General features: G+C 43.5%; 5 protein-coding genes and 2 pseudogenes across 10 annotated transcripts; 2 read left to right on the forward strand and 5 right to left on the reverse strand.

Moving 5' to 3' along the window:
* The first annotated feature begins 3,518 nt into the window (after positions 1 to 3,518).
* Positions 3,519 to 18,231, forward strand: SIGLEC15 (sialic acid binding Ig like lectin 15). The gene is made up of 6 exons (XM_045459074.1): positions 3,519 to 3,944; positions 11,384 to 11,443; positions 11,820 to 12,203; positions 13,312 to 13,698; positions 14,777 to 14,807; positions 16,552 to 18,231. Exons 1-6 carry the CDS (start codon positions 3,893 to 3,895, stop codon positions 16,631 to 16,633), a joined length of 996 nt encoding a protein of 331 aa, XP_045315030.1. The 5' UTR covers positions 3,519 to 3,892; the 3' UTR covers positions 16,634 to 18,231.
* A 4,301-nt stretch (positions 18,232 to 22,532) lies between these two features.
* Positions 22,533 to 132,029, reverse strand: EPG5 (ectopic P-granules autophagy protein 5 homolog). The gene is made up of 44 exons (XM_045459072.1): positions 131,897 to 132,029; positions 120,306 to 121,250; positions 118,828 to 119,065; positions 117,222 to 117,358; positions 116,226 to 116,333; positions 115,262 to 115,335; positions 113,241 to 113,346; positions 111,080 to 111,194; positions 110,554 to 110,704; positions 107,144 to 107,299; positions 103,279 to 103,436; positions 101,988 to 102,142; positions 99,733 to 99,873; positions 94,852 to 95,016; positions 93,354 to 93,473; positions 92,444 to 92,703; positions 89,184 to 89,324; positions 85,978 to 86,122; positions 85,555 to 85,752; positions 85,056 to 85,166; positions 83,457 to 83,579; positions 82,375 to 82,541; positions 81,061 to 81,282; positions 79,127 to 79,250; positions 75,249 to 75,393; positions 73,468 to 73,639; positions 71,524 to 71,686; positions 62,453 to 62,595; positions 60,585 to 60,741; positions 57,476 to 57,670; positions 56,262 to 56,475; positions 53,576 to 53,724; positions 52,809 to 53,010; positions 52,165 to 52,237; positions 50,019 to 50,122; positions 44,796 to 44,971; positions 41,766 to 41,951; positions 41,070 to 41,279; positions 39,984 to 40,128; positions 32,831 to 33,073; positions 31,349 to 31,565; positions 30,945 to 31,160; positions 29,257 to 29,371; positions 22,533 to 27,040 (listed from the first exon to the last, which is right to left on the reverse strand). The coding sequence occupies exons 1-44, from the start codon at positions 131,957 to 131,959 to the stop codon at positions 26,858 to 26,860; spliced, it is 7,731 nt and encodes a 2,576-aa protein (XP_045315028.1). The 5' UTR covers positions 131,960 to 132,029; the 3' UTR covers positions 22,533 to 26,857.
* Positions 132,030 to 141,708: 9,679 nt separating this feature from the next.
* Positions 141,709 to 221,039, reverse strand: PSTPIP2 (proline-serine-threonine phosphatase interacting protein 2). The gene is made up of 15 exons (XM_045456868.1): positions 220,452 to 221,039; positions 177,233 to 177,333; positions 173,569 to 173,646; positions 168,175 to 168,209; positions 164,796 to 164,902; positions 159,989 to 160,051; positions 154,130 to 154,228; positions 153,515 to 153,560; positions 152,504 to 152,583; positions 149,813 to 149,911; positions 148,827 to 148,923; positions 148,628 to 148,709; positions 147,145 to 147,179; positions 145,767 to 145,824; positions 141,709 to 143,369 (listed from the first exon to the last, which is right to left on the reverse strand). The coding sequence occupies exons 1-14, from the start codon at positions 220,482 to 220,484 to the stop codon at positions 145,775 to 145,777; spliced, it is 1,005 nt and encodes a 334-aa protein (XP_045312824.1). The 5' UTR covers positions 220,485 to 221,039; the 3' UTR covers positions 141,709 to 143,369; positions 145,767 to 145,774.
* LOC123587277 lies at positions 205,348 to 206,991 on the reverse strand (annotated as a pseudogene).
* Positions 221,040 to 236,466: 15,427 nt separating the features above from the next.
* Positions 236,467 to 245,706, reverse strand: ATP5F1A (ATP synthase F1 subunit alpha). The gene is made up of 12 exons (XM_045459203.1): positions 245,535 to 245,706; positions 243,815 to 243,893; positions 242,318 to 242,487; positions 240,465 to 240,638; positions 240,212 to 240,378; positions 239,877 to 240,025; positions 239,270 to 239,421; positions 238,941 to 239,165; positions 238,084 to 238,191; positions 237,816 to 237,960; positions 236,827 to 236,977; positions 236,467 to 236,690 (listed from the first exon to the last, which is right to left on the reverse strand). Exons 1-12 carry the CDS (start codon positions 245,592 to 245,594, stop codon positions 236,609 to 236,611), a joined length of 1,662 nt encoding a protein of 553 aa, XP_045315159.1. The 5' UTR covers positions 245,595 to 245,706; the 3' UTR covers positions 236,467 to 236,608.
* Positions 245,707 to 245,791: 85 nt separating this feature from the next.
* Positions 245,792 to 265,969, forward strand: HAUS1 (HAUS augmin like complex subunit 1). 6 transcript variants are annotated; one of them, XM_045459205.1, is made up of 10 exons: positions 245,792 to 246,003; positions 250,363 to 250,537; positions 255,429 to 255,564; positions 257,394 to 257,528; positions 258,992 to 259,115; positions 259,516 to 259,581; positions 261,011 to 261,082; positions 261,322 to 261,369; positions 262,612 to 262,696; positions 265,852 to 265,969. In XM_045459205.1, exons 1-9 carry the CDS (start codon positions 245,905 to 245,907, stop codon positions 262,660 to 262,662), a joined length of 906 nt encoding a protein of 301 aa, XP_045315161.1. In that variant the 5' UTR covers positions 245,792 to 245,904; the 3' UTR covers positions 262,663 to 262,696; positions 265,852 to 265,969. The 6 variants fall into 6 exon arrangements, with proteins under 6 accessions (XP_045315161.1, XP_045315160.1, XP_045315162.1 ...); XM_045459204.1 differs by lacking the exon at positions 265,852 to 265,969 and adding an exon at positions 264,445 to 264,796; XM_045459206.1 differs by lacking the exon at positions 265,852 to 265,969 and adding an exon at positions 264,567 to 264,796.
* Positions 265,970 to 272,427: 6,458 nt separating this feature from the next.
* LOC123588358 lies at positions 272,428 to 273,205 on the reverse strand (annotated as a pseudogene).
* Positions 273,206 to 288,358: the final 15,153 nt, after the last annotated feature.

Here is a 288,358-nt window from a genome sequence, read left to right on the forward strand (position 1 = left end):
TGTTTTCCCCTGGAAATTTTATAGTTTTACATTTTACATTTTGGTCTATGATGCATTTTTAGTTAATTTTTGTATAAGTTGTGAGTTATGGGTCAAGGTCCTGTATACGTGTATATATATATGACATCCAACTGTTCCAAAACCATTTGTTGCAAAGACTATCCTCTCTCCATTGAATTGCCTTTGGACTTTTGTCAAAAATCAGTTGGCTACACGGGTATTCCTGGACTCTCAATTCTGTTTCATTGATCTCTGTGGCTATCATTCCACCAATATCACATTTTCTTGCTTTGCATCTTTATAGTGGTTCTTGAAATCAGTAATGACAGTCCCCCCCAGTGCATTCTTCTTTTTCGAATAAACAATTCTGGCTCTTCCATTTCCTTTGTCCTTCCAAATACATTTTAGAATCTGCTTTTAGGGAAAAAAAAAAAAAGCCTATTGATATTTTGATTGAGACTGTGTTGAATTTAGAGATGAACTTGGGGAGAGTTGACCTCTTAAACCGAGATATGCTGAGTTCCTGTATCGAACACAGTAAAAGCCACTGGTTACACAGATAACTAACTGAAGGATAAGAGAGAAACTCGGGGATTCGGAGATAGCCCAAGTATTAGTAATTACAGGAAGAAGCTACCACCCCTGGGGCTGGCAGGGAGGGAGGGGTGGAGGGAGGGTTATGGAGGCCTAGGAGTTTAGAGGAAGCACAGCTGGTGGTCAGCTCTGCGAAGGGGGACACTGTGTGGCTAATGCTCAGAGGATAGGGTGGGAGGGGGACAGACATGCCGGGCTGGGGCCGCGCCTCTGAGGGGAGGCGGCAGGCTTGGATTGTCAACAGAGCCGGAGGCTGGACCTAGATGGCTCGTAAGGTGCCGGAGCACCGCTAACAGGAACTGGAATCCCTGCTTCCACCTCCCAGCCTCCCTCTAGTGCCTTCCACTGGCCAAGTGTGGTCTGAGAAATGTGGTTTGCAGAGTGCCAGCCTCAGCACTGACAGCAGAGTATAGAGACGTAGGTTTGGGGCTGAGAACTGAGTTGTCAAGGTGTAGCACACTCGATTAGACTGTAAACCTCTACTGGAAGCTGATCTTCCATATATCTGGGCGGTGTCCAGCATAGATGTGGGGCATGATACAGGTTCAAAAGTATTTGCATCTGAGATTTTAAAGTACCGTTGAGGCGCCTGCGTGGCTCAGTTGGTTGAGTATCTTACTCTTGGTTTCGGCTCAAGTCATGATCCCAGGGTCGAGGGATCGAGCCCCACGTCAGGCTCCATGCTGAGCATGGAGCCTGCTTAAGATTCTATCTCCCCCTCCGCACCCCTCCCCTGCTCACTGCTCTCTCTCTCTCTCTCAAATAAAAATAATAATAATAAAAATAAAGTACTGTTAATTCAAGAATGAAAGAGGTGGTATTACTACAGACCTCACAGACATTAAAAAGACAATAAGAGAATATTATGGACAATTCTGTGTCCCTAAATTTAACAACTTGGATGAAATGGACCAATTCCTTGAAATACATGATCTACCAAAACTTACGTCTGGAAGAAATAATCTGAATAGCATTCTATCAAACAGATTAAACTGGTTTTTTTTCCTCTTTTTTAAATGTTTATTTTTGAGAGAGAGCGAGAGAGAGAGACAGAGCACAAGCAGGGGAGGGGCAGAGAGAGGGGTAAGAGGATCTGAAGCAGCCTCTGTGCTGACAGCAGACAGCCCGATGTGGGACTCAAATTCATGAACCACAAGATTATGACTTGAGCCAAAGTCAGATACTCAACTGACTGAGCCACCCAGGTGCCCTTAAACTCATAGGTTTCAACTTTCTGACAATAACAACAAAAAACCTCTAGGCACAGATGATTGGGGAATCCACCAAATGTTTAATGAAGATATAATGTCAATTCATAATCTCTTTCAGAAAACAGAAGAGGAGGATACATTTCCTGAATCATTTTATGAGGTCAGCATTACTCTAAAACCAAAACCAGACAAAGACACTACAAGAAACAGAAACTACAGATCGATATCCCTCATGGACACAATTAAACAATCCTCAATAAAATGTTAGCAAACTGAACCCAGAAATATGTAGAAGGGATAATACATCATGATCAAGTGTGGTTTATCTCAGGAACACAAGGCTGGTTCAACTTGGAAAAATCAATGTAATTCACTAAAGAGACAAAATCTTAGAATTATCTCAGAAAAACTTTTTGAGAAAATTCAACACTAGATTCACGTTAACAACTCTCAGCAAACCAGGAACAGAACAAAAAACCTCCTTGATCTGAGAAAGAGTATCTGTAAAACCCTGGTCTAGACACAGACATACATCTCTTCTCTGTGGCTCCTGCTAGCATAGGGAGGACAGGCTGACCCCTCTGAAAAGTCCTTTCTTCCTTTTCTGTTTTTTTTTTTTTTTTTTAATTTTTTTTTTTCAATGTTTATTTATTTTTGGGACAGAGAGAGACAGAGCATGAACGGGGGAGGGGCAGAGAGAGAGGGAGACACAGAATCGGAAACAGGCTCCAGGCTCTGAGCCATCAGCCCAGAGCCCGACGCGGGGCTCGAACTCACGGACCGCGAGATCGTGACCTGGCTGAAGTCGGACGCTTAACCGACTGAGCCACCCAGGCGCCCCTTCCTTTTCTGTTTTTGTAATGCTTATTTATTTACTGTTGAGAGAGAAAGATGTGAGTGGTGAGTGTGCTGGGGGAGGGAGGGGGCATCGAGGGAGGGACAGAGATAAAGGGAGACAGAATCCCAGTCGGGCTCTCTGCTGTCCACACAGAGCACCATGCAGGGCTTGAACCCATGAATGGTGAGATCGTGACCTGAGCCAAAATCAAGGGTCGGATGCTTAACCAACTGAGCCACCCAGGTGCCCCTTTTCAGGGGCTTTTTGGTAACATATTCTCTCTCTCTCTCAACAGATTAGCATTTATCCTAACTAAAACATTTCCCTCTCCCCAAGCATTGGCTCACCTTGGTCAGCCTCCTACCTAACCGTTTTTTCTGTTCAGCTTTCTGATGACCTCCTTGGCACAGATACCGAGATTCTGCCCCTGTGGTAGGATATTTCTATCTGACATTTTGATGTTCTGAGCATTTTGACATGTTTGTCTGGATTGATTTGCTTAGTAAGTTTACTATTTCCCTTTTATGCTGCTTGGTAATGTAACCATTGTCAATGATGACTACATTTTGGAGAGGACTTTTCTTCTGTGAATAATCGCCACTTCAGAATCAGCATGGCCACAGGAAGATAGCTTCATCAAAATGAAAACCCATGCTGGCACACTAAAAATGTAGAGAAAAAAAGGAGGGAAAGAGAGGAGTAGGGAGGGAAGAGGGTGGTAGGAGGGAGGGAGGAGGGGTGGGGGAGGGAGAAAGGAAGGTAGAATGAGAGAGGGAGGGAGGAGGGGGGAGGGAAGGAAGGGAGGTAAGATGGAAGGGAGGGGAGGGTAGAAAGAGGGAGGAAGAGGGAAGGAAGGGAGAAGGGGAAGGGGGAAGGGAGGCGGGTAGAGGGAGAGAGAGGACGAAGGGAAGAAGGGAGGAAGAGAGGGCAGGCAGCAAAAGAGCAGCACTTTTTTCAAAGGGACCAGTGGCCCCAGGAAAGGGTCCTTCCTCTTCCTCAAGTGCTTCTCTGTTTCCTGTCCTGGAAAATCATCTGAGTGATTCCCCTTTTGGTTTTCCACATGACTAAACCCCACGGGCTTCATCTGATCATATCCAGGCTGCCCAACTGCCTCTCCCCAGTTCCCCTGGAGCCTGGAGCCCAGTAGGGGCACAGGCCTGGGCACGCTGCCTTCTCCTCATCAGGGAGGCTTCTCGCTGGTGGCCCAGGCGAGTGTGGGGCTGGTCTGGGGTCTCCAGACACTCACAGCATGGAATGGTCCCTCCGGCTCCTGGCCTGCCTGGTGGGCATCCTCCCTATAGGTAAGTTTCCCACTTTTCTCTGTGGCCCCTGCTCAGAACAGAATAGATGCTCACAGAATCTTAGGTACAGTCTTCTCTCCTTGAACTTGGGACAACCGGGTTGCACTTAGGGAAGCTGCGTTGACAGAAGCCACAAGTTCAAGCCCGGGTGTCATCTTGGGTTCCGGTGACTTTAGGCAATCCTCTGACTTCTCTGAGCCCCACCTGTAGAAAGGCCACCGGCTCAGCCACCGCTGTGAGGATCCAAGGAGATAGTGGGCAAGCTTTGGGGCGGACAGTCCAGGCTCTGAGGGACTTCGGGTGTTGCGGTCATCCAAGTGCTTTGTGTCACGATGGGCACAGCCCAGAGGGAAAACGGGTTTGGGGGAAGAGTGGGGGTGATTTCACATGCGGAACAGGGCAACCGATAGAGGGCATCCTGACCGTCCAGGGGGAACCCCAAGGCGTGAATGGGAACCCTTTGCCGCAGGCTTAGGTAACGACGTCATTGGCACTGAGCTCAGTGAGTTCGTGTCCCTGGGAACGGTGTTTCTGTTACCGACTGACCATCGGTAGCGGCATTTCAGTGGGAAGAGAGTATTTGTTTAAATGCAGATCCTTGGGCTCCACCCCAGTCCTGCAGAATGAGAATATCAGGCAACAGGGCCCAGAAGTCTGCGTCTGCAACCATCTTCTCAGGTCATTCTGATGCTCGACATAGTTGAGGGTAATTGGGATAAATGATAAAAGCCATCCTCCGAGCCCCTTGGCCCAGACCCCAGTCCTTTCCCGGACCCCCGCCTGAGACATCCCTCCTGGACTCAGCGTCGGTGCCTCCATGTGCATGGCCACTGGCCGTCATGTGCCACATTAGTGATCTCTGATATCATGGTGTTCTAAGCTGTTAGGCAACATTCCTTGTTTGGGGTCCTGTCTCCATGACTGGATTATACACTCCCACACCTTAGGCTCCTTTTCCTTCCTCTTGAGCATTCAACAGAGGCAGAGTCCAGTTCAGGTCGGGTTTGGATAAGAGCAGCTGCCTACAGAGCTCTTAGAAGTGCTGGCCACTGGGGCGCCTGGGTGGCGCAGTCGGTTAAGCGTCCGACTTCAGCCAGGTCACGATCTCGCGGTCCGTGAGTTCGAGCCCCGCATCGGGCTCTGGGCTGATGGCTCAGAGCCTGGAGCCTGTTTCCGATTCTGTGTCTCCCTCTCTCTCTGCCCCTCCCCTGTTCATGCTCTGTCTCTCTCTGTCCCAAAAATAAATAAACGTTGAAAAAAAAATTAAAAAAAAAAAAAGTGCTGGCCACTTTAATTGGTAAGTGTGGTGTAGGGTGGGGCTGGGATGTGTGGCTCTAGACTGGACCCACCCCAGTCCCCACCCTGCACTGCCCGTTGTCCCCTGACAGAGCCCTCCAGTGGGGGCTGATAGGGGAGAGGCTTTCTTTTCCCAGAGTGCCCTAACTCGGCTGACTCCCTGGGATGATTTAGGGTGCCACTTAGAGGGTGGGGGCTGGAGAAGGTGACCCTGCCCGGATCTTGGGCTGATAAGAGAGCGGTTCAGGCATAAGTGTTGACGTCATACACAGCTTTAAATCCTGGCTCTGCTATTTACTACCTGTGTGGCCCTGGGAAGGTTGCCTAACTTCTCTGAGCATCAGCAAAGTGGGGTCCCTGGTGCCTCGTGGGGTGCTGTGAAGGATAATCAGATCATGTATATAAAAGCCCCCAGCACAGTCCTGGTGCTCAGTGATTGTGCAAGGAAATGGCAAGGCAATCTTGTTGATGTCACATACCCTTGAGAGAGGCTAGCTTTGGCGGGATGGGGGTGGGGAGTGCTTGTTTTGGTTTATTTCTTTTCTCCTGTTGAGGGTCAGGGGCTATGAATCAGTCAAAGACAAAAAGACGTAGAGGAAGTACGAGCAGTCACATGTCCAAGAACAAAACTTAAACCACGCAAGTGTTCCTGCCATGTACTGAGATTTACCCAGGGAGGCTGAGGCGTCTTGGGGAGGGGATCCCTTTTTCTCATATTGGCAGCTGCTTCACGGAACTAGGGTGAGCAGGGTCGCACTTTCTGAGACCCCTCTGGCACCGTTCACCTATGAGCCTCTCTGTGTGGCACCAGGCCTGGGCAAGAGGCCGGATGACCGGGCTGGGTTAGGCTGCAATGTGGGAGCCTACAGGGCTGCATGAGCAGGGTCCCCGCGCGTCACATTCTGCCCCCCAGCTGCATCTCTGAGCATAGGGCTAGGGCAGGCCGTCAGCAAAACCAAAGTGGGAGGAATTTGTCCAGGAAACCCTCCCTCCCTTTTCTGTGCCCTTCTTCTTACCGATGCCACCCACCCTCAGCACCCAGTGCCCTGGGGCAGCCCCTAATCTCCCAGGGGCTCACACACACACTCTCCCTTGTCTTCTTGTTTTTCCCGTCTGGCTCCCCACGGATCTGCTTTCAGAAAGCTGGAGATGCCAGGGAACATGCAGGTGGAAAGAACAATGGTCTGGGAGCTCTGACCATTTGGGTGACTTTGGACAACTCTGCAGTTGGTCCACAAGCCTCTGATAAGTAGGTAGAGCGATCATAGTCACTGTCACCCTCAAGGGCTCCTGTGTCAGGCCCTGACAAGCAGCTCATCTACTCTTCACCCCAGCTCTGCAGTGCAAGGACCCCTGTGCCTGTTTAGGGAGGCCAATGGAAGTCGGGTAACTTTTCTGGGCTGTCACAGCCTGGGCTGAACCAGAGGGTTCTGAGTGCAAGCCCCAACCTTTACACCATCCACACGCAGCGGTGCGGAGCCCAGAGCAAAGCTTGTGCTCAAAGGAATTTATTAGCTCTGAACCACTGCCGCAAAACAAACCAAAAGGCAAGACAAATCTCAGTAGTGAGCAAGGACATGGGGTGCGGGGAGAGGCCAAGGAGGAGATGGGCTGCTGTCATGGGTCCAGGGGGGAAACGGGAGAGTTCCCCGAGCCAGGATGATGCTTCTGCTCCTGGCGGCTACTGTGGCCAGTAGCTTGGGCTGAGAAGTCCTACCTGGGGTGGAGAAGGACTGACAGGGAGCACAGCCCCCTGAGAAGGCCAGGGGAGCATGGGCAGAGACAGGCTGAGTGGGAACTCGGGAGAGCAGCGCCCTGGGGCAGACACTGGCCGCGGGGCACGGTCAGCTGAGGCTCTCCATCTGTAGCTCAGGCAAGCGGGGCCACGTCCACAGCCGTGTGGCCGAGAGGCAAGGCTATGGGAGAAGCCTGGATAACCCAGAGGTCAGGAGAACAGCCAGGCCTTTCCCTCATGCATCCCTGTTCCTCATCCCTTCCCTAGAAACTTCTGGGTCCAGCTCACACTGAAAGATGGGTTTCCTGTTTTCTCTGTCACCCCACCCCCCTCCCCGGTCTGCAGCCCTTTCTCCCCTTTTCTCCACTGACAACCTATCTGCACAACACACAGGCCCCAAAAAGAATTGCTGGGAGCAAACGCAGGCAGGAGAGAAGTGGACGGAAGGCAGTGTGCCCCAGCTCAACCCACACACCTCCCTGGCGAGGTTTGCTGGCCAAGAGGAACATCTCCCCTTGCCCTCAAATGCCCTCTCCTGACACTCCAGGTGCCACCATGCCCAAGAGGCTACCGCCGGAGTCACTCCCCGAGAACACCCCTGCTAGCATGCCAAATGTCCCCAAGGAGGGTGGCCCCCTTGCAGATCGCTGGCCTCATGAGAGTGGCTGCCGTCTGCTGGTGATGTCAGCCATCATGGGGCCGAGGGGGCGGCAGCACCGGGGAGGTCTGAGGGACTCCAGCTCTGAGCACCACGTGGCCATCCCCTGGGAGGCACGGTCCGCCCTGACTGCCCACACGGTCCCTAAGATGCTAAATTGAGCTGCCAAAGGTGCCATGTCAGCGTCCCCTATCTTCACCCCTGCTGCATGGGCTTGAGGTGTGTGCCCAGAGCACTTCCCGCCACTGCTCAGCACCCCCACCCTGCTCCCTCGTATGCACCCTCCCTTGGCAGGGCTGGTGAGAGAAGGGGGCTGATGTGCATTGAGCATTTGCTGGGCGAGCTACACCTGTGACTTCATTCAACCTTCAAGCCCATGAGGAAGGTATTAGGCGCCCCATTTTGCAGCAGAGGAGTCTGAAACCTGGGACAGTAAGTAACCTGCCCAAAGATCACCCATAAGTGAGCGAGCCTAGAACAGTGCCAGGCTCAGACTGGGTGCTCGTAAGAGCCCAGGAAAGAACGACCACAAGTGAGACTGTCACCCAGGTCCAGCTGTGCCAAAGCAGGAAAGCTTGCCAGCATGCCCTGTGGCCCACCACTGAGTGGTGAAGGTGGACAGTGAGAAGAATGTGGGTCTCTTGCTGTCCCCAGAGGCTAATAGTCCTGAGGCAAGGAGATTAGAAACTCCACAATAAGGGGGCATGGTTTTAGTTCAGGAGTCATCCCTCCCTTGTCCTAAAGACGGGCATGAGCTGCCAGAGGGAATGACAAATGTCACAGGATGCTGGGGAGCTTGGATTCCTGCCAAAGCAAACGCATGTGCTCCCTGGGCAGTTCCTGCCGGGACCTCCCACCCTCCCCTTGAGTCCCTGAGTGGATGCGTCCGAAGTCTCCATGTAACGGGGAGTCCAGATGCTTTCCTCTTGAAACACCATCCAGCAGGTAAACAGGAAACACAAATCTCCCCCTAACTGGAGCCAAGATCCTCACACTGGCTGAAAGGGCCTCTGTGTGCCCCTCTCTGCTCCTAGAGCAAAGCCCCCAGGGAGGGAGAGGCCATGGCAGACCATCTGTGTCCCACTTCAGGATGTTCCAAACTAGACTGTCATCCCCAAGCGACACAGCACACAGGACAGAGTAGAAACGTGAGCCACCAAGGGGGAAGCCTTGGCTCTGCTTCTGGTGAGTCAAGTGACCTTGGACAGTCACGTGGCCTCTCTGAGCCTCAGTTCTCTCTTCCCCAAAAGAGGCAATCGCCAGTCTCTCATTGGGTCGTTGTACGTATGAAATGAAATGAGGAATATCTCCCAGTGAGCACCCAAAGCACTGTGTCCTCTGGCTCCCTTATCTCGTCATGCCTACAACCTCTATGCTCATGTCCTTACCTCCCTTTGCCGAGAGCACCTTCCGTCTACACCAAATCTTAGAAGAAAATCCCACTTCTTTCTCGAGGATCTGCTGGTCCTCCAAGCATTCGCTGCCTAATATTTGCACACCTCTTCCTCTTCCCCCAGCCACACCACCCTCCCCTGCCAGCCGGATTACCCTCCCTTCCACCCTTTTACAGCAATCCAATTCAACATCAGTTGGTTTGTGGCAAGTGCCGTGCTAGGCAGTGATGGCACAAATACGACCACACATACGTGGTCCCTGTCCTCCCAGAGCTTCTGGATGCCTGGAGGATGTACCTCTGCCAGGCCGGGGGCCGAAGGCAAGGGTGCCAGACCCAGGCTTGGGGTTCAAGGAAGCCCTCCCTCTGTAGGAAGACTCAGCATAGACCTGGGGATGACTGGGAGGAAGTTGGTGAATGATATGGGCCAGGAAACTTGTTCAGACAGAGGGAACATTGTTCGTGTCCCTCATTAGAGCACCTGGCAGGCTGTAGTGTAATTATGTGTTCACAGATCTGTCTCCCTTTCTGAGTGGTGAGCTCCAGCAGGCTGATAAGGTAACCTATTGATCTTTGTAACCCTGGCTTGTATCCAAGTGCCTGGCTTAGAGTGGGACATGTCTGATAAACGCCTCCTAATTGATGAATGCACAATAGCAAAAAAATACCTCTGGGGAATCAGTACCTGGCTCCAGGATGCCTGCAAGATGCAGAAGCTCAAAAGAGGCTGAGGTTACAGAGGGTGAGAAGTGTAGGGAAACTGAGGCAGGGACTGAGCCTCAAGAGTGGGGAAACCGTTTCTGTAGCTGGAGGTACTGAGTAAACCAGCAAAACCTTCAGGAAGGGTTTCTCAGATTTGAAACTAGGCCCTTTGATTATTAACAACTGAGCAAACAAGCTCTTAGTAGAGGTAAATGTCAAGTCCTCCACTTGGGTTCAAAAGCATAATTCCACTTGTTTAGAGGAAACGAAATTTGGCTTATAAGCAGAAAAAAGAACTTGTGGTTTTACTGGATTGCAAGCTCGGCACAAGCCCAAAGTGTCATTTTATACGAGGCAAAGCTCACACAACCCAATTCGTACCCCACTCTGCTGGTCCAGCACCCCCACAGCGCACATCTGCGGCACACCCCTGCAGGAACACGTGCAACATACACCCCTGCAGCACATACCTGGAGTCCCCGGCTCAGGACACTACGTTGCACGGAGAGCACCAAGCGGGCAGTGAGGAAGGGGAGGAGCAGGGGAGGCCCCGGGACTTCCACCAGAGAAGGGAAGACTTAATGGGACCAGGATAGCCATACTGGGGTCCCAGAAGGGCCATCACCGTGAGAGGATGTGCACGCACCAAAGAGGGTCATGTGGGTAGTGGCAGATGTTGGTTCTATGCAGAAGAAATGTCCTGACCTGTAGATAATTCATAGATGGGATGGGCTTCTTGGAGGACGGATGGTAACTGGCTGTGGGCCGGGGGGATTCCAAACCAGGACATGAGCTACCCCCAAAGAGTAAAGAGTACTGGACATGGAGTCAGCAAAGCTGGGTTTCTCCCAGCATCTGTCTGTGGGACTCTGGGACTCCATTTTCGCATCTATAACAATAGTTCCCCGAGTCATTCTCCCCTAGGGTGTTTTGGGGGTCATGTGACATGATGTATACAAAAGAACTGTGTAAATTACAAAGCTCTTGGGAAATACCAGAGTGGGTATATTATTCCCTCTAAGGATCCCTTTTGTGAACTGCATTCAGCGTTGTAGCTGGGCAGAACTAGCAGCCTGTCCTCCCTCCTCAGGGAGACACCACCCCTATCCTGATCCTCCAAGGCCCAGGTCCAACACCCACCCACCCACCTGCTCACCCCTTCCCCAAAGCAGCACACATATGCAACAACAGGGGCAGAGGCTCTCCCGTCATCTTCAAGCTGAAGGCGGAGCACAGCTTCCAGACCCTAGCTCAACCATACTTCAGAGGCTCACAACACAGGAGGTGAGGAAACAGCCCAAAGGCGCTTGCGCAGAGCAAGAAGGCAGTGCGATGGTCTACCGCTCTTGGTCTCTCAGCTTATCTGGCCTTTTGGGAAGCCCATTTTGGTTGACCCGGATTCTCAAAGAATCTCATCCCATTCAACACGTTAAGTTCAAAACATACCATCCCTTGCCAAGGCCCGTTTCCCCTCTGTAAATGGGAGTGTTGGTCTCCTTGGATGAGCCCCAAGGTTCCATGCGTTTGTGGAATCAGGCAGTCCTGAGTCTGAATTCCGGCTTTGCTTCCTAGCTGTGTGACCTTATGTAATCACTCAACTTCTCTGTGCCTCAGTTTATTACATACAACCCAGGAATTACTGTGCTTACATCTAGGATCATTTGTGAGAACTAAAAGAGATACTACCGGGAACTTGCTCAACACAGAGGTGCACAGTAAGTGCTTTTATTATCACTACCGCGGGGGTCTTGGGACTGTAATGTAACCATGGAATCCAGGGCTTTTCTGCAGCAGGGCAGGGGTTAGGGAAGAGTATGGGGTCAAGGGGCCTGTCGGTGAAGTGGGACCGCCCGAATGAGGCAAATTGTCCCAGGCACCTCAAGAGTCCCGGGAGACAAGATCCCGGGAGATGCCTCTCGGGTCACGGTCATGGGGTGGGCTTCTGGGCCCCCAGGTGGGAGACGCTCCCAGAGTCCTATGGTTTCCAAACCTCCCGGTGGGGACTCCCCTCCCCCCGCCCCCCAGAGTCCGAGGGATGGCGGCCGGCGCGGCCCCAGGGCGGGGCTGACGCTCCCGGCCGCCTGCCCGCAGGTGCGCCGGCGCAGCGCTGGTCCATGCATGTGCCGGCCGAGGTGAGCGCGGCGGCGGGCGAGGCGGCGGTGCTGCCCTGCACCTTCACGCACCCGCACCGCCACTACGACGGGCCGCTCACGGCCATCTGGCGCGCGGGCGAGGCGTACGCGGGCCCGCAGGTGTTCCGGTGCGCGGCGGCGCGGGGCAGCGAGCTCTGCCAGACGGCGCTGAGCCTGCACGGCCGCTTCCGGCTGCTGGGCAACCCGCGCCGCAACGACCTGTCGCTGCGCGTCGAGCGCCTCGCCCTGGCCGACAACGGCCGCTACTTCTGCCGCGTCGAGTTCGCCGGCGACGTCCACGACCGCTACGAGAGCCGCCGCGGCATCCGGCTCCGCGTGACCGGTGAGCGCCGTGCCCTTGTCCCGGCCCCCTTCCCCGCCCCGTCCAGAGGGCTTTCCGGGTGCCGGCACTGCGCCCGCCGGGGCATAGAATGGGGAGCAATACACAGCCCATCTCTCTAGGGCGTGGGGGTGGGGGGGGGTCTCACTGGCTATGGCTACGAGCCACGTGGGAACTAGTTAAAAATGCAGACCGCTTGCTCCGAGAAGGGCTGAATGGGGCCCGGGAATGGGCACTGTAATGAAGCGCGCAGAGAGTGAATGTTCCCAGGAGTCTAGGGGGGCGAGAAGCACGAGTCGAACAGTAATCCTGAATACGGCAACGGCTGCAATGGGATGTGTGCTCTGTGCACTGAAGGGCACCCGCAGCCCCCTGGGCGGGGGGGGGGGGGGGGGGGGGAATGCCCAGGGAGCCCACAGTGCCCAGTATTTTGCTAGATCCTGGCATAAAGAAGAGGGCATCAGGATCCCCGGTCCCTAGAACAGTGGTTCTCAACCCTGGCTGTGCACTGGAATTAGCTGGGGAGCTTTTAAATATCCTAGTCCCACCCCGCTGCCGTGGGGATCCGGTTCTGGGCTCCAGTCTGGCTCTGCCACGAACTTCCCATGTGCCCTTGGGCTGGCCGGGCTGCCTCTCCGAGTGCATTTCAGTTTCTCCCCAGGGCCCTTGCCACCCTGCCACAGACAGGTTGTCTGGGAGTGGGAAGTGCCCTTGAACCCCTACCAGCAGACAGTCCCCAGCCCTGAGCTACCGCAACAATAACGACCGTTGAGTGCGTATTTGCTAATGGGCCACGCCCTAATCCAAGCACCCCACATGTAGTAACTTGCCAAATCCCAACGACCCCATAAAGAAAACGATCCCCATTTTACGCATGAAGAAACTGAGGCACGGAGCTTCGGAATAACTTGCCCAAGGCCACATCTCTATTGGGACCCAGGCACCGTGGCGCTAGAGCGCCTACTCCCTCTTCTCTGAGCCAACCACCCCCAAATCTCTTGGTGACTAAACGGGACTGGGAGGGGTCCCCCTTGCCCTTGCCTTTCCCTTTGCCCCCTCTGCTCTGACCAGGATTCGCTTTCTCCCTCGACCCCTTGGCCGCTGCCCGCAGCCGCCCCGCGGATCGTCAACCTCTCGGTGCTGCCAGGCCCGACGCACTCCTTCCGCGCGCTCTGCACGGCCGAGGGGGAGCCGCCGCCCGTCCTAGATTGGTCCGGCCCGGCCCTGGGCAACGGCTCGGCCGCCGTGCCGGGCCCGGGTCAGGGACAGGGTCACGGCCACCAGGTGACCGCCGAGCTGCCCGCGCTGGTCCACGACGGCCGCTACACGTGCACAGCGTCCAACAGCCTGGGCCGCGCGGAGGCCAGCGTCTACTTGTTCCGATTCCACGGCGCCTCCGGGGCCTCGGCGCTTGCCCTCCCGCTTGGGGCGCTCGGCCTCAAGGCGCTGCTGCTGCTTGGCGTTTTGGCCGCCCGCGCCGTCGCCCGCCGCCACCCAGGTGGGTGCACCCCCGGGCCAGGGTGGGTGCGAGGGGCGGGGGCTCTCCTTCTAGGTAAGGCCGCCCGGCTGACCACCTGGCGTAACCCAGCCCAAACAGACTTTCTGCACCCGTGCTCCAACTCACTCTCCCCTCCCTGCGTAAAGCTCAGGAGGTGGGAACTAGCAGGACCTTGTTTTACACCAAGGAAGCGGAGCCCAGAGAGGTTACGGAACTTGCCTCTAGCCAGAGGCACAGAGATAGAGACCCAGAAAGTATAGCGCCGCCCTTTTGGCGGCACCCCATAAATGACACCACCACACGTGAGGCTTTCCCAGATAGCACCATTCCGTTATGTTACAGTAAGCATCTTGAGGACCTACTGTGTGCTGTGTAGGTGCTAGGAATACAGAGCTGAGTAAGAGGTGCCCAGTCTGCAGGGGGAAGGGCTGTCCTGGAGCCCAGGTACCACCCAAGCACAGACTGGCAGGCCTCACTCTGGTGGGACATCTGGATAGGGGCCAGGAGGGAAGGTGAGAGCTAACTCAGAAAAGCAAACAAGGAGCTGGTGGTGTTCCCAGCAGAGGGAACAGCAAACACAGAGGTGAGGAAGTGTGAGCTAACAGGGTGTCCTCAGGAGCTGCTGCTCACCCCACGCTTCTCTTGCTGAGCTGGCTGGGAAATTTGCTCGTGCCCCAGAGAGGGGCTTCCCAGAGCCTCTCAGGCCCAGGTCAGCAGCACCAGCCTCAGCCTCTCCTGGGATGAAATCCAAAATTTGTCACAGTTGCCCTGGCTGCTGCCTCCTTTCCTGTGGCTGTGCCATCCATCTTGCTGGCTCTTCAAACCCGCCAAACATTCTGTGCTGCACGGTCCTCAGAAAGGCGGGTCTTTCTGCCAGGCCGCTCCTCAGTCCACGCTCCTCCTCGTTAACTCCTGGTCATCTGCCAGGCCACTTCACCCCCTGCCAGCTAGTGTTTGTTACACGTCCCTTGAGACCACTTTCCACAGTGGGGTAGGGTGGGCAGCCAGGGCCTGTAGCCTGCGACGACCATGGAGATTCATGCCTCTCCTCTCTCTCTGTCTCTCTGTCCCTACACAGAGCACCCAGTTGCCCAGGACACCCCACCATGGTGAGTACCCTGCCCTCACCCACCCGGCTCTAGTCCCCACTGGCCAAGCAAGGCATGCAGGCTTCTCAAGGCTCGTGCCGTAAGGCAAAGGCAAAGGGCAGGACTGGGGGCTGGACCTTGACCAGGCTTTAGACCCTCCCTGTGGCCTTCCAAAGCCTTCCTCTTCGGTCTCCCAAGTCCTTCTTGGCCTGACCAGGCCACGGTGACCTGCTCTCCCCACCCCACCCCCAGCATTTACAGTCTGAGCCTCGCCCTGGCATCTCTCCCAGACCCGCCTGGTTTCCTGGTGCTGCAGGGCCATTTTTCTGTTTTATGTCCACACCTAGATGTGATTCCTCAAGGCTGTGTCTCCTCTTGTTCTCCTAAGCACTGCAGAACAGGCAGACTCACACAAAAGCCACCTGGGGGCACTGATTCTCCCCCAAAGCTGAAGGTTTCACAAACAAAATGCCATTAGAGGTTCAGAGGGTTTAAGCTAGGAAGTGCTGACCCTCGTGTCCAGGCTCCCCTTCTCTCCCAGTGTCTGCTCATGTGGAAGTCTGTGTTGAAGAAGAAAGAATCCAATTCACTGACCCTGGGCAGTGTGCCTGGGATGCTGGGGAGTGGGGAGGCGGAACACAGTCTTTCAGGGCCCATTGGACAAGCCCTGGCATTCCTATAACTCCATCCCTGCCTGTGCCCTGAGGGCTGGAAAAACCATAATGCCAGCCCAGTCCCCTCTCTCCAGCTGCCTGGCCAGCTATCCCCCACATTCTTGGAAACCTGTGCAATGTCCCTTTTCTTTGCTAAAGGCACCTAAATCAGAAAGCTGAGTGTTCAAATATTTATTGAGTACCTGCCATGTACCAGACGCTGTTTTGGATGCTAACGCTACAGCAAAACTCCCTGACCTCAGAAAACTCACATGATGTGGAGAATTTAATAAACACCTAAACAAGATCATCTTAGATTCTAAAATAAGAGCTGTGAAGGAAATGGACAGGGCCATGCAGCAGAGCCCCAGGGGAGGGAGGCAGTCACTGGGGAAGTCAAAGGCTCAGGGGTGACCTGGAAAGGGGCCGATGAGAAATCACTGAAGCAGACAGGTGGCCCCATCCGAACAAGAGTGGGGGCCAGGAGACCTTTGGGGTGGCTGCTGACCAAAGCTGAGGCCGGCTTGACACTAGGAAGGAGGTCGAGTGGTGGAGGTGGGGAGGTGGGACTGGTGGAAGGCGGGGCTGACCATAGGGCCAGGTGGGCAGCACAAGCGAGGGAGGCAGCCAGGGTGCCCCGTTTGGAGCTGTCACCCTGGGTGCCACTGACTAAGATGAAGATGAGAGAGAGAGAAGGGGGTGGTGGTGAGGATCATGGGAGCACTCACATGTAGGTGCAAGATGCCTGTTAAGATGTCCCTGGGGAGAAGTCAAAGTCAGAAGAGCAGCTGGAGCTCAGGAGGCCAAGCCCGGGAGATCAGTCTGGAGGGCATGTGACACAAGACAGCTGAAGCCACCAATGAGATCGCTTCGAGAAGATAGCACCTCTGTGGTCTGGGCTGCCTTCCCCTGTGTTAGCCTCCTCCCCGCTCCACAGCTGCTGCCCCTACCCTTCCTCCACCCTTTAGTTGGTCCGCAAGCCCTGCTGGATATAGGCCGGCCCCAGTCGCCTTTCGTCTCTCCTTCCTGCCCGTCGCTGGGGCATGGTTTGGGCAATTAGTGATGACCCCACTTCTGTATCGGGTGGTCAACCGACTCTCTCCTGTCCACAGGCCCCAGGCTCAGGAGTCCAACTATGAGAATTTGAGCCAGATGAGCCCTCGGCACCCACCAGCAGCCACATGTTTACCGTGAGGAGCCCCTTGGCCACTGGCATCCTCTTGTACAGCATGAGGAGCGAAGGCCAATGCCAGGCTTGGCTGGGACAGCCCTTCCTGGCTGCCAGCCACCTTGGCAGCCCCTTGCCAGGCAACCCCCCACAAAGGGAGTCCAGACCCCATTCACAGAGGCTCAGTGGTTTCTTACGTGGATGTCTGTCCCAGAGCCCCCATCGCTGGGACCAGCATTTTGAAAGAATCTGTATGTGTGTGTACGTGTCTGTGCGTGTGTGTGTGAGCTCAGCGTGAAGCTCACAGACAAGTTCTGGCCCTTTCTTACATAGCACGCCATCATAAAACGGGCAAGACACTGGTCAGAGGGGCTCCCAGGCTCTGACTTGCTGTGTCGACTAGGGCATGTTTTTACCTCTCTGAGTCTCAGTTTGTCCATTCTGGAACATGGACAATAATCTTTCCTCCTGGCTGCTAGGACTATCAAGATCTGAAGAAATAATGGATGTGAAGGGACTTCGCGAAGTACAGAACCATGTACAGATGTGGCAGCGGGCGGGGTGGGAGGGAGGCCACGGACTCCTCCTTGAAGGCACCCTTGGGACGTGCAGAGACTTCTTGGACAAGTGGGGGCCCCACACCAGCCTGGCCAAGAACAAGGATTCCAGAGAGCAAACCTTTGAGTCTGGGGCTGTGCAAATCTGTGGTCCCAGGAACATCAACTCAGCGGTGAGAAGCCCGGTACCCCTGCCCCCTGGGGTCTCATCTGTGACTGCCTCACACACTGTGCCTACCTCTTACCCCATTGGCTGCTCTGCCCTGCCTTGAGCTGGGTCCCCTGGGAAAAGAAACACCCATCATCTGACAGCATCTGGGATTCACTGTCCTTAAGGACCGAAAGCTGAGAGGTCAGAGGGGAAGTCTGGGCTGCAGGTTCGTGTGGATAAAGCAGCTGTGGCTGTGACCTCCACCTATGACCTGCATCCACCCTGCGCGTGCGAGGTCCAAAAGCACCAGCGATTCCACGGCATTTGTCCGAGGCCTCGCAGACTGACTGCAGGGTGCTACCTTCCGTGTTCACACCTCTGTGTGAGCCTGTGCATTTTAGCTCCTGCAGTTCTTGGGCTCAGGGGACAGGGAGGAGGTGTGCCTGAGCCCAGGGCAAGCTGGCAAGAGCAAAGGGCCACCGGGCCAGGCACTGAAGAAGCAATGGGGACAGCCTTTCCCTCAGAACTTTTCCAAAAGCTAGGGTGGCAACCTAGAATAAGGAAGGGTCCTCGCTGATGCTTTGCTCGGGAGGTGGCCTGAGGTGTGAGGGATCTTCACAAGTTAATAAGCAGGGCAGTGGGTGACAAGTTTCCCTTGCTCAGCAGAGCCTTTGCCAGGGAAAGTGGGTGACAGCAGCTCATGGTTAACTTGGGATCCATCCAGGAGCCTGTCTGAACTGTCAGAAGGTCAGAGGAGTTGGAATTTGTACCTCCTCGTATGAGGATACTTTGGGCACCTCCATGGAGAGTCCCATATCACCAGGGAAGAAGCGAGGGACACGGGGGTGGTGTGGTTTGAAACGTCTGCCTGGTCTTTGAGGCCCGTTTCACAGCCAAGAAAAAGCCATGATAGCAATTATTTTCTGTGTATCTGTTTTGTGCTAGGAGTTGGGCCAGGTGTTTGGGCATTCAGAAATGAATGAGGTATGCGTCTCGGTCAGTCTGGGTTAGGTTGTGCTGTGTTAACAAAGCCAAAATCACAGTGGCTGAAAACAACTAGGGTTTATTCGCACCAGAGTTACATGCCCACCACAGATTGGCATTAGAGCTTTGCTTGCTGTGCTTAGGAACACAGGCTCCCAAGGACCCGCCATCTCTTGTTGTGGGTCATTGGGTTGGAGATAAAAAGAGAGCTCTCGAGGGTCTCCTACTTGAGATCATAACTCATAGGCCAGAACTACCAACATGCCACACTCACCCTCAGGGGGCCGGGCGGTGCGCCCGACACGATGCCTGGAAGGAGGGAAGCCAGAAGCATGGGCAACAGCCCCGAGGGCTCCACAGTAAAAATTTCTCAGGTTAGGGAGCGACAGACCAGTTAGCGGGAAATCCTGTAAGGGCAACAGAATGCTGAAGGTGCTATGGGAGCACCCAGGAAGGAAGAGTGACCCAGTCTTGGGAAGGCTTCCTAGAGGAGGGGACATGGAGAAGCACGTGCCGGCCACGTCAATGGGGGAGAATGGAAGTCGGAAGATGAGAACAAAGGTGATTCTAAGCGGAAAGGGCAGTCTGGGAAAAGGCCAGGTGGTCAGACACAGCATGATATTGAAGCCACCCAAAGTTGCTGGAGCATGAGGGCTGGAGCTGGGGCTGCAGCTAGAGGGGGCTCCCACGTGGTAGCAAGTGCTGCCCCAACAGGGCTGAGAAGCAGGGCGGGGGGGGGGGGGGTAGGGAAGGGGTGGAACCAAGGGGCCAAGCAGGACGCTGACTCCCTCTGCTGCTCAGCATGCTGCTTTCACCTGTCCAACTGCTGCACCTGCTCCGGAGCCACCATGCTCTGGGGCTGGGGTTTCCACCTCGAGACCCCAGGCTCTCAGAGCCATGTTTCTGCAGTGGTTTCTGAAGGTCAAGTGGTTTGCATCAGAAGGACCTGGGGAGCTTGCTCAAATCCCCATCCTGAGTGCTACCTGGGCCTCCTAAAAGTGAGCTCTGAGGCTGGGTGCTGGAATTTTAAACAGATGCTCATGTGATTTTTGCCCCTAACTTTGTATTATGATCATTTTCAATCATGCACACACACACACACACACACACACACACACACACAGCTGAAAAAGGAAGATGACCACCCAGGTACCCACCACCTACATCCAACAGTTACTACCATTTGCCATATTTGCTAATGTGCACACGTGTGTGTGTGTGTGTGTGTGTGTGTGTGTGTGTGTGTGTTTGAACCATTCAGGGCCAACTGCAGACACCACAGTGCTTCGCCTCTAAATACCTCAGCTGCGTCTCCAGAGAACAAGAGCATTCTCCTCCATAACTCCAATGCCATTTTCACGTTTGAGAAAATGTTAACAATAATTGAATAATATCATCGTATAGCCCACATTCGTATTTCCCCAGTTCTCAAAATGTCTTTCTTAGCTTGTCGTCTCTAGCCAGGGCCCAGGTGACTCCAGGCGATTCTTAAACAAGCTAAAGTTTGAGGCTGCCTCCAGGTGGGCTGACTTCCAAGAGTGCGAGCTCACCACCCAGTGCTCCTTCTTATGGTATGTGCAGTTTGAAGGAGGGCATCCCAGAAACCGCCGAAGTGGCATTCCTAAAAGGAACACGCAGCTGGTGGAGTGCTTTCACACTCCATGCTGGGCCATGGGGAGCACACACAGAGAAGGGACGGCAGAGGGTCCCTCCAGCACTCCCTCTACCGATTTGCTTACTGCGCACAGGCAGCCTTCTGCTTAGTCTCCAGATAAAGCGGCTGCTCCAGGGGCAAAAGGGGAGAGTGGTGAAGCAGCTGTATTTGGCCATCACCAGACCCCAGGAGCTTGGAGCTCTCACTGGGAGGTCTGCGTGGAGCAGAGCTGCCGTCCTCCCAACCCGACCGTCTTGGAGCACTCCGGCTTTGTCAGGGGCAAGGACCAGAGCCACAGGCGACGGGCTCAGTCGGCACATTGTCAGGGAGAGAAGGGACCCAGGAGACTTGGCGTTTTCAAGACAGGACTCCGCAGTGTGGCCCAGGACGCGCAGCTAGAGCTGTCCCTTCAGTGCTCTGGGAATGTGAGCCCGTTTGTCCCCAGAAGGGCTGCTGACAGCCCAGAGACTGCCCTCCACTGCCAGCCCTCCACCTGTTGCCCCTGGAGATGGGCAGTGGGAGGAAGAGGTGCACCCAGATGTGCCAAGAGCCCAACGCACTTCCCCTGCCTTGAGGAGCTAGTGACCTTTTACATCGAGATGCATCTACAGGAGAAGACAGTGTCCATGAGATCATCTACACTGAAGGTAGGCCCTGCCTGGGGACGAAATGACCCACGGTGGGCTGAGTGTTCACATACAGCCCCTTAGCCAGCCTGGACGGGAGCGCCAGGCCCACTGGTCACAGGGCCTTCAGGCCAGTGGGACCTTAGAGACCAAGAGCCGGGGGTCCTGGGCTTTGTCCGGCCTCCAGCCCTGGCTGCTTAAGTCAATGCTACCAGCCCTCTCTCCCCCAATAACATCCCAACATTTCCTCAGTGCCTCCACCTCTGTGGCCTCAGGGGCTTCTTGCTGTAAACCCAGGGAAAGGAAAAGCTGCAATTATCCCCATTTAAAATAGGGAAAGTCTCAGGAGGAAAGCGGCCTGGCCAGCTTCCCACATGTTTTGTGACAAAACAGCTGTGGTCCCAGCTCCTTCCACACCAACATGCTGCCTCCTCTTTCCCAGGCTTTCTCTCCCATGTCTCTCCTCCTCTCCTGTGCCCCTTCCTCTGTGTCACGTTTTATGCACTAAAGGGAGAAAAACATGATCTGCCAACATAAGGATACAGAAATACTTGGAACTCTAGGTTTCCCGGGGTTTGGGCCTCCAGACCTTTGTCTTCCACAGTCATCCCCAAGTCCTGTGTGCAAGTGACCTCAAAGGGTCCCCAGAGCTGAAGATAGCCCAGGCACTCACATCCATACTGCCACCAGAAGAGGGGGAGGAGGATGGGATGAAGGAGGAGAAGAGTGGGACTGGAAAGGGAAGGTGGACAGAGGGCCTTAAGGAAGGTTGACTAAGGACAAGGCAGGGGGCGCTTGGGTGGCTCAGCCGGTTAAGTGTCCCTTTTGGCTCAGGTCATGATCTCATGGACCGTGAGATCAAGCCCCCTTCGGGCTCTGTACTGACAGCATGGAACCTGCTTGGGACTCTCTCTCCCTCTCTCTGTGCCCCTCCAATGCTCACACCCTTTCTCTCTACCTCAAAATATTAAAAAAAAAAAAAAAAAAAAAAAAAAAGGCAGGGAGCAGGGCAGCCCAGGAAAACTGAAGGTCCACAGTAAATCTGGTGTCAGCCACAAATTTAGGCTATATTACAATACAGTGTCCAGGAGAGGGGCCGTGTTGGTCACTCTGACAGACCAGGAAAGTGTGGCTGTTTCCTAAAAGGGTTTGGCTGGAAAGGAAGACCAAGAAGGAAGAGGGCTGTCTTCAGAAGAGCAGTTTCCAGAGGAAGATCCTGGCTCCTTCACCCTTAGATGAAGACCATCTCTATTTCTCAGCTGCCCCAGGGTGACAGGAACCATTTCCTGCTGCATTTCTGTGGGTGTGTCCCAGCAAGAAAGCCCACTGGTCCAGAGACAGGAAACCAATTCCTACACTAGGAGGTGGCACAGCTTGCCTCTAATCCACTTCCCAATCCCTAAATCCTGTGGCTCCGTCTGGAAAAAGGAAGCCAAGCCCAGACAAGGGAGGAAGGGGCCCTGTCCCACAGAAATTCCAAACTGACGTCAATCCCAAATCAAATGTGCAGGCCCTCCCACCATACTTTGGCCTGTTCAAGATGTGTCTCACAAATGCTAAGGAAAGCGAGAGAAAGAGCTCCCTGAGCTTCAATGCTCAGGTTATACTGCCCTCCCCTGGCAGCTCGACCTCCAAGGTGCCCCAGCCCTGCCCAGGAAGTCTGGTGGTGGAGCCTTCATGCAGCTTCGTGTCCCTCCTCCTCCTAAGGTCACAGCCACACTGTAGACCCTCAGGGCTCTCCTGAATTCTCTGGGGTCACCAGGTGGCCTCCTGTTCTTAAACCCCCAAGATTTAAATTGTCTTTGAATTTAACTTTGTGTCATGTGGTGGCATGTCACAAAATACAGATTCTACCCCTTACAAGCTCTCTGATTCCAAATTTTTCTTAGTGTGACTTCTGAATGAAAAGACCTGCCAACCAATCTGCCAAAAACGAGACGTGTCCACCACATGTAAATTCAATTTTCATTCTGGTTTATTTGCAGGATTTTACTTAAACCGATTCGCATTTCTCTGTTTCTCATCATTATATAAAAACTCAATCTTTGTACAAGCGTGTAAAATGCTCAACAATGAACAAGAAGTGAATATTGCACATTTAATGACCAGATAAGATGTGGTTGTTAAAGGCCACACTATACATGTGGGAAGGAAAGAGTTAAACACACTCAGGAAGTAATTGTTGCCACGTAAGTGATTTTAAGCCACTGAAGGAAAACTAAATTCTAACCTTCAGCGCTCAGTGAGAGATATTACATCTGTACATTAAAAAATAAAAGTTTTAATAAACAACATTCATTCCTTAGTGATTTCATTATCCCCAAACAGGGTCAGTAGTTCAATTTTATTTTTTTCAAGTTATTGTCACCAAAAATCAGGAACCTATCCAGAATGGAAGAAGTGTCAGCTGTAGCTTCTGCAGGACACTTGATGGCTCTATAATGTGTGGGGATCACCAAGGACCAGGACAAGGTCTGTAAGAGCGCCTGGCTGTAAGCCAAGAACTTTATCCAGCTCAACCCAGATTCAAACGAAGATCAGTATGAGGATACTCTTGAAAAAAAAAAAAAAGCAACATGTTTGTTTCCAACATTAGACTCGTTTTGTTTAAGAAGACAAAGTTAACTGAGCAGAAAAAAAATTCAGCTAGTACTTCAAAATAAGCCGTGAAGTTGGTCCAGACTGAAGAGCAGACAGTGTTACAGGATACGTGCAAAGCGCCTTATTTGTTAGCTTATCATGCAGGCAGGCGATGAGACTGATCTTGGGCAGCAACTAATGTTAAACCAAGTTGTGGAGTTTGAATTCGCCACTAACTGAATGTGCGAACCACAGGGCACAGCCGCCGAGAGCCGATGCCATCCACATGTCCCAGGGGGTCAACGTCACTGCTTGGCCCACACTGGTGTGACAAAGCCCGGGACAGAGATCAGGCCAAGGGCACAAAACAGAAGGAAGCATACTCTCTTGGTGCCTGCGGGTGACTGCCACCTCAAGTTTGTGCCCCTGAGCCCCGGCCCTGGTATTCATGGACACGGCCCTTTTGGAGTAACATGGGCTAACTTGGGCACTTTCCCCAAAAAGCAGCCCTGTCAGACATCGTGGGGGAAGAGGACCAACTAAAGGCACTGAGCATTTAGCATGAAGACTAAGAGGTGGACCGGTGGGGTCAGGTGGGTGACGAGGTCTGAAAATGTTAGAAGATCGGTTAGAGTAGCAGAGGAGCCCCGGCCTGGCCAGCTGCAGCCGAACCATGACCAATGTCACCAAGCCAGTTCTGGCACAACATAAAGCCAATGCCCACCTGGGCTTGTCCACGAGGGGCAGGACTACTGGCCACAGGACAGGGCGGAGGAGAGGCAGGGGGTTGGCTGGAAGAGCAGGGCTGGGGGTCCCTGCTGAGTGAGAAGTGGGACCAGATGAACTTTAAAAGTCATGATCCTACAGCATTTGCTTCCTGCTCCAGAGGAAATCATTAACCTTAGTATTAAAAACCCAATAGAAAACTGTATCACCTTCATTCAAAAGAAAGGGCATGAACTGAACACCCTACCTTGTGCCCCCTGGATGCGCTGATTTTAGTAACTGAGCGGGAGGAATGGGGCTGGTTAGGGTGAAGTGAGCCCACTCGGGGGATTTTCATTTTCTGGAGAGGCTCGCCCGGCCTCAGAATGAGGGACTCAGGCCACCCCAGGGGGCAGATGTGACTGAGCCCCAAACTGATCATGATGTTCTCTGCGCGCCCAGGAGCTCTGGGATCACGCCGGGTGGGTCCTGGCTCCTCCATCAGGCTGAGCGGACAAATCAGCACAACCTCCCCACCGGCCTGTGCCTTCCAGCTTTCTGCCCTGTCCCCTTGTTCCAGTCGGGCGCAGGAGCCAGGACACGGGGGAGGTCAAGCGTGCCTCTCGGACCCGAGCTCTGTGAGCTGTGGGGAGATGAGTGCAGATGCAGGAGAGGCACCTGTCACGACGTCCCTGTCGGAGCCCGGTGCCACCAACGGGCACAGGCAGGGAAGGTCGGTGCTAGCTCGCCTCCAACACCGCTCGGCGCGGGGCGGCCTTGGTCTGGCTTGATCCAGGCATCACATGTGGCACCGCAGGCAAGGGTGTCTGAACTTGGCCCTGCGCTCTCCGGAGGCTGACTGTTTTTGGCAGCAAAGGCTCATCATTCCTGAAAGCCAAGGGCTGGCTGTTCTATTCTGCCCCCAGAAGGCTACAGCAGTATTGCCCCCTTCTGAACTATCTCAGCATCTTTAAAGCACTTCCTCAGCCTTGAGATGCTCCAAGGAGGCTACGTGGTGAGTGAGGCCTCCACTGTTAAGCACGAAGTAGTCAGAGAGGAAGTATTTCACCAACCATCTCTGATAATCAAGTTCCAGTATCAAAACAGAGGACACTGGGCATAACATTCTGCATTAACTTTAACTGAAATACCCCTAAAATTCATATTCTTGCCAGCTACAACCAAAGACTGATTTTATTTTTTATAATTTTTACAGACCAAATACATTATAAATATTACAAACCTTTGAAAATTAATAGATGAATCATAATTTTCTTTAAAATGTAGACTGTCACTCAAAATTTTCACATTCTAGGATATCAATAATTACAGCCTCCTCACAGAAAACAGCACGCAAAACACTTCTGTCATGAAATCTTTGTTGCCAAATCGGCCACTGAACTGCCCACAGCTTATGACATTTTCTTAACACAGCACAGGGGGGCTGACTGATTTTGAAAATGGAGAAAAGCAAAACCAAGGAGAGCCCTGTGACGTGCCCTCTGAGAGGGATGCTCTGTGGCCTACAACCTTGGAGGCTCACAGGGATAATCTTGATCTGTGGAGCAGATGTGTTCTGTGCAACTAAACAAGTTCAAACTGGGAGAACAGGCTCCCGCACACTTCCAAATGTTGGGGGGAGCACTCCAAGAGGAGATCTGAAGAGAGGTTATCACTCCGTTAACCTTTATCCCGCTTCCCCCTGCTGAGGGCTGTCAGTTCAGACACCGTTAGATAAATATCCTTAGGTTATAATTAATCCATGAACAGAAGACATATTCTGCCAGCTGAATGAACAAAATCAATTTCGAGCCAAGAGAATTAGGAAGGCAGAAGTCAAACTGCTCATGCCGGGGGTGGAAATGACAAGAGCAAGAAGCTGGCCACAGAGCAAGGCAGCAGACAGGCTCCGGTAGCGAGTGAATGGCGAACAACGACAGAAGGCACATGGCTACTGGAAAAGTCAAGTTTCCACGGACAAGTGTCTAACTTCATTTGAGCTTAAATGTGGAATGAAGAAACAAGCAGAATACAGAGCATCAAGTTCTCAGACTCTCTCTCTAGACAGCAAGGCCTTCAGATTTCAAACCTGCTGTCTATCAAGAGGTGCAAACTTTGATGTCCACGGGGGCTGAGGAAGCGGTGTGAATGCAGGAATGGGCTGGGGTAGGCCTGACACTATGTCCACATATGTCCACAGTGACCACACTCTCCACCGCGGGGATCAAACGAAACACGTCTGTACACAGTCTGCTCATCACATGCTACCTGTGTGCCCCCTCGGTTTACATGGACATCTCCTTCTTCATGAGGACCACAGCTGGATGGAAATGGACTTGTCACCATCTCTGCCATCCGCTACAATCAAGGATCAAGTGGCCACATTTCAGACAATGCCTCACTTTAATTCAGCATTCTTATCTCCATTCTGAGGGAAATAATACTTTGAAGCTGGTGTATTTCCCCACATTTGAGAAATGCAGAAGTTTTCAAAGCTTGTTTTACTTTGAAAGAACACAAATGAGGTTCAAAACTGAGGGTTCTACATGATTCCCAAAGCAGTTAGATCTGACACAGCAGTCTTGAGATTTAAATAAAACAGGAAAGACAGAAATGGAGACATACAACAGAGCCCGGTGGGGGGTCCTGTGAGGTGACTGGGGATCCAGCAGCTGAATGGCTCTGTGCCCAAGTGGGACTCAGTTTCTCCAGTGGGGTGAACATAAAAACTACAAAGGCCCTGGGAAGTTTCAAGAACTAAGAAAACACACACACACACACACACACACACACACACACACACACACACACACAGACATACACACATGCGCATGCACAACAGAATTATCTAGTGCCTCCCGACTTGCCTCTCAGTCAACGAACTCACTGGCCCAACTGAGCTCTGCAGTGAGACTGAGCAAAGTTACTTGTGCAACAGCAAAGTTAAATGTAAACATAAACAGCAACAGGTTTTTTTGAGAGACTCGGTGTTACTATCGTATGTTGTCCAAATAATGCACTTCTGGATAGAGACAGTTAACAAGAAGAGCCAGGAAGCTTTTCCCATCTTGGAGGCAATGGCCAGGATGCTTTATAAATTGTGCAGCTTGTGATACCTGATCCTGGTATTCAACATACTGCTTACTTGATGTCAAGGATTCAAGAGCGCTCAGAGCCTAAAAGACACGGAAGACAGGAGGGTTAACCACACAGATGTATAGTTCGTGATCCCCACAGGTGCAGCACACCTGTCATCATCTGGTGCAACTTCGAGCCTCAGGGAAGCCTAGGGAACCGGAAGTAGAAGTCCCAAAGGCAGGCACTGATGAACCACAGCAGAAGGAAGCCAGCACCCAAGCTTCTCTGGCTTCAGCAGCCTCCACACCCAGCCTTCCCTCCTCCTGGCTGTGCTGTTTCTCCAACCTTCCCCACAGAAAGCCACCGTGGCAGCCAGGCCAGGCCGGCCCACTGCCTCATCCTGCTTCCCGCGAGTGCCAGCACAGAGCCCTCCCCACCGATCTCCTGCTGCCTCTCCTCCTAGAACCCAAACCGAAGTCCCAGGCACCAGCTACTGTGAGATTTTGATTTGCTATTGGGTTTGTTCTTAGATTACCAAATCACGTCATATTAAACTGTCTAATTATATGCAATTCAAAAGAAACCAGTGCCTAAGTGCTGCTGAGGGTGAGATCATTCTATCGGTCAACAAGCATAAAGTACAGATCAAGCTCCTCGGCTTTGCCCGCCAGAAACGATGAAGGTGTTCCCATGCCTCTCTTCGGGAATAAAGAAAAACATTCTTCAATTCCACAATTTTAACATTTCTTTCCTTCATAGTAGGAAAGGAGAAGAAGACTGTATGTGGAGAAAACAAAATCAGAACAGTGGTTCTTGGTGTGGGAGAGCTTTGTTTTCCAGCTACACCAGTCATCCACCCCCAGGATTCTGAACGTGACCACAGACTACCCCACACCTTCCCCTCTCAGATATGGGGGCCACCGCACGAGAGAATGCAGATCAAATGCAGATCAATGCTCAGGTCAGTAAACAAGGATGGAGAAGCCGTTGAGGATGGTAAATAATTTGGCAGCTTAGAAATAAACTGCCAGGGGATTGAAGACAGAAGTCTCAGAGCCAAAAATGAACAACTGAAGGGATGTAGCTCCCAACCTGACTGCTGGGTGGAGGGAGTTCAATCTGAGAACAGGCATCAATGGGCGGCAGGCAGGAGTCATCACATAAGGGAATGAAGGTGGAGAGGCAAGGCCCGGGAGACCTGGTAGCCACAGGAGAGCATCAGACTTCTCGAATATACGTGGGTGTCGCGCCCACTTCACAATCGGCCCTCGGGAGAATTTCCTGCCCACGTGTGGCAGTTCCTACACGGCTCATATATGACATTAGGGACTCAAACGGCAGCTGTCAGGTCAATTGGCGACAAGTATTGGGTACCGTATAAACCAAGAAGCCTGTGAAGAACCTGCTGCCTGGATCGCTGGATGCTTGCTCTTAATAACCCAGAGATCGCCCTGCACGTGGCCGGCTTGGACATCACAAGGCCACAAAGGACGAAGAGCGAGGGGTGTGAGCGCCCACCAGACACAGAAATGCAGAGCGCAGACGGGGTGAGGCCCCAGCAGGCACTTACAAGTCACTGAGCCCCGCCCCTCTCGGCCCCACTTCCTCAGCACACAACCAGGATAACAGCAGCTCCTACAGCACAGGGTTCTTATGAGGATTAAATGAGCTAAAACGTTAACTCATTAGTATCAAGTGAGTTAAAACTCACAGCAGTGCCTCCGGTGAGCACTCGGGAATGCTGGCCACTGTTTTACAGGAGACCCCTCTGTACACGGCCAGCCTGTTTACAGGTGAAAACACCTATGAGGACAGGACGACTGCCACGTGGCCTCCCACGTTTTTAGAACAAACTATAATTTCTCACAGCTGCCACTGTGTCCATGTTTTTTGGTTATTCCCACATCAGCCAACAGGGGTCAACCCCCAGACTCACAAAATCAGAACGACTTCCTTGGTTCCAAGTTAAAGCTCAACTAACCTAGTCAGTCCCCTGTGGCCCCATCTTCAGTGCCAGTCCCCGGCCCCCAGCACGTGGTCACAATCCTATTCATCAGAACCAATTCGACCCTGGACCAGCTGGCTTGCCCATGGCCTTGCTTTTTCTACAACGGCACTTCCAGTGCTCTAGGCATGCACCTACAAAAACTGGTTTAAAATCTGAGGCAGACACGTGCAGTATGCAGAGCACAGCACAGAGCTACGACAGCGAACCACGCCGCCGTGTGTGAGGACAACGGCTGCCGCCCCTCGCCTCCCGGGAAGGCCCGCCAAAAAGACTCCGACCCTTAACTGTAAAGCTGTTTTTACTGACCTGCTGAGCTTTTGGGGTCAGATGTAATTCAGAGCCAGGCTTCAAACGGATCTGATCCTCGGAAGGAACCTGAACCGAAAGGAAGGCGGCCATGCCTCGAGCAACCACTCGGAACCTTGGGCGTCAGGGAGAGGTCAGAAGTAAATGACGATTCAAGCAAATATTTTAAAACAAATACCACATTTTCTCTTTAAAAACAAGATAAACACATTTCAGACCTAACGTTGTTGCTAGCCTCTGCAGGAAAACCTTAAGTATGACCAAGAAGGAGCCTTAACCTTCCTTTCCATCATCACTGCCCAAAAAACGTAACTAACATTCAGACTGTTGCAAACATGTACAGTAACTGGAACCTCAGGCACTGCTGCTGTGAATGTAAAAACTGGTGCAGGAAAATGGATTTGAACAGTTACTCAGTAACTTAAGCACAGAGAAACCATATGACCCAGCAATTCTTCTCCTGGGCACATACTCAAAAGAACTGAAAACATGTGCAACAAAAGTTTGTTAACAAACTTCATAGCAGCCAAAAAGTGTAAAAACCCAAATGTCTATCCACTGATGAATGGATAAACAAAATGTGGTACATCCATACCACAACCACATGGCTGAACATTACTCAGCCATAAAAAGGAGTGAGGTACTGATTCATGATTAAACATGGGTGAGTCTGGCAACTTCGGGTGAACTCACAGAAGCCAGACACAAGAGGCCACACAGTATATGATTCCATTTCTATGAGATGTCCAGAAAGGATATAATAAAGTCAGAAGGTCACTTAGTGGCTGCCAGAGACTCAGGGGAGAGGGACATAGGGAGTTAACTGTTTAACGAGTATGGGATTTCCTGTTGGGAAGACAGAAACATGTCTGAACTAGACAGTGGCAATGAGTACAACAACACTGTCAATGTATTAAACGCTGCTGAATTGTATAGTTTAAAAGAGTTACCGTAATAAATTTTACGTTATGTGTAGTCTTCCACAATTTAGGTAAATCAAAGTCACATACTCCTGCTAAATTCTACCACAAACAAAGACACATGATGTGACCTGGCCTGGACTGATTCCCGAAGTCGCAATGGGCTATTCTACAAGAATGCTGACATCACAATGGCAGAACTCTTCTCTTTTCAACCCTGATAAAGGCTAGGGAAGAAAACCACTATGCAAATAAGGGAGATAAAAATTGGAGGTCAGTGGCAAATTCTTCCATGCCTTGCAATTTTTAGCAACAAAAACTTAGACTTGTTTCTCATTACTTATCCCTCTCATCAGTGGACCTGAACTCATCGCGATTCACAGTTCTAGGAGACTGAGTCCCTCATGGGCCCGTGCTGCCCTGACAAAGTACAGGCAGTGAAGCAACCAACTGGGGTATTATAACCTAACTTTACACACCATCACTGGCTCAAAGCCAGAAAGAAATCAGTAGTGTGGTCAGGTTACACAGTCAAAATACAACGAGAGATATTACTAAGAAAACATTCTTTAAATGTGAAAACAAAGTTGTTTACAAAAAATAAACATGTTTTGTAATATATGAAGATGTAATCAAGCTGATTTTTCCCCCCTTAATCTATGAGGGGACCTAGCCCTGAAGTCAAAAAGCCTACTCAAGTATCCCAGTCCCCAAGCAGGGGCAGACGCTGAGGCCCAGTGGGAAGAGCAGTGGCAGGCGCCTGCTTACCTGTTGGACAGGGGCGACTTCCGGCCCAGCCCGATTGCCCCCAGAATCCCGGAACTGAGCCTCTCCTCGGCCAGCTGGCTCTGTCTGCTCTGAAGCATGAGCAGAATTCGAACGACGGACTCTATCAGGACCGAGTCACTCTGTTCCGTCTGAATCAGGGACAGCTGCAGGACTTGGTGCCACCACAAAAACAGCTTGGCCTCTTCCTGCACGGAGCTGGGGCGGGGGGGGGGGGGGCCCAGGAGGAAAACACAATTAGAGGTGGCTTCTTTCCGCTCCTGTTTAATTGAAATTCCACATTTGAATTTTAAGTATGGGGGACACTTGGTACTTTCAAAGCTTTGGCTGACAGCCCAGCGTGTTAACACAGTGACAGGGACAGAGCAGCCACAGGGCCAACATACCCGGGGTACACCTGCTCCAACCACCTGCTCAGGGTGAGAAGCACTTTCATTTCGTTCCTTAAAGTCTGTTCACTGTTTAAACACTGTAGCAAGTAGACATAGAGAGTCAGGTAGCTGCCGAGGGACAGGCACTCCTGCAGAAATTCTTCTATGGTGAGCTCCGGAACTTGGAGGGACACCAGAATGGGGCCCCATCCTAAATTCTGACTGAGGGAGCCTGAAAAAAAAAAAAAACAAAAAAAAAAAACAAGGAAAGATAGCAAGATGAAAACAAGAATGAAATTATTTACCTGCTGGAATGGGCCTCTTCACTTTAGGCTTCATGTCAAGCCCGCGTGGGCCCTAGGGGCCACACAAGTGAAACGTGCCTCATGGCATAGACTAGGAAGTCCTCACGCTAAGTGCCCATCCACGGCTAGAGGGCAAGAGGTCAGAATCACCCTTCTCTCCCTTTTAATACCTTAAAATCACAGGTAGGTACTGCCTGTCCAAGTCACCTAAGGGGTTTAACTTCATCTAATACCTTTTAAGTAGGTTGTGAATATGCTTTTTTCAAGGAAATTATTATTACTCTATTTGACAGAAGTATTTCTACTTTTCAGGGCTTGGTTTGACTCATACCTCAACAGAAATCCTTAAAACTGTTTCACAAACTGAAAAAAAATTTTTTGATTTTAGCAACCCGAATGAATTTGAAGCAGGAGTGTTATCCTAGTGGTTCTCAATTCTTTGGGGGAATGACAGTGGGGAGATGGTGACATGTGCAGCACCTTCCATGGGGGGACACAGGGACATGCATTGTTCATGGCTTGTCAAGGAAGGGCAGCAGCAGGTGACGGGCACTTGCCGGCCTTCCTGCTCTAATACCCTTCCTTCTCTCCTACTGTGTGCACAATGATGTGTATCTGGGTATCACAGCTGAGAATGTTCATCCGAGCAATTCTTCTTAACCAGACCACAATGTTTCCAGAATCGAGTTTAGAGGGAGGTTAGGGAATAAGAATGATTTTTAAAAGGTGGGGGTGGGGGGGGGGGTGGGCTTTGATCTCTTTGTAATAGTGTAAAAGATGTGACAAGAAGCAATAAAAGACACACATGAAAACTCATTTTAAAAAGTGACAAAAATAAAAAATATTAACATAGTGGGTCTTATAAAGATTCTGGTTTATAGCATTTCTTTAGAAGATCATGGCTAGGCCTGTGACTTTACATGACCTGCCTCCCATAAAAGAGCCGGTCTGACCTCCAAAACCACTGTAAAATGAATTGGAGGTTCCCTCCACTGAAACAGGACTGTACTAACAGACACGGGCCATAGGTTCTCACACTAACTGCAGATCTTTGTGGACAATACAAAATACATTGTGAAACATCAGCTACATTAACAAACAGATCGCTCACTGGAAGGGTCCAGAAAGGTACATCTTTCTGAGAAAGCTTTACTCTCCCCTGGAAAAGACCATCCTAAAGAGAGCCTCGTACCTTCGTTGAAGTAGGCAGTGATACAGGCTTCTGTCGTCTCAGCCATGTGGCGGACAGAAGCCAGGCTCTGACAGGCTGCTGTTAAGAGAGGCAGGACCACCAGCCCGTGCACCTTCTGCCCAATCCAGGCGCGGACACTGCCCCGGAGGAACTCTGCCGTTGGAATAGTTGCGTTGTTCATCATCATCAGGACTTCCATAAAGAGGCTGCTGAGCGCCATGTGGCGGGTCTGGCTGTCCATGTCTGCAGGGGAGCACAACAGACACATCGTGAGTGGCTGCAGGAATGGCGATGTCAATGTGCCCGATCTTGGCCACACTCCGGGGCATACTTCACAGTTCTGGTCACTGATCTTGAAGGACCAGAAGGAACACTCTGCTTTTAAGGACAGGATGCCGCACATCAGTACTTCGTAAGGGCAAAGGAGGAACCACTGAGAGATCCCTGGTTACGGGAGGCGGCTGAGCTATATTTCAATAAATAGACATCAAGCTGGTAAAAGACTAAATTATTTATCAGAACATGCTTACTTAGACTTTATCGTCCAGACTTTGCTCACAGATCTCAAAAGCCACCTGGTAAACTGTCTAGAAACAGTACCTCCACTCACCAGTGCCAAAGCTGTAGATATTCTGGAGTAATTTACAAGGAATAGAGGTTATTCCTTAAAACTAAATATAAAAGTAAGGAAAAGAAAAACTTTTTTAAGCCTTTTCAAAAGAACTCCTCACTTAAGCAGTTTTTATTTCTTTCTTTGTTTTTTCAGTAAGAAAAGTGGACAGACAGGCAATATAATGGGTCTTTCCAAAAAATTGAGATGAAAAGAGAACAGAGGACAAGAAAAAGCAAATTCATTCTACAAGAGTACTGCAAAATGTTATTGAGGTGGATTCCTTCTTCACATCCCCAAATAGAAAACATTTCACCGGGAGTTCATGGAAAAGACAATCCAACAGGCCATGGTTGTTGCCAGCTCCTTCTAGCTCTCCTCGAGTTAGGTAAAAATTCTTACTGAACTAGAACTGGGGCTTTTTTTATCACAAGGCTTCGGTACTCACATCAATGAAAGTAGGGGAGTCTTGGTCTTACTCATCACACCTATCAAACCAAACTCACCCACTCACAAGTGTTGAATAAACCCTAACTTAATGTTACTATAAGACCTACTTCTTATCGGGGCACCTGGGTGGCAAGTCAGGTTGGGCGTCTGACTTTTGATTTCGGCTCAGGTCACAATCTCATAGTTCATGAGTTCAAGCCCTGCATCGGGCTCTGTGCTGATAGCGTGGAGCCTGCTTGGATTCTTTCTCCCTCTCTCTCTCCTCCTCCCTGCTCACTCCTTCTCTCTCAAAAATAAATAAACATTAAAAAAAAAAAACAACACTCCTACTTATTATCAAGCAAGGACTTCAAAAACAAAGGTTTTAGAAACACACTATATATGAATACCTATTTTTTCACGTATTTCTATGGGTAGAGATATTCTTTTTTTAAAAGTTATTTATTTTGAGAGTGAGTGAGCAAGCATGAGCGGGGGAGGGGCAGAGAGAGAAGGAAACAGAGAATGCCTAGCTGTCAGAATCTGACAGCGTGGAGCCTGACACAGGGCTCTCGTGAACCATGAGATCGTGACCTGAGCTAAAATCAAGAGTTGGACGCTTAACTGAGCCACCCAGGCACCCCACAGATATTCTTTATTAAGGCATTATCTATGAATTTCAGTCCAATAGCAATTTTAATTTGAATCTGCCTTTTAATTATGACTCACAGGAACAAAAAACTACTACAATAAACTTCCTAATAGATCCCACCCTTGCCTCTCCCTATGCATCATCAACATAGCCAACAAATGTTTTCTGAAAAACCAGATCTGATCCCATCACTCTTCTGATTAAGATCTTTCTAGAAAGCCCTCCTCTCCTGTGCTTGGCCAGCTATTAGCTAATCTTCAGGGCCTAAACCCATTTGATCAATTCTAAAACAGCCTCTCCAGTACTGTCTGGTAATTTTCTTTTCTTTCCTTTTTTATTTTTTTTTATTTTATTTATTTTTTTTTTTCTAAATTTTTTTTCAACGTTTTTTTATTTATTTTTGGGACAGAGAGAGACAGAGCATGAATGGGGGAGGGGCAGAGAGAGAGGGAGACACAGAATGGGAAACAGGCTCCAGGCTCTGAGCCATCAGCCCAGAGCCTGACGCGGGGCACGAACTCACGGACCGCGAGATCGTGACCTGGCTGAAGTCGGACGCTTAACCGACTGCGCCACCCAGGCGCCCCTTTTCTTTCCTTTTTTAACATTCACTGAGTTACTGACTTGCCAGACCGATGCTACAGCTCCAGGCATACACTCATTCCGTGCTTACGCTATCCACATGAGACAGGTACGATTATTATGCCCAGTCTGCAGATGAAGTTACACAACTTCTACAAGATCACATAGTTAGCAAGTGGATAAAGCAGGCAGTTTGGTTCCAGAATCTCTATTTTTGACTACCATATTACATGCCCTGTATGGTAAATCTATATTGCAGATATGTTCGAGAAATTTCAACTGATTTCTTGTTCACCAATTCCAATCTACACAGTGATACCAGCTTTACATGACTATGCTTCCCAGCACAGTATACTACAATCACCTATTCTCAAACAGTATTTAAGTAAATATTTAAAAGTTTGTGAGATTCACCCATGGTGAGGCAGATTTTCACTGTTGTATTCTATTATACAAATATACAACAATTTGTCCTTTCTACTGAACAAATGGGCTCTTTTCAGTTTTGGACCCCCTTAGATGCATAGCTACAGACACTGTTCATATTTCCCAGGACACAGGTACATTTCTTTTAGAATATTCTAGGAGCAGAATTCTGAGTTGTAAGATATGCAAACCAGTAGATCATAGCAAACTTCTAAAAAAGGTTGTACCAATATACTCTGTGATCAGCAGTACACGAGAGTTACTCTGATCTACATAGTTGCCAACAGTTAGTATTGAAACCTTTTTAATTTTAGCCATTCTAATGGATATGTCATCATATGTCTCTAAGGTTTTAATTTGTATTTCCCTGATTATTTTTTTAAAGTTTACTTATTTATTTTGAGAGAAAAAGAGAGAGAGAGTATGCTCATGCATGTGTGAATAAATGGGAGAGGGGCAGAGAGAGTGGGAGAGTGAGAGAATCCCAAGCAGGCTCCGTGCTGTGAGATCATGACCTGAGCTGAAACCAAGAGTCGGATGCTTACCCGACTGAGCCACCCAGGCACCCCGATATTTTCCCTGATTATTAATAAGGTTTAGCACCTTTTTGTAGATACACTGGTCATTTAGATATTCTTTTTTGTGGAGGGTCAATTCAAGGGTCTTTGTTCATTTTTTTCTAGTGGGTCATCTTTTTCTTCCTTTATTCAGTGTGACAATTTTAGTCATTCATATTTAATGTAATTACTGATGTAACGGGGTCTAAGTCTATTATCTTTTGATATATCTTCTCTTTATTCCTCCTATTCCACATTCCTTTTTCTCTCTTTTACTTCATTATATCTTATTGTACTTTTTCTCTTTTCGTCTGGAAGTTAAACACTCAACATTCTTATGGTGGTTATCTTACAAATGACACATGCATTCTTGAGTTTTCAAAGTCTGATGTTAACTGACTCTCAGACCGTGCAAGGGCTTTAACCTACTGGTGCCATAACCCAGGGAGGCATTACTGTTATTCTTGTTTTAGACACTCACATTTCATTTAGATTTACCAACACCTGTATTGGCCACTTTCATTGTTCTTCATCCTCAGTCTCTTCCTACTTATCTTCTCTGGATTATTACTTCTTCCCTTCCACAGTCTTTAGTTGTATTTTGCTGTTCTTTTTATAACCTCTTAAGCTGGATCCTTACCTTACTAACCTTCATCTTTTTAAAATTTTAATATAAGCATTTAAGGCCAAGTAATTAAGTGCCACTGCAGCTGCATTCTACAAGTTTTGATGCATTCTGGTTTTGTATCCAGTTCTAAATATTTTTAATTTCTATTATGATTGCTTCTTTGATCAGTTATTTAAAGTTTGCTTCTTAATTCCAGCACGCGATTATATTTTGCTACTGATTCCTAAGTTCACTGCACTGTGGTTAAAATGTGCGTGGTCTGTTCCACACCAGTCCTTTGGGATTGGTGGAAACTGACTTTCTACTGAACAAGTGGTGAGGTCCTTACCCGTGCCGGGCAAGATTGACACCACGTGAGTTCTGCGTTTACAGGGCACATCTCCTCCGCATGGGCACTACAGCCAGCTGGGCCATCAGACTTCCTAGAGCCTTACTGATTTTCCTTCCTTAATTAATTACTGTCAGAAGTGTGGCCACATCTCTTACTGTGAATGACTTTCACATTTCTCTTCCTAATTCTGTCAATTTTCACTTCAGGTATTTGTAGTCGCTACTGTGTTATTAGGTACAAATACATTTATCATTATTGTATCTTCCTGGTATATGAAAACTTTTATCAATTTCCAATGACTCTATTAACGCTTTTTATTTATTTATTTTTGTCATGCAACTTCAAGGCAGGAAAACACCCTAGAGATCATCTGGCTCTGTAATGCTTTCTGCCATATAGTCCTATCTACCTGTCTAATATGAAAGCTATGCCAGCTTTCTATTTTAGTAACTGCCCGCTATGACTGTCTTTTAGAAAGCTTTGTATAGCCTATGCTTTGTATGTACTTTTTATAAACAGCTTAGAGCTGGTGTTGTCTATTATTAATCCAATCTGACAAACTCTGTCTTTTAAACAGTCCATTAACATTTACGGACGTAAACTCTACCACCTCGTTTTGGTTATTTTTCTCACCTTCTCCAAGCTTCTTTTCTTGCCTTCTTTGGACTAAATGCATTTTGGCCACTCCTTTTTATCTCTTTCCACTAACTTGGCAATTATACATTTTATTTCTATTCTTATAGCGAACATCTAAGAAATGTCAACATTCACATGTCATCAAGGTATAAATTTAATCAATTCGTTGACCCTTTCGAACAATACTAAAACTTTAGAATGCTTTTAACTCAACCTCCTCCCTCACTTCTATATACTCGTGGTCATATAGTTTAATTTCAGCTTTTGCTTTTTAAGCCCCTAAATGCATGCTGACTGTAGCTTTACACAGGTAGTTTATGTTCATATTAACCACATTTTACCACTTTCTCTGCTTACTTTTCCTTCTTGCAATCCAATCCTTTTTATTCGTGATCACTCTTCTACCTAAAGAACATGCTTCAAGACTGCCTTTAGTGATGTCTTTGGGACACTCTCCATTGTCAGTGAAAATATCTTTATTTTATCCTTACCCTTGAAGACCGTATCTCTAAGGTGACAGTTCCAGGTCACGGTCATTTTCTCAGAGCACACTCGAGTTGCTCCACTGTCTTAGCTTCCTTTGTTGCTACTGAGAAATCGGCGGTCAGTGCAAATGTTGTTCCTTTGAACGTGTCCGCCCATCTGTCCTTCCTTCCTTCATGTGAAAGTTGTTTCCTTTGTCCCTGGTACCTCTGCAGTGTCACCACAGTGTGTACAGATGTCAATTTCTCTCCAATCTTCTTGAGATTTGCTGGGTTTACTGAATCCGAGGGGTGTTCCGTTCATCAGCCCTGGAAAATTCTCAGCCCTGCTATCACTCCAGCTCCTTACTGCCTCCCTCCAGTTCTGTCCTCTTCTCTTGGAATTCTGACTGGGTGACTGGATATGTGGTAAATCTTCTTGGCCTATCCTCCATGCCCTCTAACCTCACTTCCACATTCTTTCTCTGTCTGTTCTGCATTCTGGACATTGTCTTCATATTCGTTTTCCGGCTTACTAATTTTCTCTTCAGATGAGTTGAGCCTACCAAGTTTTTATTACAATTTTTATATTTTCATTTCTAGAATATCTGATTCTCTCTCAAAGCTGTATATTTCTATAATTTCTTGCTCCTTACTGACATTTTCAAATCTTTTATTTCATCAAATAGATTAAAAATACTAGTTTACTGTGCTAATTAATTATTCCAGTGTCTTAAGTCTTTATATGTGTGAGTCTACTGTCATTTTCTGCTGACTTGCTTGTGGGGCCTTGTTTCCTTATGTGTTTTATGACTTTTTTTCCACTAGGATTTCATATTCCTTGGAACTCTGAGGCCAGAGTTGAAGACAGGTTTCTGCAAAGTGGCTCTGTGGTTGCTTTGTACTGGGCATCTAACGGCACTGCCAACCCAGAACAACTTTAACTCAATTTCCACATACAGGAATTTTTCTCTTGACAGTCTAGGTAGCGGGAATTTGTGCTTCAAATTCAAAGATGTGCTTCAATTTATACTTACTAATTTTCAAAAAGACGTAGCTCTTTGCCCACCACACAGACATGTGCCCCAACACCCAGGTCAAACATACCACTGTCTTTGCCCTCCTCTCCCAGGGGCAGGTTAAGCTCCAGCTACCCTTGTCCTGAAGATGCCATCCTGTGGGTGATGCACAGGAGCTCCTTTTAGGATCCCATTACTAGCAGGCCCCAGCCTTTAGTGCCTCCACCGAGTCTAAGAAGGTTCCACAAAAGCCTTCATGGGAGAAGCCAGCCTTGGCACTCCAATTACCTTTGCAGGTTCCTCCTCCACTTAGGTCCTGACTTCTAAGATTTTCCATGATAAGTTTCATTTTTGGTTTCATAAAAACATTTTCTCCAGCATTCTTAATTGTTTTCAGCAGAAGCAGCCAGGATACCCAGTCCACCAAACTGCTGGGAGCACAAGTTCTCTGCACACGGTTTCTTCACGTGTCTATAGGTGATTCTGGAGTGCCCACCAGGGAAGAGCCAAAGCATCTTGGAATGCTGCTCACGGGCCGTCTCTGGCTCCCCCCACTCATTAAATCCAGTCGTCTAGCTTAGCCCTCAGTCCAGTTAACCTCACACCAGCATCCGACAGTGTGAACCCCTCCTCAAGTTCTTAGCACTCGTGCCTCCCCAGTGCTGAAATGACAGTGTCCCTAGGAGCCAGTCCTCTCTCTGTGCATCACTTCTCCGGGAACACGACTGAAAGCGTCCTGCCCGCCTCCCGGACCTCACGAGGCCTCACACACCACAGGGATTCACCGACTGAATAAATACATGACTGCCCGTGGCCACTTACCAGGTGGGTTAAAGGCGATGATATCATCTAAGAGCTTAGACATCTCCTTTTCTAGGGCTGCTAAGGTGATTTTTCCATTTTGTTCCAGGGAGCTGAGGAATTGAACCATCTGATGAGTGAAGGCTCGGCATTTTGGAACTGCATCCTGACAGAAAAAGGAGCGTTCATATGAATCCATGCAAGCAGTGTTAAGTGCTGGGGAGCATGCCGCGGCTCTGACTGCTTTGGTAGCGGGTAGAGAGAACAGAGCAGGAGACCACACAAAGACAGGTGTGTGTCGAAGGACCGACCCTGTGTCTAGGGATATGCGCACATCTGTCACTAGAACACACATTCTCCCGAATTCCAGAACACTCTTCCTTTTTCACTCCGTTAATAAAAACATTAACGCTATACTAATTACTTGTCAGAAACTTTTCCAAACACTTTTATGTTCATTACCTAATTTAATTCTCACAACAACACTTTACGGGCAAGTATTACTATTTCCAATTCAGATGAGAACACCAACGTCACAATGGCAGGGGGCGGGGGACCGGAGTTGGTCAGACCTCAAACTCGTGCTCATAACTTCCCTGCCATTCTGCTGCCAAGGACATCCAGATCCCTAAACCAACAGCTGCCACCCTCAACCTTTTTCACCTCTCGTTAGCCCATGATACTGCTGTAAGCGAAGGTTGACCAAGAGAGATAATTAAAACTAAAAACTCTAGGAGTACAAAATAAGTGCACCATGACATACATCCTCTACCTTTTTAAATTTTTTTTTTTTAACGTTTATTTATTTTTGAGACAGAGAGAGAGAGAGCATGAACGGGGGAGGGTCAGAGAGAGGGAGACACAGAATCTGAAACAGGCTCCAGGCTCTGCGTGGGCAGCACAGAGCCCGACGCGGGGCTCGAACTCACGGACCGCAAGATCATGACCTGAGCCGAAGTTGGCCGCTTAACCGACTGAGCCACCCAGGCGCCCCTCCTCTACCTTTTTTAACTGAGCCATCATGAGGCTTGAGCCTGTCCTCAGTAGCACTTACACTACTACAACCCTGAAGAACACTCTGCCTTTTAAAGCACCCACTCGACTTACAAGGTGTTTCTGGCCGTCAGTAGGAACAGAAAGGCCTGCAGACACTCTCAGCAGCTTCATGATTAATTCAGCAGAAGGTTCCTTTGCCAGGATGACGGATGGCTGGTAATGGCTGCTGAAATAACCTAGCACACTCTGGTATGACACAACGTCTACAAGATGCCATGAAAGTGAGCTTGTTTGTCCAAGGAGATTCAGCAGAGGTGAATCCTGAAAATAAAACACACACTCCTTTAGTTTTGGAGTTCCCCATTTCCCAGAAATATGTCTCCAGTCTATGGAGTGACCACTAAGAGGGCCCATGACCAGCATGGAACAGGTAAGAAGTATCTACTCAAGTAGAAGTGCTAGTGAAAGTAATAACCAAAGTCTTGGCAAAAACACTTTAAGATTTGTAAGTATTCAGAACCCAATTTTTCAAAGGAACTCTTGGATCTAGTCATAGAACTAGCAATTAATGAGATGTAAGATAAAATTGATTTTTATATTCTAACTCCATGTGCCTCCCTTCATGATCCAGAATTCGATTAGGAACGATCCCAGAAAATCGGGCACTAGTTGAAGGCACATCCCAAATGCCAAGCAGATATCACACCGACAGAGGTGTTAGGGAAACCAGTGAAAAACTACAACTTCGTCGAAAGGGAGGATCTCGGAAGCCTTGCCAAGTCTTCATCTCAGGCTCTCCAAACTTACTGCTTGGTCTACCAGCTGATCTTCCTTTGCCAATAAAATCATCATGAAAAGGAGGCAGACAATCATGCTCCGCGTCTCTGGGTGAGGACTGGGGCTCCAGGCGTCAGAGAGCACACTGACCCAGTTGACTTCGCACAGGACAGACCCCAAAAATAAGAAGCAGCTCTTAGGGCTTCCTCGTTCCACCTAAAGGGAAATGAATTCAAATCAATGTTTTGCTTTAAGCTATCCTGAAGATGTGTATAAATCAGTGTTTACTAAATTGTATTTTAGAAAGTAACTTTTTTCCCAGATTATAAAAATCATCTATAAATCCTTCCCCCAGAGATTCAGACTTAACATTTGTCATATTTTTTCTTCCATGCTCAGTGAATGTGTACATTTTTCACCTTATTTACAGTTCATTATTTATTCCACGAATTCTTTTTTTCTTTGTTATTTTTTTTAGAGAGAGGGAGGGAGGGAGAGGGAGAGAGTGCATGAGCAGGGGACAAAAGGAGAGAGAGAGAGAGAGAGAGAGAGAGAATCTTAAGCAGGTTACACACTCAGCACAGAGCCTGACACAGGGCTCAATCCCACGACCCTGGGATCATGACCTGAGCCAAAATCAAGAGTCAGATGCTCAACCTGCTGAGCCACCCAGGTGCCTCTATTCCACTAATTCTTAATAGGAGAGGAGTGACCTTCCCTAGCTCTAACCAGACTGCCACGGTCAGTCACCAAAGTTCAGGGGAGTCTATTACAGCCCTCAGATGTGCTAGGACAGGTCAAAGACTGAGATCTACTAGCCAGTGGTTCCTAAAGCTGATCATACATCAGAACCCCCTCCCCCCCTACTAAAGACCCACTAAAACACAGACTGTGGGACCCTGCTGCCAAATTTTATATTTCCTAAATCCAGGGTGGGAGCAGGAATTTGGATTTTTAGTAAGTTTCCCGGTGGTACAGACACTACTGGTCCTAGGACTCTACTTTTAGACCTACTATAACAATGCACATAATTTTTATACTGCCTTTTTAGTGTAATGCTATGTTATAAAAATATCTCCACAACATTAGTCTTTGTGATTTTTGATGACTTCATAATGTTAAATCCTATTTAAAATACATTAGGGATTGGTAGGAGGGGTGGTAGATATATTTTAAAGTATATAATCAATGTCAGAGTTGTATCTTATTAGCCCATTTCAACAGTCTGTTTACATTTTTTTTAATGTTTATTTATTTTTGAGAGAGAGAGAGACAGAGCACGAGCAGGGGAGAGGCAGAGAGAGAGGGAGACACAGAATCTGAAGTAGGCTTCACGCTCTGAGCTATTAGCACAGAGCCCGACGCGGGGCTGGAACTCATGAACCGCGAGGTCATGACCTGAGTCAAAGTCAGACGCTCAATCGACTGAGCAACCAGGCGCCCCTCAACAGTCTGTTTAAAATAAAATGTGGCTGGCTATAAATTTTTCTGTTTAAAATGAAGGTTAAAAAGCTCTACTCCATTTATAAAATCACAATCAATGGAACTTGGTAATGATTCATGCCCTCCCATGACTACCATCATCGTATCATACTAACTACTTATCCTTTCCCCTTTTAGAAAATGATTCTTCATCCTCCTGATAACCTCTAACCTCACTCTAAACCCTTCAAAAAACATCCCTTCTAAGGCCAGCAAGACACATAGAACTGAAAAGCTTCCAGCTTCTGGGCAGGTCGGGGTCATCTATCATTAGACTAAAATTCCTAGAGGCACAGAGTCTAGAGCATCCCTTCAGAGACTGTTCTAGTTTAATCTGTCACACAGCTGAGGCTGCCCTCTTACTTAAAGCTGTATTACAGCTCTTTAAACAAACATTTTCTTCCATGTTCGTAACAGTGACAAATACATACTTAGGACCTGTCTCATATACTAAACCTAGCTACAAAATCATTCCTAACCTTTTATCTCTGAGACAACTGTCCTCAGCTTTCCCTGGAGCTCAGCCACAGACAAGTGGCTGACAAGAACATCCCGGGTGAGTCTCCGTGTGCAGCACAGAAGGACTGCAGTACATTTCACTACTGCCGCGAACCACTGTGGACCTGCAGTAATTAAAGCACTTAGGGTGTCCCAGTAATCAACTGACATTAAGTTAAGAGTGAACACAAATGAGCTAGTGACTATGAATAAATAAATGGAAATGACTGTAAAAAGCTAAGAAGACCAGATTATTACAGGTTTTTAAAAATAGCAACATAAGAGGGGTGCCTGGGTGGCTCAGTCAGTTAAGCGTCCGACTCTCAATTTCGGCTCAGGTCGTGATCTCATGGTCATGAATGAGACTGAGCCCCACATCAGGCTCCTCGCTGGGCGTGGAGTCCACTGAAGATTCTCTCTCCCTCTCCCCTTTCCTGCGCGCTCTCTCTCTCTCTCAAACAAAAAAAAGAGAACTATAAACTTAAGAACAACAACACTGCCTGGCTGGTAAGTAACACCACTGTGGCTGTTTTTCACAACTATTGCTTCTACTGCTAAAACTCACACACACAGATTAGCATTTTTTCCAGGTCATTTCAGGTCTTTATACGATTATGATGCATCATTGGCCGTTACAACGCACTTCTATCTCCTACAACATTATTCCCTTATGTAACTGCTTAAAGAAACTAATGGCTTGAGTACCAATTACATTTTGCTTTAATAGAACATTTAACAGTATGAAAGTCTGGGGATGCTATCCTAGAAAAATATGCAAACCCAGAAACACCAAGATTGAGCATGACGAAGTCATTAAACTATGTACTCATCGAACAATATTACTAAAATCTAGGGGGTGACAGCCATGTGACAGACAAAATCTTTCTCTGGGTTTAAAAATGGTCCTAGAAGTGTTTTCCAATCACCCGCTCACACAGTGAAATGATTTCCATGGGAAGTCACATGCTCCACACAAGCACCACACAGGCACACAGAAAGCCCACACCGCAACTGTGGCTAAAAACCATTGAACAGGCTGCTGCCCAGAAGCCGGGCTGTGCCACGGGGAGTGAGGCTTACTTTGAAGAAGGCCTCCATGAGCATCTGGTCAGGGTGCAGGTCCCTCCACGGGAGCTTCTGGTAGGCACTATGGAAAGCGTACAGAATGAACTCCGGCATTCTGGGTGCTGTGCATGCTTCACAGTAATGCAGCAGGTGCAACCTGAGGGCTCCATCATCACCTGGTGACAGCTTATCTGAAATTGAAACGGAAAACACAGCTGAAGACATTCGGGGTTATCTTTAAAAATAAACAAATTGGGGCGCCTGGGTGGCGCAGTTGATTGAGCGTCCGACTTCAGCCAGGTCACGATCTCGCTGTCTGTGAGTTCGAGCCCCGCATCGGGCTCTGGGCTGATGGCTCTGAGCCTGGAGCCTGTTTCCGATTCTGTGTCTCCCTCTCTCTCTGCCCCTCCCCCGTTCATGCTCTGTCTCTCTCTGTCCCAAAATAAATAAACGTTGAAAAAAAAAAAAAAATTTTTTTAAATAAACAAATTAATACAAAACAGAAATTTGAACTGAAAGTCTAAGACCTACAGTTCTCTATATTTACTCACTTTCAAAGATTTTCACGTGCCAGGAAAAAAAAAAACTGATGGCAAATTACTAACAAAGATTGGTATGTAATTACTCACTTGGGTAACTGGAATAAGTAGCTGGGATGTGGGAGAAAGCAGGGGCGATCAGTGTTTCTTTCAAACTTCTAACTATTTGGCTTTTTAACACAAATACACTTGCATAACCCCAACCACTTCCAGGTACCCCTTTAGTCTGCTGCCCTCGGCATATACGCGGCCACTGGCCTTAGCACTTACTCATTTGGCACCCTGGAGGAATCTAATACCCCTCAAGAAGAAATGTGCCACAGGACTAAAACTTAACCCTTGGTGCGGTAAAACTAGATTATTGCTGTCACTCAGCCAAGTTAGTCTAAAATGACACTCCTGTGTTATCACTCAGTATTATCATCACTCAGTATTATCATCACCAGTATCAATTACTACAGTGCCCTCAAGAGTTCATGGCAATGTAACCGGCGTTTCGTCTAAAACAAAACTTTTCAGACTTTCTGGTTTTATGAAAAGGAATGAATGGAGTCAAAGAAGAGAGAGCCACGCACAACAAGAACAGAAACCTGACGATGTTTCTTAATAGCGGCTTTTGAAAAATGACAAATAAGCATCAGCCCACGGTACCAATCAATCATTTCTAACATGCCTGTGCCCTTGGTTCGCATCCTTACTTTATTCTGCATCATGAAACACTAACATGTTTTTAACCTCTTAAGACAAGGTAAAAGTAGCATTTGTTCAAATGTGAATAAAAATAGTTTTGTTTAAATAAGTACGGATATGTAGGTACAAGACGTCTAAAAGGTAATCTCTTAGGACAAGACTGAGTTTCTAGTTCCAGCCCAGATACACCTAAGTTCTGTGAGCTCAGGTAAATTCATTTTGCTTTTTGGGTCTTCATTTTCTCACAAATAAAAGGAGAGAGCTGGTTCAGAAGACCTCACTAAAAGGCTACAACAAAATACTTCTTCCTGCTTTGCACAGTGCTGTTTCCTCTCCTTGAACTCAGCTACCAATTCCTGATGTTAGTTAGCCATGTACCCTCCTGTACCCAAGCTACTTTCTTACTTTATATACACAGGCAAGAGCCTAAGAGAGTACTTGTCCCTTATACTAAGAAACCAAATATATACAGCCTCTGTGATTATAATTTAATGCTCAAATCTTTTTGATGATGGTAAGAAGAAGCCAGAAGTCTATCTTTCCAAAAAAAACAAAAACAAAAAAGTGAGTACTATTAGGATTTCATGCGTTACTCATTGAACCCATACTTATCAAATAGACACTGAACCTACGGCACTGCCCAAGTCTTGTGGGGATAAAAAGAATGTTTCTGTGCCTAGACCTTACATCTTACAGTTGAGTCAGAAAAAAAAAAATTTAAGAGATCAGGCATATATATAAAAGATCAATAAAAAATACTGGATGGATACATCTAGGCAACGGAATGTTGTTCAGCATTGAAAGGAAATGAGCTATCAGGCCATGAAAAGACTTGGAGAAATCTTAAATGCATAATAGTAAGTGAAAGAAGCCAATATGAAATGCTATATAATGTATGATTCCAATTATTTGGCATTATAGAAAAACTAAAACTACGGAGAAAGAAAAAAAAAATTCTCCCCAAGAATTAGTGGGGGGGGGGGGGCATAGGCAGAACTGTAATGGTGGGTATGTGTCATCATACATTTCTCAAAATCAACAACGTACAACATCAAGAGCGAACCCTAACATACACCATGACTTTGGGTGATAATGATGTGTCAGCGTAGGCTCATCAACTGTAACAAATGTACCACTCTGGTGGGGGGTGTTGATAGTGGGGGAGGCTATCGGGGGGGGGGGGGGGATACGGGAACTTGCTGTACTTTCTGCTCAATTTTGCTGTGAACCTAAATCTTTCTATACACGTGCACATTTTTTTTTTTAATTTTTTTTTTCAACGTTTTATTTTATTTTTTTGGGACAGAGAGAGACAGAGCACGAACGGGGGAGGGGCAGAGAGAGAGGGAGACACAGAATCGGAAACAGGCTCCAGGCTCCGAGCCATCAGCCCAGAGCCCGACGCGGGGCTCGAACTCACGGACCGCGAGATCGTGACCTGACTGAAGTCGGACGCTTAACCTACTGCGCCACCCAGGCGCCCCACACGTGCACATTTTTTTAAGGACTGGATGACATATTAAGTCTGCGACTAAGTGCCACACAGACACATGGCAGCCACAGAGGCCACGGCAGCCACAGAGGTACACTAGTCAGAAACGGCACGTGCCAATCGGGCCTTGGCACCTTCAGGACTCACTGCAGTGCCTGAGTGGAGCCAACAGCTGAGCACAGAGCTGGCCACTTCTGCCCACCGGGGGAACACTCCGTGAGGAATCCCGGCCCGGCGCGCGCTGCTGGGCTGGCCAGCCCTTTCTCGGAGCTGCACCTGGGCAGAGGCCTTGCTCTTCCTTCCCATCGCCTTTCACAGGTGTTACACCTGCACGGGCCCTGAAGGTGTTCTTCGCCCACTGCCGCTCCTCTCCCTCCTATCTTCCCAGGTACCACCCCAAAAAGGTCCCAAGTAGCCTTCTACCCCACCACGGTGTCTGCTCCTGAAGGACTCAAACTATGAAGATGCACTATGAAGATTCAGAGGCAGAAGAGAAACACGTGTGTACAAAAACATGTGCAGAAGAATATAAAGGACCCGAGGCTTCGTCCAGTAGTGGAGTCAGCATGAGCAAGTACAGTGAGGGGAGGGCCAGGGACATGGGCGGAACAGTGTGTCAAGCAGTATGGCTGGAGTGGAAGGTTTCCATAAGGAAGCTATTGCACAATGCTGAAGTGCACTGGGCCAGATACATCTGAATGTTGGGCTAAAACATGACACTTAAAAGTTTGGAAATATGAGTATGATAGGACATAAATACTGTTTTCAGGAAATAATTAATCTATTCCATAGGCAGGAACAGAAACTAGAATGAGAAAAACAGGAGGCAACTGCAAGAATCTGGGTGGAGTGGAACAAATGTCCTTATAAACCTCCCAATATAAAACATTTGGATACAGTAGGTAAAATAAAACATCTTTGAAAATGCATAGCTAGGTACACTCAGCGGAAGACAACAAGGCCAAATGCGGGTGGCCAGAAGCAAAGAGAGCCCAGGAAACGCAAGTCGTCAACAGACACCAAAACCTCAGCTGCATGCCGAGGGGTCTGCTTCTGCAGGGCTCTAATAGCATGAGGAGTCTCCCAAGGCCTGTGCCCTCACTGAGAGGGCAGATCAGGGGAAGAAAGGAACCTTTTCTCTGCCTTCACCTGGACTTGGAGCGGAGGAAGCTGCGGGGGGGGGTGGGGGGGGGAGCTGTTCGTGGTAACTGGGCACACCTACAAGCGAGTCTAGGGTCTGACTGCTTATACCTGTGTAGTGAGAGAAACCGCAGGCTGAGGAATCATAGTTCCAGATGGAACAAATGAGGATCTTTCCTGGAAGACACACCCTCATCCTGGTCTTCATGGAATTTCTACAGAGAAAATCTCTCTAAATATGGGTTCACAATACGAAATTTAAAAATATACACAGAGAGGTGCCTGGGTGGCTCAGTTGGTTAAGCATCTGACTCTTGATTTCGGCTCAGGTTGTGATCTCACAGTTTGTGAGTTCAAGCCCCGTGTCACCCTCCACACTGACAGCACAGAGCCTGCTTGGGATTCTCTCTCTCTCTCTGCCCTTCCTGTGCACTCTCTCAAAATAAACAAATAAACAAACAAAAAGATACAAAAGGAGGGGCCCTGGGTGGCTCAGTCGGTTAAGCATCCAACCCTTGATATCTACTGGCTCAGGTCATGATCTCACAGTTCTGAGATTGAGCCCCAAGTGAGGCTTGAGCTAAGCATGGAGCCTCTTGGGATTCTCTCTCGCCTCCTTTCTCTCTCTTTGCTTCTCTGCCCTTCCCCCACTTGTGTGTGCACACGCACACTTCCTCTCTCTCAAAATAAGTGAACATTTTTTTTAAATACACAAGGAAACAAGCCTCTAAGTATGAGAATCTAAAGGAACATCCAACTGTAGCATAAGCCAGGTGTCCCCAGCAGGGACTTCAGATAATTACTACAGCACACAGGTCATAAAGCAAAGTATGTTTAAACATTTCAAAGAAATAACAATTAGAATTTTAAACAAAAAAAGAAATCAGATGCTATCAAAAAGAAACAGGGTAGATTTGAAAAACAAATACAACTTCTAGATACTGAGATAAGAAACTCAAAGCTTTTTGTCGTTGTTGTTGTTGTTGTTAAGCAGGTTAGACAGGACTGGGGAGACTGAGTAAACTGGAAGAGAGACCTCAAGCCTTTGCCCAAAATGAAGCACAGAAAGAAAAGATGAAAAAGGAGTTAGAGGCACAGAAGATAGAACGAGGTTGAACATGAGGGCCAGAGAGTATCTGAAGAGAACGGCTGCCTATTTGCCATGGCTGGCGAAGCTCGGAGCTGCCTTACAAACAACGTATGATGTTACAAACTTCACGCTAACCAGTTGTATCAGTGACCATCTTTGGTCAAAGATGACTGCCCCCTGACTAAAATAAAATTAAATAAAGTAGGGAGAGCAGAGGCCAAAGACTAACCGAATGACTTAGGGAAAAAGTGACAGCCAACCAGAGACATAACGTAACCTCTTCCTACCTTTAAAACTCTCATGCAATGAATCAACACAGTCAGTGAACAGCTGCACGATGCTCGAGGCCACCACAGCATCACTCTCCAGCCAGGGGTAATGTCGTTGGCTGCTTCAAATAAAAGAAGCACACACTTAGAAATGAAAGCACCATGACTAAATTATTCTAGGCCCCAGAGTCTAGGGACCGCCTATGTCCTAGAGAACACTGTATTCCGTAGCCCAAATACACACTTAGACCATTCTAACAGCTGGAAATTCCGGGAGGCTCATAATATCAGCCATACAATTTAGTTTCCTTCTCAACGTTTATTCCAATGCAATTAAGTCAGAGATGTGTTACCTACATAAATTAACACCTTTTTATACCTAATTTACACCCTGTATGTATCTTGGTTACATTTCAAATGTCTTAGGTATATGCTGCTAAGTGGCTTCAACAGTTTTCTCTACCCAAAACATGAAAAAAAGAAAAAAAAAAAATCCACATAACAAAAAAGATGACCAAAAAGGGACAGGAAATAACCAAAGAAAAAAACTCTTTACATGATCATTTTAGTTTCTGAACTGGGTCCAGAAAGTTCAATATCAAAATAAATCCCATTAATTCTTCCTAGAAATAAACAGCAGCCTGCATTACTGCCAGCAGTCTTAGAATCTGTGCAAAATCCTGAAGCTTGTAGACTAAGGATAGTTCTCTAGCAAAAGAAAAAATCCAGAACCTTTTCTATTTTCCTCAATGAGCCCCTGGAACAGCACAGGTTAATACAAAGATCTGACATGGAAGTCAGAGCCTTGAGCTCTGTTCTCAGTTCTGCCCCCACTGGCTGTGGAACTGGAGTAAGCCATTCCTGTTCTCTGAGTCATGGGAACAGATCAATATTTGTGAAGGTACCTTAAATACGGAGATATCTAGCACTGGCGTAATGTTAACAAGCTCCCGACAAGTTCATGTAGCTTTGTCTGTATGCCTTTCGGGGAAAAGACTCATAAGGCAGCTACCTGCATGTGAGCAGTTCTACACCTCTCGTCTGAATGCTCACAACACCATGTTTTCACTTAATTGCAGAGCTCATGTTAATTCCCACCCAGTAATTCGAAAGCCAACTTACTTCCAGAAACTAACTGAGGTACTGGATAAAATCAAGTTACTCTCATATTTTATAGTATTGTATTATCAAATTCAAATTCAAGAGAACAATTTTTCCAAAATTAAGGACCAAAATTTATTCAATGTCTTTATTGTGGAAAAAAAGGAAATGAGTGTCCAGTTTTGCTTCGAAGTTAGTATTAAGATAATAGCTCTGATCAACCAGACTAGCAATTCCACTAACAGAAAATGTCTTAAGTTCCCTTCATAAGGAAGCATTTTCTATGGGGAGAACGCAAACTGGTGCAGCCACTCTGGAAAACAGTATGGAGGTTCCTCAAAAAATAAAAAATAGAACCACCTTACAACCCGGCAACTGCACTACTATGTATTTATCCAAGGGATACAGGTGTGCTGTTTCGAAGGGGCACATTCACCCCAATGTTTATAGCAGCACTATCAACAATAGCCAAAGTATGGAAAGAGCCCAAATGTCCATCGATGGGTGAATGGATAAAGAAGAGGTAGTATATAAATACAATGGAGTATTCCTCGGCAATCAAAAAGAATGAAGTCTTGCCATTTGCAACTACGTGGGTGGACCTGGAGGGTATTATGCTAAGTGAAATTAAAGACAAAAATCGTATGACTTCACTCATATGAGGACGTTAAGACACAGAACAGATGAACATAAGGAAAGGGAAGCAAAAATAATTTTAAAAAAAACAGGGAGGGAGACAAAGCATAAGAAACTCATAAATATGCAGAACAAACAGAGGGTTACTGGAGGGGGTGTGGGAGGGGGGATGGGCTAAATGGGTAAAGGGCACTAAGGAATCTACTCCTGAAATCACTGTTGCACTATATGCTAACTAACTTGGATGTAAATTAAAAAAAAATAAATTAAATAAAAATTAAAAAAACAATAAGGAAGCATTTTCTAAATTTAAATACGGCCCTACATAAAAATTCAAATCCATGAATGCATCCCTTATACCAAAATCCCCTCAGAACTTTAAGTCTATAAATTTCAAAGGAATTTGAATATCTGAAAAACAATTTACCTTTCATTGTCCTCTAAAACCAAGATCCATGGCTTAAAGAGCTGGATGATTACTGAATGTAGGGATCTCAGCACTAAAACAAAGCAAAAGTTTTAGAGACAAGAAACAAGCTCATCCTTTGTCAATTATCATTGGTAACACTAAAAAAAAATCTACTTCTTCTCATCTATATACTCACAAACCTATGTTGATATGCAAACAACATGTTTCTTAATAACTAAGTATGTCTGTTTGTGTTTTCATTTGCTGCAATGGAATTTCTTGAAGAATTTTTATTACAACACAGGGCCATGGATAATTTTTTACTGCGTATTTTTTAACGATAAAAGCTTAAATATTCAGAACCCTTTCCTGAGCAAGATAAAGAACAGGAAGAAAGAGTTAGAGATTTAAACCCATCTCCTTGCACTCTGCTCTATGAAGGAGGGGCAGAGACAAGCTGAAGCAGGCACCCCTGTGTGGGGGAACAGAGGTATGACACATAGATGGGTTCACACCTACACTGCATATTTCCTGTTTCTTCTTCTTGACACTCAGATATTTAATTTTATTGCTAAGATTTAAATCTCTTCATGTGTCTATTCAAGTCTCCTCTAATGGAAGGTCAGAACACCCCACTCCTTGTTGCACTAAAGGCATGTTACCTGCTTTGCTGCTGGCAGATGGGTCTTGAGCCAAGCAAGCCATTTCTGAGTCAAGCAGCCTTTTAACAAGATAGCCCAAGAGTGTCTTCATATCAGCCATGTAAGGACTCCATTTTGAGAATAAACCAAAGCTTTTAAAGTCCAATGTGGATAAGCGAAGCTTGTAAAAAAAATTTGAGAGCCACTGTATCGTCTCCATTACCTGGAAGAGAATGACTGGTCAAAGAATCCTCACCCAATGTCTACTTTCAGCAGCTACTACAGAGGACTGTGACAGAGGGCTCGGACTTTGTAACACAGTTGCAAAGGTGTCTGCATATGAAAAGTAAATCAGCAGATTTCAAACTCTTTTTCTAAAGCAGAGGAACCATTCTGTCCAGTACATTCTCACATGGACCCATAGCACATAAAATTGACGAAATGAGGAGCCCAGCCCCATAGGACACTGCATGAAAATCTGACCAAAGGTGCCAGGGGTGTAAGGTTAAGAATCGGATGGGTTAAGGTGGTGAGGGGAGGTTTAACGGGGTGGCCTGGGCTGCTCCTCAATGGATGGGCAAGAATCAGACTCTGAGGTGTGAGAGAAAGGCAAAGGGGGCATGGGAGGAAGCAAGAGACAAAGGAAAACACAGGGCTCTTAAAGATAATCCATAAGAGTGCAGCTTTTTAGATATAAATTTTGAATGTGTCCCAACTGTTTAAAAAATAGGGAAGGAAACAGAAAAGAAATGCAGAGACATAAACTTCAGACACCAAAAGCTACACACCTGCTTATCGGACAAGAGAACATCTGGAGAGCTTTGAAGCACTGAGCTCTCGGCAGAAGCTGCCCCCTGCTGGCAGTTTGGGGCACAGCAGCCCAGGGCTCTCAGAGTGGCTTTCCAACACTCCGGGCTCAGCAGCTGCTCCGCGGAGCCTTGTGGGGTGGGAAGAGGACAGCAAGTTAGCATCTTTCACAAACTAACTTTTTCAACTTGAATCAAAGAACACGTGTACTTTACAGAGGAACGAAATTTTGGGGCGCCTGGGGTGGCTCAGTTGGTTAAGCATCTCACGGCTGGTGAGTTCGAGCCCCGCGTCAGGCTCTATGCTGACAGCTCAGAGCCTGGAGCCTGCTTCGGGTTCTGTGTGTCCCTCTCTCTCTGTCTTCCCCTGCTCACATTCTGTCTGTCTCTCTCAAAAATAAAATAAGAACATTAATGGGGCGCCTGGGTGGCTCAGTCAGTTGAGCGTCCGACTTCAGCTAGGTCATGATCTTGCGGTTTGTGAGTTCAAGCCCCGTGTCGGGCTCTGCACTGACAGCTTGGAGCCTGGAGCCTGCTTCAGATTCTGTGTCTCCTCCTCTCTCTGCCCCTCCCATGCTCGTGCTCTATCTCTCTCTGTCTCTCAATAGTAAATAAACGCTAAGAAAAAAAAATTTTTTTAATAAATAATATAAAATAAAATAAAAACATTAAAAAAATTAAAATTAAAAACAAACCCAAAGGAATGAAAATTAAATAAGAATCCAAAACAAATTCATACAGATCTATGGTGAAGAGGCCGCAGTAATGAGAACCTATTAAAAGAACTGTCCACCCGGACACTTGACTTTCCCTCTTGACTTTCTTGGTTCCTAGTGACTCTGCTGGGAGTGAGCACAGCCGGAGTCATCGGGGCTGGAATCCAGTGTTGGGAGTGGGGAATCCTGCCTACCAGCCCCTACCTGGGGAATGGTAAAAGTGCCACTCTCCTGGATGAAGCTGTGAGAGAAACAGCAGTAACAGGACAAGGGAGACTGCGTTGCAGAATGGAACCTCAGAGTCTAGGCTCTCTCCTCGTACTTACTCCTGAAACTCCACTCCCTCAACAGGCAAAACCTAAAGCAACACAGACACAGCATGCAAAATAGACACTACGGACAGCACTGTGCTCCTGGTAAGTCTCACACCCAGAGGCCAGCACTCAGACCTCCTCAGGCCCTTCCCACCCAGAGATGGCATGAGGATCACGAGGGACAACCGAGGCTGGTATATCTGAGGGGAGAGATGATGAGGCAGCTGCAATATGGTGAGCGAGAGATGTCTAGGGAACAGTGAAGGGTCTGTGGTGAATGGCTACTGTGGTCCGGCTCCTGGGGCAGAGCCCCGGAATCAAGTTACAGGTGTGGGAGTCAGGCACACCTAGAAGAGGGTAGTGAAGCCAGGGAAAACAACGGGCATGCCCACGAAGAAGGAAAATCATAGAAAAGCAAAGGATAGAGCCCCGAGAACAGCAACACCCTCCCCAGGGAGGAAAGGGAAACCAGGAGGCTAGAAGTCATAGAATCTGACAGGGGTGGTACTGTCATTCCTAGGCTTTTAACTGAATTACTCTTCCTGGGAAGTATAAATTTCCTGTTAAATGCAAGTCAATGGTTGCCTGCACACACCGTTTACAATTCCTTAAAAAGGTTTCGGGGGAAAAAACCCATAATGTATGCTTGATCAAATTTTGAAAATTTAGAACAAAAATTAGTTATGCAAGTATGGATCAAAATCATACAAATACCTCTCCTGCAACCATTCTCCACCCACCCTGCAACTGGCCTCCACAGGAAACAATGAAAGCTTGAAAATGAGACCACACATTTCAGTATTTCTTCAGATAGTCCAATACATAAAATCATTAACCTATTCATTAAATGGTTTCTATGAAGTAACACAAAGATTTGGCATGGAGCAAATCTTAGTTTTCCATTACACCTATAAACTATCTGAAGTTTGCACCAAAAAAGTAAATACTATCTCATTTAATAAACTTCAGTAAAATCCCTGCCTAATGAAATTCCCAAAATAAAAACGCTAACAACTTTTACTCCTCTTGTAATCTCCAATACTCCAGTGAAAAATGCAGGGCGGTGGGGAGATGGGAGGGTGGGGCTGTGGAAAACTGAACACATCTCAGTCCCTTGGCGAATATAAACACAGTCTGCCATTATACATAGGTAAAATTTACTCGCAAACAAACATGAGTCAAAGAATTAGGGGGGAGGGGAACCAAAATGTATCCACTATTTGGACCTACAGAGAAACCGACTGGCACCTTAAACATATTGCAAAGAAGCAACTTCCTTCTCTCACCAAATCTGCAGTCAACAGAGGAAGCAGGCGCATGTCTACCCCGGCCCAGTTCCGGACGGTTGCAAAGTCAAGGGAAAGAGGTGGGTGCACGACTGTGGACCCCAACACCACATACTAAGTGCTGCCTTATTGAATCAGGACCCATCCAAACGTTTAGGACAATCACTAAGACCATCACTGCCCTCTTCTACAAACAGCTTTCGGTTTGTCAAGCACTTTAGGTAAAAATTAGCAATTCTAAACTCCTGCGTACTTGTCTTATTTTTACATTTTTAGATGACATCCATAGAATGGTAAATGTCACATCAAATATTCGCTGCAATCTAATCAGTCACAATTAAAAGCCACTTACTTTGCATCAGCAGCCTGAGAATGTCACTGTACTGGTCAGGGAACTGGTAGAGAAGAAGGTAAGTCCAGTGCTTACAGAAAAGATTAAAAGGCATCAAAATATCTTCATCTGGTTCAAGGCCCCAGGCAGTAAGTGCCAAGTGAATGGACTCCAGAAGCCTGGTACGATCAGACAGAGGAGGTTTAGTGGCGTTTAACCATTGCTTAAGATCGAACTAAAAAGAAAAAAGAGACAAGAAGCAGTTTTACTGACACGGGGAAATTAGCTGAAGTAGAGAAGATGATGTGCAAACTTAAAGTCAAAGACCACTGAGCATTTGGCTTTTTACAAAAACTGAAACTAGAATTTATAATCAAGTACTGAGCGGAGGTCAATAATTAACAGGCACCCGGAAGCCTCCATCTCTGCGCTCTGGGCCACAGGGACAAAGCTTTCTCGGTTCCGTGTGCTTTTTTGTATAGTAAACTTTTGGTTAAGTTTTCCCTCCTAGGCAAGAATCCACACTCTGCCAAAAAAAGGAGCAGCCACTTAGGCGACTGTCTCCATCTAAAAGAGCCATGTTTCCGTGTCTATGGCAGTTACCTATCTCAGTTAATAAAAATTCAGGGTGTTGTTATCTATCACCTTCCAGAATTCCCAACTATAAAGCCTGTTCTCCCCCATTACAGACTGAAAGCAGTCTCTAGGCCCTAAAGAAAAATGCCTAGGTTTTATGATTTATGGATGTCAGAGAAATACAATTGAAGGCAAAATCACTAAGGCTCTGTAATTCTCAAGTGGCAAAGTAAATTCATTGCCTAGGTCTCAGTTAATATTCTACTCAGAATGAGGACAAAGGCAATTTGTTTATATCTGGCTTATTCCAAATATGAGAGACTTTGATATATTACAACTCATTTATCAAACACATTTTCGGCATAAATTCAGGATATAGTCAAAAGAAGGATGCACTAAATTACTATTATGAATATTTCAAAGCTGTACTGTTTCTAAAGAGGGCTCGGGAGCAAAGTCCTTTCTCTACTATGAGGAATAAGACTGCCCTACACGACACAACCACTGCCCCCACACGGAAAGGCTGCTTGAAGACGATACAAAATGCGGAAAGGGTCTACCTGGAAACAGAACTCCAGGGGGCCTTTCATTTCTACAGAGCGGAAACGACACTAGATCCTACGTTTCAGTGATAGCATCAGCACAGAATCACATCTCACCTTGGTCAGCAGCATGAAAATCATATCACTGTTGTCCTCACTTAGAAACTTCACCACTTTCCCATAGAGCTGAATGAACTCCTCAGGTGCAGCATTGGGAGTGAAGAAAGGGGACAGGAGAGAGCACAGCCTTCTATTCTTCAGAATAGTCTCAAGTACTTTTCTGCATTCTGACTTAGTGCCACTGATAAACACCTTGAGAGAATCAGAAAGGGAAAATGTCACCAAATTCTCCCCTCCCCAACTTTTATTTATACAACCAAGTTTTAAGGGCTAGTGTGTAAGGCAAACAGAAGGTTTTCTAAATGAAAATGTGGAACAATAAAAAAAAATCTAAAATCATCACAGATAAACCTAACACTTCTAATGGAAGTGATATTAAAAATTCTGGATAATCCATTAATTTGATTTGGACAAGTCATAGAGAATTTTTAAAAGATTAAAATATTGGGATAATCTGAATCCAGAAATTTGCAAGGTGCCTACCATGATTACTGAGTATCAGCATTTTTTTTTTTTTAATGTTTATTTTTGACAGAGAGATACAAAGCACGAGCAGGGGAGGGCAGAGAAAGACGAAGACACAGAATCCGAAGCAGGCTCCAGGCTCTGAGCTGTCCGCACAAAGCCTGACATGGGGCTTGAACTCATGAACCATGAGATCATGACCTGAGCCAAAGTCAGATGATCAACCTACTGAGCCACCCAGGCGCCCCCACTAAGTATCAACATTTTGTCAAGAAAACAAAACCTCTAGGTTATAGATATTATTGAGATGTGCTTTCAATACTTTTAAAAAGCTAACTTTAACTACTGATATATAATCAAGATCACTAATGTTTCAAGTACTGGATGTAAGTGAGTATTTGAATAATCTCAGGGCCAGGAAAGCTCCGATAAGCTGGACCACAGGCAGAAAGAAATACTAAGAGGACTGAGAGATTTGAATGTACAAAAATTGTACCTTCTATAAGGCAAGAAGTATGATAAAATAAAAGGAAAATGACAAAATAGAAAAATCAATTTAGAACATATTCCAGATACCAGGTTAATAGTCTGAGGAGCTCTTTCAAAGCAATCAAAAAATAAGAAATTCTGCAACAGAAAATGTGCAAAGGTCAATAACTAGCAAATCACAAAAAATAATAAATGGCCAATAAACATATAAAAGTCATGCAAGTTAACAAATACTTAAAGAAATCCAACTTAAAATAATAACAAAGTACACTTCCCCTTTTAGATTAGCAAGACTTTAAAAGAATCATCATTCTCGGGGCGCCTGGGTGGCGCAGTCGGTTAAGCGTCCGACTTCAGCCAGGTCACGATCTCGCAGTCCGTGAGTTCGAGCCCCGCGTCGGGCTCTGGGCTGATGGCTCAGAGCCTGGAGCCTGTTTCCAATTCTGTGTCTCCCTCTCTCTCTGCCCCTCCCCTGTTCATGCTCTGTCTCTCTCTGTCCCAAAAATAAATAAACGTTGAAAAAAAAAAATTAAAAAATAAAATAAAAGAATCATCATTCTTAACACTGGTTATGGTATGGAGAGCAATAAATTCAAACCCTGCTATGGTAGTGGGAACAGGGCACTGTTGACAATATATATCAAATGTTAGTCCCTTTGACATAGCAACCCTACTTCTAGGAAATTATCCTGGAAAAAATAGTCCAAGTTCACAGAGATGTGGAAGAACATTTATCTCAGGCTTATTCTAGCAAAACAAACAAACTACCTAAATATCCATCCAGGGCCCTGGGTTCCATACATTACAATATATCTGTAACATGGAACAGTATGTATTAAAGACCATGATATCAGTCTATATTTATAAACACAGAATAATGTCTAGAAGTTGTGTTTGAATGAAAAACACGAGGTTACAAAATAGCACTTGCCCATTTCTGAGGAAGTTTATCTATTTAGCCGTATATAGGAATGATACATCATTTCTACATACAAACACACACACACACACACACACACACAACACACTAATAAACATACATACACAAGATAAACTATAATAAAATGTTTAGCTCTGTAACCAGTGTCTATCTCCAGGAGGTTAGAATTGAGAAATGTTTCTTCTTTACACTTTTTATATTGTCTGCATTGCTTATCATAAGCATACATCAATTTTAAAATCAAGGGAAAAAAACTACTTAAAAATCTATTTTATTTTCTGTTCTATATTGTCCCCTTATAAGTATCTAATAACTGAGGGCTCATTCCATTGAATTTGGGTAAGAGTATATGGTTAGTGTTTACATATTTTCCATCAAGTGGCTTTCCTTTCCTTTATGACATATTTCACAAATGTGCATGGATACATTGCCCTTGCCTTGTTAAATATCCGTATTTTTAATAGTAAGTCAAATCAAGAAATGGGGACTGAGAATAGCAACTGGGAGACAGCAGTGGAGAGGTGGAGCGAACATGGACTGAGACAGACGACGCGGGATACAGGCTCAGCTCCAGCACTGACCAGCCATATTCTTTAGGCAAGTTATTTCATTTTTTAGAGACCTGTTTTCTCATCTTTAAACTGTTTTTAATGTTTATTTTTGAGAGAGAGAGACAGCGTGAGTGGGAGAGGGGCAGAGAGAGAGAGTGGGAGACACAGAATCTGAAGCAGGCTCCAGGCTCTGAGCTGTCAACACAGAGCCCAACGCGGGGCTCGAACCCATGAACTGTGAGATCGTGATCTGGGCCGAAGTCGGACACCTAACCGACTGAGTCACCCGGCGCCCCTGTGTTTTCACCTTTAAAATGAAAAGGATATCAATCATTCAGAGTCACTGTGAGGATGAAGTGGAGAGCATTTTATAAATAATAAAGAGCTTGTTATTGTTAATAACACAAAAAGCATATGAAAAAGTTTGAGGTCTCCCAGACTTTCAAATATGAGTAACTTAATATCTCTTGTATGGGAAGCAAAATTCTATACCAACAATTTTAATCGCATCTTGAGAAGTCAACAATTCAAAGGGGCTTCTGACTTATGTGAGACTCTGAACGTGTAACAGAAGTCTGAATTCAACCCTCACTATAACTAATGAGGATGCTACAGAGATTCAATATATGTGAGTCAGGCTAAAAACACAGAATTACCTTACCTGTCCCAAGATCTCAATGCATGAAGTAAAGAATTGCCTTGTGGGAGGATGGCGCTGAGTCTCATCACTGACATAATCCACAACAGTAAAGAAGAGGCTAATGCCAACCTTCTGAACCCCAGGGGTAGGCTGCAACTTGTAGGCATTCACTAGGGCCCTGTGGGAAAATACAGGTGAGGCTACTGGTCTACAATAAGAGAATACAGACGCACAAGTACTTCCGTGGTACTCTACACTTCTCACACAGGCAATATTCTTAAGAGTCCTTCAGAGCCCCCAAATAAATGTCACTTTAAAAATATTTCATGGGGAAAAAAAGATTCATGGGGTAGATAAGTATCTTCTACCTTGACCCAACAACTTATTTTTAATACACGGAAATGATTTTACGTCCTCCGGGGGGGAGGGATGGAATCATATATATTATTAATATTCTTACCCTTATTAGGGGCCCCTGGGTGGCTCAGTCAGTTAAGCGGCTGACTTCGGCTCAGGTCATGATCTCCTAGTCCTTGAGTTCGAGCCCTGCATCAGGCTCTGTGCTGACAGCTCAGAGTCTGGAGCCTGCTTCAGATTCTGTGTCTCCCTCTCTCTGCCCCTCCCCAGCTCATGCTGTCTCTCTCTCTTTCTCTCTCTCTCTCTCAAAGAATAAACATTACAAAAATTTTTTTTAAATATTCTTAAATGTTTCATATTTCATATGTAATTCATAATTCTTTAACTTTGTGTATTCCTTATATAATATACATTTTTAATTAATTTAATTACTTATTTCTCTAAATTTTTTAATATTTCTTTTTACATGTTTTTATTTCTTGTTGAGAGAGAGCGAGATACAGAGCATGAGCCCGGGAGGGGCAGAGAGAGGGGGAGACACAGAATCTGAAGCAGGCTCCAGGCTCTGAGCTTTCAGCAAAGAGCCTGACGCGGGGTTCAAACCTGTGAACCGCGAGATCATGATCTGAGTAAAAGTTGGATGCTTAATTGAGTACTCAGGTGCCCCTCTCTAAATTTTAAAACCCGTGTCACAGAAAGAGATTTCTATATAGAATAAGATCCCAGAACAAAGATATCTCTTCTAAGTCTCAGGCTGTTTTGAGTTCCTTTGCTAGTAAAAGACACATCAACTTCTTATTCACCTCATCTCCTTCCTCCCTGGACCCCCAGTCCAATCCACAAAAGAACTCAATGCCCCACCCCACACACCACTACCCCGATCTGCTGGGGGATTAGTTGCTGGTACTAGAATGTGGAACCACCTTAAAGTAAAAGGCAGGGTCAAACACTCTCCCAAGTTATGCCCTGGTGGCTTTAGGAAGAAAGAAGACATTGAGGGTAAGCCAGGAGCTCCAAGGGAAAAGCCATGATGGCCAAATGCAAGCTGGCAACTATACTTGAGAACCTAATTCCCCTGAGCAATTCCCCTTCAAACTCTGCTCTATAATCTGAGCTGACAATGCTGACTTCCTGGGTAAATGCAACTTTGATATAAAACTTAAGCACTCAATCTCTCCATGATTGAACTTCAATGTGCTGTATCATCTCATAATTCAGGGGTCAGCAAACTTATTCTATAAAGGACCAACCAGTAAATATTTTATGTTTTTATGGGCCATAAATTGTCACAACTATTCAATTCTGCCATTGTGGTATAAAGCCATGCACATTAAGTAAATAAATGGACATGGCTATGTTCCAATAAAACTTTATTTATAAAAATAGGTGGCAGGCCAGACTTGGTCCAAAGGCCATTGTTTGCTGATCCTGTACTAATTTAATTAGTGGGTGTCTGGGGGTATAGTAGCATGTACGATTACTATCAATAATAACAACATTGCATTTTAAATTATAATGCCCTCAAAACTTACGTAATCAAGTTTTCCGCGTGAACAGCAGCTTCCACAACATTAAGTGATGGTGGTTTAGCAGCTTCTGCTTGCAACTGCTTCACTTCTTTTCGCAAAACATGAAGCTGTTGGCTTACTGCTTCATTTTTATGCATACCTTCAAACTAAGAAAGATTAAAGTGGTCAAGACCTTTTTTGTCCTTGCTATGTTCCTAAAGCAAATATTATAAATATACTGAGCATCTGATGAAGAACTATTACTATAATTAATATTATAACTCAAAATTCTCAGTTGAAGAGGAGAGGGGTAGGGAAAAAAATGTCAAAAAACTACTCAAGAATCTCAGGTTTTTCATGAAGGATCAAACTGGAGCGAGTTTATCACTGGTTCAGTCTTTTGTAGGATATGCTCTCTGTCACTTATGTTTTGATTCCCCGATTCTCATCAAAAACAGACTCGGGGCACCTGGCTGGCTCAGTCGGTTGAGCGTCTGACTACGGCTCAGGTCATGATCTCACAGTTTGTGAGTTCGAGCCCTGCGTCAGGCTCTGTGCTGACAGCGTGGAGCCTGGAGCCTGCTTCAGATTCTGTGTCTCCCTCTCTCTCTGCCCCTCCCCTGCTCATATTCTGTCTGTCTCTCTCTCTCTCTCAAAAATAAATAAAGATTTAAAAAAAAAAATTAAAAAAAAAAAACAAACAGACTCAATGTCTTCTACCACTGAGGTTTTCCTGGAAGCACACCAAGCGTCTCCTCCACTGACCCCCTCCCCTGAGCCCTGACCACTCTCCATTCTCCCCACCCAAAAAGCACATACACGTCAACCTAAACCACTAGGGTGCACATCTCATGTGTGCCAAGCATACAAAGAGCACGACACAGATGCTGTTAATAAAACACTTGCCCTTTTGAAAGGAAGAAAACATATCCAATTATAAAACAACAAAATATGAAAAAATACAATTAGTGCGCCAATCAGTTGCACACCTATGAAAGAGCAAGTGACTGATTCAGTGGTTCCCGAAAGCTTGTCACTGATGAAATATTTACTCGTTCTCAGTAAAGACGTGACAATGGAGAAAGTATTGAGTTTAAAAAAAAAAAAAACTAAATCTATTTCAATCTAAACAATTAGCCTTTCTTTAAGATTATGTCTTTCCTATTTGAGGGGATTATTAATATCCCTTTTCTCTAACTAGTTGATGGTGACCTATGTGATACTGCTTTGTTTGTACATTTCGATGTCCCCTTTTGGATGTGAATGATGCAAAACATATCCTAGGCCCAGGCTGCAACACAAAGACACAACCCATGTGGCAGTTGTGGGGGACAAGAGGACAGAGGGACAGCAAAGAGAAGCCCAGCCAGGCAGGAGGTCAGGGCTGGAGAGCACAGAGCAGTCAGACTACGGAGCGGGGTTCCTGTCCTGGGGAGTCCTTTGGAGCAGGCTAGGGAATGTGGACTTACCTTGCAGGCATAGCAGAGAATGCTGAAGAGATGAGAACATTCAGAAGGCGGGAATGTTAAATCCTACACTCTCCTCCAACGGTCTCCTCCAATCACTGAGTCAGCAAAGGGTCTACATTTTCCTTTATACACACATGCCCAAACCCAGTCTTTAGCCACCTCTGCAGTGATTACAGATATCCTTTGTTTGTAAATAATGTAAATATTTAATTCACAAACGTATTTAACTGAGGTGCTGATGTCCCTGCCAGAGTTATTATCGTAAATTCCAGATGAAAGGCTACTGGAGGGCAATGGTGCTATTTGTTTTGTTCTACCCAGCACCCCAGTATAGCACAACTCTGACAGTACACGGAGTGCCTGCTTTCATGATCATGATAACTTTCTCCCATCAAACTCACCAATGTCATATTAAAAAGCTTTACAAAGCTTCTTACTTAAAGATGAAAATAAGCTGTTAGTCTGAATCAAAAGCCATGAAGGTGAAGATCCAAGAACATATGATGTTAACAATTATTTTAATTTCTACTATTGGAGAAATGAAAGATAAGATGATTAAATGACTTCCATTAGACCACATAATGCATCAACATAAATATTAAATTTCCAACCTCTCAAATCAAAGACCAATGCTGAACAGCCTAAAACGTGGTCAGGAGTCTGCACAGTTTCGATGCCTAACGTGTCACCGAGTGCAATGAGGTGGGGTCTCTGAGGGCCACGGCCCTTGGCTGGCCTGGAGAGAAAGCAGGCAAACAGGGAGGAAATGAAAGAACGTGAGGGGAGGGAGGAAGACAGTGAGGATGGAGGGAAGCACAAGAGAGAAAGGACAGAGGTGCCCTGACCCGGGAAATGCCGTCAAGGGACTGGCGCTGCAGAACTGCCACCCCACGCCGGACAAACCACAGATGCCCAGGAATAAGGCAAAGCACCGAGGAAAGTTCAGACATCCTCACACACAAAAGCACCTCAAAGTTCTCATTATTTCCCAGTCTACTTATTTTTGCTCATTGTTCCCAGCTCTACAGAGAATTTTCTCTGCTCGCTAGGGCGGAAGAGGGGCTGAGTGCCTGGCAGCTCACAATCGCCAGAAGTTGGAGACAACGGCACAAAGCGGCGAGGGCGGGGGGCGGGGGGTGCGCTGGAGTCACTGTAAGCAGACAAAGCCATGTGCAAGCTGGACGAAGCGAGTCGGATCTTACAGTACTGTGAGGCCCTCAGTGGGTCTTTTCCATCTTTCACTTCTAGGATGGAGCAAAATTTTCACATGATAATAAATCAATCCTGGGTCTGGCACACATGCCCCACAATACCGAAGTCCAACAAAAGGAACCCTATTATAAATCACCCCATTTCCTCAGGGAATATCACTGAATTATTAGAGCCTTCTATTGGGAGAGACGACCACAGAAGAAGCACGTCTCACTTCCCATAAAACATATTTGGCTTTTGTATACCCCAAACAAGCTATACATAGTTCAAACATTTGCAGATGGCTGGAAATTTCCAGGGCTTTTCCCTCACGAAAAATTCTATTAAGCAATGAAATATGTTCATGATACAATTTGAAATCTTTACAAGTGAGCCATTTAAAATTATATTTAAAATATACTCTTGCATTTTAATCTCAAAATTTATATTTAAAATATAAAGTCATTCCCCATGAAGTTGATTTTAAAAAATTGATCCGATCCATGAATTCTCTAATCACTGAAAAAGAAGATGATCCTGTCACACCAACTCAGAGAGAGAAAATGGTACATGTGTTAATTTAGAGAGATTACTCAGCTTACTCAGCTTACTCAGAATTGTACAGCTAACCTAGTCTTCAGAAGCTGGAGCAGAAACAGCTAAAAGCAAATGGCTTCATTTCCCAATACTTCCTGGGAAAGCCTGGGTCTTGAGTTCAAATAGACGTGGGCTTGAATTTCAGCTGAGCCACTTACTAGCTGTGTGGTTTTGGCAAGTCTCTGAGACTCTCTGAACCTATTTTCTCATCCCCACTTTGTGAAGATTAACAGTCACCGGCATGTTGCCTGGGATATGAGAGTGCCCAAGCATGTGATAAGAAGTGCTCTGAACAGAGTTGGGAAATAATCTCATGTATGGAAGGAAGACAATCCTTATCGCTTCCAAGACTGACCGCCTAGGAGACATTTGTAGTAGAGCGAAAAGTGCAGCAGTGTGTGAGGCTGGAGATTCTGTATGGAAAGCATTAAGTTGGCCTACGGTAAACACACAGAATGACGGCTAATTTCCAGTAGGAAAAGGTTCCACCTTCCAGCCAAATAATATCTACAAAATCCCTAAAGCTAGTTAAAATCAGGGGGTTTACTTGTGAAGAATATAAATCTACGGTTCGTTCCTTCAAACACACTGGTTCTATGGCACGGACTGTGTGAGGCATTAACAACAGAAACAGGAATAAGACAAGGTCCTGACCCTCATGCAACTCAAAATCTAGTAACAGTGTGACAAGGTAATGATAATACAAAACAAGTTGTAACATAACCTCATGATAGACGCGCTGGTGGTTGATGCGCTGGTGGTTTTCACTGACTCATTCAGGGGCGAGAAAGGGCACCTATTATGTGCCAGGAGCCATGCTAGATGGTACAGAAATACAGATGACTAAGGGCAGGAACTCTATTCCTCAGCAGTTCACAGACCGGTGAGAAAAATAGCAGGTGAATACAACAGCATTTATGCAAAAGCTGCTATGAAAGGAGGGACTATCTCAGTCTGACTAGAGGGGCTGAGAAAGACCTCAAGAGATGCTGCCTGAACCGAGCATGGAAGGATGAGAGGAAGGAGCTCACGAATGGGTGTGGGAGAACAAGTAACAGCACATGCCCGAGAGAGAAGGTAGGAACATGCATGTCATGTTTGGAGAATGGAAAAAGCCTATGTGGCTAGAAAAAAAATGTTCAGGGATTAGGAAAGGGTAAATGATGCCACTAGAAACTCATCAAGAATAGATTATGGGGGGATCCGAAGGGTCCTATTCCTTTTAGATACCGGATAGTCAATGTTAGGTTTTCGCCTGGAAATGTGATTAGATTTGTGTTTAAAAAGATGAATGTGGCAGGGGCGCCTGGGTGGCTCAGTCGGTTAAGCTTCTGACCTCACCTCAGGTCATGATCTCACTGCTCGTGAGTTCGAGCCCCACGTCGAGCTCGGTGCTCACAGCTCAGAGCCTGGAGCCTGCTTCCAGTTCTGTGTCTCCCTCTCTCTGCCCCTCCCCTACTCACACTCTGTCTCTTTCTCTCAAAAATAAATAAAGTTAAAAAAAAATTTTAAAAAAAAAGATGAATGTGGCAGAATGGAAAACGGACTGGACAGGGAGAGAGTCTATAGAAAGGAAGCCTTATGTAGTGGTTCAGGGGAAAAGTAATGTGGGCCTACCAGGGGACAATGGCAATGGGAACAAAGAGAAAGAAACAAATGTAAAGTCATTTCAGAAGCAGAACCAGTATGACTTGGAAAGTAACTAGATGGGGAGTATGAGGGTGGGGAGATGACACTGATGCCCAGGTCCCCACTTCCTTTACAGGAAAAACAGGTTTGGAGGGTAAAAATTGGATTAGGCTGGGACCTGTGGAGTTTGAAGTATTTATGGGACATTCACAGAAAATCACATAGGCAGGTGGAAATCTAGATCTGGAACTCAGAGAATTCTGGACTAGAAAAGCAGAGTAGGAGTCAGCAACATATGGGTTAATCCTTTCAGTGGTCATAGACTACCAAGGATCTACTGAAGTTATGAACTATCCAGAACAAAAAAATTCCATATACTTTCAGGGACTTCACTGACTCACTAAAGACCATTCACACACCCACTCTAGATTATGAACTCCAACACAAACAGTAGGCAAAAGCAGCCAATGTCACAAATGACTATGGGGATCAGGGGTAGACGCAAGCACAACCAGCAATCTAAGGGTTGCATTGATGGAAAGGCATTCTGGAGGGAAACTACAAAGTGGCTAGTGATTTGGAGGGACTAGAAGAGACCTCATGACGTTCAACATCTCCAGATAATAAAATGACGTTAAACAGGATCAAAACTACTGTATTATAGCCATGAAGTGGTCCCTAGACACACGCATACAGAGAGGATATAATTCTATGTACAAAAGCAACACAACCTACCCTCTGCATGACATATGCTCTCCCAGAGACAATTTCCTGATGAGTAATAAACAATCAGAACTCACCTTCCCTCCCCGACATCCATAACCAAAGTCATCCATTTGTGTAACGAGACAGCTTTAAACTCAAGTACAATCTCTGGCCAAAACTCAGAGCAAACCTAACTGACTTGCATAGATTAGATAACGTCCTAATGTCATGGCAGCTAGAGTTTCAACTTTCCTCTACCTTGCTCTTAGCTATTGATGAGTAGCCAAAAAAAGTTTTTATCTTCAATTCCTAGAAGTATCAACCAGCAAGTACCGCCTGGACAACCTTAGTTAGCAACTACTATGTAACGTTCCAAAGAAATCCTATTTAAATCAGACTACAAGGCACCTGGGTGGCTCAGCTGGTTGAGCGTCTGACTCTTGACTTCAGCTCAGGTCAAGATCCGAGTTGTGGCATTAAACCCCTAGTCTGGCTCTGTGCTGAGCATGAAGCCTGCCTAAGATTCTCTCTCTTCTCCCCCTCTGCCCCTCTTGCCCACTTGCGCAATCTCTCTCTCTCTCTCTCTCTCTCTCTCTAAAATAAGAAAAATATGGGGTGCCTGGGTGGCTTAGTCAGTTAAGCATCCGACTCTTGATCTCAGTGCAGGTCATGATCTTGCAGTTAGTGGGTCTGAGCCCCACATCTGGCTCTGCACTGATTGCATGGAGCCTGCTTGGGATTCTGTTTCTCCTTCTCTCTGCCCCTTACCTGCTCTCTATCTCAAAATAAATACATAAACTTTTTTAAAAAGTAAATTAAATAAGAAAAATAAAATAATAAAAAATAAATCAGACTACAAAAGCTGCCATCTTCACATTTTCCATTCCTCTGTCACGTCTGCATCATCAGGCAAAATTAACGGCTGAAGTAAATACTGTTGTCAATATTGATAGGAGCCATCAGTGGGAGTCTCCCAGTTTCTAGATCTTCCCAAACAGAACTGAAAGTCAGGGTGCTGGGCAAACTAGTAAGGCCAGCAGAAAATTAGAATGTGCTTTTTAAGAAAACTTAGATATTTCTAAAGAGATTATGGCCATAAAACACAGCTATTTTTTCAAATTCTTTAGGTCTCTATAAAATCTCCTTTTCTTCTCTGTCCTTTCTTTTTTTTTTTCTTTTTTCTTCAAGCAATCTTTGCATTTACCAATTTTTCTTTTGAGAAAATAAAGCAGAAATATTTTTTGTGTTGTCTGTAAAAATAAAATCTAAGCCACATTCATTTGAGTCCTTATCCTAAATCATCTGCTTTCCAATCTCTGTCTTATCAGAATTACTTAGAAGGTATTTCAGGAAAAGTATACCTTTCTATTTCAGAATTAACAAAGCAAAAGCTTATAAAAGAAATTTCAATTCAAGAGTTCAGAAATCAAGATTATGATGACTTTTTCTGAAAAGGAAAAAGCCAGGTCACTGACAGGCTGGGAGCTGAAGCTCCCAAGTCAGCCCGGTGGTATTGCCCACCACAACAAGACCCTGAGAGTTAACAGGCGGTCAGGCAAAGAGAACTGGTTTTTGGCTGGGCAGTAAGTATTCATGACTCTTCACAGAGCAAGCTATTAGCCAGAACTGAAAAAACATTTTTGTACTTATCTTACCAAGTCACTTAATAAAATGCATCTTAGGAGAATTCCCTTCTCTGTACAGTAATAACAGCCTGGCAAAGATGTGTAATTCCAAAATACGGAAAAATACCGTATTTCTGAAGGCACAGATTGGTAGTAAGACACCCTTTTTTTTTTTTTTTTATTAAAAATTTTTTTTTTTTCAACGTTTTTATTTTTACTTTTGGGGCAGAGAGAGACAGAGCATGAACGGGGGAGGGGCAGAGAGAGAGGGAGACACAGAATCGGAAACAGGCTCCAGGCTCTGAGCCATCAGCCCAGAGCCTGACGCGGGGCTCGAACTCACGGACCGCGAGATCGTGATCTGGCTGAAGTCGGGACGCTTAACCGACTGCGCCACCCAGGCGCCCCAAGACACCCTTTTTAATTAGAACTTGATACATTTCTTTTTTTTTTTTTTTTTTTACACCAAATCAAATTCGGTCCTAAATCAGCAGACTTATCTCCAAGCTCCATTATTTTAGCAAGTGATCCTTCTTAAATGCTCCCACCTAGTGTTACTAAAACATTAGTAACTGGGGGAAAAGTACACTGAAAGAAAATTAACTTTATAAAACACCTGGCCAAAGATGTTCTCTCAGTGTTTGGGAGTCTCACATCCCATGTCAAATTTCTTAACTTTAGATGCATACAAATATGTTATTTTATCAAAAACAAATTATGAAGGTAACGAAAAAGACAAGTGTATAAGTTATTTCAGAGAGGACATTTTAGAGAAAATAGGCTCCCGAGGAGACTGATGAAGAATACATCAGAACTGCTCAAATGAGGAAGCACAAAAAGAAATTTATGAAAGACAACCAAGAGTCAGTAAACTAAGTTTTCCCTGATTTCTAAAAGCTAACAAAAAAAGAGGAGCTATGTTTGTGCAAATGCGGTAGCCAACCTCTGAGCATTTCCTCCCCAGCTCTGGGGACCCGAAGTCCCTCGCAGAAGGACTAGGGTGCAGCGAGTAAGGAGCTTGTGTTCTGCAGCCAGCCTGCCCGGGTCTCCCTGGTTCTGTCACTCGGTGGCTGTGTCACTCTGGGTATGAAACTTAACCTTTCTATGCCTTTACTTCCCCGTCCGGAAACAAGATAACCCGAATTCCCACCTCACAGAGATGCCGTGAGGATAGGTTCTGTAGAGTGTTTACACAGAGTCAGGCATAAAGCAAGTGCTACGATGTGCTGGCTAAAGTTAAGCTCCATTCTGAAGTCCTTTCAATATCACAGACCCAACTTAATTAAGCCTGTTTTTCCAGTGCAAGAAGATGACACTAAGAGGCAGCTGAATTCCTAATCTCGGAGTTGCACGTCTCTCCTTTGCCTGTTGGCAGGCTCCGTCCAACTGACCTGCTTTCCACACGTCCCCCCCCACGTTTGTCTTCAGTGGCTCCCCACCGACCACAGCACACAGTTGGAGCTCCCAAGTGATCATCCTTTCCAATGTGAATTCCCACCACCACACCCAAAAACAATCTGAAGTAGCCTGACCTAGCCACTGACCCCTAAATGATTGTCCAGAGGACTCCATTCCCACATTCCTTCTACCAGAATCCAAACCATCATCATCAAAGTCTTTTGAAGATCAATTTAAAACCCTCTAAGGATCTTCTCAGTGATTATGCTTTTCTTTGAATTTCTGTCCTTGTCGGACACACGAGCACTTACGGAAATACATGATCAGCTCTGTGTGGGTCTTCACCCCCCCCAAATGTATTAAGTGTTTCAGGATGTGAATCATGTGCTACAAACTTCTTTCAGTCTCTCTCAACAATATGCCACTATTACGGACTCAATTAAAAATTCTCTGAATTAAGAAGAAGCTTAAACAATCTTACCTGAACTGTTACAACTGCTGCTCCTTGGCATTTCTTACCACTACTGCCTCTACACTCCAAATGTAGTGTGGTCTGTTCTTCTCTATTAACATACTGCTTGGGCATTGTGTCCAACAGCTCACTATCCAGGGCAACCTGCTGAGATTCTCGAAGAGCTGCAGTTCTGAAAAACATCATCAGGAAGTAGAAGAAAGACTTCGGAAAGGTTTCACGGTAGGTGATAAAGGCTTCCAGTTCCCCCCAGCCTGCATCAGAGAGCATCAAGACCAAGTATCCTATAGTAACAAAAGACCAAAGGTGTGTGCCCAGCCTTACCCAAATCCTCTCTTTTTCTTAACAAAAAATTTTAGGGGCGCCTGGGTGGCTCAATCGGTTGGGCATCCCACTTCGGCCCAGGTTACAATCTCACGGTTCATGGGTTAGAGCCCTGAGTCGGGCTCTGTGCTGACAGCTCAGAGCCTGAAGCCTGCTTCGGATTCTGTGATTCCCTCTCTCTCTGCCCCTTCCCTACTCACCCTCTGTGTGTTTGTCTCTCTCTCAAAAATAAACATTGAAAAAAAAAAATTTTTTTTTAAAGAAATTTTAAAAAGGAAGGAAAAGTGGGACAACTTTTTAGCCAGGAACGAAGCTTCATTTAGAATCTGTATTACACTAACGATGTTTTTTACGTGGACCCTTAAATATACAAGAGCAAATGAGAATCCATCCTAATTAAAGCATTCTAAAGGGTACCTTGCTTGTAAGCACCAGTGATTTCTTCGGTATTAGCAACTCAAACTGAACTGTCAAAGATGGACAAAGCTGTTTACAAGGGTGTTGATACGGTTACGTTACTGTGTAGGCATGTGTGTGCGCACACTGGCGGGGGTGCACATTTGTATGCACGTGCACACAATCAATGCCTGGACCAAGAGCAGCCAAGGAAAACAAAAGCCAGTAAGAGATCGATTCCCAGTGTCTTCACAAAGATTAGACTCTTCTACTTCATGAAACAGATTCACTCCACACCCGCTCCTTCTCGCCAGACCGGAAGCTGGAACCAAAACCTTAAAGAGTTGATTGCTCCAGGGGCACCTAGATGGCTCAGTGGGGTGAGTGTCAGACTTCAACTCAGGCCATGATCTCACGGTTCATGAGTTTGAGCCCCGCATGGGGCGGTCAGCGCGGAGCCTGTTTGGGATCCTCTGTCCCCCTCTCCCTCAGCCCCTCCCGCGCTCTCTCTCCCTCTCAAAAATAAACACTTAAAAAAAACAAAGAGTTAATCGTTCTGTATCTACTTTAACTCAGAGCACTAAATGATTTTCCCACATTTTTTTTTTTTTCAACGTTTATTTATTTTTGGGACAGAGAGAGACAGAGCATGAACGGGGGAGGGGCAGAGAGAGAGGGAGACACAGAATCGGAAACAGGCTCCAGGCTCTGAGCCATCAGCCCAGAGCCCGACGCGGGGCTCGAACTCACGGACCGCGAGATCGTGACCTGGCTGAAGTCGGACGCTTAACCGACTGCGCCACCCAGGCGCCCCGATTTTCCCACGTTTTAATCAAGTGCCTGAGGCAATTTATTAAAGAATATGGAGAGTTAGGGAGCAAAGCAGTGACTAAAGAAAGTAAATCTCATTGCCTACCGTTTTAATACCATCTTTTCAGTGTCAGAAAGTCTCCTCAGGAGAAGCTTAAGAAACACTTGGCTGGCACTGCTGGCCCACAGAAATGCCACCACAGGAAATGTAAAATTCCTAGTCCGTGAAAGCACCACGCATTTTCAACATGAAACCAAAGGACTTGTCACAACTTGGCTAACTGAGGTACCTGACTGGGCCATCCTGGTCAAATCATCCTCATGGAGAGAATGCTGATGAGGAAACCCTTCAAGATACTAAAGCATCCAAGCTGTCCCAGCAGCAAGCACAGGGGCATGACCCTGGAGGTCACACGGTCTCACCTGGCCTGCTGCTGCAACAGATTCAGGTCTGTGCGCACCAGCTGGGTGGTGTCCTTCTGACTCAGGAGCACAGCCGAGGAAATGACTGGCACAGGAGGCCTCACTGGGTGCAGATCAAGGGGAGGCTGGGGAGCCTCGTGCTTCCGCAAGTTGCTTAAAACCCTTTCTTTAGCTGAAAGAAAATTAAGTCGCGTTTACTGAGTAAAGGCTACTACTAGGTAGTAACATACTAATTGAGTGCAACGCTTTGGCTGGTTACCTTCGAGAAGAATGTTGAAGATGTACAGAGTAGTTACATAAACCATCAGTGGCCTAAATGAATAAAATCATTATCTTTCATTACCTGCTAGTTTTGAGGGAGCCCCCACCGGGGTACTAATATTCTACCAGGAGTCAGGAGCTCATGAGCATGTGGTATGATTAAACACAACTCCTAGCCTCAAACAGCCTTCCTTACTGAGAGTTAAAGAGTCAAAGCTCACGATCTTAAATTATTACCCTAGACAGTCTCGCACGACATGCTCAAGTGTGTGGACTTGAAACTAGCGTAAAGGGGATCTAGCGAACTCTCAAAGCAAGTCTGACGAAGATGGCAGCCATCACCAGTCAATGGACGGGGGGACGGGGAGGGTGGTCCTGTGAAGAGTTTAATGCAATCATCCAGATAAACTTCAGAGAAGAGGAGAAAAAGAAACAGGCATTATGGAATATGGCTGAGTGGAAAAATCTTAAATTAGGCCAAGGTTTAACCAGGAGGGCTGAGACCAGTCGAGTTAAAATGAACAAAGGCATGGACACAAACTCCTACAGAACTTACATTATACAGTCATATTGTCGTTTCTTCACTCATCCACTTATTCATTCACTCAATAAATGGAATCCAAATAAGAAACCAGGTGCCATATGAGAAAAGTGATGGCAAATCTGTCCATCCAACTTTGCACTAGATTGCACATGGGTCATAGTGGTGAATCCAATCTAAATGTTTGTATTTCTACACCTAGTACAGAGCTGACCACACAGGTATCCAATAAATCAATAAATTCCTATCTTCCCACCCTCTCTCTTCACTGCACTATACACATACCATACAGCAGGTGGGGACTGAGCACAGGAAGAAAAATGCTGCCACATACCTGCCTCTTTTCAACAGTAAGGTAATGGGGAACAGGAGAGGTCAAGGAAATTTCAAGTCAATAAATCAAGTCAACAAATACTTAAGGAACTACTATGAATTTCCGACTTCATTCCAGATGCAGCATTCCATTTTCTGTTCTTAAGAAAAATAAAAGAAAATTTAATAGCCATGATTTTAGTTGGCATAAAAAGACCTGTATTGTTTGCACCCCAAACAGATGTAATTTAACATTCCAAACAGGTCAAGTACGGGATCGTCCCATATGGCTGGGGTTTTTCCACTAGAACAACTACTCTCTGCACAGAAAGTAACGAAGTCGGATGTTAATCACTGGAAAAGACTCCTGACTTTGTTCAAGTTTCTCTCAAGCAACATTTTAGGCCACGACTCTAAAGCTACTGCCTGAACTGCCTGCCTCCAGACTTCTTTTATGGGAGAAAAAGCACCTTATGTAAACCATTACTGTTTTGAAGTTTTCTCTCACTCATTGCTGAACCTAACCCTAAGGTGCAGACAAGGTAACAATGAACTTCTAAAAAAACAATTCTCACTGGAGGGATACACTGTGTAAACCTTAACCCTCAATTCATTCATTCATTCATTCATTCATTCACTCAAGGGGGATGATGGTGGTACAGCTCACCCAACAAAGGATCAGTGAAGTCCAGCTGCACTGACAAACTGCAGGGCGGTGAATGGGACTCAAGTGTGGCCTGTGTCCACAGACCAACAGTCTCCTGGAACTCATAACGTATGCGCTCCATGTTCAAATACTCCATCCACAGATCCTAGAATTGAAGCATAGGACTTTAACTTTCACAGATGAATCATATATTCACATAGGACTTTAACTTTCACAGATGAATCATATATTCACATATAAAATTATATATTTAACTAAAAGGTAGACCAGAAAGTTTCAGCACGAGGTGGTCCATACCAAGTTCTCCAGTGTTAAGAAGGATCATGTCCTAAAATGGATACTAGCAATCTTTGCAGGAGTTTGATGATGCACCAAGAACAGAAAAAATAATTTTAATGGCCCCACCAACTGTATATTTATACACTGTATACAAATACTACTGAGCTAGTAAGTTAAAACCCAGAAATTTTAAAGAGATAGGTAACAAATATATTGAAAATAACAATCTGGATTAGAAAGAATCTGGGCCCTTGGTCCCAATACCAATTTACAGGAATGCAGGGGACAGAGAAACATATTAAACCATACTACAACGATCTGCAAAATTCAGATTCTGGGGAAACTCTATGGACAAACTATCCAGTTTCTTCAACAAACTACAGGGGGAAAAAGGAGTAAGGGAGGAGTGACAGATCAAACAGACTTATGAGAGCTGTCAACCAACTGCAAAATGAGGATCCTGATTCAACTATAAAAATAAAAATAGGGGCGCCTGGGTGGCGCAGTCGGTTGAGCGTCCGACTTCAGCCAGGTCACGATCTCGCGGTCCGTGAGTTCGAGCCCCGCGTCGGGCTCTGGGCTGATGGCTCAGAGCCTGGAGCCTGTTTCCGATTCTGTGTCTCCCTCTCTCTCTGCCCCTCCCCCGTTCATGCTCTGTTTCTCTCTCTGTCCCAAAAATAAATAAAACGTTGAAAAAAAAAAAAAATTTAAAAAAAAAATAAATAAATAAATAAAAATAAAAATAAAAATTTTACGACATTTATGAGGTAACTGGAAATTTGAACACAACTTCAGTATTTGATACTAAGAAACTGCTCTTAATATTTTTCAGATATAAATGCTATTGGGCTATAATAGTTTTTTAATCCTCATCTTTTGAAATCTTCATGTATCAAATGCTTTCTAGAATTAGTTCCAAAATAATAATGGTGAAGGGAGTGAACGGGCTATAGATAAAATTAGACACCCGGTACACAGTGGGCAGGGGGAGAAGGGCATGTGTGCTACGCTATTCTATTTTTCTGTATGATTGAATTTATTATAAAAGGTAAAATAAATAAAATGAGAAAACATAGAAGTTTTAGTATTCTCTTCCTACACTCTAATAAACTATCTTGCGTATTTTGAACTACATACTTCACTTTGATGATCAATACATATTATTAGAATGGGAGACTGTCTTTAATGAAAAGAAATGTCAGCTCTCCATGATCACTAAAAACTGTACCAAGTAGTAGGAAGGTGATCAGCTATGGACTATGGTTTTGTGGATGATTATTTTTTTTCTTTCTGATCTTAAGTGTTTAAAAGATTCCTCTAAACCTACAAATCTCTGGCTTGTAATGGGCACACTGCCATGAAGTCCTAAATCATTACTTCCAAACCAACCATGGCACAAGGCATTCCAGACTCAGGAGAGGAACTCCAAAGTCATCTTGACCACAAGTCTGAAACCTAGAAGCACCAGACAACTGCTGGAGGTGCTGTACCAGTCCCTCCTACTGTGCACACCCATCTCCTTTCAGTGCGGTCACTATCACCTTGTCTGCCTCTGTGCTAAGTAACTGTTGACAGAGGCTAATGATTAAGAATACTGAGAATTAACGATAGGTAAGCAGAGATGTCTCAGAAAACCACAAAAAGACAGAACAACACTAAACATGAACTACAGATAAAAATTGGAGCTATAAAATCAAATGGCAAAGACTTAAAAAAAAAGAGAACGGTATTAATTCTGTAGATGATGGGAAGCCAAGATAATTATCAGAGAACCAAGACACTATGACTAATATTTTTAAAAACACTGACCAGTCATCCGCTACACGCAGATTCTTAGATAAGGCCGTGGCGTGTAGAGGACAAAGAGGGATGAACACAGAACTGCGCTCAAAGGATCTCAGTCCATGACTGCCTATTTATTTTTCCTGCTGCTCTGGCTCCGTATTCTCAGCCTTATTTCTCTATGCCTTGGGGCCCTAGCTCCATTCAGTCCTCCTCTCAATCTAGATGCTCTACTACCATTAAACTCGTACTTCCTTGGGAGAAGATATTTGCAAATGACATATCAGATAAAGGGTTAGTATCCAAAATCTATAAAGAACTTATCAAACTCAACACCCAGAAAGCAAACAATCAGTGAAGAAATGGGCAAAAGACACTTTTCCAAAGAAGACATCCAGATGGCAAACAGACACATGAAAAGATGCTCAACATTAGTCATCATCAGAGAAATACAAATCAAAACCACAATGAGGTACCACTTCACACCTATCAGAATGGCTAACATTAACAGCTCAGGTAACGACAGATGTTGGCAGGGATGCGAGAAAGAGGAACCCTTTTACACTGCTGGTGGGAATGCAGACTGGTGCAGCCATTCTGGAAAACAGTATAGAAGTTCCTCAAAAAATTAAAAATAGAACTACCCTACAACCCAGCAATTGCACTACTGGTTATTTATCCAAAGGATACAGGAGTGCTGATTCGAAGGGGTACACGTTTATATCAACAATATCAACAATAGCCAAAGTATGGAAAGAGCCCAAATGTTCATCGACTGATGAATGGATAAAGAAGATGTGGGGTGTGTGTGTGTATACATATACACACACATACACATACGTACAATGGACTATTACTCAGCGATCAAAAAGAATGAAATCTTGCCATTTACAACAACATGGATGGAACTGGAGTGTATTAGACTAAGTGAAATAAGTCAGTCAGAGAAAGACAAATATCGTATGATTTCACTCATGTAGAATTTAAGAAACAAAACAGAGTGGCATAGGTGAAAGGAAACAAAAATAAGAGAAAAACAGAGATGGACAAACCGTAAGAGACTCTTAAATACAAAGAACAAACTAAGGTTGCTGGAGGGAAGGTGAGTGGGGGATGGGCTAAACGGGGGATGGGCATTAAGGAGGGCCCTTGTTGGGATGAGCACTGGGTGTTATATGTAAGTGATGAACCACTAAATTCTACTCCTGAAATCAGTATTGCACCATATGCTACCTAACGTGGACTTAAGTAAAAAAAACAAACAAAAAAAACATATTTCCTACACTGCCCCACTCCAAAGTTCTAGACCTATGCGTTCCCTCCCTACCAAATGCCCAGTACACCGTTCTCCTTGAAGCCCCTGTGGCACCTCCTCTTCCAGTATCCTCTATCTTTGTAAACAGTGTCTCTAGTTGCCCACTCTAGAAGTCTGGCTGTCCTTTACATCGAAACAATCCTATGACAGTATCAATCCCACCTGTGTATCTAATCTAAAATTCCTCCTGATCCTACTGATTCTTCTTCAACATATTTTAAATTCACCCATTTATCTAATGACTCACACTATTTTAACGGCTCTCCAAACAAATACTTTGGAACAAATCCAAATTCTTTAGGAAGGCATACATGGCCTTTAACAATGTAACCCCTCTTCACCTATCTGGCATCCTCTGCCCTCCACAGTGGCTGTACCCCAACTGCACCTCCTGAACATGCCAGTGACCCATTTCCGTATCAGTAAGTGGATTTAACATTAGATTATGACTGTGACATGTTCGATCACAGATATGCTAAGAGAGACAGTACTGCAGTATCACCTGCTGGTTCTGCATCACTTTTGCTAGCCTGTGAACATCATAATGCTTTGGTAGAGAAGGGATATAGGTATCTCCTTTTTGAAAATTCTCATCTTCTAGCCATAATATATATACATTGAAGAGCCTAAAAGAAAAAAAAACGTAATTATATAAAATACAAAAGACATGCAGGCAAATGACATTTCTTACATGTCGAGGAACACTGTCACTACTACATAAAAGTAAAAAGCACAGAATACAGAAAATGCTTCCAACCACCACCACAGCCCCCAAGAAGCTCACGGGCCAGCAGGGGAGGAGGTCACAAATCCTTACAATCTCATGCAGTAATTGCTACAACAAGGCTGTAAAGAAAGGGCTCTGTGAACTCTATTATTAAATCAGGGGTAAATACAACGTACAGGAAAAAATAACCAGAGAAGGTGATTTTAACACAGACCTAGGATCTGAATTTGGAGTTTTTCTTTCCTGGGCAATCCAGTCGGTGAGCCTCAGTGTTTGGAAAAGGTTAACTAACATTCAAATAAACACATTTTCTATCTTTTAGAGAAGACATTAAAAGCCATCTTAAACTACTACAATGGAAAAACCTGCCAACTTCAGGCTCAATGACGATCTCCCGCTTCAAGGGAGCACAAAGAGGACTCAAAGCATGTGTACACCTTGCTCCTATTAAGAAGGAACAGAACAAAGCCCAGCTAAAAAAAGAAAGGAAAAAAAAAAAATCTCCATTTTCCAGTAGAAACTTTAAAAAAAATTTAATGATGTTTCCTTTGTTTTTACAAGGAACACAGTCCATTGAGCTAAGATCACCAGTATTTTAAGCAGTTGTTTACAGCAACAGGTACTAGAGGAATCTGTGGCACCCAAATTGCTGGGTGGGGTCTGGGAGGCGGCATGGCTTGGCTTTGCTCGGTAACATGGAAAACTACCTCCTTCACCTCTGAGGCAGTCTGCGTAGGAACAGAGGCAGGGACAGGACTTTGAGGCTCTCACACGCAAGAGGCCGGTACAGAGCTCTCTCCCAGCTTCTGATGCAGCTAGATGGCTACTTTACCAACATGCCAAAGGAAGGGGGATTTAAGAGAGGCGGAAGGGCACATCAAACTTTCTTGGCTGATTTAAACGTTCAAAGATTAAGCCTCCCCATGGCGTAAGCCTGGCTAAAAGTAAGTTTTCCTTCAAGAAGCAAGCAAGATGAGGGCAGAAATCATTCCAAAGGCTGAAAGACAGCCCAAAGGGCTTTTAGGTCAAGCAAGCCTGAAGCCTCAGTGCTGGATCAAAACCCTGGGCTTCCTCACCAAGACATTTTGCATTCAGGGCTAATTATTAGAAGCCATTTTTATTAAGTCTTATTTAGAAGACTAATACCTGGTTTACAGAAAGCTTATAAATGAAAGGTAAAGGAACAGCGTGAAAGGGACCAACCTTACTCCAGAGTTCTTAACGTCTGGGGGGGGACACACATACTGTACCCGATTTTAGAAGCAATTTTGGGTGATTACTAGATCCTACCTTACCCCAGGCAGATTCCTAGAGGTGTTTGGACTTCCGTTAAAGAACCCTGCCTTGCTCATGAATTTCCTTTAAAGAAGTGTCCTAGCAGGCTTTACTAGGTGTTTACCTGCTATGATCAATTGTTTTGGTTTGTTTCCAGTATTACATAGAGAAACAGAGAGGATATCAGCCCTCTGGTTTAAGGCCTTCCATTCGGACTCCGGGCACTTGATAGAGCTAGATCCACACTGCTGACTTTCTTCTCATGAAGAACTTAAAAAGGAAGCATGACGAGATGCAAACCTGGTCACTGCCACCCTCCACATCCTATCGGGGCCGAGAGAACAGCACCCGGCAGTCTGTAACACAGATAACTGTTCCGGCACAGTACCTGTGCTGCAAACCACAGCATAAATGGCTAAATAACCATGTCCCACCTCACGAGCTCCGTGTGCAGCTCTGGGGAAGTCAGGTAACCAGGGGTGCCAGCCTGGCCAGCAGGCGGCCCTTCACTGCCCTCTGCTGGAACGCGGAGGGCCTTGCTCGCAGCATGGTGGAAGTCAGCCACCTCAGTCAGGCGCCTCTTCATTTCTCTCAACAAACTGGTATGAGCAGGGCTTTGAAAAAACCTTTTTCCAATACAACCATCTATGGGTAACCTTAAAAAATATAAGCATAGATTACAAGATCAACACAACATGATCTATGTGGCACAAAATCACAATCAATTAACAAGTCAATGGTTATAAATATCCCACACTGAATTAATATCTATTATTCTACCTCAATGGTTAGTATGCAGCTCCAACAACACGGTATATATGAAAGCAGTTTTAAAAAGAATGAAATACTACACAAATTTAAGGTATTACCACCACTTAGCGGTTACTGAATAAAGACAGTCTCTGCTCTAGAAGAACTTAAAATCTGGTAGAAAACAGAAGTGCCCAATAACCAACATCCGTATGTTCCGATGGACGGAGTTAAGGGAGTGACGGTGAGCTAGGAATTGGGCTGGAGTCCGAGAATATGGTCGGGAACAGTGGACAGTTCCAGCCGACCAGAGTCCCTTCAGACCCAGTGGAAATGGCAGACACCTCCCAGCCCAAGGGCTGCCGGGCACAGCCAGGCCTTTGTTCACACCTGTCATGCCCATCAGCAGTCCGCCTGGACGGGCTCCCAAGAGTCACACAAGCAGTCTGTGTGGAGCAGTTTCCCTCCCTTTGCAGCTCTAGAGGCTCTACACTACACCTTGCCTGGTTCCAGGTATCTGGAACTGTCTTCACCCCATTGGGTACAGGGGATGGCAAAGAAAGAGCTGCCATAAGATACCCTAAACTCAAAAATGGTCTAGTCTAGGGGCGCCTGGGTGGCGCAGTCGGTTAAGCATCCGACTTCAGCCAGGTCACGATCTTGCGATCCGTGAGTTCGAGCCCCGCGTCGGGCTCTGTGCTGACAGCTCAGAGCCTGGAGCCTGTTTCTGATTCTGTGTCTCCCTCTCTCTCTGCCCCTCCCCCGTTCATGCTCTGTCTCTCTCTGTCCCAAAAATAAATAAACTTTGAAAAAAAAAAAAATTTAAAAAAAAAATGGTCTAGTCTAATAAGTGTGAAACAGGGGAGAGAGGGACACTGCTAGTCGTAGGTCAAAGAACGGTTCTAACTTACAGGCCACGGCGGAGGACACAGAGCATCAGAGCAGTGCCAAGTCAAGAACAGGTTCACAGACACTTAAAACAACACGGGGAACCATACCCATATTGCGGTCCTGGGCGGTGAAGATACAGGAGGAAGAACTTCTGCCAGATGAGAGGCAGAAGAGGGTGATCAGAAGGCGTGACAAGGGCCTGGTGGGCCCAGCGATAAATCAGCAGCCTCTGGAGGGACGGGACGATGGGGAGCTTCAGCTGGGCCTGGGCTTTCTACAAAAGAGGAGGGCCCTTGAGCAACCATGACATGATCACAGTTCCAAACAGTCTGCTCTTTCTAAGTGATCCAAATGAAAACACTGAACGTTTTGTTTTCAATTCAGTAAGTAAAACAAGTCATAGAACCTTGACCTTTCCGACCCACTAACTAATACTTTAACCTCCTTGGTAGCAAAACATATGGGGCAGGGGTTTTTTTTCCATCAAAACATTTCCCAGGCCCCCAGATTGAAATGTGTCTTACACATCACCTAGTCTTATCTCATTTCTGTGCCTCTCCAGGCCTTTGCACATAAAACGCCACAGTGGAAGGGAGCAGAATGATAGGAAAACCAAAAGCCAGTTTTACTGCCAAACGTTATCAATCTCTTAAAAACTTAGATCTGAAAAGGACTTTCCAGAATGATAAACTCCATGACAGGCTCTGAAACCCAAAAGCAAAATCTGTATTATAAGACCCTGAAATAGATCTTACATTCTAAAGCTTTATCCCAGTGTTCTTTCGCTTCAGTGAGCCTACAGATCAGCTAGGGAGTTTTTAAAACAAATTCCTGGTCCCACTCCACACTTAGAAACTCAGAATCTCGAAAGTTGGGATCCAGGAATCTGATTTTTAACAAGCTCTCCGGGGGACTAAGGCACATGAGACACACTGGAAATTGCTATAAAACAATGGCAACCCCCTCCACACACGCAAAAACACAGCCTTCAATCATTACGATGTGGCTCTTCATGCTAAATAAACCTTGGAAAGAAGGATGCACTTCAGTTATACGGTTTTAAGCACTGGTTTGGACACTGTGCTTTCTAAACATTTACAATGAAAGAAAACGGAGAAGTTTAAAAGCTATAGATAAATCTATCAGAGAACCACCTTCTCCCAATCAAATGCAGAACTGCTATTTGCACCTTCAGAGCTTGGTCAGGGGTAAAAGCAGTGTTTATAACCAATTCCCCTTCAACGACCCTTCGGAGCTGGGAGTCTTCTTCAAAGATGGATTCCATGTTCAGTACTGTCCAGGCAAACCAGACCTACAATGACAGCAGGTTAAGAGCGAGGGGAATGAGCAGCTCACTCAGACCAAATACATCCCAATAGTCTACAAATTAACATCTTTTCTACCAGATATCTCAATCAACAAGTATTTATAATTTCCAAAATTAACAGAGTTTTATACCTACCTCTGTTCTTGTCACAGATATACACTTAGATAAAAAAGGTCATTGAAAAATGTTGAATTCCTTTGGAAAAGCTACTTCAGTAAAAGAAAATGTTTGTTCATGCAACATGCAGGTTCTGTATGCACAAGGACAGGAAAGACGGCCAGACATGAGCTCTGCCCTTAAGAAGTTTTCCATCTCAGGGGCACCTGGGTGGCTCAGTCTCTTGAGTGTCTGACTTCAACTGAGGTCATGATCTCACAGTTCGTGGGTTCAAGCCCTGCATCGGGCTCTGTGTTCACAGCTCAGAGCCTGGAGCCTGCTTTGGATTCTATGTCTCCCCCTCTCTCTGCTCTTCCCACACTCGTGCTCTGTCTCTCTCTCTCTCTCAAAAATATAAAAATAAATGTTAAAAAAAAAATTTTTTTTTTAAATTTTCCATCTCGTATACAGGAGACAAAACTAATATATAAGTAATCACAATGTGAAGTGAGAGGTGGTGAGTACTGAATCAGGAGTCCAGTGCTCCGGGAAGCCAGCAGAGGGAGGGCGGGATCACAGAGGTGGACATATCAGAGACGGCTCTGTGTGGAGAATGGAGGCGAAGGATGCCTGGCAAGAGGACCAGTGAGGAAAAGGCAAAGAGGTGGAAACACATGGGACACAGTAGGTAACAGCAAGGAGTGTGTTTCGGCTGGATCACGAGAGTTAAGAGGAAGAGCGGGAGGGAAGACTATGATGGGAAGCTGAAGGATGTCGCTGCTGGTTTAAGTGATGGATCAGGGCCATAATTCGACACTCACAGCCGGAGAGGTGGTAGTCATGAAGAAAGCGCTGCTGCGGCCGCTATCGCTGACAAGAGCGGCCAACGCCTCGTGTGCATCGTGTGACGTACTAAGCCTGGCTCTAAGTACATCCCGTGCAGGTGCACTCAGTACTGCCAGCACCCAGCTGAGGAAGCTGAGGACAGTGACGTAAGCCCTGCCCAAGGCACAGGACTAACAAACATCAGAACCGAGTGTGCACCCCGGGCGGCCTGGCTCCAGCATCCACCCTCAACGGTGCTGCCGGGCAGGCTCTACAGCCGGGCAGACCAGGACTGACCACCAGCAGTCTGATTCTGAGCCAGCTGCTCGGCTCCATTCAACCTCAGTTAAGCCCTTGGTGAAACGGAACAGCAACAGCGCAACCTCAGGAGAGGGCCGCTGCGAGGATTAAACAAACGAGGGTTCTTACACGTGCCAAGGGCTAAATGAGCATTATTTAAAGCTGCTAGCAATACATTAGTAAGGATGAGAACATTAAAAGTTCGCAAAGATTACCAACGGTCCGCAAGGGCTTTCCTACCTGAGTAGGCGTGGCCAAGCCCTCCACGAAGGAAGGAGTGATGTTGCCAGCCACGATCCAGCTCACCAAAGAAGAGAGCAGACTCCGGTCACAGTGGTAACCCAAAGCATTCTATACAGGGGACAGGATGTGGAACAGAGACAGAAGGCTTTTAAAAAACCTTATCAATGACCTTTTCAAGCATATCAGCAATTATCTTACTGTGATGGTAGATTCTGGTAAGACACAGATTTCATAATTAGTCCACCAGCAGTGAGAGCCACAGGCAGCGTATTACAGCCAAATGTCATGAGCAAGGCTCCTCCTGGGGGGTCCTTTCCTTTAGCTTCCCTGGAATCTGCATTAGCAGACTGTGGTTACTGAGATCAGGTACCAAGAAGACCAAGCTTAAAAAGGCAGTGGCCCCAGAATAGTACTGAGAACTGTGCATTTGGGGGAGCATCCTGGGAAGGCTACTATCTAGACAATGACCGAAAGACAAATTCTCTAGGAGGTTTACCTTATGTTGCTGGTAGAGCAACTTCTGCACACAGTCTTCCTGCATCAGCTGAAAAGCTGTTTTACACAAGTGGTCCATGAGGAAGAGGATGGGTTGTTCTCGGTACCAAAGATGCTGGCTTATTAGAGCCTGAACCCAGAACTCCAACACGGCAACGGGGCCCACTTCGTTGGGCTGGGTGCTTACGGATACGTGGGCCTACGGAGAAAGCGCTCAAGTGATGTGGAAGTAAGAGTCAGGCTCCCACTTTTAAAACACCAGCAAAATGACTACCTCCACCACAAAGCCCAAATCTGCGATGTTCTTGGCCAAAAGCACTGTGCCAAATGCTTTGAAATGACCAACACTCAGATGTGCTAACCCTAGGGTGCTTGATTGGGAAGGTGGGCAAGGGTGTATTTAGGGGCCTCCTGGGGGCCTGACCTGGATCATGCTGTTGAGAAGCTTCACGTTGTCCCCATGGCTGGCTCCTGTCAGGTGCTGTGCCACCTTGTGGGTGACCTGCTGTGTGACACCCTGAGGGACGCCACTGTCCAAGTGTAGGAACAGAAGGAGGTGTGACAGAAATCTGCCAAGAACACAAGACAATGCATTTGACCTTCCAATCAGAAGTCAACAAAATTTCCAGTGGCTAATTACTTAGGAGGAAACAGAAAAACATGAAATTGGTCCCATTTTTAGGCCAAAGCTCTATTTAGGATTTTCAATAAATCTTTAAGAACTTCAGAAAAATGAAGTTTTCAAATTTAAGGTGGGTTAAAAGGAATTCTATCTACCTGCAGAAGTATAGAGAACAGAGATCCCAAGACACACAAACACGTACAAGTTCAAGAGCATTAGAGGAACACCACCCCAAGCGCCCCTTTACCCCCTCCCCACTCACTAACAAATGCCAAGATGTTTGTAAAATCATCCCACAATCTTGTACTGGAAGTCAACTTCCTACAAGGTGGTAGAAGGGGCACAAAGGGGCACAAGGGGGATCCCACCACAATCAGTCAGGAAGTGCCCTCAGTTCCTGGGTTCCCAGCTCCCTCCTCTCTCTGCTTCTGCTGGATTTTCTGCCTGAAACATTCCCCCACACCTAACCTGCCAAACTTCTACTCACTCCCCACACCTCATCTACAATGTTCTTTCCTCAGAGGATACTTTCCGAGCCTTCCTGCCATCTAAAACACAGCTAACCCGTTAACCTCTCTCGTGGCACCCTGTTCTTTTCCTCCATGGGCCTTAAAATTGGCAACTGCATCCTGAGGACGTGATCACTTCCTACGTGTCTGAGGGCAACGGCTGGCCTGCTTCCATCCCCGCTGTACAGGCAGCAGCAGCACACAGCGCAAATTGATAAGCAGTTGTTATTGGTGAATGAACACCCTTCCCATTTCACAGGAGACACAGTGCAGGCCCAATTGAGGCCCAAACCCTAGTCAAGAGGAAAAGTGAGGGCGGGAAAGGTACCAATGAAGTGCTGTACAAGTTCAGAGGACAGAGCCAGTGCAGGCATTAGAGGGGCCTGGGAGAGATACAGAGAGGAAGTATTTGAAACACAGCCTAGAAAGAGTCATCGTTACTCAAAATTTAATGATTAGAGAAAAAAATATAGAAGCCATTCAATCTGATTTTAAAATATCTTTTAAAAATCTAAAAACAATTTACTAAAATGTGCCAGCCATTGTACTTTATATCACTTAACCCTTACACCCAGCCTGTATGCGAGGTGTACAGCCCATTATGCAAATGAAGAAACAGAGGCCCTGCAAAGTCAAGGAATTCACCTGTGCTCACACTTCTCGAGGCCCCAGCCAGGTGCTCTCTACCCTGCTCCCCAACTGGCAGTTCTCTTTCCTTCTCTATGCCTTCACTATTTCCCAGCCTGGCCCCTCCAGACCCTCTTTTTACCCCCTACCCATAGTGAAAAAGCCCCACCCTGCCCACCCTGTCCTCCCCACTGGCCCAACACCTACATGCACTTCAAAACTCAACTAGAAACCCACCTCTTCCATAAAGTCATATGCTTCGGCCATCTGTTGCTTTTGTTCACTGAGCATCTTCTCTCTCTCTCCCTTCTGCTAACTGCACATCCTTTCATTAAGGGAGCTGTCCACCCTCCCCCCGACCAACTGCCAATTCTGGGAGGGAGGGGTCCTCAAAACAGAATCCCTATACCCTCCTCTTAGGACTAGTCAATACCACCCAGAACAGTGACAGGCTGAGAGAGAACACATGACTAGGTCAGACCAATCAGGGATCATTACAAGGAACAATGATACAGAAAACACTGGCCCTTCCCACAGGGTAGTACTTAGTTCTCTTTATAGCCACACACTTTTCATTCCCCTGCAGAAAAGCACACCTGCAGTGGAAAAACTGAAAAGAGAGGCGGGGCCAAGGGACCTGGGAAGGAGGATAAGAGAAAAACAGAGAAACACTAATCCAGGGTCTCTCAACTTTGGCACTACTGACATTTTAGGCTGGCTAATTCTTTACTGTGAGGGGCTCTCTTATGTACTGCAGGACGTTCAGCACTACCCCTGGCCTCTATCCACCGGATACCAGTAGCAGACTCCCCCAGTCGCCCCCTCAACCATCCCCTTGCCCAACCATCCACTGCCTCCCGCTCCCCACCAGGATGTGACCACCAAAATCATTTAGAGACATTACCAAATGTCCCAAGGGTCAAAATCACCCCTGACTGAGAACTACCACTTTAGAATGACCTGATGTTATCATGAGCCCTTTTCCCAATCACATGAGCCAAAACATTCCCTTCTTGATGAAACCAGCATGCACCGGGTTTTTATCATGTGCAATTAAGAGTCTTGATTAACACCCCATCCTTAATTCTTTTTTTTTTTAATTTTTTTTTTTTTAACGTTTATTTAGTTTTGAGACAGAGAGAGACAGAGCATGAACGGGGGAGGGTCAGAGAGAGAGGGAGACACAGAATCTGAAACAGGCTCCAGGCTCTGAGCCATCAGCCCAGAGCCCGACGCGGGGCTCGAACTCACGGACCGCGAGATCATGACCTGAGCTGAAGTCGGACGCTTAACCGACTGAGCCACCCAGGCGCCCCGCTATTCTTAATTCCCTCCCTCCCAAGCAGCTATTTCTTTTACCCTAAATTCCATATACTTTTACCACACAACGCGAATGCAACCTATACACCACAGCATGCGTGGCCTTGCCAATAATACTTTGCTTCATAAGTTTTGTAATTACCTCAAAAGTCTTGTTTTCTCAACAAGATTATGTATGTCTCATGTGATGAGCACCTTCCTATGCATCTTATGTGTTTGTAATACTACAGACAATTAACAGCAATGTGTTCTGCTACTGTTACAATGGCAAAGCCATTTGCTGCTCAGTGTCAGAAGCACTACTCCCAGGTTTCATGGAAACTTCCCTTTCAACTGCTAATAAGCTATAAGCAATCTAAAATTAAATGAGAAATGGAAATATCTTTCATGATAATAAAACAAGAATCATTATAAGAGTCACTGTTCATCAAACTGCATTCTATACTAGACAGGAAGTTTTCTGCCTCATAAAAAAATGCACCAGTGAATTATATCATTCCCTCTTTTACTTGCAAGCAGTCATCTGTACTCCCCAGGCTGTTTTCTACTTACTGCTCATTCTTCAGAAGGTAATACTGGCAAGGGTAGAACAAAGGCAGGATCTTATCCAGGACATGAACCACTGTTCGCAAATGCCTCGACTGGACCAGAATTCCCAACAGTGGGATGCCTTCTGCACAGAACTTCTCAATGCTATGGAAAGAGACAAAGGCAATGAGCATGCAAGGCAGCCGGCTCAGAAAATGACGTTCTTCCAGTGAGCCATCAGCCTACTTGCTACCCAGTTGATCTCAGGTCTCCAGCACGTTTCTGCACCACCAAACTTAGCCCAGGAATACTAGCATCAGAGCTCTGGAGCACAAAGGAACTTAAGTTTCATCCATATGCTCATTTTACACGTGAGAAAGGTGAAGTATCATGCCCAAATTCACATAATTTCCTATTGGAGGACCAAAATGAGAACCCAGGTTTGCAAATTTCCAGTCCACAGCACTTTGCCACTACCCTACTTTGCTTCCCAAATGGTGCTTCTTCTAAGAGCCGTGGGGCTCTCACTGTCTGCATATTCCCACAAGGTAGCAGAGCAAAGAGAAGATTCAAAAGTGAGTTCATTCTGTTAGTATAAAATGGCAAAGTTCTTCTGAAACCAATTTGCATAAAAATTTACTCTTTGACGCACTTCAGAAAATCTATCTTTAAGAAATAATCTCAAATGCGGAGGAACATACGACAGATGAGCCATGTAAAAGATGGACTTTTCAAAACTGTTTAAAATCACAAACTCAGAAGCACACATGATTTATGTAAATTTTGGAAAAATGCATTCAATGCGAATATTATCACATTATTAAAAAATAACGTATACCAGGGGTGCCTGGGTGGCTCAGTCAGTTGAGCATCTGACGTCAGCTTATTTAGCTCATAATCTCATGGTTCATGAGCTGAGCCCCACATCAGGCTCGCTGCTGTAGGCACAGAGACCGCTTTGGATACTCTGCCTTCCCCCCCCACCCACCCCCAACTTGTGCGCATGCACTCTTTCTCTCAAAAATAAATATCAAAAAACAAAACAAAACAATGTTTCATTAGGGTGAGAAAGATTCTGGGTGATTTCTTTGACTACTGTTCTCTGTATTCTGTGATGTTATATTCGTATACAACTTATACTGCTGCATACTCTGCACCCAACCCTAAGCACATTCAAAAGATTGTTAAGTTAATTCTAGTATGCATACATCCCAGACGACCGTGGTGGATGGAATTCAGCCCCAAAGAGAAACTCTTTATTCCCATCTTCACTCCATTCAGGATTTGGTAATCAGCACCGAACAAATACTTATGTTTGGAGAAGACACACAGTCTTATCAGTGAGTAAAGGAACTACAGTCCCAGAATGAATAGAAGAAACAAGAAGAAGCATGAAATGATTGAGTTCAGAACACTACACTCTGAATCCACACGCCAGACATATGCTAAACGTGTTCAGTGAATTAGAACTCACTTAAGGCTCATAAAGTAAGTCCAGTACTATTATTATTCCCATTTTATAGATGAGATGACTGAGGTACAGGACCCTGAGAATGATACGAGGGCTATTGGAAAAGATGTAGAGTGCCTCCCAAAGTGCTTAATTAAGATCTCTCCTCGTCCTAGTGGATCACTTCTACCCTCTTTTACCTGACTTTCAAATCTGTCCATCACTAGTCCTACTGACCTACTTGATCACCTCCGTTCACTACCATGAAGCATGGGCTTCAGTCAGGAGTGTTTCCTCATCACTCCTCACTCTTCCCTCTCCCCACTCAGACACCTGGTGCTCCTTCCCACGTTCATGCTTGAATCAAATATATACTAGTTCAAGTTCTGGAGATACACTGATGAAAGGAGGATGCCCCTGCCTTCAAGGAGCACACAGTGCATGAGAAGAGCGAGAGAGACGATTACACTACAATACAGTAAGGGCTCTGCTCAGAGCACACAGGTGCTATGGGTGGGGGAGTGGATGGTCCGAGGCTGAATCTTCAACACCGTCACCTGGCAAGGTTACCTGGCAAGGGTGAGCATCACCACTCTGCCCCCTAGCCTCGGACGCCTTCTCTACTTAAGACTCCTCTCCAAAGCTTAGCTCCTCCACGCAGGCATCCTGCCCTAATGATCTCTCCTTCCTTTAAATTCCTTCTGCTCATACTCTTGAGTGGTTCCCAATCCAGGCTGTACATCAGAATAATCTGGAGAACGGCCCCAGACTAATTAGATCAGGACTCTCACACTCTTCTCTGCACAGGGAGCTTTAGAATCACTCCAAACGTGACTCTGAAGAGCAGCAAGAACGGAGAAGCACTGCTCTACACCTCTCATCCAGCCCACGGTCATGTCTTTAGTGCTGCCAATTGATTCCATCCACCATCTCCACTAAACTGTCAACAGCCTGAAGGCCACTAACAATCCTGTCTCTCTCCCACTTCTTGGCACAAGGCTGAACATAAAAAGCTAATAGCACAACTGGCATCCTACTGAAAATATATGTAATGTGGAACAAGATGTTGAAATTGGGATACTAAAAAGGTATTACAGTGAGTCTAAAATGAAAGAACCAGAAAGCATGGAGGTGAAAGAAATTTTAGAAAAAAAGAGGCTAAAAAAAATTAATACACTGTAGGAAAATGATCTCTGGGGGGAAAAAAAGGATTTTTAACCAACTAAGAATTCATTCATTTACTTACTGCACCAGTTACTTATTGCACCAGCTATAGCCTTCAGCACTGGGATAAAATGGTAACACAAGACAACCACGGCTCCTGAGGTTAGGACCTCACACATGATCCCTGAGAAGACTGAACAGAAAACTACCACTCAGTGTAGAAGAGACAGAGATCGCTCTAGGCTCATACCAGAGAAGCACGTGACCTGAGCAGGCATTTCATTCCCCTGGGCAGGTTTAGCCCTCTAACTGAGAAGCCGAAGTTGGGCTGCCATCACTTTAAACAAAATTCAGTAGAGATGACGAATTATTTTTATATTGTCACTATTCCAAGGAAGACAAAACATCTAGCGCTAACATGAACATTCGCCTCTGGGTGACAGGTATACTCTCTCCGTAATGTATGAGATGATTTTCTGGTACAAATGTGTCTTATATGAATTTGGGCAGCATTTCCCCTACATAAGCCATTAATAAGGCTTATAATTTGGTCCTGATTGCCCTTAGATAGGTTTGATGGAGGCCTCAGACCTTGGGATGTGAAAAATGAAATCCAGAATCACTGACTACAAGGTTCAGCAACCCTAGGGGTTCAGCCCAAACACTGTACCTGTGGCCCACAGCCGTCATAGCTAAGGCCAGATAACAGCCGATGGGCATGCCCGCCTTAACAGCCTTCAAGAGAGGATGAAACGTGGGTGACTCTGTCATGTCAGGCACAGTGCTGGAGAAGGGAACAGTTGGACAATTCTGCTGTATTCCATAATCATTTTTGTGCAGTTTTAACCTCAAGATCAAGTTCCAGGCCCACTGGTTAAATGAGGTCTCAGGTGTCTCTCCATATCGAACAATACTGGCCAAATATGAAACCTAAAACAATTATTTATTTTAAACCACATTAGTCACATACAAATTAAATCAGTAAGCTCACCCGCCCATTTGCTTTTGTGATCAGCAACGTCCTCAAAAGAGAGGACACACTACTTACCAGTGCTCAGTTTGCAGCACTCAATTACAGCAATTTCTGACAACTGACCACTTCTGCTTACTCACTAGTCTCTTTGTGCGTCTGATCTGAGTCAGCACAAGCAAAGGAGTAATAATACAAAAGTTGGTGCACAACTCATGGGGTGATGATAAATAAGTTTTAACAACCAGTTGGAGTGTGGGAGATCCTTTACAGGGTTTGTCAATTTTGTCAGTGTGAAAACTCCCACCATGGTCAGTTTCAAACTACCAACAGGTCAACAATCTAGTTTGCAAAGTTCCCGAAAATTTAACATTCAGCTCTCCGGAGCCAGGACACGCCAGCTCCAGGTCAAGTCAAATGCCACAGTATTAAAATGGTCACATGTAGGCCACTTCTCAAAGAAAAAAATCTTCATCCAACCACAGAATTCAATTTCAGTATCTTAAGTTGCCAGAAATGTTCTTAGGCAACCTAAGGGTAAATACTGTAGCTATATCCACCCAAATCATTTATAATAAAGATATTCTCAATATATAAGAGAAGGAAATACCTGCTTCATACTTTCAGAAAGAAGCCCAGCATACGGCTTCTGTGCAAGGTATTTCTGGTACGCTTCAAGAATCATTAAAGCCACTTCAGCATGGACTGCTTGATCCAGATGAAGGGTACCCTTTTAAAGAGAAAAATCATCATAAACATGCCATCTTGATTTTTTTAACATACCTTTGAACAAAAGGACTAGGAAGAATAGTAAAAAAAGGATCTTGGATCCTCAACTTTCCAAAAATTACATCACCTAACAATGAAGTTATAAAATGACAACAGGAAAAAACATGGAAATCTTAAAGAACCATTACGTTGTACTTAAATAGTATGAGTCATCCCGGACCCTCATATAAAAGGTATCTTTGAATGTAACTCCCCCACTCCTACCCTAGAAGCTCCATGAAGACTTTAGGTCACAAGTTTAAGGGCACTGCCACAAACCGGGAAGATGTTTGTTTATTATTAAACAAAAAGATACTTAACAAATTAAGTCTATATCCCCTTTCCTCATTTTCTCATCAGTGAAAATATAGAAGATACTCAACAACACAAATAAAATATTCCTTTAGGAGCCTGAAGTTGCCTATAGAATTTCCCATCCAATCTTCCTTTGCAACCTGAAGAAACACATTCCTGGGGCACCTGAGTGGCTCAGCTGGTTAAGCATCCAACTCTTGATTTTGGCTCAGGTCATGACCTCACAGTTTGTGAGATGGAGCCCCGTGTCGGGATCCACAGGGACAGCAAGGAGCCTGCTTGGGATTCTCTCTCTCCCGCTCTCTGCCCCTCCCCAGTTTGTGCACTCTCTCTCAAAAATAAATAACAAATAAACAATAAAAAAAAAGAAATAAAGAAATATATCCCTAATCCTCTCACGAATCCTCTAACGAAGGATCATGAAGACTCTCATAGGGAAGTTCATGCAGCCTGCTAGGAGAGGGAGGACTAGGGGCTTCTATTCACAAGTCAGAGAACACGAGGATGGAAAAGAGGGGTCTACAGCTCTCACATGGAGTGGGGGAAGCCCCGGATGAACCCATGGGCAGACCCAGGTGGTCAGGGACACTCTGGAAGAAAAGCTCCCTGGCTCCAGTTTTCTCATCTGTACAACGGGGTCAAGTTCGTGCAAAACACACAAGATGGCTATGACAACCAAATGATTTGTTCAGAAAAAAAGCTGGCAGACTGTTAGAGAGGGCTGAGTTCTCTCCCATTTTCCCTTTAAAATGTTGAAACATTTTGACCTAGGAACTAACACATAAGGCCTAGAGTAAAGAGGAAGGAAAGTTTTAATGGTCAAAATCATGGACGTGGCATCTTTAGAGACATGATACATAGCAAACTCTTAATACTAAAAACTATTAATAATAACATTAATAAACTATGATTAATAAAAACTACCAACACTGAGTACTGAGAAATGTTTATGTTTTGAGGAAATGTTTCTCTAAAATTGATGTGTAGAACCTCCAGTATCTAGAGAGTGGTTTTGATACACATACCTGTTCACCAAATCCCCAATTCAGTCCTTCTAGAATAACACAGGCCAACTTATTCTTCACCATTGTCAGGTTATAATTCAATAACCAGTCCCGAATCACGGCTATCTCAGAGGCAGAAGGTCGCCAGAGATACAGAGGCAGTTCTTTAAACAAGTATAAAGAAACCTTATTTAAAAGAAAATGATGGTAATTAAGATCAAAGCTTAAGGAACAATCCTGAATTACTACAATATATTATTAAACTGCCTGCAAAATTTTTTTTCCAAAAGGAAGTGGAGTTTTGTTTGATTTTTAGACAAATGAAATGGACATCATGGACAACCAAAAGAAATAAATATTAAAACCAATGATACAGCAAAAGCACATTTTGCTACCCTGTGTAAAGGTCAATCTTTTATTACGTATAATTTGGTATACTTCCATTTAATAAAACCACCATACCAAGACCCAAATTTAAAGCCATAATAAACGAGGAACAGTCATTCATTTTACAAAAAGATTTAGCGCTTTAAATAATTATTTAAATAAACAAAAAACTGGTAGTTGTCAGAACAGAAGAGGGGAGGATAGTAGGGGGATGGGTGAAAAAGGTAAAGGAGATTAAAAGTGTAAAACTGGTACAAACTTCCAGTTATAAAATAAATAAATCACAGCGATGAGAAGTACAGTATAGTAATTACAGTCAGTGACACTGTAGTAACTTTGTACAGTGACAGATGGTACCTACACTTATTGTGGTAAGCATTTAGTAAAGTATATCATCGCCAAATCACTATGTTGTACACTTGAAATGAATATGATATTGCACGTCAACTACACTTCAGTAAAAAAATTATTATTTCTTTTCTGGCATCTAAGAAGATATTTCTGTTAGCTCCCAAGCAATCTGGGGAGGAGGGACAAGGAGTGAACAGAGGTAAAAATGAAATAAGATTAACCAAGAGTTGGTAACTGTTGAAAGTAGATGATGGGTACACAGGGATTCATTTCCTATTCTCCCTTTTATATATATTTGACAGATTCTATAATAAAAAGTTTTTAAAATCCTGTTTACAACAAGTCTATAGCATCACTTTTTGAATAACCTATCGATGTGTGCAAATTAAGATAAATCTGGGGTCACTCAATAGTTTGCTTTAAGGGAGACTGATCAGAAGAGCAATTCATTTTATATTGTCTAGAACAGTGCTATCCAATGGAAATACAATGTAAGCCACATACATAATTTTAATTTTTCTGCTAGCCACATATTTTAAAAGTAAAACAAGTGAAATTAATATATTTCATTTAATCTAACATGCCCAATACATTATCAACATGTGATCATTATACAAAACTATTGAGATACTCTACATACTTTATGTTCACACTAAATCTTTGAAACCCAGTGAGTACTTTACACTTACAATACATCTCAATTTGGACTAGCCACCTTTCAAGGACTCTACAGTTGCACGTACCTAGTGGCTACTATATTGGACAACACAAATCTAGAACATGCATACTAGTACTTTTCAGGTTCCTGCACTGCTCCCAATGAGAGGCAAAACAAAATGGGAAAGAACAGTAGAAAGAATGAATTTTAAAGAAGCCTTTCCTGGGGTGCCGGGGTGGCTCAGTCAGCTAAGTGTCCGACTTTGGCTCAGGTCATGATCTCGCAGTCTGTGAGTTCAAGCCCCGTATCAGGCTCTGTGCTGACAGCTCAGAGCCTTGGAGCCTGCTTCTGATTCTGTGTCTTCCTCTCTCTCTGCCCCTCCCCCACTCATGTTCTATCTCTCTCCTTTAAGAGTAAATAAACACCAAAAAAAATTTTTTTTTAATTAAAAAAAAAATTACCAAAATAAATCTATCGATACATACAAAGAATAACACACGATGATCAAGTGGCTTTTATTCCAGAAAGCAGTAACAGTTCAACGTTTGAAAACTAGGACAGTTTAGAGCCCACAGATCATTCCTAGGCTCTGGGGCTAGTTCTAATTCCTGATTATCCCAAGGTAACAGCAAAAATATTCAAAGCCATCATATTCATCTGAAGGCACAGAAGGTTTGAACAAGTTCCTCCAAAAACGTCAGCAAGTTCACAAAGCATTAAGGAACTACAGGTATAAACAGAGAATGGAGGCACCTTTTAGAAGATATGCTCTAAAAAACATTATGCTTCCAATTTTTATACTTAAAGTCAAGCATACCTCTGGGCCAGTTTACTAGAAGTATTATGAGCAAATTTAAAATGTAAGTGGGTGTATGTTAGCCAACTTGACAATAAATTATATTAAAAATAAATAAATGAAATGAAATAAAATTCATCCATATGGAAAATTAAATTAAATTAAATGTAAAATGCAAGTGTGGCCAAAACCAGACAGCCACTTAAGAGAAAATGGTGATGAGCTCAACCAAAGCGGAAGAATCTTGCGACCCACTGTGTATTTCTTTAGAACTCATTCCATTAGATAATCACCCAAAAAGGAGTAGCCAAAAACATGCTCCCGTATATTGAATATAAAAGCCCTTTCGTCTCAATAAAATCATATCATATCGTGGTGGGATACAATGCTTTTATTAAAAAGAAAAAGTACTACTGCCACTATGAAAACACTATGGTGCTGCCTCAAAAATGAAAAATGGAATTACCCTGTGTTCCAACAACTCTACTTCTGGGTATATACCCAAAAGAATGGAGAGCAGGGCCTCAAAAAGACAGCTGTACGCTCACATTCACAGCAGCATTATTCACAACAGCCAGAAGGGAGAAGCAATCTGAGTGTCCAGCAACAGATGAACAGATAAACAAAATGTGGTCTACACATGCACTAGAATATTATGCGGGCTTAAAAAAGAAGGAAATTCTGACACATGCTACGACATGCATGAACACCGACGACAATATGTCAAATGAAATAGGCTAATCACAAAAGGACAAATACTGTGTGGATTATTTACATGAGGTACGTAGAGTAGCCAAACTCTAGACAGAGAGAAGGTAGAATGTTGGTTACCAGGGACTGGAGGGTGGAGGGTGGAGGGTGGAGGGAATGCAGGCTTACTGATTAATAGGTATAGAGCTCCAGTTCTGCAAGATGGAAAGAGTTCTGTAGCTGGATGACAGCAATGGTAACAAGCAAAACAATGGGGATGTACTTATGTCACTGAACCGTACATTTAAAAAGGGTTAAGATGGTATATTTTATGTCGTGTATAATTTACCACAATTAAATTTTTTAATGTAAAAAAAAGTACAATGTACTTTTCCAAGGAGAGCGTATCATTTATTCTTCATTTAGGAAAAATGTGTCTCATAAACCAATCTTTCCCCGGAATCTGCCCACTTATGAATGTAATGAAGCAATGAAAGTTATCAGTGATACATCCTACAGGGACAATGCAGTGACTACAAGATGAAGGGCCTCTGCAAATACTATCACTTTAAATGCTCCTCTTCAAGTTACAATGTGGGACTATCTGCCATTAGCAAAACTTACACATTATAGCAGTATTACAGATGACGAAGAAAATCTTCAGTAAGTGTGTGTTTTTCTAAAATGGTACATCCAGGGGCGCCTGGGTGGCTCAGTCAGTTGAGCATCCGACTTCAGCTCAGGTCATGATCTCACAGTTTGTGAGCTGGAGCCCCATGTCGGGCTCTGTGCTGACAGCTTGGAGCCTGGAGCCTGCTTCAGATTCTGTGTCTCCCTCTCTCTCTGCCCCTCCCCCACTCATGCTCTGTCTCTCTCTCCTTCAAAAATAAGTAAATATTTTTTAAAAATTTTTTAAATGGTACATCCACACAATGGAATATTTGGCCACTAAAAGTCATGAAGTGCTGACTCATGCTACAATGTGGATGAACCCAAAAACTATGCTAAGTAAAAGAAGCCGCTCACAGACCACATATTGTATGATTCCATTAATACAAAACGTCCAGAACAGTCAAATTTATAGAGACAGAAAGTAGATTAGTGGTGGCTTATGGCTGGAGGGGATGGAGGGACAGAGTGTGATAGCTAAAGGGTATGTGGTTTCTTTTTGAGGTGATCAAACTGTTCTAAAATTGAGAGTGGTGATGGCTACACAACTCTGTGAAAAAACAAACACACCAACTTTCATGCTTTAAATAGGGGAACTGTATGGTATGTGAGTTATGTCACAATCCAGCTGTTTTTAACATCAACAGACTACAAAAGGGATTGTGACAAATGACAGAAATAAACTGTATGTGTCTTGTTTGACTTAAATTACCACTTTTATTTTCGCTTTTGGCCTATGTAAACAGAGCCTTCTTTCTTAATCATAGTTGTTTCTTCCAAGTATAAACTATAAAAATTACGAAAGCCAAACAAACTTTGAAATACAAACTGTTATTAACTATATAGACTGTACTTAAAAGCCTGTTATTGAGGGATATCTGGGTGGCTCGGTCGACCGGTTAAACATCCCAACTCTTGATTTCAGTTCAGGTCATGATCTCAGGGTCATGAGAGCGAGCCCTGCGTTGGGCTCCACACTGAGTGTGCAGCCTGCTTTAAGATTTTCACTCTCCCTCTCCCTCTGCCCCTCTCCCATGCATGCATGTGTGCATGTGAGCCCTCTCTCAAAACGAGAAAAAAGAAAAAAGAAAAGATAACAAAAACCTGTTATTGAGGGAGGTACAAAGTCACTTTGAGGAGATTAAAGAGAATCACAGCTTTTTGTAAGAAGCCGCTAACCCCAAGCAGGCATGGTGAATGGCAGGGCCCAGGACACACTACATTGTCTTCATCCTGCTGCGCCCGTCACTCAGTCATTCCCCAACAACCTGATTATTTTTCTCATTGCTCCATTACTCCAGGATAACAGAACAAAAAAAGCAAAACATACAAACAAATTAAGTGCTCTTACCATTCCAACCTGGTCAATGGTGTCTTGAACTCTATCCAAAAGGACAGAAATTATCTCAGGGTGAACAGCTGTGATGGCCCCTAAGAGCTCTCGACCAACCTTTGAAAAAGTCTCTCTGGTGGACAGGGTGACATAAGATACCTAAAAGTGGGAGGAGGTGGAGATGGCACTTTCAATACCCATCAATTATCAGTCAAACCACAGTTCCTTAATGCAGGATGTTTTCAAGTAAAAGAGAAAGAGCCTCACACTGAGCCTTGGGTCATGCCATGTTCAAAAAGATGTCAGAACTACAGAGAGCTACCTGTCTACCTGAGGCTGAGTCAGGAGGAGAGGGAAAGGCACCTATGTAATGACTTCAAGCACCGGGTTCAGGAAGTATATCCCAAAGCCTGTCTGTAGCTATATCCCTTTGGTGTAAAAACTTTCTAAATTTGAGGGGCGCCTGGGTGGCGCAGTCGGTTAAGCGTCCGACTTCAGCTAGGTCACGATCTCGCGGTCCGTGAGTTCGAGCCCCGCGTCGGGCTCTGGGCTGATGGCTCAGAGCCTGGAGCCTGTTTCCGATTCTGTGTCTCCCTCTCTCTCTGCCCCTCCCCCGTTCATGCTCTGTCTCTCTCTGTCCCAAAAATAAATAAACGTTGAAAAAAAAAAAAACTTTCTAAATTTGAGAAAATTGCCAAAATGATGAAAACCAGAATGCATTTCATAGAAATACCTATTGTCTGCTATAAAATAAAATCCCCAACTACAAGAGCTTCTAAAATATCAATGTTTATCAACTCCTCTTAACATATTCCAAAGTACAGGTTATAATCCACTGATGCCAATGGCAAGCACATTTCTTTTTTTAAAAAATACAGTGGAATAGAACAGAAAAATAACAGAATAGAATAGAAAATTGTGAGGGTGCATCTCAGTAGCATTAAGTATTGCTTCAGTTTCACACATACACACACACACACACACACACACACAGGCATACAAAAGCAGAATGTAATACACAGTGTAATTTTTACTGTGAGTACTGGCCAAACCCTTGAAACATTCAAGAGCATAAGTGCTAGGGTTAGCACAACAGACCCTAAGAATGCCACTTACTATATGTGAGAACAGACCTTCCCGCCACACCCACGATATTCTCATACCATGAAAATAGTCTGGAATTCCAGACCCATTTAGACCTTAACCTCACAAGTAAGTATAGGAATAGCCTAGTGCTGGACCCTGGAAAAGAACTTTGGATCAGCCAGTTCATTCATTCTTAAACCAGGATACTTCGGAGAAGGTGTTAAACTCAGAGAATCTTCTTCAAACATAATTTTACTTAAGTGTACTCGAATAGTTTGGAAGAGATATTTTTTAATGAAGATAAACAGATACATGACAACCTAAATTGAAAATATACATCTTTTAAAATTCACAAAACTCTAATAAAAATCTTGATAACCACTTTGGGTTCCGTCTCTAGATACTCAGGGGTCCAAAGTCTACTCTCTTCCTCCATTAGGGATGACTCAGTGAAGGATCTCATCCCAGCCTGTCATCTTATAGATGAAGCAGCTGAACACAGAGTGATGAGGTGTCTTTCCTGCTGTGAGATGAGCAATTATTAACAGAGTTCAAACAAACCCAGGTCTTCTGGCTGTAGCATCAGTATCCTTTCCACCATCTCATTTAAATTGGATTGGAAGCCAGGCTTATGCGTAATTGGCACTGACACAGGGTAGAGGGACAACAGACTGTTAAAACCACAAGTGTCAGGCTGTGCCAGAATGCCTATTCCTCACCGAAACTCATGTATCAGATGTCAAGAGACAGTAGGGGGAAATAGAATGAGTATGATTCATATTTTCAACATTCCTTAGAGCAAAACGATAATCCTTTAATTCTCTATCTCTTTCCATAAGTACAGACAATACAAGTTAGTCACTTTTTTTAAAGCAATCCCCAAAGAGGGGGTGCCTGGGTGGCTCAGTCGGTTAGGCATCCAACTTAGGCTCAGGTCATAATCTCCTGGTTGGTGAGTTTGAGCCCCACGTCAGGCTCTGTGCAGACAGCTTGGAGCCCGGAGCCTGCTTCAGATTCTGTGTCTCCCTCTCTCTCTGCCCCTCCCATGTTCATGCCGTGTCTCTGTCTCTCAATAATAAATAGATGTTAAAAAAAAATTTTTTTTAAAGCAATCCCCAAAGAATCAACACATGGACAATCCAAAAAAAAGCATTTTTTAGCTGATTTCTAAAACTTAATATTCTAACCTCATATATCTCCAGAACAATAATTTTTATGAAGTCTTCATCCACATTGGTTCTTCTGGCCTGAGCCATCTGAGCAAATGTCGTTAGAAGGCAAATCTCTTCTGAGCTATTCATGGAAGAAAGACACTTCTCAAAGTTCACAAAATGTTCTGGGTCTGCAAGTTCATGGCAAGAAAATTAAAATGGGTGAAGAATGAACATAGACCATGTTTAATTACTCTTCCAGAGAGAAAGAAGATATAAAATTAAAAGATATATAGAAATATTTAAAAGTCTCTGTTCCAGCATAGATATCTACAGGCATCGGGAAAAAGCCGGAGACCAGATGAAATTCCAACTCTATATATAATGTAGCCTCAGAGATGACATTAACATCTCCAATTCTCAGTTTCTTCATCTGCTTTAAACAGCTGTTAAAGATTAAATGACACTAGTGACCAGTCACTAGTGAAAGGGTCTGTCAACTGCAAAGCGCTACTACCGTCACTAGGTGTGACATTTTCAAAGGCACACGTGAAACTACTCAGTAACTGTCAGCCAATGAACCATGTGACTAATGAAAACGGCTAAGACTAGCAAAGCGCCCTGCACAAACACAGCACGCATCCCAAACGAAAGAGATTTCCTTATAAATGAAAATCTTGGGCAAGAAGTGAGTCATAACCATGACTGCAATACTGGTAAATGTGATAAACAGTATACGATCTGTTTTACCAACTCCTCAGAGGATGCAGTGGAAGCAATATTACATTTTGTCACTAGGGAGCACTACTGACAAACAGCTCTGAGATCCATGACAGAAGACTGAATGCCACAAAGAAAAGGTATAGAGGAAAGATTTTTAAAAGAGAGAGAGAGAGAGAGAGAGAGAGAGAGAGAGAGACTGTTTAAAAAATGTATTCCCCTGATGGAATTTTCATGGGAAGAAGGCAATAACCCTACAATTCTTTCCACGTGTTTACACCTTTGAGAAATCAAAAGCAGTCTATCAAATGCCCTGTATTTTCAAAATAACTCCCTGGGGGCATTCACAACCCAATTTTCATTTCCCCTCCCCAAACTGGGATCATATCAAGTTACCACCCAGAGCATTTCAAGAATAATGAAAATTGGAATTACCATTCTACTATGTCAAAACAATACAGCCGTCTTTCAAATTTCAAAATTTTTACTTATGAGTACACACAGTAAAATACTCTTAGTCCTTCTACAAGATAAAAAGAATAAAGCCACGACGAGAAAGGCACACAGGTAGGAAAGACCTCCGCTGCCTGCTGGGGCCCGGCCGTACCTTGGAGCTGCCTCTTGCACTCCGCAGGCGGGAGACTGATGCAGAGCTTCTCCAGATTCCCACTCTCCACCTGGTGCATGAGGTAGAAGAGCTTCCAGAGCATCTGGACGGACAGCGTCCCAAAGGGCATCTCTGACATAAACAGCCAAATGCCAAGTCTGCATTTTAAAGAGTAGGAATAATTTCGTCCATCAGTCATCCTCAACACACTGAGAAAGCAGGCAGACCTGCTCTGGTAGAAAAAACAAATTCTTAAATCACAGCACAGCAATTTCGCTAACATGCTTCGGTCACCCACACCTCAAGGATGGATAGCAATGACAGCAATGCTCACAAAGCACTTACTCTGTGCCAGGTACTGTTCTAATCACCCTACATCATCTCACTCCATCCTCACAAGACCCGGGCAAGAACTATCACTGACAATATCCCCAATTTACACATAAGGTCACCAAGGCACAGAAGGGGTAGTAAGAGGCAGAACTGTGTTTTAAACCAAAGATCTTAATAAGACCTAGATGACAGGTTGCTTAGATGTGGATATACGTGTGTGAGCTTAAGTACAGGTATGTGGGTACACACAGACACGTGTGCCATGGGTGGGAGGAGAACCAAAAGCCCTCCTGTGACTCCCCACTCATCACTGAATGAAATTCAAACCCTTCAAGCCCCACATTCAAAGGCCTGCGCTTACAGCTCAGACCCATGTTTCTAACCAGAGCCCTCGCTGTGTTCAGACCATTCGTGGACAAGCCTGGCAAGAACCTATTACCTGCAAGCAGCTACCAATCCATTTGTGAAGCCCTCCTCTGATTTCCTCCTCAGCACTATCACAGAATTTGGTCCACGCCTGACTTTGGCAACATCATACCCTTTATCAGTGGTTCTCACACTGGAGTGGGCAGAAAAAGCCACAAAGTGGAAAATGCAGATTGCAAGGCCTGCCTATAGGATCCTGATTTTGTAGATCACAGTTGGGGCCCAAGAATTTGCACATTCTAGAGTCACCGCAGGTGACTCAGACTCAAGTGCTCCTCAAACCACACAGCGAGAAATGCCTCAAGTTACTGTAATTTACGTACACATACAAACCATGACAATTTGAAAGCAGAAACCAGGTTTTGCTCATCTTTGAATAAACCACCATGTAACCTAGAGTCTTGTATTTTAATTATCCACTACCTAAGCCAGTATCTTGAAAACAATCAGCACTCAATAGCACCTTTAAATGCAATTAAAACTTTGTGGTGTGAATTTTATACCAAAGAAATCTTGGAAAAAACAGGGAGGCACTCAAAACGGTTGCTTTATTTTGGGCAAAACTACAAGTTGTCCAATTACAAACAAGGCTTATTAAGAGAACAAGAAAAAGGTACTAAATAGTGCATGCCTGACCCACATCTATACCCAAACCACTACTGACCTAGATTTGAAAAGCAACAGCTAGACTCTTGAGCAAAGGTTGAAGAAACCATAACTTCAGGTGAGCTAAGCTTCTGTCTTATTATATAATTATCCGAGGGACGCATGGGTGGCTCAGTCGGTTAAGCGGCCGACTTCAGCTCAGGTCATGATCTCTCAGTCTCTGAGTTCGAGCCCCGCATCAGGCTCTGTGCTGGCAGCTCAGAGCCTGGAGCCTGCTTCCGATTCTGTGTCTCCCTCTCCCTCTGCCCCTCCCCTGCTTGTTCTTTGTCTCTGTCTCTGTCTCTCTCTCTCTCTCTCTAAAAAATAAACATTAAAAAAAAAAATTAAATAATATCCTAACACCTCACACAGGACCTGACACTCTTGTATAACTTATCCCAAAACAATGAGAGAAAACTGCAGAGGCCTTAAAAGTCATCACAGGGGGCGCCTGGATGGCTCAGTTGGCAAAGCATCCGACTTCAGCTCAGGTCATGATCTCACGGTTCGTGGGTTCGAGCCCCGTGTCGGGCTCTGTGCTGACAGCTTGGGGCCCAGAGCCTGCTTCGGATTCTGTGTCTTCCTCTCTCTTTCTGCCCCTCTCCTACTCACGCTCTGTCTCCCTCTCTCTCTCAAAATTAAATAAACATTAAAAAAAAATTTTTTTTTAAAAAGTCATCATAGAACTCTGTATTTCAGGCTACAAAATTCCCCACATGGCAGATATGCAGTAAGTGGCTTAGGCTTTGGCTATCTTTTGGGTTTGTTTTGGGGGATAACCACATCAGAAATTTCTATTGGAGTGCCAAATAAATTTAAGTATCATGGCTTTAAATATCTGATTCTCGTATAATTTCTTTCCTAAAATAAATTATACTCAAGAGTAACAGTTCTCAATATTTTAAAGTTTAAAATGATCATCTTTGTGAATTACAGATATAATACTAGAGGACAGTTCACAGCTCAAAATCTAAGAGCTAGTAGCTATGGCGAGAACTTTCCATCTCAGCTAAGCAGGTGCAAGGATAAGTGATGAGAGCAGAGATGGGAGGCTATTCCTGATCCCCTGGCCGGGTTCTGCACAGGATCTGGTGTACCCCATGAGACAAGCGAATTTATGGATAACACAGAATGTATGACGAATAACCTAAAGATAAATTTCTAAGCCCAAATTCTATTTATCTTAGATCCATGCCTTCTGAGTGCCTACAAGTGCTTAAGACTTAGTCAAGGAATTCTGATATTTCTCTAAGCGAGCACTTATCCTATTCTTCATCTAAAACCACAAAAGAACCACCACCACTTACCACCTAAAAAGTCCTTCGGGGTTTACAAAGTATTTCCATACATTACTGCATTTCATCCTGGTAACATGTCCATGAGGTCAACACAACAGGTAGCATCATCCTCTCCATTTTACAAATGAAGAAAGTGAGGACACGAACACTAGGTGACTTGCCCAAGGTGACAGTAAATAGCCAAGACTCAAACCCCCTCCACAACATGCAATAAATACGGGGCTGAAGCTAAGAGACCCATGGCAAGAGGGAGCATAGCTCAGAAGAAGGCAAAGGTGGGGAAGAGCTGGCAGTTAACTGAGTGAAGCTGGAGGCCAGCAAACCTCTCCCAGCAGAGGGCACAGGGCTGTTAGCAGAACTTGCTCCTACCCTTGGCCATAAGCTCAGGGAAGACAGTGCAGGAGGTACCCTCAAGTGTAACCCGGGCTATAAGCAGCAATAGAAGACAATATGATCAGAAGCCGGCATTTACACAGACAGGACAGGGGACCAGGACCCATAAGAATCCTAGACCTTGAAACCCTCAGAGTAAGTAGGACAACTGAAACAATAAAACTGGCAAATCATTTGCACTGTGCACTACTCTGCCTCACTCAGGCACTGAGTGGGTGTGAAACAGAATTCATACCTTGAATTGAAACTTGAAACTTCTAGGCTACCCCAAAAGTTCAGGGGTGGCAAAACTGAGATATCACAATTGGGTTATTTTAAGATTGAAAGAAACATTAAAGAAAGGGCATTTCAGTCACCACTATAAATAAGGACACTAAAGCCCATGAATTTGCCCAAGATAAGAAGCAGATGAAATACACCTCGACATTACATAAGACATCTACTACAGGGGCGCCTGGGTGGCTCAGTTGGTTGAGCGCCCAACTTCAGCTCAGGTCATGATCTCACAGTTCATGGGTTCGAGCCCCACATCAGGCTCTGTGCTGACCGCTTGCTCAGAGCCTGGAGCCTGCTTCGGATTCTGCATCTCCTTCTCTCTCTGCCCCTCTCCTGCTCACGCTTTCTCTCACTCTGTTTCTCAAAAATAAATAAATGTAAAAAAAAAAAAAAACATTAAAAAATGAGACATCTACTACAGTCTATGACTTTCACGCCAATCTTTCTCACTAGTCAGAGAGCCATTTCTCCACAGTTACCATCATACTCCTTACCTTTTGGCTTTCAGCACATGGAGGACAGCTCTCAAAAACAGCTCATCAAATTCAAGCTGTAGTTTCTCCACAGAGTAGGGCTGCTGGGCCAAACCCAAGCCTTGGTTGTGACTCACAAACTGTGCCCAATGGTCACTCACATAACCAAGGGTCATCCTAAGTGTGAAGACAGGCAATATGGCACTTCTCGTTAATGCACTCAATCCTGACACCTTTATATTACATTTGAAACACAAATTTATTCATATATATTTACTGAACGCCTACTATCTTCTAAGTTCTGAAAAGAATTCAATGGGGGGACAAACACTACCATCATGAGGCTTACATTTAATGGGAGGACAAACAGACAACAAACAAAATAAAGTGAGAAATATAGTCTGTCACATAGTTATCAGTGACATTGAGAAAAATACGCAGGAGAGAGGAATAATGTTTCTCTGGAGTTGGCCAGATTAAGGGGGTTGGTTGGGAACAGGAAAGGCCTTACTGAAGAGGAATACGTGAGTAAACATTGGAAGAAGTCACAGGAATATCTAAGGGAAGAGCATCCCCAGGTAGAAGAAAAAACACCAGGGCCGCTTGGGTGGCTCATTCGGTTAAGCATCCAATTTTGGCTCAGGTCATGATCTCACAGCTCGTGAGTTCGAGCCCCGCGTCGGGCTCTGTGCTGACAGATCAGAGCCTGGAGCCTGCTTCGGATTCCGTGTCTCCCTCTGTCTCTGCCTGCCCCCTGATCCCCACCCCCGCCCCGCTCATTCTCAATCTCTCGCTCAAAAATAAACATTAAAAAAAATTTTTTTTTTAATAAAAAAGAAGAAGATACAGCAATGAAGGTTCCAAGATGTGGTCAGCATGTTGGAGGAACAGTAAGGCAGCCAGTGTGCAAAAGCAAGGTAAGTGAGAGGGAGACTGGCTGGAGAGGAAATGAGAAAAGTGACAGGAAACCAGACCATGAAGGCTGCTGGAGGTCACTGTGAGGACTCTGGCTTTTACTCTGAACAGGACTGGGAGCAAAGGAGTGACATGAACTGACTCACCATTTACCAGGAACACTGGTTGTTGTGAGAATAAGCTCAGGGGGGAGAGCAAGGCAAAGCAAGAAGGTAAGTCAGGAGGCTATTACAATTAAAATTAGGGAGAAATACCTAAGAATGAACTAGAGTCATAGCAGTGAAGGTGAGAATTCCGGCTGGATTCTGGAAATAGCATGTTTCATTGGTTCAAGAGGATGAACATTTCACACTTTCACACAATCCCTGCGATTGGAATGTATATTAAATTGCTAACATGCCATATTTTGGTAACATTTTTTCTTTCTCAGAGACACATAAATGCATCTTCAGAATTGGTGGCATCTTAGATTTGATGGCAGATGGTGTTTTGAAGGTAGACAGAACTGGCCATTAGACTGGATGTGGGGTGTGAAAGGTCAGGGATAACACCAAATGTTCTGGCCAGAGCGATCAGAAGAATGAAGCTGCCACTTACTGAAACTGGGAAGGCCACGGAGAAGCAGCGTGGGAGGCGGGAAGAGGGAGGCCCATTGGGTGTATTAAACTACAATGTTCATGAGTCACCCAAGTAGAGGTGCTGACTTGGCAGCTGGACTTACAAGCTTAAGAGTTAAGAGAGAGGCATGGGCTGGAAATAGAACTCTGACAATCCTAACAGTATTTAGGTGATATTTAAAGACATGAGAACAGATGAGGTCCCAGGAGTAAGTTTAGATGGGAGAGAAGAGGTCCAGAAATGAGCCCTGAGGCACGCCAACATCAAGAAGTTTGGGACGTGAGGATGAAAACGACCAGAGTCAGAAAATGAGCAGCCAGGTAAAATGGAGGAGAAACCAGGAGAATGTGGGATCCTGGAAACCAAGCAAAGAAAGTGTCTTAAGGAGAAAGTGAGCAACTCTGAGGAAGCCATGTAAACTATGGGAAAGATGTAAAGGAGGAGGAAGACTCAGAATCGGTCACCGGATCAGTACAACAAAGTTCAATAGCAACCGTCACTCCTAAGAGCTGTTTGGGTAGTACTGGGGGGAAGCCTGATTGTGGAGCATTCAGGCAAGCATGGAGGGAAAAACCTGGAACCAACAGATGACCTGAAGAAAGGGACCTTGTAGAAAGTATGCTACAGCTGGAAGATGTGAGAAGAATCTGTGATAGATACAAAGAAAAGTAAGCAGATGGAAAACAAAGAAAGAATAGTCATAATATGCTACAATAATCAGCTGTAAGTATTTACATAGAAACAATATAAAGAGGGAATACTGACTTTAAAGCAATAATAACAATGCCTCTCCTATAGAGTTATTGAGAAAATAAAATGAGGAAGTATATTCCCAGCACATAACGAGCACTCAATCCTACATCATGTATATGAGTCCAAGGACAGATTTTACCTTATTTACACCAAGCAGAATAAGCAAATAAATGTCTGGACTTCTGATAATAAGTAGATAGGCTTTTAGCTTTTAAGAAATTACTCTCTAAGTCACCAGCCATCCCTCTTCCCACCATCTCATGTCCATCATCTTTCTCAAGCCCTTAAAGGCACCCTCCAGCCTTTCAGGGCATCCTATAATCATTTACCTGGCTTTACAAGGCAGATGGATACACATCTAAAATAAATTAATTACAATCTATTTTGTTTTGGAAACAAAACCGAAGAGGGGGAGAAGTTTTAGAGGGTTTTTTTGGAGAAAAGGGTGGTTGGAAGAAATAACAGCATATTTATATGCTATCGGGAATGACCCAGTAAATACAGAAAAACTAACGATGCAGAAAAGAGGATACAAAATTAATTCAATGAAAAGCAGTACATATTGTCAAAATTTATTGGTACTTGATAATAAAAGCATAAACTCATTTTTCAATCAAATAAATAATGCTTTCCCTAGTTCAAATATAGTGGCCGCTGATGAAGTCTTTGCAACTTTCTTTAAATGGTATTTAACACAAAATCAGAATAAGAATAAATACAAGAGAAAACAGGGAAACAATGACACAAAAGAGCTGCTGCCAATCTTCCACCGCTAGGTGGCAATTCCCAGGCAAAGGCTGGGAGGTCGAAGGAAAAGAGGGAGCGAAGGAAAAGGAAAGAGGCTTCATCTTCCTTGACCAAGTTCAGTTTCTCTGGCCACGTTCAACCCAGCAACTGCTTTGAGGATCTTGACTCTAAGGACAATTACCTAGCAAACCAGTTAAATCTGAGTTAATTAACCAAATATCCTGACTGGAAGCATTTACAGAATTCCCACCTGCTAGGTGGTGAAAAAAAAAATTCTTACTTTTACGATCAGTCAGATGTGAAGCGTACACGAAAATGTCCATCATCCCAATTTCGCAGTATCTACATCTGACCAAGGCGAAAGCAAATAGAAACAGATGTACCAACGGCAGTATTACCTGATCATGTAACCAATTCGCTTCACAAACTGCCTGTAGCGCGCTCTATTGAACGTTTCTAACCCCACAGCCAGAAGCTCCACTAGTGAGTTAACAAACGCAAACATTTTCATCATCTCTTGAGGTCTTGTTGTTTCAGGTAAATAATCACCTAGAAGTTAATCAGAGAAAAGGAAAAAATTATAAATGCTATGAAAAACACTGAAGGATACGACTGTAAATACCTCAATGAGGAAACTAAGCCAAGGCAGAAAAAATAACAATCTCCGTTGCTCTGGCTCCTCTGTGAACAGGAGATGGGAAACCTGGGACAAAGTGCAAAATGAAAACAATTTATGAAAGCTGGGCAATGTGCAAGCTAGGTGACCTCTCTGCATTTCAGCACTAAGTGGGAAATCACCAGCACCAGAGAAAGGAAGGAAATCTCACTGAGGTCTGATGCAACCATCTCTGTTCAGTATGGCCAGGCACAGGGGAACCTGAATCAGGAACCACATTTTACACAGGACAAAAGAAATCAGTCTACCTTTTGCTTTAAACCCAAGAAGATGTTGAAAGAGCTCATGAAATGGAAACTGTGATAAAAGGATAACCAAGTCATCTTCATTAAGAAGCAGCCAACTGGTCTCAGGGTCTTCATCCTAAGGGAAAAGATGCACAATCACGTCAGCTGATTTGATGAGAACGCACCGTGCTCTAGAGTCAACAGGAGCTAAATTATCACAGGCATGAGTGGTACATCATGGACCATGTGTCTTCATGGACTTCCCCTCCCAGGATCAGTTCCACAGATGGGCTGTAAACCCCCCGAAATTGCAAGCACAATTTTATGTGCATCTGGGTCACGTCCGTCCTTCAGCGGCCGAAAATGCTCTCACAAAATCTCCGTCCCAAAGAAGATTTAAACAAAAAAAGTTCTTCTAGAGTAGAGAATCTTACTATAAAGCTCACTGCTTTGACAACATCAATTAAAGAGCCACATACTGAGTCCCAGTTATTTTAGCTACAGGTCTCCTGCCCCCAAATCAAGGCCTACTGTAGTACTTAACTGCCTTACAGCGAAGCAATTTCTGTATCTGCCATAGATAACTGAGGCTCCGTTGTCAGGCGGTGCTGCCAGAGCAGGAGAGAGTAACAGGTCATATGTAGCAATTCCACAGATGAAGCCTTTGAGGTTCTTGTTTGACACACGGCATGAAAGTCACTTAGAAATCAAGCTGATCTGTGTCCTAAGATATGCTACACTCAATAGGGAACGCTATGAAAAACACAGAGATCCTGAGGATTCTCACTCAACTTCAGCAAGGGACTAATGTAATTCATTCGCAATTTCCCAAGCCACTCATTTCCCCCTCCATTTTAGGTCCTAAATGGCTAACAAGCAAGCCTCAGCTCTACTAGCAGTAGCTCTCAGCTCTGGCTGTATTTTAGAATCACCAAGGAGGCCTTTAAGCACTTGGATGTCTGGCCAGGGGCCTGGGCAAGAGTTTTAAGTTGCCAAGGCAGCTGCAATAGGCAGCCAGCGTCAACCAACCACTGATGTGGCGGATTTGGCGTGCCTTCCTCCCCACAGCCTTTATAGAGCCAACAGCACTCTCAACCCTCTCATCTACTCCCCCAGTTCTGGAATTCACTCAACAATCAGTGAGTGCTAACCAGCAGCCAGGCACCACTGCAGGGTCCTCAATCATTATCTGTTTCTGGGAGTAAATGCAGGAAACCTACCACACAAAAGACTTCTTTCTCAGGGGAGAACACTCTTGGGGGAAAAAAAACGGTTCCACCACAATCTTTAAAAGACCGATTTGCGCCAGCTCCTGAGAGACTCTCTTCAAGGTGACTGTTCAGTCTCTAGCAAAGATGTCTAAAGAGTAAGAAGAGTGTGAAGGGGCTTCCCATTCCTGAATGAGCACTTGGGTAAATACAGACATGATCCCCACACCTGCCATGGCTGTCAATCTGAGAACTGTCTGTTGTGATCTGTCAACTCCTTTTAAAAAGAAGGAGTCTCAGTACATCTGGTCCCTGGCCATCCTGGACAGCACATCAAATCAGGATGTGGACCATAAAAAAGCGCCAGGGCTGATAACTAGCTGGAGGGAGAACCCCTTACAAATACACTAACCCTGTGTACAGCAGAAAGAAAAATCAACAAGTATTATCTTGAGAAACTAGATTTTGATCATTCAACCCTCATCACGAATAAAGAACTATCTTCTACTTTTCAAATGAGAAGATCTGGATGAGAAGTATTTGTAACAGTTAAAGGAAGAACCTCGGTAAGCCCCGGCTCCCAGTCCAGAAACTTGTCACTACATAAAAGAAAATCCTAATGCAAATTTTATAGAGTATGAAAATATTCCCAGGTTCCAAATTCTCTCAGCTGAAGAGGAAGATATTCTACACACAGGCGTCAACATAGCACACTGGTTCAGAACACAGGCTCTAGAGGCGCCACCATTTAATGACCTTATGATCTGGGAAAAATCCTTCACCCCCTGCGCCTCAGTTTTCTCATCTGTAAAGTGGGGATCCCAACAGTACCTGCCTCCTGTGGCTACTGGGAGAAGTCAATGCAATGCTATGTGAAAAGTGCTTGAAACAATGCATGGCACATAAGAGAAGCTTAAAAATGATTAACCAAAAAAAAAATGATTAACCAAAATAATGCAGACATGACAAATTACCTCTTCTCCTCCCTCATCTACTAGTGTCCAGGTCCCAGATGCAGGCCCCGAGGAGGATGGCTTTGGCTCACTGGGCTTCATGTGGCACAGGAACTCTGCTCGATTTCTAAAGGACAAGGGAAATCAACCCATCACATAAACGCAGAAAGCCCACATGCACACACTCTGGATCATCTACTCACTCTAGAGAAGACTCAGCCATCCATCCAGTCTTCAAATGGCTTAAAGTAGTAAACAAGAAATAAGAACTGGCTAAAACTCAGGGAAGCTAAAAGCTTACTAATTGGGGGTGGAGACCTCCACTACTCTGAATTAGTCATGACAAGTCACTGCAGGAGTGCGGTTATGCCGGCACAGCCCCCACACTCCCTGGGACCTTGACACGTACGGACCATGGCGGTACCTTAACTCGAGCCAGGCCTGCCAAGTGTTGCCAGGTACACGATTTTAGGAACCATGCTTTACTGAATAAAAAAAGGACAATCTGCAGGTAACTCAGAAGCTTGTATAGGGCAAAAGAGTACATCTAATGCAAAAACATTAAGTCAAAATCATATCTACCACATGTTGCAGAAGCCCCCCTGTGCCCAGGCAGAGAGAACTGGAGAGAATTCCTGCCAGCCAGACTTCACAAGGTGTTGGCTAGATCTGAGGAGCAGGTATAACTAGAGAAGTTTTTCCTCTTGGACCACAACACGGTTCTCAGCCCCCTGTTCCTTCCCCTCTGACTGACCCTGAAAAATTCATCCATTCCCTCCTGTTACAGAAACTTTCTCCCATGACTTCCAGCTCTATAGGTCCACTGCTGCCCTTGCCACCTGAGGAGCTCCAGTCCTGAAGCCCCAAATGTCCACTGGTATCTGTCACTTGTAGGCCCCCAATGACCTCAGACATTTCTCCTTATAAAACGGCTCTCCTTTGTCTTTTGGGTCTATCAGCACCAGTGCCCTCACAGTCAGTCAGGCTCAGACATCTACAGGGTTATGTCAGAACCACCCCTTTCCCACCATTTCCTTATTTAGCCAGCTACTTAATCCCTTTCTGGGAAGATGACCTTAGGTACCCCTCCTTCTTTTTCCCACCACTATGATCCCACCTCAGGCTCTGAGGCAGATGGGCTTTCTGGGACCGAGAGCAAGTGGTAGTAACATTGTTCAAGGTCACCTAGACAGACTGTGCCTTTTTCCCCAGTTAAGTGTCCTCTGGATGGTGAGTTAGGATCCAGAGCCAAGAGAGCCAAAAGTCTGCACCTGTAATTCAGTTAAGCAGAAGCACATCTTCTTCTGCCTTCAGTCAATCCTAACCTTCCTTGATACGACTTTGACCTTTGTTCAAAAGTCCTCAATTGCTGCCAGGCCCAGACCATATCAATTCTAGATTCCCTGTCTTAATGTCAAACCTTTCTATAATCCAAGTCACCGTGGTTATTCATCTGTCTGACCATCCCCCACATAGTCCTTCACTCCAGCCACACTGATCTCCTGCCTGTCCTCTGCACAGCCATCTGTACCTGTGCTTGGGGCCACTGCCTGTTCTCCCCACTGCCAGAGCACTGCCTGCTTCTTCACTCCTGCTGAGATCCGCCCCATTCTTGCAATCCAGCTCATGCACCTAGAACCTTCTTCCATGGCTCCACCCTCCTCTCTTCAGCCTCTTCAGTGCTAGTGTGCCAATCGCAGCTTGGCAATTTGTGCTTTTCCCTCTCTGACTCTAAATGTCTTCTTCAAAGGAAAAGATGATTTTTCCGATCTCCCCACGGCACCTTTCACAATGACATATATGATAGGAAAGGCAAACCCACTAAAAAGGGGCACCCAGAAAAGCTTAATTGTTTATACATAAGCAGTTAATAAGGTCACCTGGGGACAAAGGGTATCCAACCCAAAGAAAATCCACAATATTAAATTCTGGAATGCTGACTCTTCCCTTAGCGTTCTTTGGATCTGAGCAGTTTAGGAAGCCAATCCTTTGGTAGATAGAAGCATTTCAATTTCTACTTCATAAAGCTCTTCCACACTTACTTGACAGGCGACATTAGCAGGGCAAGGGACTGCATAAAATGAAAGACCCCTGACGGGTTATTCAACACTTTGATCTGAAATCAGAAAAGGAAAAAGCATACTGTAGAAAACCAACAACCCGAGTATCCACATTCTTAGTTCACCAGCATCCTGACAAAGGGAGCGGTTATGAAAACAAAGATGGACTCGCGCCGAATCCACAAGAGCAGAGCACAGCTGGCGGGCTACCTGGCAGTACTGATGTCAGCTGTCCTCCAAGAGCAGCGCTCGCTAAGCACTGTCCTTCGACCACTGTAACCAGACAGGATGCAGGACAATGCTGCTGTTTTAATCCAAAGAGAAAACAAAACAAAACATCTTCCTTCTACCCAAAACGATTCAAACTTCTCACCACCAGAAATACTGAAGAAAAGGTAATGTGGAGAAGTTGAACTTGGCATGCACTTGGCTTCTACCCATCTGAGTGGTTGCTGTGAGTAACAGAACAACCCAAAGGCAAGCAACAGAGAGGGGAACCCATGAACCACGTGATCAACACTGAAGGTGATTATTTGAGAGTTGATCATCACACAGATGCGGATCTCTGCTAGTATTAAAGAACTGAGATGCTCAAGGTGTCTGCCTCGTCTGTACCAACTGAGATGGATTAATTTACAAAGCTGTGTTGAGTATCACCAAAAAAGTCCTAGTGAGCCTTCCTGCACAGAAATTTTACAAAAGCCAGACTACAAGGGAACTCTTATAATTCTATCTTAATTTCATCAATTAGGGTGGCTCAAGAAGTTCCAGCATAAAAACTCCTATGAATATACGAATATATATATAGATGTATTTTAAACTTTTTATTTTAAATATTAATATTTTTAAATAGCTTTTTTAAGGGAAAAAAAGCAATTTCTTCAGGAAAAAATGTTTAACAAAATCCCTCTCATCCCACTCAAAATTAGACAACCATTCATCATACCTGGATGAAAGGAACAGCCCATTTACTAACACCTGCCGGGCATCGAAGAATATGGTTTAAAAGGAAGAAGTGATCTCCAGGACAGCCAACTCTTTGTAACACTGATACCTGAACAGGAGAGAACATAGAGTTTCACTATTTAAGAAGAAAAATGTACCTAAGGGTCTAGAAAGTCACTTAGTCAATGTTGAAATACGTGAATCTTTCAGAAGAATAACCAGAGATCTACTACACACATATATACCCATATAGCATACATGTAGTACATACCCAAAGATACGCTATGAACAGGTGACTTTCTACCACAGAGACACACAGAGGCCTATGAACCCATGAGTACTATGATCAAAATATCGTAAGTATTTTCCTGCAACCCAATTTTTATTATCTGGCAAAATACAAATTCCCGATGTTCCTAGCCACATGTGAATAGATACAAGCCAAGTAGTTTAATGTAGTCTCAGTTTGTAACAGATTCTCAAATCCAAGTAAGTATGCTTGGGATCTTACCACATATGTAAGAACTCTAGCACGAAAATTAAAAAAACACCCAAGGCGGCCCCACTGAAAACCACTAAACAAAGAAGCTTCCTTTGCTACTACACTTAACATCTTTCTTAAGTTTCCCAAATCCTGACACCTGTCTTTTTTCTCTTAATCTTTTAACACAACATCAAACATAAGATGATAAAACTAAATGACATGGAAGTTTTCAGAGCAGCGGCCTATATTAAATACGTATCTAATCTTTGCTTTACCATGCTTCCCACATTTCCATTTCTTCCCAAGGATGAAGTCCCAAGATTATTTAGCTTAAACTTTATTAGAAAGAAAAACACTTCGTGCTTAATAACACACTAGGTAAGTATAACTTATTTCCATGTGTCATGAACAAAGAAAATGTCACTAATTAACATATTAAATGAATTAGCTGAAGAAGCTGTTGAAAAAAAGAACTATAATAAGAGATAATTCTTCAATTATCTGTTTCCTTACCAATCTCTGCAGCCAGAGAAGAATATCGTCATGGAACTGAGTATCTTCATTAACCCTCCTGGTGAACATGAATAAGACACTAATGCACTCCTTTAGTTGACACAGATCAGAGGGAAAGCTTTCAGTCTGTTTACCAGCTATAAATTAAAAAGAGGATTACATGAGCCCCATATAAGTGGTGTTTTGGGGAGAATTTTTAGTGTCTCAATAAATAAATAAATAAATAAATAAATAACTTCTCAAAATATTTAGTTCAGATAAAAATCCAAAGGAGAAAAAACTGCATCAGAAATATCTCAATTTGGAGCACGTGGGTGGCTCAGGTAGTTAAGTGTCTGACTTCAGCTCAGGTCACGATTTCACGTTTGTGACTTCAAGCCCCACGTCGGGCCCTGCTGTCAGCACAGAACCCGTTTCAGATATCTGTCCCTCTCTTTCTCTGCCCCTCCCCTGCCTATGCTCTGTCTCTTTCAAAATAAATAATAAATAAACTTTAAAAAAATTAAAAAATATATATATACATATATGTATCTGAATTTTGGGGCACTTGGCTGGCTCAGTCAGAAGAATATGCGACTCATGATTTTGGGTTTGTGAGTTTGAGCCCCACGCTAGGTGCAAAGATCACTTAAATAAATGAAACTTCTTTAAAAATCTGAATTTCGGGGTGCCTGTGTGGCTCAGTTGGTTGAGTATCTAACTTCAGCTCAGGTCATAATCTCATGGTTCATGGGTTCGAGCCCCGCATCAGGCTCTGTGCTGACAGCTTGCTCAGAGCCTGGAGACTGCTTTGGATTCTGTGTCTCCTTTTCTCTCTGCCCCTCCCCTGCTCATGCTCTGTCTCTCTCTGTCTCTCAAAAATAAATAAATGTTAAAAAAAATTTTTTTAACTCTCTCTACTAAATATGTAATCCAAAACTGTATTTAATGTTGTGAAGTATTACAAAGGGAAAACCAACTTCATCAAAATCTACTTTTTATTTAAAAAGCAGCAGACCTCTGGTCTAACCCCAGCTCTTAGATTAGTTGTGAAATCAATGAGGGGGAGGATTTTTTTTACTTTAAATATTCCTAATAGTTCCCCTAGAAATAAAAATTGCATAATTCAATTAGCTAATTCATACTTAATACATGACACAATCAAAGCTAGTCTTGTAAAACCCAAATATGATGAAAAATGCAGAACATTATAGATCTTCCGAAGAAAGTTATATAAAACAGCCCAACAAACCAGACAAGCAAAAATAAAGTACAACAGACAGAGGATGAAAAAGTATGCTGAGTATCAGTTTTACAATCAAAAACTGCATTTGAATTTGACTTGGTTAAGAAGCACATAAATAGGACAGTAAGGGGCATTAATGATAAAAAGCAAGCTCTCTGGCTTCCCAGAGAAGCACAGACTGACAGCCCCAGGGAAGGGAGACCTGGCATAGCTCCCAAGAAATGTTACTAAGGCAGATCTCCATCCTGCTTTGGGAAAGACAAGGTAAAACAGCACAAATGTTCCCTTCTAATACCAATTAGGGCACAATTCAACCAACCCCTCAATTCTTTTTTTCCTTGCAGATCACAAGAAAGAGTGAGACTTTGATTATTCACCTACCTCGGCCTTGAACTGCTAAAGATCTCAGAACAGCTGAACTATTGAGTAAGGCATAAATGTAAGACTCCACTTGCAACTTTGAGAGCACAGAGGTATACGAATGCAGAGCGAGGGTCTGGTGGAGGTGCTCAGATTTGGCATCAAATAGCTTCTTTAGCTCCCCCAGTGCATTTTCATTCATCTCTACTCTTTGGTAGCGATGATAGCCAGAAACTTTCACTTGATCTGCACAGATACCCTAGCGGTGGACAAAAGGGGAAAATAGGAAACCAGTTAACTCTTTGCACTTGAAATAATCAGGCTGCAGGCATATGATGCATTGGCTCAGTACCACCTTCAAAGAGCTTATAAATCATGGTGAGGGGACAGTATTGCCACACAGAGAAGAATAAATCAAATATATAATCAGGTGCCGAGAAGTATAATGCCAATTGTAAAGCATCACAAGGTCAAAGAAGGAAAAACAAACCCTCAGAAAAAAATAATAAAACTTGCTCCTAAGACTCTCATGATTGATAATCTTACCTTCTACTTTGCAAACACTGAAGATAATGTGAGATCTCCACAACTTTAAGGGACTTCAAAATATCCCTGTATCTACCCTCTGCTCAAAAGAAATTCCTCTCCTTTCCAATACTAACACCTTCAGCTGTGTTCTTGATTCTATCCTCCTTTTTAGTATTTTCAAATGTTCCCCTCTCCACAGACTCCTTTCTATCTACAAAGAGAGATACACGAGTCTCCCAATAAATAAGGATTAAGGACGGGGGAAAAGCGCATTATTTCTCCTTGGTATCTCCGGCTTCCCTTCACTGCCAAACTTGCCAAGAGTGGCTTTCTCTTCCTTGCCGTCCTTCCCAGGCCACTATGGAATGGCTTTCCTAATGGTCACCTTGGCCTCCATACAGCCACATCTGATTGCCTTCCCTGTTTCCTCATCACGTCTCAAGCTTACTCAATGGATCATGCTCTCCTTGACACTCTCCACCTATTGGATGTTCCTGGCATTATGCCCAAGATTACAAAGTAAATGGTCCACAAGCTGGATCTGACCTGGAGACATGACTTGCTTGTCCTCTACTCTGTATTTTGTTGCCAACATTTACATTTCAGGATCCCTCCCATAAAAATCCGGATTTCCAGCTCTTCTTAGGAATTGAAAAGACGAGGCAATGTGGGACCACACAGCCTCAAAGCAACAATCAGCGAGGACTTAAGAGCAGCTGCCCCTGCTGGGCCAGGCATGAGCCCAGACCACTGGGCATGAGCCCAGTGACCACCATCCCGCTCAGCCCACTTCACTTCTCTAGGTCACCTGCTTGGCCCCTGCAGGCATCTGACTTTGTGACTCCTCCACTGTACTACTCTGGGCTAGGTCAGGGTCAAGCGTTAGTATAAGCATACTCCAGACCTGGATGGCCTCACGAGAAGAGCACCTCCACTGCAAATCCCCCAGGCTCCTGAAATAGTCAAAATACCTGCACAGACAACTGTTCTTCCTTAAAGTGCCATAGTCGACTTTTCGCATTTTGGCAATCAGACGTCAGAGCAAGGAGCTCAGCTTCAGCCAGCAGCAGCTGCTTCCTACATCGGGAGTAGTTCAATAGCAACTCATAAAATTCGTGCCTGTCCTGATGAGCCATGCTGTCAAACTCTTCTAAATACGACTCAACATTTTCCAGCCACGAACCAGGCTCAAAGATTTTTAGCTGTTCTTTAGTAAATGGTACCAGTTCTGGTTGAGATGGGAGCTCGGGGTATAGTCGCTCACTGCGGAACAAGGGTTTCACCGCCACCAAAGCTGGTACTTCTCCAGCAATTTCAGCTGGCAGCTGGGGATACAGTCTTTTCACTCTAGGTGGCTGAAAAATGTCTTTGGCTTCACAAGAACTCTGCAAGCCAACATTTTGTAGCACCTCTGGAGAAAGACCCAACGCTTGTTTGTCTTCTTTCTTTTTCGGAGTTTCTCTGACCTGTAAATTTTCCATTTCTTGCTGAGTATGAAAAAAATCAGGTTGCAAGAGGCTTTCAGAAGGTCCACATTGTATCAATTTATTTCCCTCTGCTTCTGTAAAGTTCTTGGGGGTTTCTACTTTGATTCCGGCACTGTCTCCAGGGTCAACCTTCGGCTTCATGTCATCGTCCCCAACACAGGCTCTGACCTCCTCCCCTTCCTTTGAGGTCTCTGTGTTCCATGTCAGGGACCCTTCGTTGCTTATAGTTAAGGAGGTGAGTGGTACATCAAACATTTCACTCTCGTTGTGTCCACTGGCAGCATTCTGGAGCTGAGAATCAGTTAATACCTTCAGACAGTCTCCTTTGAATTCACAAGCTGGAGCAGAAATTTCCAGCTCTCTGGAGGTTTTCGGAAGGGAGACTTCATCAGATTCTTCCCTCTGAAGGGGTTCAGATTTTTTCTTTTCCTAAAAACAAGATTTATAATGTGAATTAATTTGTAATATAGCAATAATTGATGATTTAAACATAAGAGATTCTTAAACTGTATATAAAATCTAAATTTTATAATTTAGAAAATGGAACATAAATAAACTTCATGAGCGATGTGTTTCATGTTTCCTATTAATCAATTTTAACTACAGTAAACTTGGGAGACTCACTAGTATAATCCCAAAAGAGAAAGACATCAAAATAAGCAGCAAATTATGGTTCGAGGACAGAGGAGGAAAGTTTTAATTAGGTTGTTCTCCATTCTGCTAGAGGTCAAGTGAAACAGAACAGTTTCCAAGTAGCTGAGGCCTCAATAGATTTACCTTCATCTTCACATAGTCACAGAAAACCCATACCTTGAGCACAGAAAAAGTCAAATACCTTGAGCAATAAAATAAGTAACTACAGGATTAGATTATAACCCACAGGATAAAATAAACGTAAATGGACAAAAAAATGACTTCCTTCTTAAAGAATTTCAATCAATAAATGTAGGTGAAATGAGAAAAACAGAAAATTCACATTACAACACTATGGTAATAACTGTCACAGGCAAGATCTACTAATGGATGCTAGAGTGAGTGAGTGAAAATGTAAGCAGAAACAAGACAGCTGCAGAGCATCACAGTATGTCCTAAATATTTAGTAATTACATAGGGGGAAATAGTAAGGTTCAGCAGAGAATTCTGGCAGGTTAATACCTTAACCCGTGATCAAGGATAACATCACCAGTAGCACATCCCCATGTGATGTTCTGAGAAGGCCTATCACTTCTTCAGTAGCCTTTCCAATAACGTGTAACCTCAATATGATCATAAAAAATACCAGATAAAAACTCAAATTAAGGAACAGTCTACAAAACAACAGAATTGTTACGGTCATCAAAGAAAAGACTGAGGAACTATCAAGAGATGGGAGGAAACAACAGAGACAGGACAACTAAATGCCATGTAGGATCCTGGATTGGATCCTGGAACAGAAAAAGAACATTAGTAGGAAAACTGTTGAAATCCAAATAAATTCTATATTTTAGTTAATAGTATTGTACCAAAATTAATTCCTTGGTTGTGATAAACATTCTGGACCACAGAATTTATGATTATGTGAGATGATAACATAAAGCTGCATGAAGGGTATATGGAACTCTCTGTGTTATATTTACGACTTTTTGTGACGTCCAAAATTAACTCCAAAAAACAAAACAAAACAAATAACAACAAAAAAAACCAGAAAATTAACCATTAAAAAATGCAATAAAATGGAGTATGGTTTTAAAAAATTTTCAAGCACTAACAAACTAGACACATTGGAAAACACGATGATAAAGAAGAAAAAATTACAGGAAAATTACTTAAATAAAATTGTTACACTCAAACAAACTGGAAAAATGACTGAATCAAATACTCCCCTTTCACCATGAAACTGTAAGGAAGACAAACCTGACAGTTACACAAGTTATCAGTGATTCTGGATTGTGCCGTCCAGCAAATGTTCAGCAAAAAAAAAAAAAAAGTTGGTGAGTAAATAACCAAAAATGTAAGATGTTTATATGTACCTAATATTAGGAAGAAAAGATAAATGTTTTTGAAATGGAATTTGAGGTCATCTTGCTGGTAATGAATATGGCTACCAAACATTTACAAGTGGTGATTAAAGAAGCAATGTGCCCCCTCCAAAACTACATTCACCTACACTATGAACCGTGGATATCAGATTCAGATATGAGCCACACAATGCATACAAACCAGTCTGTCCAACTGCCTAAAATCACGAATAACAAGCAAGCGCTGCACGAGTATTTATAAGAAAATGAAAAAGTGGGTCCAATTACACTGCAGTGATGTTCAGTATGCTTCTATAATAAATAGGTTTGTCAGACTGGGAGTTCAGAAAGAGAAAATCAAGAGAGGGAGGCCTTTGGTTACTACAGTGAGTGAAACGCTGGTATACTGGTCAGGGGAAAGGCCAAATTTTTGTGAGCTGAACAATCAAAACGTAAAATTAAGAAAATAATTTCATTTATAATGAACAAAGAATAAAATACAGGGAGATAAATTTAACCAAAGAATTGTAAAAGTTGTACTCTGAAAATTGCAAAACATTACTGAAAGAAATTAAAGACTTAATATGTGAAAATACATTCCATGTTCATGGAGGACAGCAATACTCCTCAAATTGATACACAAATTCAACATAATCTCGATAAAAATTTCAGCTGCCTTTTTTGCATAAAATGACAAACTGGATCTTAAGCTCATAAGGAAATGCAAGAGACCCAGAATAGACAAAACAATTCTGAAAAAGAAGAACAAAGGAGATCTCACAGTTTGCCACTTCAACACCTACTACAAAACTAGAGTAATAAAGACAGTGTGGTTCTAGCATAGATCAATGGAAGAGAACTGAGAATCCGGAAATAAAGCCTTATATTTATGCTCAAATGATTTTCAACAAGGGTGCCAAGACAATTTAACAGGGAATGAGTAGTCTTCAATGAATGGTGCTTAACAACAAGATATCCAAAGACTGAAATTGGGCCCTTAACTTCCATCATATACAAAAATTAATTCAAAAACTATCATAGACCTAATGTAAGAGCTAAAACTTTAAAACCCTTAAAAGAAAACACAGGAGTAAATCTCAATGACCTTGGGGTACATATGACACCAAAAGTACAAATAACAGAAAAATAGATAAATTGGACTTCATAAAAATCAAAAATATTTGTGCTGAAAATGACACTATGAAGAAAGTGAAAATATAACCCACAGAATGGGAGATAATAGTTGCAAATCAATTACCTTATAAGGGACTTATATCAGAATTAAAAAAAAAAAAAAACCCTTGTAACTTAATGGTAAGATGAATAATCCAATTTAAAAATGGGCAAAGGATGTGAACAGACACTTCTCCAAAGAAGATATACAAATGGCACACAGAAAGATGCTAACATCATGAGCCATCAGAGAAAAGCAAATCAAAATCCCTCGACACCATGTCACATCCCCTGGGCTAACTATTTAAAGTAAGATAATAAGTGACAGCAAGGATGTAGAGAAATTAGAACCCTCATACACTGCTGACGGGACTGTACCGTGATGCAGCCACTATGGAGAACAGTTCCTAACAGTGGTGATGGCTGCACAACCTTATAATCATACTGAAAACCACTGACGTACACTATAAATAGATGAACTGTATAGTATGTGAATTACATCTCAATAAAGCTATTAAAAACAAAGATGAGCGATTTTTAAAATTTAGTGAGCTGACAAATGAATGAGAAGTAAGGAAGTAGAGACTGGAATGTAAAACAGAGAAGATTTTTACTTCTCTTTCCTTAAGCCAGAAGACACCTCGAGGGGTGTTAAATGCCAACTGGAAGACAGGGAGTTGGAAGCAGCCACAAGATGAGCCATATGATCAAGGGCAAGGCAAGCAACCACACCTCCTCCAACACACAGGCCTCCAGAGCCTTCCTCCCCAGCCTGTCCCTCAGGCGATTTTGAACCTCCCCATGTCCCATCTCACTCCACTCCAACCTCACCTCACTGCTCTCTCTCCTCACTCCAGAATTGCCCTTGTAATTTCAAATTCTTCCCCTTCACTAACAAAATGAAGTCTCCAACTGCTACTCCCAAATTCGCCTGCCCACTCCCAGCAGCTCTAGCAACAAATAATATGGCTAGAGAATCAACTGAATTTTTTAAAAACTTCCTAGCCTCTCTGGGAAGAACACATAAGACTTTGTTTAGGCTTTTATTTCCCCTGGGGTGGAAGTCAGTGCTTCTCTGGCGTTCAAAAGTGGAATCAAAAAATTCCACCTGGGGCACCTGGGTGGCGCAGTCGGTTAAGCGTCCGACTTCAGCCAGGTCACGATCTCGCGGTCCGTGAGTTCAAGCCCCGCGTCGGGCTCTGGGCTGATGGCTCAGAGCCTGGAGCCTGTTTCCGATTCTGTGTCTCCCTCTCTCTCTGCCCCTCCCCCGTTCATGCTCTGTCTCTCTCTGTCCCAAGAATAAATAAACGTTGAAAAAAAAAAAATTAAAAAAAAAAAAAAATTCCACCTGTACAGGTTAGGGAAGTTAGGTCCAAAGAGGAATTAGCCTGGAGTTGGCCTAAGGAGAGAGCGGAGGCAGGACAGAGAAGCTGGTGCTTTGATTCAAATGGACCATCCAGACCAAGGAAGCTACCTGGAGGGAAGGACGGACAACTGTTTGGGCTGATGGCAAAGGCCTGATACCGTTCCCTCACAAATCCCAAGACCGGGGCAGGACCTCTAGGGTGTGAATGTGGAGGGAGAGGGAATTTGCTGAAATCATCACCAAAGCCAAGGCCTCAGGAGCAGTGGTGGCTCCCTGTGGCTTATGTCACTTTTCCAAAGCACGGAAAAGGGGAACAGGTCCTGAATGGTCTCCAAGCCTCCAGCCTTTGCCCCACCAGCAATTCATCCCAGATGCCATTACCACTGGCCTTCCTAAGACACCACTCTAAACACCACAGACACAGCCACAGCTCTCCACTTAATGAAAGACTGACTCTTAACTCTGGCACTCAGCGCTTCTGATGACTCAGTTATGATCGTGCCTCGAGACAAAAACTTACAATGACCCTTCCGCGCGTGCTTTACTCTGAACTCCTGCTATATATATACTTGTCATCCGGCCCTGGTTACAGGTTTAGACATACGGTTACTTATCTTTATTTATCTTTATGTTCTGTCTCCCTCCACATAAACCACAAGTATCTCAAGGCCAGGGACTATATCTTATGTTTTTGGATCTGATCTGCCCCTGATTTTCAGCAGTGTTCAATAAATGTTTGAGACACCAGTGATGGATTGGAGGACTGTAAGGGTTTACTGAGTACCAACTGTGCACTGAGCTCTGTCTTAGGTACTAGAATAAAGAACTTTAGATAAAGACATTATTCAATTATCTAGAAAATATTTACCATGTATTCTGACACACTCAGTTTATTTTTATATGCCTCTCAGAAAGCAGAGGGATTATCCAATGAATTCAGAGGAAACGCAACTTTTAGACCAGAATATGAATCTATTCTTACACTAAAAATACAAAATCTCACTTAAAAATAAAAAAGGCAGCTTCCAATTACTTTGCCTACTTGAGTTAACTAGAGATAAAGATAAAGGAGAACATACTGTACATATAATAATCATTACAGATCACAAAATAAAATCTAAATAGGGCTATGTGTATCAAGTTATGTGTGCAAAAATTCATACTATTTTATTTTAAACAAAAGACAAGTTTCTTACAACTAAAATTGGCCGGAAGATTAGGAATCCGTATTTCCTTATTTTTGATCTCCACATAAATTACATATGGATAGAGAACAAATTTTAAAATAATTCCACAGAAGGAAAAATAATCAAGCACTTATATAGAAATGGAAGAGTCGTTAATACGGAAAACCACACTTAACCATACATCACAGTAAATAAAATATGCTCTGGAATGTCGTGTACATGTGGGAAAAAACTAAAGAATGCACACAAACTGCCACTACCAGTTATCTCCAGGAGATGGAATTCAGGGTATTTCATTTCTGCTGCACATTTCTGTGTGTGTGTGCGTGTGTGTGTGTGTGTGTGTGTGTATGTGTGTACTCTCAGGCACACATACTTCTTTAAGCAATGAGCACTTTTGTAAAATCAGAAGAAAAATGAGAGTTCAAGTTCTGGGAAACAAATGGAAGTTTCCTCATTTGCAATTCTTTCTCTCTGAACTGGAGTAAGTGAAAATAATTACGACTCCTTTCCTCCCATAAAAATAACAACGAGCTGCTTCTTCATGAATAATGAAGGTTCGGTTTTACACACTTCACAGAATACTTCCATGAGATTATTCTAAAGGCAGGGTCTGTTTATCAATAATGTCTGTATCCACAGCACTTAGCACAATGTCTGGCACAGAACAGATAAAAAGGGCTTGGACACGTGGGTTTGTATCAGATCAAGAGCTCTTGGGGCAATTTTACCAGCTCTCCTTGGTGGGGCGGGGGGGGGGGGGGGCACGTATACAGGGATGCTGCACAAGTACAAAGACTTGGGGGGAATGATGGGGTCTCTCTATATTTTGCTTTGAGTACATCTCCTCTTGGCTGCCACCTCTTTCCTGTTGCTCTTAACAATCTTACTTCACGTGTCAGAATTTTGTAGGCTTGACCTCTTCCTCCTCCTTTATACACTTCCTTCACCCAGCTTCTGGGCCCTACATTCTCGGTTAAGAGCACTGGGGACACATAATACCTCACTGGTAGCTTCCCACACTCCTTTGTGTGTCCTCCTCTTCTCCCCAAACTCTTAAAGTTGGGGTGCCCTGGGTTCTTTTCTTATCACCTTTTCACACTACACTCATTCCCAAAGTGACCTAATTCAGTCTCTGGCTTTAAGTATCTCTAGGCTAAAGACTCCCAGATCTTAATCTCGAGCCTGGAGCTCTTTCCCAAGCTCTAGATTCCCATACCCAACCCTACTCTCCATCTCCATTTGGATGTCTAGCAGACACTCGCTTCTAAATTAGCATATTCAAAACTGAACCCTTGATCAGCCCCCAAACCTATTCCATCCACCACCTCCTCCATCTCAGAGTCATCCTTGACTGTTTTCTCCCACATACCACATCTAAACCATCACCAAATCCTCTTGGCTCTATTTGCAGAAGCTCCCAGACTTCAAACACTTCTTACCACCTTTGCTATAAAGTCTGGTCCAAGCCACTGTCACCTGTCGCCTAGATTACTGCAACAGTCGATTAGAGGGTCTCTCTGCTTCTACTGTTGCTCCTTTACAATCCATTATCAACACTGCAAGCACAGTGCTCCTTTAAAGCATAACTCAGATGGTATCACTCCTCTGCTCAAAACCCTCTGGCGCTTACATATTTCCCTCGGAGTAGAAGTTGCTACAATGGCTGACACAGCCCTGCACGACCTGGCCCTGTGTTACCTTTCTGACTTCATTCCACTACCCTCCCCTCCCTCACTCTATCCTATCCAGACTGCCTCCCTGCAGTTCTTGGGGCAAACCAGACAGGTCTCCTTTAGGGCATTAGCCTGGAACACTTCTCCCCCAAAATCCATGTGGCTAACTCCCTCGTCTCTTTCTGTCTCTACTTAAATGTCACCTTGGAAAATTGCAACCCATCTTTATCTCTCACCAGTACTCCTCAACTCTGTACCCTGTTCTTTTTCTGTTTTCCTAACACTTATCACCTCCTAACATACCACATATTTTAATTATTTTTTAGGGGGATTATTGGTTTGTTTGTCTTCTCCCTTGAGAATGTAAACTGCCTTAAGGCCAGGTTCTTTGATTCTCCTGTTATTTCCCAAGTACCCTGAACAGTTTCTAGGTGACCAGTGAGTGTTTGCTCAACAAATGAACAGATCTTAGGAGGCACAAAAGGAACTAAATAATATATACTGCATCCCCTACCTTCACTCCTGTAACTACTCATGGGAAGGAGGGACTAAGAGGTAGAAATCATCCAGGCAAGAGCAATAGGGGATGGCAGTTTAAAGGTCTTTCTGTTTCTGTGATCAGCTTTCTGGGCCACATCTCAGTCTATCTTTAGCAATCACCATACATCGTTACTGTTAATGAGTTGTTGGCATTCAGAATTTAACTAATGTTCATATACATTCCAGGACTATAATACACTGCATCTGTAGAATAAGTCCAAATCTAAAAACCTACTGTACTTAACCTCTAATCTACCAAGATCACCAAAGTCAGGGTCCTGTGAGATGGGGATATTCTAGTAGAAAATGGTACTAAAAGATGAAAAAGATGAAAAAGTTATAAAGATGCTCTCTTGGGAATGAGGTGATAACCACAACCTAACAACATGAGGTCATCTACCAGATGATTAACATTGAGGAATGCAGGTCAGCTGCCGAGTAAAAAATCCACAAGCCACCCAAACTGTCTAAAGGCAACAACACATGACACTACTCACTTCCTGAACTGAGCCTTGGAACTGCTTTATGGCTCTGTAAATAGTTATATTTACAAATTATATTACAGATAATAAAGATTTCATTAATGTAGAACTTTATAATTATGGCCCAAGTACAGCCAGCACTAAAAATGAATCTATTTACTCTAAGAGAATAATTTTTTTCAATGACAAACATGAGGGTCTTACTGGTGTTATGGACTTTTTCCATTTGTTTTTTTCACGCTACTCAGAGGAAATTTACTAAATTCTTCTAAGTGACAAAGCTTGGAAATATTCTTCAATACCAGCATCTATTCCTTTATTTAACAAACATGACCAAGTGCACAGAGAGCTGTGAAGGATACTAGAACAAGACAAGGCCTTCCCTCATTGAGAAGGGAAAAGAGTTGTTGACAAAATAACTACGAGTGAGGCGAGTGACAAAAGGGATGCAGTGTGCCACTGCAGGAGGAAGTAATGTGAGGGTGATGAGGGAAAGCTCTAAGGAAGCACTGTTTCACTAGAGATCTCATGACTGAGCAGTAGCTAGCTAGGGTAAGGGGGGCAGGAAGAGGTGTCAGGGCAGAGGAAACAGCATGTGCAAAGGTCCTGAAGCAGAAGAAGATAGACAGATAGATAGACAGAGTTGAGAACCAAAAGAGATAACAGTGGTAAACCTGAGGCTGCAGAGAAAGATAGAAGCCAGATCATTTAGGGCCCTGAGACCATGGAAGGACTCCAGACTCTAGCCTCTGGGCAATGGGGAACATTTGAAAGGTTTTAAGGAGGAGAGGTATCAGTTTTGGTTTTGTTTTTAAAACTATCAATTGGCTTTAGTTTAGAGAATGGGCAGCAAGAATGAACTTGGAAAGGCCCCTTTAGCAGAAATCCAAGAATTCTTCCTTGGAGGATAGTAGTGGTGGGATGGAGAGAAATGAGCAGAATTAAGAGAATATTTAGGAACAACAACTGGCAAGACTTAGTGACTGATGAGACTTGGAGAGTGAGAAAAGGTATGTGGCCCAGATTTCTGGTTTGACCAAATACCTCTAGAATGAAGGTCTCTTCAAATAAATTAACATGGGTTTGTATAGGAAAATTGCCTAATATATGTCAATAAAATAAGCAATTGGTTTTTCATGATGGATTAAAAGCTTAAGGTTTTTAGTTTATTTTAGAAACTCTCTTGCAAACAAAATAACTTCACAGAGCATCCTCTTAAGTTTTTAAGTACTTATAACATTCTATCTATAGACAGAGACATATAGATATATGAATTTATTAAGCTACTGGATTGCGATATTTGGCTTTAACTTGAGTTGTCAAACTGCATGACTTTGAACGTATCACTTGTCACTTCATCATTCATTTGAAAAAAAAAAAAAAACCCTACAGATTAAGATTTAAGATTCTGTTCTCTACATGACTGATGTTTACATGTTATGCACAACCACATTCTAGGTTCAGGGACCTTATGCATGGTTGACCAAGGGCTTTTTTCTTCCTCCTCTGTCTAGCTAGTTCTTTACCAGCCCAATACAATGCAAAATTATTTCTCTTAAATATGCTTCTTAAATTAGATAGCAAGATGGCTTTCGCCCCAAAGAGTAACTCCTCACAGGCCTGGGTATACTGATGTGCACAACTCCATTACAGCCTTTTTTTAATGTATCATAATGAAAGACAGTCACATAAAGCATTTATGGATTATTAGATACCGTACCGGTGAACACCTGTCTCTTGTCAAAATTTTGTTCCCATGAGAAAATCAGATTTTGATACCTTTTTTAAGTTATGCCTGCTCTGCATATCACCCCCTTGTAGAAAAGGAAATTCCCAGTAATTGTAATACCATCATCATTATTTCCTTAATGTAAATTCAGTTCTAGGTAAACCAGAATAATCTAGGTCCAGCCATCCAGGGCCAGCATTTAATCTGTTCACTGTAAAGTAAATGTCATTTCAGAAAATATACAGGAGTAAAATTAAAACCCAAGCTGCATCGAATACAAAACACACCAACAGAAGAAACCCAGAAAATTCAAATCTATCTCTACTGTGTGAGCCCTGCCCTGGTTTCATTTCTGGACATTCATTCCCCATCATAAATGACCAGGATAATGAGAAATAAACAGCAGCAGCACCATCACCTTGAATTTCAAAAGTGAAGAGGTCCATCACTATAATCTACTTTCTATCTGTCGCTATCCATAAAGTTCTACCAGAGAGTACATGCTACGCGTGGAGGAGCGGTCCCTTCCCTCTTTGTGCATGAGAGAACTGAAAATGTTCCTAGGTTTAAAGGAGAAAAGAGACAGAGTCAAAAGATGAGGCTGGAAACTGAAAAGCTACTACATGGCAGGAATCCAGACCTAGGTGAGAAAAAGTCAAGGAAGCAGGAAAGAGCCCACAGAGGTCAGAGGAGGAAAAGGAAAATACGGGCTCCTGACAAAATCCGGCAGGGGAACGTGGAAATGGAATAACTGAACAGGGCCAGTGTCAATGGGTAAGGGGATCAAATACTGGGAGGTGCGGGCAGTGACTGCGGGGGGCTCAGGGGATGGGTAGCCCTGGATAGAGAGGCCCAAGAGAGGAAAAAGGAGACAGGCAGGGAGCATCCGCCAGGGTGTTGGAAGGCTAGCGGGGGCGATCCTCACCTTGATTTTTGTCCGGCTGGCCTTGGCCTTGGCCCGGCGCTGGGGCTTTACCGCCTCGGCCATAGACCCTGCGGTGGCGCCGTCGCCGTTTGTTTTTATCAAAACCCTGCGCGTCCCACAACCTGCCCAGTTCCGGCCTCTGGACTTATCACGTGATCAGACATCCACCACTCCCGGAGAAGGGGCGGCACCTCAGGGACGCTACGGGCCGCAACGTAGGACAAACTACTCCAGGAGGCATTTTCAATGAAAGATGGTAGATCCGCCCCCTTCCGTCCAGGCTCCACCCCTGGCCCGGCGTGCGGGGCCTCCAAGTCCAACCCGCCCGCGGCTTCCAAAGGGTTGTGTAGCTCCTGGGCCCTGGCCGGTTGGCAAGTCGCGTCTGTCTCCCTGGCCCACACTCATTTTGGCCGCGCACACCTCAGGCCCAATGGCTTTAAGGAGTCCTGGGAGGGATGTTTGTCAATCTTGTTTTGACCTGTATTTAAGTCAGTTAGCTTCTGTCTTTGCTTGGCGCTCTTGATGTTCCTTAAATGCACCTGAGTTTCCTCTTTTGTAAAGGAGAATGATGATGTTTGATGAAGGTTAAATGGGCTAATCGTGAAAGGTTCCTGGTAGAGCGACAGACATGTTAGTAAATGGTATTACTAAACAAATTGCTAGGCAGGAAATGGACACCTGATCCAAAAAGGGCAAAGAAGAAATAAGACCCATAAAAGTATTCTTAGTATAGAATGTATGTACTTTGTGTGTACCTTGCTTCATTTTTAAATTCCAGATGTTAAAAGCTTGGCCGCATCTCCCTTCCCCAGCTGTTCCATTTCTTTTTCCAAAGCATTTAGTGTCTCTTAAACTACTATAAAATTTGCTTTCATGTTTATGCCTGTCAGCTCCTCTAGAATGTAAGATCCTAAAGGGCAGAGTTCTTTGTTTTGTTCCCTGTTGTATCCCAAGGGCCTCTACCACACTAGTCAGCATATAGTAGACGCTCAATAAATATCTGATGAATGGAACAAATGAATGTGAGTTGTTTTGTCTGGTGGTGGGGTAAGACAGTTGAGATGGCTTGTACGGGAGGAAAATAAGTCTATTCACCCACTGGTAGCATATCCTAGAATGAAAAATCCTGAAATACGATGTGAGAAATGAAAAGCACTCCAAAGATGGCCACTGCACAGTGACTTGTTTGTGAGCTATTTGATCATATAAAGTTCAGTTTCATATCTTTTGATCTCAAATCCTCAACAATAACAAAAAAAGTTATCAAGCTACTCGGAATGCCCATGCACTTTGTATGCCCTGGTGTGTGTGTGTGTGTATTTAACTTGGAAAATATGAGCAAAATCTTTATACCACCATTACTACCAATTACTTTTGCTGGTATTTCTCCAGGTCTGGAATACCCTTTCTGGTTTCCACCAATTCAAATCCTTTTTGGACTTCAAAGTTCTCTGTGTGTTAGTCACTACTTAGCAAAATGGAACTGACCCTACCTTCACTTCCAGTGATTTACAACTTATTTGGGAAGCACACATGATGTATAGATAAACTGCAATAAATGTATCACAGCCTATGGGGAAAAGGGGGCATATGTTACATTTATAAACTGAATTTGTTATACCTTAGTACCATAAGTAGTTGGTTTTGTTGGTCAGTTCAGGCAATAGAAGAAATTAATCTATATTAAATTTAATACTGTAGTTTACAATGTCTGAAGGAATTTAAATCACAAATGAGACTGATTCTTTGACAAAATTTGGTCTATTGAATTTGAGTTGACCAAATGGTAAAGTTCCCCCTTGAAAGTGATTCTTAAAATTTATTAGATTTATAAATAGAATGTTGAGATTCATAAAGGCTTAAGAAAACTAAATTAAAAAAAGAGAGAGAGAAAGAGGGGCAACTGGGTGGATCAGGTAAGTGTCCGACTTCGGCTTAGGTCACGATCTCCAAGTCTGTGAGTTGGAGCCCTGCATCGGGCTCTGTGCAGACAGCTCAGAGCCTGGAGTCTGCTTCGGATTCTGTGTCTCCCTCTCTCTCTGCCCTCCCCCCCACTCATGCTCTGTCACTCTCTCTCTCTCTCAAAAATAAATAAAAAAACTTTTTAAAAAATTAAATTTTAAAATGTATATGACAAATAAATTGAACATTAATTTTAAAATAATTAGTTTAAAAGATTCATTTCAAACAAGAAAATGATGGGGGCACCTGGGTGGCTCAATAGGTTAAGTGTCAACTCTTGATTTGGGCTCAGGTCATGATCTCTGGTTCACGAGATGGAACCTGGCGTCTGGCTCGCACAGAGCCTACCTGGGATTCTCTCTCTCTCCCTCTCTACTGTGCACTCATGTGCTCTCTCGCTCTCTCTCTCTCACTCTCTCCCTCTCTCCCTCAAAAACAAACAAACTTTAAAAACAAAAACAAAAAAACCTACAAAACAATGACAAACGTATTTTCTATATATAAATTCTATCTGCAGAAACTCTAAAATATTTACAGCAAGCACAATCACTGGCCTAACTGAGCAGTGAAGGGTTTGCTATTACCGATCCTTCAGCAGTAATAATCTCCATTTCCTGAGCACTTACTATAAGCCAGGAACTGTTCTGAGGACTCTTCATGTAACCCATTTGATTCTCGTGCAACCCTACAAAATGTTATTGTTCTCATTTTATAGACAGAGACTAAGGCCCAGTGATTTGTCTAGAGTCACACAGCTAGGATACGGGAGAGCTGGGATTTGAACCCATGCAATTGTGCAGCATAAACAGACTTTTAAGATAGGGAGCCAGGTTTACTCTCTCTGTATTTGCAATACTCTATACTTATACACTGGGGCCAAGATGAATATCAGAAATATTTTATTTAAAGATACTGAGTTATTCAGAATAGTCACAGCATTGACATGGGCATTGATTTTATATTTTTTTCTTCCTTCAAAGTTTCTATATAATAGTTTTAAATTATACTATTCTTAAAATTTTTCACAAACATAGAAGTACAACATAGAAGAACATGTAATAGAAAGTTAACCTGTCTCCCTAGAGTCAATAATTACTAACAGTTCACTATGCATTCTTTCAGACTTTCTACCTATGCACAAATACCCCATTCTTAAATACTCAGTATCTATGTGTATATTACCTGTGACCTTTTAATTCATAAATCTTGGAGATATGTGTTTATAAAGAAGATAGCTCTATTTCTCTTTTTTATTTTTTCGAGTGAGAGAGAGCACACGAGTGGGGGAGAGGGGCAGAGGGAGAGAGAGAGAGAGAAAGAGAGAGAGAGAGAGAGAGAGAGTATCTTAAGCAGGCTCCACGCTCAGCATGGAACCCAACATGGGGCTTGATCCCACAACCCTGGGATCATGACCTGCGCCAAAATCAAGAGTCACACGCTCAACTGACTGAGCCACCTAGACACCCCAATAGCTCTATTTCATTTTTCTCTTAATTAATTTAACATTCCCTTTATATTAAATAAATAACTTTATTTAAACAGACTTCTGGGAGCCATTTAATTGTTTCCAATTTTTTACTATCAAAAACAATGCTTAGGAGTGCCCATCTGGCTCAGTTGGACTCTTGATCCTGGGGGTTGTAAGTTCAAGTTCCCCACTGAGTGTAGTGATTACTTAAAAAGAAATAAAATCTTTATGGGGCGCCTGGGTGGCACAGTCAGTTAAGCGTCCGACTTCAGCCAGGTCACGATCTCGCGGTCCGTGAGTTCGAGCCCCGCGTCGGGCTCTGGGCTGATGGCTCAGAGCCTGGAGCCTGTTTCCGATTCTGTGTCTCCCTCTCTCTCTGCCCCTCCCCCGTTCATGCTCTGTCTCTCTCTGTCCCAAAAATAAATAAACGTTGGAAAAAAAAAAAAATTAAAAAAAAAAAATCTTTAAAAAAAATTACAAATGACCATACTTGTATATTTTTGTGCATGAATACTTCTATAAGATAGATGCCTAGTTGCAAAATTGCTGATGAAAAACACATTCTCATTTTTTTTAATTTTTTAAGTTTTATTTATTTTGAGAGAGAGAAAGAACACATGACTAGGGAAGGGGCAGATCAAGAGGGAGAGAGAGAGAGAGAGAAAGAGAGAGAGAATCCCAAGCAGGCTCCACACTGATAGCATAGAGCCTGATGTGGGGCTTGAACTCACAAACCGTGAGATCACAAGCTGAGCTGAAACCAATAGTCAGATGCTTAACTGACTGAGCCACCCAGGTGCCCTGAGACATTCTCATTTTTAATTTTAATAAGTATTTACCAAATTTCCTTCCAATGGGTTATATTAATTTTCATTGCAGCTTTAAGAATTTAAAATAGTCTTCTATCTCGTGAGAAAAATCCCAATTTGAAACAGTTACCAGGCATTCATAAAAGGAGTATAACTCACATAGTATTCCAAAACTTAATAGGAGCATGATTCCTAATTCAGCCAGCGTCTGGAACAGTATTTGCCGTAACAGGGGTTCAATGAATGCTGCTGAACTCAGGAATGAGCCCTGGGCAAGCCTTTCTTAAACTCCCCTACAAAATTAGATTCCAGAGTCTCTGTTGCCATCTGCCGGCAATACCCCACTGACAAAACCTCCCGTGACATGATTTCCGAGAAGGCCGTCTTCTACAGTTAATTACTTCCTCACTCTGTAGGAAGCATTAATGATTTCATCATTCGTGATTACTAAACATATTTTTAAAAAATCACACAGAACTCACATTACTTCTAAATTTTTTCAGCTTCTTGAGACAATTAGCTGGCAGTGCGAGTACCAAAAATAGCCAGCCTACATTTTTTTTTGTTTTTGAAGGCTTATATAGGTGGAGTCTCCTCTATTGACAGACTTTTTCTCCCACAGGAAGCAAAACATATAAAACTTATCTTTTTTCTACTATTTCCCCTCTCATAATCTTCCCCACTTAAAAAAATGTTAAATGAATCATGGAAATGATTAGTTATTTGCACCCACAAAGTACCAGATATTGCTGGTGTCCCCCTCATATCTCCCTGGCATTTCTCATTTCTGAGTACACAAAAACCCAAGCTCTAATTATCACATCTTTGTCTCAGAGCTCCCTTTGGCCACATGTATGACAGGCTGAAGGTGCCATGGAAATACTGCATCCCCCTAAACTGAAAGCAGCCCTCCACCAGTGACAGGTGGGAGTTGGCATATAAATATAATTATGGGGTGAATTGTATCCCTCAAAATTTATATTTTGGAGCCTTAAGCCCCCCTCCCCTCCACAACCCCCCCCCCCCCCCCCCCGTACTTGAATGTGACCTTATTTGGAACGTGCCCTTATTTGGAGATAGGATCTTTCAGTAATCAAGTTAAAATGAGGTCATGAGGGTGGGTCCTAATCCAGTAAGACAAGTGTCCTTATACAAAGGTGGAAAATGGACACACAAACATGCATAGAGGTAAGACGACCATCTACTGAGCAAGGAGAGGGCCTAGAACAGCTCCTTCCTACACAGCCTTTAGAAGGAGTCAACTCTGCCAACACCTTGATTTTGGACTTCTCACCTCCACAACTGTGAGACAACACAGTTCTGTTGTTTAAGCCAGCCAGTGTGCGGTGCCCTATTACAGCAGCTTTAGCAAATACGAATGCTCAGCTCCCTCACATCCAGGGTGGATTAATACTGCGATCTGATCTGTGTTCTGCGCCTCTGCCCAGAGTTCCCCATAAGATTCAGCTCCAGTTGCCCACAGTGATAAGCAACTTTCTTATCAACTTCCTTGATAACCTTGTATTTATTCATTTCTTTCTCTTCCCTCTTTCCGTTCCCATTTCACTACTAGTGTTCTCTGGAAACACCTCTTAAATGAACTGCTTGATCTCAAGTCCTGGTCTCCAAGCCCCCTTGAGGAACCTATACTAAGACAGTATCAGAAACGGTACTCAGATGTCAGGATGGGACTCTGGAATTAGACTGCTTCCCAGCCATATGGTAACAAGGATCTCACTGCTTACAGAAATAGAACAATCGGTAACCTCCAAGCTGAAGCATCACAATGATTGGAGGCCTCATCTGTGGTGACTTAGGGCAGGATTCAGTAGGACAGTCTTATAGAACATTCCTGACATTTGAGAGATATGGGCCAAATTTAGTTATAAGGACCATAGAGTGGGTTGGTCATCAACTGCTGTTGGTGTACCAAAGAAGATTACAAGCTCAGATCACTAGGGACTAAGAAAGCCAGAAAGCCTCCATGGTAACACTGACAGAGATGCATTTTGTCAAAGTTATAAAGGAAACATAAACACTAACTAATGTTATTACCATTTTATCCTGAATTAGATCCCCTGAGTCAGGTACAGGGGGCATTCTGGAACATGTGGGGTACATTGTGGAACATGTGGTACATTCTGGAATAGGTGGGGGCAAATCCAGAAGGTCACTACTCAAACAGGCAATGCAGACACCTCCCCCAACTTCCTCTGCTTCACCTATGCCTCTCCTTGCAGCTCATACCTGTGGCCTCAGAGGAGGCTTCCTTCAACCCAGTAGGTGAAGAAGAGCAAAAAAACTCATGCCTGGTTCAAGAATAAATCATCTCTCTATGTTAATTGTTGTTCATCTATATGTGGGCTGCTATGCTACAGCCCCACCTAGGACGAAGAGAAGTGCTCCCAGTGGGCAGTGCATCAAGTAACACAGCTGGTCATCAGCCTGATGTGAAGAAGAGAAGGCCAAAGTAACGGCTGGGCAATGGCACATGACTTGACCGATTGACCAAGGAATAGGATCAGAAGACCGAAAACAAAAGAATAGGCAACGAAGTGTGAAATCTTTGTGTCTTACACCAGTGCCCACAAGAAACAACTCATCAAAGGAGGTACAGAGCAACCAAGTGGCAAGGATGACTCATCCAGTGGCATCCAGCGGTCTCTGTCCTTGACCACCCCAGTGCTTCCTCAGTGGACTCTTCAACAGAGTAGCCATGGTAGCAGGGATGAAGACTCTAGAGCCACCCCCCCCCCACACTCACCAGGCCTGCCCTCGTGGCTATTGCTAAATGTCTGATCAATTAGCCCCTGAAGCTGAAGGTGAGCCCTTAATATGTTATCATCCCCCAAGGAGACCAACCAGCCACTTGGTGAGAAGTGATTCATTAAGCTTCTTCTACTATAGAAGAAGCAGAGATTCACCTCTATTGGGATTGATTCCAAGAATACATTATTCTTTTCTACTGGGAGTGCCTTGGCCAACACCACTATCCAAAGGCTGAAAGAGTGTCTCATGTATCATTATGAAATTCCACGTAACATTACCTTAGAATGGTGTTTTTCATTACCCTATGGAGCCTTTTAAGATACTTTTTCCTTAATTGCCATGCTCATGAAATTCTAAAACCATAGATATACTGCATCTCTGTATATGTGCCATATGTGTGTCTGTGCTTTAAACATAAGAAGAGTAAGAGTCGTTTTGCCCAACAAGAACCGAGTTTTGCCCCTTTATGAGAAATTCTGCCCCCACTGAGAATGCATATCTTATAACAAGAGCTTCACTTTACAGTATAGTTGGTACAACAATGGGCAAATGGCCATGGGCTCCACTTTGTCTCCTATATACCACATCACCTAGAAACTACTGTCCTGATAGAATGTTGGAATGGCCTTATAAAGTGTGGCAGCTTGAGAATACCTTGCAGGGTTGGGGTGCTGGTCTTAAAGATGAGGTCATATATGGTGCTTATACGGCTGCAATATGGTAATATATGTTGACTCCACTGGGTGGAAAACAGGCCTGGGAGTGAAGAGGTAAGAGGGGGTAGGTCACACTGACCCACTTGGGAAATTGTTGCTTCCCATGTGTTTAACTTTAGGCTCTGCTGGACTAGAGCACCTAGCTCTATGTGGTGCCAGGAGATGCATTAACCGGGGGACATAGAAAGGGTTCCACTAAATGGTGGCTGATGCCTAGTCATGCCAGTAAACCAGCAAGACAAGAAGGGAGTAACTGTCCCAGCAGGAATTGGTGATCATCATGAGGAAAGTAGGGTGCGGGGGAATGTATCTGGAACTCAGGAGTTTCACTGGGGTGCCTCTGGGTATTGCCCTGCCTGTGATAAACATAGCAATTTCAGCAAACAGGGTCTGATAAGAGCCTGACAACCAGGGGCTAAGGCCCTTAGGGATGACGATCTGGATTACCCAACCCAGTTGAGCAACCTAGACAAGCAGTAGACTTGCCAAGTGCGAAGGGGATCTAGAATGTGTGGTATTAATTTGCTAGGGCTGCCATATCAAAATACCACAGACTGGGTGGCTTAAACAATAGAAATTAATTTTCTGGCAGTTCTGGAAGCTGGCAGTCCAAGATGAAGGCGCTGGCAGGATTGGTTTCCTCTGAGGTCTCTCTCCTCAGCTTGCAGGTGGCTGTCCTCTTGTTTTTCACAAGGTCATCCTTCGGGCCCACTCACCCCTGGTGTCTCTTTCTCTTCTTAGAAAGGCACCAGACTGGATTAGTGCCCCACCCCAGGGATCTCATTTCAACTTAATCCCCTCGTTAAAGGCCTTATCTCCAAACACAGTCACATTCTGAGGTACTAAGGGTTGAGACTTCAACATATAAATTTGGAGGGGGCTGTGGGCAGAATACAATTCACTCCCTAACACGCTGCTAGAGGAAGGAGATGATGAATATCAGTTAGAGACTCAGGATCATCTGTAGCAAGGGACCGTAGCTTGTCCTACTAAACGGCCTAGGGTGTGTGTGTGTGTGTGTGTGTGTGTGTGTGTGTTGGAAACTGGAACTTGAAGAAGTGATGGCGAGCTGGAGTAAAATCCATGTGGGGCACAGATGGATCTGAGCCATGCAGGGGTCAGACCCCGTCAGGGCACCATCCACATCCCTTCAGTACTTACCATTGCCTTAAACGTCAGCCCACTTGCAACTGCCAGGAACTGCCTCTCCCAAGGACTCTCTCAGCATTCAGGATCCCACTCTGCTGGCATTTCCGCATTTCCAGCAGGCCAGAAATGCCAGGGGTTTAATGCTTCCTGGGGGTGGCCCTCAACCAGTGACTGAAGGGAGCCGGGGAATGAATATCACAGTAACATCCTAACTGGTGAGCCATCTGTGAGGTGCGTGTGCCACAGTTTCCTACAAGTCCCCGCCAGACTACAGCTCCGGTGCCCGCAGTGCTGTCTTGATAATACATGTTTTTTTTTGCCTTCCTCCCTTCCTCCCTTCCCTCCTTCCACCCCCTTTACCTCCCCACTCCCATACTGTGCTTTCTGGGATCCCCCCCCCCCCCAGAAAAAGTACCTGCACTCAAAGCCTTATCTCAGGGGCTGCTTCTGGTGGACTTCAAATGAAGAAGCCTCCAGTCTTAGGGGTAGATCATATTTACTAAATTTAACATGTATACTTATTTGACTGGCTTCGCTCCCTCTACACTCCCAACTGGTTGTTTCTTGAGGTATGCTGTCTTTCTAGCCACTCATTCTTTCATACTCACTACAACGTGTCAGGTGCTGGGGATATAGCAGTCATTGAGGTCACCGTCTAGGAGAGAAGACAGACTCTGAACAATTAATTTCAAGAGTGAACCACGTACTATCAAGGAAAAAAAGGGAGAGGAGAAGGACCCAGCAGTGGGATCCAAGCTAGTCTGGAGGCGGGAGTGATGCTTCCCCAGGCAAGTGACTTTGTCATGAAGGACCAGTAGGAAGTGATGTGGCAGTTCCCCTCCTAACAGTTTGCTCCACTGCCATCGGACAATAGCAAATGTGACGAGGGTCCAACAGCTTGGAAGAGAGGACGTGGTCGACACAAAAAGGCAAAATAAATCCTAAATGTCCAAGGAACCTTTATTTTACTTCATATCAAACTGAAAGAGCAATAAAATAAAAGTATTTTCAATTCATAAAACACGTTTACAGCGATTGCACTGACCAAAAGAGAGAAAAGTGAAATCCCTGAGGAATTGTGAACAATAAATAAAATACCTAAAAATTAGAATGTTCTGAGCTTGAAGGAAATGTCCTGAGCCTGCTCAGTTTGGGGAAGTCAATGGCCCTTTGCAAACTTCAGTTTCTCAAAAGGATATCCAATTGATGCAAGCTTCCTGTCATGAGGAGAAGCTGCCACTTGCAGTAACACCTTAAAGGGAGGGAAATAATCAATCTTGTTTCAGTCAATTTGTGCACAGTTCTGAGAAAGCTACTGCATAGAGCAGGAGAAGAAAATATGTGTTACAAGGCCAACAACATACTGAATAAGTACCAGTGCTAGTTTAATTTGTCATTAACTAAAATGTATCATTTTCTCATGGCGTGTGGATATTACACAAAAGGGACATTGTCTCCCTGCTGTTTGTGGGTAACAAGAAGAAAGACTCAAATACCTGCGAAAGGATAAGACTGACACTTTAAAAAGTTCTAGGAGCTAGCAAGGGAAAGATTCTCTGTGAAGACCCAGGACTGAGGACTGGCTTTGGAGCTCTCGAATTCTCTTTAGGAATTGAAGTCCAAATACCCTATTGCACTGACTCTAAGATGTACTTCCCCCCCCCCCCCCCCCCCGCCTCAGTTTAGCAAATCAAATTTAAATGGGCTTAACCCTTAACTGTCCCAATTTTCACCCCTTTATGAGTAATTCTGCCCCCACTGAGAATGTCAACTCCCTCACCTAACTTGCTCAGTGGTGTGTAAAATAACGGCCATGCTTTATAATCAGTGGCTTCTTAGATTAAATTAAATATGGTGCTCTAGAAGTTCAGGACACACAGGGACTCCCATAAAAATAAATCTGACATTTAAACCCTGGTTATTTTCCCAACTGGAAAGACGCCGGCAAAAAACATTCGGCGTCTGAAATTTCAACACAAGCACCAATGGCCTGAGGAAGGATCAGTCAGAATGGTAATGTGAGGTGAGCTTACAGTCCAGTTTGGATTCTGTCCCTAATCCGTAAGGAAATTGATTTCACACTTCTGGGCCCCATTTCCTCATCTGTAAAATGAGAAAGTATAATTAGATGGCCTCCAAGTCTTCCAGCCAAAAAGGAAGGTGATTGGAAATGGTGCACCGCCGAGGGCACGTGCTGCTGTGAACATTCTACAGCCAAGCTGCCCCCGGAGCCAAAGAAGCCCCTCCAGGTTCATGGCTCACACCCCTCTGCAGCCACCTCTGCCCCCCCACAACAAGAGTCAGGGCTCCAAATCCAGAGACCTAGGAGATAACACAATTCACTCACAACGTTAGTAACCGCCTAGGAAAGAATGATTCTTCAGTCTGGGGCAACTTGTAAACTTCTCCTAAGAATTTCAGAACTTAACTAGCCTAAGTTGATCTAAATGTCTACAATGAATTTAAAATACAAAAAAAGTTACAGCAAGGTTTCACTTGGAAGTTTCACGACCGACACAGTTTGGCTAAGGATTCTGCTGTTCTGAGTGCCTCCTCCCACGCTGTAGAAGCACCGGCCCGGCCCGAAAAAGGTTTGTTTTCTGAAAGAAAATAACAAAGAAATTTCATCTGAATGAACCATTCACATCAGCTCCTCACTCCTCCCCTTGCCATATTATTCAATGAGAATAAGTATGCTTAGAAAAAAAAAAAAAAGAACAAGTATGCTTGGCCAAAGAGAACACACAGTGAGGAATAAATGTTTTAAAGTGATGAAAAAATGGACTGTGATGACAACAGCATTGCTTTATGCAAATAATACACATATTTATATTTTAGATGCTCAGAAGTTATAATCTGTCCCTAAACATGTCAGAATTAAAAACAAGCATAGCAGCTACATCAACAATGCCAAACAAACCACAAATTCCTACACCTTCCTATTTAAATTCCTACACATTCCTATTTCATTTCCAAAGGCTCAAACTACTTTAAATGTCATGATACATTGCTTAGCTAAGTTATTAGCTAAGATAGACTTCCTTCTGTAAAATTCTCTTCAACTCCGTCAATGATACATGTGTATGTTGAGCCCTGTTCCCTGAGCTTCCACATACTAATGAACCCCGTGAAATGACAGAGCTCACGTGTGTTGGCATTAGAATCTTGCACTGAAGCAACAGGTTCTTGAACTCAGAGGAACTAGGGTTGCTGGGTCAAAGGTTACTATTAAGCAACTAGAATGTGTGTTTTATGCAAATAAGGGAGGGTGGGAAAGGAGGAGGTTAAAATAAAACTCAAACTCTCGGAGCTGCCAGCGGCCTACCTGCAGCCATCACCTCCATGGTGTTGTTCCAGAGGGCGGATTTCGCCTTGGAGTCCCAAGTCACTGATTCCCCATGTCCCTTTCTACCTCTAATATGGGCCGTGCCTCTTTTCATGAGAAAAAGGGAGCCTTATGAAATGAAGAAATGATGACCAGTTGTAGAGACTCCAATTTGTTTGCAGGTCAGAAAGTTATGTACAGTTAGTGGCTGAGGTATTTTAGGTCTTCCATTTCCATTATCTTTCACAGCAAAGTTGCTTAGATATTAAACACATTTATTAAGCAATTTAAGGACTTATGTTTAAATATAAACACACACTGGCTGATCATTTCTACCCAATCAAAACAACATGGCTTCCATCCCATGTAGCTAATGGGCTACAAGTCACAAAGTGGGTGTTTCTGGAGGACTGAAGAAAAGAAGTGTTTGATGTGCTCACTTGAAGAACTTTTCAGTGTTATAGAGCACTGAAGGAAAGCCACCATGGAGCACCATTAAAACCCGTTTGGGGGGCACCTAGATGGCTCAATCGGTCAAGCATCGACTTTGGCTCAGGTCGTGATCTCATGGTTGGTGAGTTTGAGCCTCACATTGGGCTCTGCGCTGTCAGCACAGAGCCTGCTTGGGATTCTCTCCCTCTCGCTCTCTGCCTCTCCCCCATCATTCTCTCTCTCAAAAATAAATAAACATTAAGAAATAAAACTTGTTTTGTTTCCTAAGTGGCAGTAACAGCAAACCAGGAAGGGTGGGAGAGAGGCTGGCACAGTTCCTGAATCCGCCCCCACTCCTGTCACCCCTGGGAACATCAGGAATGTGCAAAAGGATCAACTCTTCAAAACTGTCTTTTATTAAAGAAGTAACAAAGTTTCACTGTAGGCAAACTGGAAAACATAAGTAAACAAAAAGAAAAACTACTACTTGCTTGGGAATGTATCCCTTCGAGCTTTTTCTTTGCTCATCTATATGGATATTGTCATGCCCCAAGACACACCCGTTTGGGTTAAAACATTTATACTTTATAGAGTTCCGTTTAGTATTGCTGTTTTGGACTCGGAGGCATTCACTCACATTTGCGAAGGCAAAGATGGACCTGGGGCACGTTGCAAGCACCTGAGAGTCAGAGACAAGCACCATCTCATAGTTTTGCTCTAGGAATCCCTGGGGTTTGCTAGCTTGGAGTAGTAATGATCTGATACCAGATGACCCCTCCAACACCCTTTGTGTGATAGGGGAGTGTGACAGTGTTTGCCTCATTGTCACTGACTTCTTTTTACTTGACTTTTCCCCTTTGGGGGATAGGGGAGTACACGAAAGGCTAAACTAGACAGTGAGGATCATGGGCATTGTGTGAGTGTCATGTGTGCGCTGTGTTATTAGTGCGGGTGCGTTGTAGCCACAAAGAGCTTAACTAGAGCAGAAAATGAGTTGCAGAGTAATTAACGAAGGAAAAATCTCCTCATTCAAGTAGGTATGGCGTGGGCTCCAGTCCCCTTGCAATTGTGGGACCCAGAGAGGCCATCCCGCAGGATCACGTGCATCCATGGCACGGGTGAGCCTGAGTCAAGGCCTTGCTGCCTGCAGTGGTGTCATAAAGAAGCTTCAGAGACTTCAAAAACACAATCAATAGTCTAAATGCAACTTGAAAATTATGTGAAAATTAAAGGTTCTTACCATTGATGTTACTGATAGATCAGACTGTAGTTATCAACCAAAGAATAATCAGGGTTATCTGCAAAGGGCAGAACAGAGCAACATTAAGCTAATACTGCTTCGTGGTAAGATTCTTAGCCCTTTTCAAAGCAAGACATTCCACTTAAAGATTCTACTGACTGCCCTTCTGTAAAAAGAAAACATATCCGGCGATGAAACCTACCCATGAAAATCAAGACTACACACAGAAGATTCACGCATACATTCTGGAAATCACTACCACGATTTCATTGCCCTTTTTCATCCATGTGCAGATAGCGGCACCTAGAGTAAAGCCATCTTCAAGGCTTAGCTTAGATTTCAAGCTAAGACATAGACAAAAATCAGTCCCACATTATCAGGTGGTAATTGTTTTATAAAAATAAAATAACAGGAACACCTAGGTGGCTCAGTCAAGCACACAACTTTGCCTCAGGTCATGATCTCCCAGTTCATGAGTTTGAAACCTACATCGGGCTCTCTGCTCTAAGCGCAGAGCCTGCTTCAGATCCTCTGTCTCCCTCTCTCTCTCTGCATCTCCCCCACTCACACTCTCTCTCTCATTCTCAAAAATAAATAAACATTTAAAGTAAAATAACTTAAATCCTTATATTTTTCAAAAATATTATTATAATTTCAGGTCCTAAACTTCTTTTCAGTCACTGAAGTTTTAGTAAACCATGATACGCAGCATAAGTTCCCTCTTCCCTTGAACATAGGTAAGTATACCTTTCTTTTACTCAAAAAAATGGATATTTGTTGAGCACCTCCTATGTGCTCAGGCTGTGTTAAGTGCTATGAGTGATACAGGAGAAAACCAATTATCCACCTTCAAGGATCTTATAATTATCCAAGGAATAAAACTAACAACAACAACAACAAAAAAGCTAAAATGTGTGGTTGTCCTAGAGGTGTCCTAGGAGTTCTGATAGGATTTAAAAAGAGATCAAGTCATGAGTGACAGACCCAGTTATGGCCAGTATACTGATATATACTCTTAGGTAATGTGTTTCTAGACATAACTTCTATCAGTTACGTTTCTGTGTAATCCAAAGGAAACTATACTTTGCTTCTCTTATGGTCCAAGTTGAAATAATCTCTTAGGTAAGACTGCCTTATAATAAGTTTCTTTTGGTACTCCAGGAACTGAATTCTCTTTGACAGGCAATAAAGTAGACCCCTAATTACCAAAGTCTACTCTTTGACAAACAGTATTACATCAAGATCCTGATACAGGCTCATTCTCTTGAGAATTTATTTCTATTTATTCCCTTCTTTCCCTTTATTTCAACATTCTAGCTACTCAACCTTAAAGAGAACCTGACATGAGTATTTTGAAAGGTCTTTCTTGACATCGTACCTGGTAAACTTTTAGGAACTGGGAGAGGTCCTCTCCTGTAAGAGATGAAAACCAAAGTCTTTCAGATAAGTTCTCGTTAGTTTGTAATTTTTGTCTTCACGCCCCAATCATACTGCACACTAATCAGATCTGGTTTCTGTTCCAAAGAGTCAAGAAAAGTTCAGATGAAGCAAAAGCCGGCAACACTGACGTACCGGAATCTAGGCTGCCGGCATTCTATTATGCTGGTGAGCAGGACAGCAGGATGCACAGGACTCAGGAAGCCCAGAGCCCCGTCCCAGCACCCCAAACAGGCAGGAGGAAAGTCTCTACTGTGGAGCATGTGGTTTCCTGACCTCCTGGTCCCTCAACATCTCCACACGTAAGATGGAGAATCCAAGCAATTCCCACCTCACTGCGAGGATTAAATGAGCTCATTCACATGACCTGTTCTGAATGGCACCTGGTGTTCTTAAATACTGATGATGACCATGCAATTCTCCCTCAAATACTCCCTTTTCTTTAAAAACTGGAATGGAAATTCAACAGCTTAGATTTCAAGTTGACTGTGCAGGAAACAGAAGTTTCTTTTCTCTCAGGTAAAGCAGGGGTGGCAAACTCTTTCTGCAAAAGGACAGTAAATGACGTAGGCTCTGCTGGCCACTAAGGCAGCTCTGTCACAACTCTGCCAACTCTAATGCAAAAGTAGCCGCAGAAAAAATGTAAATGGATGAGCATGATCAGGTCCCAATAAAACTTTATATGAACACTGACACATGAACTTCATATCATTTCCATGTGTCACAAAATAGTATCCTTTTCTTCTTTTTTCAGCCAGTTATAAAAACCATTCTTTACTCTTGGGCCCTACCAAAACAGGTAGGTCAGTTGACTCACAGGGGGCCAGAGTTCTGCTTTCTACAAGCTCTACGAAAAGTATAGGATTCATGCGTGAATCATAATAATCACACTCAAGCATAATATGGTCCTCCTTAAACTATGACTGGTAAAATCCACTTAACATTTGTCCTAAAAATGCTACTTCTACTCCTGAAATGGTTGTTTCACTATACGCTAACTAATTTGGATGTAAATTTTAAAAAATAAAAAATAAAATTAAAAAAAAAATGCTACTTCTCCAAATCTAGCAACCTCACTTAAGCAAATGCAGGGGTAGATGTGTTCCAATATCTCTTAGAACACTAATGATAACAACATTTATTAAAAGTATTTTTCTTCGGGGGGCCTGGGTGGCTCAGTCAGTTAACTGACCAGCTTCGGCTCAGGTCATGATGTCACAGTTTGTGAGTTTGAGCCCCACATCGGGCTCTGTGCTGACAACTCAGAGCCTGGAGCTTGCTTTGAATTCTGTGGCTCCTTCTCTCTCTGCCCTTCCCCTGCTCACATTCTCTCTCTCTCTCTCTCTCTCTCTCTCAAAAATAAATTAACATTAAAAAAATTTTTTTAAGTATTTTTCTTTATGTGAAAGGTAGGTGGTTATTACCTTGGTAAGTTGGGCCCTGGAGCCTTTCCCTGTGGGGCTGTATTCTTCTGGGGGCAGTAGAAATTCTCATACACAATGGGTGCTAGGGCAATTAAGAAACAAAATATTAAGATGCTGGTGTCTCCCATTCTCAATGACATGTGCACAAAAGACTAGCAGAATTGCTTAAATAAATGCCCCGCCCCACCACTCCATTCACCTGGTGGAGTCTGTCCAGTTTTTTGTTGGTTCACAAAGTACTCAATGTCCTTCTCAATGCTGCATGCCTCTAAGCTCTTACGGACTTCTTCATACATCTGACAAAAAGAAGACAAATCAAGCGTAGAGGTATGTCTGTGAATAATTGTGACACAGCTTATTAAAACAGGTTTGATGAATGGCTGGCTCTTCCAAATTTTGTTTTGAAAAGAAAAAGAGACATTCCCAAGTCCCAGACTCATATAAAGGGATTTCTCTGGTGCATATCTGCTATTAAAATTGTTTTAAAGATGACAAGAAATGTTATCTCTGTGACTGCATAAAAACCTTCCCAGAAAGATTTGTCTTTAACACTGACGGGACAAAGAAAATAGATACCAAAACCAAAGCCACACACAAAATGCAAAGATGAATTAACTTGGAAAAAAGCTCTTGTAGTCAATTCTACAGGTTTTCTAGGTGTTTGATTTTTCTCCTAAAGTGAATGTCCCATCCAAGTGAGGGTGGCTATTTCTTAGCAAAGAAGGTTGTGATAATTTGATTCTAATCCCTCTTGAGGTCTGGAAACCCCATGAGTGTTGCTGTGCACAACTTAAACCCGGATGTTGGCTGTGGGAATGCCGCTGAAGTAAATCTTGAGCCCTGGCATGATCATTAGCCCGGGCATGGGTCAGTCTCCTAGTGCTTGGTGGTGTCCTGGAGTGACCCTTTGCTATGACATCTCTGTCTTCCATAAACTAAACTACATTTGGGTCTCCCTTTTCCGCTCTCCTGCCTTAACTGTGAATTCCTTAAAGAGAAAGTCATGGTGGCAAAGCAGATTAGGAGTCAGGCAGTTAGGTGTTTATTTGGGTCTTTCTATCAGCTCACTGTGTGGCCTCGGGCAAGTCACCGTACCTCTCTGGGCCTCAAATGAGGAGGGTGCACTAATAAATGCCTATGGTTCCTCCCACTCTCATGAATCCTCCATGGATGCTTCTGACTTACCTCATCACTTGTGACACATTGTTGTGACAGCTGATTCATGTGTAACCACAACGCATTCCGAAAGAAGTTTATTCGTTCACATTCTTGAGCTTCGAATATCTGCAGAAACATAACTACATGTCCGTACATATGCAGAGAAGGGAGACATTTGTCTAGACTGGCTATGACTTAAGAAACAGTGTCAACCCTCATTATCTGTAAGCTTATTGTCCCATTTAGGATATTCCCTGCTACCAAGGAAACTCATAAATTCTTACCGCAGGCAAAGAATGCAAATAGTATTCTAATATGGTATTGACACAAACAGGATTGGATATAGTTCTGAAGGTAAGAGGTAATGATGAGCCCAGATGCCAAGAGTCTAACCTGAATTCCAGCTAACATTTCCGACTGCCTGGTGGGCATCTCCACGTGGGCAGCTTGCCAGAGCCTCACATTCAAATTCCCCTATGACTGAATATTGGCAAAATGGTTATAATCACTGAAGTTCACGAGAACGTGGGGGAACCCGCACTTGTCCTCCAACTCTGTTTATGTTTGAAGGTTTCTTTAACTAAAAAAGTTTTTTAAGAAGTCACTTCCTGAACAATAGCTTCTTGGACATAAGCAAGTATCAACTTTAGGAAAATCAAGCTATTATTCTATAAAGGGGATGCTATTCAACAGTGGATGTTATATATTAATGTACTTTTTAAAGGTTGAATATAACACTATTACATTTTAAAACTTTTTATCATGTAGAACTTCAAACATAGATAAGAACAGAGAAAATAGTATAATGAATGCACATGTACCCTTCACCAGCTTGAACATGTATAATTCACAACCAATTCTGTTTTATTATATCCCTACCAACTCATCTACTCCCTAGGATATTTTGAAGCAAATACATTATTTTAATCGGAAACCTTTTAGTATTTAGTATGTAGCATACTTGGTATATATGTAGTGTTTATTATATTTTGTATTTATGTAGCATATAAACAGTAGATTTTATGTGATTTTTATTATAGAATACTTCGCATGGACAGAATCATAGAGAGCAATATAATGAATACATACCTATTGACCACCTCGCTTGGTCAACAAGTTTGGCCATATTTGCCTCAGATTCTGTTTAAGCCCCTTGTGTGCTTTCTCCAAACTCAATCCCCTTCTTCCTTCCCCACAGATAACCATTCTCCTAAACTTTATCATTCCTGTGCAGGCTTTTCTATTTGTGTGTCTATAAAATGCATATGATACTGCTCTGCACGTTTTTATACCTTAAAAAGGGGGACTTATTCTAGGTTTTTCCATGAGAGTGTGGAGTCACAGAAGTAAAGCAGAAAAGAGTGTTTTAGGAAGGGGATAGTGACCCACAATGTTAGACAGTAGACACAAGCCAAATAAGATCAGGAATTGCAAAGGCCTGCTGGACCTCACACCACAGAGATGTCTGGTTCCTCAGCGAGCAGCAGCAGGGGTAACAAACCCCAGATGCAGCAGGCTGGGACAGGCAGGGGCAATGAGCATGTGAAGACAGCTCCTTCAGGAAGCCTGGCTGTGAAGAGAGGAGAGGGCAGCAGACAGGAAGCAACAGCCAGTACCAGTAGGTTCTAACACCAAGAATGAGCTGAGTTGTCCAAACAATGGTATAAAAAGTTCACACTGAAGGGAGCTTTGCACAGGCATGAGGGAAAGACAGCTGGATGATGGGATCTTGAGCCCAGATGGCGGGATAGGATCTTGATAAGATAGGGGCAGCCCCTTTTCAACTAACAGGAGAAAAGGAGGGGAGGGGGGCGTAGATCAGTGATTCTCAGGCTTGAATTTGCCTAAGAAGCACCAGGGGACTTATAAACAGTACTGCACCTATTCCAACAGTTTCTGTTCAGTAGGTCCAGAGTTGGTCTGAGAATTTGCATCTCTATCAAATTCCCAGATGATACTGATGCTACAGGTCCTGGGATTTCACTTTGAGAACCACTGGTAAGAAAACTATAGACAGGCTGAAGAAACTTGAGGAAGTTATGTTATGTTTCCAAGTTATGTCTTTATTTTCTCCAGGAAATTGTAAGTGAGGTCACATGCTAAAAATGAAGCAGGAGGTAATGGTGAAATCAAAGGTGTAAGGAGAGTAAGAACTTCTTTTTTTTTTTATGTTTATTTATTTTTGAGGGTGTGCCAGCAGGGGAGGGGTAGGGAGAGGATTCAAAATGGGATCTGTACTGACAACAGAGAACCCAATGCCTGGCTCTCAAACCTCAAGCTCATGACCTGAGCTGAAATCAGACGTTCAACCGACTGAGCCACCCAGGTGCCTGAGTGAAAACTTCTAGCTCACCTTCTATCTGCATTCTCCTTATTGGATAGCAAGTTCAGGCAAGGCTCTTGAAAGATAATTATTTAATCACCCATTAACTGATTCAGCTATTTCATATTTGCACTAACCAAACGTTAGAGGAAGTCCTTGAACAGAGTCAGACACAACACTCAGGACTGTGACGGGGCAGAAAGATGAGGCTTGGAGGAAAACATTCCAGTTCCATCCATCCTATACTTAAATTTCTGATTTCTAACTTGGCCTCAAGCAATTCTATGAGAATTGGGGCCCTGTAATAAGGGGGGTGGTGCATTTCTGGCAAAGTAGACTCCCCAAATTCTCGGAGGAAGACCCATCCCCTCCTGAGCAGCCACCGGTTCTGGTACCTCGCAGGCCTTGATGTGCTCGCTCTGCCAGTCTTCGCGGACTTTGTCCAGAGTGTTGATGTGCATCATGTACGCCTTGTCTGCAGTGGAGGGGAAGGGCCTGGGTTCAGAAACCAGGCAGGAGCAGCATGCGCAGACCCACTGCCCAGCTCACCCTGGATGGCAAACGACACTCGCCAGAGTCACACTGAGCTCACAAGACCCCATGGAGCTCTGAACAGTGGGAGGCCATATCCATCTCTCTCTCTCACAATATATTTGTGAAATAAGCACTTTCTTTTGAGACATTAAACCAAGCCAAGTAAGAAATGTTTCAAGGGGAAGGAAAAAAAAAGGAAATGCTTCAAGGAAGGAGAACAAAGGCTGACAGGAACTTCAGCCAGAGTTCTCTTGAGCTAATTCAACCTCAATAGCTTCCACCCATTTCCATTTTCAGGAAGATTAGACAGTGAGAGGTGCAGAGAACTACCAAGTGACTTTGGTTTTGGGTTTAGAGACTTCTTAAATGACCACGGTCACAAGAGGCTTGGCTCCTGCAGAATACTCTGGGATCAGAAGGCTTTGCAAAACACCTGGCTTGGATCTCAGGTTTCAGCCATGACAAGGCCTTGCAACTTGGCTGTTTCCTTCATAGCAAATAAGAGTTATCAGGGCTGAAATGGGCTTTTAAGACAGATGTTCCTAATAAATCAGAATGAGTACCTGCTTACAAAGCAGCTGTCACATGACCTCCGCCCCCCCCCCTTCCCTCCCGCACCACCACCATTTAATTACAAGTACGGCTCAAGCAGGCAGTGGCCAGAAACAGCTGTCTCACTTTCCCAGGTTCTGATATACCTTGTCTCCCTCCCTGTCCTCCCTTTCTCCCTTCTTCCCTCCTGCTTTCCTGTTAATCCCACTGTCTGTCCATACATTCTTGTATGATATATAAAAATACCTTTCCCGACAGTTTCGGCATAATGTCAGCCCCCTCCCCACAAGCCTCCCCATCCCTGGGAGCAGCCCCCTTACCTGAGTCTTCGACTGCAGTCTTCGAAGTTGCCAGTTTCACGAAAAGCTGTGAGGACACACAAAGAACAAGAGATGGGGAATGCTGGGTAGAGCTCCCACAGGCAAAACAGGTTTGAAAGCAATGGCTGTGAAGAGACCCGTGTTCCACATCTTACCTGTGTTTCTCTCAGCAAACCGTTCAACTTGCCCTCTAATCTTAGCACCACAGGGAAACGGCCATCAAACATCTTGCCCCATGGTATCCTAAAGACATAGCCCCTGCCCTCTGGTTGCTGACAGTCTTCTACCAGATTACATAAAATTGATAATGCGCCCGAGCCTGAGGTGGCCTGGCTCCAAAGAATACTTCAGTCTTGAAGAAAGATGAAAAAACCAAAACCCTCTCCCCTACTTCTTATCACCCTGTTCCCTTCCCCATGGCCACGCTTCTCCAGCTCCTCCCGAACCCCAAAACTGTGACAAGGGACTTTCTGGGCCAGAGGATCCTGACAGCCCAAAAGCAAGATATTGCCAGGGACTTAGGATGCACGTCCATTTTTCATTAAGATTAGTAATTGGCTTTAGTTTCAAATACATAAAGCTCAGATTTTTCAGGCTGTCGGCTCTCCCAGGTACCTTTTCTTGCTGCTTCGGGTTCACCACGTTGGCACTCCGGTGGACAGCCTGCTCTGCTTCGTCTTTGTCCCGGCATTTCTGCACATAGGTCTTCTTTGCCTTTGTTGTTATGTGCCAAAAGAGGACCAAAACAGGTGAGCGGAACGTGAGCCTGCAAAGCAGCAGCCCGAGCCCGCCAAGCCCAGCAAAGGACAGGGCGCTCTGGTCAGTGCCGTGATCACCGCCAGATGGTGGGCACCCTGGCAGCAAAGGCTCCTTCTTATCTATTTGTGGAAGGGCTCTTTAGCCCTTTTCCAAACTACGCGTGTGGTGGCAGCCTGATCAAGGAAGTAATAACTCCAATTCGGCAAACACAAAGTATGTGGGCTTTAAAAACTGGAACAAAAGATGGGATTTGAAATAGGCAAAATCAAAATATGTGTATAACTGTAAGGTGTATAATCTAGGGGCATCTGGGTGGCTCTGTCGGTTAAGCGGCTGACTTCAGCTCAGGTCATCGTCTCATGGTCCATGAGTTCGAGCCCCGTGCTGACACTCCAGAGCCTCAAGCCTGCTTCAGATCCTGTGTCTCCCTCTCTTGCTGCCCCTCCCCCGCTCACGTTCTGGTTTTCTCTGTCTCTCAAAAATGAATAAACATTAAAAAACAATTTAAAAAAAAGATGTGTAATCTAACGTTTATGTAACATAACCCTCAGAACTTAGATGCCATCACTTGACCATAATAATTGTAATTATGCCTCAATATTCTAATGCATCCACCATAGCAGGTGACAAGGGCATGGATCCCATCAATTCTGTCACTCAAGCATAGCCATGTTCCTTTTTGATTTAAAAAAAAATCTGTTTGAGCTAGTTTATTTTTTTTTATTTTTATTTTTAAAGTTTATTTTGAGAGAGGGAACATGCACGGGAGTCGGAGAGGAGCAGAGAGAGAGAGAGAGGGAGAGAATCCGAAGCAGGCTCCACACCAGCAGCGCAGAGCCAATGTGGGGCTCAAACTCATGAACTGTGAGATCATGACCTGAGCCGAAACCAAAAGTCAGACACTTAACCGAGCCACCTCGGTGCCCCTGTTTTAACTAGTTTAAAAGTAGACCCTGGTCTATCCTGTGCTGTCATCACTACCATTAGTATGAAAACAGTTCTCAACTATATAGTTAGCAAATCAAATAATTTTCTGTTTCACCTACTGAAGCAAAGACTTAACTTACTCAAAGCAAAGCTGTGAGTCAGCTAATAAATAAGAATGTTGTTCCCCCCCAAAACTGCTTGACCAAGAATGAAGACTCCTTTGCAGAGATGGTTTGTGCGGCATCCTCTGCAATTCAGTTGAGGTTAACCTTTCAGTAAACAACCATACAATTCTCTATATATGCTACATACACATAGAAGTTTCATAATTTTTTTCACAATTGTAAGCACATAAGATATTCATGCAGCAAATTCCTTTTGTAACAGTATGTGATAGACATTTTTCTATGTCAAGCATGATCCCTGTAGCTGAACATTTTTTTTTTAATGTTTATTTTTGAGAGAGAGACAGAGAGTGAGCAGGGGAAGGACAGAGAAGAGAGGGAGACACAGAATCCGAAGCAGGCTCCAGGCTCTGAGCTGTCAGCATAGACCCCGACATGAGGCTCGAACCCACGAACTGTGAGATCGTGACCTGAGTCAAAGTTGGACACTTAACCGATTGAGCCACCTAGGCGCCCCTGTAGCTGAACATTTTAAAGGTTGTAAACACACACACACACACACACACACACACACACGCCATAATTTTAACTATCTCTCTATCAGTTTCCCATTTTTAATAACATAAAAATATTCTGATTTTGTTTTGGGTAGTATGAATTTATTTATACGGGTCAAATTCCTAGAGGTGTAATTGTTTGGTAAAAGAATATGTATATGTGCAACTTCCTTCCAAAATGACCACACCAACTGGTACTCCCACCAGCAGTATATGGAGTAAATTTCCTCACTTTCACCAACACCAAGCTTGGACAATATGCCTGACCTTTTCTATTATTAGAGGAGAAAATGTCAGCATAAAGTTGTGTTATTTGTATTTATTTCATGACCACTAAGGTGGTATGTCCTTTCTACTTCATGTCTTTTACCTGCTTTCCTATTGGAGCATTCCATATTTTCATTGAGTTTTTTTCCATTGTTTTTCTTTTAATGTTTATTTTATTTTTGAGAGAGAGACAGAGGGTGAGTGGGGGAGGGGTAGAGAGAGAGAGGGAGACACAGAATCTGAAGCAGACTCCAGGCTCTGAGCTGTCAACACAGAGCTGGATGCAGGGCTCGAACCCATGAGCCAGGAGATCATGACCTGCACTGAAGTTGGATGCTCAACTGACTGAGCCACCCAGGCACCCCTTTTTCCATTGGTTTTTAAGAGCTCAGTCTACATTAGGAACACTAACTGGCTATCAGTTATGTAAGTTACAAATATTTTCCCCCATTTGTTATCTCTCTTTAAGCCATGTATAAGATATATTTTCTTTTGCTCTAAAGTAGTCTTAAATTTTAATGCTGTCAGTTATCAATCTTTCTCTACCCTACTTTATTTTTTAATATGGCATATTAAATATTTTTTCTCTGTTGCTACATATTCATAAAGGTCATATAACTAATATTTCTCCATTTTTTAGTCACTAAATAATTTACAATTTTCATTATTTTAAGAGTGAATAAGTTCATGCCTTTGCTTTTCTTTTTTGGGATGATTTCCTAAAGATAGAGTCTTAGATTCTTAGTATAAGACTGAGGGGATATGATCACATTTATGGTTCTAAATAACTTTTTTAAAGGTTATACATACAAGCTTTTGAAAAGATGGAAAGATGTAATTTTCCCTATTCCTCCACATAAGTACAATTAAAAACTCTGGACACTCTGTATAAAACAAACATAAGAAAGGTGGAGAGAAGGCAGACTGGCTAGCAACCCTGGTCTGAGAAGGGTGACCCACAAGTAAGTTCTCTTGGTTTTTTCTTTGCCTCATATGTCACAGACTGAGTGCCAAAGAAGCAGGCAACCAAGAAGTGGCAATGAGCAAAAACAAGAAGTCCCAACAAAAACCTGCCCTCTCCAGCCAAAAGACCAGAAAAGGGACAGCCTACCAGGAGAGAAACCTTGAGAAAATAACCATTCTACTGCAGCCAAGCACCACCTAAAAAAACTGTGGCCTGCCCCCCATACATCCAGCAAAGGACAAGCAGGGAGTCTAGACTTCCACTCTCACCAAGCTATAACAGGATGCCCAACTTCCCTGCCAAGATGGTTTCAGAGAAGGACAAATAGGGAACTGGAACCTTCATTCTTACTGGGAGATAACAGCCCTATACATAGTGCCAGTAGAAACCATGTGGGCAACCTGGACTTCTATGACCCCTGCCTGGCAGTCACAAGGTGCCCCCTCTACCTGCTGGGGTGGTGTCAGAGAAGGTCTAGTGGAGGGTCAGAACTTTAACCACCTCTCTGTAGTAACACAGCCACACAAACCCTGTGGTTTCAGTGGAGGCCAATGGGAGAAAGCTGGATTTTTACCCCCATAAAGGAGTAATGAGGCAGGGGACCTCACTGTCCCCTGCTAGAGGTGTCAGAGTAATCCAGCTGAAACAGAATGTTTAAATAAGATCCAGAGTCTTGTAACATAATACCTAAAATGTCCAAAACCAAATGACTATCACTAATCATACCAAGAACCAGGAAGATCTGAAACTGAATCAGAAGGCTTTCAATAGATGCCAACATCAAGATGACAGAGATTGTTAGAATTATCTGACAAAGATTTTAAAGGAGCCATCATAAAAATTCAACAAGCAATTACAAAAACACTTAAATGAGAAAATAGATGGTTTGGGCAAAGAACTAGAAAAGTTCAGCAAACACATAAAAGCTATAAAGAAGAACCAAATGGAAATTTTGGAACTAAATAAACACACTAATGAAAATTAAAAACTCAATGGATGGACTTCAGAATGGAAGAGATAGAAGAAAGAATCAGTGAAGTGGAAAACAGAGCAATAGAAATTACCTAATCTGAAGAACAGAGAGAAAAACAGGCTGAAAAAAATGCATAGATGGGGCACCTGGATGGATCAGTGGGTTAAGTGTCCAACTCTTGATTTCAGCTCAGGTCATAGTCTCACAATTCCTGAGATTGAGCCCTGCATGGGCTCCATGCTGACAACATGGAGCCTGCTTGATATTCTCTCTTGTCCTCTCTCTCTGCCCCGCCCTTCTCATGCTCTCACTCCCTCTCTCAAGAAAAATAAATAAACCTCAAAATAAACATATAGAGCCTCATGAACCCTTGGGACCATAACAAAAGATCTAACACATTCATGTCCTTGCAATCCAAGGAAAGGAAGGTGAGCTAAAAAACTACTTGAAGAAATAACAGCTGAAAACTTCCCAAATTTGGCAAAAGATATAAAACTACAGATTCAGGAAGTTGATCATACCCCAAGCAAAATAAACCCAAAGAAATCCATGACACTACATATATAGGTGAACTTCTGAAAACTAAAAAAAAAAAAAGAAAAGAAAGAAAGAAGAGAAAAGAAAAGAAAAGAAAAGAAAAGAAAGAAAGAAAGAAAGAAAGAAAGAAAGAGAAAAAGAAAATATCTTAAAACAGAAATGACACTTTACCTACAAGGAAAAACCTATAACCAGTGAAAACAGCCTTTGACACTGAAGGGGAAATCAAGACATTCTCAGATGAAGAAAAACTAAAAGTATTCGTCACTAATAGACCATCCTGAAGATGGCTAAGCTCTCTAAGCAAAGGAAACTATAAAAGAAGAAACGTTGGAATATCAGGAGAAAAGGACACAGCAAGTGAAAAATGAATTAATACAATAGTCTTCCTTTTTCTTGAGTTTTCTAAATCATTTTTGATAGTCAAAGCAAAAATTATAACACTAGCATGGCTCTGCAGGCAGGTAGAAGAGATAGTTAAGAAACTTGTATTTCACTAGGGTTTTATCTTGAATTGTGAGAAACCTTGTCCCAGATTGCTCAAAACACAGAAAGTCTGGGAACAACCATGTATGGACCAATGCTATTTCTGCAGTTACACTGACATCATTCCCTATTTCTCAGTTGCTTTGGAGGTGCCATGCATCACAGAAAAAAAATGACGCGGAGCAGACTGCATATGTCATCGACATTGGTGACATTTTCTTTTTTAACTGGGTTACCACACACCATGTCACATAGAACATCATGATGATACTTCTGTACAAATATGGAATCATGGATGTTTCAGTAACAGAGTTCACTGTGTCCAGAGTGAACAGATTTAGGAAAGCTAGAGGGAGGGCCCTCGCAATTTGTCTTAGCTCTGTCTTGTTAAGTGTGTGTGTGTGTGTGTGTGTGTGTGTGTGTGTGTGTGTGTGTGTGTGTTTAAATAGATTACTTATGGAAGGCTCTTACAGTTTGTAGATCCTAAAACATGAAAGGCTCACTCAGTAAAATAGGCAAGAAACCAAGATTCAAAATAGTCACAAGGGAAAAGCTAACATCCAACAAGATAAATGGCATGTGATATAGACACTTTTGTGTCTTGGCCTGAAATATTTCAATTGACTTGTAAACTTTCCCAGGTTACCAGAAAGTCACCATCATTTTCTTTCCTCTATCTTGTTTCATCCTCTGTCTTTCTAAGGCCTTAAAAAGCAGGAAAGTCAAACTTCTAAAGGTTGTTTTCCCAAATCACTGCACTAGTCCATAATATTATTGAAGTACTATTTTCAGGAATATGCTCCTACACAGCACAGGATTTCAGAAAATGTCACCATGACAAAAAAAAAAAAAAAAAAAATGCAATAAACTGAGACTCACATCCATAGTTTTCTTGAACTGTAAGCTCCTTTGTTTATGGGCAGCATCCATTATAAGCTCTGTCTGTGAAGAGAGGACAAGCACTATTAATAAAAAACAAATTACTGTTAATGCCAGCTTATCTTGAGGAGTAAGTGTTCAACGTGGATTACCTCACTTAGTCCTCACACACCCAGAAGGTAGATGTGCTATTTATTACTCCCTTTTTACAAACAAGGAAGCTGTAGCAGAGAGGCTGAACAACCTGCCCAAGGTCTTACGGCTGCTCAATGGTAAGGCCCGCCCTTGAACTTGGGCAGCGACTGTTGAGAATCACTGATCATCCTTGGAGCTGTCTCTTCCGTAAACCTGGAATCAAGGAACTTAGGTTTCAAAAAAGATTTAAAAACCTTTGTTAAGGCACCGTTCATATTTTGAAAGCGGTCTTTATTCTGTAAGCCTGTGTCAGCACAATAAAATTAGGGACTCATAAATATTCACTCCTCTTGTATCCACCAATAACACACCCTAAACCAGCAAGGAGCCCGGGCAGTATGAAGAGAAGAAATGTTTGTAGGACAACTAAAAGAAGGTATTCTCCCAGCTAATCCCAGCTAATCCAGGAAAGGTAAACTACTCTGCTGAGTTCACTTGAGAGCAATTTCTTTGTTGTGGCTCTGATATTAACCCTTTCATTCCTCAAAATAATGGTGCTAATAGTTAAAATGTATGTCTCAGACATACTAGTAGTTGCCATTTATCAAGCATTATCATGTGCTAATCAGTTTTCATGCATCCCAACAACTGTAAGTACTCTTATCCCCATTTGGGGGGGATTAATTTACCCAAGCAAGTAGTAGAGTTGGGATTTGGGCACAGCCTGACTCCTGTGCCCTTGTTCCTAATCATTACCCTCACCTACCATTATCCTTATGATTGCTCTATAAAATCTAACGGGTATATAAAAAACAAAGAGGTGCAGTAATTCAAAATGAGCTATGGCATTGCTCTCGTGCAAAAGGACACAATGCAAAATAATAACTCTGAAAATGATGTTCAAATGTGGTTTCTCTTTCTTCTGGAGAATTACATTTTTGTCTGTTACCAACACAAACATGGCTGGATGGATTTTCAAGATATCTGGATGGAATGTTTGGGATGGTCTGACTTCAAATATAAGTTTTGTGGAATACATGAAATTCTGTTGGGGATCCCCAAGGGGCCTTCAGAGAACTGAACAGCCATCTTCCAGCCCAGGTGAAATCGAGGACTAAGAGGTGGGCCATGCATCTGCTAACAGTGAAGATCCTGTAGACACAGAGAACAGACATGAGCCCCACATGCAGAGTCTCATGGGAAGGCCCTTGTCATCACAGACAGGAAGCTGTGTGGTTCACTTGAGCGCCTAGGTACCTCTACCAGGAGGAGGAGCTGGGTTTATTTATTAATGGTTCCTGATTTCCCCAAACTCCATGGAGCAGATCACTCAGCACTGTTGGTCTGTCCTGTGGTCTTCGCCAGTCCAAAAATATATATTGCCTTTCTTCCAGTTTGGGAGCTGCCACTATTTCACAGTTTATGGCCTCAGCCCGGCCTCCTTATGTCCAACTCACACATAACACCTGCTTCCAGCACCTCTCAGGTGGCTACAAAGTTCTATTAGTCAGACCTTTTCCCTTCATCTTCCTCTCTACCTTGGAGGATCCCTGGCACCTGTATGAGAACAGGACCCTAGAGGAAAGACAGAGGTAGTCTGGCTCTAACCTGACAGTTGTGAGCCCTGGGGGCCCAAGAGGTGATAATTGCTCAAAGCCATTCAGTGACACCAAGTCCAGATCTGTCTGTTACCCCACTTTGATTTAAGTCTCCTCATGTCTGTATTCACTTATAGAATGGCCTATTCTTGGCAGGTCTTCAAAGGCCAAACCCAATGGAAATCTAATTGTCTTATTATGGATAACACAAAGTAGTACAAGAACTATCACCTCTGCTCTAGGGTGGGGAGAAGCAGAAGGGAGGGGCAAAGGAAGAAGAGATATGTAAATGATTCAAATGGCCCTGCAGTACATGACTGAAATAGCTGCTTTGGTGGTCTGTCTGTCTGCATTCATGCCATTAAAGCTGTAAGCGTCACTCCGTGTAACCAAGGACGTTCCTTTCTTTGGAGATTTCTCTCTACACAGGCAGAGCACCATTGTGCCATGCTCATCCCAATGTCAGCGGAGAGGGCAGAACAGAATGTAGGCACCAGAGGAGAGTGACTGACCGTGTGCTGTCCCTGTCAGCCTAGCACATTCTGGGCCGGGGAAGCAACCTCAGTACCCTAAAACGCCAAGACTCCTGAAAGTGGCTCCTAAGAGCCCCCCCAACCTGGCCAACCCTCAGGGATGACAGCCTGTCCCTCATCATCCTCACCTGTACTGTCACTCACTCTGGTGCTTGTAGCCTCAGGGTCTGCCCCCAAGACGCCTCCCCCACCTCACTGATAAGGTTAGGAGTCCCCACTGCAGGTGAGGTGGCACCTTCATCTCCCCTACTATTTAATGCTCATCACGCTTTATCATGATGACTATGTCACATCATTCTCTGGCCATGCTCTACACTCTATGAGGGAAGGATGACCATGTCTGTATTGTTCACCACCCTCAGAAATCTAGTTGAGTGAGTAGTACACCACTAACTTCTGAGCTATTCTACCTGCCGTCCCCCTTCCCCAGTTTGCTAAAAGGAACCAATGGTTTTCCTTGATAAGTGGAAATGGCTCAATTTCCAGAAAGTGGAAGCCCAAAACATACAGTGAAAATGAGAAGTTAGCATTGACACATTTTCTCCCAAAGTTTGATTTAAAAAAAAAAAAAAAGGTATCTAAAAACAGAAGTGGTACAACCCAGAGTTCACTGTGACACAAGTAACTAGAAATTTATTAATAAACTTCAGACTTCTTCAAGAAAGCTCAGAAGGCATTTTCCTCCTGTACAGAGCACACAGAATACAGAGAACTTGGATGACAGCAATGAGCTGAGCACAGGCTCCTTTATTACTTAACAGAATTCAGAACACATTCTTCCAGTTATGAGAATTTGATCTTTGTAACTTGTTAGGAGGGGAAGTTTCAGAAGCCTTGCAAAATTAACAAAACTCTCCCTGAAACGACTAAGGCTACCAAAGGCACTTGGAAACATGAGGAAATGACTTTCTGCTCCTCTTACTGGAAATCATATGCGTATAGACTCTGTTAATTTTGCCCCTGAAAAATTGTTATTTCTCTAGGTAGGTGGGCAAGGCTGGCAATGTCAGGTCAAAACAATTTGACTGTCTAATGGGTGGGTATATGTACATATTATTTCTGCTCTGAAAAATATTTGAGGCCAGATGCACCTCTCAAACCTGATATACGAAGTGTGAATGTGTGTGAAACCACTGATCTGGTATTCCTTAAATGTTAGTTTCCACCTTTTATTCCTAAGAAGAGGCATAGCTTTAAGAGCAGCTCATGACATGACCATAGATGTAAGGCAGTCGGGATCTTAAGTCTGCCATCCACTCCAAATGCCAGCTGGTCACCAAAGGCTGGAATTAGACTCTGGCTTAGAACCATAGGCAAAGTTTCTGAAAATGGCATATGGGTAGACTCAGCCTTAACAGCTGGACCTTTTTTGGATACACACACTATAGACAATGACCTTCAGATGGTCAAGGACCAGGATGAGAACAGATTTCCAAAAAGTTCATGCAAAGATGTCTGGGGAGACCGGGGTGGAAATCTTTGGGTGCCAAATAAAGAAGAGCTGGTCCCCCATGTGAAGCTGATGTCCCAACCTCATAGACCAGATGTAAAAAAGAAGAAATTCTAGAAGAGCTCTAGTTGGCTGTCAGGCCAACCTGAATGTATAAGTCATTTAGGAACAAGATAGAAGGGAGTCAGAATAGTCACTGGTCTCTTCTAAGGAACACTTTACTACTGTATATCTGAACTTCTTTTCTTGATCCTTGTAACTTTTCAAACATTTGCCAGTTTTGTTAACTCTTGTTACTCCCATCTCCTTCCATGTAATTGGACAGAGTAAATTCCATCAATGAAAAACAGCCTATGCACATCTGCTTTGAAGACAAAAAGGACTTGGATTTCCCAGGGCCTCAGTTTCCCAATTTGTAAAATAGGGTGGTTAGACTACATGGTCTCTGGGAGAATGTGAGTCTTCTCTACATCTTACCCTTCCCTTACTGCCTTCTCAAGGAGGAGGAGTGTGGTCTGGGAGTTCGCCAGGTTAAATGCCCTAGACTCTACCAAAGACAGGGTTTCCCCTTGCCAGTCATAGTCTGAATAGTGGCAGCAGATATGAAAAGAAGAAGACAGGCCAGACCCATAAATCCTGCGAGAATTCAAAGAGAACTGGCCTGGGTGCAAATGGGTACAGAGACAGAACCATCTAGTTGGGTCTCCACATGGTTTCCCAATAAATAATCTCATAGGTCGGGGCGCCTGGGTGGCGCAGTCGGTTAAGCGTCCGACTTCAGCCAGGTCATGATCTCGCGGTCCGTGAGTTCGAGCCCCACGTCAGGCTCTGGGCTGATGGCTCAGAGCCTGGAGCCTGTTTCCGATTCTGTGTCTCCCTCTCTCTCTGCCCCTCCCCCATTCATGCTCTGTCTCTCTCTGTCCCAAAAATAAATAAACGTTGAAAAAAAAAAATTTTTTTTTTAATCTCATAGGTTAAAAGAGGAGCATGGCTGCATGAAGGCGGGTGTGAGCCAAGGAGTTTGATGAAAAACAAGCCTGGAGTTTTCCGCCACGGGAAAAGCAACGTCTTAACATATACGCAAATCCAACCTTTTTCCGTTGTAGCTTTTGCTTTTCCCTGAATTCTTCCATCTTCCTGGCCTCTTCTCTTAGAGTCTGGGCAAGCTGAATGTGACATTGTGCCACACTGTCTACCTCTGCAAAAAAAAATTTAAAAAAAACATAATAAACAAGATCTACATATGTCTGAATTGAAATATACAAAACCACACAAAACTTATCTACAAAATAAAATACTGGAACAAGTGGTAAAATTAACCTACCTCACTTGGTCACCAACATATATCAACCCCCTCCATGTGCCCTGCCTTGCCCTGACCACCAAGACCAAGGCTAGCAAATCTTTAGCTTAACCTCCAACCACTAACTGTTACTAACCTAGTGTGTCCCCAGAACTGGGGAGAAAAACAGCTGAGGCCCCAGCTCATGGAGCTTACATGCTGAAAGATGTCACTGAACCCACTACAATTTCAAATTCGGTATTTATTTCTCATTAGATGACTCTAGCAGTCTTTCCATCTCTAACATTTTCTGAACCTGAGCATCTGTAAGAAAGGTCACACACAAAAATTATGGCTATCAATAATTATTTCTAGACAGAAAGGTTATTGGTGATTTTTTCTTCTTATTTTCTAAGATCTTTGCAATGAGTATGGTTTACCTTTGTAGCAGCAAAAAAAAAAAAAAAAAAAAAATTCTTACTTTACTTGTTCTAAGAAAACAATTCGAAGCATGACTTTAAGGCTAGAAAGACGGACAGGTCTGACCTAAGAAAAAAATTTAAACTTGTGTGTGTCAAAATAACCTTGAAAGGTTCCAAGAGACATGACAAATTAGAAAAATATTAGCAATTTATGTAACAGAATAAACTGCTATATTAAAAGAGTTTTCACAAGTCAAAAGAAAAATATATACATTCCAGTATAAAAAAATTGGTTAAAGAACATGGCATTTTTTAAAAGATTGGCTAAATGGCTAATAAACATTTGAAAATATATTCAACCGTAAAGCTATTGGAAAAAATGCAAAACCTCAACCCCCAGAGATGTATAATTTTTTACTTTTCAGTTAGGGAAAAATTTTTAAATGTGAAAATTCTTCATATTGGCAAGCATGGGTAAAAAATAGCACTTTTGGTGGGGGAGAAGTCAGTACAACCTTTCTGGAGGAGGTCTGGCATTTTATAAGACCAAAACTTTCAAATGTGAAAGAATGAGGCAGATCTATATGAACTGAAATGGAAAGATGCTTGGGAATGCAAGCTGGTGCAGCCACTCTGGAAAACAGTATGGAGGTTCCTCAAAAAAACAAAAATAGAACTACCCTACGACCCAGCAATTGCACCACTAGGCATTTATCCATGGGATACAGGTGTGCTGTTTCAAAGGGACACATGCACCCCCGTGTTTATAGCAGCACTATCAACAATAGCCAAAGTATGGAAAGAGCCCAAATGTCCATCGATGGATGAATGGATAAAGAAAATGTGGTGTGTGTGTGTGTGTGTGTGTGTGTGTGTGTGTGTGTGTGTGTGTATAATGTGATTGACTACTTGGCAATCAAAAAGAAGGAAATCTTGCCATTTGCAACTACGTGGATAGAACTGGAGGGTATTATGCTAAGTGAAATTAGTCAGAGAAAGACAAAAATCATAGGACTTCACTCATATGAGGACTTTAAGAGACAAAATAGATGAACATAAGGGAAAGGAAACAGAAATAATATAAAAACAGGGAGGAGGACAAAACAGAAGAGACTCATAAATATGGAGAACAAACTGAGGGTTACTGGAGGGGTGGCGGGAGAGGGGATGGGCTAAATGGGTAAGGGGCACTAAGGAATCTACTCCTGAAATCATTGGTGCACTATATGCTAACTAATTTGGGTGTAAATTAAAAAAAATAAAAAATAAAACAAGTTAAAAAAAGAAATAGAAAGATGCTTAGATAATATTGTTGGGAAAAACAAATTGTAGGATATAGGTATAGTATGATCTCATTTATACAAAAACTCACGTGTGTGTGTCTGTGTGCAATTTAAGAGAGAGAAAGAGAATTGTAAATGTGTAGGAAAAGATATATCCCAAACTGCTAGCATGATTAAACCATTGATATTTTCATTTTAAAAATGACTTAAAAACAAATGATCTGCCCTCACTCACCCCACAGATTCTGAACCACTGCCATGGTATCATCCTATTTTTCATATGAATTGATACATTTACATGTGTTTAATTGCATAAAAAATCTGGAGTCACATTCACCAATAACTGCTTATCACTAGGAACTGAAAGTCTAGGTACTTACTATCTTCTTGATAGTTGTCTCATTTGAATGTTTAAGATAAATATGTTTTTTAATAAGAAGGAAATAAAACTATTTGGGGAGGGTAGAAAGTAAGTCAAGTAACAGCAAGTACATAGGCTTAGGAGACCCAGCCTAGACTGAAGCTCCCTTGGGCCCCATGGTTAGCCTTGCAGGGCATATAAAAAACATGAAACATAAACATTTCTACCTTGAGAAATGTATTCATTGGTGAGTTAAAGAGGGAAGAGAACACCTTCCATGGAAAAGTTAAGATGAATATCTGTTTAGCTAACATTTACAAACTTCTAGAACCAGTCAACTAGCTACAGAAACACTTAAGCACATACATACGATGCCATGTTAAAATCCTTAGCTCGAAAGCAGCAAGTATTGTGAAGAACAGAAAGCCTTAAAGGCAGTTTCTGAGTAACAGGACTGGGGACTCTTAGAACTGAACAGGAGGGTGCCTGGCTGGCTCAGTCGGTAGAGCATAAGACCCTTGATCTCAGAGCAGTGAGTCTGAACTCCATGGTGGGTGTACGAATTACTTTAAAAAGGGGCGCCTGGGTGGCTCAATCAGTTAAGTGTCCGAGTCTTGATTTCGGCTCAGGTCATGACCTCACAGTTCATGAGTTCAAGCCCCACACTGGGCTCTGTGCTGACAGCGTGGAGCCTGCTTGGGATTCTCTCTCTCCCTCTCTCTCTGCCTCTTCCCTTCTCTCTCCCTCTCTCTCTCTCTCTCTCTTTCCCTCTCTCTGTCTCTCTCTCTCTGTCAAAAAATAAAATAAACTAATAAAAAAAATTTTTAATAAAAAATTTTTTTTCAAAAAGACCCGGACAGGACCCCTTGAAGACCAAATTGCGAGGGCCTTGCCCTGGATTTCAAGTGTGAGAACCCCTGCTCGAAGTAAGTCAAATGCACGTCATGACTTCCACATGGAAGGTGGGCTCTCCAGCTCATTTCAGCTCTGCAGAGCTACTTCTCACCTTGGGAGCTGCTCTAACTTTTTTTTTTTTTTTTTTACCCAATACGAGATGGCTGTTCAAAGTAAAACCCCCAGAACCGGCCAAGGGCAGCAAATATAGTTTAAAGAATCACTTACGCTTCTTGAAGACTTCAAGGGCCTGCTTCAGGGTGCTGAAAAACAAGCACATATATAACTTCAGTTCTGGAAATTGTTGTACAATCTTTTTTTCTTTTAAGTTTATTTATTTATTTTGAGAGAGACAGAGACAGTGTGAGTGGGGAGGTACAGAGAGAGAGGGAGACAGAGAATCCCAAACAGGCTCCATGCTGCCAGCAAGGAGCCCAATGCGGGGCTCAAACCCACAAAACTGTGGGATCATGACCTGAGCTGAAAACAAGAGTCAGACACTTGACCAACTGAGCCACTCACGTGCCCCTGTACAATCTTATTATAAAACCACTGCATGCTTCTCTCCACCCATGTGTCATGGCCTGCAGACTCATCTTTGCATGTAAGCTTGGGAAGACAGCTAAGGATCAAGATTTCTTCAGTTCAGTTTTCCTCTTTCTTGCTCTCTCAGTCCCAGGCAAAGCATTATAAATTCTTCACTGTCCACCTGGGTAGAGCAAGATGCCCAAATTCCTTATGTTTCATTTCTCCCAATGATTATATAGGAATTATGATCCCTTTCTCATAAGAATACCAGTCCACTTCTTTGAAGTGTGATAATTAGAAATAAGGATACAAGGCAGGGTCAAACTCTGGCTCCTGATCGCCCTCTTTTTCACTCATTTGTCAATCATGTGTTCATTGAACATAAACCATGAGCCAGGTGTTGTGTCAGATGTTAATGATTCCATGGTACAAGACAGACTGGTCCCAGACCTTGGACTCTAAAGGAAGGGACAGACATGAAACACATCGTTTCAATGTTCTACTGCTAAAAAACAAACTACCCCAAATTTAGCAGTTTAAAACAACACACATTTACTACCTCACAGTTTCAGTGGGGAAAGCCCATGACTCATTTTTCATACCTTCTTCAATCTCCCCCATCCTCTTACAGCCCATGGCTCCTCCTCCCTTGGAGACGCCCTGGCCCATGGTTTTAGTTGTCTGTCGTCCTACACTTCCTAAAGTAAACATCCTTGTGAGGTGACATGGCCCTGGGGATGTTCTTGCTCATGCTGCCTTCACTGGAAGCAGATCTCACTGGGCTCACTCCAGCCTCCTAAGTAGGAATGGAACTTTGTGAATTCATGGTCCCCGAACCACAACAGCATAACATCATGGATCACTTCTTATATGTATACATGTAGGTGGCAAGCTTTGCTACTTTGCAAAGAAAAACCCCTTGTCTTTTCCACCTGGCCGTTTCTTTCAGCTATTTCCTTTCCCCTGCTCTGTTCATCGCAAAGAAAGAATCCTTATTTCTGCATGCCTTTTCTCACACAAGCACTTCCAATTATTACAAAGACATCAAGCAGGAAAACATAACTGCACATTCTCCATTCTCTTTACCCATCTTATGATACAATTATCGTGATATGGTGCGGATAGACACCAGAAAGTGTCCATGTCTAACAAATGTGCCAGTGGTCCAGAAGGACAAATGAACGTCACTGAAGTGCAGGCACACTACTGGAATTACTGGGAAATGCAGAGATATGGCATCAGACACCACCAGAAGGCTTTCTCAATTGGGAGTCGTGGAGCTGAAACCCAGCCTTACACATAAATAATCTGTTCAGGGTCTAAAGTTTTTTTCCCCCACCCTAAGCAACTGGCTGCAGGGCCACAAGAAGGGCAGCCTCAATCTCTCTTTAGTTTGTCATTAGCTTTGTTGTCTCACATCATCACTTAATTGCTGTTTCCCTTGTTCAGGACATGACAACCGGAGAGAATCTGAACCTTGGGGGTGGTGGCCTAGCAACATCCGACTCCTCTTCTCCCTAGTGTTCCCCTTCACTGTGGGAAAAGAAAATATTCTACCACCCTTTAAGATTCTTTTTAATGTTTATTATTTATTTTTGAGAGAGACAGAGCGTTAGCGGGGGAGGGGCAGAGAGAGAGGGAGACACAGAATCCGAAGCAGGATCCGGGCTCTGAGCTGTCAGCGCAGAGCCCGATGTGGGGCTCGAACCCACAAACCATGAGATCATGACCTGAGCCGAAGTCAGACGCTGAACCAACTGAGCCACCCAGGTGCCCCTCTACCACCCTTTCGATAAACACTTTGGCCTTAAATCCTAGCAAGCCCATTAGGCGCCTGAGTCTCTCAATGTGGTCCACAACACGAAAAATCCTAACTAGTCCACAGAGAAGCAGAGTCTTGCACCCTTATCGAGGGCCCTTTCCTAAAGATCATTCTGGAGGTGACAGAAACAGAAGTCACCTAAATGGCCTTCAACTTTGGACACTCTGTCCCCAGGCCTCATTTTTTGTTGCATCTTCCTGTCTGAGGTATACTCTTAGAAGGAACACTGACTGGCCTTTATCACAGAACAGAGAGAATAGTGTTCTCTATGAATTTACTAAGTTATAAGTCAAATGTGTAAGAATATAATAAATACCATTTTGGATCAGACTCATTCTGCTAAATACCTTTTCTAAGAAGTGTTAATGTGAGAGAATATGGCTCTTTCTCATGACATCACCTCAAGTTTTTGGGTATCTTCCCAAACAGCTTACGCTTTCTCTGCAAATAAACAAGTTTTTTGGTCAAGTGACCCACTAATCTTCCTTGAAATTATCTAAACCCTGCTTGAATGACAAAGAAACATACCTAAATCTATGCAGTTTTGATCTGTCAACACGTAAATGTTTTACATGTTCAAAAAATAAAACTAAATCAAATAGGGAAAAGAAAACAACCCTTAAAATTTTTAAAATTGAAACAAAATTGGTTATATTTCACACATAAGATCATGACCTGAGCTGATATCAAGAGTCAGATGCTTAACCAACTGAGCCACTCAGGCACCCCAGAACACAGTATTCTTAGTGAAATACATTCTAAGATCAAAAGGAACTTCAAGGAAATGTTAAACTTCATTCAGAAGTATTATTATGAGTAGTAATATTGATATTATTTTGAAATATTTTAATATAAATGGTCATATAAAGCAAGTAATTGTGCTAATATTGTCAGGAATCAAGATTTTCAGTGCAAGGTGAAGTGAATATAAAATTAAGGAAATTAAGTAAAACCCTATAAAGTTATTTTAGAATTGGAAATATCAATATGAACTACTCATGCTTTTAAAATCTGTCCCCTGAGGGGTACCTGGGTGGCTGAGTCAGTTAAGCGTCCAACTTGGGCTCAGGTCATGATTTCACAGTTCATGAGTTTGAGCTCTGCATTTGGCTCTCTGCTTTCAGCACAGAGCCTGCTTGGGATCCTCTGTCCCACTGTCTCTCTGCCCCTCCCCCACTCACGCACGCAGGTGCCTGCTTTCTCTCTTTCTCAAAAATGAACATTTAAAAATAAATAGGATGCCTGAGTGGCTCAGTCAGTTAAGCCTCCGACTTCAGCTCAGATCATGATCTCATGGTTTGTGGGTTCGAGCCCCGCGTCAGGCTCTGTGCTGACAGCTCAGAGCCTGGAGCCTGCTTCAAATTTTGTCTTTGTCTCTTTCTGCCCCTCCCCTACTTGTGCTCTGTCTCTCTCTGTCTCTCAAAAATAAAATGAAATGTAAAAAAATTATTAAAAACAACTTAAAAATAATAAAATATAAATAATATAATATAATATAATATAATATAATATAATATAATACAATACAATATATAATATCTGTCCTGGGAAAGTGCCTAGAAACAGTGACATCTCTGTGACAATGACCAATGCTAGAACTCAGGGTTTCATCTCTAAATATAATAAATCACTAAAAGGAACCAAGTACATGTGGAGAAATATCTAATTCTAGGTTTAAATTTAAAATGTTCCAATTTAAACATTTTCACAAAAAACCTATATTAAGAAAGCATGGCAAACATGAGTAATTATTAAATCTAGGTGATTTGGGTATACAGCCAGTCTTTATGTTTGTCTTTTTACCTTTTAGTGTATTTTTTAATTTTTCATTTAAAACATCAAAAGTAAAATATAATATATATATATATATATATATACACTATATATATATATATACTATATATATATATATATATACACTATATATATAGTATATATACTATATATAGTATACTAATATATATATATAGTATGTATGGTATAATCCTTATACCAATGCCTGATATCAGGGGTTAACAAATTTTTTAGGCTTATATAACTATTAATATTTTAAGTAGTTTTCAATGTTTCTTTTCTATAATCCAGCACATTTCTGGGGTGGGGTGGGGTGGGGTGTGTGTGTGTGTGTGTGTGTGTGTGTGTGTGTGTGTTAGAAGCAAGAGAAGAGAAGAGGAAGGTCTATGTCTTATCTTCCCCCATTAGGGTCTCTGATAGGACACAGACCTCAGTGCATCTATGCGGCTCTCTATAGCACAGTATGTGATGTGATTAGGTCTGCAGAGGCCTGCAAAGTCTACTTGAAACTATTTCTCCCAAGCCTCCCTCAACATGCTTATTTTGAAGAAGGAATGTAGAAATTTCCATATGAGTAGGAGGGGCTATAGAATTTGTGAGGTCCACTGCAAAATGAAAATGTGGGACCCGTTGTTTATAAATTATTAAGAATTTATGGGGCACCTGGGTGGCTCAGTTGGTTAAGCAACTGACTTTGGCTCAGGTCATGATCTCACCGTCCATGAGTTCAAGCCCTGCATTGGGCTTTGTGCTGACAGCTCAGAGCCTGGAACATGCTTCAGATTCTGCATCTCCTTCTCTCTCTGCCCCTCCCCTGCTCACGCTCTCTTTCTCTCAAAAATAAACAAACATTAAAAAATAAATAAATAAATAAATAAATAAAAATTATCAAGAATTTCAAAATGGGGACAGCAAAGAGCATCAAACCCGTTATGAAGCCCTTCAAAGCGTAGGCTCCTGTATGACAGCCCATGAAGCCAGCCCTGTAGATGAGAGGGAGCGTGTTCCTAAAGCAGGCACCATGTCCTGGCCATTCCTGTAATCAGTGAGTAACAGAAGAATACGTATAGAAACCTCACATCAGTCGTGAGAACTATAAAATCATGCAGACAGTCTCTCAGAGTTATCACAAACTCTGGGGTGTGTGTGTGTGTGTGCGTGCGTGGAAGCCCCTCTATTAAACGTCTAGTACAAAATCATGTACAGTATAATCCTACCTATGAAAAAGTATACATAGAAAAAGACTTCAAAGAAAATCTAGAACATTTTACTAATGGATTGTGGCTTTGCAGTTCATTTTAGCCTCCTTTCTATTTTTTTTAGATTTTTCACGACTCAAAATAAGAAAAAAAAAAAAAAACCTAAAAACTGTTTTCCCCCGACACACTTCACCCCATTGGCCAGCTCTGTCTGCTGAAGTGATGGGGCTCCTGGCAGTGTCAGTCAACCTGGAAACAGGAAAGAAGCATGGTACCTACTTGATCTCCAACTGTCCACACGGCTTCTTCCTGGAGAGGTTTAGCAGGTCTTTGCCATATTTCTCTTCAATTGATGCCCTAAAGGGAACAGAAGAGAGAGCTCTGAGTCTTTCTCAGGCTGACTCTTAGTTAAAACACATGGCACCCCCCTTGAGGGCAAAACTGCACTTCTGAAGGGAGAAGCTCAGATATAACACCATTCTCTAAAATGCAAAACTCTCCTACAGGACAGGGGGAATTGTGAAAAGATTGGTGGCCTTCATGTCTCAGTTGCCAGGTAGACATCACATCTTGGCAAAACCAAACATGGCCCCCTGACTGGCACAGGCCAGCGCGTTACAGACTATTCAAAACTGTGACCCAAGGATTTATTTACCAAAAATTTATTTTTATTCATATATATTTTTTAAGTGGAGTAAGAGATAATTCCACTAAATGCTGCACTCCTGAGGCCCACCCCTCTTCCCATGTTCTCGAAGAGTATCCTTTTACCATCCTAAAGAGTTCCTCATTCATAGTCAATTCAGTGTTTTATGCTTTTTGTTCTTTGGGTTTTTTGAGGGAGGATCTGAAGGGGGGACAGAGGATCTGAAGCAGGCTCCGCGTTGACAGCAGTGAGCCCAATGCAGGTCTCGAACTCACAAACCATGAGATCATGACCTGAGCGGAAGTTGGACATTTAATCGACTGAACCAATTTAAATACACAGCTAAACTGTAGCAAAGAGAGGGGAATTTCAGAATACAAACTCTGCAGTTGGCAGGTCTCACAAAAACAACTGACTGTTACTTGGTGTAGCATGATCTAAAATGCCGAATATCCCCTTTCCCCACCACTTAAGATGTCCCAGGCACTGTACCAGGTATGATGAAGAGAGTTCCAGGGCCCAATTTTCCTAGGTTTGAAAGCAGATCTATCCTTTATTGGCTGTGTGACCTTAGGCAAGTTACATAACCTCTCTGAACCACAGGCACCCCACACCTACCAGAGCAAGAGGAAAGGCCAGGCAACTAAACCCTGAAGAGGGTTGCACATCTTCACATGAATTATCTCTGAACAGGACACAGGGAAGGAACGCACACTCCCTCACTGACAGCAGCCTCCTCCTGGCAAGCACAACACCAAAAAAGAAGCCCAGGGCCTAGGCAGGCCACATGACCAAGAGCCTCAAACCCCCGTACCCAGGGCATACATATCTGACACTCTGACCTGACACCGATTCTTTCCCAAAACCAGAGAGCATGGGACTGGTTCCTTTTGCTCTGAAACTCCTGCAGAAAAATGACCATACACTAGAAATACAGCACAGGGGCGCCTGGGTGGCTTAGTCGGTTAAACGTCTGACTCTCGGTTTCGGCTCAGGTCATGACCTCATGGTTTGTGAGTTCAATCCCCGGGTCAGACTCTGTGCTGACAGTGCAGAGCCTGCTTGGGATTCTCTCCCTCCCTGCCCCTTACCCACTCTCTCTTCCTCTCTCTGCCCCTCTCCCACTTGTGCTGTCTCTGTCTATAAATAAATAAATTAGAAACTTTTTAAAAAATACAATAAAAATATTTATTAATTTTTAATTTCCATATATTTCCTCCTCTTTTCCATATATTTTTATGAGACATTTAAAAAGTGAGAACTTGGGGCGCCTGGGTGGCGCAGTCGGTTAAGCATCCGACTTCAGCCAGGTCACGATCTCGCGTTTCTGATTCTGTGTCTCCCTCTCTCTCTGCCCCTCCCCCGTTCATGCTCTGTCTCTCTCTGTCCCAAAAAATAAATAAACGTTGAAAAAAAAATTAAATTAAAAAATAAAAAAAAATAAAAAGTGAGAACTTAGTTTCTGGGATTTGTTTGGACTTGTGTTTTTCAAACTGTGGGTCATAACTCACTTGCGCACAATAAATCCATTCAATGGGTCATGACCAGCCGTGTTTAAATACATAGAATTGAGTAAAATAATAGGGTAGTGACGTTTGTTAAACTCTTGTTTTATGCATGTGTGTACCGGACGGCAGTGTAAAATGTATTTCTTGCTGAGGGTCACATTTAAAAAAAAAATGTGGGCACCACTGAGCTACAACACCATCCACATCATGTCAGGGGACTCTTGGATGGTCCCGCCTCGGCAGCGGAAGCTTCGGTCATGCATGTTTGGCAATGCCTTCTCATGGATGCAGGGCAAGGCTGGTTCACTCCCAGGAGAAAATCGATAAAAGCACTAACTGGAGGAGGGGCACAATAAGCAAGGGAGGCTCTACAACGTGCACAGCCTGCAGTCATGAAATTCCTGTTTGTGTGCTCCCTCCAGAGCTCTGTTGAAGAACAGAGGAAGCCCACCTCCAGTATCCATCAAGAGAAAGAAAAGTGGTAACCTGGTGTCACCTCTGTCAACCAGCTTGGGTAGAGGAGGGAGGCTGGTGTCTGGAAGGAAGAGGTGCATGACCAGCTAGCTCCCTGGAGGCTGACAGTGGACCGACCTCACTTCGCCTACGGCTCCTGAGAACCACAGTGTGGCAGTTCTCCGGTTCCTGGGGGCCTTTCAGACAGTTCAGGGACAGAGGCCTCCTCATCAGAGCGCACGACCATGTAGGTGTGATGTTACCCAATGTTCTCTTGAGAAGAAAATACAAAGACTTGATGGAAAAAGACTTTAATGTCTGTATCTCCAAGCTATAAACCTCTCACTGTGTTACAAAGAGAAACTGTTCATTAGTTTGGGTCCTGGTAATGACCCAGCTCTTTGGCCAAAAATCCCCCTAGAGTACTCCTTCATCCAGAATCACTGGGCAATTGAGTATTCTGGAGGACTACGATTTTCCACAAAACTAACTTACCCCATTAAGTACGGAATTAAAAAAATAATAATAATAAAACCTTAGCCATTACGAAAAGAAAAGGAGGGGCGCCTGGTGGCTCGGTTAAGCGTCTGGCTCTTGGTTTCAGCTCAGGTCACAGTCTCATGGTTTGTGAGTTTGACCCCCGGCATTGGGTTCTGTGCTGACAGTAGGGAGCCTGCTTGGGATACTCTCTCTCCCAATCTCTCTGGCCTTACCCCAACCTCTCAAAATAAGTAAATAAACTTTAAAAATAAAATAAAATGTAAAAAGGAAAGGAAAGGAAAAATCCTCTACACCATGCCAGTCCCCTCCTTCCCCACCAAGCTCCCTGCCCTCTGGAGTGCTGGGACCCGTCCGCCCCCATCTTTCTCACTGCTCTGCCCCTCCCCACCCATGGTCTCTGAATCAGGCTCCTTAAGTCGTGCTCCTCTCCTCCACCTGCAAGCTTGCTGCTCTCCCACAGACACCTCCGCCTATCAAATCCACCCCGCCCCTCCCCCCCCAGGGCCGCTCACCGGTCCCATCGGCTATGAAGCTGCCCCTCTTTATTTACTAGTCTTTCACAATCTCCCTCTCCCGTGAGGTCTTCGGTGCTGTGCGTATCACCTCACTTAGCATTTTATTACATTTTGTTTGCTGTTTCATTCATGAATGTCATCTGTCAAAGCTGGTTTCTAAGAGCTTTGGGACAGAGATATCATTTACCTCCTGGGTATCATTCCATAGCCTACAGGAGAGGTCTTGGGAACGCTTAGAAACACACAGAAAGTAGGAAATTGTTCCTTTGTGTGGGGGTGTTTTGTCTTCCCCTCCATCCTCAAGGAAGAACAGCATGTACCTTTCTTTTAAAAAGTCTTCAAATTCTTTGCAGTTCTTGCGGCCGTTGTTCAGGTGCTGGATGATGCTGTCGTAGCCGGCGGTGCTGAGGATGTCTGAGCTCTGATGAGACAGGACATTTGTCAGGGCAGGGAGTGATGATAGCAGCCCCGAGCCTGGCGAGTAGACAGGGCAGAGCACAGGGGAAGCCGGCAGTGGGAAGTTTCTGAAGAACTTCACCTCCAAGACATATATGACCAAAGCAAACAAAATAGAAGAAGTAAGAGTGTATGTGGCTGTGGGAGAATTTTCAAAGTTATGAAACTGAAGGGCCACAAAACAGGAAGGACATGACAGGAAATGGAGAGTACATGGATGAGGGAGCTGTCTGGGCTCTGACCCTCTCTGCACCAACCCCCAACGCCAAGTCACATCAGGACAGGGCAAGAGCTCCTGTGGGGTAGAAACCCACTGCAACCGCAGGGCTGCATTAACCAGGGCTACACAATTTTCCCTTCGTTCTCAAACTTGTCACAGAGCTTGGCACTAACACCTCTTCCCACAGCCAATAAGCCTGGTCTGAGGGTCGAGGGTCAAGGGTCAAGGGTATCCCTGCAAAGGGCAAGCAGCTCTGAGCCAGGAGCCAGGCCCCTGGAGTAGAGAGGGGGACCCGGCTTCCCACTGGGAAACATGAAGGGGAGTCAGCATGATCCATCACATGGTCACTGGCTGGCCCCAATCGGGGAGGGGTGGTGGGGAGGAGGGATGTTTTCTCATTTTAAATTAGCAATTTATGCCCATTTTATTTTATTATGTGTTCTGAGGTTGGAGGAAGCTACTTAAGTCCCCAAAGGAATAGCCCCAGAGGCAGTACATTTTTAAAATCAAAGTCCCCCATGGGGCACCTGGGTGGCTCAGTCGGTTGAGCATCTAACTTCGGCTTAGGTCGTGATCTCACGGTTTGTGAGTTCGAGCCCCAAGTCAGGCTGTCTGCTGTCAGCATGGGGTCAGCTTTGGATCCTCTGTCCCCCTCTCTCTCTCTGCCCCTCCCCCTCCCTGTCATTTTCAAAAATACATAAAGATTTTTAAAAAAAAACCTTTAAAATCAAAGTCCCACAACACCTCAAACCAACAAGTCAGGGGCTAAAGAATACCCCCTATGAGGTCCCTAATCTGGCTGGTTCCCTGGCTTCTACCTCCAAAGGCATATACATTAGGTTGCCTGATTCAGACTCTAGTCCCTTAGGGAGATTGGTTAGGCTGTCCCAAGTGTGCCCTGGGGAGCTCTGAACTCACCCACCCCCAGCCCAGCCAGGCAGACCACCCCTTCCCAGCCCCCAGTGGGTTGAGGGAGGTACTACTCTGCCATTAGTGCTGAGTGGGGGACCCCTGAAGATACCTTTCTACCCAGCTCTGAGCACTGGAGAAGCAGAATCTCCCTCTTCCATTTGCTGCCACTGGCATGGCCTGGACTAGCAGACAGGGTCCCAGGGAGATCTAGCAGGACGAGGCTTGAGGCTGATTTCAACATGGCCTTCAGAAACCTAACCGGCCATAACTCACACTGCATTTTTAATGAGCAGAGTCAATTTTACATGTGGGCATATAAATAAATCTAAGTTAGAAATGCATTTAGTTCTAGGAGTTCTGGCTGTTGTTTCAGCATAAATTTAGGCCCTGAGAAGCCTAAAGAAACAGCCTCCACCAAAGCTTCGTTCCTCTACCCACCCCCTCCATACACATTCTTCTGTCTCGGCCAGGGGAGGCTTCTTCCTGTCACCAGCAATGCAGCACTCAGCGGCAACTCTAACACAATGTTTACATTATCCCCTCCTAGATAAATCTAGATCCAGTCCCACAACTGCCAGGTTTTCTGGAAGCCTTCTCTGAGGGACCCCAAGGCCCCCTCCTCTGGGCTTTCAGAGCGCCCAGCTTCTGAATTTGCTGTTTGGTATCCACCACGTGAGGAATCTTGCTGTCCCAACTCTACAGCAAGTTCCTGCAGCTTCTTCCAAGTCTTGGGGCGCTCCTGCACAGACACACACACACACACACACACACACACACACACACACACCAAAAAATCTAGCTTCGGGTTATGCACACCAAAGATCTACAGTAAAATTCTGGAGGATGAAAATGCCTCTTGTGTTCCAGCCAGACACATCAGAAGGAAGTGATGAAGGCAAAGACTCCTGAGTGAATGAGTGAATGGGCACAAAGGACCACAACCAATGCTGGCTTGTAGACAGAAGTGCTTTGCCCTTCTCAGAGAAAAACACTTGGGTTCTCTGTTTTATGCCATTCTTTTGAAAAAAGTGGTTTCTTTTTTCTTAATGAAGGGTGCAGATACATACTCTTTGAGCTGAGCAAGAAGGGTGGAGCTAGACCAGTGTTTCATGGAAACAAACCAAATCACTAGGCCTCATGGAAACAAACCAAATCACTAGGCCTCATGGAAACAAACCAAATCACTAGGCCTCATGGAAACAAACCAAATCACTAGGCCTCATGGTTGTCAGCTTAAGAAACCAGAATTCCTGCTTCAGAGCAGTGACTGGGCTACAGAGGCAACCAAGAAATGAAATCCCCAATAGAAAACAAACAGTGCCCATGACCAAGTTCAAAGTAGTGGAAGATTTGGTCTGGGAACTCTTCATATGCTGCTCGGAAAGCATGGCTGGTAAGCTCTGACTAGCATAAGTAAGAATAGGAGGGTCAAGTAGGATAGAAGACTGCATGAGTACCAAGATGGCATCTCAGATCTGCCATCAGAAGTGATAACCCCATAACCTCAATATCCTCAGCTTGTCAATTGGAGTTCTCTACACAATATCCCTGACTTCCCTTCCTCAGCTTTCCCCACACCGGTCTCTTCCCTTGTCTTCTACATGGACAGTTTACATTTATACCTCAGGACCTTTGTACATGCTTTTCCCACAGCAGGAATGGCATCTCCTCCTCTGGTTTGGGGCCAGTTCAAATCCCATTTCCTCTCTGGAGTCTTCCTCAAATAATTCCCTCTAACGACTTCACTTCCTCTTCTAAATGCCTGCAGCGTTTAATGCCCATTCCTCTATTTGACTCTTATTATACATTATTTTATATCATTAGTTAACATATTTTTAAAAATTAGTTAACTTCTTAAAGAGTATCTGGATTACACCCAACTTTTATCACCCACAGTAGCTTCCATGTTAGTGGAGCTTGAGAAATATCTGTTAATTATATGCCAACTACGGACAAGATACTAACAAGGTTACCAAGTCCTCATTAGCTGCAGTTCTTGCAGTCAAGGGGCCCATTGTTCATTTAGAGAGTCAATAAAAGACAAATACATAAAACAAATGTGTATGCACAAGGAAAATTAGAGACTAAGACGATACACAAGACTATAAAGAGAAAATATATAATGAAAGAGGTACATAAGAAAGAATAGGCTTGAGTCATCAGAAAAGAGAAGAGAGGAGCCTGGGTGGCTCGGTTAGTTAAGGGTCTGACTTCAGCTCAGGTCACGATCTCACAGTTTGTGAGTGCAAGCCCCACGCCGGGCTCTGTGCAGAGAGCTCAGAGCCTGGAGCCGGCTTCAGATTCTGTGTCTCCCTCTCTCTCTGCCCCTCCCCCACTCATGCGCACGTGCACGCGCATGCTCTCTCTCTCAAAAATAAACATTAAAAAATTTTAATGAAAGAAAAGAGAAGAAATAAGATTTAAGTTGAGTCTTTTAAAATGACTGGGATTCACACAAGAAATCAGAAGATTCTCCAAACCAAATGATGGTGAAGGAAACAACATCTGTGGGATACAGCAGGATAGTGCTTATAGGGAAACTTACGGGTCTAAATGCTTACATGAGGGAAAAAATGTTTTAAAATTAACAATCTAAGCCTTTACTTAATGGAGCTAGGAAAAAAGAACAAATTAAATCTGTAGTAAGTAGAAAGAAAGAAAAATAGTGGAATAAAATCGAATAGAAATGGGCAAACAGGGGCACCTGAGTGGCTCAGTCGGTTGAGTGTCCGACTTCAGCTCAGGTCATGATCTCACAGTTCATGGGTTTGAGCCCCGCATCTGGCTCTATGCTGACAGCTCAGAGCCTGTAAGCTGCTTCAGATTCTGTGTCTCCCTCTCCCTCTGTCCCTCCCCTGCTCTCACTCTGTCTCTCAAAAATAAATAAACATTAAAAAAAAAAAGATATTATGAAGAAAATTAAATGGCAGGCCACAGTCTGGGAGAAACTATTCACCTTACCTATGTCTGTCAGAGTCAGGGGCAGAGTATTTGAACATATGTGTCTGTCACAGGACTATGTCCAGAATATATAAACTCCAACAAATTCATAATAAAAACAAGCAACCCAATAAAAACCAGGCATAATACTTAAACTTCATAAATACTTCATAAAAAGACACTTCATAAAAGATATTCCGTTTGGCCAAAAAGTTTATGTAAAGTTGCTTACCATCACAGAAAAATTCAAGTTAAAGTCACAGTCATATCTACTTCATGCTCACTAGAAAAGCTAAAATTAAAAAGTCAGCGTTGAATGTAGGCAGGAATGTTGAACCACCAGAACTCTCATGCATTCTGATGGGAGTGTAAAAATGGTACATTTTGAAAAGTGGCAATTTCTCAAAAAGAAAAATATACACATACTCTATGGCCCAGAGCTGCACCCTAAACATTTGCCCAAGTGAAATGAAAACATCTGTCCACAAAAAGACTTGCACAAGAATGTTCATAGGAGTGTTGTTCATAATAGCCCCAAACTGGAAACAACCCAAATGCCTAACAGCTGATGAATGGCAAACAATTTGTGATATATTCATACAGTGGGATACTACTCAGCAATAAAATGACAGAACTACTGACACAGGAAACCACATGGATGAATCTCAAAAACATTATGCCAGTGAGGGGCACCTGAGTGGCCCAATCAGTTAAGCGTCTGACTCTTGGTTTCGGCTCAGGTTATGGTCTCACAGTTTGTGAGATCACGCCCTGAGTCAGGCCTGCTTGGGATTCTCTCTCTCTCTCTCTCTCTCTCTCTCAATAAACATTCAAAAACAACAACAACAACAACAACAACAACAACAACAACTAAACCTCATGCAAGTGAAAGATGCCAGACACAAAAAAAGCATTTAATGTGTGATCTCATTTACATGACATTCTAGGGCAGCCAGGCAGTTTTAGGACTTACCTCTACAGGAAAAGAAATAACAGTGTTTACCTGAGCCAGGGGAGAAACTGAGGGTGGAGTGGGAAGGGCCCCTTGGAGAACTTCCTGGAATGATGGAAATGCATACACCCATGTGACCCACATTCTTATCAAGATCTTTCTATAGAGGTGTGGGTTGTACAGGTGTGTGTAGTTTTTGAAACTCCTTGATCTGCACATTTAACTTACATAAATTACACTTCAATAAAATTAAAAGGCAAAAAAAAAAAAAAAAGGAACAGAATTCAGAGGGAGAACAGGCAGGAAACACAGTAGGAGGAACGGAGGAAGCTAACTAAGCCTTGGAAGTGGATCTGGCCTTGGAGTCCTGTGTAAGGCAGGGAGATGACAATGAAGGGAGAACAGATCTAAGCACCCAGCAAACCACCCAAGGACCCAGAACATAAGGTTTCATAATGCTCGAATTATAAAGAGTTAAAAAGCATTCAAGTTGGGGCGCCTGAGTGGCTCAGTCGGTTAAGCGTCCGACTTCAGCTCAGGTCACGATCTCGTGGTATGTGAGTTCAAGCCCCGCGTCGGGCTCTGTGCTGACCGCTCAGAGCCTGGAGCCTATTTCAGATTCTGTGTCTCCCTCTCTCTCTGACCCTCTCCCGTTCATGCTCTGTCTCTCTCTGTCTCAAAAATAAATAAATGTTTAAAAAAATTAAAAAAAAAAAAAAAGCATTCAAGTTTCAGCCAATGTGTTAGTTCTTTGACCACAAAGAAACTTCAATTTTTTTAAGACAAAAAATTTGCCAGATCCAGCAGTAAGCAACATGTGTGCCACATCAGCAGACATGTGAACCAAAGAATAGTAGTAAAAGTCTTGTGAGCACACAGGCTGGCAGTCCAGACCAGGTCAGGGTGTGGGTTCAGAGAAGGAGGAAGTCTCTGTGCACTGCCTGGTGGAGGGTAACTCCACTGCCCGCCAGCTCCCCACCCCAGATCTAACACTCAGGTCTGATTTCAGTCACTCCGTCCAGGCATATACACTCTCCTTCCTGCCCAGCGCTGAACCCCATGCTGCAGGAGCCTCTCAGAACTTGGTTCCATGATCCTTTTCCGCCACGTGGCCTCTGGGCAGAAGGTATAAGGGCAGAGGGGAAGCAAAGCATCCTGCAGCTTCCAAAGCTGCCATTGCAGTTACAGGCGCTGCCACCAGAGCGTCCCCACATCTGGGTCTGTGCTACATCTCACGCCCACCCTATCATGGTGTCTGCTACACGGTTTCCCTAGCTGTGGGCTCCAAGGACCACCTGTGCCAGAATCACCCTCGCAGACTCCCAGGTTCCACCCAGACCTGCTGGGTTCTGAGCTTGGGGCAGGGGAATCTCTACTTTTTACGCTCCTTCCAAGTGACTTAATGCCGTTTGAGAACTGCTGCTGCCCCAGAAATGATAAAAGACAAAAGAACAATCAAGGTTCCCATGCAGAGGAGCTGAGCACAGAGGAAAGCAGGATGCATGCAGGCAAAACTAGAGAACGTGAGAGATTGGGGTGGCAGGAGAGTGACTGTAAGAAGGGGCATGGAGAAGAGGGCAGAGAAAGACTCCATGGTTTGCACTTCATTTTGAAACCTCAGATTTTCGGGGCACCTGAGTGGCTCAGTCAGTTAAGCATCCAACTCTTGGTTTTGGCTCAGGTCATGATCTCATGGTTTGTGGGTTTGAGCCCCGCATCAGGCTCTACATGGACACTAGGGAATCTGCTTGGAATTCTCTCTCTCTCCCTCTCTCTCTGCCCATCCCCTGCTTTCCCATTCTCTCTCTCTCTCTCTCTCTCTCTCTCTCTCTCAAAATCAATAAATAAACTTTAAAAAAAACCCACACTCTGGTTTTGAGTAAAAAATGCAAATTAACATTGATGCCCTCTGGGGACCCGGGGCTGGGGTCTGCTGACTTGGTGTTATATACAAAGGCTGCATTTGTTCGCTGCCTGAGGATATGCTGTGCCACACTCTGCATTACAGGTCCACAGCGTTTTCCACAAACACAGCAAGATGGGAGCTATTTCCATGTTTTACAGCTGGAGAAAATAGGAAGTGAGGGTCTCCTTATCACTACCTCTAACCACAGTGAAAGATCTTAACCCTCAACCAACAATATTATTCAAATTTCTGTTATTCATGAAAAGTTATACAGCAACAGTAGACTGGGAGTAAAGACCAAGGCATTCCTTTTACCTCCCTATGCTCTCCACCGGACCTTTCTTTCCTGCTTGCTTTCCTATCTCTTTTACCCAGAGAGGTAAAACCAAATGGTTCAAACTCACCTTATCAGCAAATATGGATTAGTTATTGTTAATTAATATTAATAATTAGGTCTAACATCCATTGAATGCTCACTGTATTCCAAATAGCATGCCAACTATTGTGAGTGGAATATCCTGTTTAATTCTTATAACAATCCTGCAACACAGGGATCATTATTATCTTCATTTATAGGACAAGCAACTGAGGAACAAAGTCTGTACTCATAAACCACTCAACCACACAGCTTCTCTTCCTGGAGGACAAGGACCATAGCTAACTTTCTGTCGGTCTGCTTCCAGCAATTCTAAAGACTTTTTTTTTCAATGTTTATTTACTTTTGAGAGAGAGAGAGAGAATGCCCACATGAGCTGGGGAGGGGCAGAGAGAGAGAGGGAGGCAGAGGATCCAAAGCAGGGGCTAGAACTCAAAAACCATGAGATCATGGGGCACCTGGGTGGCTCAGTCAATTAAGCCTCCAACTTTGGCTCAGATCATGATCTCATGGTTCATGGGTTCTAGCCCCCTGTCTGGCTCTGTGCTGAAAGCTCAAAGCCTGGAGCCTACTTTAGGCTCCTACTGTGTCTCCCTTTCTCCTGCTTGCACTCTTTCTCTCTCTCTCAAAAATAAACATTAAAAAAAAAAAAATGCGTGGTCATGACCCGAACTGAAGTTGGACATTTAACTGAATGAGCCATCCAGATGCCCCTAAAGATTTTAAAGTAATCTCTACATCCAGTGTGGGGCTCGAACTCACAACCCCGAGACTGAGATTGGCATGCTCCACCTGCTGAGCCAGCCAGGCGCCCCCCTAACCCCAGCAATTCTACAAGGGACACGCCCAGGCTTTAACACTGTACATGGATTTGAGTCCAAATTCTACCCCGCGCCAGCTATGTGACCTTGGGCTAAGAGCTCAGACTCTCTTCATGTTAACTTACCAGACTATCAAACGGGGATTCTTGTAAGGATCAAATGAGGTATTGTGCTTTGAGTTTGTCAAGTGCTTCATAAACTAAAGGAATTATGAGAGACACATTCAAATTTCAAAAGACCAGGCCATGGGGCGCCTGGGTGGCGCAGTCGGTTAAGCGTCCGACTTCAGCCAGGTCACGATCTCCCGGTCCAGGAGTTCAAGCCCCGCGTCAGGCTCTGGGCTGATGGCTCAGAGCCTGGAGCCTGTTTCCGATTCTGTGTCTCCCTCTCTCTCTGCCCCTCCCCCGTTCATGCTCTGTCTCTCTCTGTCCCAAAAATAAATAAACGTTGAAAAAAAAAAAAAAAAGACCAGGCCACATAAGCAAAAAATCAAATGTATTTGGACCGTGTGAACTTTTTTACTAAAAACAGACAACAGTGAAAGAAATGTAGTCTGTTAGCTATTCAAAAATAAGTAAGTATGTCGGGACACCTGAGTGGCTCAGTTGAGCGTCTGACTTCAGGTCAGGTCATGATCTCACGTTTGTGAGCTCAAGTCCCACATCGGGCTCGCTGCTATCAGCACAGAGCCCGCTTTGGATCCTCTGTCCTTCTCTCTCTGACCCTCTCCCTCTTGTGCTATCTTAAAAATAAATAAAACATTAAAAAAAATTTTTTTAAATATGTCATCATCACAGGAAGCAGCCGGAAAGGTGTCAGAGAGACCTCAGAAAGGGATATGGAAACTGCTGTTTCGGCCATGTGTTCCTAAATCAAAAGTCAAAATTGGGGCGCCTGGGTGGCTCAGTCGGTTGAACGTCTGACTCTTGGTTTGGGCTCAGGTCATGACTTCACGGTTCATGAGTTTGAGCCTCTGGGCTGAAAGTGTAGAGCCTGCTTGGGATTCTCTCTTTCTCCTTCTTTCAGCACCTCCCCTGCTCTCTCACTCTCTCTCTCTCTCTGTCTCTCTCAAAATAAATAATTAAACATTAAAAAAAAAAAAGTCAAAACCATATCGTGGTTTTGTCCTTAAGCCTTCTCGTAAGCCATAGCAGGGGACTGTGAAAGCAAGAATGAAACGCACCCCAGTTCTGACTCCAGCTGTGCCCTGCAAGCCCACAGGGTGCCTCCCTCACCTCCTCCAGCCTTCAATCAGACATCCCCATCTCTGCCTGGGCTGGATCCACACTTGACATTTTCACATGTCTAAATGTCCCTCCTGTCAAGTCAGCAGGTGAGTTAAAAAGGCAACTCCACTCAGCTGAAAATACACTTGGAAGTAACTGTGTGACACCAAACCCCTGCATCAGGAAAACAAAACAAAACAAAACAAAACAAAACAAAACCATGGTTGGAAGGATGTGCACCAAAATGCTGAAAGCAATTCTCTTCTTACCACACATCTGTATTTTCTAAATTTACTATAAAATATTTATACTGCTTTTATAATCTGAAGTCTTCCTCCCCACCTCCATCCTTTAAAGATGCCAAATTGAGGTCTTTTGTTCTCTCTCCTGTGTTCCCGGGCCCCACTAAAATACCAAATAATCCATAACAATAATAGAAAATAAGGAAGGGCCCAAGGAGGAAGCTGGAGATTTGTAGGAATTTCCATCATACAAAAAGCCAATGGGGCTAGATGCACAGAAGACAGAAGCCAGTATTCCAGCCCACGCCAAACAAGAAATTCCACAGACTTTCTGGGCAAAGCCCTAGAAACCCTGAAGCTCAAGTCAGCAGGGGCTGAAACTGAAGCAACCACGGAAACCATGGGCAGTGTTTGTAGGCCCAGGGAGCCCAGCCAGTGCCCCGCCCCGCTGAGTGGAGGCAGAGCAGCCAATTGGGACTTCTGTGCCAAAGCCACAGCTGGTGAGGACTCCACCCTGCAGCAGGCTCCCAGCAAGGGCAGAAAGAGCAGAAGAGCAACAAGCTACCGTCCCTTGGCACCACCAAAGCTTCCACAGTACAAACTGAAAGGAAGAAAAGGTTACACACAGTTGTCAAGTCCTGTAAATGCCCTTCGCCTCCAGGGCACCCTTCCCACTTTCTCACTCCAGACAGGCAAAAACATATCAGAAATTGTCATGATTTCTAGAGGATACAAGTACCTACTTGGAAAACCAGACATTTCATCAAATGAAAAGCTAGGAGTTGAATTAAATACATTTTTTAAAAAAGCATTAAGCTTTCGTACACATCAACAATGACCACTTAAGAATGTAACAACCGCTCACACTCGTGTCTCTCTCAAAAATAAATAGACATTAAAAAATTTTTTTAAAAAGAACATAACTTAAAACACAAAATCCTATTCTCAATACCAACAAAACATAAAATACCTAGGATTGGGAATGCAAGCTGGGGCAGCCACTCTGGAAAACAGTATGGAGGTTCCTCAAAAAACTAAAAATAGAACTACCCTCCGACCCAGCAATTGCACACTAGGCATTTATCCAAGGGAGACAGGTGTGCTGTTTCGAAGGGACACATGCACCCCCATGTTTATAGCAGCACTATCAACAATAGCCAAAGTATGGAAAGAGCCCAAATGTCCATCGATGGATGAATGGATAAAGAAGATGTGGTATATGTGTGCAATGGAGTATTACTCAGCCATCAAAAAGAAGGAAATCTTGCCATTTGCAACTACGTGGATGGAACTGGAGGGTATTATGCTAAGTGAAATTAGTCAGAGAAAGACAAAAATCATATGACTTCACTCATATGAGGACTTTAAGAGACAAAACAGATGAGCGTAAGGGAAGGGAAACAAAAATAATATAAAAACAGGGAGGAGGACAAAACAGAAGAGACTCATAAATATGGAGAACAAACTGAAGGTTACTGGAGGGGTTGTGGGAGGGGGGATGGGCTAAATGGGTAAAGGGCACTAAGGAATCTACTCCTGAAATCATTGTCGCACTATATGCTAACTAGTTTGGAAGTAAATTTTTTAAAAAATTAAAAATAAAAGTAAATAAATAAATAAAATAAAATAAAATACCTAGGAATAAGCTTTTTTGAAGGAAAACATTACCAAAAAATACAGACAAAATCTGGTATAGACCTTACCAGGTATAAGACATTACCAAAAAATACAGACAAAATCACAATACATCTAGAAATATATCCTACTCCAAGATGGAAAAATCTAATACTAGAAAAATTCGGTTCTCCCCAGGTAAATCTATAAAGTTAAAATAATTCCAATAAAAATCAAAATGTTACTGGGGTTTCTTTTTAAATTTAACTTCATTCCAAAGCCCACCAGAAAGGGTAGGTGAATGAAAAAAGCTCACAAAATGTTGAAAAGTAATGAGTGAGGAACTTACCCGTATGAAAAACAGTATTAAGTAACAAAAAATTTTAAAAGCATAGTACTGACATTGTGAATTGACAATCAGGTAAATAAAATACAAACAACAGTCCAGAGGTAGTTTTACACACACGGAGGATTTCATATATGATAAAAGAAGCATGAAACCAGAAAGCAAAGGATGGCTTATTCAATGAATGTTACTGTGACAATGACTGTCCATTTTGCCAAAGACTAAATATAGAGCCCTTTGTAACATCATACTCTAAAATAAATACCTGATTAATTAAAGGTCTAAGCATGAAAATCATAAACATGTAAGAAGAAAATATAGAATATATTTTTTTAAATATTGAGGTAAGAGATTTTTTTCCTAGACTGCAACTTAGAAGACGTTTAAAAAAAAAGACGAAATTAGCCTATTCTGAAAATACAGTTTGACAAAATTGACCCCATTTGAGATAGAAAGTTTCAGCAGGCCAGCTCCCACAGAAGCAGCAGAAAGTAATCAAGGAGGAGAAAACAGCAACCGAACTGGATGTTTCACGGAAAATAGAATTCCACCAAACCGTCAGGGGAAAAAAGTATTCCTGAGGTTCCAAAATTGATTGGACATGAAAGAAAATGTCCTAATTCACTTTCCAAAGCAAGTATAACACAATACTTAAACTCAGTGGAGTACAAAAAAGGAAGTTGAAGACCAATATCACTTATAAATATTAATCAAAATGTTCTAAATAAAATATTAGCAAAAATAATTCAGTAACACATTCTGAAAAGAATGTAACATGACTAAGTGGGATTTATTCCAGGAATGCAAAGTTGGGTGAATATTAGGAAATTTATTAATCTAATAAAACACTTCAGTAAATCTAACAGAAAAATCATGATTTTCTCCATAGATATCCGTGGTAGACTGAATAATAGACCCCAAAGATACCCAGATCTTCATCCCAGGATTCCATGAACCTTATCTCATATGGAAACCAAGTCTTTGTTGATATGATTACATTAAGAGTATTGAAATAGAGAGATTATCCTGGATTATTTGGGTGGGCCCTAAACACAATCACAAGTGTTCTTATAAAACAGATGGCAGTGGGAGATTTGACACTTAGGAGGAAAAGCCATGTGACCACGGAGCCAAGATTGGAGTGATGCGTCACAAGCCAAGAAACACCAGCAGCCACCAGAAGCTGGGAAAGTCAAGGAATAGATTCTTCCCTACAACCTCCAGAGGGAGTATGTCTCTGCTGACACCTTGATTTCATCTTACTGATGCTGATTTTGGGCTTTTGGCCTCCAGAACTGTGAAAGAATACATTTCTGCTGTTTCAAGCCACAAGGTCATCATAATTTATTACAGCAATGCAATGCAAGGCCAAAAAAGCCTTCAACAGTATTCAACACCCATTGCTGATTTTAAAAGAAACTCAAGAAAAAAGAAACTGATGGTACTTTCTTAAGATGATTATATATATTTATATGTCCTATGCCTAAAGCCCATATCCTACTTAAAGGAGAAACACTGCAGGCATTTATTTGTATTAAGATGGGGAACAAGGCAAGAATGCCCCCTTTCTCCACTACTTCATACTAGAGGGATTAACCAATGCAATTTGAGGGGGTAAATTGATTAGAAGCATAGGAGCTATGAAAGAAATAAAACCATCTCTACCATTTCTACTTGCAGATGATATGATACAAATGGAAAGCTTTCTTTGTTCTTGGATAGGATGACTCAGTGTCATAAAAATGTCAATTCTTAGTTAACTTATAACTGTAATGCTATTCCAATGAAAATACCAACAAGTTTTTTCTTATGTGGTTAAACAAAGTTCATATGGAAATCATAAAAATGCAAAAATGGCCAGAAAAATACTGAGAATGAAAAGTTCTGAAGGGAAGCCAGCCCTACCAGACATTTAAACACTTTATAAAGCCTCCATCATTAACACCCTCTGGGGCTGGTGCATAATAAATAGTCAAACAGACCAGTGGAATAGAATATAAAGCCCAGAAATAGACACAAGTACACACAGAAAAGTAATATATGCTGAAGGTAGCATCTCACATCACTGGGGCAAAAATGAGCTTTTTCATAAGCGGTGCTGGGACAACTGTTAGCCATTTAGAAAATGGTAAAAGCAGATACAAACCCCACAATGTACCCAAGAATAATTCAAAATGGATCAGAGATCTCAATGTAAACACATGAAACCTGCAAGTGCTAGAGATAAACATGCCAAAGGGTTTTCTAACTATGACTGAAAATCCTAATGCAACAACAAAAAAAGTTCATGCACCTGACCACCTAAACATAAAAACATTTTCATAGCAAAAAATAATAATAAACATAAACAATAAACATAAAACTGACAAAGAGAAAACACTTGCAATTAAATCACCACTAAAGGGCTAATATCCCTGACATAGAAATAATTCTTTAAAATTGATGGAAAAGAAAAAAAATTAAAATTTTTTTAATTAAAAAAATAAAAAAAAATAAAATTGATGGAAAAAGAATCAGAAAATGGGCAAAAGATATGGAACACATGATTTACTCTGTGTGTATGCATTCCTTAAATATTTAGAGATACATACAACCTCACCTATTAAAAAAGAAATGCAAGGCGCCTGGTTGGCTCAGTCAATTGGGCGTCTGGCTTCAGCTCGGGTCGTTATCTTGTGGTTTTGTGTGTTCAAGCTCCGCATCGGGCTCTGTGCTGGCAGCTCAGAGCCCGGAGCCTGCTTCGGATTCTGTGTCTCCCTCTCTCTGCCCCTCCCCCGCTGTGCTCTGTCTCTCAAAAATAAATAAATGTAAAAAAAAATTTTTTTTTAAAGAGAAATGCAAATGGAAACTTAACCTCACCCATTGGAATGGCAAAATTAACAAGCAGGAAACATTCAGTTGACAAGACTGCAGGCAGCAGTCACTCTTGTGCATTGCTGGTGAGAATGAAGATTGGTTCAAACTTTGAGAGAGGGGAATTCAATAATAACCAAAGTACATGTGTGTTTACCTTTTTATCCAGCTCTTCCACTTGTAGGAATTTACCCTGAAGATACACCTCCAACAAAGCGCTGTCTACAATTACAAAGTTTTGCAAACAACCTAAATATTCACACACAGGGAGAGTGGTATATCCTCACAATGAAGTTCTATAAAAAAGAATGAGGGGCGCCTGGGTGGTTCAGTATATCGAGTGTCCGACTCTTGATCTGGGCTCAGGTCATGAACTCATGGTTCATGAGTTCGAGCCCCACATCAGGCTCTGTCCCTGAGAGAGAGAGAGAGAGAGTGCAAGCAGAGAGAGAGAGAGGCAGAGGGAGAGGGAGAAAGAATCTTAAGCAGGCTCTGCACTCAGCTCATCTCAAGACCGGAGATCACGACCTGAGCCAAAATCAAGAGTCAGACACTTAACCAACAGAGCCACCTAGGTTCTCTCAGTCTGTATTTTTTAAAGCTAAAAAAGCAAAGGGCAAGAGGGTAGCTTCAGCGTGGTCCCAAAGTCTGGAAGCATAGGCTAATATACGTAAGAAATGATTAATTGCTATTACATTACAAAGTTTTCAATGATATCATATGATATGTTGAACGTACTGTCCTTGATTAGCAATGCATAGTTTAATGCATTATGCAAAACTGTTATGAACATAGTTTATCAATACAGCATTTCTATCAACCCCTGCACATGCGCCTTTGCATTGTTTCAAGGGATTCATGTTTCTGATTTTCATGGAATATACCTATCATTAACATGCCCCAGAAGTAATCGAGGAGTTTCAGTCATAAAAAGTAAAAGAAAAACACACACGTTTCCGATTTCATGGCTATTCTATGTAGTATACTGCCTTTTGCATAAGAAAGAAAAGAAAATGAGAATATACATATAAGTATCTACTCATTTGTACAAAAGAAACACAGAGAAGATAAACCAGAAATTAACGAAATTAGTCACTTACACAGGGTAAGTGGGATCAGAAAGGACAAGACAGGAGTAGAATTGGGATAGAAGGAGTGGGCGAAAGTGATGCTTCTCTGGGTACACTTTTTTTATTTTTTAAAGTTTATTTACTTATTTTGAGAGAGATCACTCTCGGCCTTTTGGATAAGATCAAGTGTATTTATTTTGAGAGAGAGAGAGAGCATGCATGTGCGTGCAGAGGAGGGGCAGAGAGAGAGGGAGAGAGAGAGAGTCCCAAGCAGGGGCTCCAACCCACGAACTGTGAGATCATGACCTGACCCGAAATCAAGAGTCAGACACTTAACTAATTGAGCCACCCAGGCACCTCTGGGTACACCTTTCTAAGTTGTTCTAACTTTTGAAATTATGTTAATATTTTACACAGTGGAAAACACTAGAAACATACACAAGTAAAGGAGAAACCTAGCTAATGGAATACAAAGAGAAATAAACAAACCTAACCTCATTTGAATGAATAAAATCACCACACTAAAGGAGAGGGAGGTAGAACCAACCCAGGTAACTTTAGCCACCCTATTCTGACAGTGTGCTCTCATCCTAAGCCAAAGGAGTTAGACGCATTAAACACTAGCTTGTTTCTCCCGATGGTATTGGTTAGCAATCCTGAAACTACTTTCTATGTGTTTTAGGGCTCATTTAGGAAATGAGTAAATATATTGTGGATAATAGGAGCCCACTTCCCCTACAGTGGCATGCAAGACCTGGCTCGCACCAGTGAGGACCAATGCTGCACATCTCTTCCTAACTCCCTGTTCAGTGATGTCATGTTGGTGGTTTGAAAATGGCCATGGAGGGAGTTTTTACACCACGGAAATTGGCAAATGCTGCAAAGCATAGATAAAAGTTTACCTACTGGAGAAGTTGTTAACCATTTACCAGCATACCTCTGGAAAATACAGCAAGTGGGAGAAGGCTAGAATAACCTTGTGGTGTTGTAATGGAACTGGAGGTATTGTTATGCATACATATGTTTCCTCACTCTGTTGAAAGAGCCTAGAAACAATGAATTCCAGGTAGCAATGAGCACACCCACAGCACAAATACTGCTTTCTAAATCCTATTCTCTACTAAAAGGAAACGGGGCTCTTTGGAGAAATAGCAGATTCTAGGACTGTGGCAGAGAAATTAGCTATTAAGCCTATAACATCTTGTCACAGAAAGCGAGGAGTGCTCAAAGAATGATGGGAATATATCTAAAGGACACAAAATCTAGGGCACACAATCCAGTTTAGAGGGACCCCTTGCTATCCAAATCCAGAAAAATTTGAGCATCAAGAGAAATCATGATGGTAACATACTATATCCATCGAATGAAATAAGAATCCCTGTGTGCATACTAATAAAGACAGAGAGAGAGGAGAGAAAGCTCTTCCCTACAGTAGAATGCCAACTTCATTATAATAGATGGAATCAGAAAATCACCATACAAAGATGTACCTGAATGTTCATAGCAGTTTTTTTATTTTTTTAATGTTTATTTATTTTTGAGAAAGAGAGAGACAGAGTGTGGGGGGAGGGGCAAAGAGAGAGGGAGACACAGAATCCAAAGCAGGCTCCAGTCTCTGAGCTGTCAGCACAGAGCCCGACACAGGCTCAAACCCACGAACCATGAGATCACGACCTGAGCCAAAGTCAGACACTTAACCAACTGAGCCACCCAGGATCCCCAAATGTTCATAGCAGTTTTATTTGTAATAGCTAAAAACTGTAAACAACTCAAACGTCCATCAACGATCAGTGGATAAACAAACTGTCACATGTCCATGTCCATAAAATGGAATCTTATTTAGTAACTAAAAAGAACAAACTATTAATACAATAACATGGATGAAACTCAAAATATATGGTAAATGAAAGAAGCCAGGCCAAAAAAAGAGCACCTACTGTGCTTGGATTATACAAATTCTAGAAAACGCAGCTAATATACAGGGACAGAGAGCACAGTGGTGGTTGCCTGAGAGAGGCAGGTGAGGTTAGAGGAATTTCAAAGGGGTGTGAGGAAACCTTGGGGGTGATGAATAGGTTCACAAGCTTAACTGTGGGGATGGTTTCATGGGTGGTAGACATACATGAAAACCTGTTAAACTTTATATTTAAAACACAGGCAGTTTAGGGGAGCCTGGGTGGCTCCATCAGTCCAACTTCAGCTCAGGTCAAGATCTCAAGCCCCACGCCAGGCTCTGTGCTGACAGCCCAAAGTCTGGAGCCTGTTTCAGACTCTGTGTCTCCCTCTCTCTCTGCCCCTCCCCCACTCACTCACATGCACACAGGTGCATTCTCTCTCTCTCAAAAAATGAATAAACATTTAAAAAAAATTTTTTAGGGGCTCCTGGGTGGCTCAGTTGGTTAAGCAACTGACTTTGGCTCAGGTCATGATCTCACAGTTTGTGAGTTCGAGCCCCGCGTCAGGCTCTGTGCTGACAGCTCAGAGCCTGGAACCTGCTTCAGATTCTGTGTCTTCCCCTCTCTCTCCCCCTCCCCTGCTCAGGCTCTGTGTCTCTCTGTCTCTCAATAATAAATAAACGTTAAAAAAATTTTTTTTAATTCTTTAAAAAAAATAAAAATGAGGGGCGCCTGGGTGGCTCAGTCGGTTGAGCATCTGACTTCGGCTTGGGTCGTGATCTCACAGTTTGTGGGTTTGAGCCCCACATCAGGCTCTGTGCTGACAGCTCAGAGCCTGGAGCCTGCTTCAGATTCTGTGTCTCCTTCTCTCTCTCTGCCCCTACCCTGCTCATACTCTCTCTCTGTCTCTTAAAAATAAATAAATGTTAAAAAAAATTTTTTTAATTAATAAATAAATAAAAATGAAACACAGGCAGTTTATTACATGTCAATTATTCCTCAAAAAAACTGTCAAAAAATTTTAATGACCACCCCCTTAATAATTCATTCAAGCAAGAATCACCAATGGATGTTAAAAACTAATGGATAAAAGTTTGAGGCAAGCAGTACATTTACATAATTTCAAAGTATCCCCCCTTAAGCTACTTATTAATTACATTATTTTATATAATTACATTAGTTATTCATTACTTACAAAAGGGAAAGCAGTAATTTTACTGCGGAGACACCTAGAAAACACCAGTATGACAGACTGAACAATGACCCCAAATGATGTCCCTGTCTAAGCCCCAGAACCTATGAATATATTTCCTTACATGACAAAAAGGGCTTTGCTGGTGCAATTAGGTTAAAGATCTTGAGAGGGGGAGATGATCCTGGGTTATCCAGGTGGGCCCAACATAATCACAAGTTTCCTTCGATACTAGAATAAAATAGAATTATACATAGTAACAAAAAGATATCCACAATATATTATCATGAGACAAATGAAAGTTTCCTATATAAGCCCATAATAAATGAGTCCATATTTGTTAAGAAAAATGCATAACTACATTGTATATAACCACAGAGACAAAAGTCTGGAAGGAAACACACCACACATTTATTAGTGGCAACCTCTATTTCTGAAGTATTTGGACTCCTCATAACAAAACTGAACATAAAAAAAGGAACAACTTCAATTTTACTACAGAAAATTTATATTATGTATGTTGAGACCATGACTTTGTGAAAGACAAATATCCCTCTAAATTTAACATAGAAGGTATAAGATTTAGAAGATATCAATGTTCAGAAAGTTGGCTAATGCTCAGCATTACCCATCTAACCTTCAATATGATCTAAATCTCCCTCTCCCCCTCCCTCCCTCCCTCCCTCTCTCTCTCTCTCTCTCTCTCTCTCTCTCTCTCTCTGTTTCACACACACACACACACACACACACACACACACACACACACATCCCTCAGGGACATGAGAAATTTGACTTACAAATCCACAGGGAGAGAAAAATCTAAGAATCGAAGGTGGGTGTTTCAATTCATGAGGAACATTAGACCACAGCTAAGGGCACTGCTAATGTTAGTGCTAACGCTTTTCCAGTTAATAAATACAAGTTGAACTTCTATAGTTTACCCCTGAGAGGTGTGTGACTGTATATATCACAGGGTAAAGTCAGTGGTGCATTGTTCCAATTTTAGTACATGCGCTGCTGCACTGAGCACCAATCAGTGGTGCATCAATGTCCAGAAATACAGACTCAAGTCTTCCTCCTGGTCCACAGCATTCCCTAGAGAATCCTCCCGACATGCCCAAGACACTGCACAGGCCTGGAAAAGCCAGCAAGTGCCAGGAAGCGGTTATACCTAAAATTTGAAGTAGGTCCTCAGATAGGGGACCAAGGGAACAGGACAGTGTTTCTCTAAACCCCAGCAGTCCAGCCAGCAGAGCCAAGAAAGCCAGCCAGATCAAATACCCAACAAACTACCACCACCATCAAAGCAAATAAGAAAACTAAGTCAGGAAACCAAAGTAGGTCAAGCCCAGGGAAATATCCAGTCACTACTCTAGCTGACTGGTATTCCCTCTTGCTCCCCGTGGGAAGTTGGAGTCCAGTCCATAAAAATTCCCTCCAGCCTCTGACACCCTTCATGTCACATCCCCACTGAAATACAATTTTGAAGGCTTTTAGTCTCTATCTATTATCCTCTGGTTCACCTACTAGGCAAACCAAATACGCAAACGAGAATAAATCTCAAAGTCTTAAGACACTACATAACTGTGAAGCCTCTTAAGCAGCCACATCCCTGCAGCAGTAATGTCTGGGATGCGTTTCACAGCCGCTGACTGGACGCCATATCTCAGACCCCAGTAACCCAGAGAGTCAGCTGACTGGATTTCTTCCACGACAATTTATCTAAAGTCAAGAAACTGCAAACTAATAGAAACTATGTGATGTTGATGAGAACAAAGTGCATTCATTCCTATTCAGTATCTTTCATGTTCTCCATCTCCATTTCTGAAACCCCAGCACCTAAATCAGAAGAATCCTCAAAAAAAATCCCTTACGTGCTCTGGATGTGGATTCGCCAAGATGTGGATTTATAATTTCTAACAAATTTCAAACCAAAAACGAATCGGGGTTAATTATCAATTGATCGGAAAGTGGAATTAAGCAGAATATCCCATGTCCTAAACATTCTAGGTAGTCAAAGAGTCTATTTTCCCACAGTATTCTAGCCTTAGAATGCTACTGTATTTGAGAGCATCTTAGAGCTAAACCACATAATTCATTTCCATCCTTTTACAAATGAAGGAATGGAGGCTTAGGTTACAATTTGACTGATCATTATATTCTTAACATGAACAGAAGTACATAAATGCAAAAAAATGTTACCCAACCAAAAATATGCAAATAAATGCAATGATCTCCAAATGTGCCCATCAGGATGATTAACTTTGTTTGTAGGGATAATACCAAGTAATGATTCTTTGTAGTCCAGAAATTACTCATCCTCTATCTCTCAGTGATTCAGCCTTCCCTGACCCCGGAAATATGTGACTCTTGTTTCTACTTGTTCCTAGAGACTCTGTAAAATTGATGACAAGTTGTGTTGTCTTTGAGGGCTTTTTCCTCAAAGTTTTTATTTAGATTTGGTTAAGTTTTACTTTTAGTTTATCTTTGGCTTCGCCACTGCAATGTCACTAGGCCAGCTCAAGTTCAGTATGTTTTGGGTTTTCTGCACTTCGGGTCCATGACTTTTGGGAATGAGAATGTCTTACGTATTCAAATTTCAGATTTAACACATGTCTTAAATGGCAGAATTCCAGAAGCAAATATCAAGTATTTCTTCCAGTACACATTCTCCTAAGTCCACTGACTTTTCCCCTCTAACTCACTGATTTCTTACCCAGCCTAATCCAAGGAGCATTTTGCATGAATTTTGAGCACAGAGGACCTTAGACGTGAAATAACACATGTTAAAATGACATTCAGCTGAACTAGACCAATGAATCTGATTCATTGAAACCATATTTTAACTAAAGTGAGCTGAAAACTTGTGTCCATACAAACCTACATATGAATGTATATACCAACCTTATTCTTTAAATTTTTTTAATGTTTATTTATTTTTGAGAGACAGAGAGAGACAGTGCACGAGCAGGGGAGGGACAGAGAGAGGGGGAGACACAGAATCCAAAGCAGGCTCCGAGCTCTGAGTTCAGCACAGAACCCGACACAGGGCTGGAACCCTCAAGCTGTGAGATCATGACCTGAGCTGAAGTTGGACGCTCAACCAACTGAGCCACCCAGGTGCCCCTATACCAGCTTTATTCTTTTTTTTTTTTAATGTTTATTTATTTCTGAGACAGAGAGAGACAGAGCGTGAGTCGGGGAGGGGCAGAGAGAGAGGGAGACACAGAATTCGAAGCAGGCTCCAGGCTCCGAGCTCTCAGCACAGAGCCAGACGCGGGGCTCGAACTCACAAACCATGAGATCATGACCTGAGCCGAAGTCGGTCGCTCAACCGACTGAGCCACCCAGGCGCCCCTATACCAGCTTTATTCTTACTGTGCCAAATTGGAAGCAACCAAGATGTCCTTCAGTAGGCAGGTGGATAAACAAATTGTGGTACATCCACACCAGGGAATATTATTCAGCAGTAGGAGGAAGTGAGGCATCCAGCCACAAAAAGACATAAGAGAATCTTCAACACATACTGCTAAGTCAAAGAAGCCAATCTGAAAAGGCCACATACTGTATGATTCCAACTACGTGACATTCTGGAAAAAGCAAAACTGGAGACAACAAAGAGGTCAGTGGTTGTCAGGGGTTCAGAAGGAGGGATGGAAGGATGAACAGGGGGTTCTTCAAGTCAGTGGAACAATTCTGTATGATATGATGGAGGATAGATGACATAATGCATTTGTCAAAACCTATAAAACACAATGAACCTTAACATAAACTATGCACTTTAGCTAATAATAATGCATCCATATTGGTGCAGCAAGAGTAGCAAATGTACCATACTAATGCAAGATATTAATAGAGGGGGAAACTGGGGTGGGAGGGAGCAATATGGGAACTCTGTACTTTTGTTCAATTTTTCTGTAAACCTAAAACTGCACTAAATAATAAGACCTATTAATTTTAAAGATTCTTGAAATTACCCTCGATAACACAACATGCTTTAGCTTTCTAGGTAATTACTAGAAGCAGGACTTTAGTGACTTGATCATTTCAGCAAATTGGCTTTTGTCAAACTGATTCCCAGTAATCAGGCCTGCTTCCTGCTGAAGCCACACTGATCTTTCTGTTCCTCAAACATGCCAGGCCCTTTCCAGCCTCGCTGCTTTGTTTCCCCTTCCCTCAGTACTCCGGAAGACTGGCTGGACCTTACCCTTCACATCTCAGCTCAAATGTCATCTTTCCAGAGAAGCCCCCAGTGATCACTCTGTCCCCCAAACACATGGAGTGACTATCCAATCACCCAATGTTCTAGGCAGAACAACGGCCCGCCCCCAAAGATATCCAAGTCAGAATCCCTGGAGCTTGTAAACACATTGCCTTACATGGCAAAAGGGACTTCCCAGATGTCATTACATTAAGGACCCTGAAATGGAGAGATTATCCTGGATTCTCTCTCTTTCCCTCTCTCTCTCTGCCCTTCCCCCACTCATGCTTTCTTTCTCTCTCAAAATAAATAAATAAACTTAAAAAAAATGAGGAGGTCTTATTTTACGAATTGGTAGTAACTTTTTCTAAGTTAATGTATTACAAATACCTTTCTTGCTGCTTGCTGTAAATGACAATTTTTAGGGATTAGGGACTATATTTCACTTGTTCTAACAATTCCTTAAAAATTTTAAAGTTATTTCCACCCATTTTCATGAATTATCTCAATTTTTAAAATTAACTGCAAAAAAAAAAAAAAAAGCAAAGCGCTACAATATCAATATACAAATGCATTACCAACAGTTTCACGTCTTTAACACAACTATAATCTATCTTCTCATCTGAGACACAGAATGGTCCTAGTTTTAGGCTGCCCAGACAGTATTGTCCTCATTGCAAAACAGGAAGCTCAAGTTCAGAGCGGTTAGCTGAGTGGCTTTGGGCAAGGCACTCACTTAGTCTGAGGTAGTGTCGGATGTAGATCCCAAACGATAGGGAGCCGTGGCCGGGAGGACTGCAGCTGCCCTTAGCTGGTGGCCTCTCCCTCCCCACTTCCTGGGTTCCCATGGAATCGACCACAATTCCATCTGAATAGTTGCGGTCTTGTACCTTCAGCCTCTCTTGAGCCCCCTGGTCTTTCCAGCTTCCCTATCTGAAACCCCGTCCACAGGACTCGTTTCTTTGCCCTGGAGAGCAGACAGGCTTCTGGCTTGCTGACCCAAGCTCTTGGGTCCTGGGGCCCTTCAGTTCAGAGTCTGCAGAAGTGGCCACATGGCTCAATGGCAGGTGCCTTGATTTGCATCATATTTGCTGCCTTTGACTCAGAGCTAAGGATATCTAGGAGAACACCATGGTCTCTCATATACAGACTCTCCACCTACTCAGCCCAGGAAAGGGAAATAGAGCTGGTGTCAGCCAGGGAGAAGCCTGCCGGCCAAGATGATGGCCCTAAACAACAGCTGGTCAGAATCAAAGCCAACCACTCTTCTGGCAGGAATTACATGGGAATCCTGATTAAACAGGTAGGTGCTAGCATAGGACAGTTGGATGAAGGCTGAGCTGGGGACAACCCACAGGACTGGTCAACTGTTCAGATCTCCAGACCTGACCATCAGTAGAAGTGCTGACAAAGGCCTAGAGAAATACTTTTTATCCCAGAGAACTAAGGTCTTTTTAGACCCCTTGTTCAAGACCTGGCTGTCTTGGGAGGGAGAAAGTTTAGTGCCTGTGTTTGATAAAAAAGAGTATATCCCAGGGTGCCTGGGTGGCTCAGTCAGTTAAGCATCCGACTTCAGCTCAGGTCATGATCTCATGGTTTGTGGGTTTAAGCCCCACATCAGGCTCTGTGCTGACAGCTCAGAGCCTGGAGTCTGCTTCGGATTCTGTGTCTCCCTCTCTCTCTGCCCCTCCCCCAATCATGCTCTGTCTCTCTGTCTCTCTGTCTCTCTCTCAAAAAATAAATAAACATTAAAAAAATTTTTTTTAAAGAGTATATCCTCAGAGCAGTTTCCAAGAGGCAGGGCAACCAAAGCCTGGAGCAGTAAAGGGACTGTATTTCTAGGGTTTTCAGACATTTGTGGCCCTTTATGGACCTGTCACCTCAAGCAGCTATTCTTTAAATAGAAAAACTAGTGTTCAAATTGGAGGAGAATCGGATCAGCCCTGTAAGGCAAGAGTGGAGAGGAAAGACTACAGTGACCATACAGTGTTTCCTCTTGCATCCATCACCCAGCAAAACTAAGCCCGAAACCAGGCTCCAGCCTGTCAGAGGACATCAATCTGTCAACTGTTGTCATTGAAGCAGGGCCTGCAGGTAGGGGCAGAGGCTCGGTCCCCCTACCCTAAGCAACCTATTTAAGTATTCCTTCCAGCCCTGTGCCAAGCCTTACCCTCCCTTGAGGTGTTCTAGAAACACAGATTTTTTTCCCATGTTATCACATGCCCAGTGCTATCTTAGCGCTTTTCAGGGACTGGTGGCCCATGGCACCCACCCAGCTGGGCCTACTCCATAATCCTACTCTGCTAACCCACACCTCTTAGCGTGAGGAGAGTAGGTCAGCCTATTTCCCATCGGGATCATACATGTGTGTTTGCCCCCTGACAAGAGCGTAGGCCCACTGACGGCAGGAGTCAATCTTCTCCTGACTTTAGAGGTCACACAGATCTCTGGCTTCTGCAAATGTCAGAACACCTGGGACTCATCCAAAAAGACAATTAACTATTGAGTACAACTTTAACCATAGAAAAGTTCAAAGAAAAATAATTAAATGTTTATCAAGTATGGGGAGAAGTTTTTAAACTTTGGTATATAATAGATGAAATCACAAAAGATTAGCTCAACACACTTGACTGTATAAAGCATTTGCAAAATATGTATACATTTTAAGTATAATGATCATTTTACAGAGGAGAATACGAAGCTTAGGAAAGTTGAGTAATTTGAACAAGGCATATCCCTCAGCTTAAAAGGAGCAGAGCTGGGATTCCAACCCAAGAATGTCCGACACAGAGGCTTGAGTGCCTCAGGACCGCCCTCACTACTGCACACGGTATTTACTGGAGGCCAGAAGATGTGAATCACATGCACAACACACATATGTATACACATACATATGTAGATGTGAGAATGTGCTTTCAAATACTTGTAGTAAATAACAAACAATACCTTTATCATTTTTTATAGCTTACGTAGATTCATAAGCAAAGCACAAGGAAAGAAACAAAACAATTCATAAAAGAGGAAATAGAACATGGAAGTAAACAAAGGTTCACTCTCCCTGGTGGTAAAAACACAAATGCAAGTTTAATGAGGCACCTGTTTTTGCTTATTAAATGGGCAGGGAAGAAACCACACTGGCCATGACTGAGGTAGTGGAACTAGTACCTTGGGATATTATTGGAGACATTGAGAATACATCTGCTCTCTAAGAAATCACTTTATATATACACCAAAAGTTTTTAAGTGTCCTACTCTAAATGAACGCTATTTTCATTCAACAGATAGTACTGTGAATCTGAGACAGGGAAAGAGAGCAGCTCCATTTTTAGAAAGGCTCGGTCTCTGCTGTTTCTCCGCTAGGCCCCATTTACTCATGTTCTATATTTCACCTTGCATCTGAATGAACCAAGCTGCTATCTATGTTCCCGCTCCAAGAGAGAGGCAGGAAAGTTAATCATTCTTGGATTCTTGTCCTAGGCTCCCAAACACTTTATCATCTAAGAAGAACCAAAGCCCAAACATGTCCCAGGACATTAGCTTCAAACCAACCTCTGCCGATGCTGACATCAATCCTCCCTACCTTCAGTGATTTAAGAAATAGCACCTATTATTCACCTGATACTCGCCTTTGAGGGGACCCTACTCTGAATTCCTGAAGGAACACGTACCTTGAAACCGTTTCCAACGTAAGCCCTAACCCCGAGCAATGGAGAGACTCACTCTCCTTTCTTTTCCAAGTCTCCCAGACACTCAATCTGCTATGTGCTATCACTGACAGTATTCAACAAACTCTGCTTTCACTTCCTTCAGGTTCATGTTTGATTTTTTTTTCTTTTCTTTTCTTTTTTTTTTTTTTTTTATAGTAATCTCTGCACCCAACATGGGGCTCGAACTCATGACCTCAAGATCAACAGTTGCATGCTCTTGCAACTAAGCCAGCCAGGTGCTGATTTCTGTCCTGCACAAAACCAATGACCCTCTTGGCTGGTCCTGTGTGACCCCCTCTGGGTCCTGGGACTCACCCTGCCTACGTCAAATCCATTATGTACCAGGCATTGAACCAGGTACCGCTGGAGTAAGCAGGCAGGGGTATCGTTCCTGGCCATGCCTAGCTCTGGCTAGGGACTTTGTGTATGTGAGATAGAAATAAACACTGTCCTTGTCTAGGCCACTGTTGTTCTGGGTTTTCTGTTACTCATGGCCAAACCTCATCCTATTTATACAGAAGGTAAATGAGCTTTCACCAGCTGGTGTCTGGCTTCTCCATGGAGTAGGAAGCAAGATCATCAAAACAGAGTGAGCATATGGGAAGGAAGTAGAGGTCTGAGTAGCGTGGAAAAGGTATGAAATTAACACCATGGAAAGAGAGGGAGTGATCTCATCAGAGAAACATAGTAAAACAGTTGAGCAGTGACAAGTTCCTTCATGAATTTCCAGAAACAGATATTTAAAGATTCCATTTTTTAATTACTTCTTTAAAAAATTGTTAATGTTTATTTATTCATGAGAGAGAGAGAGAGAGAGAGAGAGAGAGAGAGAGAGAAAGAGAAAACGCAAGTGGGGGAGGTGCAGAGAGGGGGAGACACAGAATCCAAAGCAGGCTCCAGGCTCCGAGCTGTCGGCATAGAGCCAGACACGGGGCTTAAACTCACAAACTGAAATGACCTGAGCTGAAGTTGGAGGCTCAACTGACTGAGCCACCCAGATGCCCCAAAGATTCCAATTTTTAAATATCCTAAATAAATGAAGATGTGCAGCACATTATTTATTATAGACAACTTCAGAAATTATATAAATGTCAAACAGCAAAAAGACAGTTTCATCAATTATAATATTTTTTAAATGATTGTTGAGAAAAGTAGATAGCAATAGATAAACTTTTGATACTTTCTTATATTTATATTTTATTTATTATATGGAAAGAGTAGAATAAAAAATAGTACATACGGTATGATTATACCTATGCATGGAGGACAAAATGGGGAAAAGTACCAAATCACTAACAATACACTTTAAAAAAATTTTTTTAATGTTTATTTATTTTGAGAGATAGAGAGACAGAGCATGAGCAGGGAAGGGGCAGAGAGAAAGGGAGACACAGAATCTGAACCAGGCTTCAGGCTCTGAGCTGTCAGCACAGAGCCCGACGCAGGGCTCAAACCCACAAGCATGAGATCATGACCTGAGCCGAAGTAGGACGCTTAACCAACTGAGCCACCCAGGTGCCCCAACAATACATTTTCAATGTCCTTAATTTTATTATGTTAATATTAAAAAACTGTTGTCTTTAAATAGCACAGGAGACTGAACTCACTGAGTAGATAACAGTCTCTAGAAGGTGAGATGTCTCATGTCACTCTGTGACCCACAGCAGCTACCACAAGGCTGCTGCTCAGGACTTCACAGATAGTTGTTAAGCTGAATTGCCTGAGGTGGTGTGATGACTAGGGAAGAATGCGCTCTCTCTCTCTCTCTCTTTTTTTTACCTGAGAAGGAGCTCGCTTTATTGGGGGCAGAGCACTGCACATGGCCAACAGATGAAAGCAGCCCAATGGGCATCCTATATCCACATCACCCTCAAAAATGTACACAGGAGGTTTTGTTAAGAAAGATCAACTGGAACATGGGTTCCTCTGGGTACCTTCCCCTGCCTCATCCTTCCGAGGAGTCGGGACACTCCCGACCATTTCCTTGAAGGCAAATGTGGTCGCTACAGGTAGAGCCCTTGCAGGGGTGCCTTCTTGTTTTTTTATGAAGAACATTTTCTTTAGACTTTTTGAAGTCTTCATTTGTTACTTTCATTCTCTGTTCTCTCAAGGCCATCACACCAGCTTCTCAACTGATTGCCTTAATGTCGACCTCAGAGAGGTCATCTTTAGCCATGATCAAAGTCTGGCATCATCCTGCTTGTGTGGATCTGAAAGATGCACTTCCTAGTCTTTTCATCAGGCAGGGGAACTCAATTTTCCCATCAATGCAGCCTGGTCTGATAAGCGCTGGATCCAAAGTTTCTATTCAGTATGTGGCCATGATAACTTTACATCACCTCTTGATTCAAATCCATCCAACTGGTTCAACAGTTCCAACATTGTTCATTGAATTTCTCTCTCACTACCAGAACTTGAGTCATATCTTTTTGTTCCAATGGCAACGATTCCATCAATAAACACCATGGATGGTGCATGTTCTTCCACAGCTAGAAACAATTCCTGAACGAGTTTGGGCCCATCACCTAGGTACTTCTGATTAAGTTCAGAGTCAACCACTATTAAGAAGGTGGCCGAGGTTTGGTTGCTACTGCTTTGGCTAATAAGGTTTTACCTGTGCCAGGCGGACCATAGAGAATGACCCCCTTTTGGGGCTTTATATCCATCTCTTCATAATATTCAGGATGTGTGAGAGGAAGCTCCACAGACACCTTAATTTCCTGGATTTGGTTGTCCAGCCCCCAATAACAGCATAGGTTTCCTGGGGGGCCTTTTCCACCTTCATCACTGTGACCAAGGGATCCGTGTCATCCATGAGCCACCCCTATGACAGCATGTACCTTGTGGTTGAGCAGGAGTGCAGCCTGGTTCCAGCAGATCCTTGTCCACCAAGGAAAGAATACTGACATAGTGTTCTGAGCCCACAGATGTAGATACAGTGATCTCTTCCAACGTTCCTACCAACATTGGGGTCCCCCCAGTCATCCACCTTTGATCTTTCCTCCTCTTGCTTTTCTTCTAAAGTCTTCATTTGTTCCTGATTTCTAATGAATTCATCCTCCATGAGAAGAGAGTCTTTAATCCTAACTTCAGTAATTTTTTTTTAATTTTTTTTAACGTTTGTTTTTTAATTTTTGAGACAGGGAGAGACAGAGCATGAACAGGGGAGGGGCAGAGAGAGAGGGAGATACAGAATCAGAAGCAGGTTCCAGGCTCTGAGCCATCAGCCCAGAGCCCGATGCAAGGCTCGAACTCACGGACCGCGAGATCGTGACCTGAGCCGAAGTCGGACACTTAACCGACTGAGCCACCCAGGTGCCCCATAACTTCAGTAATTTTAACCGGCACTGAGTGTGACATGTCACCAGTGGCAGCTCGCTGGCAGCAACTGGTCCCTTTGTTTTCTTCTTCTTTTTCCCCACTCTAGTCGGTACGGGAGGTTTGTATTTCTTTTTCTTTTCCTTGTCATTTTTCTTGTCACCTCCAGGGCCATGATCACCACTCTGACTTTGACCCATCTTGCTTTGGTCGCTCGAACTGGAATGATCCTCTCTCTAACCAGTGTTGTGTTTTCTCTATTGGTCACAGGGTCTCTCACCATGTGGTCAGCACTTAGCGTGTGGACCTTGCTCTGTGCCCTTCCTTGGGCATAAGGCGTCCAGTACAGCTAGAGCCCATCCTTGACAACAGCATTCTCCCAAGCACAAGATGACCCCTCCAGTCATAGTAGGACAGGCTCCTTTAGAAGGCTAGAATAACACTTCTCACCAAAGGGAATGTGAAGACAGAGCATCGGCTTGGATGAGTGTCAGCTCATTTGCTGAGTGTCTGCTACAATCCAGGCACCATGTTAGATGTGGGGGAATATGGTTCTGAACAAGTCAGACACATCACATGGAGCTTATGGCCATGGGAATCAGACATTAAAGAGGTAGTTACACTATTATGGATTGTCTTATGGGCGCAGGTGGGGCAAGCAAATTGGCTAGTCAGAAACAATAATTCATCATTTGGTAACTGACCTAGAAGTGCCACAGTAGAGTAGGTGAGCAAGAGAAGGTAAGTGATACGCGCAGAGGGGCAGGCTAGTCTGGGGCTGGCAGACCTGTGTAGGCCATGGTCAGACTTTTAGACTCTGAGTACCACAAGAGGCCACTGGAAGAATTCAAGCAGGGGAAGGATATGAACTCATTTATGTTTTGAGAGCTCTCTAAGTGACATAGGATCTGAAAAACAGTGGCTCCAACTCAAGAGAGCACTGAAGGAAAGCCCAGGATGACAGTTGTGCAGCAGGCCTGACTGGGACGGAGGACAGAGGGCTCCAAAAAGGGGGTCTCCAGAGGAGGATGGGGGTATAGAGGGCTTTTAAAAAATACCTAGTATGCTGGAGAATTTTTTAAAAAGAGTCTCTGATTTTAATTTGCAGAAATAGAAATTCTAAGCCCATCTTAAAATCCATATGGAATCTCAAAGGACCCTGAATAGCTAAAACAATCTTGCAAAGGAAGAACAAAACTGAAGGACTCACCCTTCTTGAATTCAAAACTTACTACAAAGCCACAGTAGCCAAAACAGTGTGGTACTGGCATTAAGACAGGCCCACAGAATAGAACAGAAATAAAGCTGTTCATACATGGTCAAATGACATTTGACAAGGGGGCCAAGACCATTCAATGGGAAAAGGATGGTCTTTTCAACAAACGGTACTGGGAAAACTGGATACCCACATGCAAAAAAATGAAGTTGGACACCTACTTAATACCAAATACAAAAAAATTAACTCAATATGGATTAAGGACCTAAATGTAAGACCTAAAACAATAAAACTCTTAAAAGAAAACATAGGGCAAAAACTTCATGACACTGGATTTGGCAATGACTTCTTAGATAGGACACCAAAGGCACAGGTAACAAAAGAAAAAACAAATTGGACTTCATGAATATTTTAAAATTTTGTGCAGCAAAAGACACTAACAACAGAGTAAAAAGGCAACCCACAGAATGGGAGAAAATATTTGCAACTTACATATCTGATAAAAATAAAAAGGTTAATATCCAGAAAATATACAGATAACTCAACAACAACAAAAGATAACCAAACAACCTGATTCAAAAGTGGGCAAAGGACTTAAATAGACATTTCTCCAAAGAAGATATACGAATGGCCAACAAGCCCATGAAAAGATGCTCCACGTCACTAACCATTAGGAAATTGCCAAATGAAAGTACAGTATCACCTCATACCCTTAGGATGGCTACTATCAAAAAAAACAGAAACCAACAAAGTGTTGATGATGACGTGGGAAAACCGGAACCCTTCCACACTGCTGGTGGGAATGTAAAATAGTGCAGCTGCTGTTGCAAACATATGGCAGTTCTTCAAAAAATTAAAAATAGAGTTACCATATGATCTAGCAACTAAACCTCTGAGCACATACCCAAAAGAACTGAAAGCAGGGTCCTGAAGACATATTCGTACACCCGTGTTCATAGCAGCAGTATTCACAATAGCTGAAATGTGGAAGCGACCCAAGTGTCCATCTACAGGTGAACAGATAAGCAACATGTGCTATACACACACAATGGAATGTAAGTTAATATATGTTACTATGTTAGGAAATTTATAATATAATATAATATAATATAATATAATATAATATAATATAACATAATATAATATCGTTAGGAAATTCTGACACAGGTCACAACACGGAGAAACTTTGAGGACATTATGCTAAGCGAAATAAGCCAGTCATAAAAAGACGAATCCTGTATGATTCCATTTATATGAGGCACTTAGAACAGTCAAAATCATAGAGACAGAAATGTGATAGTTGCCAGGGGCTGGGGTAAGGGAGAATGGGGAGTTATTGTTTGATGGATATAGGCTTTCAGTTCCACGGAGTGAAAAGAGTTCTGGAGATGGATGGCGGTGATGATTGCACAACACGATGAACATATTTAACACCACTGAACTAAGATGTTCACTAAGATGATTAAGAGGGTAAATTTTAAGTGATAGGTATTTTGCCACAATAAAAAATATACATACTATCAGACTAAAAAAATGAAAAGGGAACTAGTTAAATACGGAATTCAGTTGCATGGCCCTGAATATTACATATATGTAAGTGCGTGTAGGGGCGAAGAGCAGTGGATGTCTCTTTTTTTTTTTTTAATCAAGTAGGTTAGATTTCCGTGTTCACTTCTTCACATGTTAAACATTTATTGAGCATATACTCTGTTCTCAGAACTGCGTCAAGCTCTAAGGACATAGAGGTAAATGAGACAAAAGGCGACAATAGCCTTGTAAAGAAGACAGGCAAAGAAAGTGGTGACTAAATACTGAGTGATAAGTACTGTTAGAAATATGCAATAGGCTGGAGCGCCTGGCTGGCTCAGTTGGAAGAGCACCTGACTCTTGATCTTTGGGTCATGAGTTCAAGCCCCACGTTGGGTTTAGAGATTACTTAAATAAATAAAATTAAAAGAAGGAAAAGAAATACAACGGGCTTTCAGAAACTCTCTTAACCAAGACCTAGAAGCAGGAGCAGAAGTCAATGCAAAAGCCTGGGGGCAGGGCCAAGGGAACACTGCCCCACCCACCTTGGGGTATAGCAAGTAGTTTTGTGTAGCTGAGGTTCAAAGTGTGAATTTTGTGGGTGTGAGGCAGGGGTCAGCTTTCCGCTGCCCTTACAACTTTTCTTGTTCTTTATTTTTTTTTCTCTTTCTCTGCTAAAATATAGTTGTGGGGGCGCCTGGGCGGCTCAGTCGGTTGAGCGTCTGACTTCAGCTCAGGTCACGATCTCACAGACCGTGAGTTCGAGCCCCGCATCGGGCTCTGGGCTGATGGCTCAGAGCCTGGAGCCTGCTTCCAGTTCTGTGTCTCCCTCTCTCTGCCCCTCCCCCATTCATGCTCTGTCTCTCTCTGTCCCAAAAATAAATAAACGTTGAAAAAAAAATTTTTTTTAATAAATAAATAAAATAAAATATAGTTGTGAAAACGGTTATGTCATTGAGGCAGGTGGGAATTTTAGTGTCGTTCTTGGAGGTTTATAAAAGTACTTGAAACTGTAATCCACGGCCATAAACAATAATATGTGTAAAAAATGAATAGTCATCTGTGAAAAAAATATTTAAGATCATCACAGCATTTTTTTTTTTAAGAATAGTGGGTATTTGGGGCGCCTGGGTGGCGCAGTCGGTTAAGCGTCCGACTTCAGCCAGGTCACGATCTCGCGGTCCGTGAGTTCGAGCCCCGCGTCGGGCTCTGGGCTGATGGCTCAGAGCCTGGAGCCTGTTTCCGATTCTGTGTCTCCCTCTCTCTCTGCCCCTCCCCCATTCACGCTCTGTCTCTCTCTGTCCCAAAAAATAAATAAACGTTGAAAAAAAAAAAAAAAAAAAGAATAGTGGGTATTTAATATCTAAGAATACTCTTCTGCTCAACTTTCAAAAATAGCTACCTGTGATCATTTCTGTTTAAAAAAGAAGTCTTCGGGGTGCCTGGGTGGCTCAGTCAGTTGAGTGGCTAACTCTTGATTTCAACTCAGGTCATGATCTCACAGTTCATGAGTTCAAGCCCTACACGGGGCTCCACACTAGGGGTGCGGAGCCTGCTTGGGATTTTCTCTCTCTCTTTCTCTCTCTCTCCCTCTCTCAAAACAAATAAATAAACTTAAAAGAAAAAAAAGAAGAAGCCAGTTTCTAATCCACAAATGCAATCCAGTGTGACCTGGTCAATGCTAATGAAACAGCCATTTTGAACAGTGAGTTTTAAGGTTATATAATAGTTTCCAAAGACAGAGAATAATGAATGTTATGGATTGTGCACTGGGGCTTAAGATTGCCCTCTGCTGCTCTGAGCCTCCCTGAACATACAAATAGTACAAAGAATTTAAGACAGGGGCATTAGGGTCCACTGGAGAAAAGCTTTTCTATTCTCATGAAGAACAAACATCTATTAGATATGTCAAAATCTCCCCTTGGCTAACCTTCAGCCCAAAATGCAAACAGCCGATTCCAGAAAGTAGGTTTAAACAAATAAGCCACCAGTCTACTATATCTTCGAGAAGTCTGATTTTCCTACTTAGCTCACACATGTGTTATTTGGGAAATAGGAACCCCACGACTCTGAGACAGGTGACGAAGCCCTTGTTTTGAGAGGCTGTAAGACTCACAGCAGCTATTGGACACTGGTATTGAAAATACCATGTATCCTATTGCCTGACTTTTCTAGAGTGAGCTGTATGGTTCTGCCATCTTCATGGATTTTCACAATATATGATTTTAGGGGTGCTTGGGTGGCACAGTCAGTTAAGCACCCGACTCTTAATATCTGCTCAGGTCATGATCTCATGGTCGTGAGATACAGCCCGGCATGGACTCCATGCTGAGTATGGAGCCTGCTTAGGATTCTCTCTCTCCCTCTTTCTGCCCCTCCACCCCTCCCAAAATAAATAAACATTTAAAATTAATTAAGTACTTAATTAACTTAAAGCATCCTTGTTTATTTAATTAGAAATTTTTAATGGTTTGATTGATTGATTGATTGATTGATAGATTGATCGATAAAGTAGGCTCCCTGACTAGCATGGAACCCAACATAAGGCTTGAACTCATGACCCTGAGATCAAGACCTGAGCTAAGGTCAAAAGTCAGACACTTAACCAATTGAGCCACCCAGGTGCCCCTTTAATAGTTTCAAATTTTAAAAAATTACAACTAAGCCTGGGTAGCTTAGTAGGTTAAGCGTCCAACTTTGGCTCAGGTCATGATCTCAGAGTTTGTGAGTTTGAGTCTCATGTCAGGCGCTGTGCTGTCAGCTCAGAGCCTGGAGCCTACTTCCGATTTTGTGTCTCCCTCTCTCTCTGCCTTCCCTTGCTCTCTCTCTCTCTCCAAAACAAATTAACATTAAAAAAAATGCAACTCTAAAGCTAACCAACAACTCCTCTTATTGAAATCTCCTTTTTGTTAAAATAGGAGATTTGTAGCGCAGGTAAAGAAAAAACAATGTCAGCCACTTCTACTCAGGATGAGGTTTTCATTAATACTGAAATGTAGATGATATTTATTCTGTAATAAAATATGTATAAAGCTTAACATTCTGGGGCCACCTGGGTGGCTCAGTCAGCTGAGCGTCCGACTCTTGATTTCAGCTCAGGTCATGATCCCATGATAGAGCCCTGCACTGGGCTCCACACTGAGCATGGAACCTGCTTAAGATTCTCTCTCTCTTCCTCTCCCCCACTCACACTCTCTCTCTCTCCCTAAAGTAAAAATAAAATAATAAAATATAAAATAAAAACTGGACATTCTGATTACATTTAGGAAGTAGTAAATGATAAATACAAAAATTAAGTACAAAATTATCAAGTAGTCATACAGATAGTGGTTATTCTAAATTTTAGATATAATCATTATTTTGCTTTGACTAGATGATGAAATCTATAGATATTTCACCAGAAAAATCCATAAATGAGCATGCATCATACACATTTATACCAAGTTTTGAATACACCAAATCTTTTTTCCTTTAGAATACATTTTTTAATGTTTATTTATTTATTCTTGGATGGGGAGGGGCAGAAAGAGAAGGAGACAAAGAATCCCAAGCAGGCTCTTCGCTGTCAGAATAGAGCACAATGTGGGACTCAAACCTACTTACCAACTGTGAGTTCATGACCTGATCCGAAATCAAGAGTTGGATGCCTAACCGACTGAGCCACCCAGGAGACCCACTTTAGAATACATTTTAACTATATGTTCTTATCTATACACATGTTATATTTTTAGGCCTTTGCATAATGGGTATCTGATAGACCAACCTCTGAACTCTGCATTCACTATGTAAGTCTGATCTGTGAAAAAACTTGCTTATTTGTGGAAAAAAAAATTTTTTAATAAAAAATAAAACAAACAAAACCCCTGATATGCTTGAGCATTAAAAAAAAAGTCTCTGGGGGCGCCTGAGTGGCTCAGTCGGTTAAGCGTCTGACTTCAGCTCAGGTCACGATCTCGCGGTCCGTGGGTTCGAGCCCCGCATCGGGCTCTGGGCTGACGGCTCAGAGCCTGGAGCCTGCTTCCAATTCTGTGTCTCCCTCTCTCTCTGCCCCTCCCCTGTTCATGCTCTGTCTCTCTCTGTCTCAAAAATAAAAATAAAAGGTTAAAAAAAATTAAAAAAAAAAGTCTCTGATAAAGTTGAATAATGCAAACAAAAACAAAAACAAACAAACAAACAAACAAACAAAAAAGTCCAGGAAAAGCATGAATGGAGATGTAATCATGGTATACAATTTATTTTTAAGTAAACAACCTTTTTATGCTGACAACCTAAATAGTGATTACTGATTTCAAAACAGTGATATTTATTTTCAGTGGTTCAGGAGAAAATATATCTATTAAGAGAAATAAAGAGAGACAAGCAGATGGGGTTTAAAACTGGAGAATCTGGAGTGCCTGGGTGGCTCAGTCAGTTGAGCATCTCACTTTTGATTTGGGCTCAGGTCACGATCCCAGGGTCGTGGGACTGAGTCCTGCTTTGGGCTCTGCACTGAGCATGAAGCCTGCTTGGGATTCTCTCCCCCCACCCCCACCTCTCTCTCTCTCTCTCTCTCTCTCTCTCTCTCTCTCTCTCTCTTCCTCTGCCCCTCTCTTGCTCACACATGCGTTCTCTCTGTCAAAAATAAATACATTTTTAAAAAACAAAAAAATTAAAAAGACTGGAGAATCTGAGTGAAGAGTATATGTGAATTCTTCATACTCTCGAGATTTCTGTAACTTTAAAATTGTTTCTAGGGGCGCCTGGGTGGGATTCTCTCTTTCCTTCTCTCTGTGCCCCTCTCCCCCTCTCAAAATAAATACACTTAAAAATTTGTTTCTAAATAAAAAGTTAAAATTAGTGATATAATTTTACAGGGAAATAGAGGTGATGACATAAGAAGGCTAAATCCTTGATTAGAGCGGTAAGTCAATAGATAATTTTAAAGCTGCTCTGTCAAGAAAAAGCTGTATAAATACATTATTTTGTAAAGTGGTGACAAGTTTCTGCACAATGATGTTGGGAAAAGCTGTAATTTTTTATTTTCCTTAAAGAGAGGTCCCGTGCCTCTCATTAAATTTTTAAGAAGATAGGGGCGCCTGGGTGGCTCAGTTGGTTGAGCGTCTGACTTCAGCTCAGGTCATGATCTCCCGGTCTGTGAGTTCGAGCCCCACATTGGGCTCTGTGCTGACAGCTCAGAGCCTGGAGACTGCTTCGGATTCTGTGCCTCCCCCTCTCTCTGCCCCTCCCCCGCTCATGCTTGCTCTCTCTCTCTCTCTCTCTGTCAAAAATAAATAAACATTAAAAATTTTTTTTTAATTTTTTTAAGAAGATAAAACAAGAAAAAAGGATTTTGATAATTATTTTAAAGATAGATCCCACTGGCTGCTCTAAGAAGAATGAATTCGAGAAGGGTAATTGTCAATAACTTTACCTTGCCTTTTGCCACTAGGCAAAACAATACAAAATAACCCTGTGGTATGTTTCTAGGGACAGGTTCCCAAGAGAGAGTATTAATGACGTAAAGCAGCACCCTGAACATTGTAGAAACTAGCACATGGAGTCCGCATGAAGGGTCTATGTGATAACCTGGTTTTTCTGCTTATTTAAGAAAAAAAGGGGGTGCCTGGGTGGCTCAGTCAGTTGGGCGTCCGACTTTGGCTCAGGTCATGATCTCATGGTCTGTGAGTTCAAGCCCCACATCAGCTCTGTGCTGACAGCTCAGAGCCTAGAGCCTGCTTCAGATTCTGTGTCTCCCTCTCTCTCTGCCCCTCCCCTGCTCATGCTCTGTCTCTCTCTATCTCTCAAAAATAAATAAACATTGGGGTGCCTGGGTGACTCAGTCGGTTAAGAGCCCAACTTTAGTTCAGGTCATGATCTAGCAGTCCGTGAGTTCAAACCCCGCATGAGGCTCTGTGCTGACAGCTCAGAGCTTAGAGCCTGCTTTGGATTCTGTGTCTCCCTCTCTCTCTACCCCTCCCCTGCTCATGCTCTGTCTCTCTGTGTCTCTCAAAATTAAATAAACCTTGAAAAAAAATTTTTTTAATAAAAAAAAAGAAAAAAAAGCAGCTTCCCATAGTGATGTAGGTCACTGTACAGAGAAAAGTCACTGAGCAAAGCCCAATATGGCACCTGCCCATGTTCCAGTAAGGCCCCAGAATGACGAGATTCCACACTGGCCAAAGATCTGGAGCAGAGGGACAGCCCTGGGTCCACAGTAAGACAATGAGCAAATTCAAACAGCCCCAAGACTTCCCCTGGTCACTCTGCAGGCAGAACAGAGAGCCCCCACCTACTGTGGGTGCAGAAGGTCACAGAGAAGGGCTGGGACAGAGACTAGGAAGCTGGTCTAGACCAAGAGCTTTGAGAAGCAGAAAGCCCTGGTCAAAATAAGGATCTAGACAATGTACAGAGGTAGGTTGGGCCTCACACCCAAGTGAGGAGCATGAGAATCTGCTAGGGTGGGAGGACTTCTACCTCTGCTGGAACAGGTTCTGTATCACATGTGCCTGTCCACATCTGGAAGACACTGATCGTGTCAAAGACTGGGATTTTTCCTCTACTGTGTCCTAGCTGCTTCCCTGGAGTTCTGGAATCCACATCCATGGTCACTCTTATTCTGACAAGGTAGTATTTACATTAACGTGATAAATTACACAGCACTGCTTAACCACGCAGTCACAGACCAGGTACGCACAGGGAAGAGTGGGAAAGAAACAACCCCCCTGGGTGCTTCACATCGGGCAAACTCAGTTGGGGACCATTATTTATTTATTTATTTATTTATTTATTTATTTATTTATTTTTTAGTGTTTTATTTATTTTTGAGAGAGAGAGCATATGCAAGTTAGGGAGAGGCAGCAGAGAGAGGGGGACAGAGGATCAGAAGCAGGCTCTGTGCTGACAGCAGCAAACCTGATGTGGGGCTCAAACTCACTAACCGTGAGATTATGACCTGAGCCTAAGTTGGCACTCAATGGACTGAGCCACCCAGGGCCCCTTGGGACCGTCCCATTTTTAAAGAGCACCGAGTAGGGGCGCCTGGGTGGCTCAGCCAGTTAAGCTCTGACTGCTGTCTCTCCCTCTCTCTGCTCCTTCCTGTTCACATTCCCTCTTTCTCCAAATAAATTAACTTAAAAAAATGTTTTGAAAAATTAGTAAAGAACACTGAGTACTCCCTTTCAAACAGATCCATGGAAAGTATTTCCATGGGTCATTTGAGTAAGATTGCATACAAAGTATGTACTGACTCATACCTTTTCTGGAACACCTACTTAATTTGACCACAGGCCTTTCCACTTCTATGGAACATTTCTCTCTTGGGCGTGTGACAGCCCTTTCCTGGTTGTGTCCCTACATCCCTGTCTTTATTTCTCTGTCCTTTCTCCTCTCCTGCCTAAACAAAGGTATTCTTCAAGAGTGCTTCCTTGGGGACTTCCTGTCTTTTCATTCTTTCTCCTCGAGTGACTGTCAACTGTCTTTAATTGTCACCTCTGTGCTGCCTTTAATTGTCACCTCTGTGCTGATAGTAGTAACAGCTGACAATCACAGGTACTCACCAGGCACTGTGCTAATCTCGGTACTAAACTCTGATGGGGTAGCCACTATTAATATCTCATTTTTATGGGACTGAGGAAGGAAAACTGAGGCTTGGTGGTGGGGCGGGAGGAGGGAGGTTGAAGTAACCTGCCACCTAAAGTCGCACATGGCTGGTAAGGGGCGCGACGGGGATTCGAACCCGGCCAGTCCACCTCAGAGCCTCCACTGGTAACCAATGCCTTTCTGTACTTCATGCTGTTCTCTGTATTCTCTCACCTGGACAGCTTGCAAGGGGCCAGGGCCATCTCCTCCAGACCAGCTCCTCGAACCCAGAATGCCAACCAACGGTCTACTACCACAGCACCCTGCAGGTGCCCATTGTCAGCACGTTGGCCACCAGACATCAGAGAACACTCACTGCCGTGTTTGCACTGGTTACTGAAACAAAATAGCTCCAAACCCTGCTGCCTCACACATCTGTCCCCTTCCCAGGACCCTCCCCCTCCCAACACGTCCCCATACCCACCAGTCCTGGCATGGTGCTGGGGGGGTGGGTGGGGGCAAGGGCTGGGTTGGCTGCTGGCCTTGGTCCTCACCATTGCTACCCCTGTGGTTAAATATTGTTAATATTGGCTCTGCCTCTTCCTCCTCCTCCTCCTCCCTCTCTCCCCACAAACCAGTTCCTCCTCCTGACTTCCTTATCTCTGGGCCGGCATCTCATTCTCCAGTTCATATTACATGGAGCCTCCTCTGAGCCCTCCTACCCTTTCCCCTACTGCTCACCTTCAATGGTTGCCTTGCCCTGTGGCTTTGACCTCTTCTTCCCCCTACTACTCCTCCCTCATCTCCTCCTTTCTCCTCCGTATGGTCTCCACCCTAGACCCCCTGGCCCAGTTTCCGTGGCCCCTGCTGGACTCTTCTTACCTCCACCCCTTCCTCCTCCACAAACTTGAAGCCAAAGCCTGCTCTCCGTACCATGATTCCTCATGGGAATATACCTTCCAACCAAGGTGGTGGCCTTACTCTGCAAATGCCACCTCAGTTAGAAATCCTCATACAGGAAAAGTATTTCATAAATATTTATTAAATTCAGTCACTGATACCCACTTGTGCTTCCAAAGTTTTCTACTGTATCTGATCACAACCTTCTCATCCTTGAAACATGAAAGTTATTCCCCTCTGTGCTAACCACAGCCTTGCCTCCTCTATGCCCTGAGTGGGTGGAGGCATCACACGAAGACTCCAGCAGGTTCCTTTCTACTCCTTTGCCCCCAGACCTAGCCAATGCCTGATTCCTGAGCATTCACATGTAAGGCAGTATTCAATGCTGAAGGCTCAGCTGATGGTGACACCCAGTACCTACCCTCCAGGAGCTCATGATTGGAGCAGGGGGAGAAAGATATTCACACAGAGGGTCAAATGATGACCCACCATCTACTTTTGGGAGTACCAAAGGATCCATGCAGACAGCAATGCTGGGACAACCTTGCTGGGCCCCAGCCTCACTGAGGCACTCACAGAGCATTTGGTCCGTGCAGAGGCCTACTCCACTATTTAACAGCTCTAGCAGCTTGGGATTGTTGGTTAACAATCTGACACTCGGTTTTCTCATCGGTAAAATGAGATAGCAAGCAAGCTACCTCACAGGGTAGTTGTGAGGCTGAAATGAGTAGTATGTGTAAAGCATTTAGAACAGGTGTTCGTAGGTGCACAGTAATGTCAGCTATTATTGTTTCTATTATTTGACACAAAGTATACACAAAATTAGAGGTGAAAGATACCTTTGCAAACTATCTCAGGATCTCAGATACCTTCCGAAAGTATAAGGCCAGAGGAGGGGGGAAGGTATAAACAGAGGGTTCTTTCCCCGCTGACCTTTACCCAACCCAGACCTCATTTCTGCCCCTGGCCCTAACCACTCCCACAAGTATTTTTCGGTGGGGTGGTGGCGTGGAGCCCTGTGAGGACAGAGGCTGCGGCTGTCACCCAGTCCCAGGCCCCTTGGGCGATACAGATGCACTTACTCAGTCATCAACTATTTGCTGAGCACCCACCCCGCATCAGCGGTGTAAGGGGCACCAGCCCTGAAAACTGCACAGTAGCTGTCCCAAGAGGCTCATGCGCTTGCAGTCTCCCCAGTTCAAAACCACAGGCTGACAAATGCTACGAAGGAACAGAATGGTGACATGTGAACTAGTGATAGGGCCTGTTGGGCACAATCAGGAAAGGCCTCCCTGAGGAGGTGACATTTGGGCCGAGATATGACAACTGGTGTCACACTGTGAGGTGGGGGAAGGCAGTCTCTCTGCCCTACTTTTTTTTCCCTACAGTGACAATACCTGCTATGGGACCTGCAGGGGGGGCAGTGCCCCAGGGGAACTTCAAAAACTTCAGGAAGGTGGAGGGGGGGGGGGTGGGGAGCAATGGAGGCACGCAGGGTCCGAAGTAAGGAGTCGGGAGGTGTGCTGGCCTAAAAGGATGAGGTTAGTTCCTCTGAAAGACAGCTTACAGGCCCTTGAGGGGCCCCTGAGCAGTGACAGGACTGACGGAAGAGGACCGGACGGAGGAAGGGGGACAGGCAGCCCTTGGACGCCGCCAGCAGCTCTGGGCAAAGACCTGGGGAGGGGGCTCTGGGGAGGGGGCTCCGGGGAGGGGGCTCCGGGAACAGGGCAAAGCCTCTGCGGGGAAGGGCGGGCGCGGACTGGGCCCGGACGGACCTGGAGACGACGATCCCCTGGGGGAGGTGGGGGGGGGGGGGGTTCCTGCAGCGGTCGGCTCGCGAAGCTCACCCAGGTCCGCCCCAGGCCCGCGCCTGGCACAGCCTCGGGGGCACCGGCCGCTCTCCCCGGCCGCGCTGCTCCTCGCCGGGGTCTCCGGATCCTTGGCTGTGAGACTGGGGGCCCTGCGCCTCTGGGGCCCGGGCGGCAGGGGTGCGGGGGACTCCACCCGGGGGACTCGAGGGCGCCGGCAGGCTGGGGGCCGGGCAGAGAGGGGACACAGCAGGGGGACAGGTCCCCAGGCGGCGCCGACTTACCCAGAAGTTCGCTTTGAACAGTGCGCCCGTCATGGCCAGCGCGCGTCGCAGGGGGCCGAGCGGAGCGGGGCGACGGGCAGGCGCGGGGAGGCCGGAGGGTGGCAGCCTGCAGTGGGGCGGCCCAGCTGGAGAGTCTCCGGGCCGCGGGGAGGCCGCCCCGGGTCCTAAACCACGCCCGACCGCACCCGCCCAGGACACACACTCCTCCTCCTCCTCCTCCGCCGCCGCCGCCGCCGCCGCCGCCGCCGCCGCCGCCGCCGCCGCCGCCACCACCTCCTCCGCCTCGCGGTCACTAGTGTTCGGTGCCCACGCGCGTGCCCGGGTAGAGCCCCGCCGCGTCCCGCAGCCGGCAATCTGGGAGCCGGGAATTGTCCCCTCATGCAGGAAGCCTTCAAGGATTGCAAGGAACTGGTCCGGCCGCCTTGCCAAATTCGGCTCCCTTCCCGCCGACGTGCTCCCTCCTCCCCCAATAGAATTCCTCCCGGAGAAATCTTGGCCCGGCAGGATGCTGGATAGAGGTCTCGGGGACCTGATCGGAGTGTGGTCTCGGGGACCGGTGTCAGCTCCGCAGAGCTCGAGGACTGACAATGCTAGCGGTCACGTGAGGTGCAAACGCTTCAGGGAGTCCTGAGTACATTCCAGATGCACCCGCTACAGATCAGCCCCTGGACAGGTTTTAGTTTAAAAGTCAAGAAAGGTCATTGATACTGTCAGCCCTTGATTCTTTGTCCCTTAGCGGGGCCCTTTCAACGCCTCCAAGAGCTTAGCTCCTCTCCGACCTCCTCCTCATTCTCAAGACCCAAGACCCTTTTCCAGCAAGCCCACTCCAGCAGCAGCCCAGAGCCTCCTTCCTCTCCATGCACTCTCCCTCCCTAAGGACGCTCCATAACCCCAGGACAAGTCAGACCTATCTCTCCTTGGTAGTAATATGGTGCTTTGGAACAAAGTGTGATGCTTTGCATGATGCTACAGGCCTTGAGCCAAAGTTGTGGCAGACAGAGAGGCTTGAAAGTCTTGCCCAAGATCCCAGGGTATTAAACAGGTGAAGAACTGGGTTGAGTTCTACACTTCTAAACAGGGCCAAGGTCAAAGAGAGATGTCACTCCTGGAGCAAATCCACCCTGGGCAAAGAGTAGGTGCTCAAGGAGGGGAAGATGAAGGTCAAGGGTACCAAGACCAAGTGCTGATGACCACCTATAACCACAGGCCTGGAAAGGCAAGCATTTGCCTCTCGAGCAGGTTCTACCTCTGTCCAGACACAGTGAAAGGGCAATTCTGGGAGGATTTGAAGGACGGCTAAAAGGTTCTGCCTGGTAATACCACCCGGGTTCCACTGTAATGAAATTCCACCAGCAGAGTTACCTACAATAGAAAGATGAAAAGATTGCTCCAGCTCTGGGTCACTCCAAGGCCATGCATCCATTCATCCGGCTGTTCATCTCTTTGGAAAGTAGTGAGGTTAGAAGGAAGGGGAGTCGGGCAACACCATCAGGAGACAGGAGAGGCCTCAGTGGACACCAGGAGGAAGGCTAAACTGCAGGAGAGGTAAGAAATAGCACCAACTGGGGAGATGAAAGAGGCTGAAGAAAGATAGCACCAAGATGCTTCCTGGAAGTTTTTAATATTTTGGAGCAGATACTTTATTATGTGTTTATTTATTTACTTTGAGAGAGAGAGAGAGCGTGCACAAGCAGGGGAGAGGGACAGAGGGAGAGAGAGAATCTAAAGTAGGCTCTACACTCAGCACCAAGCCCCATGCAGGGCTCTATCCCACCACTGTGAGATCATGACCTGACCTGAAATTAAGTTGGTTGCTCAACTGACCAAGCCACTCAGGCGTCCCAGGACAAATATTTTGGACATAATTCTACTTGTCTAAGTTTTAACTTTTAATGTATGTACTTTTTAAGTCTTAGAAAGTCTTCCAAACTGTCATGGTGCATAATGCTGGAGTTTCACCACCTAGATTCCAAAGATCACTGAATTTTAACTCTCTTCTACCACCTGGTGGCAGGATTGAAAATTGCAAATGCTTCACACTGACGGAAAATACAGTAAAACCGTGGGTTGCCAGTAACTTGTTCTGCTAGTGCTGCACAAGAGGAGCAAACATTTCTAATAAATTTTAACTTGATAAATGAGTGATGTCTTCAATACGAGTAGTATGTAATGCCAAACCACATGATTATAACTCTCTCTCTCTCTCTCTCTCTCTCTCTCTACGGGATTGCGGGTGATAGTCTCCCATGCTCAGATGCTCAGTCTCAGCCCGCGATGTGTGGCAGAAATCAGTGATTTTTCAGAATGTTGGAAAGTGCCCACAATTGACACTAGTGTATTTTTTAATCACTTCAAAGCACCTATGAATGGTCCTTTGGTTTTCCATACAAGAATAAGCTTAGGAATGCTTTGCTTCATTCTAGGTTTAGGCTGCCTGCAGATACAGACCCTTTCCTCTGCTGCCTTATTGCCAATTACATTAAATATAATATAAGACAAGAATTTATTAATACTGTGCTGTAGTCAACATCCGTGCAAGTGTATACAATGGCCCCCATGCAGAAGATTCCATGGAGCCAATAGGTAGTAGTAATTCTGTTAGTGATAGTGAAAGTTATCCTACACAGTAACCCTCCTCTCCCTCGTCTCCCTCACACCAGCCATGAAGATTTTCAAAGGTAAATGCAGGTTAATTTATTTCTTTATATTTTATATTTATTATTTTGTATTTATCACAAAATCATCTGCGTTTCCATTATTTCTTAATGGAAAATTTCTTACTGGGAAATTTACAAGTGCTTTGGAATACAAGCATGTTTCTGGAATGAATTATGCTTGCAAACCAAGGATTTACTGTATTACTCATTCATTCCTCAAACTTATTAAAGTCATCTCCTGGACAAGGTGTTGTGAGTAAAAAGACACCTAGAATGTGTACTATATCTAAGGGTCTACAACCAATTGGAGAGATTTTACTGACAAAGTTAAATAATATTGCTATAGCAATTTTGAAATGAAATGATCAACACTTAAAAATAAATGATCATTACTTTTAAGATAGCTGCTGTTAATATTTTGGCATAATCTCTTCCAATAATACACATTTGTTATACATAAAATTTTGAATCTTGCTTTTTAACTTAACATTTCAGAAGTACTTTCTAAAGTCATTAAATGCATTTTTCCTAACAAAAAGTTTGATAGTACACAGTAGTGGCCAAATAGACTCTTGCACGTAAAACTTGAAAATCCTTGTGAAGAGAATTTGATCATGTTACCAAAATTTAAAATACACTTATATCTTGGGGCACCTGGGTGGCTCTCTCTCAAAAATAAATAAGCTTTTAAAAGACAAAAAACAGAAGCGCCTGAGTGGCTCAGTTGGTTAGGCATCTGACTTCGGCTCAGGTCATGATCTCACGGTTTTTGCGTTTGAGCCCTGCATCGGGCTCTGTGCTGACAACTCAGAGCCTGGAGCCTGCTTTGGATTCTGTGTCTCCTTCTCTCTCTGTCCCTCCCCTGCTCCCACTCTATCTCTCTCTCAAAAATAAATAAACATTAAAAAAAATTAAAACACTGCTTTCTTCGCGTCTCTCCTCTCCTCACAAAGCTACCAAGTTTCCCTATTGCCCATCGGAATGAAGTCCCAAACACCTCTGCCTGACTTTCAAGAACTTCCTGGCTCTGCTCTGACCTTTCTGATCTCCTTGCCCAGATTCCTGCCCTCCCCCCAACCAACCCAAGGCCATCAGCTCTTCCCAGTCTTGCCATGCCATCTTTGCTCACACTTTACCAGCCACCTGCTACTGTTCCTCCTGCTAAAGTTCCACAACATCAAAAACAAATAAAAGAAAATAAATAAAAATAAAGTTCCACGACATCAAAAACAAATAAAAGAAAATAAATAAAAATAAAGTTCCACGACATCACACTTCCTCAACTTCTCCAGCCCTTGTCTTCTCACTTCTTGAATCTCTGGAACTTGTCCCCCATATCACACACATAAGCCCTTAATCATGTATTACTTATATCCTTATGTTCTCTAATTTCTGTTCCTTTTGGATATCTTACCTCCCCAAGAAGATTGCAAAGCACCTCAAGGTAAGACTGATATTCTCTTGGGCTCCTGGGTGACTCGGTCAGTTAAGCATCTGACTTCAGCTCAGGTCATGATCTCATGGTTCGTGAGTTCGAGTCTTACATTGGGTGAGCTCAAGCCCCACTTCAGGTGAGCTCCTGCCCTGCTTTGGGTGAGCCCTGTTTCTCTCCCTCTCTCCTTCCCTCTCTCTCTCCCTCTCACATTCTCCCTCTCTGCCCCTTGTGGGATTCTCTCTCTCTCACTGTTTCTTCCCCTCACTCACTTGCACCCTCTCTCTCTCTCTCTGTCATTGTCATTAGACAATGATGGACCCAGCCAGGGGATTCAATGAACTCTCTCTGATCATCAGCACTATCAATTTTTCTTTCAGTTCCCATAGTCTGTTCCCTCCATTCCAAGAAGCAGGGGGGAAACCTGGTGGGAGTACTGACCAAGTAGCTAAAGCCAGATGGGATCCCTGGACCAGAACCTGGCCAAGCAGCAGCCAGGGTCTGAAAGCACCAGAGGGCAGGATTAAGCTGTGTTATTAGGTCTGCCAAGTCAATGTCAAGATAAGTGGCTGGATTTCTGTCACTTAGGTTGGAAGCTGAGTAGATTGAGGAATGGAGGAGAGAGTCGAGACAGGACGGGAATCGAATACAAGGGACAAACATCCAGGAGGAGCCTGAAGTGACCAAGGGCTAGTTGCACGGTGGGTGAGGAGCTCTGTCTGGCCTGCATCAAAGCAAGGGCTGGCTGGATACCATCACGATTTGAATTTTCATAAGGTAATGGGAGTGAAGTAAGGGACTCAAAGGGTCTGTTCCTCATAAAGGAGTGTAAAGATGGGAAAATTTTGGTATCTATTGTCACAGAGGACAACCAACTGCACATAGGGGCTTGTGTTTCCATCAAAAGCCACCATTAAGAGAGTGAAAGCCAAGCCACGGAATAGAACAAATTGATAGCACATTTGTCCAAAAAGGATTTATATCCAGTATCTATATAAGGAACTTATAAAACTCAAAAGAAACAAACAAACAAAACCAGACAACATGATTTAAAAAAAAAAACAAACAGGCATAGGACTGGTTCTAGGGCTGGGGCAGGAAATATACAAGCCTAGAGTATCTTGTAGTGTCAGAAAGTGCATTAAGACAAGAAATACGCAAAATAGTTAGGGCCATATCAAAGGAATACAGGAGCCAACTGAAAGCTCCCAATGGCCAAAGCTGGGACAATTTGAACAACAAAAGAAATACTGGATTAGAACACCAAATATGAAACAACTAACCATGAGTCCATACTGATGTAAGTAGATTGACTGAATACCTAAATAAACAGCAAAATTCCAAATACTCTGTGTAGACAGACAGTCTTCAAAGGGGTGGAACATAATTCTTCACTCTTCTTTTTTTTTTTTTTAACGTTTTTTTTATTTTTATTTTTGAGACAGAGACAGAGCATGAACAGGGGAGGGGCAGAGAGAGAGGGAGACACAGAATCTGAAACAGGCTCCAGGCTCTGAGCGGTCAGCACAGAGCCCGACGCGGGGCTCGAACCCACGGACCGTGAGATCATGACCTGAGCCGAAGTTGGACGCTTAACCGACCAAGCCACCCAGGCGCCCCAATTCCTCACTCTTTAAATGGAAGCTGGGAATAGTGACTTCCTTCCAAAGAATACAGTGTGGAAAGGGTTGGAGAGAGAGTAACCCTACAGTGAAGAAGCCTGACAAACAGTACCTCAGGCAAGAGATCAAGGTTAACATCAACAGTGATAATTCACAAAGGAAAGGCAAAAGAAAAAAAAAAAGTCATAATTCGTGTTAATAGTACATACCTTTGATATCACATGATAAAAATGGCGCCCTATGTCCGTGGTCTTCCACCCAAAAGCCCATGACTTCAGCCTAAACATGAAGAAAATACCAAATTCAAACTGAAAGACATTTTATAAAATACCTGAGTAATACCCTTCAAAACTGCCAAGGTCACCACAAACCAAGAAAATCTAAGAAACTGTCACAGCCTAGAGGAGCCTAAGGAGACATGATGATTAACGTGGTGTCCTAGATGGGATCTAAGGAACAAAAAAAGGACCTTAGGTAAAAACTAAGAAAATCCAATGGGGCAGGAAAGATAGAAAGTGAAAATAAAGCAAAAGATATCTCAATAAACTAAGGATTTCAGTCAGCAGTGTATCAATCCGCTCTCGTGGCTTGTGGCATCGAGCCCCATGTCAGGCTCTGCACTGACTGCTCAGAGTCTGCTTGGGATTCTCTCTCTCCCTCTCTCTCTACCCTCCTCCTCCCCACCTTCGCGTGTGCCCTCTCTCTCTCTCTCTCTCTCTCTCTCAAATAAATAAATAAATAAATAAACATTAAAGATCTTAATATACTATCATGTACTGCCTCAGCCCAGGAAGGCATCAGGTCAGCTTTGGTTTACTGACAAGAGTTGTACCAGGCTTGAATTAGTACCTTTAACCAAATAAAAAAGGTTCATACAGAAACTTGAGGTACCCAGCATTCTAAAACAGACCTCCATGGCTAACAGGATTTGCTGGCTAAGTCCAGGACTCCTGGAGAACACGACTGAGGTCAGTACTGGAGGTTGGTATCACCCTGCTTCAGAGTCGAACCTGCACAGAAGAACTCACGTAGCAGGCCAGGAATGCTGTCCTAAGAGACGCCTGCTTGGCCAAGTTGGCCCATGGCTGGTGTCTGCAGACTTGCTGGGTAAACATTTCCCAACGTTGATATAAAACTTTCCCTAAGGGGCTCGGTCGGTTAAGTGTCTGACTTGGGCTCAGGCCATGATCTCATGGTTTGAGAGTTCAAGCCCCACATCAGGCTATCTGCTGTCAACATGGAGCCCACTTCAGATGCTCTGTTCCCCTCTTTCTCTGCCCCTCCCCTGCTTGTGCTCTCCCTCTCAAAAATAAACATTAAAAAAAAACTTTCCCTAAATAATAAGAGTGGCTCACTGTGCCTAAATTATTTGCACAATGTGGTTTATGCTAAACACCTGCTTCCTTCTGGAAGTCTGGGATTTTGGTATGTGTTAAGCAAAGTGCCTACATGAGTGGCCCCAGTAAAAACCCTGGGTACTGAGGCTCTAATGAGTTTCCCTGGTAGACACTTCACATATACTGTCACAATTCATTGCTGGAGGAATTAAGTGCATCCCGCGTGACTCCACTGGGAGGCAACTCTTGAAACTCTGGGCCTGGTTTCCCCCAGACATCACTCCACGAGCACCTTCCCATGCTGATTTCGCTTTGTATGCTTTTACTATAATAGATCACAGCCATGAGACCAACTGTATGGCGAGTCCTTTGAGTTCTAGAAAATTACTGGTCCTGGGTGTGGTCTTGGACCCCTGACACATAGACCCAAATGTGAAAACAATAAAACTTCTAGAGAAAAAAAAGAAAGAAAAAAAACTTAACCTTAAGGTAAACTAAGATTTTCCCCCCAGCTTTATTGAGGTATATCGGATAAATAAAAATTTTAAATAGTTAAGGCATACAACGTGATGTTTTGATACACATATAAATTGTGAAATGATTGCACAATCAAGCTAATATCTACGATCTCAGTTACAATTTTTCTGTGTGTAGTGAGGACACTCAGGATGAACTTCTTAGCAAATGCCAAGTATACAAAACAGTATTAGTAGCTGCAGCTGATGCTGTACATCAGCTCTCTAGATCCTGTATAACTGAACTTTGTGTCCTTTGACCAACAATTCCCCATTTTTCCAACCCCCCTCCCCAGCACCTGGCAAACATTATTTTACTCTTTGCTTCTGAGTTCAAATTTATAAAGATTCCTTAAACAGGATGCAAAAAGCACCACCATAAAAGGAATAGGAAAATAGACTTAATTGAAGTGAGAACTAGGAAATGTTCCATATTGGAACCTCTTCCAACACTTCCGGTACTGTTGGCAAAGCTTTCCTTTCTGGACTCAGTGGTTTGGGAAGATGCTCATGTTGGTGCTTCATTCTCATGTTACTTTTGATTATTCTCTTTCATATGTATTTATCTCACCTCCCTATTCCCTTAAGGGAATGAGTCATGATACACTCATTGCCTAACATGGTGGTGAACAAATACATATTTAAGTGTTTGATAAAGTTGACAAACTGAAGGATATACTGCTCTTCTTTTGGAACTTGCAACACTTTCCATACATGAATTGAGGAACCATCTCCAATGAAGGAACTGGAAATCTATTTACCCATTAAGGAATGAGTCTTGGACTGTGTCATTCTGTGTGCATCAAAAACTAAAGAATATTTATGGGGAATGACTTTAAAGGATTTAGGTCAAACATTAAGGGGCTATTTCTGGATAGTATTGACCCCCACGAATATGAATGATTTTACCAAATCACACCTTGACAAAATCTCTTTTCCCATACTGAAAAATGACATAGCTTTGGGAACCTGTCCCTGTTTCCTATTAAGATTTCTTTGAGAACACTGTTCAGTACTTCAGTATCCTCCTTTTGAGGACTCTCAGGAGACATTTCTGGCCTAAATTGAATCTATAGTGAGCATCTGAGATATTAACCTCAACAAATAGATAACAAACTTATACAAAATTAAATGACCTAACTTCTACTTCAAATCTGATTTTCCCTCACTACTCTGGTTGCCCAAACCAGAAGGCTCATGGTCAATCTTCTCTCCTTTCATGAATTCCCGGTACTCTATTTAATACTTTTATATAATGTCCCTCAAATCTACTTCCTCTTTCTCCCTTTCTGTACTCTTTACTGAGAATTTTGAATTGGCTTTCTGATTTTCTTGCTCCAAGCTATCAATAAATCATTGCTGTTTTCCTAAGTAGCTCTGATCAACAACTGATCATCACTGAGAATTCCAAATGCTTCAGTGGTCTTCAAAGCCCTCCATTAACAGGTTCAAATGTGTAAAACACAACCCAGCCATATATACCATATGCTGCAAGCACATTAAGTCACTATTCCCAAAATAAACTACTTCACCATTTTTATTCTTTCATGTATGCTAATTCTACCCTTAATGCCCATGACCTTCATCCTCTGCTTGTCAAAAATAGAACTTGTACTGTAATATATTTAATTAAAAAAAAAAAATCCATGGTCCGTACTGACCTGAGAGGGAAAGCTTTCCTTCAGAGGAGAATACCAGCAAGGGTAAAAAAAAAAAAAAAAAAAAAAAAAATATATATATATATATATATATATATATATGTGTGTGTGTGTGTGTGTATATATATATATATATATATATATATATATATATATATATCACCATTTTACAATTCCCAATGTTCTATTTCAGGTAAGAATCAATAGATCCCCAAAACATCCAGTGAAAAGTTATTGGAGAACAAGATATTCACATTAATTTTAAAAATACAACTATTATACAGGGGCGCCTGGGTGGCTCAGTTGGTTAAATGTCCAACTTCAACTCAGGTCATGATCTTGTGGTTTGTAGGTTCAAGCACCACAATGGGCTCTGTGCTGACAGCTTGGAGCCTGGAGTCTGCTTCAGATTCTATGTCTCCCTGTCTCTCTGCTTCTCCCCCCTTTGCTCTCTCAAAAATAAACATTAAAAAAAACTGTTTAATAAAAATTATAACTATTATACGGAGTGCACTTGTGATGAGCACCAGTGTTGTATCACTAAATTATACACCCGAAACTAATATTACACTGTATGTTAACTGGAATTTTATATAAACTTAAAAAAACAACTATTTTACGGGCACCCGGGCAGCTCAGTCAGTTAAGCGTCTGACTTGATTTCAGTTCAGGTCATGATCTCACGATTCATGAGATCAAGCCCTGTGTCGGACTCCACACTGACAGCACTGAGCCTACTTGGGATTCTCGCTCTCTGCTGCACCCCCCCCCCCAAAATAAACATATTTTTTTAATAATAGCTATTATAAAAGATGCTGGGGAGACAATTAGGAAAATTTTAATATGGACAGCATATTATTGAATCAGTTGTTTCTTAGGTATAGTGGTATTGTGGCTATATAGATGGTCTTTATTTTTTTAAGCTTATTTATTTTGAGAGACAGTGTGCACAGGAGACGGGCAGAGAGAAGGGAGATTCCAAAGCAGGCTGCATACTGCCAGCATGGAGCCTGATGCAGGCCTTGAACTCATGGTCAGATTATGACCTAAGCCAAAATCAAAAGTTGGACACTTAATGGACTGAGCCACCCAGGCACCCCTATTTCTTTAAAAAAGAGGAAAAAATCAAATTTAAACAGGCATATGTATGGGGAATCACACAGACATGGAATTCCGAAGAGGCAACATGAAGCTTATGTGACCTAAAGAAAGGAGGAGGGGCTGAGGACACAAAAGGGAGAAAACTCACTAGCAAGGTGAAAGATGTTTGGAAAAACAAGCCCGTTCTGTTATGCAGATGAGTTGCAGGTCTTTATTCTTAGGGCACAGATGCTGAAATTTTTTAGATGAAGTGTCAGAAATGTCAGGATGCTTACAACTTACTCTCAAATAGTTCCCCAGAAAAATAAAGCAAATGCATCAGAATATTAACATGTGGCGTATATTGATGGATAGTAAAAGAGTGTTGCTTGTATTATTCTTCCAACTTTTCCTTAGGACTGAGTATTTTCATAATTAAAAAGTCTACCTCTGGGGCACCTGGGTGGCTCAGCTGGTTGAGCGTCCGACTTCAACTCAGGTCATGATCTCAGTTCGTGAGTTCGAGCCCCACATCGGGCTCTGTGCTGACAGGTCAGAGCCTGAAGCCTGTTTCAGATTCTGTGTCTCCCTCTCTCTCTGCCTCTCCCCTGCTCGCACTCTCTCTCTGTCAGAAATGAATAAATATTTAAAATATTTAATATTTAATTTTATTAAAATATTTAATATAAATAATTAATATATTATATATTACATATTATAATTATATATAAATACATATTTATATACATTTACATATATAATATATAAATATATAATTGCATATAATTATATTATATATTATATAACATAATATAATAAATATAAAATATTTAATATTAACATTTAATAAATATTTTTAAAAATTTAAAAAAAAGTCTACCTCTTGCCAAAGGCCAATTCTCCCATGAACTCTTTTTCACTTCTGTCAATAGATCTGGATTTTTCAATTCAAATAGTACTTTGCTCTGGTCACTACAGTAATTGCACAGCATTATAAAGTCATTACAACAAATGTCTTTGGTCTTCCTCCCTATCCTAGGAAAGTTAGAGGGTACTTCTATGTCACTCATTTTGTATCCTTTAGTGCTCATCTCATAGTTGAGTAATAAATAAATAGCTAAACTAAGCACTATTTTATTTAAGATATGCCGATCTTAATATTCTTACATAGATTACAGAGCTGAGACATTAGAGGCCTTCTGCAGAGCTAGACTTAATAATCCTCAAATAGATTTTAAAATACCTATCTGAAAGCTATAAAACCTCACATTTCAAAGGTCAAGTGCCTTTCTCAGAAGATAAGCTGTATAAAAACTCATTTTATGGCAGCCTTTTGGCTGCCTCACAGCAGGGCCATTGGGTACTTAGGCTAGGCACATCTGGTGAGAACAGCGCCATGCCTGTGGTCTCCCAACCTGCTCACCTCTGAGTGACTAATAAAAAAATAACATTTGTTATCTCAGAATTGGTTTCTCCTGGTTCACTGTTGCAATAGACTGTGTTGGGCTCTAGGTCAGCAAAACTATCAGGGAGGCTTTACAGCTTTAGGGGAACTCTTGCCATCTTCCAGCACAATTTTTCCCCCCAAACCATTACCTCTTTAAAGTAAATCTAAAGTAAGTAAAGTAAAGTAAGTAAAGTAAAGTAATCTCTACACCCAATGTTGGGCTCAAACTCACGACCCTGAGATCAAGAGCCACATGCTCCAACGACTGGGCCAGCCAGGCACCCCTCTTCTACAATTCTTTTTTTTTTGTTTTGTTTTGTTTTTATTTTTGGGACAGAGAGAGACAGAGCATGAACGGGGGAGGGGCAGAGAGAGAGGGAGACACAGAATCGGAAACAGGCTCCAGGCTCTGAGCCATCAGCCCAGAGCCTGATGCGGGGCTCGAACTCCCGGACCGCGAGATCGTGACCTGGCTGAAGTCGGACGCTTAACCGACTGCGCCACCCAGGCGCCCCTGCAATTCTTAATCCAGATGAATAAATGACTTACCAAATCACTACAGCTAGTGGATAGTAGAAACTAAAATCCAGAGGACCGTTCACAAAAATTCTTCTCATAGGGTGTACTTGTTAGATATGGTTTGTCCTTTTATTAGACCAAGTAAACCAGACATGCTTTAAAATATTCTAAGACTTGGAGCACCTGGGTGTCTCAGTTAAGCGTCCGATTCCTGATTTTGGCTCAGGTCTTGGTCTCACAGCTCGGGAGATCAGTCCTGTCGGGACACAGAGCCTGCATGGGATTCTCTCTGCCCCTCCCCACTCGCTCTCAAAATAAACTTAAAAAAATAACTATTTCTTGGGAATGCAAGCTGGTGCAGCCACTCTGGAAAACAGTATGGAGGTTCCTCAAAAAACTAAAAATAGAACTACCCTACAACCCAGCAATTGCACTACTAGGCATTTATCCAAGGGATACAGGTGTGCTGTTTCGAAGGGACATATGCACCCCAATGTTTATAGCAGCACTATCAACAATAGCCAAAGTATGGAAAGAGCCCAAATGTCCATCGATGGATGAATGGATAAGATGTGGTAGATATATGCAATGGAGTATTACTCGGCAATCAAAAAGAATGAAATCTTGCTATTTGCAACTATGTGGATGGAACGGGAAAGTATTATGCTAAGTGAAATTAGTCAGAGAAAGACAAATATCATATGACTTCACTCATTTGAGGACTTTAAGAGACAAAACAGATGAACATAAGGGAAGGGAAACAAAAATAATATAAAAACAGGGAGGGGGACAAAACATAAGAGACTCTTACATATGAAGAACAAACAGAGGGTTACTGGAGGGGGTGTGTGTGGGGGGGAGGGGAGGATGGGCTAAATGGGTAAGGGGCATTAAGAAATCTACTCCTGAAATCATTGTTGCACTATATGCTAACTAATTTGGATGTAAATTTAAAAAAACAAAACTTAAAAAATAAATTGTTCACGTCACTGCAAAAACCAAAAACAAAAAACCATTTCAGGCTTAAGCAGATCATAAAGTCCTATGAGCAGCATTTCTCTTTAACCCAAATCATCATCTGTTCATATTATGATCATAGTTAAATAGATTTATGGTGGTGTAGTATAGCAGTTGTGTGCACATGCAAAATTCTTACCCGTTGGGTGAAATCAACAGATTACACACATAATGTACAAATCAGGAAGTGGCACCATTGCAATACGGAGCTGACAAAATAACTGAATAGGAATTAGTTGCCTTTGGAGGCACCTGAGTGGCTGTCAGTTAAGTGCCCGACTGTTTCGGCCCAGGTCATGATCTTCCGGTTCCTGAGTTTGAGCCCCACATCAGACTCTGCACTGACAGCATGGAGCCTGCTTGGGGTTCTCTCCGTCACTCCCTGACTCGTGCACTCTTTCTCAAAATAAACATTAAAAAAAAAAAAAAAAAAGGAATCAGTTGCCTTTGTAGAGGTTGGGGGTAGGCAAACAAGGGATTTCCTTTTCTCGTAAACAACTGTCTTGACTTTTTGATTCTTTAAATTATATACCTGTTAACAATTTAAAAATGAGGAGCCCAGAGAGACCCAGGCATGGGTGGAACTTAAACACAACACCGGTATCACAGCAGGTTACATGGAGGGCTCATTTAATAAATGGAGCTTAAAAATTGGGTATGAATATGCAAAAAAAAATTTTAACTTTGAGAGAGAATCCCAAGCAGGCTCGATGTTCAGCACAGAGCCTGATGCGGGGATCAATCCCACAACCTTGGCATCACAACCAAGCCGAAATCAAGAGTCGGAAGCTCAAATCAACCGAGCCAACTAGGTGCCCTCATTTTTTATTTTTTTAAATTTACATCCAAATTAGTTAGCATATAGTGCAACAATGATTTCAGTAGATTCCTTAATGCCCCTTACCCATTTAGCCTATCACCCTCCCACACCCCCTCCAGTGACCCTATTTGTTCTTCATATTTAGGAGTCTCTTCTGTTTTGTCCCCCTCAGTTTTTATATTATTTTTGTTTCCCTCCCCTTATGTTCATGTTTTGTCTCTTAAAGTCCTCATGAGTGAAGTCATAGGATTTTTGTCTTTCACTAATTTCACTTAGCCTATAATTCCCTCCAGTCCCATCCACGTAGTTGCAAATGGCAAGATTTCATTCTTTTTGATTGCCAAGTAATACTCCATTGTGTATGTGTATATGTATATATGTGTATACACGTGTGTATACACATATGTGTGTGTGTGTGTGTGTGTGTGTGTGTGTGTGTATACACATCTTTATCCACTCCTCCAACGGTGGACATTTGGGCTCTTTCCATACTTTGGCTCTTGTTGATAGTGCTGCTATAAACATGGGGGTGCATGTGCCCCTTCGAAACAGCACACCTGTCTCCCTTGGATAAATGCCTAGTAGTGCAATTGCTGGGTTGTAGGGTAGCTCTATTTTTAGTTTTTTGAGGAACCTCCACACTGTTTTCCAGAGTGGCTGCACCAGCTTGCATTCCTACCTTTTTAAAATGTTTATTATTTATTTAGAAAGAACACAGGGGAGGGGCAGAGAGCAAGGATAGAGAGAATCCCAAGCAGTCTCCTTACTGCCAGCACAGAGCCTGGTTGCAGGGCTCAAACTCACCATGAGATCAGATCTTGACCGGAGCCAAAATCAAGATTTGGACACTTAACCGACTGAGCCACCCAGGAACCCGTTTTAATTTATTTAAGTAAGCTCTATACCTAATGTGGAGACTGAACTCACAACCCTGAGATCTCATGCTTTACCAACTTGAGCCAGCCAGGTGCAACAATGACAATCTTCTGTGTCAACCTGGCTAAGCTATGGTATCTAGTTTATGGTCAAACCAGTCTAATTGCTGTGGAAGTATTTTTTAGACATGATTAACATCTGAAATACTCTGAATAAAGATTACTTTAAAAAAAAAAAAAAAAAAAAAAAAAGCTTACTTTCCATAACATGGATGGGTCTCATCCATTTGGAAGGCCTTTAGAGAACCTGAGGTCCACTAAGAAGGAATTCTGCTTCTAAACACAACTCTTCCCGGAGTCTCCAGCCCTATCCACCTGCCCTTTCAAACTTGCCAGCCCCTACAATCTTTCTATACACATCCTAATTGCTGTATTTCTCTGAAGAACTCTAGTAAGTGGACTAAGCTCTTAGATAACAAAAGTAAATCTTTAAAACTCTTAGTAAAATATATAATTATCTTTGTAGACTGTAAGGTAAAAATTTCTTAAGACCAAAAATACCATAAAAACTGACCAACTTGGTTATAATTATAAACCACTGCCTATAAAAGATATGTTAAAGAAAATTAACAATGAGTAGATATTAACAAATGTTCCTTATTCATTAATATGTTTTCTCAATCTTTGTCCCAATCTTTCAGACCTCACTTACCAGTTTTACTTCCTTGAGAATTTTAGTTGTCCTGTTCTTTCTTGCCTACAGTACATTTTTATATAGATCAGTCTTCTTGGCAGACAAGCCAGCGAGGCTCTTCAACATTACCACATGTGAACTCTGCTACATATCCAGTTACCTAGTTTATGAATTCTTCTTTAATCAATCACAAAGCACTCTATAATCTTGCAAAGAGATCAGTCTTGAATAATCTAGGCCTGCTAATTTGAATAACATTCAAGTAAATTAGCTAAAGCATGCTTACCAATTCCTCTAATTAATTTCAGTTCTTTTAAAAGAATCGTTCAAACTACAGAAAACCACCAAGCAATACGGAACCTTTATTTTTAACGTAATTTCTGTACATCTGGAGTATGACAGTAATCCTTTTACAAATGGAACTGATTACTAGAATAAACAACGACAAAACCAAACTGGTATTTGATGTGAATCCACAGGGAGTTTAAGCTTCAAATCCAGCCAAGAAATTTGTCACAATCTCTTTCAGCTTTGCATCTGACTGTTCTGAGATCTTTCCATCAGTCCTATTCGGAAATGAAAAACAGTTCATCAGTTCAGACCTAAACAAAAATCAATGACTAACTACAAAATTCAAAAAAATTTTATCAAGACTTTGTATCTTAAAAATTATAAAAAAGAGGCTACCGATTGTGTTCATACCTGATGTTGCCCAACAGAGCCTGGTGCTGGCTGATAACATGAGCCAAGAAAGCATGCTCAAACTTTGTGATCTTGCTAGGCTCCAATTTATCAAGATACCCTCTCACACCAGCATAAATAACAGCCACTTGTTCTTCAATAGCCATGGGAGCTGAAAACAAACGAAACAATGCCAAGTGAGTTGCTCAAATAAATAAATGCCATATTAACAAAGTCAGAGAAACTTACCTTTTCTTCCAATTATGAACATGTCTCCTCCATATCACCTGCTCTCACATTCTCTGTGAGAAACCCCACATTAATACTCTTTCCCACTTCTGTCCCCAGGAAAAGCTTTTTTCCTTATATTTGCAAGCCTTAAAGTGTTATCTTTGGGCATATTCCATAAGCACGGTTTATCATCTGGCAGTATTTATACTGTTTGAGACATAAATAAGTTGCTGACATTTTATAGCAAGGTAAACACATACTAACATTCTTTTAAATCTGCCCAATTCCATTCTCTCAAAGCCAACACGGAAAGGGGCAGAGGAAGGGATCCGATAGATTTTAACTCTCAAAAGTAGTAAGTATATTTTAGTAAGTTTTCCTTCAAATAATGACAATACCTGCAATACAAGTATAATAGGCATCGATCACATTCAAAACACTCCATCTTGGGGCACCTGGGTGGCTCAGTGTTAAGCATCTGACTTCAGCTCAGGTCATGATCTCACGGTCCATGAGTTTGGGCCCCGCGTCAGGCTCTGTGCTGACAGCTCAGAGCCTGGAGCCTGTTTCAGATTCTGTGTCTCCCTCTTTCTCTCTCCTCCCCCACTCATGCTGTCTCCCTCTTCTCAAAAATAAATAAACGTTAAAAAAAAAAAATTCAAAACACTCCATCTTTAATGAAAGGTAACAGTATGTATTGTAGCTTACGTAGGAAGCTGTATGATATTCCCAGGCCCTAACACACAGTAGGAACTTGATGACATGAAAGAACAACTTACAATACTGTCCTTGCTTCAGCAACTCAGTCAATCGCACGCCACGACTCAAGAGTTGTTGCGTGGCAGCGTCAAGGTCAGAACCGAACTGGGCAAAAGCAGCAACCTCACGATACTGAGCCAATTCCAGCTTCATGGTACCTGCCACCTGAAATACAGAAATGGTTAAGTCATGAAATACAAAAATACTTAATTTCATTGACAAAGAACAAATACATTGTGATTTTAAACTAAAGACACCCCATCTCCTTGACAAAGTGATGCAAATTACCTGCTTCATGGCCCTGGTTTGAGCAGCAGATCCGACACGCGACACAGACAAACCAACGTTAATGGCAGGGCGGATACCTTTGTAGAACAATTCTGTTTCCAAGAAGATCTACATCATACAGAGAATACACATGATAATGAGCTTAAAGAAATCCAGTATTTTCAAAGTTAAGTCAAAAAACTGAAACCCGGGGCACCCGGGTGGCTCAGTCAGTTGAGCGTCCGACTTCGGCTCAGGTCATGATCTCACAGTAAATGAGTTTGAGCCCCGCGTCGGGCTCTATGCTGACAGCTCAGAGCCTGGAGCTTGCTTCGGATTCTGTGCCTCCCTCTCTCTCTGCCCCTCCCCTGCTCATGCTCTGTCTCTGTCTCAAAAATAAATAAAAACATTAAAAAAAAAAATTTTTTTTTTTAAAAACTGAAACCCAACATCTCCAAAAAAGAATGTTGTCTTCTTCTCATAGTAAAGAGTCCCTCCAATCTTTCACAGCCCATATCAAACTACATATTCTGTTGGTAAGATTAAAAGATGTGAGATGAAAAAAAAAACAGATTATGAATTTATATTAAAATATATGCAGATAAAGTGATAGGACCTCTGAGATTTGCTTCAAAACTACCTAACACGGAAAATAGTAGTGGCTATAAATGAAGCAAAAATGAGGTCCACTATACCACGAATTGAAATGGGTGAGAGAGATGTGGGGTTCATTATACCCTTCTCCTTACTTTTCTATATATTTGAAATTGTCCACAATAAAAAGCAAAAGGCATTTAACAGATCGGTTCATAAACACCAGCCTCAACCAATGCCTTGAAGTCATCCAAAGCTTTTAAATTTATTTAAGCATAAAATACCTGTCCATCAGTGATGGAAATGACATTTGTTGGAATGTAAGCAGACACATCACCAGCTTGTGTTTCTATGACTGGTAAAGCAGTCAAGGAGCCACCGCCAAAAGAATCGTTCATTTTCGCTGCTCTTTCTAGCAGACGAGAGTGTAGGTAGAACACATCACCAGGATAGGCCTCACGACCAGGGGGTCGACGGAGCAGCAGAGACATCTGACGATAAGCAACAGCCTAGAGTATAGAAAAGGGTTACGAAGTTTAGTTATTAAAAGCTAAATCTGTCACCTTCCATTGTGGTGCAAACACGCAGATTCTAAAAATATATATACTCTGACCTGTTTGGATAAGTCGTCATAGATGATCAGAGCATGTTTGCCATTATCCCGAAAATACTCTCCCATAGAACAGCCAGAATAAGGAGCCAGGTACTGAAGCGGAGCAGCATCAGAAGCAGTAGCTGAAACCACGATGGTGTACTTCATGGCATCTGGGAAGAAGATAAATTTTCAGTTTTATAAGATTATTAACGTTTTGATTTTAGAGACTACTATAATAAGAATTAAGTGCTTCACTAAGTCATCTATCAAAGTCAGATTAGCCAGAACTTCTAAATGGCACCTACTTTAAAGAAACTGACAAAAACCTTAAGATGTATCATTGTTTTACACTACTTTCACTTGTTTTTACTTATTGAATTACGTGAGAAATTTCAATTCATTAGGGAGTAATTAAAACCAGTCTTCATTCAGTAAAAGCTATCCTAAGATTAGCAACAATAGGACCCCCACCAAACAATAAGATTGAACAACTTCTTTTCTTATAAGCAAACTCTACCTCCAACGTGGGGCTCAAACTCACAACCCTGAGATCAACAGTCACATGCTCTACCAACTAACTGAGCCAGCCAGTTGGACTGGCCCCAGGACTAAAGTTCTTTAATACCTGCATCTGTAAGTCTCTTCACCAACTGGGCAACAGTGGACCTCTTCTGACCAATAGCAACGTAGATACAGTATAGCTTCTTCTTTTCATCAGTTCCATCGTTGAAACGTTTCTGGTTAATGATTGTGTCAATAGCAATTGAGGTTTTGCTTTAAAAAGAGAAAGTAAACATGAATCTTAGTAAATACTTCAAAAGTTTTCTCAACTTAAAAGTACTACTGCTAATGCTCATCGCATTCCATTCTCCCTATTATATCCAAAGCATTTACCATTCCAAGCCTGAAAAGTAATCTTTCCAGAAGCATATTTTAGTTAGAACTTTTAACAAGCTTTACCCAGTCTGACGGTCACCAATAATCAGCTCACGCTGACCACGACCAATTGGCACCAAGCTATCCACAGCTTTAATGCCAGTCTGCATTGGCTCACGCACAGAAATTCGAGGAATGATCCCAGGGGCTTTCAGGCCAACTCGCCTACGGGTCTTGGAACCAATTGGACCCTGGTAAACAAAAAAAGTGTCCCCAGAACAATCAGTTTTGATGTCTGTTAGAGGCTACAATCACATCTAATAAATGTTAAACGTACCTTTCCATCAATGGCATTACCAAGGGCATCTACGACACGGCCCAACAGCTCCTCACCAACTGGAACGTCCACAATGGCTCCTGTTCTCTTCACAATATCTCCTTCTTTAATCAGTTTATCATTGCCAAACACGACAACACCAACATTGTCAGGTTCCAAGTTCAGAGACATACCCTACACAAAACACACAATCAAAACAGACAAAACTTTAGTACTTGTTCCCTATACATTAACACTATATATTATGAAAATACCTAGTTAAAAAAAAAAGAAAAGTCTTGTCCTTTAGATCTGGTTTACCCAAGTATTTTTCCAACACCCTTCTTTGGTCAAAACTGCATTACGATAAGCCTAACATGCTCCTTTATCACATCCTCAAAGAACTAAAAGAAGCAAAAAAAAAAACACAAAAAACAAAAACAAAAACAAAAAAAAAAAACCCTCAACAGGTTAAGCTTATTTCACTGCATTTCTTTTGTCTATGGCTTTTGAACTGGGTGATCAGTATGAAATAAAATCATCAACCCGAAATTTTAAGACACAATTAATTTCCATCTTTTTATCTGTGAGAAGTTCCATAAACAATTTAAAGAATTACCTACTGAGAACTCATCAGGTTAGTAGACAGTGAAATTAAAAGCTACTCAAACAAGAACAAAATGCCATAATGTAACAATGATGGGTCATCTCTCCTCATTATAACCTTATTTCAAAATGGTAAGATTTTTAGGTCCCTGATCATTACTAAGGAAAAAGGTTATTCCAGGAACAGAGCCTGGTCAGTAATGAAAGCTTTGTAGAAGTACTTGGAACAAATACAGAGGAATATCATGGAATACCACTGGATGTACAAAATCTTTAATCTAAATCTTAAGATGTTCAATACAGCAGTCACTAATCACATGTGGCTATTTAAAATTTGAATTAACACCATCTTACAAAGTCAGAGAAACTTACTTTTCTCTCTAACACATCTCTGTACATCACCTACTCTCTCTGTGAGAAACTCCACATTTTACACTCTCAACAGCCTCACATATGTAACAGTTACTACATTTACAGCAAAGACACAGTATTTCCATCATTGCAGAAAGTTCTGTTAGGCATTACTAAACTCTTAGATCTTAAAAGCTAAACAGAAACTCAGAGTTCATTAATTTCACCTCAACTTTCAAAACTATGTAATACACATACACTGAAGATATGGGAGATTACATTTTTAGCCAAAGTCTAACACCCTGGATAAAACTTTTGGCTTTGTAATTATTCTTCCACATCAAGGCTCTTTTTCCATACTGGACTCTACCCAGAGGACCAAGACTGTCTTCTCCCATGTGTGGGTAATCCTACTCCCCCTGGTCCACCCATATCACACTCTGCTTTCCTCAGAAAACAACTAGGTTCAACCTAATGGAAAGTAGATTTCTATCAGAGAGCTTCTGATAATTACACTAGCCTACCTCAACAATAATACATCTACCCTTACTAGAAATACAAACTCAATGATTTTCCACTTTCCACCAGAAATGAATTTAAAGTTATCTAATGCTTTTGTATAAGATGATGTTAATGGCTGCAAAGAGTATACCATTCTTAGAATCCAGATGAACGTTTACTCAATTATATATTTTAGCACTAGTGGCTACAACTGATATATACATCAATCCTTACAGTAAAAACTTTGGTAACTAAAACCCTTAAGTTTATTCTTTTCACAACCTATGATAATCACTAAAACAGTGAACAAGTTGAGATTTAAAGTTAAACAAAAAACCACTAGCGCAATCTCTGAATTACTAATGAATAACTCAGAGACCAATCCTAAACCACCAAAATCTCATTTTATAATTTACCTTTAAACCTGAAGAAAACTCCACCATTTCTTCTGCCTGAACATTTCTCAGCCCATGTACACGGGCAATACCATCACCAATGCTTAGGACACGCCCGGTCTCCTCAAGGTCAACAGAGGTATCAGCTCCAAGAATGCGTTCTTCAAGGATAGAGGACACTTCGGCAGTGCCTATTGAGAGGAAAATTCCATTGCAAAAATAGCCTGGTCTCAAGATTTTAAAACCCACTTCCTCAACAATGTAAAAACTATAGTTTTGTAATCACAATAACCAAATTACTCTTAAGATGTAATATAATATACTTGGCTCTATTCGAAAAAGCTTAGTACCTACCATTACTACAAAAACAAATCCAAGTGATTAAGATTCTGTATCTATGTTGAAACCAGACTTTTTGGCTAAACTCTATAGGAAGTTTAAAAATACAATCTATTTTTTAAAAGCAACTGTTAACAAAGTATAAATATCTTTCTTTTTAAAAACATGCAAATACTATTCTTCATCTTAGCATGTGGGAGATTTACAGATTCACTTTTTTTTTTTTTAAATGTTTATTTATTTTTGAGAGAGCGAGCGAGCAAGCTGGAGAGAGGCAGAGAGAGGGAAACACAGAATCCGAAGCAGGCTCCAGGCTCTGAGCTGTCAGCACAGAGCCCAACATGTGGTTGAACTCACGAACTGTGAGATCATGACCTGAGCCAAAGTCAAATGTTTAACCTACTGAGCCACCCAGGTGCCCCTATGGATTCACTTACTTTTTAGTTCAAAAGCTCCAATCACATCTCCAAAGGAATTCCCTAACCTACAGCATCTTCCTATGCTCACCTCCCTACTTCTCTATCCTATTTGCAATGTGTAAATTTATAGATTGCCATATATAGATTAGCAGCTATCACCGTCAAAAAACAAAGGTAAAAACTGCTTACTTTTTTCTAATTTTTTTTTGGAGAAGAAAAAGAAATCTTTCATAGTTCAGAAAGGATGCCCAGCACCTGATATGTGTACTTTGTTTCCACCCAAGGGATATTGTATCAGAGAAAAAAAAAGTTGTAGGGGTGCCTGGGTGGCTCAGTCAGTTGAGCATTGGGACTCTTGTTTTCAGCTGAAGTCATGATCTCAGGGCCGTGGGACTGAGCACGGCAGCAGGCTCCGCACTGAGTATGGGGCCTGCTTAAGATTCTCTCTCTCTCTGCCCCTCTCCTCTACTCCTACACATGCTCTAAAATATTTTTTTAAATAAATGAAAAAAGAAAACAAAAAAAAGAAAAGAGCTAGTAACATGATAAAATATTTCACTAGAACAAGAAAACCTACCAAGACAGGGCTAAATGGCACATTATGGGCTAAGAATCTGGGATTTGTGGTAACTAAATTTGAAAGAAAAAATTAACAGATGAAAATAAAAAACCCCAATAGGTATGTTACCTATGTAACTTATTTTTTCACTTATTGACGAGGCTAACTGTGGGGTATGTACACTTAGAAATACTGACTTACCAGTCTTCTGGAGACGTGTGTTAGAGGCATGGAGGTTCCTTGCAGCAATGAAGGATGATCCCAAAGCATTTTTGGAGACCTAGCACATAAACATTTTTAAAAATATGATTAAAAAAAAAAAGCTTTTATAAAACTGGCAAGCTTAAACAAATGTTGGCTTACTCTGATCACGTTATCAGTGAAAATATTAATTATATCAAAATATTTTGCTTAAAATTGGAAGACTATTAATCATATAACAAAGTAGCTTTTGATATATGAGAAAATCTATTATGCAGCTCCTGGCAATGCTATAAGTACTCTATAAAAAGCAAATTTTAAAAATGCAGTCATGCAGTCTAGGGGCATCTGGCTGACTCGGTTGAGCACGTGATTCTTAATCTCAGGGTCGTGAATTCAAGTCCCAAATTGGGCATGGAGCCTACTTTTAAAAAAATAGTAATGGCCTGTTTTTAAAAGCAACAGTTACTAAATTATCTTTTCCTTTAAAGGCACCAGTTGCTATTATTTCATCTTTAGATATATTTCAGTTGAATTGTGAAAATTCTCAGTAAGATAAATTGCTTTGCAAAAGGGGCAAATATCAATAACATATCCTATTTTACTTAAAAAAAACCAACAAACAAACAAAAATTGAGTTGTAAATGTTAGAGTTTGATTAGAAACTAAGTATGGCTGTCTACTCTTTTTTTCCTGCCTTTGACAAAGCCTATAGCAATCTGGACCCCCTCCTTCTCCTTTAAGTTGTAATGCCCTAATTTTGGTCACTGGCAATTCTAAATCTACTACTTTCTCTAGGACCAGATGAAATCCGTTAAAAATGCTCTTTGATACCAGTTCCATTATGACAACAAAATATGTTTATTTCACCTTTGAAGCTGAGATTATGTTTAACATGGAAAAAATAAGTAAACGTAAGCCTTAACTTCAAGGGCGATAAGTAATGAAGGGAGAGCATTGACCTTCACAGGCATTTTCTAACCTATGTTCTATCTTACTTGAGCTCTCAATCACTGTCTAACGATTCCTCAAGGACGAAATCTTAAAACATGTCAAAGTACCACAACACAAAGCAGTCTTTCTACCTGAGGCAATTTAGGATTCGCTGCTATCACTGCTGTCACGGTATCTGCCACATGAAATGCACATTTGCGCTGTGTTTCGCTGTTTCAATATTCAGCACTAAGAGATCGCCTATTGAAGTATTCAGAAAGGCACCTTCATTTATTGCTTTCCCCTGGACCGACCTCCGGGCAGAGGTGAAATGCTGGGGCCCGCTGACCTTCATACAATGTCAGGATTCCTTAAACCGCTTCAACGAGACATAGCAACAGTGCTCTGACCTTCAGTGGCACAGTCCCGAAGAATCAGCGGAGACAAGCCTCGCCGTTTCAGAGCAGGCATCGGAGCTAGAGCTCCAACACTGACCTTCACCCAAGGCCCCTCTCGGGCAGTACTCAGCTGAAGTCGGGAACCCTCCCCGAGACCCTATCTCTGGACAGCACCGAGGTCAGCACCTCCCCTGCACCGCTCTGCACCGTCCCGCACGGATGGCTAGCAACAGGCCCTTGTGCCTCCTCCCTGCCCAGCCCGAGCAGCCAACAGTGCAAGATGGCGGCGCCCGCCAGCCCCTCACCCTCCTTGCAGAAAGAGCTCTCGAGTCAGCACACCACCAGCCACCTGCTGGGCCACCTCCCTCCCGCCGGTTGCCCGCACTCACCAGCCCGGCCCGCCTAGGCAGGGCGCGGACCACGGCCGCGGCGACGCGCACGGACAGCATCTTTGTAGCTCTATTTAGGGTGGTTCCTCTGCAGCCGCAGCCTCCGGACTGACTGCGACAAAATGGCTGAGCGGCAAGGAAGGTCAAGGCAGCCGGTCCACCTGACCCGGAAGTACCGCCCCTCGTGTTCACCTCCGGACGCGAATCTGCCTTTTAGAGGCGGGCTGGGGGCGGAGTTGCTTTTTTTAAATATTATTTTTAGATTTAAACTTAAAAATGAGTGATTAGACCTTTGCCAGCTTCGGTCCAGGCATTCGTCACACATTTATTTTGGCCTACTGAGTCGACCTTATGGTTGCCCCTGGCGACCATGTGGGTAGCGGAACCTGCTATGATGCGGCGCTCAGGCCCGGTTCCGACAGGGAGACGGTATTGGCGTCACCCTGTACCTGGCGCGGCTGGTTTGAAGGTGACAGGAGGTTGAATGGTGGGGGGGGGGGGGGGGGGGGGGGGGGGGGTGAGGTCCGAGACTACAGCTATTAAAGCCTTGGTGCTGTAGCAACAGTAAACAATTATCACCCTGGGCTAGCCGAACTGGTGAATGCAAAGATCGCTGGCCCCACCCCCAGACCATCTTAAAATCGAAAATTTGGAGGCATCTTAATTTTTGACAGGCACCCACACCATTCTAGGTGATCCAGTACGCGCTCAAATTGGAAAATCGCAGTTCTTTTAGATTCTATCTAAATACTGTATATTAGAACAATTTTTTAATGGTAACAAACACAATTCAAGAAAAGTGGTTGCCAATTCTACTGAGAGTGGACCAGAATCAGAAGTCCCACCACAGACTGGACCAGAAGTCAAGGTTTCCTCTACCAGCAACTAGTTTCATGACAGCAGGGACTATGCTTTTAAATTTGGGATACAATGGAAATGAAGAAAAAAACTTTTCTATATCTACACATTAAGATCGGGGCAGGGGTGCCTGAGGGGCTCAGTGGGTTAAGCATCTGACTTTGGCTCAAGTGATGATCTCAGGTCATGATCTCATAGTTCGTGGGTTCTAGCCCAGTGTCAGGCTCCATGCTGACATCTGGGAGCCTGGAGCCTGCTTCAAATTTGTGTCTCCCTTTCTGCCCCTCCCCAGCTGGTGCTCTGTCTCTCTCTCAAAAATAAACACTAATTATTTATAAAACACTAGACACATATAGATGTATATATATAACATATATTACTATATTATATATTATATACATAATTTATAATATATATATAAATATGGGACAGAACTGGGGCTCCTGGGGTGCCCTGTCACTTAAGTGACTCAGTCGTTGAGTGTCTGACTTTGGCTCAGATCATGATCTCATGATTAATGGAATCCAGCTCTGTGCTGACAGTGAAGAGCCTGCTTGGGAGTCTCTCCTCTCACTCTGCTCTAGCTTATTTGGACTTTCTCTATTTCTCTCTTTTTCAAAACAAACATAAAAAAAAAAAGATTGGGGCAGAACTATCCCCACACATACACATACAGAATTTTTATTGAGATTTTTTGTGATATGTACAGAATTGGGGGGGTAAGATATGGGGTATTTTGTGATAGTAAAACTATTAATATTGCCTTCATTTGTAAGTGTTCTGAGAAGCATCTTTCAGCTTCATTTGCCAAATCCTGGTTTACACCTAAAACCTTAATTTGGGTAGGGCATGTGAATATCTGGGTTGAAAGGGTCATTTCCTAAAAGATGGCTTGTAAATGTACAGTCAGCAATCCCTTTCCCTAAAATTCTCTATTTTCAAGGTGAGCATCCTTCTCCTCATGGGTAATAGTAGGCTAACAGAAAAAAAAAATGGTTTGTAAAAACAACAAAGTTGGAGGGTTATTTTGTGAAATTTGTAGTGATGAAAGTGGACAAAGGGCATAAAGATAACTTTTTCCCATTCAGGGGCTGTACCATCTTACCAGATATTTGGTTACTGAGCAGAGATATATTTGAGTAAAACAAAAAGAATAAACAAGCCATACAATATAGTATTCACTAGTTAATAAAATTCCTTTGAAAAGAAAGGTTTCGTCATTTTAAACATGCACATGACTTAGAAGAAAGATATTTAGTGGTAAGACTACTCCACAATTTGGTCTTAAACCACATATATCAGGCAGTCGAGTACACGGTCTACCTTTCCTGGTGTAACAGTATATTACAGGAGGTTGCAGGCAACAGTGTGGTCTAACTAGCCTTCAAAGATAAACACTCAATCGGAACCAGAACATTATGGTCAGATTCTAGCTTCTACTACCTAATCTTGGTCAATTCATTTAATCTGTGTGTGTATGTGTGTGTGTGTGTGTGTTTTAACATGAAAATAGGTAAAATTTGTTCATCTATTTTTACCAGCTACTTGTAAAAATGAAACTAAAGGCATGCCTGAGTGGCTCAGTTGGCTAAGTGTCTAACTTTGGCTCAGGTCATGATCTCATGGTTCATGGGTTTGAGCCCTGCATTGGACTCTTTGCTGACAGCTCAGAGCCTGGAGCCTGCTTCAGAATCTGTGTCTACCTTTTTCTCTGCCCCTCCCCTGCTCACGCTCTATCTCTCTTGAACTTAAATGAACATTAAAAAAGAAAATTTAGGGGCGCCTGGGTGGCGCAGTCGGTTAAGCGCCCGACTTCAGCCAGGTCACGATCTCGCGGTCCGTGAGTTCGAGCCCCGCGTCGGGCTCTGGGCGATGGCTCAGAGCCTGGAGCCTGTTTCCAATTCTGTGTCTCCCTCTCTCTCTGCCCCTCCCCCGTTCATGCTCTCTCTCTGTCCCAAAAAAAATCAATAAACGTTGAAAAAAAAAAAATTTAAAAAAAAGAAAATTTAAAAAAAAGAATTAAACTGAAATAAAACACATAGAAAACTATATATTGCTGTGTAAATATAGAGAACCTCTCTTCCTGTTAACTACTGGATGGAGAATTTTAGGGAAGGCAAGAAATGAATGGAAGAATGGCTGAGCAGCAGCAACAGTGTCAGAAGTTGGCTCCTGTCAACTGTTTTATTTTTTTAATTTTTTTAAATGTTTTTATTTTTGAGACACAGAGAGAGACAGAGCATAGGCAGGGGAGGGGCAGAGAGAGAGGAAAATCCAAAGCAGGCTCCAGGCTCTGAGCAGGGCTTTAACACACGGACTGTGAGATCATGACCTGAGCCGAAGTCGGACACTTAACCGACTGAGTCACCCAGGAGCCCCGACTGTTTTATTTTTTAAAGCAAATTATGTTCCTTTTTAAAAAATGTTATTTTGAAAGAGGATGAGATTGCATGAGTGGGGGAGGGACAGAGACAGAGAGGGGAAGAAAGGGGGTTGGGGGAGACAGAGAATCCCAAGCAGGCTCCATACTCAGTGCAGAGCCCAAGGTGGGGGCTCATCCCACCACCCTGGGATTATGACCTGAGCTGAAATCAAGAGTCTGAAGCTCAACCGACTGAGCCACACAGGCGCCCCAGCTGGCAACTGTTTTAAAATAGCCTCCAGCACAGATAGCTCTTTGGGAGTGAAAACTAAGGGATAAGAATAAGATTGTTGCGGCTCATATTGCTCAGGTAAAAATAAAACATTTAACTTAATGCACTCCGTGTGGAAGAAACAAATATCAGTTATCGAAAAAACAAGTTGCAGGTTTGTTTGTTTGTTTTTTAAAGACAAATGATTCAAGTCGGAAATAAAAATATAAGAAAGAAATAACAGGCTGGTTCTAGACAGGTGTACACCTCACCCAGGAAATGATACCACGGAGAGCGGAGAGAGCGTAGAAGCAGCAAGTGAAGAGAGGGTCCGGTGCTGGAGTCTTCCACCAGCCTGGCCCAAGGACTCAGAGGCCCAGAGTCCTAGTAAAAAACCACAACTCCCAAAAACCCTTGGCCCAGAAGGGGCGGGACCAACGGTGTATGGGCGGGGCCTTCCGAGCGAGCTCGGCACTTCTCTCGTGAGGAGCTTCTCGAGAAGTTGAGGGAACGGCGGCTATGGAAGCACAGGAAGAGAAAGAGGCGCAGGTGATGGGGCGGGAGCCGGGCTTTGCGGCGTCCTGGAAACGGCGTCTTTGGCGACACACTCCTCGCCCGCGCATCTCCTGGGCGCAGCATTTTTACTTTTGTCCTCCCCTTGCTCCGCTGATCGGTCTTTAGTCCGCCTTGGCGATCTGGGAGCCCGACTCCGCTTAGACCCCCCCCCCCCCACCCCCCAGAAAGGGCGTTTCCCTTCCTTCCCCGGGCCTCTCCTTGCTGGGACTCGGGCTTGGACAGCGGTGGAAGAGCCCCCTGGTAGGAGATCCCTCTCAGCCGACTGGAGTGCGACTTCCAAATCCAAACCCACCTTACAGCCAAGCTTCCCCGTTCACCGCTGCTTCCTAGTAGGATTTTCACACCTGACCTGATTCCTCGGCCTGCATCCCAACTCTAGGTGCCTCCCAGAACAGCGGGGCTTTTGGTGTGTTGTTGGGGGCAACTCTTTTTTTTTTTTCAGACTTTTCACGTATAAGAAAGCTTGAACACCTTCATATTGAGCTTTAAAATTATCCGAGTGATGCACATTATTAGCGTATACAGCTTTGTAGCTTTAGGAAAATATGGATTGTTTTATGGTAATTTTTTTTTATTTGTGCTTGCTCACTTTTGTCTCCTGACGTCTAGTATCTATCTCCGTAAAGACAAATTATAATGTGAAATAAATAGAACATTTCTACAACACATTTTCTTTGCTTCTGATCACTTCTTTCGAATATTTGCTTCATGCTTTTACAATAAACAAGGTTTATAATCTTTGCCTTTCTTTTAATGGTTAGGTTGCTGCGTGGTTGAAAAAAATATTTGGAGATCACCCCATTCCGCAATATGAGGTGAATCCTCGGACCACGGAGATTTTACATCACCTTTCAGAACGCAACAGAGTCCGGGACAGGGATGTCTGCCTGGTAATAGAGGACTTGAAACAGAAAGCAAGCGAATATGAATCAGAAGGTGAGATTAGTAAGAGTTTTGAATGAGGTAATAACTCGAGATGACTACATTTTATATATAACGCTAAAGTATACAAGCTTTAATTTAAGGTAGACTGCTTGTTAGTTTTGCTTCTTTATTTTACCCAGATTTGCCTCCCATTCTGTTACAGCAACTTAATAAGCAATACATTTAATTATAATATAAATTCAATTGGTACTCTGATAGCACAACAGTAACCCTTAAAACATGAAGCTAAACGTAGCCTGACATACAAGATGCCTGTGGTTTTTCACTTACATATCTTTTTGATCTATTTCCCCGTCTCCATGATTTAGTTACAGTGAGCCATTGGGACATCTGAGGTGGCAGCCATGAACTATGAGACTTGCACAAGTCACACTATTAGTATGTATGCTACGCCTGTGTAGCTTGAAAGAGTGTATTTGGGAAACCTGTTGTTTTTATAATACTAACCACACATTAAAAAACAATTGATAAAAGTCTTCCTATGGGTCAGAATATACAAAAGAGGAAAGAATTGAGACTTGCAATTGCCCTGTATTTAACTAACTTACATGTGTGGCATGTGTTACATTCCATGTTTTGAGTGTAGTGCAATTTATATTGTAATTCTATGTGTGGGCTTTTTTCCTGCTTTCTTTTAAAAGTTAACATACGGGGCACCTGGGTGGCTCAGTCGGTTAGGTGGCCAACTTCAGCTCAGGTCATGATCTCACGGTCCGGAGTTCGAGCCCCGTGTCAGGCTCTGTGCTGACTGCTCAGAGCCTGGAGCCTGTTTCAGATTCTGTGTCTCCCTCTCTCTCTGACCCTCCCCCGTTCATGCTCTCTCTCTGTCTCAAAAATAAACGTTAAAAAAAAAATTAAAAAAAAAAAAAAGAAAGTTAACATACAGCAAAATTGACTTTTTGTTTTGGTGTACTGCTTTTAGAATATATATTACATTTCTATGACCCAGCAGTACTTTGTATGCATATTATGTTATACAATTGCTTTTTAAATCAGGAGAAAAAAATATGCATTTATACTCTTTATAATTCCCCAGCCACCTTTCCTGGTGTTCATTGTTGTTTTCGTGTGCATTTGAATTATTGTTTGGGGTCACTTGCTTTTAGCCTGCAGAACTTCCTTTAGTATTTCTTATAAGTCAAGACTGCTGGCAACCAATTCTCTCAGTTTTTGTCTATCTGGGAGTCTTTATTTGCATTCATTTTTGAAAGATAGTTTTGCTAGATGTAGGATTCTCTGTTGACAGATTTTCTTTTAGAACACTTTCCACTATGTTGTCCCATTGCTTTCTGGCCTCCACTGTTTCTGCCAAGAAGTCAACTGTTAATCTTATTGGGGTTTCCTTGTAAATAACAAGTCCTTTTTCTTTTGCTGTGAGAACAAGATTGTCTCAAGATTGTCTCCTTATCTTTTACTTCAACATTTTTACTTTGATATGTATGTTTGTGGAGCTCTCTGCATTTATCCTACTTGGATTTGTTGAGTTATTCCTTGAATGTGTAAATTATTGTTTTTCAATAAATATGGGAACTTTTCAGGCATTATTTCTTTGACTATTTTTTCTGCTTTTTCTCTTCTGTATGACCATTGTACATATGTTGGTGTGCCTAATGTTGTTCCTCATTTTTCTGAGGCTCTTTTATTTTTCACTTTAAAAAAAAATTTTATTTTAGAGAGAGAGAGCACACAAGCAGGATAGAAGGGGAAAGAGAGAGAGAGAGAGAGCTCCATTGTTCAGCAAGCCCGATGTGGGGCTCGATCCTACAACCCTGGGATCATGACTTGAGCTGAAATCAAGAGTTAGACACTAAACCAACTGAGCCACCCAAGTGCGCCCACTTTTTTCCTCTCTGTTCTTCAGCTTCCGTAATCCCTTATCACTTTATCTTAAAGTTCACTTATTATTTATTCTGCTACTTCAAATCTATTGTTTGTTTTCTCTAGTGAACTTTTCATTTTAGTTATTGTACTCTTCAACTCTAGAATTTCCATTTATAATTTCTATCTCTTTTTGATAGTCTCTATCTGATACAACATTGTCCTTATACCTTTTGTTACTTCTTTAATCATGGTTTCCTTTAGTACTGTGAACATATTTATTATGGCTGTTTTGAAGTCTTTTTCTGACAAATCCAATATCTGGTCATTCTGACAGGCAGTTTCTTTTGCTTACATTTTACTATGGGTCATGCTTTGTCGTTTTGCATGCCTGTATATTTTTTGTTGGAAACTGGACATTTTAGGTAATGTAGCAACTCTGAGTACTAGTCTCCCAACACCCCCAGCGCCCCAGAGCTTGTTTTCATTGTTGTTTTCTTATTTACTTAGTGACTGACTGCTTTTAATGAAGTCTATTTACCCCTGATGGTGTTAAGCCTCTGATGTTGCTCCTCAGGGAGGCACAGACTTAAGTATTCCCACAGTCACTCTGGGATGTCAGTGGTTTTAGGGACTGTCTTACTCTCTTTCATAGACTACATCCAGGTGTAAAATTCTGGTAATTGACAGCTGATTATTGTTTTCAGCAATGCTGCGGGACATAAATTGTTCTACAAGCTAATTCAATCAAATTCTGGCACCCTTAAAGGAGTAGTTTTACAGGGCAGTGTTTGATATTTGTTGTGACCCAAGGATGGCCCCTCCTAGATGTCTTATTTTCTGGTTCTCCCATGTAAGCTAACTAGCCCGCAGTTTGACTCTTCTCCCAAGTGCTTTTTACTATAACTTCCATTGTTTTCGAGAGTCTCCTTAGGCTTGGACTTCTCCAGGCTCTGTTGCAAATGAAATCAGTTCCTTTGGGAAGATACTGGGCATTATCTCTTCTATGGCTTGCTTCTTCCTCTGCACAAAATCTCTGAGCCAGCGATCTGGAGGTGAGGGTAGAGACAATAGCAAGCTTTTCTCCAAGTGACACCCCTAGTGTAGATGCTGAGTGCTGGGTGGACGGGGGAGTACAGCCGACTTAGGTCCTCTTGACTTGACTTTCCTGGTCTGAAATCACCACCTCATGAGCTGGTGCAAGGGCCCTCAGGGCCCTGGTATTCTCAGCATGGTAGATGCTCACCCACGATAGAGCCTGATACTAAGAACAGTGGCTGGGTGGAGGAGCCCACACCTCTCATCCACATTCATCTAGGACTTAGTCTCAGCAACAGAGAGCTGGTGGCAGGATGAGAAACACTGAAGTCCTATTCCTCCTGGAAAGAAAGCCCTCTGGCTGGGAGCTGGGGGCAGAGGGATCCCTGTTTTCTTGACTACAACAGTCTGGAGTGGAGTCTCTGCCTCCCTGAACTGGGAGAGGGAAGGAGAGAGTGGTTTTGGTTTACATATCACAAACTCACCTTCCTTACTGAATTGTCATAGATTTTCTTGAATAGATGTTTCTTCATTTGCTGTTTGTTCTTAGGACCATTTCCAGAGGCTTTAAATCATTGTGTTTTAGTTCTGGTTTTGTTTTTGTGTTTGTGTTTTTACATGGTTGGATTTGTTTGTTTGTTTGTTTGTTTACAATTTTCACCACTTTCACTGGACAGCAGGTATGCAGATCTCTTTGCACTGGTAGGCTGGAAGCCTTAACTCCTGGTCTATTGATTTTTTTTTTTTAATATTTTATTTTTAAGTAATTTCTACACCCAGCATGGGTCTCAGACTCACAACCCCAAGATCAAGAGTCACGTGCTCCATCAAGTAAGCCAGACAGGCACCCCTGGTCTCTTGATTTTTTGACAAGGGTAACAAGACAATTCAGTGGAGGAAAAAAATAGCCTTTTCAATGACCAGTGCTGGGCTAACTGGATATCCACATGTACAAGAATGAGGTTGGATCCTGCCTCATACCATATGTAAGAATTAACTCAAAATAAATGAAAAACCTAAATGTAAGAGCTAAACCTAAAACTCTGAAGACAACAGTGGTGTATATCTTTATGACCTTGAATTTGGCAATGGTTTTGTAGCTATGAGTCCCTAAACACAAACAACAAAAGAAAGAGTAGATAAATTGTACATCATCAAAATTAAAACTTTTGTTCTCAAAGGACACCATCAAATAAGTGAAGAAAACAACCTACAGAATGGGAGAAAACATTTGTAAATCATATCTGATAAGGGACCTGTATCTACAATATATAAAGAACTCTTACAACTCAATAATAAAAAGACATATTACCCAAGTAAAAATGGGAAAGGGATGTGAATATACATCTCTCCCAAGAAAATATAAAAATGACCATTAAGCCAGCATTATTAGCCATCAGGGAAATGCAAATGAAAACCACAATTCCTTTTCACACCTATAAGGAGGGCTATAATCAAAAATAAAAATATTCGGGTCTTGAGTAACCATTAAGTTCTGTGAATGACCACTATGCAAAAAAAAAAAAAAAAAAAAAAAGGACAAATAATAACAACTGTTGGTAAAACAAACAAAAAAAACCTTGTTGGTAAAGATATGGAGAAATTGAAATCCTCATACACTTCTAGTGGGAATGTAAAATCATACAGTCCCTTTGGAAAACAGTCTGGCAATTCCTCAAATGGTTAAAACATCGTTAGCATATGACCACCAGTTCCACTCCTAGGTATATACCCAAATATGAAATGAGAAAAGACAGAATGTAGATTAGTGGTTGCTAGGGCTTCATGGGTTGGGAAATTGGAATAGGATGACTAAGAAATGGTGGGGTTTCTTTTTGGGGCAATGAAAATGTTCTAAAATTGATTGTATTGATGGGTATACAACTCTGTGAATATACTAAAAGCTATTGAGTTGTATACTTTAGGTGAGTGGATTATATGGTATATGATAAGTTGTCATTAAAGCTGTTAAAAATTAAAGTAAAACAAACATCTTAGTCACCATAGAACTCTTATATCTTTTCAGCCAAGCACCTTCAAGACCTTCTCATGGAAAGTGTGAATTTTTCCCCTGCCAATCTGTCTGGCGCTGGTTCTAGGTACCTGAATGCTTTGGTTGACAGTGCAGTGGTCCTTGAAACAAAGGATTCCTCACTAGCTAGGTAATTCTTGTGACAGTTTTCATTTCTGTAATCATATGTACTGTAAGGTCTCAACTAAGGACTTTTTGTTTCACTGGGTAATTCTACATAGGAAATTAACAATAAATCCCAAAACACTGAATTTACTTAGTTCCTTCTTATCATTGCTAGTAAATGTATGTATTTAATTCAGATAAACCTGGCATTGTTTAAATTTTAGTGTTTTCTTCTTTCAGGATTAGGTTTGTGAAGGTTGCTTCTCACATTTGTTTGGAAAGAAATTAGGTGACACATTATTCCCCGTAAACAATAAGAAAAGCAGTAGCCTAAATTATCTTATTCAGGGGCGCCTGGGTGGCTCAGTTGGTTAAGCGGCCGACTTCGGCTCAGGTCATGATCTTGTGGTCCGTGAGTTCGAGCCCCACGTCGGGCTCTGTGCTGACGGCTCAGAGCTTGGAGCCTGTTTCAGATTCTGTGTCTCCCTCTCTCTGACCCTCCCCCGTTCATGCTCTGTCTCTCTCTGTCTCAAAAATAAATAAACGTTAAAAAAAAATCTAAATTATCTTATTAAGCATAGTGAATTTTGGTCATGTCCCTACCCTACTGGGTAGAGTAGATTACGGACCTTTATTCTTTGTGACAGGTATTCCACTTATGTAATGACGTTATTCTTTCTAGCAACCCTAAGAGGAAACTAAAGCTCAGGAGAGGTGTATTAAATAACTTCTCCAAGCTGGTAAATGGCAGATTTGGGATTCAAACCCAGCCTGATCCCAAAGTCCATGTGATTACCATTGGTGGCCATATCTCAGCTAGGACTACCACTATAACTTACAATCAGAGAACTGTATAGCTATTCTACTTAATTGCCCATATAAAACTTGGAATTTATATATATTCTCAGGAAGTAGTGTTTCAGGTATAAGAACATAAGAAACCTAAACTTGAATTCAGTCAATTCAGCAGACACCAAATACCAGTTATACGCTAGGCATATAGCTCTGCTCTGAGGAAGCAGAGATGAATAGGATAATAATTGGCAGCAAGGACAGTCTCTGCTCACAGTCAAATAGGGGAGATGGGTATGTAAAACTATGGCATAGAGTGACACCTTTAACAGTATAAGAATGTACAACCTGTTGATAAGTAATACAGAGAAAGGGGTAGTGAGTTCCAGAACCTGAGTGAATCTTATTTGAATTTTAAAAGACGAATTGAGGGGCGCCTGGGTGGCGCAGTCGGTTAAGCGTCCGACTTCAGCCAGGTCACGATCTCGCGGTCCGTGAGTTCGAGCCCCGCATCGGGCTCTGGGCTGATGGCTCAGAGCCTGGAGCCTGTTTCCGATTCTGTGTCTCCCTCTCTCTCTGCCCCTCCCCCGTTCATGCTCTGTCTCTTTCTGTCCCAAAAATAAATAAACGTTGAAAAAAAAAAAAAATTTTAAAAGACGAATTGAAATTTACCTGAAGAAGAGCTTTCCAGGAAATGGGAATAGCATATAAAAAAATACAGAGAGGAGCGCCTGCATGGCTCAGTCAGTTGAGCGTCTGACTTCAGCTCAGGTCATGATCTCACAGTTCATGAGCTTGAGCCCCATGTCAGGCTTTGTGCTGACAGCGTCAAGCAGGCTTTGGATTCTCTCTCTCTCTCTCTGTCTCTCTGCGCCCCTCCCCCACTCGCGTGTACGCACTCTCAAAAATGAATAAACGTTAAAATTTTTTTTAATTATTAAAAAAATTCATAGAGCATGATTACAGAAGAATCCACATTAAGACAAAATCATTGTTAGAAATGAGGAATAATTATCATTATTGTCCTTAATGTCCATTTATGTGACCAGATCCTTTTTTCAGTTTTCTCCCCGCAGTGAATGATTTGACGTCTGATCTTTTCCGTACCAAATCCAAAAATGAAGAAATCAAGCTTGAATTGGCGAAACTTGAAAAAAATCTAACTGCAACTTTAGTGTTGGAAAAATGTCTACGAGAGTAAGTGACTGAGTTGAAAGTGGTGATGATGTTTGTTATACAGGCAGTAACAGGACAGTGTCAGATTTAGTTTTGACAGTAGACGGGATTTAAAACAACGCATTAGAAACTGGAGTCCATACATGGTTTTCTAAGTAAAAAATGACTTGGGTGGAAGTAGGGATTGGGTACAGACTTTCACCTTTTACTTCATACTTTTTCTTACCATTTTTTCTCTTTTATAAATAGCCTGGGGTTTGGGGCGCCTGGGTGGCTCAGTCATTTAAGTGTCCATCTTCAGCTCAGGTCACAATCTCACGGTTTGTGAGTTCGAGCCCCACATTGGGCTCTGTGCTGACAGCTTGGAGCCTGGAGCCTGCTTCAGAGTCTGTGTTTCCCTCTCTCTCTCTGCCCCTCCCCTCTCACACTCTGTCTGTCTGTCTCTCTCTCAAAAATAAATAAGCATGAAAGAAAAAAATTAAAAATAATTAAATAGCCTGGGTTTTATAATTTTGAAAATGTATGTGAATTTTTCTTTTTAAATATTTTTTTTTCAACGTTTATTTATTTTTGGGACAGAGAGAGACAGAGCATGAACGGGGGAGGGGCAGAGAGAGAGGGAGACACAGAATCGGAAACAGGCTCCAGGCTCTGAGCCATCAGCCCAGAGCCTGACGCGGGGCTCGAACTCACGGACCGCGAGATCGTGACCTGGCTGAAGTCGGAGGCTTAACCGACTGCGCCACCCAGGCGCCCCGAATTTTTCTTTTTAACTTATAAACCATGGTGCAACCTAAAGTCACATTATATTTGGTTGCCCCAGAGATTAGATGCTATAGATCAGGAGTGTGGATATGCACAAGTAATTTGGTGGTGTGTAAATTTATTTAACAAATATTAAGTATGTATATGCAAGGCACTGTATCATGTCACATTTAGGAAAGAAGGCTTTGAGACTTCCATAATTCAAATTGCTTTAGGATATATTAAATCACTTTTTTAAATAGCAGGTTCACTTTCTCCAAGAATAATTGGCATAGATTAATCTTAAAATTACTTAGTATTCCATGAGAAAAATCCCAGGTGGCAACATGGAGTGGAGAATGACCTGGGAGAATACACCGTAGCTAGTCCGGGATATAAAATCTATGGTAGAAAGTAGCAAGTATGTTGTCTACTTTTGGCTAATCCAGAGTATTTTTTTAATAATAATTCCACTGAGGAGAAGAAAATGTTTTCAACTCTACTTTTTTTTTTCAATATATGAAGTTTATTGTCAAATTGGTTTCCATACAACACCCAGCGCTCATCCCAAAAGGTGCTCTCCTCAATACCCATCACCCACCCTCCCCTCCCTCCCACCCCCACCAACCCTCAGTTTGTTCTCAGTTTTTAAGAGTCTCTTATGCTTTGGCTGTCTTCCACTCTAACCTCTTTTTTTTTTTCCTTCCCCTCCCCCATGGGTTCAACTTTACTTTTTAAAGGGATCTAAAGAAGGCAGAGTTGCATCTGTCTATGGAAAGGGCCAAAGTTGACCATCGTCTTCAGAACATGGATTTCCTAAAAGCAAAGTCGGAGGAGTTCAGATTTGGAATCAAAGCTGCAGAGGTTTGTACAAAGGACTGAATATATTTAGTTCTTTTCAGACTTCTTGTCGGCCTTCACCCTCACATCTAGACATATTGCTTACTTTTTTACAGATAAGGGAACTACAGAGAAGATAGGTCACTTACCCAAGGTCACGTAGCTGCTTAGCAGTGGATCCAGATTCAAACACAGGCAGCCAGGCCCCAAAGCCCGGGGCCCCAACTCTTAGTGCTGAACCCACCTTGTCACAAATCTGTGACTGTTTGAAATGACCCACATGCAGCATAGAACTGCTTAGATGCATGTGGTCTTTCATCTATGATTTGTAGCTTCTCTTTACTGTGTTATATGATGAAAATATGTCACGATGGTCACTTTGAAAATACTTTTTTTCACTAAACTCCCTTTTTTGTAATCATAGGAGCAACTTTCCACCAGAGGCATGGATGCTTCTCTGTCTCACCAGTCCCTCGTAGCGCTCTCAGAGGTGAGCCTATTTTAACCCAATTTAGCTTTCTTTAGAATTTTAGCACACAATCTGCCTTTTCATTTGCTTCTTTTTAGAGAGCTTTATTCACTATTGACCTGTTTTTCTTTACCTCTGTACTTTATGTTCACTAGTATTTATACCTTTATTACGTGGTTAGCTGTATCTATCCTCACATTTGTTTGGTTTCCTTTATTTACTACTATATGCCAGAAACTTTTTGCTAGAGTCCGTTATATATTATTGATTTATTTATAAAATACATTTATTGAGGGATTATGTGTTAACCATGTAGGTCCTCTTCTTCTCTTTCCATGTACAGTAAAAATGCAGGCCCCAAAACTCATATAGGATGCAATTCTAGGTTTTTAGGTTGTGTAAGTGTTTCATGTATTTTGATAGGAAGAGGGAGAAAGAGGGGGCTTTGTTTTATTTTATTATTACTTATTTATTCTTTTTTTTTTTTTCAACGTTTATTTATTTTTGGGACAGAGAGAGACAGAGCATGAACGGGGGAGGGGCAGAGAGAGAGGGAGACACAGAATCGGAAACAGGCTCCAGGCTCTGAGCCATCAGCCCAGAGCCTGACGCGGGGCTCGAACTCCCGGACCGGGAGATCGTGACCTGGCTGAAGTCGGACGCTTAACCGACTGCGCCACCCAGGCGCCCCTATTACTTATTTATTCTTAAGATTTTTTTTATACTTTGATTTGGGAATCTAAAGTTGACAATTCATAAGTATGTATTTGAGATTCTAATTGTTCCCTTACATTCTGATTCCTCTTGATCCCATTATTCTGTCTTCCTAGACAGCATATTTAGATCCTAGTCTTTTTTTTTTAAGATTTTATTTATTTTTCATTTCTTTTTAATTTTTAAAATACTTATTTTGAGAGAGAGAGAGCAAGAGAGCAGGGGAGGGGCAGAGAAAGAAAGAGAGAAAGAATCCCAAGCAGGCTCCATGCTGTCAGCACAGAGCCTGACATGGGCCTTGAACTCAGGAACCGTGAGATCATAATCTGAGCCAAAATCAAGAGTCAGGCGCTTAACCAACTAAGCCACCCAGGTGCCCCTTTAAACATTTTAAGTCATCTCTACACCCATTGTAGGTTTCGAACTTAAACCCCGAGATCAATAGTTGCATGCTTTACCAACAGAGCCAGCAGGTGCTCCATTTAGATCTAATTCTTAATAAATGGGTGTATAACTTTTCTATTTTAAGCATCTAATAAGGATTGTTTCCATTGGAAGTGAGTTTGTTATTGCTATATCTTTGAACCTCATTTAACACATTGATACAATTTGATATATTATTTAAAATATCTTAATGTTAACATTTATTATGTTTTATTTCAGAAATGAGCAATATTTAGTTGCGTTATGAATATCTCTATCACTCTGTGACTCTTGGATTTTTTTCCACCCCCAGAAATTGGCAGAACTAAAACGACAGACAATACCTTTGAAGAAAAAATTGGAGTCCTATTTAGATTTAATGCCGGTAATTATTTTTATGAATTAAAAAAAGTCGTCGCCAACTTTCCCCGGGGGTACTAACTGATCATGAAAATACTGGGTTCATGTTTAAGGCTTTCAAGTCTCCGCTGAGTTTCAGTGTTGTGTGTGCACTGGATACACTCTGTAAGGTGTTTTGCCTTTTGAAAAAGATTGTTGCACTTTTTCTCCTTGAGTCCTAGTTGAAGCAACATAATCTTTCCTTGTTTTATTTTTCTTTAAAAGAATCCGTCGCTTGCTGAAGTGAAAATTGAAGAAGCAAAGCGGGAACTAGTAAGTAGTTCCAGTTTTTTTCCTTCCTATTTTTTAAAAATAAGTGAAAAAACACTGATATGGCTACAGCTCCCTCCACCCTTCTTTCCTTCCTATTCCAAGGTAAACCACGGTCTCAAAGCTGTTGTGTGTCATTACCATGTGTTTTTTAATACTTTTTTGGATATGTGTATGTGTTTCTTTGCATAAAAAATATATAATGACCTTTTATGTCTTTTACATTTTCGCATAGATTTTCCTAATTGGAAAAGGGGGGTTGCAAGACAGAATATTCCTTTTTTTTTTTTTTAATTTATTTGTTTATTTTGAGAGAGAGAGACAGAGCAAGCAGGGGAGGGGCAGAAAGAGGGAGAGAGAGAATCCCAAGCAGGCTCTGTGCTAACGGCGACCCAGGGCTCGATCTCACAAACCGTGAGTTTGTGACCCAAGCTTAAATCAAGACTCGGATGTTTAACCAGTTAAGCCACCCAGGTGTCCCAAGACAGAATATTCTAAGCAAATGAATTAACAAAGGTGTATGAGCTAGAAAACGGAGGACTTTTCCAAGCTTTGACAAGTGATGCGGCCCAGCTGTTTAGGGGTATGCAGTGGACAATAGGACTAAAGAAGGTCAATTGGTTTATGATATAAAGGACCTTAAATATAAAGGGAGTTGAACTTGGAGGCTGTATGGGACCACTGAACATTGCTGTGTGTTTCTTAACTTTCTAAGCTAGAGAGAAATGAAATGTGATCAGAGCTATGCTTTTTGATTAGGCCAGTTTTTAGGAAGATTATTCTGGAATCAGTATATAGGGTGGATTAGAAGAAGGAGAAAGAAAACTGCAGAAACGGTTGGTGTATTTAGACCAGGTGAGAAGTAATGAGAAAGTGTCAACGAGACAAGAAAAGAGGTGACGTGAGAGATGTTGAGGAAATGCATTGGTCAAGCAGCAGAGGTCAGAAAAATGTGTTCGTGTGTCTTTATACTGATACACTGATTCATCTCTCTAGAGGGTTTTTCCCCCTTGAGATGTTAACTAGAATCAGGGGTCAGAAAACTTTTAGGGTGTGGGAATGAGGGGGGCGAGGTAAAAGCAAGGAATGTCTAAACACATATTTAATATTTATAATGGTATTTTTAAAAATTTCTGTTTTAATGTTTTTCTTTTTTGCTTCCCTTATTTTAAATAACACTAGAAGTTAGAGGACCTGTTTTATGTCCTTATTTATAGAATTTATGGTGGTTCTTTCTTCCTTTAGGATACCATTGAAGCTGAGCTTACAAAGAAAGTAGATATGATGGAACTGTGACCAGAGTCCAGTAAGCTTCATCGTCCCTAACAAAGTAAATTGAATAGGACTTGAAAGAATTGTTTCCTCTCCTATGCCTTAATAATTTAACACCTGTATAATAATGTCACTGTTGATGGAACAGTGGTTTCTGGTTGTGTATTGCATTTCTGTGCCCAAATACACAGTTTTCATATTACAAACTGTTGTGGGTTTTCTATGTTGCTGACAGTTAAGTGTCCCTCGGTGGGTCTCTTTGGTGAACATTATGACAGTTGTCATGCAGTCACTTGTGAGGCCAACTAAGTGAAGAGTTCTGTAACTCAACTTACGTTTCTCCCCAGCCCTCCCTCTAGGGTTTTGCTGCCTTCCTTCTGATCAATCACCTGCCTACCTCCAGATGTTAATATATGCAGGAATTTAGTTGAAAGAGATGACCTTTTAAATCAGTAGTAAAGAGACAGATAATTCAACCCATGGTGCTTTATCCTTATTTCATGCCTTATGTCAGGATAATCCCAAGGATCAAAGATTTAAATGTTAAAAAAAAAAAAAAAAAAAAAAAAAAGACAGTAAGAGAAATCAGGGAAAAGCTTTAATGTTTTGACTTTTAAATAATCATAGAGTCAATAACAGAGGACCCAAGTCCAGGAGCCATAAATGAAATGATAGAATTATTTGAAAATTTGGATTAAAAAATTCCTACATGGCAAGATCTTTTATAAGTAAAATCAAAGGCCGTTACAAACGTGGTATAGGGAAAAAGAAGGAGAAAGTTTTCATTTTTCCCTTTTTGTACTTTGAAAAATTTTGTACCATGTGATTAAGAAGCAACAAGTTTAATTAAATTTATTTTATTTATTTTTAAAGTATGATCCTCTGTCATGGCTTTTTTTTTCTTTTAATATTTATTCATTTTTTGAGAGAAAAAAAGAGAGCGCAAGTAGGGGAGCGGCAGAGAGGGAGGGAGTCACAGAATCCAAAGCAGGCTCCAGGCTCTGAGCTGTCAGCACAGAGCCCGATGCGGGGCTTGAACCCACAGACTGAGAGATCATGACCTGAGCTGAAGTCAACCACTCAACCAACTGAGCCACCCAGGCACCCCAGCAACCAGTTTAATTTTTAAAAAAGAGGAAAATGAAACAATGAGGGGTTTTGTTTTTGCAATCAGTTCTTTTTTTAAAGTTTATTAATTTGTGAGAGACAGAGACACAGCATGAGTGGGGGAGGGTTAGAGAGAGAGGGAGACATAAAATCTGAAACAAGTTCCCTGGTCTGAGCTGTCAGCACAGAGCCCGATGCAGGGCTCAAACTCACAAGGGGTGAGATCATGACCTGAACTGAAGTCAGACGCTTAACCAAATGAGCCACCCAGCCACCTGCAATCAGTTTTTTTAAAGGTTACCTAAATGACCTTAAAAATTTCCCACTCCTTTCCCACAAATATGTGGAAATATAATATACAAAAGACATTTGTATTTCCTTTTTTGAAAACTGTCCATATCATTTAGCCATGTAGGTATAGTGATTTTGTCTTTATCTTAATTTATAAGGGCCCCTTGTATATTAGCTAAATTAATCTTTTGTGATTTGCACTGTAAATATTTTTCCCAAGTTTGTCATTTTTCTTTTGACTTAATTCCAGTGTTTTTGGTAAGGCAGCTTGAATTGATTGTGGAAATGACCACAGTAATTCTTCTGTCCCTGGGCACTCACCCGTTGTGTGGTGACTTTGCTACTTCTCCCGTCCAGAGATGAAGTCTGTATCTCTACCTCTTGGCTTGGCCTTGTGATTTGTTTTAGACAATGAGACAATGGCGAATGTAACAGAAGCAGAGGATTAAAAGCTGTGTGTTGGAGCTTGCCCTCTCTTATGGCTCTGGAATTCTGAAACCACTACGTAAAGCAGCTTGAACTGTTGGCAGATGAGAAACTACATGGAGCAGAAACAAGTGATTCCAGCCGAGCCTTGCCCCCACCCAAGACAAGCAGGCTGCCAACTGCCAGCCATATGAATGAGGCCTTCTTAGACTGTCCAGCCCCCGTCAAGCCACCAGCAGGCAGCAGAGATCAACCAACCTGGCCTGGACCAGAAGCCCACAAAGTCAACCTATAGTATCATGAGAAATAATAAATGATTGTTATTTGAAGCTTATTTTGAGTTTTGGGCTGATTGTTAGCTGCGGTAGCTAATTGGTAAAAGTAGCTTGTGAATTAATGTTCAAAGTAAAAGGAGAGCAAAAATATACACTGTAAGAATCAAAGAAACTTAGGACCAGCATAATTTTATAAAAACAGTAATTGTATTATTATTTTTATTTTAGTGTGTTAATGTTTATTTTTGAGAGAGAGAGCACGAGCGGGGGAGGGACAGAGAGAGAGGGAGACACAGCATCCAAAGCAGGCTCTGAGCTGTCAGCACAGAGCCCAATGCGGGGCTTAAACTCACAAACTGGGAGATCATGACCTGAGCCGAAGTCGGATGCTTAACTGACTGAGCCACCCAGGTGCCCCTAATTTTTTTGTTAATGTTTATTTATTTTTGAGAGAGAAAGACAGAGTGTGAGCAGGAGAGGGACAGAAAGAGAGGGAGACACACAATCTGAAGCAGGCTCCAGGCTCTGAGCTGTTAGCACAGAGCCCAGCTGTGGGGCTCAAACTCATGAACTGTGAGATCATGACCTGAGCTGAAGAACAGGCAGAAAGAAATTAGCAAGGATACAGAGTATTTAAACAACACAATTTACAAACTTGATCCAATGGACATACAAAGAATCCTATACCTACCTGCCACGGGATACATGTTCTTTTTAGGTGTATCCAGAACATTTCAACAGTTGTCCAGGGGCTCCTGTCTGGCTTAGTTGGTAGAGCATGTGACTCCTGATCTCAGGGTCATGAGTTCAAGCTTGGAGATTGGGCATGGAGCTTACCTTAAAAAAAAAAAAAAAAAAAAAAAAAATTGTCCCAAGAGTGGGCAGTAAAGGAAATCTCAACCACTACAAAAGCACAGAAACCCCATGCAGCATGTTCTCTCATCACAATGCAATTAGATAAAAAAAATAACCAAAAAGTTCTATGTTTGGAATTTAAGAAAAACATTCTAAATAACCTATGCATCAAATAATAATATGAATTAGAAAATATTTTGAACCAAACAGTAATTAAAACTCTGAAGGTCAAAACCGTGGATTTCTGCTTTTGGCCCAGGTGGAGAAGAGTGATCAGACTGACTGCCTTGATTTACACAGAAAAACAAACAAAAATTAAGAAACAATAGTCTTCAGATACTGAATAACAAAGAAGCACAGGACATTCATTGATAAGACAAGAGAAAAAAATTAGGTGAGTCCTATGATTGCCCCAGCTTACTACATGGAAATAGCTAAAACTGGCTAACTTTTGTGTTTCGGGGCTCCTGGGTGGCTCAGTCGATTGAATGTCCGATTTTTGATTTTGGTTCAGGTCATGATCCCAGGGTCAAGGGATCAAGCCCCATGTCAGGCTCCAGGCTGAGTCTAGAGCCTGCTTAAGATTTTCTCTTTCCCTGGTGGGGTGGGGGGTGGGAAACAGGTGATGGGCATTGAGGAGGGTGCTTGTTGGGATAAGCACTGGGTGTTGTTTATAAGTGACGAATCATGGGAATCTACCCCCCAAAACCAAGAGCACACTGTATACACTGTATGTTAGCCAACTTGACAATAAATTGTATTTAGAAGAAAAAAAAAATAAACAGGTGATTCTGAAAAGAAAAAAAAGTTGCATATATAATTACAATTTTGTGAAAACATCTGTGGCTTACCTTTTTATCAAGACTACAGAATGTAATAAACTCTCAGTGTATTTTGTATAAGAACTTATGTTACAAGAAGATGATGAAGAAAAAAAAAAGATGATGAGGGTCTAAAAAAAATAGATTCCCTCTTTCCCTCTGCCTCTGCCTCTCTCTGCCACTAATGCTCTCTCTCCCCCTCTCTATCTAAAATAAAATAATAAATTAAAAATATTGGATCTTCAAAAAAAAATTTTGCCTTTCAAAAGATACCATTAAGAAAGTAAATATGGGTGTTTGGCTGGCTCGGTGGGTGGAGCATGCGACTCTTGATATCAGGGTTGTAAGTTTCAGCCCATGTTGGGTGTAGAGATTACTTAAATTTTTTTTTTTAAGTGACTAGACAATCTGCAGACTGGGGGGAAATAAATACTTGCACATCCCATATCTGATAAGGTACTTGTATCCAGAATCTGTAAAAACTTACAACTCAATAATAAAAGGCGGGATGCCTGGGTGACTTGGTCGGTTGGGCATCTGACTCTTGACTTCAGCTCAGGTCATGATCTCACAGTTCGTGGGATAGAGCCCCTCGTTGGGCTCTGCCCTGACAATGCAGAGCCTAGTTGAGATTTTCTCTCTCTCCCTCACTCTCCGCCACTCCCCCATGCTTCCCCTCTCTCTCTCTCTCTCTTTCTCTCTCTCTCTCACAATAAATAAATTGACTTAAAAAATAATAATAAAAGGCAAAAAAATCCGATTAAAAAAATGGGTAAGGTATTTGAATAGACATGTCTCCAGTGAGGATGTACAGTTGCCCAAATAACCACATGAAAAGATGTTTGACATCATTAGTTATCCGGGAAATAAAAATCAAAACCAGAGTGAGATATACTACCCCCTGCTCACAAGCTGGCTAGGACAAAAAATTACAAGTGTTGGTGAAGATGTGGACAAATTAGAACCCTCCTACACTAATGGTAGGAAGAAAATGCTAGAGTCATTTCAGAAAATGGTTTGGCAGGGTCTCAAATGATTAAATATAAGGTTACTGTATGACCCAGCAATTCAACTCCTAAGTATATACCCGAAAGAAATGAAAACGTATGTCCACACAAAAACTTATACGTGAATGTTTGTATTAGCATTATTCATAACAACCCAAATGCCCCCCAGCTGATGAGTGGACAAACAAAATATGTTCTGTCCTCACAATGGAACATTATTCGGCCATGAAATAAAAAGGACTGAAATACCAGTACATGCTACACCTTGGATGACCCTTGAAAGCATTATGGGAAGTGAAAGAAGACAGTCACAAAAGACCACATGTAATAGGATTCTATTCATATGAAATGTCCAGAGATAGAAAGTCAACTGATGGTGCTTAGGGCTGGGAGGATGAGAGGTACGGGCTGAGAGCTAAGGGTACAGTGTTCCTTTTGAGGTAATGGTTGCACATGTCTGTGAATATATTGAAAACCATTGAATCGTATACTTTATTTTTTTAATGTTTATTTTTGAGAGGGAGGGGAGGGACAGAAGAAGAAGGGGACAGAGGATCTGTTGAAGGCATGGCACTGACAGCAGTGAGCCTGATGTGGGGCTCGAACTCATGAACCGTGAGATGGTGACCTGAGCCAAAGCCAGACACTCAACCAACTGAGCCAACCAGGTGCTCTGAATTATATACTTTAGTATTTTTTTAGTGTTTATTTTTGTTAAATTTTTTTTTAACGTTTATTTATTTTTGAGACAGAGAGAGACAGAGCATGAACGGGGGAGGGTCAGAGAGAGGGAGACACAGAATCTGAAACAGGCTTCAGGGTCTGAGCTGTCAGCACAGAGCCCAACGCGGGGCTCGAACTCACGGACTGCAAGATCATGACCTGAGCTGAAGTTGGCTGCTTAACCGACTGAGCCACCCAGGCGCCCCAATGTTTATTTATTTTTGAAAGAGAGAGACAGAGACAGAGCATGAGCAGAGGAGGGGCAGAGAGAGAGGGAGATAAAGTCTGAAGCAGGCTCCAGGCCCTGAGCTGTCAGCACAGAGCTTGACATGGGGCTTGAACTCACAAACCATGAGATCATGACCTGAGCTGAAGTCGGATGCTTACCCAACTGAGCTTACCCAGGTGCCCCATGAATTATATACTTTAAATGGGTGAATTGTACAGTATATGAATTATATTTCAATAAAGCTGTTGAAGAAAAGGTATGCAGATTAACAAGGAAGAAGTGGAGCTGTTTCTATCACAGATGACGTAGCAAAGTGAGTGTCCATCCCTGCACGTAGATGCGTGGCGTGGGCAAGCAGATAGCCAGAGCAGCCCAGAATTCAGCCTTTTGTTCTAATTCCATTTCCAGGTCTCTAGCATGCATATTTTCTGGAAACATCAAATGCACCCATATGGATGTGGGTTGGGGGGCAGTGTGTGAGAGGGAGCTTCTGGTTTTTGTTTCTAATTCTGACCCCTGGACTTCATGTCTATCTATAGAGAACCACTGCTATATCCCTAAGTACCCCCCTAGATCAATCTCTTAAGTACAGAGACATGCTTAGATAATCACAGTAAAATGAACAAATTCGGAAAATTTAACTGTTGTAGTATTGCTATCTAACATATAGTCCAGACTCAAATTTCTCCGGTTGTCTGAATAATGTGCCTCACAGGTGGGGGGATGGGTGAAATAGATAAAGGGGATTAAGACATACAAAAATCCGGTTACAAAATAAATAAGTCACAGAGGTAAAAAGTGCAGCATAAGGAATATAGCCAATAAGACTGTAAAAATGTTTGGTGACAATGACTGACTGTACTTACCTGTGAGCACAGTGTAATGTATAGAATTGTTGAATCATGTTTTACACCTGAAATTAATATAACACTGTTAATTATACTTCAGTTTTTATTTCTCTTTTGTTTGAGAGAGAGAGCGAGTGATAGTGGAGGAGGTGCAGAGAGAGAAGGAGAGAGAAAATCTTAAGCAGACTCTTTGCTATCAGCATGGAACCCAATGCAGGGCTCAAACTCATGAACCATGAGATCATGACCTGAGCCAAAATCAAGAGTCGGACACTTAACTCATTGTGAGCCACCCAGGTGCCCCTACCCTTCAGCTTTTTAAATGCAGGATGCTGGGGCACCTGGGTGGCTCAGTCAGTTGGGCATCCGACTTTGGCTCAGGTCACGATCTCGCCGTTTGTGGGTTCGAGCCCCGCTTCAGGCTCTGTGCTGACAGCTCGGAGCCTGGAGCCTGCTTCGGATTCTGTGTCTCCTTCTCTCTCTGCCCATGCCCCGCTTGTGCTCTATCTCTCTCTGTCTCTCAAAAATAAATAAATAAATGTGAAAAAAAAATTTTAACGCAGGATGCGCAGTGGCGCCTGGCTGGCTCAGTCAGTGGAAACTGCGACTCTTGATCTTGGGGTTCTAAGTTCGAGTCTCACGGTGGGTATAGAGATTACTCAAAAATAAAATCTTTTAAAAAAACCCATGGGATGCTCAGGCGGATAAAATGTTTATGAAAAAAATAATGTACTTCATAACAATTGTTTTTCCAATCTAGGAGCACACATTGTGTGCCGTTGTCTCTGCCTGAAGCCAGCTTTTGATACCTGATTTTGACCATTTTGCTCTGACCATTTTGCTTGTGCTGCTTCATTACACCCCCATTTCTAGGTCTGTGAAACTTTCTCCCCCCAGTTTCAGCTGTCTGCGCGAGTCCAGCCAGGGTGGCACAAATTGCATATTGAGGGCCATGACGTGAAGAGGCCCTGTGCTTTGCCTCACATTCCGCCTTGTGGGAAGGGCAGTACTGGTGGTAGGTTTGCCTTGGCTTATACTAAATTAAGAAGTCCTGGGGCACGCAGCTGGCTCAGGCAGCGGAGCATACGACTCTTGATCTCCGGGTTGTAAGTTCGAAGCCCATGTTGGGTGTGGAGATTATTTAAAAATAAAACCTTTCCAAAAAAAAAAAAAAAAAAGAGAGAGAGAGAGAGAAGTCATGGCCTAGGCAGGGGCTTGAGTTGCCAGCAGAATAGGATTAGCTGTTACAGCTTCTGCTGCATGGGAGGCCTGTGGAGCCGCACGTTGGGTAAGAAGTGCAGCATGAATGAAAAGCCGTTCCTCATCAGGATGCTTCCGAAGCTATTTCAAGAGTAGACTGAGGAATGGGGCGCCTGGGTGGCTCAGTCGGTTGGGCAACCGACTTCGGCTCAGGTCACGATCTCGCGGTCCGTGAGTTCGAGCCCCGCGTCGGGCTCTGGGCTGAAGCTCAGAGCCTGGAGCCTGTTTCGGATTCTGTGTCTCCCTCTCTGCCCCTCCCCCGTTCATGCTCTGTCTCTCTCTGTCCCAAAAATAAATAAACGTTAAAAAAAAAAAAAAAAGAGTAGACTGAGGATTGTGTGTGGATGTCCTTGGAGCCTGTTTGGTTGCCAGGGGATCTTCTTCTTGTGATTTATCATGGGAGCACGTGACCAATGGCACACCACAGTGTGGCCAGGACCCTGTACCTGTGTGTCCTGTCTTTGACGAGAGACAACCTGAAGAGGCCACTCTGCCAGCTGTATTTGGTACCACGCTGCACGCGTGTCCTTCTGACCTTGGCTTTCTCTCACGTTGTACAGGTATATATTTTTAGGTTGATCCTACCATGCCCAGCTCGCACAATGACAATTTTCTTTAAATTCTGCAGCGGCGGTCATGGGCTGACAGCCTGCCTCCACTGCGTTGTGAAAGAGAATTGCTCTCTCTGGCCTTTTCAGGATCCAGATTTTCTACGGCGTGTTCAGACACTGATCCTGCTTCCTGGCAATGTAACCATGAAGGCATCATGTAAACTCCCAGGTGTCCAAAGGATATAATAGTTGCCCTCCCTCCCTCATCACCCATTCATTCATTCACTTATTTGTTAACAAGCTTTATTAAATACTATGTGTTAGGTTGTGGGGCCTCAAAGATAAATAAGAATTTCCCCCCCAGTCTCCGGGGGTTTATAAATTCACAGAATATCAGACTGGAAGGGACTGTCCCGTCCAAATTTTGGTCTTATAGGCAAGGAAACTACAATGTTAATGCAAGGCCACATAAGGGAGATTGAGACTTACTACAGTTTAGCCAAAAGTAGGTGATACAGAGGAAAGATCCTTGGGGTGGGAAATAAGCCTGGGTTCTAATCCCAACTCAGTCAGTGACTGGGTGTGACACCTGGTCAGTCATTTTACTTCTTTGGGTCTCAGTTTCCGGCTCAGTGGATTGAGTGTCCAACTTCGGTTCAGTCATGATCTCGCAGTTTATGAGCTCAAGCCCCGCGTTGGGTTCTGTGTCGACAGCTCAGAGCCTGAATGAAGCCTGCTTCAAATTCTGTGTCTCCCTCTCTCTCTGCCCCTCCCCACTCACACTCTGCCTCTCTCTCTCTCTCAAAAAGAATAAGTAAAACATATTTTAAAAAATTGTAAAATTAATAACCAATGACTGAGAAAATATACAGTAACAAAAAGCTAATATGAGGTCAGAAATTAACATCATTTTATATTAATTGGAACTTATTCATCAAAACAGTATCTACAGATATTTGAAAAATATTTTTAACATCTTTTTTTTAATTTTTATTTTTTTATTTTAGAGCACGTAAGGTGGGGGAAAGGAGCAGAGGGAGAGAGAGATTGAGAATCTCAAGTAGGCTTCATACTCAGCGCAGAGCCCGATGCAGGTCTCTATCCCATGACCCTGGGACCATGAGCTGAGCCAAATTCAAGAGTCGGATACTCAGTTGACTGAGCCACCCTAGCGACCCTCAATTTTTTCCATATTTTTCTCTCCTCAAGTCTGGATACTTTTACCAACCTATCTTCCAGATCACCGATCTTGTTCTCGTTAATCTGCTGCTGTTAGACATTTCTCTCTCCCCCCCACCAATCAATACGCAGCTTTTATTGTATCTTTAAAATACCACAAATAAGTCTGAGGAATCATCTGGCATCTTGCTGTTTCTGTAGCTGGGCAACTTAGCTTTCATTCATCAGCCTGCTGAACTGTTCCCTTTTCAGAAACAGATACCATCCAAAAACCTCCTGATATCCTTGTTTTTAACTCTTGTGACCTGCAGAATCAAAGCAGCTGAATTTGATACAAGTTCAATGTCATTTCCTTCAAGAATTAACTCACCTTTCTGGGATTGAGATACTAAAAAAGTAATGCCAGGCCTCATCCGAACCCCATGGGTGTATTTTTTGCCCAAGAAATTTTGGATTTCAATAAGAGAACCATTCTCTTGAATAACAACATTGATGGAGAAATGAGTGTATACAGACCTCATCTTGTAACGGAAGCCCGGTGTAACGCCCCCAAGCATGTTCTGTATATGACTGCAGATAACGTGGGCGGTAGCCAGTTCCTTTCCATTATCTCTGCCATTTATCAATTCAGAGCCTCTCCTTTATCTTTTCAAGGACTACGAGTTCTACATTGATGTGACTGAAAGTCCTCCACAGTGTTCCTCTGGGGTCCTTCACGGTAACAGTGCACCCCTTCAGAGTGATGTCAACACTTTCTGGAATGTTGACAGTCTCATTGCTGAGAACAGTCTTCATTCTCCCAGCAGATGCGGCAAAAAGAGAACCTTGGCAGACACTTCTGTTGTATTATTGCCCGGCTTTCAGCTTTCCTCTCCCACACCATTTATGATTCAGCACATTTCTCAAAGGTAGAAAGAATTATACTTTTTTTTTAAAGTTTATTTATTTATTTTGAGAGAGAGAGAGAGAGAGAGCATGAGTGGGGGCAGGACAGAGAGAGAGAATCGCAAGCAGGCTCTCCGCTGTCAGCACAGACCCTGACATAGGGCTCGAACCCATGAACCGTGAGATCATGACCTGAACTGAAACCAACAGTCGGATGCTCAACTGACTGAGCCACCCAGGTGCCCCGTTTATGCGTTAATGTAGATTTCTCCATATCACCCCACTTGGTCTGAAATTTATTTATTTATTTTTTTTTTTTTTTAAATTTTTTTTTTTCAACGTTTATTTATTTTTGGGACAGAGAGAGACAGAGCATGAACGGGGTAGGGGCAGAGAGAGAGGGAGACACAGAATCGGAAACAGGCTCCAGGCTCTGAGCCATCAGCCCAGAGCCCGACGCAGGGCTCGAACTCACGGACCGTGAGATCGTGACCTGGCTGAAGTCGGACGCTTAACCGACTGCGCCACCCAGGCGCCCCTTGGTCTGAAATTTATACTTCAGTTCATATCCTTTTTTTTTTTTTTTTTAAATGTTTATTTATTTTTGAGACAGAGACAGAATGCGAGCGGTTAAGGGCAGAGAGAGAGGGAGACACAGAATCAGAAGCAGGCTCCAGGCTCTGAGCTGTCAGCACAGAGCCCGACACGGGGCTCAAACTCACCAACTGTGAGATCATGACCCGAGCCGAAGTTGGACGCTCGACTGAGCCACCCAGTCACCCCAGTTCACATCCTTTTGTAAGAAGCAAGTATCATCTCAAAACCCTGATATCAATCAGACGTGTTTATAACTGACTTACAGACCACTGAAACACTGTGGACATATAAAGTACAAACATTATGGGGCGCCTGGCTGGCTCAGTCAGTAGAGCATGTGACTCTCGATCTTGGGGTTGTGAGTTCAAGCCCCACCTTGGGTGCAGAGCTTACTTAAAAAAATAAAAAATAGGGTGCCTGGGTGGCTCAGTCAGTTAAGCATCTGACTTTAACTCAGGGCATGATTTAGCAGTTTGTGGGTTCAAACCCCACGTCACACTCTGTGCTGACAGCTCAGAGCCTGCAGCCTGCTTTGGATTCTGTCTCTCTCTCTCTCTCTCTCTCTCTCTCTCTCTCTGCCCCTCACCTGCTCATGCTCTGTCTCTGTCTCTCAAAAATAAATGGTAATAAATAAATAAATAAATAAATAAATAAATAAATGGTAAATGTTAAGGGGCACCTGGATGGGTCAGTCGGTTAAGCATCCGACTTTGGCTCAGGTCCTGATCTCATGGTTCAAGAGTTTGAGCCCCGCGTCAGGTTCTGTGCTGACAGCTCAGAGTCTGGAGCCTGCTTCAGATTCTGTGTCTCCCTCCCCTACTTGCGCTCTGTCTCTTTCTCTCTGAAATAAATAAACATTTAAAAAATGTGTAAAAATATTTGTTAAAAGTGCAAACATTGTAATTCATCTTTCTTCTCTCCTTTTATTATTCACATGGGCCATACATACCAATATACCCATTCAGTTCAACACTGGGTAGATGCAAACATTGTGGGAAAAGCTTTAAGCGCCTTGGTACATCTAATAAAACCATTGCCCAAGGGAGAAATTCCAGAGGGAGGGTGTCCAGGCTTGCTCTCTGAGCAACAATATCTGTTTGGAATAAAATTAATTTCTTAGGAAAATGTATGAAGTGGGGTACAGTAAGGGGCTTTTTTTGTTTATCTGAAATTCAAATTTAACTGGGCATCTTGTATTTTTATTTGCTAAACTGGCCACTGGTGTGTATCCTCTGTGGATGGTGTCTCTAAATGAGAATTGATTCCAATGTTACGGAAATCTTGATAATGGGAGTCACAACGTTGACTGGTCATTAACGCAAGTAAAAAATGGAAATAAGTTGGGTTTTGAACCCAGCCCCTTATTGAATTGTCTTATTGTTCTAACTCTTTTTCAGCTGGTTTTGTTGGCTTTTCCAGATATGTAATTATTTCACTGCAAAAAATGATGAATTTACTTCCCCCTTATCAATTTTGATTCCTCTCATTTTTTTCTTAGGAGGTACTCTCGTGGCAATACCAAGGTGGTGATAGTGGTAACAGTAAATGTTTTAGTCATCATTGCTGTGTAACAAACTACCCCCAAACTGGCATGAAATAATCACAGATTCTGTAGATGGGGAATCTGGACAGGGCACAGTGGACATGACTTATCCTTTCTCCTTACTATCTATCCGCTGCCTCAAGTTTAAAGATTTAAAGGCTGGGAATGATTCAGTAGCTGAGGGGTGGAATCATTGATGTCTTCACTCAACATTTCTGGTGGTTCTTGCTGGCTGTTGGCTGGGGTCCCAGGCTGCCAGCCTCTGGCTGACACACTTACACATAACCTCTCTGAGTGATCTCTCCCAATATGGTAGCTGGCATGACACAAGTAGAAAGACAGAGGTGTATTGCATTGTTATGATCTAACCTTAAAAGTCACAAAGCATCAAAGCTCCTGGGTGGCTCAGTCAATTAAGCATCTGGCTCTTGGTTTCAGCCTGGGTCATGATCTCACAGTGTGAGTTCAAGCCCTGAGTCAGGCCCTGGGCTGACAGTGTGGAGCCTGCTTGGAATTTTCTCTCTCCACCCCCCCCCCCTCTCTCTCTCTGCCCTTCCCCCACTTGTGCACACACACTCTCTCTCTCAAAACAAATACACTTTAAATGTTTTTTTTTAACTTTATTTATTTTGAGAGAGACAGTGCATGCATGGGGGAGGGGCAGAGAGAGAGGAAGAGAGAGAATTCCAAGCTAGATTCGCCACTGTCAGCACAGAGCCCAATGCAGGGCTTAAACTCACAAAACCAAGAGATCATGATCTGAGCCAAAATCAAGAGTCAGTTGCTTAACCAACTGAGCCACCCAGGTGCCCCTAAATAAATAAACTTTCTTTTTTTTTCTTTTTTAAGTCACAAAGCATCACTTACACCGTACTATATCTTCCCAGACAGATTTGCAAAGACCACCCACAGAGTCAAGGGCAAGGGAGGAACATAGACTCTTCACCCAGTAGTTGGATTGTCAGTATTACATTCTAAGAAAAGCATGTGGGATAAAAGATTTCCTTGTGGTCACCTTTGGAACATACAATCTGCCAAAAGGAACAGCCTTGTGTTCCTGAGTTGAGTAAAAATCCTTTCAGTAAAGGAATTTCATCTTTAAGCCTCAGTTCAGATTTGTTTCTTTATCATGTCAAAGAAGTCCCCCTATCCTGATTTTTTAAGTTTTTAAAAAATAAATAATAGATGGTGAATTTTTTCAAATGCCTTTTCAGCATCTATGAATCACCTATTGAAGAAGCAACAAAATAAGGTAAAAATGAATGAGGTTGTATTTGCTTCCTTCAAGCCACGCCTGCAAGTTGATCCCTTCATTCAGTGAGTATTTCTGAGCACTTATTGTGTGCCAGACCCTGTGCTAGGCACTCAGAAACAGAAGTGGTTCCAGCCCTCAGGAAGCTTATAGCCAAAATGATCCAGGTCCAATTAAGTACCTGAAATCCGACCTTTGTGCCAACAGATGCAGAAAGGGGTGTTACTTCCGGCCCTCCCACCCATATCCTAAACAAACTCGGTAACCTGCTCGGTTGCAAACTCTCATTCCCCATGGGGTATTTACATATATAATTTTAGCCACCAGAGGGCAGTGACACTTAAAAAACACTTCCAAAGGGGAAGAAAAAAGACCCACCCATTCCTTGAAAGGCCATGGAGAGGGGTGGGGGGTTCCTGGACTAGAGTCAATCGACATGGTGGGACTCACTCCAATGGGGACATAGCCCAGCACCCAAACCACTCTCCCACTTCAGGCCTCAGGGTCACACAAATTTAGCCCAAGGCTCTGGTCCCTTGAGTGGAGGATGATGTAATGGAAACTGACATGGACCGTAATGAAATAGCTCAAAGGGTCTGCCAAATCAAACACTTCAGAAGTTAACTGCATCGGAACCCCTACGGGGAAGGGTCTAGGGCACCCACACACCCACCACCCTTCAAGTCCTCACTGAAGAGAGTCATTCAGTGAGTATTTATTGAGCAGTATATATTCAACAACCAGCCCTGTATGGGCAGGGGAAAAATAGACTTGTTCTGGCTCCAAAGAGGGGTCTCACTTGCACAATACTATGAGAAGGCAGGAAGGACAGCCCCACGGCCAAGAGCGTCCAGTTAGGATGCCCCTCCTCTCTGTTCCAAGAGAAGCATGCAGGAGGCCACCCAAGACAGTAGCCTCTCCAGATGCTGCATGCAGCCCTTATCCTTGGGGTCCTGCCAGTGAAGGTTGTGCTTCCAGAAAACCCAGGCCTTCTCTTTCCTAGCCTAGGGTGAGGGATCTATGTCCAGTTTTTTGTTTTGGTTTGGTTTTTGCTTGTACCACGTGTTTTATCAGAACTGCATATCCCCTTCTCAATCTGGGGCTTGAGCAGCTTTGGGAACCCATAAGCAACAGAGACTTTCAAGCTCTTTCCTCCTCAGCCTCCTCCCACTCCCACATCAACGAATGCATAGCCCACCTGAATGAGAAGAGGGAAAAGGAGGGAAACGGTTAATATCTCGAAAATACTCTCCTTCCACAGGGCTGTGAGACTGCACAGGACTTAGCCTGAGTCTGGCATAGGGCAAGAACTTGATGAGTGTTAGTTATTATAGGTCCACAATCCCTTGCTAGAATTTCCAAAGCTTTAGAAACCCAAAGGTCTTTCATAATTCGTTTGGCAAAACTTATCTGACGTGAATTCATTTGGCAACAAAACCTCACCCGAACAGAACACCACTGATTTTGGTGTATGTGGACCACTTGGTGGGAGTACTCATGTATTCCTACAGTATTTGATCACAGGGTGTTGTCCCAGACTCCACTGTGTGTGTTGTGAGTCTATGGTGTAAGCACTTGATTGTCTTTCCAAAATCGAACATTCTCAGTTCTAAAACATAACTGGTCCCCAGGACCTCTTTCTATGTGAAATCTAGGTTCTATATCATATCGCTTCTATTATCTAGCTATGTGACATTAAATGTGGTAGACAGACCCTAGGATGGCCCAAAGATTCATGTCTCCTGCATCATGCATGCCCTGTATAAGCCCCTCCCTTTGAGAGTGGGCAGGACCTGTGACTTGCTTCTAAGTAACTAGAATCTGGCAAAGGTGAAGAGATTTTGAAGATGTAATTAAAATCTCAAATCAATTGATTTTTATTTAATCAAAGGGCAGATTATACTGAGTGAACCTGACTTAATCAGGCAAAAGCCTTTAAAAGAGAGACTAGGCCCTCCCTGAGATCAGAGACTCTGTCAGTTGTTGGCTTTGGAGGAGCTGAAGTGCTGTTAGAGGGCCTCGGGAGAGGCCCATTTGGCAGGGAACTATGGGCAGGCATTAGTCACAGAAAACATCCACCCGACCACCAGCAAGAAATCGAGATCTCAGTCCTGCAACCATAAGATGAATTCACGAAGGAGGAAATGCTGCCAGCAACTCGAAGGGGCCTGGAAACAGATCTTTCCCCACTTGAGACTCTGATGAGACAGCAGCTCCAACTGATACCTGGATTCCAACATAGCAAAACTCAGAAGCAGTGGACCCAGCTAAGCCAAACCCAGGATCCTGATCCGTGGAAACCGACCTAATAAGTGTGTGTTGTTTTAATCCACTAGATTGTGGTCATTGGTTATGCAACAAAGAGAACCAGCATGTCAGAGACATCCCTTAACCTCCCTGGGCTCCAGTTGTTCATCTGCAAACTGGAGAAGTGGGCACACATAGGAGTCTTTCCAGCTCCAGCTTTTGGAGACTCTATGTACGGGGCATTTGCTGGGTGCTTTGGAGGTAGGAGCTGGGGGGAGACTAGTTCTCTCAGTGGGTAAGCAGATGCAGGAAGGGTGTCATTGAGGCAGCTGGTGCACAGGCAGAGAAAAATGCAGGCAGCTGAAGACTCACCCTGAGTCCCCAGTGACTCGGCTGCCAGGCTGGACACTGACCACAGCTGGCATTGCTCCTGGCTGCAGGAGCGATCATCTTTCAGAAGCAGGAAAAACAAGCATCCTCTTTTCCCTGCTCTGGAAGGGACGCTTTACCACGCTGGGCACCTGCCCCCATCTCTGTAGCTTAGGAAGGGGCAGAAGATTCCCCTCTCACAATCTTCATCTCCAGACACCTAAAGCACTTGGACTGGTGACCTCGGGAACTGACCTGGGGAACTCAGGGGGAGCTGAGTCAGGGAGGGCATCAGGTTTCCTGTGAGCTCTTGGCAACTCTCTGAAGTGGGTGAGGGTGTGCTTCCGTGTTCTCCCACCAGGCCAATCCATCACGTCCCCTTGGTTTCCTCTCTCGTACCGCCTGTCACAGGGAACCCAGACCACCGACAAGCCCCAGAGGTGACACATCAACTCTCTGCCTTCCCTCCCCCAAATACTCCCTCAGACACAGCTCACATGCTCATTTGACTGGCTGAAGTGATTGTCCCTTATTAAATTCCTTGGAGGATGACCTCATTAAGCCTTGTTATGGGTCACTTCTATTTCAGGGAGAATAAATTTGCTGGAATCTTTCTATGGTCGGCTAGTTAATTGAAACCTGAAGTAGGGGATGGGGGAGGGGTAGGCATGGGTGAGGTAGTGAGCGGGTGGCCAGCGTAGACTGGCGGAGTGAGGAGCTGGGAGCTGGTGCAAGGAGGAGGCAGGGGGTCCATACGAAGGGGACCGATAAGAAGGAAGACGCAGGCCGTGGAGAGGGAGGGGGAGACAGAACAAATGCACACTGCAGCCTGATCTGCCAAGATAGCCTCCTAGCTCCCTCCCAGGCCTCTGTGCTCAACCCTGCTCGACACATGAGTCCAGACCAGCGCGAAGTGATAAGGGCCCAGGCCAGGATGTGGCAACAGAGATGGAAAAGAAGGAGATGTGAGAGGACTTAGAGACCAATTTGATACGAGGACAAAGGAGAGGAAAGTGCTCAAGATGACCTTGAAAGATCTCTGGAGAACTGGGGAGATGTGCCAGCAAACAAACCCAGCAGAGGCCTCAGATCGATGCTGAGCTCACAACTCTATTGTTTAAGGAACCCTTCCTTCTTCACCCACTTCTGAAAAAATGTTTCCCATGTCCAGTTTTCTAGCTCTTCAGTCATACTGGGCTAACATGAACTGGGTGCCCACTGTGGATGGGCCCCTGTGCTGGACACAGGGGACGTGAATATAAATAAGCACCCTGCGCGGCCCAGGGTGATCCAGACCTTCCTAAGCAGTTAACGGCTCTCAGAATGTTTTATTTCAATTCCCTGTTCAAACAGTTTTGCTGATCTTCAGGATGGGCACTTCACAGAAAGAGGGCATAAAGATGGAAGAAGGTTTTGTGGGGGGGACCTTAACATCAAGTGAACGTGTGACATTTGGTACAGCTGGAAGACAGGTGGCCGCTAATTAGTCGAGTGGCCCCTGGCTGGACTCTTGAACTTCTGGGCCTGGCTTCCTTCACCTACAAAGGAACAAGGAGGATTACGTGATCCTTGATTCCTGGAAACTCTCCTACCTTACTTCCTATGCTTTGTTTCATGAATGTGCAGTGCTGAGACAAGTTTGATTTCTATAGAAATGTAGGGGACTCCTTTATTTCAGAAGACAGTAGTAACGTGAGCACCCACGGAGTGGGTGTGGGGCGTGACATAGAACCTTTATTCCCTGCTTCTTGTGTTCCAATCTGGAGGTGGCTCCACTGAGCCACATTTCTGGAGTCTCCCTGGTTTCTGTCTCTGTCTCTTGCCCTCTCTGCAGGCAAGACATCTGACTGGGAAGTTTGAAGGAAGGAACTGAGAGCATGCTTCACTAAGACCAGCTTCCCGAATCCACATGCCCAGCCACCTCAGAATGTGGCTGTATTTGGAGACAGGGCCTTTCAAGAGGTAATTAAGTTAAAATGGAGTTGTTTGGGGCGCCTGGGTGGCTCAGTTGGTTAGGCGGCTGACTTGGGCTCAGGGCATGAACTTGAGGTTCGTGGGTTCGACCCCCGCATCAGGCTCTGGGCTGACAGCTGGAGCCTGCTTTGGATTCTGTGTCTCCTTTTCTCTCTGCCCCTCCCCTGCTCATGCTCTGTCTCTCGTTCTCTCAAAAATAAATACAAATTAAAAATAAATAAATAAATAAATAAATAAATAAATAAATAAACGAACAAAATGGAGTTGTTAGGGTGTGCCCGGATCCACTACAGCTCACATCCTTGGGAGATTAGGACACAGTCCATACAGACTGAAGAGAGGCCCTGTGAGGACGTTGTAGGAAGGAGGCCATCTGCAAGCCAAGGAGACCTTAGAAGAAACTAACCCTCTGACACCTTGATCTTGGACTTCCAGCCTCCAAAACAGTGAAGAAATAACTTTCTGTTGTTTAAGTCCCCTGTCTGTGATACTTCACTATGGCAGCCCTGGCCAACGAATACACGATTTTCTTTGGGACTTGCCTGCCTACAGAGGGTGTATATTCAGGACTGCTCATCGTACAGAAAACCTACTTTCTGGGGGAGGACTGAGTCTGTCAGGTCCATCTGCTGCGAGGTGAATGTCTGTCTGCAGTGGCTGGGACATATTAGGAAGTCCCTGGGGGCGGCACATGTGCCCCATGTCCTCAAATCCGGCTTTCATCTACTGTAAAGTTGACATATAAATGTTCATCTATTTCCTGTGTCTGTCTTCTCAATCGGTTCCAAACTAGAGGAGGAGCTGGGACAGGGTTGTTTATTGCACATCCCCTCCCACCTCCTCCAGGAAAGGAAAAAAGGAAAAAGTACTGTAGCCCATGTTACATATTAGTTTTCCCCAGGGATTTTTTTTTTTTTAAGTTTATTTTATTTTTGAGAGAGAGAGTGCAGTGCATGCACACGGGTGTGCAGGGGAGCGGCAGAGAGAGAGAGAGAGGGAGACAGAGGATCTGAAGCAGGCTCTACACACTGACAGCAGCGAGCCTGACTCAGAGTTCAAACTCACTCGGGGCTTGAAGTCATGAACTGTGAGATCATGACCTGAGCCAAAGTCGGACACTTAACCAACTGAGTCATCCAGGCGCCCTTTCCAGGGGACTTTGTTCTTTTTCCCAAACCCGTCTCTTAACTGATGCCCTTACCACGCCCAAATGGGTGCTTTCCGTCCAGGACCACTCATTCCCAGAATGGCCTGGCTCTTAGATTCCACTGGGATGCCCACCTAGAACATCTTTCCTCTTCTGTGTGCTGCAAGATTCTCTTCATTCTCTGAGTCTTGGCTCAGAGGCCTCCTCCTAGCTGAGTCCTCCTCGGGGCCCAGGTCACACTTGGAGCTTCTCATGTCAGCTCTTATGACTCTGGGTGCATATTTCTATTATTTTGTCACACAGTCCTAATGTTAGGTGATTTCATGTCCGTGTTCTCTACTAGGACAGACTAGGCTGAGTGCTGTACCTGGAAGGACTTCCTCTGGTCACATCTGTGTCCCCAGGGCTCGCATGGTGCTTGGCTCCAAAGCAGGTGTCCATAAAGGGCTGGAGTATGAATGAGTGGCAGGATGACATTTTGACATATTAATCTGTGTGTTTCTCATAGTTTTCCACCCCACCCCTTCCATTTTAAGTATACTGGCCAGTTGGTAATTCCTTAATTTGGACTTGGTGAAAAGCAGACGACCCTGAGTTCAATGACTTCCTGTCCTTTGAACGAATCTAAACTCAGCGGGTTTTCTGTACATTGTGGGGGAAGGGTAGGGGTAAAGAGGGAGATGACCTTTGAGAAAGAAGAAATGAAGGTCTAGAAAGGGGGAGAGAGTTGTGGGTGCCCTTACCCTTGATGGAGGTGGCCAGCAAAGATTTTTGCTCCCCAAAATGATATGATAACAGAGTCAGCTACTGCCCATCACTGGGGTTTGGCAAATGATGTATCTACATTGGATGAAAGACAAGACCCCACCCAACCTTTCTGGGCACTTGAGATCTGAGGGTCCTAAGTGGGGAAGGGAAATGAAGCTTCAGGAATAACCGACATGGACTTTCTTGCCAGCTGGGGCCTTGGAGTAGAAATTAAATTGATGTAGGGGTGCCTGGGTGGCTCAGTTGGTTGTGTCTGACTCTTGATTTCAGCTCAGCTCATGATCCCAGGATCATGGGATTGAGCCCCATGTCAGGCTCCAGGCTGAGTGTGGAGCCTGCTTAAAATTCTCTCTCTCTCTCTGTCTCTGTCTCTCTCTCTCTCTCTCTCTCTCCCTCTCCCCAGCTTGTGTGCTTTCTCTCTCTCTAAAATAAAAAATAATATAAAATTTTTTAAATTAAATTTATTTATAGGACATAAAGAGGGGCACAGGGCTGGCACAGTTGGTAGAGCAAGTGACTTTTGATCTTGGGGTCATAGGTTTGAGCCCCACCTTGGGTGTAGAGATTACTTAAAAAATAAAATCTTAGGGGTGCCTGGGTGACTCAGTGGGTTAAGCATCCAGCTCTGCTTTTCAGCTCAGGTCATGATCCCATAGTTTGTGGGATCAAGACTCACATCAGGCTCCCAGACTGACAGCACAGAGACTACTTGGGATTCTCTCTCTCCCTTTCTTTCTGTCTCCCCATCTCCACCCTGCTCACGCATGTGCACGCATGCACGTGTGTGCTCTCTCCCTCTCAAAATAAATAAATCTTGAAAAATCTTGAAAAAATTCATAGGACATAAAAAAGGGTGGTATTTCTTGCATACTTGAGTTGGAGGATAAATTATCATCCACTAGGAATGAATTCTGGAGCCTTTAAGTCCTGAAACGTTGCTCCCCATCCCCCTCTTCTGCCCCCCAAATTTTGCCAAGACTTGAACTGGTCCAGAATTTAGCCCTTCATCCCCTCATCTTTTGCCTGTAGTGTGGCCATTTGGAGAATGTTTTATCATTCTCAAGACTGCATGGTGACCTGTCCTCATGGCAGCCTGGCACAGCCCCAGAAGGGGAATTCTTCAGCCACCAGACGTCCCCTTCCAGACACTGAAGGCCCCAGTAAGGCAAACTGTATCCTTCGCTCAAGGAAGATGGAGAATAGAAGTGTTGTTCAAGGCCAAGCCCCAGGCATGAGAGGGTGAGGAACCCAGGGAGACCAGAGAAGAAGCTCCACAGGAAAATGAACCCAGGTGGGTGGGGGTGGGGGTGGGGGTGAGTCTGTGTGGGATAGGAAGGATTCCTCTAGCCAGCACTGGGCCATTGGGAGCAACGTGCCCAAGCATGCCAGGAGATCTATAGAGTCCTCTCTCTCTCTCTCTCTCTCTCTCTCTCTCTCAGACCCACTGGTCACCTCCACTCTACTAAAGACCTCTTAGAAACCACAAGTATCTCTATCCCATCTCCAGCCTCTCTCTTGTGCCTGCTGTCCCCCTCCACCTTGATGCAGAGCCAAAGCTCCCGAGGAATGGTGTGGTGACAGAATGTCTGACTTTCTCATGCTCCTTCAGCCTGGGGACACAACATCTATCTCTGAGGTAGACTGGGGAGGAGAATATATGTTGAGAGGAGGAGAGCAGACCAGCAAAGAGAAGAGGGGAAGCTGAGTGGGGACTGGGTGGGTGGGGGACAGAGAGAGGAAGGAGAGCTTGGGTTGAGGTTCCCCCAAAAGCAGAGTCTGAGACAAGAGCTTGCACATAGGTAGTTGACTTGGGAAGCTCCTCGAGTAGAGGAGGGAGGGACTGGGAAGAGTAGCATGTGGAAGGAGGGAGAGCCATTCCGGGGGAATGCTACCACATTGGTCTCCGTGGAGGCTGAATGGAGTATGGTCCTGCTGGTCGCCTCTGAGGAGCACTGCAGAAGGGGCCATAGAGTCGTCCACCCGAGGGAAAGAAGACAGGACACTCATCTACCAGTTTCGGCCTCTGCTGGCTGACTGTCACCCCGTGGACTGTTGATTCCTTCTTTCCTCCAGGTTCATCCAGAGTCCTGTGTCTGAGGACAGGAGGGAAGCGGAAGAGGCATGCAGCCGAAGCAGAAATGTGGGCCAAGAAGATGTGAGCCGGGACACAACGCAGGAGCAGAGGGTAAAGAAGATGCAGCCAAAGAATGGAGGGAGGAAAGAAAAGAGGGAACAGCGGTGGGGAGGGGAAGACAAGACAAATGTGATTGGTCCCTGTTTGGGGGAGAGATATAAGCCCAGCAGGGGCACCCTTGAGCATCTGGGGACCCTCTGCAGAGCTCCTGATATTGGCTGGGGTGAACACTCACTGTCACTGCCTTGTCTGCCACTAGAATCTGACAGGCTGGCTGGCAGGCACAGGGGAGCCTTGGCAGTGACAGGACATCCCCACCCCCTGGTAGCCAGGGGCAACCTCTTTGGGGCCTTCCAGGAAGATAAGCTGCCTCCTTAGTGTTTCTGGCTCTTATAGTTCCACAACGTAGACTTAGGTTTCTGGCTGAAAACACACGTCTCCCAAGAGGCAGATTAATGGCATATGGTTATACAAAAGGATCGTCACCTGCCAGAATGAAGGCAAGCTTCCTGCAGTCCCTGTGGCAATAGGAAATCCAGTTTGGGGTACGGTTGCCATCCTTACTCCAAAGGGTTGGGCGAGGAAAAAGGCTCTTGAAACTTCTGAGGTTTACAAAGGCCTGAAACATCCCATATTTGTATTCTGTTCACACCGTGCGCCCACTGTCAGCCCACCGCAGAGCGGGACTCTCCCCATACAATACTGACCTTTCCCTCTCTGACTTGTTTTAGTACTAATAATCAATAACCCAGATTTATCTCTCAACTCTCTTCTTAAAATTCTTTCCCTTTGAGTTATTCTTGTCTTCTTTAATTGTAAATGCTAGAGCTTCTTGGTTCCTGGTATATGAGGACTGAGAAAACAGTTGGGGCTGGGGCTTGGTCAGAACACATAGATGAATGTGCATTAGATTGGTCCACCCAGGCTGTCAGATTGTTGTGACTTGAGAATTCTGAAGAACCTGGCTAACCAAGAATATCTCCCTCCTCCCAGCTGACCTGCCTAGATGTCTGAAATTCCTATCTTTTATGTCATTCCCTGATGACTTCTAGAGAAGTGTTTATTTTAGTTGGACAAAATGCCATCACCTGGGAGAGGCAGTGTGTTAGTCAGCTATCACTCTAGTAAGAATTGGGTTGCTTAATTAAGTTTTGTTACGATGTGGAGACTAGAAGCCTTAGAAATTGAGTCCTAGGCCAGGATGTTTTGGGTGTCAGAGGTGGGGAAGAGAGAGGCAAAGAAGGCTACAGTCCTGGGGCCTTGAGTGGTGACAGGTGACAGCACTGACTGGGTAAAGGAGAGTCCTGGATGTAGTGAGAAAAGACACACCAAAGAGAAACTGATTTTACAGTTTGCCTTAGGTAAGGCCACCTTGTACATCCCATAAGCAAGGTCTTAGGTCTCTGAAGGCAGGGACTGGCTGGTGTATTTCTTGTACATCCTTCAGACTGACCCACAATACATGGGTGTGTGTTCTCTTAGGTGACAGAATGGAGCCAGCTGTGCACACATAGTTCACTCAGTGAGGCCTCCCCATCACCCCAGGGAGGGATCTTGAGCTGCCTCCCTGGGGAGTTGGTCTTTTGCTCTTCCGGGGACTTGAAGGACTCATGGCAAAAACCACAAGTGGAATTAAAAGCCGGAGCAGCTCTACTAAGCGCATTAAGGGACACATTTCTCCAAAAAGCAAAATTAGTAAAACAGAAACCAAAGCCTGTTTTCTGCAAAATAAAAGGGTGCTCTCTCAGGCCCCCTTCTTGGCCCGGTGGTTACTCATGGTTCCCAGTAAATGACAGTTGCTCCAGAGGAGGGAGTCCTTTGGAAGCTGCCTGGTTTCCTGCATCCCTGGGTCTGGCCCTTCTGGCTGGCGAGGGCCCTCCCAGCCTGCTCCCCTACATGGGTTCGGTAAACCTCTGCTTTGTCTTTCCCCCAGGGGCCCGTCCTGTTTCCCAAAGCCCGGTGCCTTTGCACTGACTCCTCAAGAGAGGAGTCACATGAGATCCTCTGCTTCATTTAATTTTAGGTTATTGTTGCTGCTGTCAGTCTATTGAAGTACTTTAATGAATGCTCGTATTGTTCTCAGGCTGGAGCCTTTTTCAAGTGATCAGCACATTATAAAACACAATAATGAGTCTAATTCCGCCCCCCCCCCCAACACACACACGCGCGCGCGCGCACACACACAATGGCATCGCTAAGGCCCCCAGATATGTGCGGTGGTGAAGAGTCTGGGGCAGCAGAGCTGGGTTTGGTCCTGACTCTCCTGTCCAGTGCTGGTGACCTGAGGCAAGTCATTCATTCATTCATTCATTCATTCATTCATTCACTCACTCATTACTGAATGTGTGATGAGCAATTATTCAGTATCTCCTTGTGTCATATAATCTCTGCAAAATGTTAATAATACCTGCTCTTACTTTCCTGATACCTTTTCTGACTGTTTAGAAGAGCTAATGAGGGGCCCCTGGGTGGCTCAGTCGGTTAGTGGCCGACTTCGGCTCAGGTCATGATCTCGCAGACCGTGAGTTCGAGCCCTGTGTCGGGTTCCGTGCTGACAGCTCAGAGCCTGGAGCCTGTTTCAGATTCTGTGTCTCCCTCTTTCTGACCCTCCCTTGTTCATGCTCTGTCTCTCTCTGTCTCAAAAATAAATAAACGTTAAAAAATTTAAAAAAAAAAAAAAAGAAGAGCTAATGAAATCATAGTGTTCAAGGTAAACTGCACATACATATGTTGTTTCGGCAAAAAGATGAACACAAGGGGCGCCTGAGGGGTTCAGTTGGTTAAGCGTCTGACTTCGGCTCAAGTCACAATCTCACGGTCCATGAGTTCGAGCCCCACGTCGGGCTCTGTGCTGATGGCTCAGAGCCTGGAGCCTGCTTCGGATTCTGTGTCTCCCTCTCTCTCTGCCCCTCCCCCATTCGTGCTCTCTCTGTCTCAAAAATAAATAAATATTAAAAAAAAAAAAGATGAACACAAAATTGGAGGAGAGGGAGGTGAGGGCCCAAATCACAGCAGTTGACACATCACTTGTATGAGAAATACAACTATTCTGGACTGTCTCTGCCCTGTATTTTTGGATCCCAGCCTTTCCTCAAGCCAGACTTTGCCTGGGATACCTCTCTCTTCATCTCTATCCTTGGAAGCCCTGCTTTCTCCAAGGCACTGGTCAAAAGCTTCCTCTTCCACAAAGTCCTTCTTGCTCTCGGGAATTAATTTCTCCCTCCACATGCTC

The sequence above is a fragment of the Leopardus geoffroyi genome, chromosome D3 (genome assembly GCF_018350155.1).
Source record: "Leopardus geoffroyi isolate Oge1 chromosome D3, O.geoffroyi_Oge1_pat1.0, whole genome shotgun sequence".
In the NCBI taxonomy this organism is placed as follows: Eukaryota; Metazoa; Chordata; class Mammalia; order Carnivora; family Felidae; genus Leopardus; species Leopardus geoffroyi.

What these genes read in the sequence shown, in the direction of transcription:
- SIGLEC15 (XM_045459074.1), top strand. Translation starts at nt 3,893, where the DNA reads ATGGAATGGTCCCTCCGGCTCCTGGCCTGCCTGGTGGGCATCCTCCCT. An exon ending in GCTCAACACAGAGGTGCACA is followed by an intron (nt 11,444 to 11,819) that starts GTAAGTGCTTTT and finishes GCCTGCCCGCAG; the next exon opens with GTGCGCCGGCGCAGCGCTGG. An exon ending in CGTCGCCCGCCGCCACCCAG is followed by an intron (nt 13,699 to 14,776) that starts GTGGGTGCACCC and finishes GTCCCTACACAG; the next exon opens with AGCACCCAGTTGCCCAGGAC.
- EPG5 (XM_045459072.1), bottom strand. Translation starts at nt 131,959, where the DNA reads ATGGCCGAGGCGGTAAAGCCCCAGCGCCGGGCCAAGGCCAAGGCCAGC. An exon ending in CACTGCCTACTTCAACGAAG is followed by an intron (nt 31,566 to 32,830) that starts GTACGAGGCTCT and finishes TTTTTTTTTCAG; the next exon opens with GCTCCCTCAGTCAGAATTTA. An exon ending in AAGTCGCCCCTGTCCAACAG is followed by an intron (nt 29,372 to 30,944) that starts GTAAGCAGGCGC and finishes CTGACGCCCAAG; the next exon opens with GTTCCGAGTGGTTGCTCGAG.
- PSTPIP2 (XM_045456868.1), bottom strand. Translation starts at nt 220,484, where the DNA reads ATGACGGGCGCACTGTTCAAAGCGAACTTCTGG. An exon ending in AACTGGACAGACTCCACCAG is followed by an intron (nt 148,710 to 148,826) that starts GTGAATGGAGTG and finishes TAATTGCCCTAG; the next exon opens with CACCCATTGTGTATGAGAAT. An exon ending in AGTTCCTAAAAGTTTACCAG is followed by an intron (nt 145,825 to 147,144) that starts GTACGATGTCAA and finishes TGCCCTTTGCAG; the next exon opens with ATAACCCTGATTATTCTTTG.
- ATP5F1A (XM_045459203.1), bottom strand. Translation starts at nt 245,594, where the DNA reads ATGCTGTCCGTGCGCGTCGCCGCGGCCGTGGTCCGCGCCCTGCCTAGG. An exon ending in ATGACGACTTATCCAAACAG is followed by an intron (nt 239,166 to 239,269) that starts GTCAGAGTATAT and finishes TCTATACTCTAG; the next exon opens with GCTGTTGCTTATCGTCAGAT. An exon ending in GCTGAAGCAAGGACAGTATT is followed by an intron (nt 236,978 to 237,815) that starts GTAAGTTGTTCT and finishes GTTTGTTTTCAG; the next exon opens with CTCCCATGGCTATTGAAGAA.
- HAUS1 (XM_045459205.1), top strand. Translation starts at nt 245,905, where the DNA reads ATGTGGGTAGCGGAACCTGCTATGATGCGGCGCTCAGGCCCGGTTCCG. An exon ending in TTGGAAAAATGTCTACGAGA is followed by an intron (nt 257,529 to 258,991) that starts GTAAGTGACTGA and finishes TACTTTTTAAAG; the next exon opens with GGATCTAAAGAAGGCAGAGT. An exon ending in CCCTCGTAGCGCTCTCAGAG is followed by an intron (nt 259,582 to 261,010) that starts GTGAGCCTATTT and finishes TTCCACCCCCAG; the next exon opens with AAATTGGCAGAACTAAAACG.